At 43.2% G+C, this 288358-nt stretch overlaps 1 protein-coding gene across 3 annotated transcripts; it reads left to right on the top strand.

Annotated features, from left to right (window-relative positions):
- The first annotated feature begins 125203 nt into the window (after positions 1–125203).
- Positions 125204–283049, top strand: SNTB1 (syntrophin beta 1). 3 transcript variants are annotated; one of them, XR_006177031.2, is made up of 7 exons: positions 125204–125962; positions 195807–196023; positions 222780–222987; positions 258973–259112; positions 271597–271793; positions 274872–274937; positions 279948–280085. XR_006177031.2 is itself a non-coding variant. In XM_024108237.3 (7 exons), exons 1-7 carry the CDS (start codon positions 125338–125340, stop codon positions 280038–280040), a joined length of 1671 nt encoding a protein of 556 aa, XP_023964005.1. In that variant the 5' UTR covers positions 125206–125337; the 3' UTR covers positions 280041–283049. The 3 variants fall into 3 exon arrangements, 2 of the variants coding, with proteins under 2 accessions (XP_023964006.1, XP_023964005.1); XM_024108237.3 differs by lacking the exon at positions 274872–274937 and adding an exon at positions 275065–275255 and having other exon boundaries at positions 125206–125962; positions 279948–283049; XM_024108238.3 differs by lacking the exon at positions 274872–274937 and having other exon boundaries at positions 279948–280787.
- Positions 283050–288358: the final 5309 nt, after the last annotated feature.

The following is a 288358-nucleotide window of genomic DNA, read 5'->3' as shown; positions in this document are numbered from 1 at the left end:
AAGCATTATCAAACACCAGGAGGAAGGTCCGGTGGTGAGGACAAAGAAGGTGTTGGGAGGAGGCCCTGGGGAAGTAGTCCAGGGAGTATAGCTGTCGTGCAGCTGTACCAGGAGGCACTCTAGACAGCTGAAGTCCCCAGGGCCCTGGGCTGGAACCTGGAGTAGAGGATGGGCCCAGGTTCCCCTCAAACCTCCCAACCAGACACAGGAGGAATTGACCTGGACTGTGGCTTCTACCAGAGGGGAAGGTTCTCTGGGATGTTACCTGACCCACATGGTGAATCTGTGAGGCGAGCAAATCCGCCAATAAGCGCAGGACCCACCAAGGTCGAGGAGGAACTTTGTCACACTTCCCACAACCACCTCTCTGTATAACTTTTCATGAGTGATGTACCTGAATATTTGGAGGCTAATATCTAAAGCGTATCATTACATTTATTAATCTTATTTGGATTATTGCTGATGTATGTATTTTATATATATTCAGCAATAATCCAAATAAGATTAATAAATGTAATGATACACTTTAGATATTAGCCTCCAAATATCAGCAATAATCCAAATAAGATTAATAAATGTAATGATACGCTTTAGATATTAGCCTCCAAATATTCAGGTGCGTATGTGTGTGTATGTGTATGTATATATATATATATATTACTTTTAAACCAACCTTTGTACTTTGGGATAATTTAAGCACTATGCCCAGATGTACAGACACTCTTTTCTTAACCTACGTATTACATAATTTTAACAGTAGCTTTAATAAAAATTTTAAATTTGAATGCAAGGTTAATGAAATGTTGTTATCCTTATTGTACAAGTAAAGGACAACAGAACTGTGTTTAGCCGGCCTTGATTGATGGGGTCACCCTAAACTGAACCTCACTTGCTAAGCAGGGGGATAGGGATGCCAAAACTCAGTGAAAAGGAGAGTGGGTGGGGACAGGTTTTCCTATCTGGTGGTATGGCCTCTGCCTAAAGAGTCCTAGAGACCATTTGACCTGCCCCTCTACAGCATTTAGTAACAGCTGATTTGACTCATTTGAGAGGCCCTGTTTCTGGTTGATTCCTAGAGCCATCCTCACTGCTGTCTAGGAGCTAAGCCTTAGACCTTGTGCAGGGGACAGTGAAAGACAACACAGAGACTGCACAGAGAAACAGTGGCAGCTGTGAGCTAGTTGCAGAGGCAGCAGCAGAGGCATTGCTTGATGCCCATCTTCCCTAGTGGTGGGAAGTGAACCCCCCCTCCCCGAGAACGCATCTCTGAACTCTGGATCTTTGCTAACCAAGGATCTCCCCAACTATAAGTGGAGTGCAGCAGAAGGAGAGAGAAGTGGTGTGTTAAGGGATATTTGTCAGACTTTCCCAACACAAGGTGGGAAACGGAGGCAAAGGCCACTACCTAACATACTATGGGGGTTTTGCTTATGGTCACTTGCTTTAGAATGTGATTGTGGTGTTTTCCTAAATTAATGTTGGGTTCCCTTTTAATAAAATTTGTATTTTGTTATACACAGACTCAGTGCTTGTGAAAGGGGAAATATTGCCTCTTAGCCCTGGTCTACATGGGGTGGGGGGAGAGGGAGGGAGGAAATCGGTCTAAGTTATGCAACTTAGAATAATGTAGCTGAAGTCTATGTACTTAGATCTACTCACTGTGGTGTCTTCACTGCGGTGAGTCGACTGCGGACGCTCCCCCATCGACTCTGCCTGCGCCTTTCGCCCGGTGGAGTACAGGAGTCGATGGGAGAGCGCTCAGGGGTCGATTTATAGTGTCTAGACTAGATGCGATAAATCGACCCCTGCTGGATCGATTGCTGCCCGCTGATCCAGCGGGTAGTATAGACATACCCTTAGAGGCTCCCAGGGGTGGTGTTTAGCTTTCCCAAGAGTGTCTCAAGCTGGTTCTATTTTCTGGTGTTAAGAGAAACCCCGGCCCATTGAACTCAACCCTTGTTGCTGCCGATTCCACCTGGCAGAAGGGTTACATTTTGGGGGGACTCATCCAGGATCCCTGGGTCAGTACCCCTCACAAGCTCATCTTGAGTAAACCATTCATTTGGGGAAACAATTTCATGAGATTTTTGGGGAAATCACAATGTATCTAATGGCTGTACACATGAGAGGGTTGGTGCAAGGGGATGAATACTGACCGTAAGAACTGCCTGCTAGTAACAGGGACACCTGAGGCATTCGATGAGGGCTCAATTGAATCCACTTTACAAATAGCCACAGAATGGCTGAGCAAGTGCAGAATGCCTGGGTGTATTTTTATGAGGAAGGATGGTACCTTCACAGCACGGTGTGAGCTGCCAGAGGCGGCGACACCCCTCAGTTCCAAGGGAGACAGCAGTGGTGGGCCACATGCGGAAGCTGGTAGGCTCTGGAAGCCAGTCAACTCCACCTGGCAGAAGGGTTACAGGTGTAATTCATTAATCCTTCAAGCTCCTTTGATGGGAGGTGCTACAGGGATATGGTCTAAAGGCCATTATTGTAAGAGGGTTTTTTAGTCTGGACACTGATCTGATTTTGTTGATTGTACACATCATAGTATATGGGTGCCCAGAGATCTGGATGGGAGCATTTTAGATAAACCTAAAGCAATAAGGACCCAATTCTCCTTTAGGTCAGACTAGCTTGTGTAGGGATGAGGAGATGCAGAGTTCCCTATTCATTGTTCTGTACGTAGGGATAGCCAGTGCCCGTGCCTCTGCCCGGCTGCCTGATCCCATTGGCATTGAGGAAAGGCTCAAACTAGCCTTAGTAACATATGTCCATTATGATTAGGGTGACCAGAGGTGCTGTATTTAAGCCCTCCTGCAGGTGTCCTGACTTTTTCCTAGAAACAAGCAAATTATCCCATATTTTCTGTCTCCTCCATATCAGTACTGGTGAGGGGGGGAGCCCAGTGGCTGACAATGGGGGTGGGGGTGCAAGGTTGGTGGCGGGGCAAAAATGCAGTACATGGGGCCGGCCCTTCCTCCTGCTGGTCCGTCAGCGCAGCCCCCCTTGAGTGCCAGCTCTCGGCTAGCAGGGGCCCTGTCCCGTTTCCCTCTGGCACTGGCTGCACACTGCGAGCTATGGTGGCTGGTGAGTGCGGGCAGGTGGCAGCCAGTTACATGTTGCCTCTGCTGCCCACCCATCAGCCCTTACATGCTCCCCCTCTCAGTCCTTTCCCTGCTTTGCACCTTCACCCCACCCCCAGCCCTGCTGTTCCTCCATATATTTCCCCCTGCCCCGGCGGGGCACATCCCACTCCCAGCACTGCGGAGAACCAGCCCCGGTCGGAGTGCTCAGCTCACCAACAGCCTGGCTGGCAGGCTCCTTCCTTCCCCCACTGCCTCTGGCTGGGTCGCTGCTACCAGGAAAGCCCAAGACCCGGGGCGCTGGCCAGGAGGAGCTGAGCCCTGCATGTGACAAAGCCCCGCACAGCGCTGGCATGGGGAAGCCTCTCCGCTCCTCAGCTAAGCTCTGGAGTGATGTGGGGGAAAGTGATTTCCAGCCTGTTCACACCCCAAACCTTCAGGCTCCACAGCAGCCCCTGGGACAGAGGCTTAGCACCCTCTTCACCCATGCCTCCCACCCTGGGTCCTGCTCCATCCCTGAGGCACCCTACTCTGCTGAGCTACCTCTCTGGACTGGTTCGCTGAAGCCCCTGAATCAGGTTCCCTGAGCCCTGGTGCACAATGCATCCTTAGGGATTAACCCCTTCCTGCCCACGCTATAGCCAGTGGACAGGAGGTGGCTGGGTTATGTTGGCAGCCAGCAGCAAACAGGAAGAGTTAGCTGCCTTTTGACACTGTGCGGGCAGGAAGGGACAAGCTGCTTTCAGCCTCACTGGGGAGAGGGGGAAAGAGAAGAGCTCTGCAAAGACACGGGACATGGGCCTTTTCCCCTCCTCCTCCTCCCACCCTGCAGCTGGAAGCAGCTCCTGTCCCTTCCCTCTCATATAGCAGCTGCTGGCCACATTCTGGTGTGAACCCTGGCAGAAATAGGGGGAGAGAGGGCATGTGACCCTGCGTGCCCTCTGCCCATGTGTTGCCTCGGGAAGATGCAGTGCCAGGTACCAGGGAGGTGGGTCCATTCCGGGGGCCCATATCGGGCGGAGAGCACCAGGCAAGGAGGGTTGGGTTGGTCAGTCACCCCTCTGTGTGAGAAAGGTGTATGGGAGTGCGTGTATGTCACTTCTCCTCGTATGTGTGTGTGGGGCGGGTGGGGTGGGGTAGAGCTGTGTGTGTCACCCCTCCCCATGTAAACCCTAAAGCATTGGTCTATATTAATAGCTATGTCAACATAGCTACATCAGTCAGAAGTGCAAAAAATCCACACCCCTGACTGACATAGTTACACCAACCTGCATACATGTAGATGCAGCTATGTCCAGGGAAGAATGCATCAGTCAGTCAATGTAGCTACCATTGTTCTGGGAGGTGGTGGTGCTGCCCCCAACAGAAAAAGCTGGTATAAACTGGGGTTATGCTGGCATAGATATGGCAATGTTGTGTAGACCTACCCTAAAACAGCAGTGTGGTTGGGGTTTTTTTTTTAAAAGAGCAGGAAGCATTACACAAGCCTGGGTTCTTGTGTGTCCACCCGATCCAGATTGCGGGCTCTATACTCAGTCATTTCAGATGAAGCCTTAGAACTCAAAGGCCTGCCTGTTCTGCATGGACATTAAAGGTCTCATGGCCCTTCTTGCAAGCCCAGAAATTAGCCCTGGAGTCCTTGGCTAAAATTTCCCCTCTCTTCCACTATTTTGCAGCATGCTGTGTGTGGCTCCAGAGAAGCTGCTTTCCAGCAGGGCTTGTAAAGCACTTTGGGATCTTTTGAGAAGATACAGCTCACAACACTGCCACTAGGCACAGGCAAAGATGAGCGAAGCGGGTCATATGTTTCACCCACCTCTTTATTCTCAGCCACCTGTTTTCCTCCCTAGTTTCTCCTCCCCCATTCTTGGTGCATCCCTGCAGCAGCTAGGAGCCTTTGGAAACCAAAAGCTTAAAATCTGGGATTTAATGTTCCTAGCCCTGCTTGTTAACGGACAAAAATACATGGTTCTTCAAAAATCTGGCCTCCTTTGTGGTCATGGTTTGTGCTAGCTACTGAGGAGAGGCCGGCACCAGTCACTGCGAAGACCAAGCTTCTCTCAGGTATGTCTACACAGTCGCTGGAAGTGTAATTTCTAGCTCAGGTAGATGTAAATGCAATAGCTTCAATTAAGCTAATGCCATGAAAAAACAGTGTAGCCACAGCAGCCTGGCCTAACTGCCCCAATACTTACCCAAAGTTTCAGGTGGGATTGTACTCAGGACAGCTAGCCCACCCTGCTGCCCAGGCCAGTCTAAATATTTACATTTAAGCTTTTAATAATTACACTTTACACCTGAGGGCAGGAGAGACATTCACTTGAGAGAAAGATTCACAGTATGCCACGGGAAATGGCTTATCCCTAAAATGCCCCTTAAAATAAAGCATTATCCCTTTTTTTCCCCATGTAGTTTTTCCTTATTTCCATCCAACAAAGATGGTCACCCTAATTATGGTGGCACCAGTTATGGTTCCACAGTTAAGGCTGTGTTGAATATTACAGCAACTAGCACTAGGTGATATTGTAATAAAGATAATAAATACTAAATTTGGCACTTAAAGCAGGGAATGTATGAAAAACAAAGTATATCCTCTCCAAACTAACGGATAACTAATGTCGTGCTACATACTATTTCCTGGTTTCCATAGGTAGCCATTATATCATATCTTCCTCAGCATAGCCTGTCCATTACAGCAAGAAAAAAAAATCCTGTTTATCACAATACCTTTACAGTATGCAAGACTAACCACTTTTACACCAGTCAGGTTAAGATCACAAGAAGACACAGTCCAAGAAAACAAATGGAAAGAATTGGGGGTTCAGCTCTTAGAGAGATCCAGTAAAACAAACACCTAAAGCACCATTCCACAAATAGAGAAAAATAACATCTCCAAACCCCATCCCCATCACCCCACAGTACAAACAATTAAATCAACTTTGATTGCTTAAAATAGCTTTAATATAAGTAATCAGCAAAGAACAAGATACAGCATATCTATGACCATTTAAAACACACTGAGCTAGTACAAAGCAGAAAAATAACTAAGAAAAAAATAATAAAAACATCTTACTTTACTCAGTGTTACTTCATAGCAGGTGATTAAAATAGCATCATAACCGCTAACATTTCCACATAGTGTCTTCCTCAGAGCTCACAAACTGTACTGAGGGAATGCACCAGTATCACATCACATTATATAACAATGCTACAACTCATCAGGACAGGCAATTGACCAGCAATGCAGTAATTAGTTACAGCTGATCACAAGAACTAGCCATCATTTTGAAGACAGGATGATTACATACTACTGAAGCAATTGCATCAACAACAAAAAGGGAAATGATATGCACGGGACCCTGGGCCTGACTCTCCATTATCGTATGATGGCTTTATGCCGGTGTAACTCTGTAGATGTCAATGGCATTATACTGACATCAAATCAGAGTAATGGAATGGAGAATGGGGCCTAAAGGAAACACATCAATAAACCACTTTATACAGAAAAAATTATATACATCCTGCAATCAATTAACCTACTGAACACCACCGTATACCTGTTAAGCACTTTAAGGAGCTATCTTTGGCACTGCCTTCACCTTCCGTTGGGTGCATCCATCAGCTAATCCTCAGAGTAGTGCAAAGTCATATTTACTGGAGTCAAGACTAGTTTTGGACACACAGACAGCCACCGTCGGAAGAAATACCTTTTTCCACCTTCACATGCACAGGATCTAACTGATTGCTATATGCGGGATCGGGAAGGAATTTTGCCCAGGTCAAATTGTCAGTGACCTTGTGGGTTTTCCTTCCTCTGCTGTGTGGGGTGCAGGTCACTTGCTAGGATCATCTGGGTATATGCTACTTAATCAGTTCCCTGCCATTTCAGGGGCCTTTGAACTTAGAATCTCCTTTGCGTAGTGGCACACGAGGCAACCGATTTTTGCTACTGCTCTCTGTTCAGAGCAAGATGTTTGACTCCATTACAAGTTGTCTCCATGATGGCAGCACCCTTTTTGATTGTCCTGCCATGGGTCATTCTTTTCTCTCCACGCCTTCTCTTATCTCCAAATGGAGTCTAATCTATGACAAACCTTGTGCTTCTGCCATGGGGTAGCCTCGTGACATGGGCAATACACTGTAGCCTAACCAAACCACTGGGCCTCAGGCATTGGTGCAACTCAATCCCTCCTATTCTCTGCCAGTGGCACACAATAGATTAATCTCCTGAGGGCTGTAATACTTTGGTCTAACTTTGTTTGTTGGGTTTAGATTATGGGTGCTGGGTGGTTGTGTGATTCACCCTTTTTAAATATTTATCTATTTACATTTTCACAGTTGTGGAAAATTATGGTAGGGTTAGACAATGGGGATAGCCAGACCATAATTAGTTAATGAAAATAGAGGTTGAGATTCAAAAAGTTAATGCTTTATAACCATTAAAACACAGATTGTCAACATCACATGTCAAAATATACAAAGCGAGTAGCCTTAAATCAAACTCTAATAAGTTCTCAAGCAGCATTTTTTTCTCTTTGTAATTTACTCTGTACATTTTGATTATGGAATCAATGGAAATATTTTTTCACCGGTTTGTGTGTGTATGTGGAGAAATGGACATTTATCGATATTTCCCGATAAAAATCTACTCCCTCGAAGTCTAACTATATCACACACTCGACTGACTCAGCTTGTTCCTGAATACAATTATAAGTCCTGGTCTTAGTTTCAACTATTGCAAGGCCTCTTGCATATCTGTGCTAAGAAAGTTGGGGAGCACAGAGACTTGCCAATACCTATTTATATGTCCCAATACAACAGTTACAAAGGTCATGTGCTATCTTACTGCATGGATACAATTTGCTATTTTGTCTTTTGCTTTTCAGTCTACTGAAGAGTTGGTGATATCTTCAGTAGAATCAGTGCTGTCAACAGTTATCACAGAGTGGTAGTTAAAAGGCCAGATTTCCCCTATATTTAGAGTAGAGAGCAACTCTCGTTATTGATTAGTCTCTGTTGGCAAATGTTAAGGTTTTAAGGGGACTCACACAATGTAAGAAGTATTGAAAGTTTTCTAATCTTCACAGGTGACGATGGAAGTGAGGATGAAGTACAGACAGCGCTACTGAAGACTGTAAATGGGTGGCTACCTCCTATGCACCCCCTCATGGCCTGGGGTGGCCCTGCAGTTCCCACCTCAGGGCTCTTCAGTAACTCCACCAAGGCTTATCTGTCCAATAACAACATTCCTTCTTGTCTGGGGTTGGGTTCATTGACATAAAATTCAAAACAAACATAAAAGTCTTTCACTCCAGTCTCCAGGTGGGCACAGCCCCTGCTTTCTGAGCTCTGTCTGTCTTCAAATTTCCAAACTTCCCAGCCTCTGCTCAATCTCTCTCCTCATCCTACTCTGGGTTCCTATAGGTCACTTCCAACTCTCTTCTGAATAGCCACTCCCAGACCTTTCTATTTGAAGTCTTTCTCTGCAGAACTCTCAAGCTTTTCTAGCTGGAGTCTTCCACAGGTTCGCACTGTCCAAGTGTCCCTCTGGGCCCTTCCCCTGAACAAAGATCTCCTACAGGAGCTACTGCTCACTACAGACTCTATCACAGCCCCCTCTCCCTGTTTCCTGTTCTCTATTGGCTCTTTATAGACACCAGCTGCCCTCTGTGGGTGAGTCTGCACAGCCAGTGGCAGCCCGCAACAGCGAGTCTCCAAGCCTGTTAAAAGTACCTGTGTAGACAGCTCTTTCAGATTGGAGCTTGGGCAGGAGCTGGGGCTCTGAAACTCACCCTACTCCCTAGGCTTCAGAGCCTAAGCTCCAGCCTGAGCCACTATTTCTACACAGCTGTTTTTAGCATGGTAGCGCAAGACTGAGTCTGTCAACTCAGGCTTGGAGACTTGCTGCTGTGGGCTACATAGACATGCCCTATCAGGCACCATCAAGAAGCTGTCAGTGGGGCACAGGTGGACTGGACCCATTCCCTCTTAAGGGGCCCAGTCCACACCCTGACACAGACACTTGCAAAAATCTACTTATCGGCTGCTCTCTTACCTCTGATTGCTATTCCTTTGTTTCACAGACTTACAGCAGAGACCTTTCAATGGATATACAAGCATGAGATTAGCAATTTGCAAACTTTTCAAGATAGACCATCATACAATCAGCTTTTCAGAAAAAAAATGGTGAGATAACAAGAAGGATGGATGAGACTAAGTGTTATTATATAGTGTAATATGATCTGCATACTTGTAGCTTTGTAGCAGAAATGTTGAGAATCTTTGAAAATACCTGTAGCCAGATGGCGCTTGAGGACATTTAATACACATAAGTTATTCCTTTAAAAGTCAGCCTTAAGTAACCACATATGTCCCAAACTGGGCCTAAGTCTGATTGCAAAAGATAGGAACGAACAGAAAAATGCTACCATTCATGCAGACAGACAGCCTACAGATCTGTAAATATGCACATTTTGGAAGTTGGCAGAATACAAGAAGATCACACTCTCACTCACTTAGCGTCCTACAAAAAGTAGATATGGGCTCAAATCCTGATCCCATTGAAGTCAATGGGAAACTAACTCATTGCCTTCAGTGGCGCCATGATTTGATTGATGGATGGCGTGCAGACCTGATGGCTAAACTAGGCATAAAATCACTCTAATCTTAAAAGATACTGATCATGCCATAAAATGATCTAGCAAGCAGAGCGGCTCCTAAAAATGTAGGTCATGCAGAGATAATGTCCAGCTTTCCTGTACTGGGTACTGCTTCACAATGCGTCTCTGACTGAATGTTAGTCTTCCCTGTTTTTAATCTACCTATCTGTGTCAACATTCATACCACATGCATTACTGTCACATTTGGAAAGAAGGATGGCCCAGTAGTTACAGTGCTAACCCCAGGCCCATAAGAGCTAGATTCAGTTCCCTGCTTTGCCATAGACTTCCTGTGTGACTTTGGGCAAGTGGAATTAGGCACCTAAATACTTCTGAAAACCTGGGCCTTCGTCTCTCTCAGTTCCCCATCCGTAAACTAGGGGCAATAGCACTTCCCTAACTTGCGTGTTGTGAGGATAAGTACATTAAAAGATTGTGTTGTGTTCAGATACTATGGGAATGGGGACATATAAAGTACCTTAGTAGACCATCTCTGTGTAGTGCCATACAAAGATTCACATAAGCAAAGTATAAAGCACCTCATGTGGTCTAGTTCTTTCCCCAGTGTCAGCTAGGATTCTTTTCTCCCTTCCATCTACTTTTCCTTTGTTGTTTATGTTGCTTATTGTGGGAAAACTAAGTTTAAGAAGTGGGTTTTACACATTGCTCTGTGAAATATATGACCATTCTTACCTCCATCTGAAGCAAGTTCCATATTCACAAGACAGCTGCAGAGAAAGCTCTGTGCCTCACTCTCACAAATTTAACTCGCAAGGCTGACAGCTTTATTGCTTCTGTGGGATATAGCTGTTGAGGTGGACCACGGTTCCAGAACAAGAGACATTCTCTAGAATAGGTTGGAAAAACGTCATGGAGGATCTTATAGAAGAGATCTGAGGCTTTGAATATGACCTGATATTGGGTGGGTAGTAATATGCAGAGCAGCAACACGGTGTGCTCTCAATGACTAGTGTTGCTAAGGAGGTGAGATCCTGAATTGTGGATCAACTGAAGTTTTATTAAGGTCAGCATACATATTCCTAAGTAAAGTAAGTCCCAGCACTCAGGCTTGGCACAAAGTACTATGGACAAAATATCATCTATCAACCTATAGGCAATTCTGAATTTATATTCCGCAGGGCTCTAGAAATACATCAACCAGCTGAAAGTATATGCTGGGCGCCACATCCTAGAATCAGGTTTTCTTTGCTTCTTAGTGCTCATCAATTGTTACTGTAAGTGTCTTTACATAACATTTATACTTAGCACTTATTGTATATACTGCATTCACAAACACCAAGCAGTCCTTACAACACCCCTCCAATGCTATCTCCATTTTACCATTTGACATCTTCCTTTGATAGCTCAGCTGGTAGAGTGGTGGACTGTAAACTCAATTTGTATAGCAAGCATTAAATTTTTGTTTTAATTCCTGCTCCGAGGTGACAGATATTAGTCAAGTTATAGAAATAAGGTGTACATTTTTAACAGTTCCAATCAATAGAACAACTTATCAAGGGTTGTGGTGGATTCTCCATCACTGACAATTTTAAAACCAAGATTGGATGTTTTACTAAAAATATGCTCTAGTTCAAACAAGAGTTAATACAGGGACATCCTATGGCCAATGTTATACAGGAGGTCAGGCTAGATGACCACAATGGTCCCTTCTGACTTTATTATTTATGAAATTGCTTAATGCATTATTGGAAGATGCTCTGATACTACAGTGATGAGTGTGGTTTGAATATTTTGTAAAGGGTAAGAAAGCTAAAGTGACTTGTTCAAGACCCCAGAAAGTCATTACAGAAGCTGAGACTAGTTCCTATCTCCCACTGTTTTGAGGCCATTACTTTACCCCACTGACTCCAGTCAGCTATTGCATATATTAACTGTGCACTTTACATTGTTTCTTTTGGAGATATTTTTGCTAGTCTAGGATATAAAGGTACTACTATCTTTTTATCACTTTCTTGGTTTGGGCTTTTTGTTTGTTTGGGTTTCTTTTGTTTGTTTTGTTTTCTCTAGAGCCATTTACAGCTCCATCTGGCTGAACTTTATGCAGAATTTTAAACTGAAGTGTATAAGGCTGGAAATGATTTCCTGACTCTGTAAGCATGAGGTGGCTTGTAGCGGGGCAGTCACCCCACTCCAGCCCTAAAGAGCAGTGGGCACTGTCCGGGGTTCTCTGCTTGGTGTCCCATCCGGTACCCTCGTTTTGAACCTTTGACCTTCACCTCAATCCCTGTTTTTCTCATTTGTTGTCCCCCGTGTTCATTTGGTCCCTGGGTCCAGTAGTCCCTCCCGCTAGGCTGGGGGAGGGGCCTTTAGAAGTGGGCGGGCTTGCGCCTACCCCCCCGGGTTTCCAATAAGACTCCAGCCCTGAAGGGGTTAAAACAGCACTGGGAAAGGGCTGCCTGGGGAGCCAATAGGGAGGCTGATTGGGAAGGCAGCCACAGCTGGGGCCACGCCCCAATCAGGCCACACCTGGCCCTGTTATAAGGGCTCAAGGAGGAGCTGTGTCAATCTCTCTCCAGCCTCGGAGGGAGATGGACCCGGCTGGGAGCTCTGGGTACAGGGAATGGAGCACGGCTGGGGAAAGGCAAGAGGAGCTGGAGAGATCTGGCCTGGCAACTCCCCAGGCTGGGGGCCTGGTTAAAGGCCAAAGCAGGTACTGGGGTTGCAGAGGCTGCAGCGCGGGGTTAGGCAGAGGCAGCTGGTCCGACCCCCTTGCCAATGATGAGTGGCCTTTTACAGACTGCAGTTTGCCCCAGTGAGCAGGGGCTACATGATGACTGGCAGTAGCCACTGAGGCAAGGTGGGTTTAGAGCAGAGGTTCCCAAAGTGGGCGATACTGCCCCCTGGGGGGCGCTGGAACGATCCAGGGGGGCAGTAGTAGCCTCAGGTGCAACTGGGGGGGCGTTGAATAAAAATAAGGGGGCGGTGGAAGCATAAAGAAAGAAGAGAATATAAGAAAATTTTGAAAAACCGTTCGTACATGTTTCAGCTGTTGTGTAACATAGAGTTAAAGTTGTAGTGATTACTTTATTTTCCAAATAAATTCACAAATTATAACCGATCAGGTGTCAAGTCCGCCAACAGCTCTTAACAAGCAAGTGCTGGCAGGCGAGCATGTCACGCATTGTCGGGAAGTCCAGCATGCATCGGCAGGAATATGTGCGTGTAATGACTTGTTTACAATACGATACTATAAATAGGCGACGTATGAAATCTAATTTAGATTGTTTCTGAATTGTGTAAAAAGCAGTTAACAATAGTGCAATAAGTATTTAAAAATTTTTATTCATATTCGATACCTTCGATCTTTACGGATTACGGATCACATACAAAGCAAATTGTATTACTGTTGTTTCAATAAAACAGCAATTTACACGTGAGTATTTTTATACATTTTCTTACATATCTACCGTACGTTTCTGTGTCTCTAGTGCTTACTAATAATAAAATCGTAGCAGGCTTGTGTCGGTACAGTACTATTTGAAGTGTACAGTCAATATATTTGTCATATTTTTTATTACAATATTAACGAAAACAGGGGAATGAAATCGAAAAAAACTGTTAACTATTAACATTTATTCATATCTATTGAATCATCTGTGTTAATTGGTAAATAAGGCGTGTGTTAATAAGGAACAATTATTTAAATAAGGGCAAATGAAATTAAAAGGTGCAACTGGGGGGGCGTTGAATAAAAATAAGGGGGCGGTGATTAACTGTTTTTTTATTAACTGATTTTTAATTGCATATTGATTATTTTTTAAATTAATTATTTCTTGATAAATTTAGTTTGATATTTGACAATTTAATATCAAATACATATATCTAATGTTGAGCAAAGAACAAAACCCAGTTTATTAGTTTCATTAGTATTTTAGTTTGGTTGTCTTTTGCCGTCTTACGCAAAAACCACTGTATACCTGATGTCGTGGGCAATATTCTAATAACACATCTTTCTTTACTATATTGTAGGACGTAGGTAGAAATATAGATACATAAAAGAACGCAAATTTGTCACTGCATCTTTCTGTTTGTTCGCTTAAGGAAGGTAGATTTCTAGGGGGGCTCTGAGTAATTTTTTTTCTGAAAAGGGGGGCGCTGAGTAATTTTTTTTTTCTGAAAAGGTGGCGGTAGGCCAAATAAGTTTGGGAACCTCTGGTTTAGAGGGTTGGGGGGTCACCTGGGAGGGGAGACAGAGTGTGGGGGTACTGCTGGGGTAGAACCCTGAGGAAAATGGCACTTGGGTCTGGGAGGGACACGTCTCGCCTGCCTCAGGCCCCCATCGGCCGGCAGAGAGCGCTCCAAGGCTGGAAAAGAGCTAATTCCCAAGATGACCAGCAGGAGGTGCCGCACCAGTGAGTCTTCGATTTGCTACATGGCTCAAATGCATAAATAGGAAAAAGGTCTAGGACTGAGTCACCAGAGATGTCTGTCTTTGTTCATAGGCAGAATGCAACATGGTCCTTGGCACCGACTTACTACACAATGGACAAATGGATGATAAGTACCCAGAGATTACAGTGACGAGCTCTTCCAAGCTGCTCTTATGCACACTAGAATCTTACCTTTCATTTTTAAGTGCATAAGTAAAGTCGCTAGCTATTCTGGTTGCAAAGACCTTGAAAATGCGACCAAATTGTAACCAGTGCAGTGATGTCTGCCTGAGTTTGCAGAGAGCCTGAAACAATAGCTGAGAGGTATGAGCTAGTGATGATAGTTTGTGTCAGTACTGCTAACTATTACACTGATGGGAGGACCATGGTATGAAGATCTACACAATATACTGTGAGCAGCATCTAATTTTGATATCTCACGAGGGCGGAGTTTATTTTGTAATTGAAACTTTTACTATTATCTTGTCTCTTTACCAGCAAGAGAAAGACATGCTCACTGTTTGAGTGATGGATGAACTGGTTCAGTTCAACCCTCTGATCCCCACTGACTTCTACTCATCCCTACAGTCTTCACTAAAGTGTAAAAAGCCTGGTAACATGGATGAGGTCTCCGCATGCCCCCTACTACCTTCCACTAGCTCTCCTCTCTTACCCCCACTTTTTCTGGGTAACTGGTCTTATATGGCGCAGGGGAAAGAGCATGCCTGGCATCTACCCCTCTTCAACACGGGGGCCACCACTATAGGGATCCTTGTTCTTCTCTCTGACCTCAGTGGCCTCAGAAAACTGGCTTGACAAACCACTCCCACATCTGCATAAATTCAATCTGTGGTGACTCTGTGGCCTGCCCCATCTTTCTGGAGCAGCAGGATTCAGTAAGTAACCGGACCAAGCTGAGAATTCTGCCTTATACAGCTCATAAAGTGCTCCAGAGTTTGCACTCCACAGCCCATTCACCAGACTGGAAAAGTCCCATTCATCATATCCCTGTTTTTACTCCCATGAGAATTGATGATCTGAGAGTAGAGCAAGAGATGTCCTGTCTCCCCAGTTCAGTCATCCAGTCAATCAAACGTATGTACATATCATTTATTTCATGTGTGTTAGCATTAGGGTGAAGCAGATGTCCTGATTTTAAAGGGACAGTCCTGATTTTTGGGTCTTTTTCTTATATAGGCTCCTATTACCCCCACCCCCTGTCCTGACTTTTCACATTTGCTGTCTGGTCACCCTAGTTAGCATTGTGATCTTAAATATTTCAAAATAAATTGTCTCTGTGTATTAACCCTCCTCAGGATTAAAAGAGCAATTTGTATTTAATTGTTGTTCAAGAATTGATACTATTCTGTACGTGTTACCAGACTAATAGCATATATTCAGCTCCCATTGGTTTGCAGATGTCCTTAAGACACTGTGTGGCTTTAGAATGTAACTTTCTGGAGGAGTGGCTGAGTGGTATACTAAATGACAGTGGTAGAAATCGAGCAACTAAACCTACTACACAAGTGTGAAGTACATTAGAAAAAATAAATCTCCAGCACATATGTTTCTTCAGCTCCCATGGTTTTTAAAACATCAACCAGAAATTGAGGCGTTTGCACTGGAATTGGAAGCCAAGCACCACGACACAGTACAGCTTAGAAAGAGGTCAAACGATGTATTAATTTACTGTGAGGTAACAACTGCTGTCTAAGTGAGCCAATGTTTGTAATGCAATACAGTCCCCTTGAAACACAAATGGCCATAGCATTTTTAGGAGGAGAGCGACATCTACAGGACAGACTGTGTTTGAACCTCTCTCTCTTCAAATCACCTACTCGGTTAATAAAAGGTAAGGAAATGCAGTTTTTCAGCTTCTGTTTATTGCTACCCTTGTCCAGAGAAACTTCTGTGTAAAACATTTTCCTAGTAGAAGGGAACCCCCATAACATAATGGAAAATGAATAACACAGGATTATTTAAATTAAATATTTACAAAGGAATCTAAGGAAAATCCACCAAAGAAAAATAAATATGTGCCACTGGACTCCTTGTTAGTCTGTATCCACAAAAACAACATGGCTACCCCCGATACTTAATATAATTCAAGGACTTCTTGTTTTGGAACTCATTTTGATGGTGGTTCATTAATGCCAAGTCTGTTTCTCTTCAGCGCATCATTTTTCCAGATGAACTTTGAAATCTCCTTATACCTCTGAAACTTTCTGAGGTACCAGAAAGACCATCTCCCTGTTCGGTATTCTTACTCTGAGCATCATATTAAAAGCAACACCTCAGCTAAAGTATTTTTCCACATCTTTTTTGATTCCTTGTTTAATTTTATACAGAAAATAATTGGGGAAACTACTGTTATAATTTCCATGGGTTTTAATTACCAAAGATGGTTTCAGCGTATTGACCAAAGTTTAGCCATGATGCCACATGCAGCATTAGGTGTCCTTCGACATATAAATGTAGCTCCTACTGTAAATGTTTCAGGAGAATAATGTAAATAGCATAGTACCTTTTTAAGGGTTTATTTTCATTCTTTTTAGAGAACTCTCTAGATAAATGCTGGGCAGTATAAAATCTGTAGCACAAATGATTAGCTACATACTTAGATCATTAACTGATCCAGTTGTCCGTTTGATATTTTAACTGTTTCTCTTTAATGCTCCTTCTCCTCTGATTTGAAAAGAAAATACAAATCATTCACATTCTGCTGTACCTGTTAATGACTCAGGACAGTTCTTTTAGGTGATTTAAATGCTCATGGAAATGCAACAGATGGAAAACCCATAGAAGCCGTGCTGTCAGGGCTTCTTCCACTACTAGCTGTCCCAAGGCCCCCCATGAAGGAAGAGGCCCCACGGCATGAAAGGAGGCTCCAGAAGAATGAATACAACCTCAAGCTGCATTGCCTTATCAGTATTCCCACTGGGTGCTCAAGGGATAATAATTGGGACCTGGAGACACGGGGGTGGCAAAAGGGAAGCTGCTTACAAGTTCTGTGTAGCATAGGTACCAGAATGTTTCCAAAGCTTTACATTAGTATCCAGAGGAGAATATCCAAAGGCAAAATGTCTTCCAAGGGGTCAATAGTAGGAACACTTTGCTAGTTCCATCTGAAAGTGTCAAGGACTTTGTTGCCACCCTAGGAGACTCTTGCACACAAAATGTAATGCCAGAAACATAGGGTATGTCACACACAACCTGGAGCATGCATCCCAAAGTGGGTAGACTGACACACTAGCTCTGCTAGAGCGAACAGGCTAAAAATAGCAGTATGGCTGTGGCAGCACAGGGAGGAGCAAGGGCAAGCCACCTGCATACAAACCCAGAGGTAAAACCTGGTCTAAGATAATCACACCATTATCCATCCCTGGTATTACAGACCTAAGGGGCAGCTCTCTGCTCATGCAGCACAGAGTGAACTTGAAACAGCCAAAGGAATCTCCCCAGGGGCAGTGATGGTTCTGCTGCCTTCTGCATCTACTGTGCTAGAACCCTCTGCATGGCATAAGGGAAAGCAAAGGCTTCTCAGAGGCAAGGAGGAGACAGAGCATGCGAGGGAAGGGGAGAAGGCCGATCTAGGCTCTGATATACCCAGTTCTCAGCTGCCTTAAGGTCCTTGGGGGATTTTTCCACTTGAGCATAGTGGAGAATTAAGCCCAAATCTCTGAAATAGACCAGAGTAATGGATCACTGAAATAAGCATCTTGGCCTGGTATCCCCATTTAGATAGCTGGTTTTACAGGAAAACCATCGCTTACGTTTTAGCCCATGGCTGGTCTTTTTAAATAAGTAATACAGAAGTAAAGATGATCCGCTGCCCCATTAGTTTGATGGGGATATAGCAGCTCCAGGGCATAAAGTTCTCATTCATTTTAGCAGGGTTCAAAGCCAGCTAGCTAGAAAATCAATGGCACATTTTTGTGAACCATCTTAGCAAGACCTTGCTAATTTGCTTCTAAGTCCCCATTCTATTGTCCAATTTGCACCACTATAACCTTTAAATTGTGCCCCCTTACTATCAGCAGTTACTAGTCGCCTATGGTGGAGGTTGTGAAATCATCCAACAAAACAGTATTTTTTGTTTTTGTTTCTTAACTTTACACCTTCAGACCTGCAATTTTTCTGTTGTTGATCACTTATAACGATCCTTTGAGGATTATGCTGATGGGAGGGATGCGGTTTTTCTAACGGAACAGAAGAATGAAGGAAGTAGCAACGACACATGTGGTTTGCCTTTTTGCATAACCATTTATCTTTTGCACTTTATGACCTTTTTGATTAATGTTTTATTCTTCTTGGCTTAAAAAGAAGCTGAAACAGTTTCCAGATTTTGTGTCTCCAAACACTATTAAATGTCATTTCAGCTTTCCACTTAAGAGTCTGATAATGATGGATTACAGTAGCAGAGGATTAATGGATCAGCTACATTGGCTTAGAATCATTCACAGGCCTGTAAATAACACCATAAGAACAGCCACACTGGATCAGACCAATGGTCCATATAGCCCAGTATCCTGGGCTTCGAATGAACAGAACAGGGACATTTCAAATGATCTAGCCCCTGTCCCAGTCCCAGCTTCCGGCAGTTGGAGGTTTAGGGACACTCAAAACATAAGGTTGCTCCCTTATGATCTTGGCTAATAGCCATTGATGAACCTATCCTCCATGAACATACCTAGTTTTTTTGTTTGTTTGTTTGTTTTAACCCAGTTATACTTTGGGTCTTCACAACATCCACAGGTTGACTGTGTGTTATGTGAAGAAGTACTTCCTTATGTTTGGTTTAAAAATGTAACAGTGTAGGTCAGGGATTGGCAACCTTTGGCACACGGCCCATCAGGGAAATCCACTGGTGGGCTGGGATGGTTTATTTATCTGCAGCATCTGCAGGTTCAGCCAATCGCAGCTCCCACTGGCCATGGTTCGCTGTTCCAGGCCAATGGGGACTGCGGGAAGTGGCTCAGGCTGAGGGATGTGCTGGACGCCACTTCCTGCAGCCCTCATTGGCCTGGAACGGTGAAACGCGGCCAGTGGGAGCTGCAATCGGCCAAACCTGCGGACACTGCAGGTAAACAAACTGTCGTGGCCCACCAGCGGATTTCCCTGATGGGCCATGTGCCAAAGGTTGCCAATCCCTGGTGTAGGTATTTCAAGACTTTGCAAGTACTAGGATATGTTTAAACATTAAGTACTATAAGGACAGACTCATATATGTTCAGTACAGGTAAGTATGCCAGATTGATCTTATCAGAAACCACTAGTTAGACTAGGGTCAAGCCTAGTCAGTCTACTTTACAGGGATACTCCAAGGAAAACTTGGGTTCTGTAGGAAATGGTGTGGGTAACTTGGGACCTGAGCCTGTGAAATCCTGATTGGCTTCAAGTCCCATTGACGTCAGTGGGTGATGAAAGTGTTCACTGCACAGGGTGACCTACAGTAAGGGCTGTCTACACTTCGAGCTGGGGTGTGATTCCTAGCTCGGACACCCACACTAGTTCCAGTCAAGCTAGCACATTAAAAATAGACTGCGCACACCGTGTCATAAGCCGTGGGATTGGCTAGCCTCCCTGAACACATGCTTAGACTCTCAGATGGGCATATACTTGGGGCAGCTATCCCATCCTGCTGCTGATGCTTCTGCAGCTACATTCTAATTTTAGCATTGTCGCTCTCTGAGCACTAGCGCAAGTATGTCTCCTCGAGCTGGAAATCACACCCCCAGCTTGAAGTGTAGCCATACCCTAAGTGGAACTCTACCCTCAAAATCAGTACTCAGCTAGCGCCCTAATCTGATGTTAGAGGGCACTGGAGGTGCTAGCTTGTGAATGAGACGTTAAACCAAAGTCCCATCCCCTTAGAGGCAGTGAAAATACCATGGCACTTTTTGCAAGACTAGATTTGTTAGTCTCAGTAGCATACTGTAGCCAAATTTCACTCTGAATAACTGAAATCTTCCCAACTAAATTCTTCTATTGGTTTCAATTATACATAGTATTGTTATGGCAGAGATCATGAGATGGCATGGTTAAGCATAGTCTTACAAGTTCTTTTACTTCACATGCAAGCAAGTTTAAGTCTTGAAAGAAATGCCACTGATTTTCTGTTGCAGTTTATGTGGGGGAGTTGTAATAAGCAGCAAAGGAGATTGCTCTCTGCCTTAATCATTCTAACAAGTCAATTCTTGGGGCATGTTGTACCCTGGTGTTATGCCAAAAAATGAGTTTTGGGGCACTACAACAGTAACCTGCCTACTGCCCCCTTTTCTGTGCTTCTCGAGGTAAAAGTTCCCAGGGTTGCTAAAGAAACACTACAGGACACAGATATAACCTTCCGATAAAGTAACTGACACGGGCAGTATTCTTTCAAAAAACAAATTATCTTTTTATTAGAATAACTACTAATCCCTAATACAGTGTATTTTAAAAATCCTAAATAAAGCACAAAAATCCCTGAGCACAAATCTGGACAGCCCCCCCCCCACCCTGAGGAACCCGCCCCTTTCCCCCGCTGGAGCCCCCCTCCCTGATGCCGCCACTGCCCCCCCCTCCAGCCTCAGTGCCTCCAACCCCTCCCTCCCCACACAGCGCTGCACCTGATGGCCCCCCAGTGCTGGTAGGCGCTAGCCACCCCAAGCCCCGTCCGCTCTCGCCCCAGCCCCAGCCCACTTACCTGAAGAGGAGCAGCCTGCCTGCCTGGGGTGGGGCCAAGGGGGAAGGGCAAGCAGGAGGGGACTTTGGAGAGGAGTGTGGGCGGGGCCATGCTGGTCTGTCTGGGGAGGCACAGCCTTCCCCAGCCTATGCGACGCGTTGCCCATGCCTCTGCGCTCTGGATCCCCTCAGCAGCCTGCAGCACTGGTTCCTCCCTGGGTCACTTTTATTCTCCTCCTGGGAACTTTCCCTAACTCCTGTCTTCCCCCCTCTTCCCCAGAGGAGTCAGCTAAACGGATTTTCTAAGGATGCAGCTCATCCATTGTCCCAGAAGTTTGCATCTGAATAAGATCATAAAGTCCAAAGCATCTTCTTTTATGCCTAGCTTGACATAAGTAACTCACCTCATTTCTTAGCGGGCAAGCTAGGGAAGGTGAATGCTGGAGCGAAGATGTCTGTGCTACCTAAGATAAGGAGGAACACCCTGATGCTAGGGACAATGGACAAGATAAATCTGGAACAGAAAGATCACGTTCTACATGACCAGCACACGGACAGAGCATGCTGTGCACGGACTGGTTCCTGCAAAGTAACCAAGCCAATCCAGTACAGTAACTCCTCACTTAAAGTCGTCCTGGTTAATGTTGTTTCGTTGTTACGTTGCTGATCAGTTAGGGAACATGCTCGTTTAAAGTTGTGTAATGCTCCCTTCTAATGTCTTTTGGCAGCTGCCTGCTTTGTCTACTGCTTGCAGGAAGAGCAGCCCGTTGCAGCTAGCTGGTGGGGGCTTGGAACCAAGGTGGACTGGCAGCCCCCTATCAGCTCCCCATATCAGCTCCCCGCTCCCCTAAGTTCCCTGTGCAGCAGCTGCCTGCAGTTCAGCTGTGTCCCTCCCCCCACTGCCATGTGCTGCTCCTGCCCTCTGCCTTGGAGCTGTTCCCCGACTCCTACTTGCTGTGCCGGGGGGGGGTTTAGGGAAGGAAGAGGGGGGCTAATGTCAGGGTGTCCCCCTCCCCCCTGCTCCTGCACCCCGCTTACCCCATCTTCCATAGAGCAGGGCTCAGGACAGAGGGAGATTGCAGCAGCTGCGGTCTCAGCAAGCTGATCTAATTAACAAGGCAGTGTACTTAAGGGAAATGCACATATCTCCCTCCATTCCTGCTGCCTTGCAGAGTAAGAGAGTTAACCCTTGAGGGCTCAGCCAATTGCTAGTTCATCATTTTAGCAGTAAGGGAAATATCCCATCCTCTGACTTCTCCAACTCAACCAAGCTTCACAATCATCATCACTGTGTACCAGTATTAAATTGTTTGTTTAAAACTTATATTGTGTGTGTGTGTGTGTGTGTGTGTGTGTGTATATATATATATATATATATATATATATATATATATATATATATATATATATATATATATAATATAGTCTTTTGCCTGGTGAAAAAAATTCCCTGGAACCTAACCCCCTCATTTACATTAATTCTTATGGGGAAATTGGATTCGCTTAACATCGTTTTGCTTAAAGTCGCATTTTTCAGGAACATAACTACAACGTTAAGTGAGGAGTTACTGTATTGCCAACCCCAAACGTTCAAAAATCATGAGTCAGGCTCATGATTGGGCTTTAAAATCATGAGATTATGTAAAAATATTAGATTTGGTGTTCTTTTTATTTGCCTTCTGCTTTTTGAGCCTTTAGGGTGCACTGGGGTCATATTTTGAAGCTTTCTGCACAGCCACAAGGGCTTACTTTTTCTTTAAGAATGAAGGCTGAAATCATCACATATCCATTTGACTCCAGGAGCTGGGACTTTAAGGAAAACAATAATTATCATGAGACTCATGACAAAATCATGAGAGTTGGCAACACTGCCAATCCAAAAAACATGTGATGCAATGTAGTGTGCGAATGTATATAAAGGAAGAGATTTTTTGTGTAACTTGGGATGCATGGTCCACCATAGACCCATTCCTGCTACTTGAGTTTGCTTAACTCAGTGTAGCTTTGCTATATGCCAAATAAAGGAACCTGAGTGATGCAATCTAGACTCCTACTGAGTTTTGGATCCCGGAGAACTGGATGAAGTGTTCTCCCAGAGCTGGACAAGCTGTTCTGGATAAGCCAAGTGGAAAAGATCTCAGAGGAAATCTCAGCACTTCAGTGGTATCTGTCTGGTACATACATGCTACAGAACTTGTCAGCAATGGTGAAACTACATGTATATATAGGCACTCATGTCACTGCAGATTTTCATAATACAACTTCACAATATCAATCAGAATTCATAAGCTGTACACAGATATCCCCAATTCATCACAATATCTCCAAAAGGAGGAACTGTTTTCTTGAAAATATACCTTTTTTGAGGTAGGGAAGATATGAGAGACAACGTAAACTAGGCAGTCCCATGTTTAGGATTATTTTTGGCTAAAATATCCCCCCCCATGAAAAATAATAGGTCACGCATCATACTAACCCAGAATGAACCTTTAAAACTCAACACAAACATTATATCATAAAGAAGTTCCTCTAGCAGGTAGAACAGCTATGGGGAACTGTCTCTCTAGAGAAAACCCCTGCTAATAATTCTGTAAGCTACATGGGAGAGACTTTCATCATTGCAAACAGAGCCCCCGCTGTCAACAGATGAGCCAAGTCTTCCTATTACTTCTCACTGGTTGGGTAACTGGACCCAGCTACTCTAAGTTCTAGGTGGCTACTCTGTCACAATGGAGTCTGTTTCTCAGGCTCTGATGCTATCCTAGTCTACTAAATGGACAATGGAAACCATGAAAAGGATACAGAGTGGTAGCCACGTTAGTCTGTATCAGCAAAATGTACGAAGAGTACTTGTGGCACCTTAGAGACTAACAAATTTATTTGAGCATAAACTTTCGTGGGCTAAAATCCCACTTCATCGGATGCATGCCGTGGAAAATACAGTAGGAAGATATATATACACAGAGGACATGAAAAAATGAGAAACTGCAGAATTGGAATGAATTTGCAAACTTGACACCATTAAATTAGGCTTGAATAAAGACTGGGAGTGGATGGGCCATTACACAAAGTAAAACCTATTTCCCCATGATAATTTTTCCCCTACTGTTACTCACACCTTCTTGTCAACTGTTGGAAATGGGTCATCCTAATTATCACTACAAAAGTTTTTTTTCTCCTGCTGCTAATAGCCCACCTTACCTAATTACTCTCGTTATAGTTGGTATGGCAACACCCATTTTTTCATGTCCTCTGTGTATATATATCTTCCTACTGTATTTTCCACTGCATGCATCCAATGAAGTGGGTTTTAGCTCACAAAAGCTTATGCTCAAATACATTTATTAATCTCTAAGGTACCACAAGTACTCCTCGTTCTTTTTGCATGAAAAGGATAGTGCATTGATTATGTACAGTGTGAGTGTGATGCAGAGATTTGACAAGCATGTTAGCAAATGATGGATATCATCACTGGATGCAAGACAAAGCTATCTTGTAAGACTTGAAGCAATAATCCTCTACTCCCAAGCTGACACAGCCAGCAACTGACATTTAAACAAACAGCGAAAAGCAGTGTAGACTCTGTAGACATATGCCACTTTATGATCCCACACTTGGAAAGCAGCTTATCAATCAGCCAAGATTGTAAAGTTTTGTTACCAATTATTAGTACCTACAACACTGTAGTGTCAATTCCATGACAAGAGCACCACACACATATAATGGCACTGCTATGTGCTCACACTTCTTCAAATATTCTTCAAATGTGCCAGAAGTTTATTGGCACTTGGGGCATATAAGGGATAACACAAAGTGGGTGTTTTATGCAAGAGACCTAATCAGAACTTTTAATTTAACATGACCAAAGACCTCTGGGTGCCTTGACAAAGTATAAACAAAACAATATGATGAAAAATAGAACAATGCGTGAAAATACAAGTACTAAAATGAAGAGTGGAAACACCCATAACAACCCCTAATTCCTTAAACAGAAAAAAACACAAGACAAAGAGTGTGTTGGTGGATAAAGAAATACGACAATATTTTACATGTGATTTAAATGTTTCCAGATGTGACAAATTCAATTTAAGTGAAAAACTAAAGTTCTCATTATTGACCTGAAGGCTACCAAAGACATTGACCTGTGGCCGTTGAGGGGGATTGGGTTCAAAAGGTGCAGGCTTTCAGTGGCAATGGACTTATCACTCACCTTCTCAAGATTGCGCTTAGAAGAGAAGGCAACAGACAGTCTGATTCCTGTAGTCGACTGTATTGAAAGCCCTAAATAAAACCAAAGAACCAAGAGCAAATCTCAAATGTTGTCTATCCTAGAAATTGCCAAAGCCTGGATTACAGTGTCAGTGTCTTGGAGAAACTGTCACAACCTCAGAATATTTCTGAGATGAGCAAAGCTGCTCTCAACTATTGCCAACAAAGCATGAGGTTGCAGGTTCAGTTCACTGCTCAGGCATGACTATCCCATGACTCGGGCATGACGATTACATACTGCTGAGAGTTATGATATTATCAGGTGATCCATCTTAGTCCATCTGATAGGAAATTTTCAAAATTCTTCTTCCTGTTATAGTGGGTTTCTCAACACAAGTGGAAGATTTGAGACTATGCAATAATTCAGTCAAGATCCACAGATAATTTAGCAGGGGCTGAACGTCAGAATATTTTAGCTGTACAAATATCTGGCTTCTCTGTTAATGCCAAGGGTGCCATTTCAGATTTTGGTGGGGGTGGGGGGCTAACCATGATTTTGGAGGCTACTTAGGCACTTTAAAACTCTAGTTTTTGGCAGATATCTTATCAATAGCTGACAGGAGCCCTGTACCTAATTCCTTTATAAAAGAAAGAAAATTGAATATATATTAGACCCACTCAGCTCTAACAACATGTTTTGACATCTTGTGGCAAGTCATTTAAAGGAGACTGGTTAGGTTTAAAATTTTAATGTATTGTCTTACTTTATTACTAACTCTGTGGAGAGAGACACCCAGTCAGGACTCTTGGGTTCTATACCAGCTCTGGGAGGAGAGCAGGGTCTAGCAGGTTACAGCAGTAAGCAGATACATCTGCATTCTATATAAGAACATCAGAATGGCCATACTGGGTAAGACCAATGGTCCATCTAGCCCAGTATCCTGTCTTCCAACAGTGGCCAATGCCAGGTGCTTCCGAGGGAATGAACAGAACAGGCAATCATTGAGTTCCCCTGTTGGCCACTCCCAGCTTCTGGCAAACAGAGGTGACGGACATGCAGAGGCGAGGGACATGGTGTTGGATCCCTGCCTACCCTAGCAAATAGCCATTGCTGGACCTATCCTCCATGAACTTATCTAGTTCTTATTTGAACCCTGTTATAGTTTTGGCCTTCACAACATCCCCTGGCAAAGAGTTCCACATATTGACTGTGAAAAAATACTTTTTTGTTTTGTCTAAATCTGTTGCCTATTAATTTCATTTGGTGACCAAATTTCATTTGGTTCTTGTGTTATGTGAAGGAGTAAATAACATTTCCTTATTCAATTTTTCCACATTATTCATGATTTTATAGACCTTAATCATATCCCCCCTTAGTCATCTTTTTTCCAAGCTGAAAAGTCCCAGTGTTTTTAATCTCTCCTCATACAGAAGGTGTTCTATACCCCTACATTTCTGTTGTCCTTCTCTGTACCTTTTCCAAATCCAATATATCTTTTTTTGAGATGGGATGACCAAATCTGCATGAACTCTTCATGGTGTACCGTGGATTTATATAGAGGCAACATGATATTTTTCTCTTATTATCTAACCAAACCTAATGAATCCCAATATTCTGTAATCTTTTTTAATTACCACTGCACATTGAGTGGATGTTTTCAGAGAACTATCCACAATGACTCCAAGATCTCTTTATTGACGGGTTCAGCTAATTTAGACCCCATCCTTTTGTATGTATAGTTGGGATTATATTTTGCCAAGTGTATTACTTTGCATTTATCAATATTGAATTTCTTCTGCCATTGTGTTGCCCAGTCACCCAGTTTTATGAGATCCCTTTGTAACTCTTTGCAGTCTGCTTTGGACTTAACTATCTTGAGTAAATTTTATGTCATCTGCAAATTTTACCACCTCACTGAGTACCCCTTTTTCCAGATTATTTATGAATATGTTGAATAGGACTGATCCCAGTACAGACCCCTGAGGGACACCACTATTTACCTCCCTCCATTCTCACCTTTTATTCCTACTCTTTGTTTCCTATCTTTTAACTGAAGTGCCTGGCAGTACTTTCAGGATCATCTAAGGATCCTTAATTTACTTTAATGATAGGCCTTTTGTTATCTTAATCACCCTGCCTCCGTTTGTAAACAAACTCCCTGTCACAAAGACTGTGCTGCTCCCAGCTTCCGAACTCATCACATATCACACTCAAGCTGTTGCAGTTAATAGCTCTGTCTGGGGGGGCTAGAGCCCTTCCCTGCCCACCCTAAATGGTGCCCCTGGTTAATGCCTACCCTATGAAAGAACTGCAGCCACTGTACATGCTGGAATGGAAACAAGCCACAGTCCTTCAACATGAGAACCTTAGAGTATCCTTATCTTGACTATGGCCTTTCTATGCTACTTTACAGAGGAGTTGTACTTTACAGAGGAAGGCAACATCAGATCAAGGATAAAAACGTACCTCCTTGATCTCAAGTCCCATCCTCAGACCACTAAATTATGCCTCTCTAGTTTACCAAATCAAAATATTCCTTATTCTCCTCCCTATAGCTCTGCACTACATTCACCCCCTGATGCAACAAAGCTTTCATTATTCTAGACTCCCTCACCACTTGCTCTCCAATCTCTGCCTCTTCTTTTTCATTTCTTGCAATTCAGCCAAATACTAAAGTGAGCTCCAAGACTAGCTTTCAGAGAGGAGTCACTTAGGGTAAAAGTGTTGATGGCTCTGGAGAATCCACCCTGCTATATATCAAAATAGGTCATTCTCTGAATTCAAGATTCAGTTGGCAAATTTGTAGAGATGAGCCTATGATTCTTATAAGGTAGCTCTGGAGGGAACGTGCTTTTTGCAGAGTAACTATTTCCATTGCTCTTCGATCCAGGACTTCACTGAGGCTATAGCTACACTGGCGCTTTACAGCGCTGCAACTTTCTCATTCGGGTGTGAAAAAACACCCCCCTGAGCGCAGCAAGATACAGCTCTGTAAAGTGCCAGTGTAAACAGTGCCCCAGTGCTGGGAGCCATGCTCCCAGAGCTGTAAGCTAATCCCCTCATGGAGGTGGAGTACCTGCAGCGCTGGGAGAGCTCTCTCCCAGCACTGGCGCGCGACCACACTCGCCCTTCAAAGCGCTCCCGCGGCAGCGCTTTGAAGTTTCGAGTGTAGCCACGGCTTGAGTGATTATTTGATTACATTGGTTGTACCTTAGCACATAAGAGGACAGATCACAAGGAGGTTGTCATCATCTGCCTCAGAAAACAAGATGGGAAGACACCTCATCAAGGACCCAATGACTTTTTGCTCCCACAGAAAATATGGCTCACTTTGAACTGTATCTGCACATCACAAAGGAGATGCACCTACCTCCTCCATGAATGGGGATTGAGATGCAATCCAATTTCTGACTGAGGAAATAGTCTTCAAACTATGGAACACCTCATCAACCAACGTCCCAAACAATCATATCCTGGTGGTATTTCTTTCATTCACTCCACATCACCTGAAGTAATCAAATGGATCACCAACCTAGACTTGGCCATCTAACATTGCTATTTGTAAGCCATACAAAAGAAGAAGATTCTGTGAATTTCCTGGAGTTGAACTCAGTCCCTTGAAGATAGATCCAAATATTGGGGGATGCATAGCATGATGTTATCATATTTCCCTGAGCTCAAATTGTACCAAATGACATGGCACATGAATAATTCTAAACACCCTAGAGTCACACACATTTCTGAACTAACAAGTGGCCCCCCCTTATGAATACTCTCAGTAGCTAAGTGGGTCCAAAAAATCTCTGGCAAACAAACTGTTCCTCTTGCACAGCATTTGAATGGGACTCACCCAATCCTCACCTTGTCACATCTTAATGGAATTCCCCACTTACAGTTTCATACTTGAGAATGGCTAGATTGCTGTTCTACCACAACTGCTGCTTATGACATTAATCCTAACCCTCTCACAGTTCCTTACCACTCCTCTGATCTGTGTGTTGTATCTACCTGGTGTCTATCACTGGAAATTTAGTTTGTAAACTCTTTAGTGCAGCGATCATCTTTTCATGGTATGTGTCAGAGTTGGGATGTGGGTGGCCTGGCCTAAGGGTTAGTGTCAGGCACAGGATGAGGATCCAGGGGTCAGGAGCCAATTACAAGGAACCAGGCCAGCTTGGAACACCAGGAGATCGGTCAAGTGACAAACAGGAGGGCCGGAACCAAGAGACAGGTGTCACGAAGGAAGCAGAGTCAGGATGCCAGGCGGTCAGGATCAAGTGACAGTATCTGAGTGCACGAACCAGGAGGCAGTTAACAAGAGTCAGGATGCCAGAAACAAGTAACAGCAGGGAAGCGGTCTGGAGCAGGGTCTAACCCAGTTGTTCAGACAATTTCCTTCTTAGACTCATCTTCTGGCTTACATAGAGGCTGAGGCCTAATCAGGAGCCATGGAGCTCTCCCAGTCAGAGCATAGTGGCAGGGCTTGTGCTCCACTTGGGCTTCTAGGGCCCTGGTCCCAGCTGCTGCCTGCAAGCTGCCAACTGGAGGATTGGAGTGTGATGACCTCACCCCCCCCCAGATGCCCATGGACCCAAGTTCAAAGCCAACAGTGCCTGACATCATCCTCTCCCGAAGGGGTTACCTCTGATCTCAGTAGGTCCAGGCTTCTCCTGGGAGCATGAATGTTTTCCACGGGCTCCTATGTATGCTCCTCGGGGCCATAGCCTTTCCTTTCAATCAGATACAAAAGTTTACCCCACCAGCCTTTAGAATCCAAGATCGCATCCACAACATCATCCTCATGGCCTTGTAAGCACACTTGTGGGAGATGTGACTAGGTGACGGGTTCGATCACAGAGACCCCCTTGGGACTGTCACCTGATGTGCTGACACTATCTCTGAGCCCGTTTTCTCTGCCAGTTTGGGACTCCAGAACCCTGTCTTGTTGAGCCAGACACGTAAGCCTGCTGCAACGCAGACCCAGGGTCTGAACTAAGTCCCCAAAGCTGCAGACTTAACTGAAAACAGCTTAGCAATTATTCCTGTCTCCAGTACCCAGACACCCAGTTCCCAATGGGATCCAAAGCCCAAATAAATCTGTTTTACTCTGTAAAAAGCTTATACAGGGTAAACTCATAAATTGTCCGCCCTCTATAACACCGATAGAGAGATATGCACAGCTGTTTGCTCCCCCAGGTATTAATCTCTTACTCTGGGTTAATTAACAAACAAAAGTAATTTTATTAAGTATAAAAAGTAGGATTTAAGTGGTTCCAAGTAATAACAGACAGAACAAAGTAAGTTACCAAGCAAAATAAAACAAAACACGCAAGTCTAAGCCTAATACATTAAGACACTGATTACAGATGAAATCTCACCCTCAGAGATGTTCCAATAAGCTTCTTTCACAGACTGGACTCCTTCCTAGTCTGGGCCAAATCTTTTCCCCTGGTACAATCCTTGTTAGTTCCAGCTCAGGTGGTAACTAGGGGATTTCTTCATAACTGGCCACCTTTGTTCTGTTCCACCCCCTTTCATAGCTTTGGCACCAGCGAGAATCCTTTGTCTCTCTCTGGGTTCCCACCCCTCCCTCTAAATGGAAAAGCACCAGGTTAAAGATGGATTCCAGTTCAGGTGACATGATCACATGTCCTGTGAGCCCCCCTCCATTCCTCCAGGACTGGCCTGCACATATGCAGTGGAGACTGGCAGGTAAACGGAGCCATCTACAGTCAATTGTTCTAGACAAGAGGAACCATCAAGATTCTAAACCACCATTAATGGCCCACACTTTGCATAATTACAAGGGGACCTCAGAGTTATGCTACATATTCCTAGTTTCAGATACAAGAGTGATACATCCATACAAATAGGATGAACACACTCAGTAGATTATAAGCTTTGTAATGATACCTTACAAGAGACCTTTTGCATAAAGCATATTTCAGTTACATCACATTCACACTTATAAACATATTTTTATAAAGCATTATGGAGTGCAATGTCACAGCCTTGTAAGCACACTTGTGGGCGATGTGACTGGGTCCTGCGTGGAAACAAATTCTTGGTATATGGCTGCAGGAGGGATACTAGGTGAAATACCGAGTGGATTTTCAGAGATCAGGGTAGGTATAGTTCAACAGGGACTGGGATAACTAACTTGATAATAGAGAGTCCTGTGGCACCTTTAAGACTAACAGATGTATTGGAGCATAAGCTTTCGTGGGTGAATGCCCACTTCGTCAGACACATTCACCCACAAAAGCTTATGCTCCAATACATCTGTTAGTCTTAAAGGTGCCACAGGACTCTCTGTTGCTTTTTACAGATCCAGACTAACACGGCTAGCCCTCTGATACTTAACTTGATAATGGATTTGATAAGAGCCAAGGAACTGGAAGTCTAACTTATGCGAGGGTCTGTTCATGTGGAGGTGCTCTGTTGAGAGCCACACTTTTTGTCCCGTTGCATAGGTGGGGCTTGATTGACAACACTGGTCTACATGACTTGAAGTTAGCTTTTGCTTTTTTCAGGTGGCCCCTTACTTCTTCCTGGATTTGATGATTCCTCTGCACCAAGTCTGAGGCAGTTAGGTTAGGAGAGATCATAGGTAGCTGGGGGTGGAATTGGGGATGGTACGCAAAGTTAGCAAAGAAGGGGCTTGTATTTGTGCAGGTATGAATCAAGTTATTGTATGCAAACTCCATGTACAGTAATAGCAAGGACCATCCCCATGCAATGCAGTAAATCGGGAATCAGGAGCAGCAGGTACAAGTGCCGTATGGTTATCTGATTCAGGGCATGGTAATTGACACAGAGTCAGAGACTGCAATCTTTTTTCTTAATGAAGAGAACTGGGGCACCAGCTGGTGATGTTGATTTGCAGATAAACCCTTGAGCCATATTCTCCTGATGGTATTCCCACAATGGAGCCAGTTCAGGTTTGGACATGGCGTACATCTGCCCGAATGGCATTTTTGCCCTCAGCTGTAATTCTATGGGGTAATCGTAGGCCCAATGTGGGGGGAGGCTTTCTGCATTCTTTTTTCCAAAAGCATTGGCATAGTTCTGATATTTCAGGGGAAGCTCCAACAAAGCCTCAGGTGGCCCTATCTGGGCTACCACCCCTGCCTGCACCCCTCCAAGTGCTGGCACAGCCTCTGGCAGCCCCGGACAGTGCTGTCAACAGAATGCAGAAGGGAAACCGATTTACTATTTTCAACCAGTGGATGAAGGGATGATGACAGGTCAACCTGGGAATGCCAAGGGTCAGGGGAAAGTGCAGAGAATAAATTACGCTGAATTATATTGTCTTACAGTCCCCTTGAATGACTGTTTCCAGAGGTACTGTTTCCTCGGTCACTGCACCTGAAGACAGAGGGGACCCATCAATAATCTCCATGAAGTCTGGAGTGACCTTGCATTGAAAAGGGATTTTCAGACCCTGGGCTGTTACAGAATCTATGACGTTGTTGGCAGCTTCCAAATCTGTGAGAGCCCATTGGACCAGAATCCATTGGTCCGTCATGGGAACTTGCAGCTACACAGGTATCTGCAAGTGAGAGACCTCCTGGCAGGGCTCAGGACGTATCCGAGTCAGGACTAAGGTTTGGGAGAACTCCTTTCTTTCAGAGCCTAGGTCCATCCCACTTCGCGGGTATGGGCCGCGTCATTTCCCTTTGGGGCTCACATGGGACAGAAGTAAAGTGGCCCAATTCTACACAGTAGAAGCACAGATGATGTTGATGGTGATGTTTCCACAGGGGGTGAGATGCCAATGGTCCATGTCCACCTTCAATCAGTTCAGCGGGAAGTGTGGGCATCAAGGGAGCACTACATGAGTAGGGAGGCTGCAGGGAGCCACATTTTTCTTCCAGTCTTTCACACAGCCAATTATCTATATGAACAGTGAGATCCACAATAGCATTTAAGCTTGTGGGCGTCTCTACGCAGGTCAGCTCATTTTTTATTTCTTCCCACAGACCCCACCGGAACAGATACAGTTGTGTTGCATCATTCCATTCGGCATCTGCTGTGAGACAGCAAAAGTGTGCTGCGTAGGTAGACACCATATGTACCCTGCCCCTGCCAGAGTCTTCTTAAAGCAGCCTCGGCTGTTCTAGCCCAGTGCAGGTCATCAAATATTACAGAAATGGACTGGCAGAAAGTATTCCAGTTCAACAGTACCGGGCTATCATTCTCCAGAGGGGGGAGGCCGAGTCTAGTGCTTCTCCTGTCAGCAGGCTGACTATCTGGTTCACCTTGGACTAATCAGAGGTGTAGATCTGGGGTGGGGGTGGGGGGGAGGACACACATTAGGAACAGGAGGATATTGGTTCATAAAGCTCCAGAATCGCTGGCGGGATCCATCAAAATGTTCTGGCAGAGGAACCATATGTCCCTGTTCTGGCCGGGGCACAGCAAATCATTCCCAAAATGTGATGTTCTCTATGAACAGCTGGTTCACTTGTTCCTGGAGTAGCTGGTTCTCTGTGGTCAGCTGCACGATCCCATCCTGCAGGGCTCGATTAGCTGCCTGAAGGGAGGTGGCCCATTCAGGTGAGTCCAGTGTTTCCAGAGGCAGCAACTGGCCTGTTTGATCCATTCTTATCACACTGAGCCCACTCCTTGGAGAAGTTGTGGTCTGAACAAGCTGTTAGGACCAGGGCATGGGTAGCCTGGCCTCGGGTTAGCATCAGGTGTGGGCCAAGGATCCAGGGGCCAGGAGCTATTACCAGGCCAGGTAGGAATACCAGGAGATCAGAGTCGAGTGACAAACTGGAGGTCTGGAACCAAGGGACAGGTATCAGGAGATACGTAGAGTCAGGTTACCAAGAAGTGAGGATCAGGCGATAGTACCGGAGGGCAGAAACCAGGAGGCAGTTACTAAGAATCAGGCTGAGTCAGGATACCACGAGGTCAGGATCAGGAAGCAGAAATAGGTAAACACCAGGGAACCAGTCCATAGCAGGGTGGAGACCAGTTATTCATATTGCTTCCTCTTCTGGCTTAAATGGGGACTGCAGCCCAATCAGGAGTCTCTGAGCTCTCCCAATCAAAGCATGGGACAGGGCTTGTGCCCCAGTTGGGATTCATGGACCCCAGTCCCAGCTGTTGTCTGTGAGCTGTGGAGAACTGGAATATGATGGTTTCCAGGACCCCCACAGATAACCCAGGTTTAAGGCCTGTGGGGCCTGTTAGTATGCGTGTACAGTACCTACTACAGCAATTTGCTCTTAATCTGACACTGGAAGCTTTAGGCGTTTTAGCTAAAGAATAATAATAGTAACCAAAAACCATGTCCCAATGTAGACTGATACCTTGCTCCCCGTCCAGATGCCTTTCTTAGCCAAATTAATGTCTTTATTTTGCCAAAACAAGTTACCCTAAATAAATACACACAAAATATTTCAGATCATAACACTGCACAATTATAAAGCTCCACCTGCCAGCCACTTGCATACCCAGCAGAAACTATGGTGCAGGGGGAGTTTCAAAAGCACACTTTCATATAGAACTCCTAAATCCCTGGGGTACTTTTGAAAACTTCCCCCTATAATAAATAATACAACAAACTGACTAATTCACTTCCCACTACCCCTTTTACTCTGCCAAATCCAAGCTGTAAGAGCTGCACCAAGCTCGTATGAAAGACACTTAGTAGTAGACTCATGTGCTACTATGCTGAATTAGAACGAACAGGCACGTGCTTTGCAATACCTACATTTTAACTTTTCAACACACTGTTAACAGAAAGTTTTAAAGTTTTAATTCATTTGACTTAAATCCAGTTCTAAAATTTTTGACAGAAGTGGACAGTGGGTAAAATGCATTGTCTTTTAAATAGGCCTATTTAGACATATGCTTAGGGCAAAAATTTCCTCTCATAGCCACATGGTGAAGCTTGACTCTATTAATTCCGTTCTCCCTCCTGGTGATGTCAATAAGAGTTCCATGCACAGCACAGAGTCAGGTTCCAACCCGTAGCTCTACCCTTTGTGCTTGGACCTATATTTAGAGTGTGCGACTGGCTCTGCCAGATGAAAGGGTTCTCACCCCTGCCCCCTGTAAATTGTGAACATGGTGTGGTAGGTAAGAGGAGATTACTTTTAAAGAACAAGAGTCAGCAGGGGGCTTGTGAAGTTCAGCAACTATATTAATGTAATGAAATTCTATCCTAGAAAAAAAGCTCTGGGAATAACTTTCTTTCCCAGTTCTGCCATTTTGTCTGGTGTTGCCGAATGCAGCAATTTTGCTTTACAAAAAAAGAGAGAGAGAAAGATCTCAACACTTCCCAACTCAGAAAAAGTTTAAGTCAGATCAAAAGATTCTTTTAAATATTTATACCAATCTGAATAAATCCAAGATGCAGCATAAAGAAAAATTAGGACAGAGCACCACAGTAACCCCCATGTTGCTCCCACTAGAGACAAAGAAATGGGGGCTCAGTGGTACCTGATGACAGAACAAGGAGTAATGGTCTCAAGTTGCAGTGGGGGAGGTTTAGGTTGGATATTAGGAAAAACTTTTTCACTAAGAGGGTGGTGATGCACGGGAATGGGTTACCTAGGGAAGTGGTGGAATCTCCTTCCTTAGAGGTTTTTAAGGTCAGGCTTGACAAAGCTCTGGCTGGGATGATTTAGTTGGGAATTGGTCCTGCTTTGAGCAGGGGGTTGGACTAGAGGACCTCCTGAGGTCCCTTCCAACCCTAATATTCTATGATTCTATGATTCTATGAGGGAGGGAATTGCTGGGGTGTGGGCTTGCTGCCCCTACCCTTATTTCTAGATTGTATGGCCTCCAGAAAAAGGGGGGGGGAGGGTTGTGACGTTATTGACAAGAACTGTGACTGTATAGATCATTGTTGCAACCAGGGTCCTAACATTGCACCAGGTCTTGTACAGAGGAAGTCAAGTGGGGTGTCTATGGAAAGGTTATAGTTTGCTGGTTATGATTATGCTGTCTGTATGTGTGTATCGTTTTTGTATTTGAAGTTATGAATATTGGCTATGTACTTGTATCTCAATGTGTTTGATTCTAAGTAGGTTCAGTGAAGCATCTGGTCAGCTTCTTGAGAAAGGACTATTCTCAGTAAGTGCCCAGTCAAGAAACACTTAACGGACAATGGACTTTGGGAGATGCTAATCCACAGCTGAACTTTCCTGGAAACATTCAAAATAACATGTAAACAATGGCATTGGCCTCCCAAAAGCTGAATCATTCATGGACATGTGACTTGCCCAGGTGGCTACAAACTCCATCTTGTTGTTGCGATTTTGCACAGGAGAACAAAGGGGTTTCCACCCACAAGAGAGAGAATATAAAAGGCTCTGGAAACCCCTCCAGTCTTCAGCTGGCTCAAGAGATGACCACTCCACCCCCAAGAGATGCCTGAAAGAAACTGGAACAAAGGACAGTAACTATGGGGGTGTGAGTGATTGCTGGACCCAGACTAGGAAGGAGTCCAGTCTGTGAAAGAAGCTTATTGGGACATCTCTGAGGGTGAGATTTACTTATACTAAGTTTCCTACTGTATTAGGCTTAGACTTGCGTGTTTTGTTTTATTTTGCTCGGTAACTTACTTTGTTCTGTCTGTTATTACTTGGAACCACTTAAATCCTGCTTTTTATACTTAATAAAATCACTTTTGCTTATTAATTGACCCAGAGTAAGCAATTAAAACCTGGGGGAGCAAACAGCTGTGCATCTCTCTCAATCGGTGTTATAGAGGGTGGACAATTTATGAGTTTACCCTGTATAAGCTTTTTACAGAGTAAAACAGATTTATTTGGGTTTGGATCCCATTGGGAACTGGGTATCTGGGTGCTGGAGACAGGAGCACTTCTTAAGCTGTTTTGAGTTAAGTCTGCAGCTTTGGGGCATGTGGTTCAGACCCTGGGTCTGTGTTGGAACAGACTGGCATGTCTGGCTCAACAAGACAGGATTCTGGAGGCCTAAACTGGCAGAGAAAACGGGCTCAGAGGTAGTATCAGTACATCAGGTCCCAAGGGGGCGGGGGTCCCTGTGACCGAACCCATCACGGGGTCTTCTAAGGATCCATGTTAAATTGAAAGTTGTAGGTCCCAGGTGAGCCACAAAGGTCTTTATAGTTTTACAATGTGGATGTGCCGTCAAAGAATTTGAAAAAGCAGAATTGTGTAAGGGTCTGGCCTTTTTTCCGAACCTTTAATAGAAAGATTGGAAAGTTCTCTAGCTTCTGCCTTCATTATTCAGTCTATAGCAGTTGTTCTTAAAGAAATGGCGATGGAGTCCTGGAGGACACCAAAATGCTTCCAGGTGGCCTTCAGAGTGGTTTCTGGCACAGTGATAAAACTGCTGTTACTCTTCCAGCAGTGCTACTTCCTGCTAGCTGATGCCAGTTGAGGACTGTTTTTAGGTTTCAAAAATCCTGCACAGAGTCCTTGTTTGTCAAGTGTTTCCAGGGTATAAATTCCACTGGGCCAAATATCTCCTCATGCATCTACTATTCTGCATAAGTAATGATACTACTACAAAAGTTTTTTTAGTTTAAACTTTTGCAGATTTTGCTTTTCATTTTGTTTATTTGTTTAATCATTTCTCTGAACAAAGAGTAAAAATGAATAAAAATAAGCAAATGCTCACTTTTCTGCGTGCTGAAGCTGAAATTAATGCTCCCTATGATTAATGGTTCCCGGCCGGCTCAATCATTACGTTCAATAGTCTGACGGTGTGACTTGCTATCACTTTTCACTGTATTGGATTCAGATGCACACAAAAACCAATTGCCACATGGAAAAACAACTTGAAAGGAGGAAACTGTGATCATCTCACTGATTTCAAAAAATGCTTTGTAAAAATCATTCAATTTAGTCCTGTATTTTGATTTATTTATTTTTTTGAGTCTTGTTCTAAGTAATGCGCCTTCCTATCCCATTAAAGACTTTTCACTAGATTATCAAAAAGGGGGGGAAAAGCTGGAAGTTTGCAATGTACCCTGCACCTATTGCAGGGAAAACAGGAAATTAAATACGAGACCACAAGATATTTTTCCAAGGTTTATTGATTTAAGAGTATTAACAATGTGTTTAACTGCTCTACATATTCAGCAACTGTTGTTGTGAAGGCTTCTGCTGTTCTGTAGGAGATTTACTGACCCCACTTTTGAAGTTTATGCATTGCAGAGGGGTTTAACAGTTCCTTTTACATTTAAATTATGCTTATTAAAAACTTCAGAATTGCCTTGAGAGTCACTGTGATGAAAACCCATATATATTTTTCCAAAAAGATTTACAACCTGTACTAGACAGCATTCAGCCATAAAATCAAGTGAAATGTGCAGACCCGACAGGCTTCCTGCATGCAAATAAAATTTAAAAATATATACTCCATGAAGATTGTCATAGAAACATGTGGGAAATATTAAAATATGTCAACCTGATGAACAGGCATAATTTATATTTCTCTAAATTCTCACCCCACACATTGCTCATAAATCATTCAGTTTATGTGTGCAGTATAAAGACTTAGAGCTAGATTCACAAAAAAACTTAGGTGTTGCCTGCTTTCTTTAGTCCAATGCTGAAGCTGTTGCACTGTGGATAAATAGTGGAAGAATCAGACTATACAGTAGACAGGGCATTCACCTGAAAAGTTGTAGAGTCCTGTTCAAATCCCTTCTCTTCCTCAGGTGGAGAAAGGGACTTGAACCAGGGATCTCCCACCTTCCAAATGAGTACTCTAACCATTGTGCTAGAAGTTATGAGGGAAGGCCCCCTTCCCAATTCCTCTACATGGATTCAGCTACAGGGCTGCCAGGCGTTTTCGACCTGAACTCCCAGTCAAAAAAGGACCCTGGCAGCTTCAGTCAGCATTGCTGACCAGGCTACTAAAAGTCAGGTCGGCGGCACAGCAGGGCTAAGGCAGGCTCCCTGCCTGCCCTGGCTCCGTGCGGCTCCCGTGCTGGCATGTCCAGTTCCTAGGCGTAGGGGTGGCCACAGGGGCTCTGCACGCTCCCTCTGCTCTGAGCGCCGGCTCTGCAGCTCCCATTGGCCGGGAACCGCAGCCAATGGGAGCTCTGGGAGAGACGTCTGTGAGCACGGGCAGCATGCAGAGCCCCCCCTAGCCACCCCTGCGCCTAGAAGCTGGACATGCCAGCCACTTCCGGTAGCCACCTGAGTAAGTGCCGCCCAGAGCCTGCATCCCAACCCCCTGGCCCAGCCCGGAGTCCCCTCCTGAACCCCAAATTCCTCATCCCCAACCCCACCCCAGAGCCCACACCCCCAGCCGGAGCCCTCACCCCCTCTTGCACCCCAGCTCCCTGCCCCAGGCCAGAGCTCCCTCATTAGGGTTGCCAACTTTCTAGTTGCACAAACCAACACACTCTTGCCCCACCCCTTCCCTAAGGCCACACCCCTGCTCTGCCCCTTCTCCGAGGCCCCATCCCCCGCTCACTCCATCCCCCTCCCTCTATCACTTGCTCTCCCCTACCCTCACTCACTTTCAGCAGACTGGGGTAGGGGACTGGGGCACGGAATGGGGTGAGGACTCCGGCAGGGATAAGGGCTCCAGGGTGGAGCCCAAAATAAGGGGTTACGGCTGTGGGAGGGGGCTCCAGGCTGGGGCAGGGGACTGGAGTGCAGGAGGGGGTGTGGGATCTGGGGTGGGATTGGGGATGAGGGATTTGGGGTGCAGTAGTGGGCTCTGGGCTGAGGCCAAGGGGTTCAGAGTGTGGGAGGGGTTCAGGGCTGGGGGGGTGGAGCCGATGGGTTCCGAGTCCAAGATGGGACTCAGGGATGGGGGAAGGGGTTGGGGTACGGAAGGGGATTTGGGGTGCGGGCTCTGGGAGGGAGTAAATTATTAATGATACAATAGGTAGGTGCCGTATAAAATACATTCTTAACATTCTTTGGGAAAAAACAGATTTGTTTTACTTTAAATAGTTTTAAAGTAAAAATAAGGGTTTCTCCTTTGAGTTCTGCTCCCTCCGTGTATTCCACACGTGGGTATGCATGCCCACCAGGCGCTTTAGACCAGATAATCTTATAAGTAATGTTCATTGGTCTGTGCCTGGATCCTGGCTCTCCTCATGCTCTGCACCGAGGGTGTAAGGCAGGGGTGAGGAACCTTTTTTCTATCGGGGCCGTTGACCCACAGAAAAAATCAGTCGTGGGCCACACATAGCCCAGGCGGGAGGAATGCGGAGACTCGTGGCTTCCCCAAGGTTCCGGAGTAGGGCCAGAAATGATAGGGTCAGGGTGCAGGAGGGGGCTCCAGGCTGGGGCAGGGGGTTGTGGTGTGGGAGGAAGGGAGGGAAGGACGGCTCCAGCTGGGGGTGCGGGCTCTGGGGTGGAGATTCCTGTAAGTCATAATGCATGGGTTTTTCTAAATTTCAGTTAACTGAAATTCTGGGTTAACTGAAGAATGGTTATCTATCTTTGGCCCTGTTGAAGCTAATGAGAATTTTGCCATTGCTTTCAATGGTGCCAGGATTTCACGCATTATGTTTTAACAAGACTTAATAGCCTAGTGAATAGGAGCTCTGTTAAATGAGTTAAGTGGCTGAAAGGCCATTCTATCACATGCTGTAGATATCCTCAACAAAATCAGAGGACTGATCTGGAAAAAATCCTGAACAATGAATTTGAGGCTTTCAAACAGAATTTAGGTTTTTCTAACAAGGCATAAAAAGAAGTTTACCATAAAATTGTTATGCTTCTCAGCAGAGAGAACTGTAATTCTATTCACTGTATTCCTTTGAAGTTAAAATGTAACTGCTTCTTCTGCATCTGAATTTAAAAAAAAAATCTATTTTCAAAGTAACCACAGATATCCCTATGTTTCTCAGTAGGGTCTTTTAATAGAAGAGCATAATTTCACGGCTTGCTTTTTTGTAAAAAATTATTTTTGCTTTGGCAGTGCACTCCTCTGCTGGTTTATTTACTGATTTTTAAATATAGAAATACATTTTAAGAACAGCGTATGTTACAATGTTTAAGATAAGCATGTTTAATAAGGAGATTTTTGTGTGTTTTCTTTCCTACATATGCCAAAGGGACCATCATTTATCAACAAACCATACTGAAAGAAAACGATATGCAATGGATTTAATTATGTTGAAAGCATGTTGACCATGGTACTTTCCTACCCATTGAAAAAAATATATACTAGGATAATATTGTATATCCATGAGCCAAACCACTGACCCATAGTTACTTGTGTTCTAAGCTGCTTTAATGTGTTCAGAATTTGTGTCCATTTTCAACAGACTTAAATTACTGATCTTGCTTCAGAAAACAGCTAAGTACTGAAAAATCAATTTTCCATGTTACAGTGTACATTAAAAGAAAGTAAAAATGTCAGACAGTAAAGCCATCTAATCACTGGGGTCTTGCCCCTTGTTGCAAAGCAGCCATACAGCTTGGAAACTGTCCAGTGCTAGAATTAATGAGTGAGTGTGATCCACAGAGAAAGCACTTTAACCAGAATTTGGCCAGCCCTGAGACTCTGCATTTTTATTGCTTTTGGCATCTTGAAACATATTTCTAATGGATTACCTTCCCTTGAGATAGGCAGTGAAAGATAGGTCCACGGTCTTAAACCTGAATGTTTTTCATGTCTTTTATGAGATTAAAATAGCATTTAATTCTGTTGTAACCAGAAGAGTCAATTGTGTTACAGTTCAACAGCATTCGGTTGTGTTCCCAAGATGTTATTCTTTTTTTGCGCTAAGGGAAAATTACATTCACTGTGGACATATTCCTGCATTGACAATGGTCTCAGAATCATTGTTGCCAGGATTTTGGCTCACATCCCTTGCATACTCTCTCTAAGAACCTGTTGAACACAATGTCCTAAACAGTCACTAAGGGAAATTAAATATAAGTAAAGAAATACGATTGGACTATTACACACTAACCAACAGGAAAATAAATAACAGAACCACAATGTTTCTGCAGAGTTGGGTCAGCCACAATGCATACAAATAACCTTAGATTTGCCCAATCTTCACACTAAACCCAAACCCATGTTTTGGTCTGAAATATTCACAGCTCACATGGGTTTCTCTATGAGGGGGACCAAAGAGGGAAGAACCTCATCATGGAGCAGACCATTGAGCCAGCCCCCCAAAAACATAGATTCTGGGCCAGGGCCATCCACTCTGAGGCCTCAGGTGTCAGTGCCACATCTGTGTTGCCAGCAGCTCCTCCAGTTCCTAGTGCATCTCCACTGTAATCAGGCTCTCTCCAGGTTGTACCTAACTATGGGACCCCTTAAAAGGGAGATCCCCACCATGTTTCTTATGAAAAGTCCTATGAAATGTAATAGAAAATTGTTTCCTTGACATGGAAGGGATTGCCTGCATCACCTTGTGGTGGTAGACCCTCCTGCTGCATGGGTCAATCTCTTGGAACCACAAGGGGAATTTTGGTTGGGTCAGATTACAGTGGAGGTTGAAGCCAGGAGAAGCTCAGCACCTCACAGTCCTTGGCTCTGATTTAGGGAAACTACCCTGTAGTTTGGTTAACCATTCTTTCATGAGACTCACTCAATGGGCCAGATCCTTGGATGCCATAAATTGGAGTAGCTCCATTGGAACTATGCTGATATGCACAAGCTTCCTTTCTAAAATAGTATTTACTGTATTTCTCTGAATAAACTGCTCCTACTGTTGTCATATTTGGGTTTGCTTTGGGTGTTTTACGTGTTTGCTATAAAGGACTCTAATATAATGATCATGAAACTGCATGAGATGGGCATTCATTGATTTAGTGTATATTAATTTGGAAACCACTCTCCGGGATAGAATATAGGGTAGCAAGCCAATATCTATAATCCAGTCTCCGTGAAATAAAACAAACACAATCAGGGTTTAATACTTGGCTCTCTGTTGCGCTGCAGATAAGCAGTTTTATGTGCAGTAGTTCAGTAAATCTCTTTTCTTATCCCATTCTGTAGAGGATTCTATATCCTGTGCTTAAATTGGTGGATATCTGGACTAAACTCCATTCAGAGCCACCAGATTAACATCTTTCAATTTGAACCAATAAAATGTCTTGGGAAATGGCTATAAAACGACATGAGCTTTTGGACTGATTGTCAATGACATCATACCCATGTACATAATGTCCAGCAAATTCTTGCTTCTGTCTATTACTTGAGCTAAGCACATTTTTAAAAATCAATTAGTGAAACCAGTGTTGTAGATTGAAGTACTTCAGTTTCAGTTAGTGAAACTGGCCAGTTCTAAATGTCTGATTTTGTCTGTCTTCCTCCTCCACAAGGAAAATTAAATATTTATTCTATTATTATTATTTTATAGTATCCTAAATGGTTCTAAGCAGCATATAATCACACACACACACACACACACACACACACACACACATTTCCCTCATTGTCTCCCAGGTCTAGTCTCCTCCTCCCAGTCTCTTTGCCCAAGTCCCAAGGCAAAAATCTTAATAATGACCATTAAGATATTTTTCCAAAAAGTATATAAAATAATATAGAATGTTAAAGCAAACTAGAATAATTATTATTTACTATTTGTCTTTTGATAGCACCTAGGAGCCCCATTGGGACCCCATTGTGCTAAGCATTGCGGAAACATAGGGAAAAAAAGACTGTTTTTGCACCAAAGAGTTACAATCTAAGGATAAGACAAGAGACAACAGGGGAGCACAATGAGACCATATTGGTCAGCATGATAGACAATGGTCTCAGCACACCACAGCTGCCTAAGAATTGTCAAAGGTTTTTGAAGACACCATGGAAAAATATATGTTATAAATCTGCATCCCAGACTGTATGCAATCAGGTCTGGAGGGAATAACCATCTTTTCTATTGGGAAAAAAAAAACTTTTGAAGAAAAGTTTCAAACCCGCTCTTAAATACTGCCAGCATCCTTCACTGAATGGCCAGCTTTCAAGTTACAGCCTGGGGAGTTGAATTGCCTGGTACAGCTAGTTCTTGGTCAGGATACTGGGCTAGATGGACCTTTGGTCTGACCCAATATGGCCATTCTTATGTTCTTAGGGGTACGCATACCCCTGGTTGAGAACCACTGCTCTATCATACCACATGTTAACATGAGTTCCTTTAGGACATCCCACCACTTCTTGGGTTGGTCCCGCTGTCTTTTTTCTTCAGTTTTAATCTGTTGGATTTTCTTACTGACATAGTTGTAAGGGCTCCATTTGACAAACCATTTGAGCCTGCGCTCACTCCTTTTTAAATTTATGGGTGTTACTTTGAGCATGTCTCTAACATACCCATTCCTCACATGGGTCTTTCTTGCTTAATCCACTCATCCATCTCAACATTTGCATTTCTGTGGAACAGATCATTTGCTCACATTTCTTCTTTGCTACCCAGCACTCAGCACCATACATTAAAACTGGATAAACCACCATTTTATAGATATTCCCTTTTAATCTTACTATATCATCACATATCATCCCTACACGGTATAGGTTTACACTGTAAACTTTACAGGGTTGGAATACTTTATGCTCCCTAATAATTACATGTGGGGTTCTATCTAAGTAAGCTTTGCCATTTGCGGGAAGCCCTAGCTTTTTCATGATCATCACACAGAACAGCTGGGAAGGTGCATTGTAGCAGACAGCACTAGACTTTGATTCCTTTGGCAATGTTATGTTTGTTTTACACTATCACACTTCAAAGGTAAGTTGCAAAGACTTCCCTCTCTTCAAATAACAAGGAACTTAGATCTTTCCTTAAAGAAGCTGCACTATGTTGCACAAAGGGTCCAGGATTTGTGGGAGAGGGTAATAAAAGTGGTTTACAGCCACCTTTCTTCCTTCCCCACCCAGATACCTGGAGTGCAGCTCCGTCACCCACACCCTGTAAGTCTCAAAATGCATGCTGTGGCACTGCAGTGCCTGACTGTTGGAGTCACCTGACCATTATTGTTTGCTCTGGAGCAGACTCTCGGACTAATAAGCAGCCTGAAGGAAACTTCTTGCAGAATTCTGCTAGTAAACACAACTCAGTCTTGCCTCCAAATTACACTTCATAGAGTGAAAATTTTAAATATTTAAAGAAGTTTTATAAAGAGCAGGATGTCTGGAAAAGCTAGGATTTGTCCCAGAAAGTATATTTTGAAAATCAAAAAGGAATCCTACAAAACATGGACATATAGCTAAGGAGGAATACAAAAGAACAGCACAAGCATGTAGGAAAAAAATCAGAAAGGCTAATGTACAAAATGAGTTACATCTAGCAAAGCACATAAAAGGTAACAAGAAAAAGTTCTTTAAATACACTAAGAGCAAGAGAAAGATGAGGAAAGAATAGGTCTCCTGCGTAATGGGGAAGAGGAGCTAATAACTCTCAATGAGGCTGAGGCATTTCATGCGTACTTTGCTTCAGTCTTCAGTAAAAAGATTAATGGTGACCAGATACTCAGCACAATTAATATTAATACCAAGGGGAAAGGAACACAAGCCAAATAGGGAAAGAACAGATTAAAGAATATTTAGATAAATTAGATGTATCCAAGTCGGAGGTGCCTGATGAAATTCATCCTAGGGTACTTAAGGAACTAGCTGAAACAATCTTGGAACCATTAGCAATTATCTTCGAGAACTCACAGAGGACAGGCGAGGTCCCAGAGGACTGAAGAATGGCAAACAAGAGACCTATCTTTAAAAAGGGGAACAAAGAGGACCCAGGGAATTATAGGGAATTATCTTTCTAGTCTAATTTCAATGTCTGGAAAGATAATGGAACAAATTATTAAAAACAATCAGTTTCTAATTACCTAGAGAAAAATGTCATCACTTGGGCCCTACCAAATTCATGGTCCATTTTGGTCAATTTCACAGTCATAGGATTTTAAAAATCATATATTTAATGATTTCAGCTATTTAAATCTGAAATTTCACAGTGTTGTAATCGTAGGGGCCCTGACCCAAAAAGGAGTTGGGGATGGGGAGGTCGCAAGGCTATTGTAGGGGGTTTGCAGTATTGCTACCCTTATTTCAGCACTGCTGCTGGCGGTGGCGCTGCCTTCAGAGCTGACCAGCTGGAGAGCAGTGGCTGCTGGCCAGAAGCCCAGCGCTGAAGGCAGCGCCACCTCCAGCAGCAGCCCAGAAGTAAGGATGGCATGGTATGGTATTACCACCCTTACTTCTGCACTGCTGCCTGCAGAACTGGGCCCTCAATCAGCAGCCGCCACTGTCTGGCCACCCAGTTCTGAAGGCTGCAGTGCACAAGTAAGGGTGGCATGCTATGGTATTACCACCCTTACTTCTGTGCTGCTGCTTGTGGGGCGTTGCCTTCAGAGCTGGTACCTGACCAACAGCCACTGCTCTCCAGTCACCCAGCTCTGAAGGCAGCACCGAAGTAAGAATAGCAATACCATGACACCCCTAAAATAACCTTGTGACCCCCCTGCAGCTTCCTTTTGGGTCAGAACCCCCAATTTGAAAAACACTGGTCTCCCCCCATGAAGTCTGTATAGTATAGGGTAAAGGCACACAAAAGACCAGATTTCATGGGGGAGAAACCAAATTTTACTGTCTGTGACATGTTTTTCATGGCTGTGAATTTGGTAGGGCCCTAGTTATAAGGAATAGCCAGCATGGATATGTCAAGAAAAAATCATGCCAAACCAACCTAATTTCCTTCCTTGGTGGGTTACTGGCCTAGTGGATGGGAGGAAGCTGTAGATATGATATATCTTGATTTTAGTTTAAGGCTGTTGACACAGTCCCACATGACATTCTCATAAACTAGGGACCTGGTCTAGATAAAATGACTATAAGGTGGTGGCACATCTGGTTGAAAGACTATTCTAAAAGAATAACAAAGAGTCCTGTGGCACCTTATAGACTAACAGATGAATTGGAGCATAAGCTTTCGTGGGTGAATACCCACTTCATCAGACAGATCCAGACTAACATGGCTACCCCTCTGATACTATTCTCAAAGAGTAATTGTCAATGGCTCGCTGTCAAACTCAGAGGGTGTATCTAGCGGGGTCTCACAGGCATCAGTCCTGGGTCCAATACTTTTCAATATTTTCATTAATTATTTGAATAATGGAGTGGAAAGTATGCTTATAAAATTTGTGGGGACACCAAGCTCAGAGGAGTTGCAAGCACTTTGGAGGACCAGATTAGAATTCAAAATGACCTTGACAAAATTGGAGAATTGGTCTGAAATCAACAAAATGAAATTCAATATAGAAAGTGAAAAGTACTTCACTTAAGAAGGAAAAATTAAATGGACAGCTACAAAATGGGGAATAATTGGCTAGGTGGTAGTACTGCTGAAAAGGATGTGAGGGGTATACTGGATCACAAATGGAATATGAGTCAACAATGTGATGCAATTGCATTCTGGAGGTTATAAACAGGAGTGTTGTATGTCAGACCTAGGAGGTAATTGTCCCGCACTACTCACCACTGGTGAGGCCTCAGCTGGAGTACTGTGTCCTATTCTGGGTGCCACACTTAAGGAAAAATGTGGATAAATTGAAGAGAGTCCAGAAGAGAGCAACAACAATGCTAGAAAGATTAGAAACCCTGACCTATAGGCAACTTTTTTTAAAAATGGGCATATTTAGTCTTGAGAAAAGAAGACTGAGTAGGACCTCAGAACAATCTTCAAATATGTTAAAGGTTGTCATTAAGAGGATGGTGATCAATTGGTCTCCAGGTCCACAGAAGGTAGGACAATATGTAATGGGCTTAATCTGCACCAAGGGAGATTTAGATTAGATTTTAGGGAAATATTTCTAACTTTAAGGGTAGTTAAGCACTGGAATAGGCTTCCAAGGGAGCTTGTGGAATCCCCATCACTGGAGGTTTTTAAGAACAGAATGGACAAACACCTGTCAGGGATGTTCTAGGTTTACTTGGTCCTGTCTCAGCACAGGGGCCTGGACTTGATGACATCTCAAGATCCAGTCCAGCGCTACATTTCTTTGAGTCTATAATTTTAAGTAGGAGGTAACTGCAGTACCAGTATAACTTTATGTATATTTTATGTGCCTAATTACTTACACAGCGGTGTGCTTTCCTGTAAATATCAATGTGAATCACGTGTTTTTAACAGCCATTTTTTGGTATCTCATTTACAGATGTTCACTCTGTTTCAGTGTACAGAAGTAGTTTCTTTATTCCCAGTATCTTATTCAAAGGCTGAATGTAAAAAAAATTCAAGTTAAGTTGATATTTTTAGAAATTGCACAAAAATAAATTAAGATTTCATTTTAAAACAATATATATTCATGCTTTTAAGGACGCACTTTCAGAGATCCAAGCAAGCCCCACATCACGTGGTGTAACTGCCTCTTAATCTGAATAAGTAATTGAGATTTAAGGATGTGTAAATGACAAAATACTTAGGGACTGTTGCTGCCTGGCAATAGTCTGGCCTGCGGAAGACCACATTTGGGGACTCAAGTGCAGATGAACACTTAAACAGTCCAAGTCCTACTCAGCTCTGAGAGGTGGGGGAGGGATAGCTCAGTGGTTTGAGTATTGGCTGACTAAACCCAGGGTGGTGAATTCAATCCTTGCATGGGCCACTTAAGGATCTAGGGCACAGTCAGTACTTGGCCCTGCTAGTGACGGCAGGGGGCTGGACTCAATGACCTTTTGAGGTTCCTTCCAGTTCTAGGAGATAGGTATATCTCCATATACTATATTAAGGCTACCAATATTCTTTAAATAACAAAGGGCTTTGAATATAGTTTGGATTTCCCAGACCACACTTGTGCTGGTGATAGAACTTGCTTCCCAAATCTTTGCCACTCTAGTCAGATCACTGGCAAAAATAAGTGCCCCTATGGGGGTTACAGGAACCAACACATGTGCCTGAATAGGCATCTAGCTGAGGCAGTAGGCAGTGAAGATTCACCAGTTAGTGACATTATTAACAGTGTGGACAAAGCATGTCAACCATGCCTCTAACCAGTGAAGAGTTACGGTGAGGATGGGGGACTAAATAGAAATCGCTCTCACAGATTTCTCCTTTGTTTCATTCAATTGCTCACATATATCTTGGAGGTGGGTTCTGCTGTGTTCATAGCTGAACTTTAAAGATGATAAACAGCGTAGCTGTCCAATTTCGTTCTATAGGTACAGAGCCAGCAAGCACTAGCCATATGCTTAACTTTGTGCCACTTGAAGAGTTTCACTGGGAGCAGTGGACTACTCATAGTGCAGAACATCAAACCTGGGAGTAAGTCTTTGCAAGATCAGAGCCTTCATTTGTACAAGAAGGGGTACATGTATGGAGTAATGTGTATCTAGTTTACTGAAAGTTGAGTTCTTCATGAAATCCTAGACATGCGTTAAAATGCCCAAAAGAACAAAGTAGTCATGATATCGTTTAGTTGTCGTGGTAAAATGACAGCATGTATATAATGCAGTCTAACGTTAAGGATCATTTGAATTAAGCTATGAAGCCAAGTAAAGCTAATGCTTGCACTCCCCGGGGCCTCTGCCTGCAAGCTGAGGAGAGTCTCCCCATGTAGAACAGCTCACACAGACCTCTTGCTCTTTGGAGAATCTCCCTGCAGTCAACAGATTCACTGTCACAAACTGCCCTTTAGATCAGCAGATGTAGGTCTGAATCACATGCTCCCGTCATGGAACCCCTGGACTTGTTCCCTTTGCCTAGGGAGGTGGGCTCAGCCTGGCATGGGTGTAGCTGAGCCCCAATCCCTTTAAAGAGCCAGATCACCCTGTGACAGCTTTTTATTGCCATGTAACTATCTCTGAATGACTGTACTGTGCTTATTATGACAGAGAATGTTTCTTCTAACACTAAATCCTCAGTCTTTGATGTGTTAGCTTATGTAAGGGTTTCAAAAGAGCAGCTACATCAATATCGTGCATCTGAGGACTTAGGGCTTGTGGCTGGTCTTATTGAATCAATGGCAAAATTCCTGTTAAATTCAATGGTATCAGATCAGGCCTTTAGCTTGTGCTCTTTTGAATTTACCAAGCAGTGCTGTAACCGTCACATTCTATTTCATTTACAAGCCAATGTTTCCTGCTTCAGCCAATTAGGCTAGTAGACTTTTCTGTGATTATTTTTATTTATGAACAGTGTGGAGTAGAAAACAAATGACTACCACTACATGCAAGAAGTGGGTAAGATAACTTTAAAAAGGAGCCCAATTTTGAAATGAGAACAAACGTGTGTTGTTTAGTTCCAAACTCAGCAGCAGACAACTCTCAGATTATGCCGCTGTCTCACCAATGTCACTATAACAGTTCTACGCAAACCTCCAGCAAGCTTGTCAAAATACTTTCCCAAATACATGAGCATCATCTCAGTCCTGTTCAGGGCGAGTTTTCAGCAGCTGCCTCTCTCTCATCCATACAAACCTGTCACCTACCTGACGTACACAGTCCATAAGGGATTGATTGAAAAGGCAGTGCAGAGTTGGGTATTATCAGCACAACCCATAGCTTCATATATTCTCCCACAGTGCCCTCATTTACATACAGGGGTGAAAGTAAATATAGGGACTTATTGGTACAGGGCTGGGTTGGGGCCGGCTGTGACCCCCGGAAGGGGCAGGGCCTCAGGCGGAATGGGCGGGGATGCGGGGGTCAGAGCCAGCCCCGGTCTGCCCTGTACCGGTAAGTGCCCCCCCCCTCCCCCCCGCCAGGGTAGCAGCGGCAGCCGGGGGCTCCGGCAGCAGTTTAAAGGACCCAGGGCTCGGCTGCTGCTACCTCCCCAGGTCCTTCAAACTGCTGCCGGAGCCCCCGGCTGCCGCTGCTACCCCAGGGCTCTGGCAGCAGGGCTCCAGGGGCTATTTAAAGGGCCCAGGACTCCCCTGCTTCTACTGCCCCAGCACTTTAAATAGCCCCCGGAGCCCTGGGGTAGCGGCGGCGGGGCTCCGGCGGCTATTTAAAGGGCCCAGGGCAGTAGAGGCAGCGGGAGCCCCGGCCCTTTAAATAACCCCTGGAGCCCTGCTGCTGCTACCCCAGGGCTCCAGCAGCAGGGCTCTGGCAGCAATTTAAAGAGCCTGGGGCTCTAGCCACTGCTGGGAGCCCCAAGCCCTTTAAATTTCCGCCTGGGGAAGCCGGACCGTCCCGGTACGGCGCACCGGCTCTTGCTGGTACGCCGTACCGAGGCGTACCGGCTTACTTTCACCTCTGCGTACATATTGAATATTGAGTGTGACAGGAATAAAACCTGTAGTAAAAATAAGCCAGTGCCCATTGCCATTTGGGTCCTTCCACCTGGAAAGAATACAGTCACTTAAGAACCTACCCAGCCATCCTCAGCTAGAACTGCTGCCTCATCACCAACACTTGATAGCTAGAAAGATCCAGTGCAATCTCCACTAGAAAAATCAGAGTTGGGACTCAGCTGCCAGAATATTCAATTTGGTTGACCATCCATCATGAGAAGTGCTGGAGTTTCTGCTATCAGGGTTCAGCCCAGGCACAGTTCCAGCACTGATCTCAGACCTGACCTGCAACATCCAGGCTATACCAGTTCTTGGTCTCATCTGAGAAAAGACCGATAATCACGTTACAATTTGTCATGGTTTTGCATTGTGCACAGATGGGGGATCATTTTAACTTGGGTCCCCAGCAGAAACTGAATCCATTTCTCCAGAGCAAATGGAGTTTTATTGCCCCTCTTTAAATTCTCCCTTTCCCTAATACATTAATTGTTTCCTTCTATTCAAATAGGTCCTGTCTGAACATCTTTTTCTTGGCAGAGTTTCCCCTCAGAAAAGCCTTGGCAGATTCCCAGAAACAGATAGGATTATCTGCATGCATGGCATTGGTTTCCAAGGCTAACTGCCACTGCGAGGTTAAATAATATTTACAGTGAATATCACTGAACAAAGAAGAATTAAGACTCCTAAAATCATGCTCTGTTCTTGGTGGGAAAAGTCAAGATCCAAGTTAATTAAGGCATGATCCAGATGATAATACTTTTAATGTCAGCAGGGTTGCCTCTATGGACAGCCGTGTAAAAGAGGGGGTGGAAATATTTAGAAGAACAAGATCAGAGCTCTCTAGAGCCCTTCAGAATTATAACAGAACAGGTTAATAGTTCTTTCCAGCATCGATATTTGTATACATGGCTGTGTGTGAGAAGTGACTCTGATGCTCTCCCAGCAATTCATCATTCCATCAGGAAAACACAGCTAATCATACTTCTACTTGTAAAGGGCAGTGTGGGAAAGTCCTAGATTGTATCCCATTAAAAATAAAAACAGAACGATAAAGCTGCTTTGACAGACTCCACCCCTGAATCAGGAGAGATGGCAGCCTGGAAACCTCTCCATGATTTGCTGCCTGGCTGTGCAGCTCACCAATCTTTAGGGGTGCTTTCGTCCTTGTCCTCCACGAGGCAGTGCTACACGACTGATGTTCCCTTTGCGTGTGAAGCAAAGTGAATCCCATAGACTGGTGTAGGCAGTATTCTTTTCCAAAATGAAAAGCAAATTTCTTGAGAATCATCCCATCGAGATTTTGCTGCCTGAAGCTACATCCCTCTTCAAAGCTCACTGAAAGAACTAGACAAGGGGTTGAGATCTAAAACTGTAAATATATTTGCACAATTTTCTAAGAACTCCTGATCCTTGCTGTAAATTGTAACAATGGACAGCTTTCACTTTTGAGTCCACACATTTGTAAGCCCTGCTTGAGGGCTGTCTAAAATAGCAGCACTTCATTCTGCACATAGTCTCCATTTTGCTTTTGATGTCTAAAGTAGCAGCATTTCATTCTGCACATTCTCTCCTTTCAGGGTCCCAAGAGCCTCCTTTCTTTCTTCCTTCTACTCCTGCCCAATCTTGGTTTTTTGTTCTGATTGGTAAGATACAGCTACAAATAGGGTGACAAGACAGCAAGTGTGAAAAATCGGGACAGGGGGTGGGAGGTAATAGGAGCCTATATAAGAAAAAGACCCAAAAATCAGGACTGTCCCTATAAAATCGGGACATCTGGTCACCCTAGCTACAAAGAGCAAAACTTGTTCTAGTATAACTTCCTGATTCCCTGTAATGTGACCTTCCTGGTGCGCCTGAAAGCCCCCGTCAGATGATCTGTTTCTGCCCATCTGAAGTCCATACTTGAAAAAACTGGTTTATTTCAGTTTGGCCACAGTCTTCTCTTTGGCATACCCCTTGTATTGCCAGGGCAAAGTCATTCATTGTTAACCACCATTGATTGTGCTGCATTGTTCACCCTCTGCCAACACCTCTTGGAATTGCAGTCCAGGACTGAGACAAAAAGACAACAGGAAAGGCACAGTACGGTCTCACAACCAAAACGGTGCTCACTAAACAAAATGGAATTTGTACTTTGATATAGATACATACAGATGTATTCTAAATTGTCACAGTTTGGTATTGGAAAAGGACAGATCTCCCAACGATAGTGGGGTGGAGAAATAAAGTATGGGAAATCCTTCTAATGGAAAAAATGACAGACAGGCTCAGTAGATTAGGTTACCATTTTGGGGCATTTGAACAAAATAAACACATAAGATAGTGCAAGAGGTTGACCAAACAAAATTGGATCTTTTAAAGAAAACAAGTATAGATTATGAATAAGATCTAATTATAATAATTAATGGTAATATCCCATCTCCTAGAACTGGAAGGGACCTTGAAAGGTCATTGAGTCCAGCCCCCTGCTTTCACTAGCAGGACCAAGTACTTATTTTGCCCCAGATCCCCAAGTGGCCCCCTCAAGGATTGAACTCACAACCCTGGGTTTAGCAGGCCAATGCTCAAACCACTGAGCTATCCCTCCCCCCCTGTTAATATTTGTATGGAAAGCTATTGTAAATAATTTTGAAAAGTTAGTTTCTAACCCTTCTGATGGCAGAGAATAGTTTAAAAACAAAACCCCGGTGTTACCTAAAGGCTCAGAAACCAGAAGACAAATAAAATGTATCCCAAGTGTATGAATTGTTTGTTAAAATCTCACAATTGTTAAGCCACTACTATGATATTTTGAGGTGTGACTCATGATTTCTGGACTCTTGGGATTTGCAATAGTGTAAAGATTTCTAGATTACCAGAATGATAATCACCCTCTGTCCAGATCATATATTATTACACTCAGCAACGTTTGCAGCAATTGTTATAGAATATTGTAGTCTTTTTTTAAATAAAAGGTGGGTGACAGGTTAGGGAGTGGTTCACAATTGCAGGTGGTCATATCCTGCAGGTGTATAGATGGAAATGTCTGAGGGAAATAGCCCTTCACAACACAGGTATTTATGGTAACTAATCAGAGTACCGGGGTTTAAGGATGGAAAACACCCTTAAATATCATAATATAAAGGTGCTTTATCCTAACTTGGACTTCAGAGTTTAATTTATGTCGAATACAGTTAACCAAGGAATGTTACATAGCAAACAGACAAGAAGGGTATCTGGATTTTCTCCATCAAGGAATGGCCGTGGGCTGTAGTCCACGAAAGCTTATGCTCTAATAAATTTGTTAGTCTCTAAGGTGCCACAAGTCCTCCTGTTCTTCTTTTTGCGGATACAGACTAACACGGCTGCTACTCTGAAACCTTCCATTATTCTGAGACTCCTACATCAAGCAATATACTCCTGTGAGTAAGAACTACTCAATTTGCATAAGGACTGCAAAATTGGGCCTTAAGTAAAGTATTAGTAAAGTGCCTATGTCAGTCAATACTTACATTCAAAAGTACTACTCCCAATGAGAGAGGGTTGCATAACTGGGCATTAATCAAAAGAAATGGCTTTAGTGATCCTGGATCAATAAGAGATGGTTAAGGACACAACAGTCCCTTCTCGCATGCCATGTCATGGGCTTTGTGTGGGGAAATACGCAAGGTTTTGGGGGTTGGATTCCACCCCCAGGATACAGCACAGACAGCACCATAGAGACTCTGCATGTGGGGGATTTCCTAGCAACTGAGCCACATATGTGCATGAGTTTGATATTTCCTCCACACATGCATCCACTTCAAGTTACATCTGTAAAACCTCTCGTTTGCATGTAGAAGTTGGATTTGTGCACTGATTGGCTGTACAAATGGATGTCACTACAGATATTGCAGGTGCAAATCTGCAAGCACGTTTTTAGCAACCCATTGTAAAGTTATTCCAAAGTGTGTGTTTATTTCATAATAATTAGGACTTGTATTTTCTGCCCACAAGAGGGCGCTACAACTTCATTCTCAAGAGCAGAGGTTCTTTGATATTTTCTGTTGCATTTGTGAAGAATTGTAATTTCACTTTCCCAGTAACAAACTATGCATATTTTTACATATAGAGCACAGACCGAATCCTGCTTTCCTTATACATGTTTGCGGTTCCATTGACTTGAATGGGAGTATTCTCCTCAGGAAGGAGAGCAGAATTTGGCTCTGACCCAGAAAGAGAAAATAGTAGTCAATAGAACTCTTTTCAGAATGAATGGGTATTGCCATGCAGAGATCTGTACTCTACATTACCAAAGGTAATAAAAGTCCAACTTGGCCTGTTATGTAAAATTGTATATGAAAGTTTGCAAAACTTGGAGACAAAGAGACTGGTGCAAACTGTATTTTTTATGCTAAAAGAACTGCAATAAAGGGTTTTCAAGGCTCCTAGTAAAGTCACTGGTTGGCATGGCAATAAGTGAAAACATTCTAGGAATGGGAGGAAATGTTTATAATTAAACCAACAGAAATGTGTTCTGATGGGGTGATTTTAGTGGGAGGAGGTTGCCACTCATGCTGGGGCATTGTTTATCTGGGGTTGCTAAATGGGAGTAGCAAGACAGGGGGACTGGAAGCAACAAGCTTTTATCTTGATGTCTTCTGCCATCCTCACCATCTCCGTGGACTCCAGGATATAATAGGACACCGTTTTCCTGATCCTGAAAGTCATCCTGATCAGACTGGGACCACGATAGGGAACCAAATGACATCACCAGCTTTGGCTAAATTCTGAACACCTGGCATGTGAACCTTGGATTCCTGCTGTCCAACTTTCCTAATGTGTCATTTTCCTTCCCCACCTTATATTTCCTTTTGCCTATTTCCTTCTTTTTGCCTTCTCTAAAGTCTGGCTTAGCTGGCCAAGACAACGCCACACTCCAGAGCCTGTCGCCAGAAAGGCCAGCTAAAAGTAATGTCTTAAACAGCCTGACGCTGGGACGAGTTTGCCAGCTCAGTGTGATGCATCAGATCAGACCATGCGCTGGGCCTCTGCGACTCCAGCAGCAGTGCTGCAAGTGAAAGACAGCATGAGAGAGAGCAGCTGCATTTTCTCTCCTTGTTATTATTTTCTCTCCCCTTGAGTGTGCTTGTCTTATTTTATCTTAAAGGGAACAGGATTGAACTTCAAAAATAACAGCTCCAGACCATCTAAACTAACTTTTTCTCCTTTTCCAAAGAGGACTGTTAATATTATCTTTAATGCCATCGTAAAGAGTGTTTCAACTGGCGGGGGGAGGGGGAAGTTCCCCTATAAAAGACTCATTACCACTAAAAGGAAATTGTTAAAATGAAAGCCTTATTTACTGCTTTAAGTTTCAAATGCATTCACTGCGTCTTCTTTTTTTGTGTCCTTAATAAAAGATTTAAAAGATTTTTAATAGTGGCTATTACAATTGGAGTCACCAGCAATAACACAAACCTCTGAACCATACTTAACCAATATAGCAGTAAATAAGGGTTTTATTAACAATACATTCCTCCTAGAGCGTGAGACATCCCCCTGCCCTCCATCAACACAATAGCTTTAATTCATGTATAAAAGTGCCATTGTTGTTAATAAGAGTTGTGTGAGAAGTGAGGGGAGAATTGTAACATGCCATTTAAAACTGCTTCCCACAAGTTCAACCCCTCTTTTGTGTGGTGGGATGGTGGAAACGGGGAGAATAAGGGATTACCTTCAAGGGCAAAATATGGTTGGTGAGCTGTTCTCTCCAGCTGCTATGGTAGCAGTGAAGGCTTATAGACATCAATTCCGGAAAATCCTGGCTGATGGGACTCTGTCTGGGCAGACAAGGCTTCTTATCCTGGCAATTGAGCAACTGATCTAACAGCTGGTCACTCCAAATACAAACCTGCAGCCAGCAGGTCCTTCATTTGTCTCAGCTTTATCCTGCCACTGGAAATAGTCTTGCTGGTCAAGAGAGTGTGCAAGTTGTTGCGCAATTGCTTGTCCACTTTAAACGAATTCCCATGCAGGCTTTGACCATCCAATATGTCCCACAGCCATGAGGGATCTGCAAAACTAACAGGCAATGGACGCTGCTAGGAATCATAATCATGAAGCTACACATGGCGGCTGAAGACTTTGGTTGTTCTGCATTGACTTCAGGTGACACAGTAGTTCGGCAGCATCTTGATCAACTCGGCTGCTCTATTCAGGGACAGCACAACCAACTTCAATCTGAGGAGAAGGCTAGAAAAGGTTCCCTAAAAATTGCTCATCCCAAACAGCCCTGACCAGCTTTTCACAGCTGGAGGGTGTCTCATCATGCAGTCAAAACTTAAACAAGCCTCAAAAGATTTCCGTTGGTCTCTGTGTTGTGACATGCAATGTTTGTATGCGCCTAGATTGTCCAAACCAAACTGACCATTCCTGCTAGGCAGACCATTCAGGTTGCTCAGGTGCTTGAAAGACACTGCATCAGCATTGAGGCACCGTGCAAGATGTGATTGGCTGAAGAGGGTCAATTGACAGAGGGGAGTGCTGGATACACTTTCTTCTTAAAATGACCCATTGTCTTCCAGCTCCCTGACAAATGAGCTGGATGCACCCTCATTCATGTCATTGGTATCTGATGGACAATGCGGTGGGCCAACAGCAGGACTTATGAGATGTGTGCATAATCCAGATATTATATGGAGCTGATAGCTGGACTGACCACCACCTTGTTCAATCAAAGCTTTCTCTTTTTATTTGGATAAAAAACAGTTAGTTAAGTGTCTAAATGTTGCCCAGTTGAAAGCTCTGTCAACCACTGAACAATTCTCAATATACAGTGTGATAAACTCAGGATAAACAGCTGCAAGAGGGGGGGGGGGGTAGAAAACAGTTCCAGAGGATTAAAAGGCCCTCCTCCCTATCAACTGAGGAGGGGTAACTACAGGTCAATCAGGTTCAGCTGAGAAGGGGTTACCGGAGACTCAATTAAGATCAGCTGAGAGGGAGTTACCTGAGGTCAATTAGGATCAGCTGATTCCAACTAAGGGCTGCCTGAGACCTTTTTAAACCCTCCCCTGTTGGGAAAAGAGGGGGAGAGAGAGAAGGAGTCATGCTGCCAGTAGGTTAGGAGCAGTGAGCCTCACCAGGAGGGGAGGCTGCATTCCCTTCCATAAGGGAGAAAAACAAGCCCAAAAGACTGGTGGAGAGAAGGAACAGACTTCCCCTCTGCAACCAAGAGGGACTGTTTTACGCAAGCCTAACTCACCAAGGCTAAAAGCAGCGGAGGCTGGTGAGACGGAGAAGGTGCCTTGCCACAACAGCTAACTACCATTTTGGAAACTTCCAACAATCAGTGACAATGTATTTGCCGAATGGGTATTCCTGCATGAATACTGTTGTGGACTTCATTGGATATACGAAACACTGTCATGCAGACTGGTTCAATGATAATGATCCTGAAATATCGAATCTTCTTGATGTCAAGCGCATGAAGTGCTCTTAGCTGACCAGTCTCTCAGTTGAAGGTCAGACACAGAGTAGCTTGCAGCACACTCCAGCATAAACTCCACCAAATGCAACATATGTGCTTTGACCACAGAGTAGATGAATTTGAACTCATGGCTGAAAAATATGACTCCAAAGGCTTCTGTGATGTGGTTAAAGCTGTGTATGACCCTATCCAGTCTGCCTTGAAACTGCTAACAAGTGCAGATAGGGAATTTCTCATCACAAATCGCACTGCCATCCACCAATGGTGGCATGAACACTTTAGTGAATTACTTAATTTTTTATCTAGTGTCTGTGATGAATCACTGGATAATGTCCACAAACTGCCTACATCTAACGCACTTGCCGATCAACCCACACAAGCTGAAGTGTTGAAGTCTGTCCAAGCAATGAAAAATAACAAACCTCCTGGTCCTGATGCATTCCAGATGAAGTTTTCAAACATGGAGAAAATCTTCTAATTGACAAGCTTTTTGAATTCTTCTCACCTCTGGCTTCAAGAACTCATAACTCAGCAACTGAAAGATGCCAACATCATCAGTATCTATAAGTGCAAAGGCTCAAAAAGCGACTGTGGTAACTACTGCAGCATCTCCTGTCTCTCTATGACTTGTAAGATTCTTGCATGGATTCTCTTGAACTGGCTCCTGGCCCAAATTATCAACAAAGTTCTGTCTGAGTCACAGTGTGGCTTTTGTGCTCAGCAAAACATAATTAACACAATTTTCATCATCCAACAATTACAGGAAATATGTTACAAATACTATCAATCTTTGTACATCATTTTTCTCAATCTAACCAGAGCCTTTGAGATGGTCAACCGCACTTCCCTCTGAAAAGGCCAATTCAATCAGGGTGGATGTGGTCCACTCCCAACAATTGATGAGGAGGTGTCAACACCAAGGGCGGGAAAATTGCTTTTGTAGTCAGCCAGCCACTCCCAGTCCCTATTCAAGCCCAAATTAATGGTGTTAAGTTTGCAAGGGCTTGAATAGGGACTGGGAGTGGCTGACTCACTACAAAAGCGATTTTCCCTCCTTTGGTGTTGACACCTCCTCATCAATTGTTGGGAATGGACCACGTCCACCCTGATTGAATTGCCCTTGTCCTCACTGGTTCTCCACTTGTAGGGTAACTCCCTTCTCTTCATGTTCCAGTATATTTATGCTTGTATCTGTAATTTTCACTCCAGGCATCTGAAGAGTGGGGTTTTTACCCACGAAACCTTATGCCCAAATAAATCTGTTAGTCTTTAAGGTGCCACCAGACTCCTCATTGTTTTTGTGGATACAGACTAACATGGCTACCTCTCTGATAGTAGAACTACCTGATTGGCGAAGGCAATCAGATGCCTTGCTCTTAAGCACAGCAGCTGCAGAGGATCAGTGACTGCTCAAGCCACGTGCCAACAGACTCCCTACCTCCTTGTGCTTGCCTCACTCCATGTCCTGCTCCTTCTTGTTCCTGCACTGCTCCAGCCTAGACCCTGCCCTGCACCCAGCCTTGTTCCAGTCCTGTCCCAGCCTTGCTCCTGCTTTAGAACTGTTCCTGCTCCTGCATTCCCTGACTCCAGGTAATCTGGTTCTGAACCTCAGCTCCGATTCCTCGCTCTGACTCAGTCTCAACCCTTGGCTCTAGCATTCAGACACTGACTTCCATTCTGACCTTCAACTTTGATACCTGTCTCTGACTCTGCTTTGACCTTGAGCTCTGGCTTTTGTACTCCAAGAACTAGGCCTGACTGCCTGTGACCTGGTGGCAGATCTCAATCTTTCAGACCCTCTGCTAGTGGTCCTGGGGTCCTACCACATCCTGCCCTAGGAAAGGAGCAGTGAAGGTGGGTCCTGCATACAAAGGCTGTGCAAAATAGCCAATCAGAGCCCAGCAGGCTCAAATAAAAGGAGCTGCAGGGCCTGAGCAGGTCAGTTCCTGACTGAGTCCACAAGAACAAGGAGGGGCGCTTCTTGCTGGTTTCTGTAGCTAGAGGGAGAAACAGTAAAAGGGTTCTGGTGGCACTGGCATTCAGTGAGAAGGAGGAAGAAGATCCAAAAACTTCAGACCTGAGGTAAGGGTGAAAATAAAGGGGCTATGTGGGAAAAGACCCAGGAAATAGCAGGAGCAAATGGGATGCAGGTTCCCTGGGTTGGGACATGGCTTGGGTTCCCCCACAAGCCAGTCCGGGTGTGACCTACGCTGTGAACAGGAGACACAGCTAGTTTAAAAAGCCCAAGAAAAGGGGCTAGATTTAAAGAGCCCTAGGCAGGGCTTAAAACACTGATGAAGACAAGTATCAGGGGGTAGCCGTGTTAGTCTGGATCTACAAAAACAACAAGGAGTCTGGTGGCACCTTAAAGACTAACAGATTTATTTGGGCATAAGCTTTCGTGGGTAAAAACCTCACTTCTTCAGATGCATCTGAAGCTTATGCCCAAATAAATCTGTTAGTGTACTGATGAAGACAGATAGTTTGTTGGACTTTTGCTGCCCCAAAGGGGTTTGTTCATTCACTCTTTCACTGTGTGACTTAGCCATAGGGCTGAGCCACTGAAGACCAACCAAGCAAGGTCAACAACCTATAGGGGGTGCTAGGACTAGGAAAGATTGCAATAGCACACCTAGCCGACAGAAAGCACTCATGAGAGGTGAGTGTCATCCATCACACTCGGCTTCCTGACAGAAAGACAGCAGCACATATAGTTGCCTTTATCACTGAATCTGGAAGCAACATGGAATCCGTCTACAGAAAAAAAATCAAAGTGTATAATGCGACATTGCACTCCCGGTGTGAAACATGGACCTGTTGTCAACAGTACATTCAAAACTTGACAGTTTCCATTTGTGACGCCTATAATGACTGCTAGGCATCAAATGGCAGGAACGGGTCCAGAAATCTTGGCAAAAGCTGGTTTGTTCGGTATCGAGGCTCATTTGATTTGCACCCAACTGAGATGGACTAGTCATATAATTCATAGCTGGAGACTTGTCTATCAAAACAAATTCTATATTCTAAATTAAGCTCCGGCAAGCGTATGTGTGGAGGGCAGATAGAACACTTCCAAGCTTCTCTGAAACAAAATCTGCACAAGATGAGTATTTCTTACTTGATCTTCAAGCAACCGACAACTGACCATGTCACATGGCACCATGCCATAAAGGTGGGTGTCCACGCTATGAGAAGAACCACATTGCTCACTTGAAAGCACAATGCCAGGTACAGAAACTATGGGCAGCTCAATCAACACAATCAGGCAAATGCCTCTGTAGTCAGTGCGGTAAATGTTTTTCTTCACAAATTGATCTATGAAGCCACAGGAAGACCCATTAGTGCAAACTTTGATTGTTGACATCATCCTCAAAATCAGGGTGTGACTAGTACAACTTCAAACCTGCAGATCAGAACAGATTCCTATAGCATATAGAGACCAGAGGAACATGGGAGTATTTAAGAAAAACAATCAACCAGGCAAAACAGATACACTGTATAATTCTGGGGAAAATAAATGTTTATAGAAAATGTCATTCTCACTTCAGTCACCTAGGGAGTCTTTTAAGCACTTGTTTCATATACCAATTAATACCACAGATTTTAAATTTGGGTTTTCTTGTAGTGGCTGATAACAAACCTCTAGTTCGCTCAAAACAATAGGGGGCTCATTTAGGCCTGATTGAAAATGGCTCCTAATTAGCATGTTGTCCCCAGCTTGTAGAAGTGGTGCTGCTCCCAAGCTAACAGCACTGTGCAGCTCACTTGTCGAGCCTTTTCTGCAGTCATGGAAAACAGTTCAAATGTGTGTCCAGTATTCATTTTAATTCTAGAATATGGATTTTTGCTTTAGATACATAATTACAGAATGGCTTTCGGGCCCAATCCTGAGAAAAGTAGGCAACCTACAGCTCTGGTTGACTTGAATAGGAATTTTAACTCTCCATACTCCTCAGGATCAGACTCTTATTTCTGTATAGCTTCTTCATAAATGCTTTATAAAAGACAACAAAAGAAGGAAATATAAAAAGCTGTGATTCCCTAATAAGCACTGTGATCCCAATTCAGGAAAACATGTGCAAAAATCCATCTCTGTTCAGCAAAGCACTTAAGCATAAGTCCCAGTGAAGTCAGAGAGTTTAGCACATGATTAAGGGCTTTGCTTAATAATGCTGCTTTCCTGAACTGGGCCCTGAATACCTATAGCGACTGGTATAGTGGAGTGGATGCTGCTGAACGGCTGGGAATTTATTGCTGTCCTATTAAAAGACTACAAGGTGTGAGGTGACTTCAGTGTGAATTGAGGGTATCCAGCATCTCACAGGATCAGGCCCAATTAGAGGGTATGTGGTCTAATTGCTTAACGAGTGTTATCTGGTGTCTGCATGAGATTGGAGTAAAGTCTAGCTGCTTTGCAAATCCGTGGCAGAAGTGGGAACAGAAGTCAGAGGTCCATTATTTCCAGTCCTAGGTTTACTCCATTAGTGTTGCATACATATGCATAGAACCTTACTCCTGTTAACCACAGAAGTAATACCTCGGGCAACACCAGCTAATGACAGCCATTAGACTGGGAACCGATCCATAACAGCCTAGTACAGACGTCCACTGAACACAGTGGAGCTGTGCTATGTGAAGCTGTAACTAAAGCACAACTCTGCAGAGTCTAGTCACTCTGTAGCCAAGTCTGGTACTTGTGGTTGATCAGATCCTTCTCTGGTGGCTGTAATTTAGCTATGCACCACCTAAGGTATGCCTCAGTCACTATTAGGAAAAATGTACACGATACACTTAACAACAAAAGAGCAGCCATTTTATTGTAAACATCCGAGGGTCTCTGCCCTGCAAGGTATTGACCAGCCTCAGCAGTCAGTGGGGATTCGGGATGTAGATCACCACGTAGGATGCACCTAGCCCCCCTGCCCCTCCCTCACCCACCTCCCACCCCCACGCAAGATTTGGATGTGTCTATATTACAGAATCATAGAACTGGAAGGGACCTCGAGAGGTCATCTAGTCCAGTCCCCCTTTTTCTGTACATTGTTGATTTTAGATGATGAGCTCTTAAGGACAGGGATCTTGTATGTGAATCACGGAGCAACTTGTTGATGCTTAGCATGAAATGTAGCAGGCACCTTGTTGGTGCCATGATTTTTATTTGGATTTATTTATCTAGTATTTTTCTATTGTCTATTTTGCTAACACTTCTTGGAAAGGGACTAGTCTATAAGCCTCCTGGAATAAGTGTATGAAAAGGAAAGACTTGCCTGGGCCATGCTGACTGACTTGGAGGGTTGTTAAATGAAGTTCAATCAATTGGTTTTTAGAATAAATTCACAATTAGGACTCTCCCTCAGCTATCTCTTGCCTGCATTAAGATGCACTGTTACTTATTAAATATTAGGTTTATGTGGTCATCTCATTTGGTGCTTCCTTCATGCAGTTTTTCCTCCTTCTTCATAAGATTTCATTTGATAAAGATTTACAGATCCATCATATGGAAAAAGTATACAATGTAGTTTAAGACTTTCAGTAACAGTTCTGCACCTGTCTCCAAAATAGTACAGCCAGTAGCAGCATTGATAACCAACAGTTTCTGAAGGATTCTCCTAGGTTACCCTAGCATTATCCATTTAATCCCATTTTATCTCCTATCTGGATATTTCCTAGTTGAGATCTTGTACCTAAAGAACTCCACACCAATGGTGGGCAGAGAGAAGCACTGCTGCTTCTTTGTAGGCGGGAAACTCAGATGGGTGGGACTGCTCAATTGACATGTCCAGAACAGCCCACCTCTGAGATGTAAATGGGAGAATAATGAAGACTGACTGATAACGAGGTCAAGAGAAGAACCCTATCCAGAGGGTGAGGGCAAATATGTACTAGAAAAAAAGCCCTCCATCTTTACATCTATTTAAAGGCTTAATTGTTCTCCCAGGCTTTTCCTATGGGGGGTGGGCTGAAATGATTAGAAGGATGAGTCAATGAGAAGTCGTGGCTGGAGTTCTGGTAGGACAGGTGTTTGACATTGTCATTTTATAGGACATCAGTCTGAGTGTTGTGTTTCCGTTGTTGCCCCTCTGTGAGCACTAGCACATGTCTGGGGCCTTGCATGGCAGCTTCCCAGTGGAGGTCAAATTAGTCATGGGGACACTGGGTATATTCTAAGTGTAACTTTTTTTAGTTACATCAGTTCTGGAACAGGGGTGGTCACAACACAGGCAATCCCTTTTTCAGGAATCTCAGCAGAACACTACTGCCTAGATCCCAGAGAGCAACTTCGTCTCAGAATGGACTCCAAACAGGGACCAAAGCAAAGAGTAAACTGTCTTTGTGCTCACACAGCTGCCATTACACAGAACTTTGCATAACTAACAACCACACACAGCATGTCTTTCAAAGACCAAACATTTGCTCGATTGCTAAGAAAAATAACTTGGAAGACTATGTGTTACAGCATTACACTAGCAAAAAAATATAATTCCTGCCTCAACTGTTAGCTGTGGCCATTACTGATTGTTGCCAGAGAGAGAAATTAAACTTGGATTTTGGAGAAGCTGCACCAGAAGCAGACAATGGATTCTCTAGGAGGCACTAGGAGACTACAATCTCCCTCCCCAGATAGTGCCACCAAAGGGCTGGCAAGAGTCATTGCGGGCATGAGGAAAGCCACACTACATGGAAGGTCCCAAGGCTGGATTCTAATGATGTTGAAAATATTTTGCTATATTTCAGTAGTAGTTTTTCTAAAGGATAAAATTTTATATTTTACAGACATTTTTAGGAATATGTTAATTCCCCCTTTCCCAAACAGTAAGAGTCTAAATATTACTGCATACTGCATAAATTATCCTATCTACTGTAATGGCATTATTGGCCAATCAATGCTGGAAAGAAGATGTAAAGAAAGCACTTTTACACCACATTAAAAAAAATCATTGTCCAAAACAACTTCAAGGATATGGTATTATTTATGTATTAGTCCAGAATCAGTTGTAAAAAAACATCATATAGAAAAAGACTTATGATTTATGGCTGAGATGTTGACCTTTCATTAAGACTGTTCTCCTGGAATGAAATGCAGATGGGTTTATTTTTAAACTACAATTATGTATTTCTTTTCTGGAAACCATACTGCCTTCCACTGATTTTCATCAACGCACTTTATAAACAATTAATTAAGCCTTGCAAAATCACTACACACCTTTGAGTGCGGTGTAATGCATTAATCACAGAATCATAGAATCATAGAATATCAGGGTTGGAAGGGATCTCAGGAGGTCATCTAGTCCAACCCCCTGCACAAAGCAGGACCAATCCCCAACTAAATCATCCGAGCCAGGGCTTTGTCAAGCCTGACCTTAAAAACCTGTAAGGAAGGAGATTCCACCACCTCCCTAGGTAATCCATTCCAGTGCATCACTACCCTCCCAGTGAAAAAGTTTTTCCTAATATCCAACCTAAACCTCCCCCACTGCAACTTGAGACCATCGCTCCTTGTTCTGTCATCAGGTACCATTGAGAACAGGCTAGCTCCATCCTCTTTGGAACCCCCTTTCAGGTAGTTGAAAACAGCTATCAATCCCCCCTCATTCTTCTCTTCTGCAGACTAAATAATCCCAGTTCCCTCAGCCTCTCTTCATAAATCATGTGCTCCAGCCCCCTAATCATTTTTGTTGCCCTCCGCTGGACTCTTTCCAATTTTTCCCCATCCTTCTTGTAGTGTGGGGCCCAAAACTGGACACAGTACTCCAGATGAGGCCTCACCAATGCTGAATAGAGGGGAATGATCATGTCCCTCAATCTGCTGGAAATGTTCCTACTTATACAGCCCAAAATGCTGTTAGCCTTCTTGGCAACAAGGGCACACTGTTGACTCATATCCAGCTTCTCATCCACTGTAACCCCTAGGTCCTTTTCTGCAGAACTGCTGGCTAGCCACTTGGTCCCTAGTCTGTACCAGTGCATGGGATTCTTCCATCCTAGGTGCAGGACTCTGCACTTGTCCTTGTTGAATGAACCTCATCAGATTCTTTTGGCCCAAAACTCTAATTTGTCTAGGTCCCTCTGTATCCTATCCCTACCCTCCAGCGTATTTATCACTCCTCTCAGTTTAGTGTCATCTGAAAACTTGCTGAGGGTGCAATCCATGCCATCATCCAGATCATTAATGAAGATATTGAACAAAACCGGCTCCAGGACCAACCCTTGGGGCACTCTGCTTGATACCGGCTGCCAACTAGACATGGAGCCATTGATCACTACCCGTTGAGCCCGACGATCTAGCCAGCTTTCTATCCACCTTATAGTCCATTCATCCAGCCCATACTTCTTTAACTTGCTGGCAAAAATATTGTGGGAGACCATATCAAAAGCTTTTTATCATCATAAAAAGCATAATAAAAAGCATTTTATCATCATAATTTTACATATGGCTAACCTGAAGCACTGATGTCCCCAGGGTAACATGACAAATCAGTGAAAGAGTCTGGAATAGAACCCAAGAGTCTGAACATTCAATGCTATTGCCAAACATTAAACAACAGTCTCTCTCCCAATTCATAGTCTAGCTAGACTGAAGAATATTGGAAAGTCTTTAATTTTGTGACTCCAGTTTGCAAGATATTTTGTCATGAACTTTTCCAGACTTTTTCATGATAACTATGGTAGGCGACGACTGAGTAAAAAAAAAAAATATTTTAATTCCATGGGCATGAAATAGTCTTAATGGAATAAGAAGCCCTCCATCTTGACATCACTTTCTTTTTTAATAACTAATGGGTATTTTAAAATTAAGTTGGCAGTATGTTGTATGAACCAGGCAAGGTACTAACAAGATTCAACAGGACTTTATTTTTACAGTGGAAACCTCTTTACCAAGCTGGAGCTGCACCCTCTGTAACTCTCACTCAGCTTCCTCAACTCCTCCCCCATCCTTCCTGTTTCCTGTCCTTTCAGACTCCCAACAGCCAGTGCTCCCAGTTCTAATAATCACAAGCAGCATCTAAACACCACACAGTATTCACTTGCAGATATATCGTATTATTTTGAATATAGTTAACATTGCCAGCTAAGGTACGTTGAGTCTAAATGAGAGTGTAGATACACATAAGGAAGGTTTTAGACACAAAGGTCCAAACTCATCCATGAGTTAACGCGTATGAATATGGATCAAAGGGTCGGCTTCTGATTGTATTTAAAGTAGTGTAAACCCAGACTAATTTCACTAACTTCAGTGGTATTACTCTAAATTTATACTGGTATAAATGAAACCATAATTTGGTCTTGTAACGTGGAAGGACTAACTCACTACTGTCTTGTAGCCTGTCTAGTCACTTACACCTGCACAACGTGGGTGTAAAGTGCTACTAACAGGAATTCTCCTTTTGCTAACACTAATGGTAGCAGTTTATACTCACTTTGCACAAACATAAATGACTACAAAGGCCACAATGAAATGGAGAATTGGACTCTGAATAGCCTAGATGTGCACTGTCAATCTGATCCCACTCGTGTTAAAGTCTATGGGACACTTCTGAAGTCTTGTTTTGTTTTCTTAATATGTAACCTTAACATGGAATTTCCAGGCTCTCTCATGATTGTGCTAGAAAGCTACAGCAATCTGCTAAGGATTTTTTCCCTCCTAATATAATCAGTGGATTTTTACAACATTAAGCATAGAAATATTTTTGCCTGGGAATAACTGGCTCCAATTAACACCCCCACAAGCTTTCATATGCCATCCATGACTTGAGTATTACTCCTAAATATTTCCTTACTTTTGAGAACATCAGGGAAATCATTGCTGATCTGATCTTTATAACTGAAAGTCTCATTCACCAATATAATGGAGGGGAAGACAGACCAGCCCCAGTAGGGAATTCTTTTTTACATAGCACTGCATGTATATGTGATATTGTACCTTAATCAAGCAGCCAATTCCCTAGCCCTAAAGTGATACAGTCTAAGGGCATGAGGTATATGATGAACAGGACCTATACTTTGACTTTGTCTACACTAGAGAAGCACCTAGCATGCTTGTAACACACACACCCACATTCATGGTTGATGGGTTGTCAACTTTTGTGACGTTATCACAAGTCTCACGATATTCTGTGTTTTCATTAAAGCCCCAGCTTCTAAAACCAAGAGACTGTATGAGAATCTCAGCTTTCATTTTTTTTAAAAGCAAGTTTCTAGCCCTGAGGGTTGTGGAGAAAAGTTTGAAAACATGAAATGGGTAAACCATAGATACTTAGAAACCAGAAAGTAAATTTAAAAAAAAGAGGGGTGGGGGGCGGTAATCTCATTATTTTTAGATCCTTGTGATTGGCAATACATATTGCTACAAGGTGCCCAGGACTTCGTACCACTATTGGGACCACATTTGTTCTGAGCAAGCCTCAGCACTGTGCTGTCAAATGGAAAGTGTGCCTCCAATGTGCATTTCAGTGGTCTCCTTCCTGCACTCTTCACACAATGAGAAGACTGAAAAAAATTCACATTATTTTTTATAATTTACAGGGACAGTATATTGCAACTTATGCTCAGGTTTGAACTGCATTAAATTCCTTTAAACTGGTGGGGAATTGTGACATTCCCCTGGTGTTATCTGGACCGGTGATCTGCTAGGTCACTCCAATCCTCGACTCTGAGAGCCAGCCTTACCCTGCTCTGCTATGAGAACCCCCACTCCTGGGCTATTCACGCACAGCCTCTAGCAGGTAAGCTGCTCCCAGCACATGAGTGAGCACTTTTAGCCAGCCGCTGCTTGGATTGTACAACTGAATGACACTAGCCAATATTTCCGGACCCAGACACAACCCTGGAACCACCGTCTTGCAGTGTCCAGTTATGCCCACTGGAAGCTGCAAACTTATATGAGTTCGTCAATTTAACAAAGAAATTGATATGTACCAGGCTTGTTATCCCAAGGGGAGTCTTTGACACACTTCACACCAAACGCACTGCTTCAGGTAGAATAAACAAACAAATTTATTAACTACAAAAATAAATGTTAAGTGATTATAAGTCAAAGCACAACAAGTCAGATTTGGTCAAATGAAACAAAGCAAAACAAATTCTAAGCTGATCTTAACACTTTCAATGCCCTTACAAACGTAAATGTTTCTTAATACAGGCTGGCTGGTTGCCCTTCAGCCAGGCTCTCCCCTTTGATCAGCACTTCAGTCGCTTGGTGGTGGTGTCTGTAGGTGGAGGTGGAAGAGAGGAGAGAGAGAGCATGGCAAACATCTCTCCTTTTTATTATGTCCCTTCTTCCCTCTTGGCTTTGTCCCTCCCCCCCTTCAGAGTCAGGTGAGCATTACCTCATCATAGTCCCAAACTGACCAAGGGAAAGGGGGTAACTCACTTGAGAATAAAGTGAGGTTTTAACTCACGAAAGCTTATGCCCAAATAAATCTGTTAGTCTTTAAGGTGCCACCAGACTCCTTGTTGTTTTTGTAGATACAGACTAACACGGCTACCCCCTGATACTTAACAGATCCTTTGTTGCTGCCTAGGCCAGTGTCCTTTGTTCCTGTGAGGCTGGGCTGGGTTTGTCCCATACAGGCTCTGATGAGGTGTGAACTGCCCCTCTGCTCCTGGAGAGTTTTTGCCTGGGCTTGTTTTAAGCCAAGAGGACACATTTTCAGCCTCATAACTATATACATGAAATTAAAACCTATAACATTACTATAACAACAATGCTTAGTGCATCATGAGCTTTCCGAAGACACCTGACATAACAAACTTTGCATTGGATACTACAAAATCATATTATAAGGATGAACATGGGGGTGCAGTGTGTTCCCCAGAGGTACAGAGTGTCACAGGAATATCCTCCAGATTCCAAATATCTCTTTCACTCCGCACCGATCTACCACCCTGTCACTGAGAAATTATTATAAAAGCCTCAATGTTTTGTCATTCCACATTCGACCAGTAGAGGCTGCAAAAGTTAGCTACAAAGCTGTACTGAAATCAGCAATATTTCTCTCCCTTCCCCCCTTGACATAATCAGTCACCTGATGACTTTGCAGTTACACTGGCACTTCACTAGCAGCAACTCATCAGAGGATTTTGGCTATGAAACTGGAAGGTGCTGAGTACCTTCCTCCCCAGTGGAGTCAGTGGGGAGTAGTGCATAGACACATACACATCAGAGGTGACAGATCAGGCACCTGGAAGGGAAGCAATGCATACAAATACCCACACACACACTAACCATATACTTCAGGGTTCTAGAGGATCCAGAGTGATTACAGTGCTAGACTACCACAGCCAGGAGTTACAATTACCTAGAAAGAAAACCGTGCAACTTAAAGTCCTCTCCCCTCCATATCTGGGGATATTATTATGGATTATTTAGTATTCCGATCACAGCATGGCCCTCACCTTATCCGCTGCCTTGCAGCACAGTTAGTCATCTCCCCCGGCACAATGAGTGCCAAATGCTACCATTCTGGTCTACCAACATTTTACACCCCACTTTGCATAGGTATAAATGCTGCACAAGGATGCAAGGCAGTGGGAGATCAGGCCCATTATCTCTACCGGCAGCCCAGATTTGCTCCTCTAATGTAGGAATATTTAGCCAAATAATTACAGCACACAGCTGGTATCCACTAATACACTTTAAATGTGATAATCCATCTCAATGTGCAGAACATTTCTAGTCAGTGTGAATCGGAAAGACAAGACCAGATATTTGCGACATGATCTTTTTTCATTACTAGCCAGCAGAATCCCTATTTTATGAACTCACTGGGGATTAAGGAATTTATAAAATGGAAATGTTTATTAACTGGAACATCTCAAAATGACAGTACATCTGGTGCATAATCTGTACTACGATGCACTGCATGGCTCTCTCCTTGTCCTTCAAACCACTGCAAAGTGATTTCCAGTGCACTGAAGGCATCGGCATGTGAAGGGACCAACATCACTTTTGTTATGTGTTTCCCTCTCCCCACCCTCCACAGGAAAAGTGGTTTATATAACTGGTCATTTGTCAGATGAGTGTTCATAAAATGAATTCTACTGTGCTTCAGCTGTATTAACTTTAAGGCCAGATCTACTAACTGGGCAAACTACTACATGGGGAACATCACCTCCACCCCCCAAACGTTATGTAACTTTGCAATACGATAATTCTTCTTCCAATTGTAGAGTTAGCTGTAGTCACTCTTCTCTATCAAAACAGTGTCTGCTCTGAGTGCAGAATCCTCTTAATTGGAACACCGTGCTAGAAGCAGAAATGTGCCTATTAAGTTCTTGTTCTGATTATCAGAAGCCTCACTGGAATACATTATGCTGAGAGAAATTCCCTTTTGAAAACAAGCCTTTATAGAGATCATTTTAAAGCTACATGGAAAGGTGAAATCAACGTATTCAGCAGCGACAATAACAGCAGGGGAGCAGATGATGAATTTTGCTCTTAAATGGGCCCCAATTCTGCAATGAGCTCTGCAGAGGCATACAGTCCTCCAGGCCCAAAAACAGTCCTTCATGCCTACATAGGGGTCTGCCACATGGATTTCATTGCAGGATCAATGCCCTAGGGAGGGTCCTTAAACCACAGATCTCAAAAGTATTTTGCAAACATTTATTCAGGCTCCCACACCACTGTGAACTATAAGTGAATACTATGTGACCCATTTTACAGATGGGCAAGTTGAGGTCCTGGGAAGGTAAGTGACTTGCACAAGGTTACACAACAAATCAGTGGGAAAGACAGGACTACAAAGGCTACAGCAATGAGTGGAGAGTTTATGCTACCAAATCCCAGACTCAGGTCTGAAATTACCATGTATAGTTTTGCAGACCGCAGTAAGTGTGCCATTTAAATGGACTAGATGTGTCCATTGTTTAGTGTCACTGATCTATGCATTACCCTCAATTAGTTCCTTGCCCATTGTCCTGAATAAGCATTCACACTGTTGTCTGGGTGCTGGCTGAGGGAGTTCTGTTGTCCAACTGACAAATTTAAAAAAAGTTTACTAAATGTTAGATATGATGATTGTACCGATAAAATAAACTACAGAGAGGGTCGGTTGCATATATGCAGTACAATCCATATGTTCATTTTAAAGCACTGTCATTCATGTTTGACATTAGCAAGTGTTTTTTTTTTTAAATCCCTGAATGATATTAAGTGAAAGGAAAAAAACAAGAAGATGTAAGAGATAAAATTAGACATGTATATTTGAACAGCATTTCTGGAAGCCAGGCCTCTGTGTTAAGATAAAGTTTTTTTCCTATAACTGCCTTGACAATATTTAAAGTGACTAAGAGTGGTGGGAAATATCAATAAAGTTATTTTATTTCTACACAGGGTTATTAGCTACATTAAGATAATTCATCCTGGAGACGCTAATATGGACTCATGTTGAGTAGCCATGAGTAAACACACACAACAACACATGATTTTTTTCCAAAATGAATATTCATTTACTTTTGATTTCCCAATATTTTAATCTTAACTGTTATTTTTGGGGGGCTAGAGGGAAGGTCCTCTCATGGATTGGTAACTGGTTAAAAGATAGGAAACAAAGGGCAGGAATAAATGGTCAATTTTCAGAATGGAGAGAGGTAAATAGTGGTGTTCTCCAGGGGTCTGTACTGGGATCAGTCCTATTCAACATATTCATAAATGATCTGGAAAAAGGGGTAAATAGTGAGGTGGCAAAATTTGAGGATGATACAAAACTAATCAAAACAGTTAAGTCCTAAGCAGACTGTGAAGAGCTACAAAAGGATCTCTCTAAACTGTGTGACTGACAACAAAATGGCAGATGAAATTCAATGTTGATAAATGCAAAGTCATGCACATTAGAAAACATAATCCCAACTATACATATAAAATGATGGGGTCTAAATTAGCTGTTACCACTCAAGAAAGAGATCTTGGAGTCATTGTGGATAGTTCTCTGAAAACATCCACTCAATGTGCAGTGGGAGTCAGAATGTTGGGAATCATTAAGAAAGGGATAGATAATAAGATAGAAAATAACATATTGCCTCTATATAAATCCATGGTATGCCCACATCTTGAATACTGCATGCAGATGTGGTCGCCCCATCTCAAAAAAAGATATATTGGATTTGGAAAAGGTTCAGAAAATGGCTTCCATAAGAGGAGCAATTAATAAGACTGGGACTTTTCAGCTTGGAAAAGAGATGACAAAGGGGGGATGTAATTGAGGTCTATAAAATCATGACTGATATGGAGAAAGTAAATAAGGAAGTGTTATTTACTCCTTCTCATAACACAAGAACTAGGGGTCACCAAATGAAATTAATAGGCAGCAGGTTTAAAACAAACAAAAGGAAGTATTTTTTCACACAACGCACATTCAATCTGTGGAACTCCTGGCCAGAGGATGTTGTGAAGACCAAGACTATAAGTGGGTTCAAAAAAGAACTAGATAAATTCATGGAGGATAGGTCCATCAATGGCTATTAGCCAAGATGGGCAGGGATGGTGTCCCTAACTTCCATTTTCCAGAAGCTGGGAAATGGTCTACAGGGGATGGATCACTTGATGATTACCTGTTCTGTTCATTCCCTCTGTGGCACCTGGCATTGGCAACTGTCGGAAGACTGGATACTGGTCTAGATGGACCTTTGGTCTGACCCAGTATGGCCTTTCTTATGTTCTTATGTAACACACTTCCTAGAGTCTAAACTTAACTTTAACATTTAGACCCCATCATTTTATATGTATAGTTGGGATTATGTTTTCTAAAACCTCCTCTACTGACACCTCAATCTGGGACAGTTCCTCAGATTTGTTACCTAAAAAGAATGATTCATATTTGGGAATCTCCCTCACATCCTCAGCCATGAAGACCAATACAAAGAATTCATTTAGTTTCTCCGCAATGGCCTTATTGTCCTGGAGTGCTCCTTAGCATCTTGATCGTCCAGTGGTCCCCCTGGTTGTTTAGCAGGCTTCCTGTTTCTGATGTATTTTTTTAAAAAAAATGCTATTACTTTTTGAGTCTTTGATTAGCTGTTCTTCAAATTCTTTTTTGGCCTTCCTAATTATATTTTTACACTTCATTTGCCAGAGTTTATGCTCCTTTCTATTTTCCTCACTAGGATTTAACTTCCACTTTTTAAAGGATGCCTTTTTGCCTCTCACTGCTTCTTTTACTTTGTTGTTTAGCCATGGTGGCACTTATTTGGTTCTCTTCCTACGTTTTTTAATTTGGGGTATACATTTAATTTGAGCCTCTATTATGGTGTCTTTAAAAAGTTTCCATGCAGTTTGCAGCCATTTAACTTTTGGCACTGTACCTTTTAATTTCTGTTTAACTAACTTCCTAATTTTTGTGTAGTCCCCTTTCTGAAATTAAATACTATAGTATTGGGCCATTGTGGTGTTTTCCTCATCACAGGGATGTTAGATTTAATTATATTATGGTCATTATTACCAAGCGATCCAGCTATATTCACCTCTTGGACCTGATCCTGTGCTCCACTTAGGACTAAATCAAGAATTGCCTCTCCTCTTGTGGAGCAGGACTAGCTGCTCCAAGAAGCAGTCATTTAAGATGTCAAGAAACTTTATCTTTGCATCCCATCCTGAGGTGATATGTACCTAGTCAAGATGGGGACAGTTGAAATCCCCATTATTACTGAGTTTTTTATTTTAATAGCCTCTCTAATCTCCCTGAGCATTTCAGAGTCACTATCACCATCCTGATAAGGTGGTCGGTAATATATCCTTACTGCTATATTCTTATTATTATTATAGATAGAGATAATAGATAGAGATTCTATGGTATAGTTTGGTTCATTTAAGATTTTTAAATCATTTGATTCCATGCTTTCTTTCACATATAGTGTCACTCCCCCACGAACGCGACCTGTTCTGTCCTTCCGATATATTTTGTATCTTGATATTACTGTGTCCCATTGATTATCCTCATTCCACCAAGTTTCTGTGATGCCTATTATATCAATATCCTCATTTAATTTGAGGCACTCTAATTCACCCATCTTATTATTTAGACTTCTAGCATTGGTTTATAGGCACTTGAAAAAACTTTTTAACTGTCTCCCATTACATGATATAATTGAATGAGACTTTTTTCATTTGACTGTTTCTCATCAGATTCTACCTGAACTTTATCATCATCCATCCTCTCCTCCTTATTAGGATATAGATAATCTCCATTCATAGATCCTAGGTCTAGACAGTATTTGGTCCTGCCATGCGGGCAGGGGACTGGACTCGATGACCTCTCGAGGTCCCTTCCAGTCCTAGAATCTATGAATCTATGAATCCTCCCCTAAGGGATGTCTCTGTCTGAACCACATGCTCCTCCGCACCTGTTGGCTTTCCCCCCAGCCCTTAGTTTAAAAACTATTCTACGGTCTTTTTAATTTTAAGTGCCAGCAATCTGGTTCCATTTTGGTTTAGGGGGAGCCCATCCTTCCTGTATAGGCTCCCCCTTTCCCAAAAGTTTCCCCAGTTCCTAATAAATCGAACCCCCTCCTCCCTACACCATTGTCTCATCCACGCACTGAGACCCTGCAATTCTGCCTAACTGGCCCTGCATGTGGAACTGGAAGCATTTCAGAGAATGCTACCATAGACAGGGCCGGCTCTAGGTTTTTTGCTGCCCCAAGCCAAAAAAAATTTGGCTGCCCCCCCACCACTGCATCCTCCTGCCGCCCCAGCCCTGGGTCACTGGTAACTTGTTCCCAGGGCGGGTCATTCAGCAGGAATTTTAGATGTGCACAGAACACAGACAGGATTGGTTCCCAAACAGTTACAGAACTGCAGTAAAGTGGAACAATTTTCAGCTTATGTGATTGAAGGCTATCTGGATGCATATTATAAGACTGTCCTACATAAATGAGGAAAAGTTGAGGTGCCTTTATTATTCTTTTGTTCCATTCTTTGTTTCTATGGGGAATTTGCCAATGCAATATCACTGTCTTCCTTTTAAACAAATAAAACTAAAACTTAAAATAAAATAATAATAATAAAAAGCAATGGCTGTTGAAAATAGCAATTCCAGTCCTAATAACCACTGGGAAGCATTTCTTGCTCAATTTATTCTACTTTTTCTACAGCAAGTTACAGTGGATCAATATATTTGATTTGGCAGAAATGAAGTAACAGCTGCCCAAATTGAGCTTGAGCACTCCTGAATTTTGAGGGTGTTCAAATCTGGAAGGCAGGTGCTGGATTCCCTTTCTGAATATTAGCTAAATCTGGAAAAGACAAGTCAATTTCTGCTTCCATGGCTCAGAAGTGTAAATCCTCCTACGTGCCTGGTACTGTATCTAAAACTGCCCAGTCTAGTAGAGCCTCCCCTTCCTTACTTTTCATTTTAAATTCTAGTGGGATCCACGTACCTGCCTTGCTAGGCTTCAGATAGAGAGGTGCAATGTCCATTTAGTCCACCCAATTCTTTCTTTGGGGGAGAGCCCAGGGCTGGGGTGGCAGGAGGTGCAGGTGGGGGCCAGAGCTGGGGCGGCAGGGAGTGTGGGTGCAGGGGGGGGAGAAGAGCCCAGGGCTGGGGCGGCAGGGGATGTGAGTGGGGGGGAGAACCCAGGGCTGGGGCAGCAGGGGGTGCGGGTGGGGGGAGAGCCCAGGGCTGGGGCAGCAGGGGGGTGCAGGTGGGGGCCAGAGATGGGGCAGCAGGGGGTGTGGGCAGGGGAGAGTCCAGGGTTGGGGCAACACAGGGGAGCGGGGGGAGCCCAGGGCTGGGGGGGGCGGCAAAAAACCTAGAGCTGGCTCTGTTCTTACCATTTACAGCAAGCTGTAGCATGAGGTTTCAGTTCCAAACTCCTTCCCCCTCCCTTTCCTGTTAATTGCGGCCAAGGGAATGCTGGGAAATGTAGTTCTTTCCCTGCTCCAGGCTGGCTCTGTAGGCAGGGAGCTAACCAAGGAACTACAGCTCCAAGGGCTCCCTGTTAGTTCTCAGCTCCCATGCTGGATTCTTGCGCCCCTGCAAATTTGCCGCCCCAAGCACCTGCTTGCTTTGCTGGTGCCTAGAGCTGGCCCTGAACATGGAGGTCCTAGATTTCAATCTCTCACCTAGCAGCCTAAATTTGGCATTCTGAACCTCTCTCCTATCCTTCCCTATGCCACTGGTACCTACATGTACCATGACCACGACTCCTCCCCAGCACTACACATAAGTCTATCTAGATGTCTCAAGAGATCCGCAACCTTCGCACCAGGCAAGCAAGTCACCATGCGGTTCTCCCGGTCATCGCAAACCCAGCTATCTATGTTTCTAATGATCAAATCCCACATAACTAATACCTGTCTCTTTCTAATAACTGGAGTTCCCTCTCCCGGAGAGGTATCCTCAGTGCGAGAGGATACCACAACATCATCTAGAGGGTCCCAACTATAGGATTGTTTCCCTCTGCTCCAGTTAGATGCTCTCCTTCACTGAGACTTTCATCCTCCTCAACAGCACAGAGGCTGTCAGACTGGGGGTGGGACGAATCTACTGTGTCTCGGAAAGTCTCATCTGTTCTTCTTTTTCGGATACAGACTAACACGGCTGCTACTCTGAAACCTGTACCTCTCTGTCTCCCTTAGCTCCTATGGCCTGCAAAGCCCATACATGGTCCCTGAGAGCCAGGAGCTCCTTGCACCGAATGCACACATACGCCACCTGCCCATACGACAGGTATTCATACATGCTGCATTAGGTGCAATAAACTGGATAGCCCCCACTCTGTTGTTGGACTTCTGCCTGCATTATCTTTTTACTCCTGAAACTTGTTCCTCTGTTGTTTTGTTTTTATCAAGGGGTATTCGGGGCTTTAAGATTAAAGAATGTTAAACATATCTAGCCCCCCTCACACTCCCTCTCAAAACTCCTCTGTTAGCTGCTCCTTGTCACTTAGGTCATAGCCCCACCCCCTGCTTAAGGGTTGATGGGCTTAGGGATCAAAGCCTCATTGAGATGCTCTCAGCCTTACCTAGCAGGCCACTAGGCTTAGCAAACGGTCCCCCAAACAAACAGACCACGCGGTATATTTCAGTCAAGCAGAAGCACACCGCAAACACAAACACACATTACAGACAACAAACTTACACCAAGGGTCGTGTAATCACTCCTCCTTCACCTGGACAACTCCCTCTCAAAACTCCCCTGTTAGCCGCTCCTGTTCTCTAGTTCCCACTTTTCGTTTTACATGTAATCATTTCTGTTTCCATTATCCTTACTCACTCTCTCTGACACCTTCCTCTTTTATATCAATGTGTGATTGTTTTCACTATAATGTAGCTCAGTGCTATGATGTTATATAGGAATTGATCCTCAGCTGACTCCAACAAGCTCAAATGAGCTCAAAAAGCTCCAAATGAGCTCAAACTAGCTACGAGAATAAAGGGAAACAAGAAGACTTTTTATCAATACATTAGAAGCAAGAGGAAGACCAAAGACAGGGTAGGCCCACTGCTTAGTGAAGAGGGAGAAACAGTAACAGGAAACTTGGAAATGGCAGAGATGCTTAATGACTTCTTTGTTTCGGTCTTCACCGACAAGTCTGAAGGAATGCCTAACATAGTGAATGCTAATGGGAAGGGGGTAGGTTTAGCAGATAAAATAAAAAAAGAACAAGTTAAAAATCACTTAGAAAAGTTAGATGCCTGCAAGTCACCAGGGCCTGATGAAATGCATCCTAGAATACTCAAGGAGCTAATAGAGGAGGTATCTGAGCCTCTAGCTATTATCTTTGGAAAATCATGGGAGACGGGAGAGATTCCAGAAGACTGGAAAAGGGCAAATATAGTGCCCATCTATAAAAAGGGAAATAAAAACAATCCAGGAAACTACAGACCAGTTAGTTTAACTTCTGTGCCAGGGAAGATAATGGAGCAAGTAATTAAGGAAATCATCTGCAAACACTTGGAAGGTGGTAAGGTGATAGGGAACAGCCAGCATGGATTTGTGAAGAACAAATCATGTCAAACCAATCTGATAGCTTTCTTTGATAGGATAACGAGCCTTGTGGATAAGGGTGAAGCTGTGGATGTGGTATACCTAGACTTTAGTAAGGCATTTGATACAGTCTCGCATGACATTCTTATCGATAAACTAGGCAAATACAATTTAGATGGGGCTACTATAAGGTGGGTGCATAACTGGCTGGATAACCGTACTCAGAGAGTTGTTATTAATGGTTCCCAATCCTGCTGGAAAGGCATAACGAGTGGGGTACCGCAGGGGTCTGTTTTGGGACCGGCGCTGTTCAATATCTTCATCAACGACTTAGATATTGGCATAGAAAGTATGCTTATTAAGTTTGCGGATGATACCAAACTGGGAGGGATTGCAACTGCTTTGGAGGACAGGGTCATAATTCAAAATGATCTGGACAAATTGGAGAAATGGGCTGAGGTAAACAGGATGAAGTTTAACAAAGACAAATGCAAAGTGCTCCACCAAGGAAGAAAAAATCAGTTTCACACATACAGAATGGGAAGAGACTGTCTAGGAAGGAGTACGGCAGAAAGGGATCTAGGGGTTATAGTGGACCACAAGCTAAATATGAGTCAACAGTGTGATGCTGTTGCAAAAAAAGCAAACATGATTCTGGGATGTATTAACAGGTGTGTTGTGAGCAAGACACGAGAAGTCATTCTTCCGCTCTACTCTGCTCTGGTTAGGCCTCAGCTGGAGTATTGTGTCCAGTTCTGGGCACCGCATTTTAAAAAAGATGTGGAGAAATTGGAGCGGGTCCAGAGAAGAGCAACAAGAATGATTAAAGGTCTTGAGAACATGACCTATGAAGGAAGGCTGAAAGAATTGGGTTTGTTTAGTTTGGAAAAGAGAAGACTGAGAGGGGACATGATAGCAGTTTTCAGGTATTTAAAAGGGTGTCATAAGGAGGAGGGAGAAAACTTGTTCACCTTAGCCTCTAAGGATAGAACAAGAAGCAATGGGTTTAAACTGCAGCAAGGGAGGTCTAGGTTGGACATTAGGAAAAAGTTCCTGTCAGGGTGGTTAAACACTGGAATAAATTGCCTCGGGAGGTTGTGGAATCTCCATCTCTGAAGATATTTAAGAGTAGGTTAGATAAATATCTATCAGGGATGGTCTAGACAGTATTTGGTCCTGCCATGCGGGCAGGGGACTGGACTCGATGACCTCTCGAGGTCCCTTCCAGTCCTAGAATCTATGAATCTAAGCTGGTTTGTGCCCTATTACTGATAGTTTCTGTAAGCGTCCAGTGGTTAAGGGCCGAATATCAGAGGGGAACACTTCGAGGGGGCTCAGGGAGTGGGATGCACCTATTGTTAACCTGCAAGGCAAAGGAAGGGCTGGCAGAGCCCCGAGGATGTTGTTTCCCTCTTCCTGGAGGCAGGCAGGGTAACAAGGTGACTCTCAATCCTGGGCTCCCCAAGAAAGTGTCATCACCAGCAATCACCAGCATGGAGAAAACAAACTTGTTTCAGATCACTTCCTCCTTCTATTACCTGGCAGGACCCAGGCTCAGGCCCAGTTTCAATGGCTGATGTAACTAACGCCCGAAGCAGGCTTAGGAACACAGCTCTGCTCCTACACTGCCTTAAGTATTAGTGATGGGCCTGACTTAGCTCTTGGCAGGTAATGCGTATTTTGGTTCACCTTGAAAAAGTGTTCAGAAGTACAGTCCAACCCCATTTATCCAGATAAGAGGGAGGCCTGAAAGTCAGCTCTTGTGATAGTTTGTAAACTTCTGAGTCTGATTTATTATGTCTTATTTACATTACAGTAGAGCACAGTGACTTCAGCTGAGACTGAGTTCCCATTGTGCTAGGTGCTATGCAAACCAGGGCCGCCCAGAGGATTCAGGGGGCATGGGGCAAAGCAATTTCGGGGGCCCCATCCATAAAAAAAAGTTGCAATACTATAGAATACTATATGCTCGTGGGGGCCCCTCCGGGGCCGGGGGCCTGGGGCAAATTGCCCCACTTGCCCCCCCAGCCTCCTCTGGGCAGCCCTGATGCAAACACATCATGATAAACAGTTCCTACTTTGAAGAGCTTACAAGCTAAAGAGACAAGACAGAGAGGAAAGAGGGGCAGAGAGAACAGAGATAATTTGCCCAAAGTCAGTGGCAAAGCCTGGAATAGAACCCTAGTCCCTGCATCCCAATCTAATCAGTGACTTGGGATATTCAACTTTATTTAAACTAGCATTTTGGTTCACCGTTAGGCCCAGATTTCCAAAGGGCCATCTCCCTTCTTGTGGGGGCTGTGCACACTTGCCAAAGGTGCAGCCGTATATTTTGCACTTGAAATTAATTGTGGCCAAAAATCATACTAATCCAATGGCTAAATTACTGATTGCATCCATGTACTCTACTTAGCTGCATCGGGGGCTTATTTGAGTAAGTGGTGGCATTTGAACCCAGCAGGAATTCAGATAACAAAAAAAGTGGGAGCAAAGGAGAGTAGTTAGAGGCCCCTTTTAAATGTGGTCCTTAATCTCTCCTTCTCATTAACCCCATTTCCTTCTCCTCTCGGGTGAATCCTGCTCACAGTTTCACTGATGCAATCCCATTGATGTCAATGAGGTTATATGAGTGGAATTAAAAGCAAAATTTGGCTTGCTGTTGAGCCTTCTGATTTGTACGAAGATACTTGACCTGTATTTTGCCTACAAAGCTTGTGTGCACCAGGTCCCCTGTGCATCACTTAAGGCATAAGTGGCGGGTGCTTCTGCCTTTTTTCCCCCAATCAATTTTCTGCAATTTGCCCAGATGCTTCTTGTGCAGTGGATGAGTAGCACACAATCTGCATACAGATGGAGTCAGCTATAGAGAGAAATTCTTGAGGATCACACAGAGTCTTCATTACTTTCTTTCTGCAGTTGTCTCTCTGTGTAAAGCATATGATGTAGGAGGGCAGTCACTAATCCTAGACTGAGCAAATCAGTTTGCCTCTGCATGAAGAACAAAAGGACTTTGTACATGAGAGCCGTGCAGTATGGCAACTGACCGGTCAGCATGACTCATTGCAGACATGAACACAATTACAGCAACAAAAGACAAGTGCAAAATATGAGATTTTTTTGAAGCTGACTTGTTCAAGACAGAGGAATCTCAAGAACAGAGGGACCACACTGCTGTCTTCAGTGTTGTGGAATGCCAGCTGCACTTTCAGCATTTGCAATCGAGCACTCAAGGACACTGCTACACTAGAAAATGTGGTGCCTAAATTCCAACAGTGGTGATGGGAAAACAGTCACTACATTTTGTAATGCAGGATCCAGTAAGCACCCTATCTGCTATGATTCAATTTACTTATGTTCTACAAAGAAACACTGTCTTCAGCAAGCCAAATAAGTTGTTCCCCACCCATTTTCTTGCTGAGGAATAATAAGGCTACAGAACCCAAAAGGATCATAAAGAAGGATAGCTTTACTTATCCAAAACCTGCTCAACTGAGCTTTGGATTTCGTAAAGCCCTAAGTCAAGTCTTGCTCCAGAACTTCGTCCAATTCTACCAGAATTCTCACAGATTTGGGAAAGTGGTTCCAGTTTTGAGCCATCTCTGTAAGGAAGCCAGGAGAAAGTGGCTCAGCTGTGCTAATAAAACTGACCAAGAATAGACAGTAGAGTTCCAGTCTCCCTGGTTTACAGCAGTTTTTTTCCTCTTGCAAGGGCATTGGTGGTTATCTTATCTATGCACACCAGAAAACCACAGAATCCAGGAATAACCCATCACCCAAAAAATAAGCATTTAGTAAGTCTGCATATTGAATGCAGACTCAGGCAGGCAGGCAGAACACTTCAGAAGAATGGTTCCTTCAGACAGCTCCCAAACTTCAGTTAGAAAGTATTGTATATGAGAGAGAGAGACTGCTTCATATGCTATATAGGTCTGCTCCCAATGGGGGGACCTCCACAGGGTTCTTCCCCTGGAGGGGGAGACTTTCCCCCACAACCACCACCACACAAGCAGCAGGGGATTCAGCCCCCCGAAACTAGTAAGTCCCTGAGATCTGTACACATTTTAAGGTATCCAGCAACAGTCCATATGCATGCAAGCCCTGTGCTCTGAACCCCATTAGCTCCCAGCTACTCTAGCTCCCAATCAAAATGGCTGCCAAAGGAATTGTGCTGGAAGGTGCTCTCCCACTGGACCTAAAAAAAAAACCTAAAGGGAAATTCCACTGCAATGAGCGGGAGAGGTGGGTACATTTTTACTGACACATTCCATATTGGGTTGGTGAGGAAGTGATGCTGGCGTGCACCCACTTCCTCATTCCTGATCCCTCCTCAGGTGCTGGTCCATACCTCAGAGAGCACCCACAGATGGGCCTCCACCATGGAGAGGAAAGCAGAGGAATGCTGCCACAGAGCAGGGCAACCCCTAAGCTAGGATGCATTGGACCCTACCCTCCGCTGGCTGAAGCATAGGTACATTCTGGCATTTGGACAGTGCCATGATGGGGGATAGACAGACAGATATATGCCAGAATCAATAGCTTTGAAGCTATCAGATTGAAAACCCGACCTTAGCGGGATTGCCTTTTTGCTCCCTGTTGCTTCTGTGGTGTGACTGGCTGCATATTAGTTAATTAGCTACTGTGAAGAGTAAAAGCTCTAAGGGTCTTAAGTGTTATTATCATATTATTATATTAAAAGGGTTTTCTTTCTGCCCCATTAGTATTAATCTCAGTGGGACATTTTATTATTATAATGAAACATTTATATCGTGGTAGTGCCTAAAGGCTCCACCAGATCAGGGCCCTACTATGTTATGCACTGTACAAATGTATAGTAAAAGACAGTTCCTGCCCCAAGAAGTATATACTCTACGACTCTTGTCTACCTGTACCATTGCACCAGCTCACTAAAGGTGTGATTTGGAATTGGTTTAAGGAAGCCGGTGCTAAAGGCTGTCACCCAACCAGCTGCCTCCCAAGTGCCCCCTTGTGGCAAAAGGTTATTCTGCAGGTGGCTTGCCTCAGCTCCCCTCCCCCCTTAAGGGGCTTCTTAAATAGGCTCTACAAAGGTTTTCATGAGTCCAGTGATAACAGCCCTCCTTAGGGACTGTAGTAACTTAAAGCTCAAAAACTAAACACAAAAGCCTTTGCCCTTAAGCTGGGCCCAGCCCCAAACTCCCCTGGTGTCTCAGGACCTTTCCAGCCTTAGCAGGCTACTCGCAGCCCTCCCTAGCTGGAGCAACTCCCCCCAGGTCGGGGAGAGCCGTGCGGACAGCTGTGGTGAACCAGCACAGAGTCACAGACCCTTCACTTCCACCTGCGCTGGCCCTTGGCCATGTAGAGAGCCCGGGGGGCAGGGACACAAGCTGGGAGCTGCTCTCAGCCCCTCCGCACCACAGGCAGGTGGAGGGTCCACGTGGCTCCCACAACTTCCTGGCCAGGCTCCACACTGGCCTGGGCAGGGGGTGGAGCCTCGGGGAGGTTAGGGGAGAAGAGGAGGGGAAGGGGGCAGGGTTCACTTTCAAAAAGTGGGAGAGTTATGACCCCCCTGGCCTCTCTGGTTCCGGTGCCAGTGCCTGGTAGTGGTCAATGTAGTTTGAGTCAATTTGTTACAGGTTTCAGTGAAACTGAACTAAGCCATTCTTTAACTGAACTAAGGCCTGGTCTACGCTGGGGGGTGGGGATCGATCTAAGTTACGCAGCTTCAGCTACATGAATAACGTAGCTGAAGTCGACGTACTTAGACCTACTCACCGCGGTGTCTTCACTGCGGTGAGTCGACTGCTGCCACTCCCCCGTCGACTCTGCCTGCGCCTCTCACGGAGATGGAGCACAAAAGTCAACGGGAGAGCGGTCGGGGATCGATTTATCACATCTAGACTAGATGCGATAAATCGACCCCCGCTGGATCGATCACTGCCCACCGATCCGGCGGGTAGTGTAGACATACCCTAAGAGTATCTACTTGTTCACCAATTTAAATTGGCTTGAAAACTGATTTAAGCTAAACCAGTGCAATTTCTGTGTGTAGACAAAGCAGCAATCAACAAGCATCTTGGCACAAATGGGAAAGGGGTAACCAAAAGAACAGGGCATGTAATTATCCATTGCTTTGCACCCTTAGTATCTGTTGTCACTGATGCAAAGTGGGCAGGAAATGGCGTCACTCCGTTCTGGTAGTGTTTTACACCCAGTTTTCACAGGGGTAAATGACTACACAAGGTGCAGTGGAAAACTGAGCCTAGGATCCTTTAACCCATACTAGTTGTGTGCACAGGCCTTAGACACCTGTCAACCATTATCAGATGAAAGGTTTCTGTATGCATTACAGCAGATGTATGCTTTAAATCATTCCTGCCCCAGCTCTGTCTTTACCAATGTTGATTTCACTAGGGACCATTGTCACTTGGACATCAGCTGATGTAAGAGCGTACCTTTAAAGAGCACCATGTGAGACTAAAATAATATACTCAGGATTCTTGGAAGAAGGGACCTAATAAAGATCGCCAAAGACAAATGGCAGCTTCCACTACTGAGAGACTGTGTGAGGGCCGAGTTTGCTGAGCACTTTGATATATTCTAGCAGCTGTATGAAATTAAGTCTGGTAAATGAAATCTCTTGCAAGGACAGATGATCTGGATGAAAACTATAGTGCTAGAAGCACTCAACCATTTGAAACTCAGTGATCTCAAACACAAAAAGGCAGCACCGTTCCACAGAAGGTTCAACAAACTAAATTAGATCACAGGTATTTGTTGATGTCAGTAAGGGGTAAAGTTGTGGATGGTATTATACATCAAACCAAAGGAAAGGCAATAGCGTCCAAATTTTGCTCTCATTAACACTGGTGTAAATCCACAGTAACTCCAGCAGTGGATTTACTCCTGATTTACACAGTGTGATCATGAGCAGACACTTCCCCAACATAATCAAAACCCCATAATGTTGGCCTTCCTATGCTGCATTGATGAGGCTCTTAACTATAAATTCAACAAGCCTGACCCTTTGACTGTTCCCATTGACTCAACCAGTTTGATAAATACTGAGGTAAGAGATTCCTATGGTTCACTTTGGCCATAAAAAGCCTAACTCAAAATGTCTGTATTAGTCAACTTCTGGCCTCATCACTGATCTGGCACAGCCAACAATGCCATTTGTTCTCTATGTGCTTCAGGTCCATCCAAAAGAAAATGGCACCGTATATGCAACTTTCACAGTTTAAATGACTAGAGAACAGGAGACAGATAAGCTACACTTGCACTATTCCTTACATGCTGTGAGCATGGATCTCTCAGCAACTCTGTAGCTGGCACCGATTACACCCAGCAGTGATATTTGCGAGCAATATTTCCCTCTAAGAGGAGTAGAAGACTTTTCCCTTAAGCCTATGTGTTTGTGCATGCTGATTAACGAACGTGATTTCCAGGACACCAGAGTGACGAGTCACATTCTCATCAATGCTATCTGTCTTCGCAAAGTTGAAGATATGAAAAGGAAGGATTTGCCAATTAAATTGAGAAAGAATCAGCATTAGCAATTTTTAAAAATCTCATTTAACATAAATCTGAATATTTGTCCTGTAGTTTCAAATATAATAATCTGGTTCTTTCATCAAATGTTTTTTAATGGTCATTTATATTTTATTTCATGCATTGTCATAAATAGAAACCACATTCACACTTCAGTATCAAGAATTTCATTTTTAGAAATAAGGTATCTGATCTAATGGTTCCATTTTTGCCACCAATTTGATTTGTGACCTCTGGTAAGTCAATTAAACGTTCTCTGACTCAGTTTGCCTGTCTGTAAATTGGGTATAACAATTCTATTCCTGACAGGAGTGATATGTGGATTAATTCGTGGTTATAAAGTGCTTTGAGAATCCCAGATGAAAGGTTTTAGAAAGGGCAAAGTATTATTTAGAGTTAAACAATGAATATTACCATTTCCTGTAATCATCCAGGAAAACTGACACCGTAAATACATTTCACAATGATTTCTCCTTATGTTTTATGCTTTATGCAAAAAAGATATTAACTGTTTCCTTCCCATAAGAAACTGAATAAAAAATTGCCAGAGAAATATGAGTGAAATGTCTCTTATGTCCTGCTATTGCTAATCAGATTAATTTGCAGCAAAGGCATTTAACATTGGCTCAGCTTCCATCTGACGAGATAGAATGATGCATATCTCTTTAATACGCAGCCCTTGTCTAAATCTAATCTATGTAAATTTCTAAACCTTGGAGCCTAACATTAACCTACTAAATCCATAATTAGGCACCTAAATATAAACTTTTCTTTAGGTGTCTAAATATGGATGTAGAAGCCTAAGTTTAGACACACAAGTTTCAAAGTTTTGGCCTATTATTATTATTAATAATTTGTAATGTGGTCATGGACCAGGACCCCAATTGTTCTAGGTGCCAGAACAAAAAGACGGTCCCTGCCCCAAACAGTTTACAATCCAAATAAGAACTCACAATTGGCCTACGTTTTAAAGCCGTAGGTGTTCAAGAATCAACAGGCTTCTGGGTTTTATTGTTAGGAAGTTCTTTTCATAGGTGGGTCTGTGTTGAGTCTGTGGTTATGGTCTCCCATGTAATTTATTGATTGCCACATTTGATCCCTGTGAAAACTTGGCAGCTTTGAATCAAAATCATGCAATCAGAATATCTTTCAGATGCTTTTCTTTCATGTGAATTTTGACTGAAATAAAAGCCCTTCAAAAGAGTTCTCGATATTAGGACAAATTCAGATATTTAGTTCTGAAATAAGCTGCAGCGCCAGGGAATTCAGTGGGGTTGGCCATGCTTGCAACTAGAAAGCTGGAGGTGACCCTTTGAATGAAATTTTCACCCCCCTCCAACCTCTTTATGTCAAGTAACAGGGCCCTAAAAGTCCTGATTCTGGCCAAAGGAGAACTGCCCTGCCACAGGAACCAAGGAAGACCTCCATAGGTTGTCCTCCAAGTACCTCCTTGCAAGCCCTGGTGTAACGGCATGGCAGGGCTTGTTGAGGGTGGGGCCAAAGCACCTAGCATTGTGGAGATTCCAGGCAGCCCAACTGCCCTCAGGCAGCCAGGGACAGACTGCTGGTCGCTGAGACAGACCTCCAGTTGTCTAAATTATGGCCAGGTGGCACTCCACAATCAGGAGGGGGCAAATGTATCTTAAAGCCACTTCCTCTGGGCTGCACCTCTGGGACTAGGCACAGCAAACTGTACCACCCTTTGTCTGCAAACCTCATAAGTGCTAATATGAGCCTGAGAGATCTACGGGTACGTGACCCCTTATTTCTGTCAAGTCCTGATTCTGAACTCACTTGGGCCCCGATTCAGCAAAGCTTATCTTTAAGCACCTTCTTAAGTCTCATTGATTCACATGCTGAATAAGGATGGACTTAATCACATGTTTAAACACCTGCGTAAGTGCTTTGCCGACTCAGGCCTCTATGCCTGAGGTAAAATGGGCATAACTTCACTGATGTCACTGGAATGACGCCCGTGTAGAAGAAACACAATAAGAGGAAAATCAGGCACCTGGATTTTGAAGTTGATTGACTCTGTTTTTAAAAGAGCGACCTCTGCGCAGCCTTTCACCTCTGTGGAGTGAAATTTCAGCCTGTCAGCTGGCACTGGTTCCTGTTGCTCAAAAAAAAAAGGAAACTGTAGTCACTGCTGGGTTGTGGCACACTATATGTTGTTTATCTGTTTGGAGGGGAAAGAAGAGGCCGAGGAAGAGCTGCCAATGACATTTACTGGGAGTTTTCCATATATGGTGATCACCATTAAAGAATGGGCATGGAGAGGGTGGGCCAGTGCATGGCCAGGTCCCTCAGCAAGCAGCTGCTAATTACACAACAAATTACCATGTGTTACTTAATGCAGCATTAATTCCGTTCTGCAACTTCTGCTCTCTCCCACCTCCAGCTCTGGAGGGAAAAGTAGCATATAACTGCCAGAGGGGAATGCAAGAAATCCCATGCAAATACCCAAAAGATCTGCAAGGCTGGAGCCAAGAATATCCATGGTTCTGCCCCTTCACCCCATACCCTATCCGAGAACAAACTGCAATGCACTTTCTACACTGCCATCCCTATGCATTTGTTATTTCTCTTTTCCCCTTCCAGGGGTTTTGCCTTGGAAAGGGACAATTTTGCCCTAGGTCAGGGGGCTATTAGAGCTGTGTCACACCATGTTTGGGAGATTTGGGCACACTGGAACATGGACTTAAGAAGCAACTGGGGACTCTTTATTTGGGGCTGTCCTCAGCTTAATCCTGCAAGGTGGTGAGTCCTTCCCAGGATCTCAGAGGGTCAGTTAGCCCTGTGGTGGGTACAACACCACTGCACACTAGGGGGCAAATCCTGCACTGATTTTCCCATGGACTTTCACTGGTTTCAGTGGGATTGTCCAGGGTGTAAATCAAGGCAGGATTTGAACTTAGGAGTTATAGGAATATAGGAACAGCTCTAACAGATCAGACCAGTCCCCCATCTAGTCTAGTATCCTGTCTCCAACTGTGGCTAGTACTGGCTACTTCAGAAGGAGATTTTAAAAAATACACCAAAAACCTGATAATGTAAAGTTTCTTCTTAAACCCAGGCAATTAGAGTTTGGTTTATGTCCTTATGCATGAGAGTTTCTCTCTTTTATACATTTTTGAATCCTCTTATGGTGACCATTCTCACTACCCACACAAGCGTCCAATCTTCTAGTGAATCCTGCCATGCTCTTGGACTCAATGATACCTTGTGGCAGAGAGTGCCACAGCTTAATTATGTTTGTGTGAAGATTTATTTCCTTGTATCACCTTAAAATTCCAATTTCAGAATCTTTCTAACTGTAGTAATAATGTAGCCTTAGGCCTGGGCTACACTAGTGTGGGGGTTCGAACTAAGATACGCAACTTCAGCTACGCTATTCACGTAGCTGAAGTCGAAGTATCTTAGTTCGACTTACCTGGCCGGCCTCATGACGGCGAGTCGACCGCCGCGGCTCCCCCGTCGACTCCGCGTACTCCTCCTGCCGAGGTGGAGTACAGGCGTTAATTCGGGGATCGACTTATCACATCTAGACGAGACAAGATAAATCGATCCCTGATACATCGAAGACTACCCGCCGATCCGGCGGGTAGTATAGACGTACCCTAAGAGAGTGCACTCAGCTTGACTTTCATATCCCAGATGTAGTATTCATTTAGAAAATTATCTTTTGACTTGTAAACAGAGGCTGTGGAGTCACAGAGGGAGCCTAAATATGGGACCCCACAATGTCATTTTTTCAGAACCACTTTTCTGCAAATGGCACTTTACTGGACCAAGTGGTTTCCCTCTTCCCCAAGTGAAAGATGAGTTAATTCCCTGCAGTGTTATCCAATGACCATTTGACTCAATGGAAAAATTCTTGCTGAGGTCCATGGGCATTGGATCAGGCCGTAAGGTCCCAATCCTACAAAGTTCCAACCCCCCTCAATTTCACTTACTTTAAAAGAAGTTGAGAACACTTAAAACAATGCAGGAGGAGTTCATCACCTAGCAGGACTGGGCCCTACATGTCTGGGAATACAAATATACTCCATGAAGTCATAAATGGAAGAATTTTGGTACATGTTCCAATCTGACTTTGTATACAATGCTGGAGTCTTATGCTGTGATATGTTTATTTATATCACAGCAGCACTCAAAATGTGCTAGGTGAAAAGGTACAAGTCCATTAGAAGGCATAGTCCTTGTGCTGAAGAGATTAGTCTATAACTGCAATCAGACAGATGAAAAGCAGAAGAAGGGGTATGATGTACAATGATGTGGTCTGAGTGATTATTGTCACATACCATGATCATGACATTTCTTTTCAAAACATTGTTACATGTGAAAAGCTACACAAACTTTTTAAATAAAAGTGTAATATTCCTCGATTTTTTTTCGTCATAAATGTAAAGCAATTTTAACACACACATGCATAATTAGTTTATGGCATAAATAATTAATAATACTCAATAGATCATGTAGAGCCAAATTCTGAAATCCTTCCTCAAATTGAATAGTACCTTAGGGATTGCCTACATGGGGAAATTGGCCAGCATAGCTATTCTATTCTAAGTATTCTGCTATAGTTTAACAGGAATAATTCCCCAAGGTGGATACTTTATTCCGCACTAAAAAGGAATTTATTCTGGAATAAAATCCCTCTTATTCTGGAATAGAGAGTCCATGTTTGGGATCAGAGTAGCAGCTGTGTTAGTCTGTATCCGCAAAAAGAACAGGAGTACTTGTGGCACCTTAGAGACTAACAAATTTATTTGAACATAAGCTTTCATGGGCTACAGCCCACTTCATCGGATGCATGTTGGGGAGTTATTTCAGAATAGCTTTGCTGGTCAATTTCCTTCATAGAGACAAGGCCCTGCTGGGAGCTGGCCTAGACCAAATGGCGCCCCAGACCAGGAGCTTCTTCAGTGCCACCCCCGCTCCATTTGTTAAACTTTTGTCACTAACAACAAAAACAGCTCCCTGAGCCCAGCACTCCCCAGGCCTGGCACCCCAGGCATTCGCCTGGGTCGCCTGCCCTTACATCCGGCCCTGGCCCTGCTGCTTGAATAAATCCCATTGATTTTAATTGAACTGTTAGTGGAGTAAAGTATTACTCACCATAAGTAAAGGTATCACAGTATAACCTCCCCCCCCCCATGCTGTTATGCTACCTAATAGCCCTGTCACCAACAAAACTCTCCATTTGGCTTGTTTTTCAAATAACACCCACAACACAACAGTCTAACTTTACTTATTTTACTAGTTAAGTGTGATTTTCAAACAAGTTAATCTTGATGGTCCAACCCCAGGCTTAGGGTGATTCCTCCATTGACAAATGTGACTCCTTGTGCCTAATGATCCCAACTAAAGTTGGTTTGTTTTCAAAGGAAGTTGAAATGTTTCATGTAAAAGTTCCACAAGACGGAACAGGAGGAGAGGCACAGGCTCAGCAAGATTAAAATCCTGTTTGCTGCGTTGCATGTCCTGCCTGCTGTTTTTCAGGAAGCATGAGTAGCGTAACAAGGTCTCAACTTGCTGAATAATGTTACGCAAATAACTCTCCCTGGGAGATTTATTTATTTTTTCAAAAATAATCTGCAATTAAAGCAAAGACGTCACACGACAGGTTAGTGAGTTGTTACCTTTGCACATTCCAACATCTAGTGCCCCTAAGCAACATTTGCTCAGTAGCTGGATCTTGGCTGCAAATATCCAACATCATAAGTGCCGACCCTGTGGGTGCTCTGCATCCACCGGCAGCTCCCCACCCCAGCTCGCCTCCACCTCCTCCCCTGAGCACGCCGCATGCCCGCTTTTTCCCCCCTAGCTCCCAGCGCTTGCGCCACGAAACAGCTGTTTCGCGCAGCAAGCGCTGGGAAGGAGGGGGAGGAGGGGGATGCAGCGCGCTTTGGGAAGAGGCGGGGCCGGGGAGCGGATTTGGGGAAGGGATCCAATAGGGGCAGGGAGGGGAGGAGTTGGGGCGGGGACTTTGGGGAAGGGGTTGGAATGGGGGCGGGGAAAGGGTGGAGTCAGGGCAGGGCCAGGGACGGGGCTGCGCCATCACTCACTGGTGCTGCGGAAAGTTGGTGCCTATGTGCAACATCAATTACAGTTACAGACTTCCATAAATCTAGAATAATCTTCTTGGTCTCACTTGTCAGTGTTTTGCCACACGGCGACACCAAATCCCCTAGGGTGGAATACCAAGTAGAATGTGGGAGATGGAAATGGGAAAGGAGTGAAAAAATTGGAAGACTAGTACAGCTCTGATTTTGGTGTCTCTGTCTGAGAACTGGGCAACACAAAACCTAACAAACTAAACATCATTTAACAGAGCCATTTCGATACAAGTGAATCACAAAATGTCAGAGATTTGATAATAGAGCTACATAAGGAAATATTAAATAATATCTAATAACAAATTATGTAGTTACAAAACTAAGAGTGTGGTCTAGGGTTTGGAGTAGGAGACTTGCAGTCAGGACGCCTGGGGTTCTTCTCTTCCTGGCTCTGCACTAACCTTGTGAAAGTCACAAAATGTGACTCATTTCCTAACCAGTAAAATGGTACTTACCTACTCTCAGATTATAATAATGTTTACTTATCACACCTATTATAACTATTCCAGTATTCACTCCAATGAAAAAGACCACCATCACAACAAAAACAATAAGCTTCAACAGGAGTTTTGCCTGAATCATGTCTTTAGGATTTAGCTCAGGGGTAGGCAACCTATGGCACGCATGCCAAAGGCAGCACACAGGCTGATTTTCAGTGGCACTCACACTGCCTGGGTCCTGGCCACAGGTCCAGGGGGCTCTGCATTTTAATTTAATTTTAAATGAAGCTTCTTAAACACTTTTAAAACCTTATTTACTTTACATACAACAATAGTTTAGTTATATATTATAGATATATAGAAAGAGACCTTCTAAAAACGTTAAAATTTATTACTGGCACACGAAACCTTAAATTAGAGTGAATAAATGAAGACTCGGCACACCACTTCTGAAAGGTTGCCGACCCCCTGATTTAGCCCATAGGTTTTTATTAGGTGTTTGGTTGCATGAGCACTGCATAATAATACTGATATAAAGTCTGAAAAAGACTACAGGTAATATCAGGGGAAGGAAAATTAAAAGGGCATAGAAAAATATTCTCTGGACTGTTCTTCAAAATGTGGTATATATAAAACTCTGTTAAAATTGTAGACTGTCACTTAAAATTTCAGGATGTTTTCCTAGTCCTGCTTGCAGGCTAGGGGGCTGCATAGGGAAGCATGGGATCTGAGTCTCACAGCCTAAAGAAAGGTGGGGTGTGTTGAGCATCTCTGTTTTAGGGAGCAGCCTGCTTCATCTCTCTCTGTTTTTGAATTCATCTGTGTTATTGTTCTGAATTTTAAGAAATAAAGTAGTGTTATTTTGCAACCTTACAGCAAGAGTAATTTATGTTTTTATCTAACTTCTCTGTGTGTATGCCATGAAACATAGTACAAAACAGACTGAATGAAGATATAACAGGAGAATAGGATTAAATGTAAAGAACATAACTTTAAATCAGACAGGAAACTTGAAGAAAAGAAATGTAAACAAAATAATCTCAGAAAGAAAAGTTATATGTAAACAACTAGAAAAAAAATAACCTTGGTTTTCCTGTCTCAGAGTTCTTTTGGCCCGATTGTAACTATTGCAAAACCCATGATAACATTTTTTTCACAAGACAGGAGTTACAAAAGATAGGCATGTGTGGAATTCCCCTGCAGTCCCCAGGACTTTAGTTTCCCTGACTCTTTGGGATTTCTTTTTTTCTTGAAGGCAAGTGAGGATTACTAAAGTTGCAAGCCTGAAATTGTGGATTTTAATCCGTATAGCTCTAAACGTATATATATATATTACATACAGAAAAAAATTACTAACCTTTTCCTTCCTCAAATGAAAAAGGTGATGTTTTCATTCCAGAGGATTTACAGTAAATAATTAAAGGGATCATTATGAGAGAAATGTACAGAAATGCCTAAGGTTTCCTGATCAGAATGGTTTCTTAACTTTTTCATCACCAAATATACTATACACTGTTCCAGCCGTATTCATGTAGTGCAATGGCCTTTAAAGTCTATTTATGTATGAAGACTCATACACAGGAAACAACCTGCCAATTTTGTTTGCTAAATCACTGGCGATGCTGCCTTGCCTGTCCCATTGATTAGCCTCCTTTAAAACCCTGTTTTTAAACTTAAAATCTACTGGGGTAAATTCATCCCTGGTGTAACTCCTTTGCAATCTGAAGAGTTGAATTTTCTCCAATACTTCCTCTAACCAGAGAGGAAGGATGGTCTCATGATTAAAGCATTGGACTGGGACTCAGGAAATGTGGGTTTAATTCCCAGCTGTGCCACAGACTTCCTATGTGACCTTGGGCATGTCACTGAATCTCTCGGTGTCTTGATATGGTAAAATAATACTTCCTTTGTCTGTCTTGGCTATGCAGATTGTAAAGTACAGATCCTTAAAGGTATTTCGGCACCTAACTTCTATTGAAACCTATTGGAGTTAGGAGTCCCTGCTCCTCAGCACAGGGACTGTCTCTCACTATGTGTGTGTATTGCATCTAGCAATTGGTTGTCTGATCTTACAGGCACAACTGCACTAAACAACCAAACAAGCTATTGCAGTGATGAGCATGGCAGCTACTGTGTTTGTGTTAAACTAGATAGTTATGTCAAAATCCTGACTCCTAGAACAAGTAACCCCACAATGCTTATCTATTAGTGATGCTATTGAATGTCTTTACATAGGATCTTAATTTTCAGCAGCATTCCCATATTCTGAGGGTCTTAGAAAATAAAAATTATGGGCCTGATCCAAGCTCTATTAGGGCATGGCTACACTTGCAGATGTAGAGCACTTTGAGTTAAACCAGCCTTCGTAGAGCACAGTAGGGAAAGCGCTGTAGTCTGTCCACACTGACAGCTGACAGCGCACGGGCGTGGCCACATTAGCAGCTCTTGCAACAGCCACAGAGAGCAGTGCATTGTGGTAACTATCCCAGCATGCAAGTGGCTGCAACGTGCTTTTCAAATGGGGGTGGGTGGGGTGGAGTGTGACAGGGAGTGTGTTGTGTGTATGTAGGGGGAGAGAGAGTGGGTTTTGGGGGGGCAGAGAGCATGTCAGCATCAGGGCCGGCTCCAGGCACCAGGCACCCAAGCACATGCTTGGGGCGGCACCTGGTAAGGGGCGGCGGGGGGAGCGCGGCACGGCATTCCGCGGGGGAGGGGATGCTCCGGCAGTGCGGCGCTCGGCGGGGGGGCGGCGCTCGGGGCGGGGGGTCCGGCGGCACTCGGCATGGGGGGGCGGGGCGGGCTCTGGCGGCGCAGCGCTCGGCGGGGGGGGCGGCGTGGCGCTCGGCGGGGGGGGGCACTCGGGGGGCGGCGCTTTTTTTTGCTGCTTGGGGCAGCAAAAAAGCTAGAGCCCGCCCTGGTCAGCATGCTGTCTTGTAAGTTCAGACAGCAGCAGACCACCCCCTCAACCCTCCCATGGCCTCTCTCTCTCACACACAGCATTCCACCGTAATGGTTGCTTTGTCTCGGAGCAGATAAGCATGCCGGTGGTCAAACGGAGCTTTCAAAGGGCATATTCTAAACAATGACAAGAGTGGCCACTTGACTTAAGGGGATTATGGGACATTTCTGGAGGCCAATCAGAATGCAGTAATGCAACACCTCCTTCACACAGACGCGGGGTGCTCCAGCGGGGGCTCATCAAATATTATTCTACTCGCCAAGGTGGAGTACCAGGAGCGCTCTAGCCATGGAGTCAGAGCGCTCTACGTGCCTTGCCAGTGTGGACGGGTAGTGAGCTAGTGCGCCTGGGGCTCCTTTAATGCGCTCTAACTTGCAAATGTAGACAAGCCCTTTGAGTCAATGGAAACACTCCCATTAGTTTCAATATCCTGTATCATCTAGCAGTATTTGAACTGGAAGTCTAACGAGAAGTAACAGGCCATGTAGTAAGGTGCAAAGAGCCATAACTCGTTCTGTCCCACAAGATGCTGTGCACTCTAGGCCCAGCCCAGCAAAGCACTTAAACATATGCTTAACCTTAAGGACAGGAGTAGTCCTATTGATTTCAGTGGGATTACTCGGGCGCTTATAGATAAGCACACACTTAATTGTTTTCCTGGATCAGGGCCAGAGCTCTCAGCACCTTGCAGGAGCTTTAAAATTAACTGATTATAAATGCACCATTTTGTTTTTAATTTCAACTCCCTACTTACCTCTTTTCGAGTTTCCTTCATTTCACAATATGAGAGATGAAAAGAAAGGCACCAAACTGTTTCTTGCAAAAGAAGTTTACTCTGCTCTCAGTAAAGAATAAAAACAAAAGCAATGCCAGCAATGAATAAAGCACCAATGCGTAAAGTTAATGAAGCTCTCCAAGCATAAAGGGATTTTTGTAGGTTTATAAATACTGTAGAATATTTTTTTTAATCCTCTAGTTTCATCCCGCTTTCAGATTATATATTCATTTTTCCTTTGATTGCATTAGCCTTTTTACTCCCTGTAAATGTGGATTCAAATATGAGCTTAGGTAACTGGTACCAATGTTTTCAGTTGCGTCAATCCTGTTTTTAGTCATTCTTTGGCCATATCACAAAGATCTCACACAATCTGACAAGGTTAGCAAGACTGCAATAATAGAGATGTCACAGGTCAGGAATTAGATGTACAGCCAGGACTGTGTGGGGAAGCCTGCATGGCACTGGCTTGTACCCTGACTAGCTATATCATAAGCAAATAACTAGTTCTTAACATTCATTTATACTACATTCTCATACATTTAATAACAAAGCAGTGATGCAGCAAATGATTTCATTCAAAAGAACTAGGTGCAGTCAAATATTATGAACATCTTTTTTCGGTATGGTAGGTGACTTCCATAGTTTGTACCGTGGATTTTATTCTGTGAAGGTCAAATTCTCCTCCATAGCTGTGGTGGCTCCAGGCACAGTGGATGCTAAAGGTTCCACTCTGCAAAGGGGGCAAGGTTTATGGAGCATTACAGGAGCTGAGCCCTATGGGGGATCCATATTGGTCCCCACACTATGGAGCATGAGTAGGGGCAGACCAGTGATGGCAGAACTGGTGGATCTGTCCCTCAGCATATCCCCCATCATGGAATGGTGAGGGCTGCTGTAGCCCCAGGCTTTAGTAGTGTCCACAAACTAGGCTCACTGCCACTCTGCAGCCTAAAGGAGTGGGCAGCTCCTTTCCCCATAGCAAACTCTTTGCACCAAGTCTGACTGTTTGGATGCTGTGCAGTGGTTACAGGGGTGGAGGATTTGAGCCAAATCAAACCGTCTTTATTCCTTACTGAGGCAAAAACCCCATTGTCATCAGTCAGAGTTTTGCCCAAATAAAGAAGGCAGGTTTTCACACGATGAATTTTAGTTCCTGAACACTGAAAAATGAATTACAAGCCGTTTTAAATGATTAAACTCTATTGTTGATTGCTGTGCTCAATCCCCATAATTAAGGAGTTCTACGTGGTATGGCTAATCACTGCTTTAGTGTGAGTTTAATTTGCATAGCCTTTCATCAATAGGATCAGTTGAACTATCTAAAACTTGCAGTGGCATGTGCGATATGTGTAGCCACAAGCCACAGTGAAAAGCAGGCTGCGTCCAAACGGCAGGGCGTAGCCGTGTGTGTCACGGAAAGGCTCTGCCAGGGGGAGGCAGCGGGGATAGGCTTGGCAATGGACAGCTGCTGGGGCCTTTCTGTCCTGCCTCCCCCTGCCAGAGCCTTTTCCCGCTGTCGGAGTCTTTCTCTGCAGCAGGGAAAGGCTCCAGCAGCAGGACACTACACAGCTAAAAATAGCAGTGTAGACAGGGGAAGCACTGATTGGGTGAATAGAGTAGGGTATCTACTTGGGTACATACAGGGTTCAGGTGTGTTTTTACCCTACTTACCAAAGCAGTGTCTCACCATCGTCACTGCTATTTACCTCTGTGCTAGGGGCATGTAGTATATGTTGCAGTAAATCCATTTTTCTGTGCTTTGAAAATGAAAACTGTGAAGCATGAAACAATTCAGCAAGTGCATGTCCATTGTCAATATTCCAGCATGTCCCCTGGCCATCATCGCTTTCCGTCCCCCAGTGCCACATTCTTTCCTCCAAGGTGGAACATACTCCCTCAATTAGAATACTTGATTTGGGTGAGACAATGTTCCAGGCAAAGTATGGCCATTATTATTATTTTCAAGTCGCTCCATTTCTACTAATTCATAGCATTTAAGGCCAGAAGGGATCATGAGATCATCTAGTCTGACCTCCTGTATAACACAGGCCATTAAATTCCACCCAGATGACCCCTGTGTTGAGCCCAGTAACTTGCATTTGAGTCCTCAGGAAACAAAACCATTGTATGCCACAGGCAGAAAACAGGAGCGACCAAGGTGCTATCAATTCCCAGAGGCGCTGAAACAACTTGTATAGTAGGGGTGCTGAGAGCCAATGAACCAAACTGTAAACCCTGTATATGATGGAAACCACTTCAAGCCAGGGCAGCACCCCCAGCTCCCCTAGTTCCAGCACCTATGCCAATGCCGAAGGCCTTTGCCAATGGCAGGGAATTGATTACGTGCCCCTTTTCAATCTCTTCCTATCAATCTCAGAAAAATGTTGAGACAAGTCCAAAGCAAAGCTTGGAAAAGTCAGTGTCACCTGGCTATAGGCCTCTTTAAAAAATCATTCGTTTTTTTGTTCATGCTTCACAATAATCTGATCTTTCTTAAAGGCATTATTGTATCTTTATAATGAATGTGATTTTAAAATGCTGATAGCTGGTTACCCTGTGTAGTGTCCACATAGAAGGTGACTTTGGCCAAAGGATACACATAGAGGAGTGGAGCAAGGAGTACATTCCTTACTTTTGGGCGAACAATTTGCTGTGAACAGTTTAATAGGTGAATTTAGTCCTGTTCCCTGTCCACAAAAGTACAGGCGGGAATGGCAGGGAAACAGTCACATGAAAAAGAGTCCCATTCAGTTATACCACATGAAGGCAGACAACTAAAAATTAACAGATTTAGTATACAATCCCCTCACATCCGTTCAGCTCCATTCTGCCTCCTTCAGGAAATTTAGTACCAATACTGGGATTCACGCAGTCCTTCTACTCCACACAGTGGTTGTGGCTGGGTCCCTTTTGGTTCCTCAGAACACACTTTCAAAGGTATTTAAGTGCCTAAAGATGCAGGTGGGTGTTCAGTGGGATTTTCAAAACCACCTAAGCAGGTTAGGTGCCAAACTCCCATTGATTTTAATGGTGCTTAGACACTTTTGTAACTACGTCCCTTAGCACACACAGATCTTTCTGCCCTTATTTGCATTGTGCAACCCATCGATTTCAATGGAGGGAGTTGTGTAATGAAGGCAGAATTTAGCCTTTCATTCTCAGAATGTTTTACAAGCATTAATCTATTAAGGGCCCAACCTTGAGAAAAAAAACTCGTGAGGAAGCCAAGGTGTAGGAACTGCAGCATCAGCCCCTAATCTTCACAGCACCCTTACCACCTAGACCCGATCCTGCTTTCTTTGCAGCAAAGATCCTATTATCTACAGTGAAGTAGGATTCAGTTAGTATTTTCTCATAAGTAACTCATATATCATGAGTTACTGTTGCCATTTAATGAATAACCCAGGTACAACTGCATTCACATCACTTTATATACAGTGACCTACAAATAGTTTCCCTGTTTTATCACATAAAAAAAAGAAACCACACAAAGACTCAACCCTCAGTTCACCCAGAGCTTTTGGTTACCCAGAGGTTAAGTATATCCCTTCTTACCAAGCTTTGACTTCAGTGTCTAACGGCTGGGAACTTGGTCCTACAAGGTGCTGGGTATCCTCTGCTCCCATTGACTTCAGTGCCTATATAAGAATTGTGCCCCAGATGAACTGAAGTCTTTAGGGGCCAAATTAAACATTGGGGGAACAGTTTCCCTGGGGAGAGGGTGGACTCTCCATCACTTGAAGTCTTTCACAAGAGTAGATAGATTTCTGCAAGGCTTTAATACACTTTCTAGGAGAGGTTTTGTGGTCTGCGTGTGCAGAGAATTGGGCTGGATGGTTGTGATGGTCCCACCTGGTCTTGGAGCCTGTGAATCTATGGGTCGCCTTCCTTCCTGGGCCTTGGGAAGAGTGAGATCCCCTGCCATTGGCCTCAACAGGGAACATGGGATTGCCTACATGCCCTCACTTGTAGTTCTGTATTATGATGATTATAGTCTAATCCGATGCTTCAGGGCTTCAGCCAATCACTGCAGTGGTCAGGAAGGAATTTTTTTCTCCCAGTGCATATTTGTAATCTAGGTTTTGTTCTGTTTTTTCACCTGCCTCCTAATTACCAGAGAATAGCCTCAGCTAGAGACAAGATACCATTTGGGGTGGACAGGTGCTCTTAGGTGCTACATACAAATCCTCTGTCTTAGATGTCTGGCTGGTGGGGCTTGCTCAGGGTCTAACTGATCCCCATATTGGGGACCAGGAAAGAATTTTCCACCAGTTCAGACTGGCTGGGGATGTTAGGGACAAGGATGTGGGCAGTCTGGTCTAGTGGCCAGAGCAAGAGTCAGGTCTAGTGGGTAGAGCAAGCATCCAGATCAGGGAACAGAGTTCAAGGTCAGAACCAGTCCTGCTGATCAGGAACAGTCAGCATGGATTCACCAAGGGGAAGTCGTGCCCGACTAACCTAATTGCCTTCTATGATGAGATAACTGGCTCTGTGGATGAGGGGAAAGCAGTGGATGTGTTATTCCTTGACTTTAGCAAAGCTTTTGATACGGTCTCCCACAGTATTCTTGCCGCCAAGTTAAAGAAGAATGGGCTGGATGAATGGACTCTAAGGTGGATAGAAAGCTGGCTAGATCGTCGGGCTCAACGGGTAGTGATCAATGGCTCCATGTCTAGTTGGCAGCCAGTTTCAAGCGGGGTGCCCCAAGGGTCAGTCCTGGGGCCGGTTTTGTTTAATATCTTTATTAATGATCTGGAGGATGGTGTGGACTGCACTCGCAGCAAGTTTGCAGATGACACTAAACTAGGAGGCATGGTAGATACACTAGGGGGTAGGGATCGGATACAGAGGGACCTAGACAAATTAGAGGATTGGGCCAAAAAAAACCTGATGAGGTTCAACAAGGACAAATGCAGAGTCCTGCACTTAGGACGGAAGAATCCCATGCACTGCTACAGACTAGGGACCGAATGGCTAAGTAGCAGTTCTGCAGAAAAGGACCTAGGGGTCACAGTGGACGAGAAGCTGGATATGAGTCAACAGTGTGCTCTTGTTGCCAAGAAGGCTAACGGCATTTTGGGCTGTATAAGTAGGGGCATTGCCAGCAGATTGAGGAACGTGATCGTTCCCCTTTATTCGACATTGGTGAGGCCTCATCTGGAATACTGTGTCCAGTTTTGGGCCCCACACTACAAGAAGGATGTGGAAAAATTGGAAAGAGTCCAGCGGAGGGCAACAAAAATGATTAGGGATCTGGAGCACATGACTTATGAGGAGAGGCTGAGGGAACTGGGATTGTTTAGTCTCCAGAAGAGAAGAATGAGGGGGGATTTGATAGCAGCCTTCAACTACCTGAAGGGGGGTTCCAATGGATGGAGCTCGGCTGTTCTCAGTGGTGGCAGATGACAGAACAAGGAGCAATGGTCTCAAGTTGCAGTGGGTGATGTCCAGGTTGGATATCAGGAAACACTATTTCACTAGGAGGGTGGTGAAGCACTGGAATGCGTTACCTAGGGAAGTGGTGGAGTCTCCTTCCTTGGAGGTTTTTAAGGCCCGGCTTGACAAAGCCCTGGCTGGGATGATTTAGTTGGGAATTGGTCCTGCTTTGAGCAGGGGGTTGGACTAGATGACCTCTTGAGGTCCCTTCCAACCCTGATATTCTATGATTCTATGATTCTATGAACCAGAGTCAACTGCTGATTACCAGAGCCAAGGGTCAAGCCACCATCAGAGCCAGGAATCGAAGCTGGAGGTCAGAGCCAGCGTCAAATACAAAATGCCAGAGCCAAGGGTCAAGTTAGAGTCAGAAGCCAGAGCTGGGGGTCAGAGCCAGGCCTGCTGCCTTTCGAGCGCTGCCACCGGAAGCTTCCTAGAAGTGGCCCTGGACCATGGCCCCACCCATGCTCCGCCCCACTCAGCCTCTTTTCCCAAGGCCCCGCCCCCACTCTGCCTCTTCCCACCACTCACTCTGCTCTACCCTCTCCCCCCATCACTCACCGCTAAGGCAGGAAAAAAGTGGGAGGGCATAGCCCCCACTTTTAAAAGTGATGGGGTCATGGACCCGTCACTTTTTTCCTGCCTTAATGGTGAGCAATGTGGAGGAAGGGGGTTTCGGGGAAGGGGGCAGAGAGGAGCAAGTGGTGGGTGGGAAGGGGCCTTGGGGGAAGAGGTGGTGTGGGGGCGGGGAAGAGGCCAAGCGGGGGTGGGGCCTCAGGGCAGAACAGGGGGTGGGGCCACGTTCTAGGCGATGGTGGCCCCCCGCGTTGCTAGGGAGCTTCTGGCACTTGCGTAAGCCTCCCCAAATGAAAGAGTCATGCACCGCCTATGTTCAGACAACTGCGTATGCCTCCTTCTGGCTTAAATAGCATGACTGGACCAATCGGTAGAGCTGGGTAATCTCTAATCAGGGCTCCCATGGGTGGTGCCTTGGATGGGGCTATCGTTTTGTTAGCTCCTCCTCCCACTAGGTTTCAGTAGACACTGGATGGGGACCAGGATGCAGTGGCTTTCTGGGAACTCACAGGCCTGGGTTTGAGTCCTGGGATATCAGAGGCACTTTAGGAGTTTCTCACCATTCCCTACAGCATGGGGCATGGATCGGCTGCTATGATCATCCCATCATGTTTCCCCATCTCAATTCCCTGCCATCACAGGGGCTTCAGGCATTGGTATCACCTTGGTTTCTCCTGTTATCTGCCTGTGGCACACAACAGTTTTGTCTCCCGAGGGCTAAAATGCTGTAGTTTAACTGAAGTCATTGGACACCGTGTAGGAGTATTTGGGTGAAATGTAATGATATGTAGGAGGTCAGACTAGATGATCTAATAGCCCCTTCTGGCCTTAAACTCTATACGTTTATTAATCTAATTGTGAGTGCATTGAAGTCAAAAGGAGTTTTCCCACTGGCTTCACTGGGACCAGGCTTTGGCCCTGTGACCCCAATCCAGCAAAGTGTTTTAGTCCATCATTAAATTTAAGTGCTTTAGTCTGTCCCTGGTCACCAAAGGACTTCAGCTCGTGTTTAAATCCCACTGTATGGGCATTCAGCAGGTTTAAATTCAATCACGTACTTAAGTGCTTTGCTGAATTGGGGCCTTATTGACTGCAACTTCAAGGCACAGAAATAGCTCCCCTCTCAACCAGACTTCCAATTAAGTCTCCCCAGAGACCTTTGGGTAATCACAAATCTGCCACACTGGATGAATAAACAGCAAAAGGCAAGTACATGGAACACTAGTCTTCATTTGAATTACCTCTTTGAGAACCCCATGAATGCCAGAGAAACAGCAGGAACTGCTGGAAAATGAAAAAAAGGGGCTGTAGCATTTTTTGACATATAGACCCTCGGAGAAGGGAAAAGCAAGTGACTGTCTCAACTGAGACATGCAGCAGTCTAGGCGCCAAGCAACACTCAAAAGGTCAGCCTATGTGATATGCTTTTAATTTCACTGACAGGCATTTCACAAACCGTGGCATTCATTACTGCTGAATGCCACGGTACATCTGGCTGGATATGTTGTACTGCTGGGTAGCATGGAATCTGTATTAGTAACTATGCAGTGGAGATGGGGAACTGTGGCAAATATATTATCTTACATCCTGTTTGTACATAAGTTGGCTATTTAGACCCAACAGCTTCAGCCAGAGATTGTTGATTGTCTATTTATATGGTTGAGAGCTAGAAGCTCTTGAGTTCTGATCTTGTCTTGACTGAGTGCCCAGCCTTTGGCAAGTTACTTAACCTCTCTGTCTAGGGTATGTGTCTTCATCTTTTTATTTTACTGTGCAGTTTTGTAATGCTTCCAGTCTTACAATCTCAAAATACTTCACAACCATTGCCTTACTCGCCCTCCTCACAATGCCCCTGTAAGAAAGCTAAGTATTATCATCCCCGTTTTAAAAAGATGGGGAAACTGAGGCACAGAGCAGTTAAATTACTTGCCCGAGGTCACAAAGGAAGTTTGTGGCAGAGCTGGGAATATAAGTAATATCCTTTGGCTTCTAAACCAGTGCTTTAGACACAAGATCATTTCCCTCTATGCAGCCTAGGGAAAACAATTTTTTCTTACCTAACTCCGAGGGCTGTTGTGAGAATTAATTTTTTAATATGGGCGTGTTCATTGTTTTGAAAGTCTAAAGTGATATACAAGTAAGTTTCATTAATTATTATCAAATATGTTTCCTCATTATTAACAATAATTAACAATCCCCAGGGCAGGTCAAAGAAGAGAATTATTACTCCTTAAGGTTTTCACCCTGGACATCATTTCTATGGCTTCTTGCCATGAGTCCCATCCCCAGATCCTTTCTAGTCTCTTCCCACAACTACCCCCAAGAGCAACAATGACTTTTGACAATTTCTCATATGAATAATCTCATTAACTTCAACGGGATTATTCATGTGCATAAAGTTAAACACGGGCATTAGTGTTTGCAGGAGCAGGACTCTTGTGTGTCTCTTTTTGGGCGGGGAAGGAGGATCTCTTTTGATTGTAAACCTGTTCAGAGCAGGGACTGTGTCTGCCATATGTTGGTCCAGTGCTGAGCACGTGTTGGGTGCTATTATAAATAATGCTGTAGAGCAGTGGTTTTCAATCTGTGGTCTGCGGACCCAGGGCGCCCGCAGATTATGTCTAAGATTTCCAAGCAACACCATTCAAAATTTTTTAGGGGTTCGCAAATGAAAAAAGGTTGAAAACCTGTTGTAGAGGAATGGACTCACTGCTCACATTCCCCCTCATGCAGGGGTGCTGGGACAATTTGTATAGTGGGGGTGCTGAGAGCCATTGAACCAAACTGTAAACCTTGTATATAATGGAATCCACTTCAAGCCAGGGCGTGCAGCAGAACCCCCAGTTCCAGCACCTATGCCCTCATGGCTAGTTTGGTGTAGCAGGCTGTCCCCCTCTAGGGACCCCTGCTGGCAGTCACTCTAGCCCTGCAAGGGGGCGCCTCTTCTCATGAGTCAGCCAGCCAGGTCACATTTAGGCCCACCCCTTTTGGGATAAATAAAGAGTCCAATACTAAACTCAAATAAACATAACTCTTCACCTCTTCCCAGGCTCTGCAGGGTCATCCTCCCACTCTTGTGCAGAGCAACACCTCCCAGGGCTTCCTCCCTGGGGGCCTGGTTCCAGACTCAATAGTCCTTCTCCCCGTTGGGTCAGGGACCAGGGTGTTTCCATACTATCTTTCCTGGTGGTCAGTAGAGGAATCCAGACCCTCTCTCTCTGTTAGGCTTCACTACACAGACCCTGTGGCTGCTCCCTCAGACTCCTCACCACCTTCCTGGACTTCTTCCTACCTTGGCCTTCCTTCAGGCCCTTTCCCACACCCTTTGCTTGGACTTACTGTACATCTCCAAGCTTTCCTCTGCTCTCTAGCAACCAGAGAAGGATTGCAGTGTTCTTCCCCTCTCTCCCTGCAGCCCCCTTTTTATGTGGGCTTTATGCTGACCATCCCACTACCGCCCCCCCCCCCCCCAGCTGGGCTTGATCTTCAGTTGGGCCTGGCCCACCTTCCAGCTGCGACCAAGTGCACTAATGGGTCTCTGGCTCCAGTTAATTTTTTCATTACCTGTGGGGTACATACCCCATCACAGATCTATTAGAATGAACACATAGGCTAGTATATATAGATATGTGACAGAATGGGCTATGTTTGTATCAAATTATTAACTCTATTTTGTATTCTGTGTTGAACATATGTTTAAATTTGCCCCAGGCAAGCCTATAGGTTGCAGTCCAGACAGTGGCCCAGGCCAGAAAAGGTACTTGACACCTCACTGAAGGACTATCACCAAGAAGTCATCCATACAGAAATCTGGAGTCATTGGGTTTGATTGGGGTTTGGCCAACAGTTGAGAGACAATGTTTTTTTCCTACACAGGGGACCATGAGGGAGGGTGGGTGGGAGGCAAGCATGACTAGGGAAGGGAACTGGCATTTTCCAGTGGAGACATGGCAAGCAGGGCCTGCCCTAGACGAAATGGTGCCCCAGGTAAGGAGTGTCTTCAGTGCCACCCCTTTGTTAAACTTTTGAATGCTTTATTTTTATTGCATTTGTAGCCTATTTCATGACTTTGATGCATGATTTGCATGCATGATTTCTCCCTGTCATATAAGATGATAAATTTGCACACAAGGATCTGTAAATCTGTATAGTTTCATGCCATATACAAGCAAATAAAAATTAATTAGTTTCCTCTAGGCTGATAGAAACTTATTAATTTTAAGAATAACTGAAATGTCCTAACATCAAGAAATGGAACTGTGCACCAAGATTGGGTGGACCAGCATTAAATAGTGTTACAGTAGAGACAGCCATGGAATGTTAACCCTCGTCCTTTAGTTCAAAAGGTCGCTTTCCGCACTTTTGCCCTCTCGAACTGAAGCACAGCATAAGAAAAAAGAATGAGGAGTACTTGTGGCACCTTAGAGACAAACAAATTTATTTGGGCATAAAGCTTATACACAAATAAATTTGTTAGTCTCTAAGATGCCACAAGTACTCCTCGTTCTTTTTGCTGATATAGACTAACACGGCTACCACTCTGAAACCTCACAGCATAAGGGAGATCCAAAGAGTAGCCAATGGCATTTTCAAGTGATAAAATAGCATGCAATGTCAGTCTCTTGTTGGCCATCATTGATTGAATACATGTTTTAATGAGCCTGAGCTTCAAAAAACTGCACTCACCACTCGGAACTCTGACCGCCAACTTGAGCAGAATCCTCAACGCTATCCACACATTAGGAAAAGTGTTCTTCAGCTGCAAAATGTGACCGATGTTATCCAATTCAACATAGAGGTCTTTATCATTAACATCCAAACATTCCCCATGTGTCAGCATCCGATGAAGGTCCGTACAATTGTTCAAGAGTGTTTTCCTGTCCGCCAACAGCTTACTAAGATTATACCAAAAAAAACAGGTCTTTTCGTGCTGCTTTATTTGTCCAAACCTTTCTTCGATGGACACTCGAGCAGTGTCAATGAGTGAGCAAAAACACTTCCTCTTGAATTTTTCTTCTGAGCTTCCCAGCACCTCATCTCTGCCGTCGTAACCAAATTCTCTCTTCTTCTGATGAATACAAGTTAAATTTGTTAGTCTCTAAGGTGCCACAAGTACTCCTGTTCTTTTTGCGGATACAGACTAACACAGCTGCTACTCTGAAACTTGAAAACAGGTTCAACTCCTAAGTTTTCCACCATTTCTTTGGCAGCACTGGTGGTATTTTTCAAATCTGTTGTCTCTGTAGGCCACAATTAAATCAAGGCAGCTTCTCATCAAAGTAGTAGCAGTCGCAATGTCCACTGACTGAGTTTGTAATGCCTTGCTTACAACGTTTACTTGGAACAGAATATGGTGCCAAACCACAACTGAGACCAGAAATTTAAAGTCAGTGATCTAGTTTGCCAGGCTTTGTGCCTCGTATCAGGTTCCAGCCTTGGCTTTACTTGACTTCACCAGTTCCATCAGGGTGTCATAAATCTCAGTCACTTGGTATACCTCATTGGTACTTCGCTGTCAAAGCGCCTCTCACAGTGAGTGTTACTTAGCAGCTTCATGATCAGATTTGTAACATTGTCCATCAGGATCTTCCACCTGATATTTGATGCTTTAAACAGGACATATATACTTTATAGTACTCCAAAGAGAGATACTGAATCTAAAGAAGATGCTAATTCCTTAGTAATAGGACTTCCATCATTTACGCTTCGCACCTCAATTTCTTCTGCACTGGGACAATCACTACTGCTAAAGCATGGTGTATGTTGTTCTGTTTCAGATATTTTCCCATCAAATTTGCCCTTTCTGCAAACTAGATTGCAATTGAGCTTTTTGCTTCCTATAGTGAGCTCATGAAGGCTTCTTTGGGGGCATCTTTTATTTTCTACAGGGGAAAACAGACAGTATTAGGGAGAAGAAAAGTCTATGTTGTGCAGTCTTAGAAAGTCATCAAATGTTACATGTGAAGCATGGCAAAAGAAGTAACAGTATTCCTTTTAGATTGTTGCCTAGACAAGGGTTTGATAGATATCTCTGGCGTCTCATTAAATATGTCCTTTATTAGTGCTACTTACACTCTTCAAGTCTTAAAACACAAGGACACTTTCACAATTACACAATAAAACAAGGTTCACAATATTGCAACTGGGCCCTCACTTCACTTCGTACTTATATCTCACTGACTGACTGCGATGCTATGCCCCTCATATACCCGTAATGGCATGGTTGACAACATTCTAGGAGGCTCAAGGAAAATTTAGTTCTCAGAAAGTATTGAAGGTTCCACAAGATTCTACAAAAGTCAACATCGTAACATTGCTGGAGGTTAGTGAAAAATGAATCCACATATGGAAAACCTGAAACATTTTACTTCACACATTCTATTTTCCCTTTTGTCGTTAAGAACAAAAACAGCATCCTGATCCCAGCACCTCCCTCCAAGCTCAGCACCCCAGGCAGTCGTCTGGGTCACCTGCCCCTAACTCCAGCCCTGATAGCAAGGAAGGAGGCAGACTCTATTTAAGAGCTGGATACTGCTCTGAGCAAGGGGTCTAACCATCAGCACATGTAAGGAAGACTTTCTGAAGAGAAGAGGGCAGAAGGAAATCTCCCCAGCCTGAAATGCTGACAAACCTTGGACTCACAGAAGGATCAAGATCAAACATGGGGTGGGTGCATCTCAGGACCTTTGGTTCTTTTCAAAGATCCATAACTCACAAATGCTTTCAAGAGTGAAGTTTCTGTGGGTAAGAAATTCCTTTGCTAAGCCCTGGTTCCTTGCTTTCCTGCCACATTGTCCTTGAAGGGGTTAAATAGAAGCACCCACAATCTCAGCAGAGCTCTGGGGGAACACCTGTAAACAATTGGTGGGCGTGGAAGGTCTTGAAACACTCTTTTGCGAGTATAAGTTGCATCTCCATTAGGAAAGTTTGCCATATAGCTACAGCAGCAAATGCTTTCTAGTGTAGACAAAGCCTCTGTTTATCTTTTTAGGCTGATAAGCACTAACCCATAATAAAATACAAAGGACTCCAGAAGTTAAAAAAATGAAGCTACTGTATTTAGGTTTGGCCTCTAGTTACCTTGCCACTTCTGAGAACAAATTCTTCACAGAGATGCTGACAAAGAAAAAAAAAGAAAGAAAAGACCAGGGCAACAGAATCAGTTATGCTCCAAACTGATTTTCAACACTGTGATGAGATTCCCTTTTTATCATTTTTGGAACATTCCCTTTCCCAATTAGAGAACACAGCTGCTAAGAATAAAGTGATGTCTGTTCGATGAGTAGAAGGCACAATGCAGGCACTCACAGCATCAATAGGGGCCATTGTTGGGAAAATATTGCCACTGAAAAAAATTAAATGCTAATGGGACTAATTTCTTATTGATCTTTCACTGTCACACTCTGTTTATTTTGCTGGGTTGTTTGAATTGAAGTGGAGTGTCTTATGTACTTGTAAACCTAATATGGTCACCTAAGAAATGCAGAATTGTTTCTATAGACCAGTCTCCCCACTCCTCCCCAATAAGGTACTAAAAGTTTTCTGGTTAAATCACATCCCATACTCATATTATAATGTTCTTGGTGTGGATGTGATGGCAAGCACATTTCTTCTTTACTTTATTCTGTGCAGAGTCCTTTTATAGTTCTGCTCAGGGAACAAAAGGAGCTTTCCGTGTTACAGAATCCAGAAAGAGAATCAAAAGAACATAGTATTCCAGGTAATGGCACGTTTCCATTGATCAGCTTTCTACCACAAACATTATGTACTGAAGTTCTTGCTACCAAAAAAGAAATAAGATGTTAGATCCCAGAAGAAGTTAATTACACTTGACTAGCTACCCAGCATCCTGAATTACGAGTATCATGCACGAACATGATTTGCTGTAACCAGAATTCTTTGATCTCTTCATTTCTTTTATGCCCACAACCTGCTCTGCTTTCCCAGGGCATCTTTAAAGGCATAAAGCAGTTTTATTTATAATGAACAGGGTATCACTCTCTTGTTGAGAATAAACATGCGTCACCCTCTTAATTAATTTTAGTGCTGCAGGATTTGTAGGTGATGCCACTGCCTAGGAAACATCATAAAAGGTACAACTTTGTGGTGGTGTTTTTACTCTCTCTATCAGGCTAACATGATTCCCACTTCTAATAAAACAGCATTTATAAATCTTCTGATTTATATGGGACCTGATCCAACTGTTGTTGAAGTGGACAGAAGTCTTACTAGGGCCTTTCAAGGGAATTGGATTAGACCCACCCTGGCCTGTCCACTTTTCACCACAGTGGACCCTGTCCCCTTCTCCTCCTCTTCCCCCTGAGGCCCCACCCCCGGGCCAGGCCAGCAGCCAGTGGAGCCCAGCAGGGGAGCCTGGGCAGTTGTGGGAGCTGCGTGGCCCCTCCGCCTACTCGCAGTGCAGGGGGCCTGAGAACAGCCCCCAGTCTATGTCCCCGCCCCCCGCGCTCCCCACCCGACCAAGAGCAGGTGGAGGGTCCATGCTGGCTCCCCACAACTGCCTGCATAGCTCTTACCATGACCAAGCTGTGGTTCCAAGGCCCCACCCTGTCCCTCGGCCGGAGCCAGGTTAGAGTAAGAGCTGCGCGGGGAGCATGGGTCCCTCCACCTACCTTGGGTGGGGGGCCCAGCGGGTGAGGACACTGGCAGGGGCAGGGGGCTGATTTGCCCCATCTCACACCGGGCGGAGCCTCTGGGGGAAGAGGAGGGGCCTCCGGGGAAGAGGTAGGGAAGGGGCAGGGCCTTGGGGGGAAGAGGAGGGGTGGAGCCTCAGGGGGAGTGGGAACCCCTGACCCCCTCACTTTTGGGAAGGCTCTGCCATCCCTGGAACAGGTTGCCCCCTTGAGCTGCTTGGAGCCCTAAGCAATTGCTTAGTCTGCTTATGCCTAGCACCAGCTCTAGCTACAGCATGTTTGCACGTTAATGCTGACTGTGCCCCATCTCTTTCTGCACTGTGAAACCATCTAGGAAGGATACCAAGGGCAGCAAGTGGTGGCGATTCCCTTGTAGTAGGAATCCTGTAGGCAACACCTGTCCACCATGCAGACTGAGTCATCAGATTGGGTCTCACTCCTCAGTGATGCAGTTTCTGTATCTTGGACCTGTATCAATCCTTCAGTCCTTATGGGGGCAAAACTTGTAGTCGGGTCAATGAAGTCATATTCTGACATCAGCAACATCCTGGCCATTCCATTTGCTTCAACGGGAACCTTGTCTACATCAGAATTGCAGGACCAGGCCTTTCAATTCCGTGATTGGAATGTGTGGGTGTCTGTTGCTCTGCCTCTGTAACATTGAAAGAACGGGGCTGGAACACAGGGAATAAAAAGCAGTTGGGTATCTTTGACACCTAACCAGATGAACCTGTTTCTCTTTGATCTTCTTCTCATTCATATTTGTATTTGTTCAGTAACTGACTGCAGCCTAAATCTTTGATCTAGGCATTTAAAACAACCTGCTTTTTTATGCAACAGATAAAACTGATTCAAGAAACCATAATGTGACAAAATCAGAGCCATTTGGAAAGAAAACATTATGAGGTTTCGTGTCTGGGAAAACTAACTGCACTGAAATAGACCAGCAGAAGTAGTACAGGATGCCAAGACGGGGGGGAAAAAACTCATTATTGTAGTTAAGGATGTGCCAACACTTTAGTTATGAGCCTTTATTTTAAGGGTTTGTTGTTTTTACCTCTACCATAAACTGGCTGAGGCTTAGATTGCAAAGCTATGGGCCTGATCCTGACAAGGCAGCAATGGGAATTTTGTCATTCACTTCAATGGGAACAAGATCCAGCTCATGTTTTTAAATGGATGTGCCCCCCCCCTCTTTGTGCATAAATCATGTGCATGCCCACCTGCCCCCAGCATTGTGCATGCAGAGTAGAAATGCTTTCATATGTGTTGAGGGCTTCTTGGCTCCTAAGTTGCCAGTGGCGGGAGCACTTTCCCAATTTGCACACCCATTTGTGACACACACGAGTGCACGTATGGGAACTTCTTGCACATGCAAGTGGGCGTTGACTTTAAAAAGTTTAGTCCCTAACGTGCTAGCTAATGAGCACATTTTTATTAATTTTTTAATTACAATGATTTATGTGGAAACTTCTGGCCATCTTGAAGCTAGAGAGTAACAAAAATCAGAATGCTCTACTAGTTTTGGAGGCAAATCACAATGCAACCTCAAGTATACAACGGCCTCAAGTGGCATCTGTAGCCTTCAACTAACCAGAAGAGCTAAGGGAGCACTTGCATGGAGACTTCAAAGCTGACTGTCTCCCCCAGTGCTGTAGCACAGTGGGCTGCCAGTGGGAGGGGCAAGAGGAAAATAGTTCTGGTTCCTGACACTGCCCCTAAGCAGGATTCGTTTAAGCTTGGCTCCTGCAGTGTTTGCTAGAACTGCAGGAGTCGGACGCTATTCCTCTCTGTTCTCGAGCTTCCATCTCTAGGCTCTCATCCTACCTGGGTTCCCCCTGTTGAGTTGGTCTGGCTCAGGGTAACAAAGTGGCAACTTTATTATGCGCACTGGATTTTTTCTAACCTCCATTGTCTGAAACATGTTTAAGGATCATAACCCTGTTTCTGATTAAAAATAAGCTTGATGCTACACTGGAAGCCCCCTACCACACTGAATAGGAAATATTCTAATAGCTTTGAGATATCCCATAGATGTTAATAGAAAAGCAAAACCTATAAACAGGACATCATTCACCACTATGTTCTGTGGCTTTTTAGTGCCATTTGTATTTTAGATAGAAAGCTCTTTGAGGCAGGGAGTGTCATTCACTATATTAAGTATCAGAGGGGTAGCCGTGTTAGTCTGGATCTGTAAAAGCAGCAAAGAGTCCTGTGGCACCTTATAGACTAACAGACGTATTGGAACATGAGCTTTCGTGGGTGAATACATGCATCCAACGAAGTGGGTATTCACCCACGAAAGCTCATGCTCCAATACGTCTGTTAGTCTATAAGGTGCCACAGGACTCTTTGCTGCATTCATTATATTATTGCCAATGAGGCTCCAAGGGTTAGACAATATTCGGCCCTTTGTTTCTGTTAGGAGGAGAGATTGACAGTGGACTCAGATATATTCCTTGGTGCAATCCTGTTGATTTACAAATTATGTACAGTAGGTCCTAGTTCCCTGCACATGGTAGGAACAAACAGCAGCTGGAAATTTCCTGGCTCACTATTCCAAGCAGGCCCCCGCAAGTCAGTTCTGCACCCAACAAACTCTCCCTCCTACCTCTCAGGGCCACATTCATGAATGCTGCTCTCCCTCTCTGCTTGCTTTTTCCTGGCTTTCTCCTTCTTGCACACACACATTTTGCCAAATGCTCCCTTAGGCCATGTCTACACTACAAAATTAAGTCAATCTTACTTATGTCAGCATACAGCCGCCACAGTAATTACATCACTTGTGAGTGTCTCCACTTTGCGTCTTGTGTCAGCGATGAGTGTCCTCACCAGGAAGTCTTATATTGATTGTACTGTCAGTGTAGGGCACTGTGGGACGGCTCCTGAAAGCCAGTAACAGTTCACGTAAGCAACGCAGCATCTACACTGACTCTGTGTCAACCTAATTACATCAATCTTGATTCTACACCAGTCGTGGAGGTGGAGTTATTAAGTCAGCATAGCCGGGCAGTTAGATCAGTGGGAGCAAAATTTAAGTGTAGACACTTCTATAGTTAGGTCGACGTACGCTGCTTTGTGTCTACCTCACTCTATAGTGTAGACCAGACCTTAGCCTCAGCCCGCACAGTCAGCTTCTGCTCAGGGTTTGCCATGTGGCCCACTGCCTTGGGCAGTGCCTTTTATAGTTTCCAGCTATCTCACTGCGTAAATGGAATTAGTTGTTCTTTCCACAGAGCCTGAAAGAAGGGTGCTTAGCACACTCATCAGTGTTGACCAGTCTCATGATTATCTCTAGAGCAAAGATCCACTTGATGGCAGTCATTAACCTTTTCCAGTATAATCATATGTTTATACAGTGCCTAGCACAACATGGCCCTGAGCAAGTTGAGGACTTCAGCACTACTACAATAGAAATGTTAAATTACAATAGAACCCTATTGCTTGAATCCCTATTAAATTCTATATAGGGCTTTTCCAAACAGGCCAATCATCTGGTGCAGCTTTTTATGAGCTATGTCTACAGTGGATCCCTTTTTAGTGACCATGGACTTGGCCTTGCACGGTGCTGAGCACTCCGGTGAGGCGCCGAGCACCTTGGACTCCCACTGAAGCCATCAAGGGAGCATTGAACCCTACCAGTATAGTGTGACAATTATATTATTTCACAGAACAGCTTCACTGGAATGAGAGTTTGCACACTGCAATTTTCTGGAAACTGTAGATAAATCTCTGATAATTTTCATATGACTTTACATTGTGCCTCTTCATATAACCTTGTGGTGGGTCTACCCACGTGTGACCTCTGTTTTCATGGAACTTTGTATCAACGCCTCATTTAGAAACTTTGCATTGCCCTTGGTATAATATTATAGCCCCTAAGAATAGAATAAGATAGAAGAAACATTTCTTTTTGCTAGCAGTAGAACAAGAGCTCTTCCCCCCCCCACTCTTAATCAATTGCCCTGTTGAATGAATGAGGTGTGGATGAGCAAGGCATGGAAGGCAGCACCTCCAGACAGCCTCAACTGTTGGAGAGGGGCTGGGAGCCAGACCCAAGGACAATAAAACGTGTCAAGTGGGCTCATTAAAGACAAGCAGACATACCGACGGCCTCGGGGGTTAGAAGCAAGCACCTTCTTTTGGAAACACCCTCTTTGCAGCATTGGGACAACACTCAAAAGAAAGCAGCACAAAGGACCAATGGACACAGACACAAAGTTTAAATCTGGTATAGATTTGCATAAGAGGAAAGCTGCTATAAAAGTGAGGTGTCTTGCAGAGGACCCCGGGTCTCCTCTTGTCAACATGGGAGCATCGATCCGGATCGGCAGAAGCCCGGCTCCACCCCCTCCCCCATCTAACTCACCTGTCCAGTGAAGTTAAGGGGAGCAACTAATTGGTAACAACAAGACGGAGTGTGTTTGTGTGTGTGTGTGTGTGTGAGTGTAAGTGTAATATATTATATGCATATAATACAGTGTTAATGAATACATGTATTGCTAATAAATGTGGCGTTCTGCCTTATTCCCCCTGAAATGATCCTGTGCAGTACTTTAAGTACAACAAAACAACCGAGGGCCTTCATTCTAATGCACAAGAAACAGAGTCCACTATACTGCAACCAGTGTTTATCATTTGCTTTTTATAAAGAAAGGAACTGAGAGCCTGAAGGAGAGAAAGGAAATGGAAAGAAAAATAGCCAGAAAAGCCCCACAATATTGCCTTAAATACCCTTTAATCTATTCTTGTTCCAGTGTACACTCTCACCAGCATTTCAGGGACCATCCTCAAGAGTGTGATTTACTGATTTAAAGACCAGACTGTGTCTGGCTCTGTGGAGCACACAAGGAGGGGAGAGGACACAAGGAACCGTCTGCTCCTGCCCCTTGGCTTGGAGGCCAGATACCATCCCAGCCTTTGTTCTCAGAGAACATGAGGAGAGTTAGAAACTAACTCCAGCTATGATCTCAGCTTCCCAAAATAGAATGAGAGGGCACAAATACAGCAGAACAAGAACACCTCCCTCTCTCCACAGCAGGTACCAGGACTGGCCTCTCACAGGATGGAAGGCATGCTGCACCGTGCCTGCTTCAGGTATGATTCCTTGGGGTGCTTCTGCGGGGGAGATGTGCCTCTGCACTTCCAGCTATTTGCCATTGGACTGGCCCCTAAAGCTCCACTCTAGTCCTTACATCTCCTTCTTTTTACCTTTTTAATGAGAAAAATGTCATCCCTGGTTTCTCCCAACTCTAGGATAAGAGGGGAGTGATGGCTGTCATGAGCCCCTCGCTTAGGACACCAGTACCTGTGATGCTGGCTCTGCACACCCTTATTATTTACCTCTGCTGGAATGGGGAAGGGAAAGGGAGGAGACTTTAAATAAGTTGGGAACAAGGACAAGTCTCAATTACATACAGTGCAATTGCCAATATACTATAGGTATTTCAGTGGGAACCACGCAGGAGTTCTGAAATGGCACACATATGTGCCACGCATATAGTAACCTCAATGTGATGGATTAATTAAATAACATTCATTTTATTTTTTGTAAAATTTAAATCTTGGCTTTTCTATAAAAAGGACAAAAACCATTAAACTATTGGTGGTGGGGTTTTGTTTGTTTGTTTGCTTATAAAGTTTCTGAAGTTTGAAAAATACGTAACATCAAATTTCTGTCCTTTGTTGCTTAAGTTTTTGCAGTAACAGATCCTTAGGTGCCTATAGTTCTGCCTCTGGGCAAGTGCACTGCTGCATCTCTCTAGGTGCCTATCTCCCACCTAAGCCCTGAGCAATTCATGAACCAGGGGAAAGATAGGTATTCAGCTATCTAAGGGTACGTCTTCACTACCCGCCAGATCGGCGGGTAGTAATCGATCTATCGGGGATCGATTTATCGCGTCTCATCTAGACACGATAAATCGATCCCCGAATGCACTCCCCATCAACTCCGGAACTCCACCAGAGTGAGAGGCGGAAGTGGAGTCGATGGAGGAGCTGCGGCCATCGATCCCACGCCGTGAGGACACGAGGTAAGTCGATCTAAGATACATCGACTTCAGCTACGCTATTCTCATAGCTGAAGTTGCGTATCTTAGATCGATCCCCCCTCCCCCCCCCAGTGTAGATCAGCTCTTAGTCACATGCAGGGCCTGATCCAGTTGGTGTGCTCAGAGACTGCCTAACCCCACGCAAAAGAGCTAAGGATGAGGGTGCGGGGGGGGAGGGGCGTAGGGAGAGGAGGAGCAGGAGAACAACCACCACCCTTATAATATTTAGCCCAATGGTTAGGGTACTCCTCTTGAATGTGAGAGACTTCTGGGTCAAGTCCCCCCATTGTCTGAACAGAAGGGTTTTGGATAGGGATCTGCCATCTCTCAGATGAGTGTCCTAACCACTAGGCTATAATGCTTTCTCTGGCCCAGATGTTTAATTACTACTTAAAGTGGAACAACTTCAATAGGAGGGATTGAAGAAGCCCCACATCAGACTATTCTGTAGCCTAATGGCTGGGCCATTCACCTGAGAGGTGGCAGATCCCTGTTCAAAGTCCCCCTCAGAGGCAGAAGGGGAACTTGAACTAGGGCTTCCCCCTTCCTCCCGCCTGGACTGGTACCCTTGCCCAACCACTAGGTTCTATGCCAGCATCCCTATCTGCTGCCCCTCATCCTGGCTGCTTCCTGTGGAGTTAGGGGGCTTCTGATCAGGCCCCACACACACCTTAGGCAGCTAAATGACCATCTTCCCCGCATTTGTGACTCACAAGCAGAAATAGGCGCCTCCCTGAACCCAGATTTTGGCACCGAATTATGAAAGAGGGGAGGGGCTTAGCATACACCCCTCTCCTCAGCATCTCCCGTTGGCTACCCTTGGTGGCTCCCTGACATGCTGGTTTTGTGGATTGCTTTCTCAGGCACGTATCTCTCCTCATTCATTGTATTGGAGCCTAGGCACCTAACTCAGGCTTTGTGCATTGCACTGTTGTTCACCTATAATTTTATAGGCACCTAAAAGTTAGGTGTTGTGACACTCAGCATCACAATACCAGAGTTCTTTTTGTGGATCCAGGGCTTTAGCATTCCATGCTTCTTCCCCATCTATAAAATGGCTATAACCTTACCTCCTTGTGAGGCTTAATTAATTAATGTTTGTACAGCACTTTGAGATCCTTGGAAAGAGGAAACTAGAAAAGAGAAAAGTATTATTCATCTTTCCTAATCATAGAAATTTAGAGTTTCCAAACTCCTTGTTAATGTTAGTCCCTTCCATACAATGCTTGCTCAGTCGTAAGTGAAAGACCCTGAATCACCACATAACTTGAAAGACAAGTAGTAGAAAGGAGTGATGGTTTGTGGGCTTGTTATTAAGACAATGGTCCTTTCTACCTTCTTGAATATAGATTGGGTAATGGCTGTGCAGAGGCCTCTGTGAAATGCCCAAATAGCCTCAGTCCATTGTCAGTGTTGCCAACTCTTGCAATTTTTGATATTTTTCTTAAAGCCCCAGCTCCCACAGTTAGGTGATTGCAGGAGAATTTCAGCTTTCACTAACAAGGTAAGTTTCTAGCTGTCATAGCTGCAAAGAAAGCTTGTAAATGTCACATGAGTGCACCCAAAAGGCTTAAAAGCCACAGGGCAAATAAACGAACACGAAAATGTATTATTTTTGCATGTCATGATTTTTAAGACAGCCTCATGACTTTTGAGCACTGGGTATGGCAAGACTGCCTGTTGTTTAGTCACATGGCATAACTGCCATCAGCTGGCAATCTCAGCAGATATTTCAAAAACAGAATAAGCACAGAGACTACTTTCACGTGGAAGTGTCCCTGTTAACACAGCATTGGGGCATACTGGCAGGGCCCAGAGGAGAAGCTTGCACAGCCTAGGACAGTGGTATTCAACCCAGGGTACTCGTACCCCAAGGGGTACGCAGAGGTCTTCCACGGGGTACATTAACTCATCTAGATATTTGCCTAGTTTTACAACAGGTTATATAAAAAGCATTAGCAAAGTCAGTACAAACTAAAATTTCATACAGTCAATGACTCATGTATACTGCTCTATATTCTATAGACTGAAATGTAAGTACAATATTTATATTCCAATTGATTTATCTTATAATTATATGGTAAAAATGAGAAAGTAAGCAATTTTCCAGTAATAGTGTGTTGTGACACTTTTGTATTTTTATGTCTGATTTAGTAAGCAGGTAGTTTTTAAGTGAGGTGAAACGTGGGGTAGGCAAGACAAATCAGAATCCTAAAAAGAATACAGTAGTCTAGAGAGGCTGAGAGCCACTGATCTAGCAATATTTGAACTGGAAGGCAAACATGAAGTAATAGGCTCATGTAGTCAGAGGCAGAGGCATAACTGATTCTGTCCCACAAGGTGCTGTGCACTCTAGGCCCAGTCCAGTTGAGAGCCACTGGCCTAGGACACGACTGTGCTTAGAGCAAAGATTTCCTAACAGGAATCACTTTCCATGTGCACCTTGGACTGCATGGAAACAGCCTGGAACATTCCTTCTTCTTTGTGATAAGTGAAGTTTCACTGTATTCACTATACATTAATGCTACTGTATTTATTTAAATCCACTCATCCCTTCAAAAGAATCATTTCCATTGTGTTGTTTAATTGTGTCTATACAGCTCAGTCTATGAAAAAATAAGCTTGTATTTCAGCTGTCACCAACATTGCCCAACCTACTTCCCTACCAGTTATTTGTTTCAGCCCCTTTACACCTTGTAAAACTAGACTGAAAGCTCTTTGGGGCAGGGGCTGTCTCACTATGAGTAAGTAACTCTTCTGCCAGGTGGAGCCAGCAGCAACCAGGGCTGGGGTCAATATCTAAGGGTTTCTTTCCATTGATACACCACAGAACCAGCTCGAGCCCCCACCTAGTAACCTGGGAAAATTACACATCACCCCTGGGCATCTCTAGAGGCAATACTTACCCACTCACAAGCACAGAGTCTGAGTATAGAAAAGAAACATTTTAATAAAAGGAGGGAAGTAACTCGGCATTAATTTGAGAAAACAGAGCAAACAGGGTTCATAAACATAAAGCATGAGCAAAAGACCCACCCCCAAGTAAGTTGGGCAGTTCCCTTTCCCCCTCAGGTTCTTAAGTCCAGCAACCCAAAAGTCCCTTTCACATGCCCAACCCTTCTCTGCACCCCACTCACAGTTGCTGTCTTTGGTCAGTGCAGAAACAGAGTTCAGAGGTGCATCTACGTCGTTCACCTCCCACCCTGGATGGAGGAGGTAAAGAGGCTGCTTACTTGCTTGCCCCCCCAGAGCCCGGCTGGTTGCACACTGCGCCTTTACACCTCACCAGCCACTTATCAGTCACCTTCTGCTGCTACCTGCCTCCCTGCTGTGACCTCTGTACATCAGTCTCTTTGTAATTTTCAGCTATTTGCAGGCTAGGCAGTAACACAGCCCCCTCTCAAGTGATTTCAGCTCTCAGTGATTTTTAGCAGGTAGGGCAGAAACATAGTTTCTACCACAAACGGTTTCAGTTCTGATTGAACAATTAAAATAACAAAAACACCTAATAAATCCTATTTAGTGCTATTCTTTGAACAGTAGGGAAGAACCCTTAGTGAGGATTTACTACCTCCTCTCTCCCCACCCATTTTATTCTTATAGGGTGCTGGCATTCAAGCCCCTGGCTTAACAAGGTTCTTTCAACTGAGGGTGACCCCCCTATTTGGGCTAGGTTAAGCACAGTCCTGCTTTCCTGTATTCCTACAATAATTACAACATTGGTAACTGTATTTCACTACCCCTGCATTCAATACTAAGGTGATTTGTAACCTAACACCAGCCAAGTCTGCTGAATATGTAAGCAGAGCAGGAGCAAATTGTATTTACATAAACACACCCAAAGTCTCTCCCCCTCCCAGCTAGCTGTCAGGGAAGCATTCATTCAGACTCTGCTTACAAGTATGTCTACACAGTAAAGGAAAACCTGCGGCTGTCCTGGACCGGCCAACTTGGGCTTGCAGGGATTGGGCTGTGGGGCTGTTTCACTGCTGTGTAGACTTTTGGGCTCAGGCTGCAGCTCCCACTCCAAAGGGTCCTAAAGCCTGGACTTAAATTCAGCTGGAGCTGTCCAGAGTGGAGCTCTGGTAAATACTTTCAAACCTGCAGGGCTGAAGCCCTTAGCCCTGGCACCTCCGGCAGGGCTGAAGCCTTGAGTCCCTGCGCACCCCACAGGGATGAAGCCCCGAACCCTGGTGCACCCTGTGGGGCTAAAGCCCTGAGCTCTGGCATGCCCTGCAGGGAAGAAGCCCTGAGGCCAAACGCCTCCTGCAGGGATGAAGCCCCAAGCCCTAGCGCGTCCCATGGAGCTGAAGCCCTGAGCTCTAGTGCCTCACACGGAGCACGTTTCCAGCTTGCTCAGCCCCTGTCCCTGGCAGCCGGTCCAGGATGGGGAACGGAGGGGGCCAGCTGCCAATCCCTCCCCAGCTGGGCTCTCTCTCAGGCAACTGCCATGCTGCACAGAGGCAGCAACCTGGAGCAGCAATCCTCAGCGGGCATGAGACGTGGCTCCATCCTGCTTCTCGCCCAGGCCCGGTGCCAGAGAGAGGGGCTGAACGTACCGGGACAGGGGTGCAGCAAGAGAAGGACAGAGCCCCCCGCTCCCCGGCAGGTAACTGGTGGGGCAGGGAGAGCGTGGCAGCCCCGGACTGGGTGCAGGGTCGTCACTGGGAACAGGTTCCCTGGCCTCGGCTCAGCCAGATGTAGGGGCATTGCCCATGCCCTGCCTTCCCCTGCTGAGGTGTCCAAGAGCTTTGGGGAGACGCTGGTGCTGTCAGTTTCCCTGAGCCAGGGCTCGCCCCAGCCAGGCCCAAAGGGGTGTGCTCCCGGCTCCTGTGGCCCCAGCCCCCCAGGAGCCGGTGGGGTTGGCTGCCCTGACCCAGGGAGGTGTGGCTGGAAGTTCCTCTCAGAGGCGACATGTGGGGTGGTCACATGTGCCCCCCTTTACATTGTGCCCCCACTTCCCCAGTATCAGGAGGCACGAGTCATCTATGAATGTTACCACTCAAAAAAGAGATGTTGGAGTCGTGGGTAGTTCTCTGAAAACATCTGCTCAATGTGCAGCAGCAGTTAAAAAGAGCAAACAGAATGTTAGGAACCAAGAATGTACATAATGCTGTGTAACAGGGCATCCTTGGTCCTGCTTCTGTCTCAGTCGACAGGCTACTCAGAGACCTTTGTGTGACAGAGTGCTAGGTATGAAAGCCTGAGTCAGCACTCGGTTCACTTGCCACTATATAAATCCAGGGTACGCCCACACCTTGAATACTAAGTGCAGCTCTGGTTGCCCCATTTCAAAAAAGATATATTAGAATTGGAAAACGTACAGAGAAGGGCAACAAAAATGATTAGGGGGATGGAACAGCTTCCATATGACGAGAGATTAAAAAGACTCGGACTGTTCAGTTTATAAAAGAAACAACTAAAGGGAGATATGATAGAGGACTATAAAATCATAAATGGTGTGGAGAAAGTGAATAAGGAAGTGTTATTTACTCCTTCTCATAATACAAGAACTGGGGTCACCCAATGAAATTAATAGGCAACAGGTTTAAAATAGACAAAAGGAAGTATTTCTTCACACAATGCACAGTCAACCTGTGGGACTCGTTGCCAAAAAGGCCAACTCAAAAAAGAATTAGAGAAGTTCATGGAGGATAGGTCCATTGATGGCTATTAGCCAGGATGGTCGGGATCATGGGTGGCAGGTGACCTGCTGGCTCGGGGAGACTACCCCCGCCCCTCCCTCCCACCAATGGGCCTACCCCTCCCATCCCCCTTCTCTCACGGGAGCCCAGAGCCCCGGTCCCCATGGCCGCCAGCCCCTGAGCGCTGGGTGGGCGGGCGACCCTCCATGTGCCAGGTGGGCAGGCGGGCCATAGATCCCCGAGCCTTGGGCATGTGGGCGACCCCCCCAGCCCCCAAGTGTCGAGCGGCACGTGGTTCCCAGCCCCAGCACCCCCAGGCTCCCCCGAGCACAGAGCAAGCAGCCCCAGCGCTGGCAGTCCGCCCTCCGAGCACTGCGTGGTGCAACCCCAGTGCCCGGGGCCCCCCAGCACTGGGCAGCCCCAGTGGCCCCAGCCACCCCAAGTCCCAGCTGCAGGCCAGCCACAGCCCCCTAGCCCTAGCCCCAGTTCCCGCTCCAGCCCCAACCCACTTCCCTGAAGAGGAGCAGCTAGCCTGTCTGGACTGGGGCCAAGAGGGAAAGGAAAGCAGGAGGGGGCCTTTAGGGCAGAGCCACACTTTGCTGTTTGGGGAGGCACAGCCTCCCACAGCCTACGATACGCGCCGCCCATGTCTGGGATGCAACCCCAGGTTCTGGGTGTCCCTAAACCTTTGCTGCTAGAAACTGGGACTGAATAACAGGGGATGGATCACTCAATAATTGCCCTGTTCTGCTAATTTCCTCTGAAGCATCTGGCAGCAGACAGGCTACTGGGCCAGATGGACCATTGGTCTGATCCAGTAGGGACGTTCTTATGTTCATGTTCTGTCCCAAAACCAGAACCACCCTTCTGAGTCTGTACCATTGTCGGGGCATTTGTGGTTAGTGACACTGGCTCAGCTGGAGTGGGAGTCCCTCCTTATCCAGACTATAAAGAGAAAGATAGGCAAAGTGGAGAGATCACGTAGGGGAAGGGAACTAGCCGCTGTCTTCCAAAATCAGGGGAGGAGAGTGGAGAGACTGCTCCCAGGAAGAAATGGGAGGTTAAAAGGCTAGGAGGAATGGGGTTGAGAGCGGATTTGGGTAGATTTCAGCCAGCGCTTGGTCTGGGGAGGGCCCGTCTACCGACGCATCTGTGCTTGCTGCTGGAAGTTGGGGGTGGAGAAGGATTAAGTGGTGCGCGGGGCAGGTGAGCTGCCCTCCAGGTGCCTCCTGCTGTGGACACTCCTGTGGGCTGGAGGTGGCCAGGGAGCCGCAGGAGCTGAGGGGTGCCTGCAGCAGGTGGGCTGCTGCTAGTGCCTTGCCGGGGCGCGCAGCGGGCTGGGAGCGGGACTGCCCTTGCCTCCCCTCCACGTGCCGCCCGCAGCAGGTGAGCGGAGGTGGCGCCTGGGATCAGGTGAGCGGCTGACAGGCTGCCGCCGGCCGGGGCGCTAGGCTAACCGCGGGCTTTGCTCCGCCCCCCGGCGCAGCGGCGGCGCTCGGGGCGCTCCCGGGGCGCAGCCCTGTCCTGTGCGCGGCGAGCGGGCGGGCTGGCTGTCGGTCGGGCTGTGCAATCACATGGTGCGCTAAGAATGCTCCAAAGATGGCGGTAGCGGTAGCGGCAGCGGCGGTCGGAGCCGGCGGCGGCGGCCGGGCGCAGCAGCGGAGCGGCTGGCTGGAAGTCCTGGTGCGGGACCGCTGGCACAAAGTCCTGGCCAACTTGGGCGAGGATGCCCTGGTGCTGAGCTGCGAGGAGCGCGCCGACGGCGCAGCCCACAACGGCGTCGGGGCCAGCGGCAACGGGGCGCCTTGCCGAGGGGCTGCCGCTGGCCGCGGGAGCCAGCCGGGCGCCGCGGGCAACCCCGGTGGGGCGGCTGAGCCCCCGGGCGGCGGCGGCAGCAGCCCCAAGCCGGGGGGTGGCCCCGGGGTGCGCACCGCCTTCACCGAGCTCCCCGAGCAAGTGCCCGACGCCATCTCCAACAAGAAGCGGTGCGTGAAGGTGCAGAAGCAGGAGCTGGGCGGGCTGGGCATCAGCATCAAGGGCGGCAAGGAGAACAAGATGCCCATCCTCATCAGCAAGATCTTCAAGGGGCTGGCGGCCGACCAGACCCAGGCCCTCTACGTGGGCGATGCCATCCTGGCCGTGAACGGGACGGACCTGCGGGACGCCACCCACGACGAGGCGGTGCAGGCGCTCAAGCGGGCGGGCAAGGAGGTGCTGCTGGAAGGTAAGGGGTTAAAATGGGCCCGACGGCTTCCCCCCCCCCCCCCCTTCCCCGTCCGCGCACGGGCAGGCCGGGGTCGCCCAGCGGGGCAGGCGGGGGGTAGGTAGGGGGGAAAGACACCGTGAAGCAGGTATGCCCCAGCCACTTTCCCTGCTCCCGTAAGAGACTCACGGATCAGGGTTTTGCTGGTGCCTATGGGACAGCAGTAGGTAAGGGGTGACAGACACTGCAAAGCTGGGCACTCTTGTTACCTGTTCTCTGGCGCGTTTATGGCGCGGCGGAGGGACATATCCGCAGCGGAGCGCTTAGATCACAAACTCTAGGGCTGTGCTAGTCTGTGTGACTGGAAAGTAAAGAGTTAATTTTTAAAAAAAGCAGCGCTAAGATCCCCAGGCGCACAGCGCAGGACTTTGCAACTCTATAAGGAAAGCAGATCGGATAGTACGTTAGCAGAGAGGTTCCAGCCTATGGCTAGGGAACGTTAGGAGTTAATTTGACTAAAGGAACTCCAGGAACCCCAGCTGCAAAGCTGCCGGCTTTGCAAGTTTCTCTGGGTGTATGTTTAAAAAAAAAAAAAAAAAAAAAGAGGAGGAGGAAAGCCTCGCCAGCCAGATCAGAACACAAACTACAGTACAGTGCAGACCTGAGCAGGGTATAAAGCGACTGCATGTCTCTGGCTACACAGCTGAGGGATTTGAAACTCTCTGTAACTGGGAAGAAAGAAGTGTGACAAAAGTCCATGAGCCACAGAGATCACACACGTTGACGTGGGTTAAGTGAAAATTATCTCCAGGATCCCCAGCCTGCGGCTTTGCAGCCCTTCTTTCTGCAAGGAGAAGTGGTTAGGAAAGCCTTCCTAAACAGCTGAGATAACACATGACAGGGTGAGGGGGGAGAAAAAAAAAAAGCAGACCTCATATCCAGTAGGCAGAGAGTTTGACTACTACTTTTGCTCTGCAAAAGAGGAGAGAAACAAGCTATGCCAACCTGTGTGACTTGAAAAGACTGAAATTTACCCTCCCCTTCCTAGTTCATAGCAAGGGGGAAAGGGATCAAATCTGATCGAAATTGGCAAATATCTCATTGAAACATTTGCAGGGGGGAAAAAACAGACATTGATTCCCAAGCAGCAGTGAGATGATCTTTTAGAAGCCACCTTAAAAACTGAATGCAAAAGAAGCGAGTCTCACTCTAAATGAGTTAGTTTTAGCACAGACTGTATTAAAGACCAAAAAAGAAGGCAAAGTGTTTGGGGAGGAGAGACAAAAACAAGAGAGAGGATAAGTGAAAGACCAGATAAAAAGTTCCATAGATCTCAAGACTTATTGTGAGAGGGGAGTTGAAAGCTATTTTTTTTAAAAAAAAAGCTTTTATAAGTGTCTTTTCCTTGAGGGTTAATTTAGATGCTAGACCTGAGAAAAGGTTCAGCAGAAAGAAACACGCCTAGTGCGTGTTAAAAAGAAAATGCCCTTGGTGTGTGTGTGTGTTTTGATAAAGTGCTTGTTTGTTTGTACATAAGTTCATTTAACCAGCGGTTCTTGACCTTAGAGTCATTAGCATTTGTGGAGTGAGGTGGTGAACCTGCTGCCATTTGCTCAGTCATTTGCAACCTGTCCTCCCTCTGGTTCTACTAAACAACAATACAATTTCTGATGTGTCACTGAAGAACCGTAACACCTCTTGGAATGGGGTGCATTTGAGGATCAGTTGTAAATAGCTGACTATAAGTTTATGGTATGGAAAGGGGATGAGAATCCTTGGTTTAAAACCTTATAGAGTCTGTGGGGTAAAAGACAAGGAAGAAAATTTCAGCTGACTCTGTGGCTGTGAAAGTGAGAAACTGATCAACTTTGCGTTTTATAACAACAGGACCTCAGCACCCAGAAGAAATTGGGTACTTGTTTGTCAGGGTGTTCTTATCTAATTGCCCCCTTTCTTCACCCAGCAGTGAAATAGTTCATGAAGGTCTACTAGGTCAGAGAGCAGAAAGGGAGAGGCTACTGTGGCCAAATTCCATCTTTGGTAAGAGGTTACCGACGTATGGACAGAATTTGACCTTTGGTGTTGTCTAATGATTAACATAGCAAATACTGTATAATTTTCATAACTCTTTTCTGCTATGCATACTACATAAAACTGGACATGCAGAAGCTATGTGACACTTATAATAGAGTCAGTGTTGTTCCCTATAGGAGCAAAGACCAGGCAGTTTGACCAGGGATTCAATCTGCTCCTGTCTATCTCCCTTTTTAAACCCTATTGCAGCTGCTGCCTTCGGCTCGTCCCTCCATTGAAATGAATGCTGATGCCTTATTTCTGCAATAGAGTAGTAGTGCTCATCACTCAATGGTGTGTTTTAATAGTCACCCCAACGGATGACTGATGCTGAAATATTTACATTGGGCCAGGTCCACTGGAGAAGCTGAAATCAGAATCTGCCATAGTGTCTCACAGATCCTGCTATTCAGTTGACAGGGACTCTATGAAGGACAGGCAGCTTAAAACAAGATAGCCAATTTGAGAGCCAGTTTCCCACTTTGCAGATCACTCTTCAGTGATGCCATTTAAAATAGTCCTTTTATGACTAAAGAAAGGAAAATCAAAGGTTCTTTAAACTTTGTTTTTTAAAGAGGCTGACACAGCTGGACTGATTGCCTATTGCAGTTGATGGGGGTTTTGCTGTTGCCTGCAGTGGGGACACGATTATGCCCTATATTATTTACTTGCAGTTCCCTAATACTAGCCTCCTAGAGCAGTGGTCTCCAAACTTTTTTGATCGCGCCCCCATCAGTAAAAATTTTTTGAGCACGCACCCCCTGCTGCACCGAAGCAAAAAAAAAAAAAAGCCACTCAGACTCCCACCTGATGAAGGGCAAAAAAAGCGCTCATCCTGCCGCACATCCCCTGGGGTGCATGCACCCCACTTTGGAGACCACTGTCCTAGAGAGCTCAGTATTAAAAACAGTGTGCTTTGCAGGAAAAAACACACTGGTGTGCAAGAGACAAACCTCCAGGAATTCTGCCCCATTAAAAACAATTGGCAGGGCAGAGGAACATTGCCAGCTGCTGTGCTAACAGATTAGTTCTTGTGTCATGATACGTTATTGTTGGGGAAATAATGGAATTTACTTATGCCTGCTGGGCAACAAAATCTGAAGGGGCGAGTTCAGTGCAATGGAGTTCAAAGGGCCTGATCCTGAAAGATGCTGACTCTTTCTGTTCCCAATTTGAAGTGGGTGAGGCTTGAAGGCTCACAGCAGTGAGGCCCTCATTTTATATGGTGTCCTCTAAGGAAACAGTATGCAAAAATGCTTGACCAGCTAAATGATGTATTTACAAAATGGGAGTCAAATTGTGGTGCATTCCACATGCCAGCACAGAGGATTAAGGTGATGGAAGGCACCCTCTTATCCCGTGCTTGCCACCTGCATTGCGGGTACTAATGTGAGAGAGAGAGAGATGCGTATATGGGGTGCGCTCCTGCTTCCCCTCCTGCATGGCTGGCCGTGGGGAATGGGGGTGCATGCAATAGGAATGAACCTTAGCTGTAACCCCTTCTCCCCAACTGCATCAGCCAACTTATCGGAGCTGGTGCAAGGGCAGCAAAACGATGCGCTGCACCTTGCTCAGGGCTTGTGGCACACCCTCAATCTCTAACCCATCTAACATGAAAGCAAGGCAAGACCAATTTAGAGTGTATGTTTAGAGAAAGATGTTTGTGTAACTTGCTGTCAGCGTGTGCTGTGTCCCCCTCAGTGCCCGATCCCCAGAGGAGGAGTCTGTTACAAAAATTTGAAAATAGAAAGTAATTGAGGCAGAGAGGATGCTGTTTCGGGAGTGTTAGGTGGAAGGTGCTCACACCCAGTGGTTTTAAAGAAGCTTGGAAAAAGGCAGGGGAGCTCTCCCTGACTAGCCAAGGAAGGGGGAGAACTGTAGGAAATGCTGCCAGGGCGAAGAGGGACAGTTCCCCTGTGATCTTCCCTGAGGAAGGGGAGATGTGCTTCCTTCTGAGCCCCCTTACTTTATTCCCTGCTTAGACCTACAACAGGATGTACATGTGATGGGGGAAAGGGGCAGGCTGGTGAGCAGAGGGAGTGGGGATAGCACTGGAGCTGAGGTTGGATTGTCATCCTTAAATTCGTGTTTATGCACTTAGATGCTCTTTAGATGGGAAACTAGAATATCTCTTTATAAAATGTGAACTGTTTACCTATGGGCTTGGAATGCTGCCCAAATTATAGTAATAGCTACTGCTTAAAAAGTGTGTGTGTATAATTTATATTTTCCCTCCAGTTTTGTTAAATTTGGCCCCCTTACAGTAGACACCACAGAAAACCTAGTGATCTCTGAGATTGCGCAATGAGAGGTACTTACATTCAAGTAGATAGATACCTTGTTTTTTGAATCACAAGAGTATTAAAAAGCATCTAAGAATGATCGCTAAATCATGGCACTTTCTGTAAGTACTAACGGGCCAAACAGATTGTATTGTACAGATTTCCTTTCTATGTTCCTACAATAAAGTTAAAAAACAAAACATAATCTGTGCTGGTTTCAGGCAGGATTGCCTCTGCCTGCTAATTCTTTGGACTGGGGTAGAGGAAAATTACCTAACCAATGTATGTGTTTACGTCAGAGGGATTTGGATACACCTCTGAACCATATCACTTTCTAACATGCTAATATGGAGATAGACATGATGGAGGTGGGCAAGCAGCAAAGCATTAAACGCACAATGGATCTTCGCAGGGGTTTTAAATGTTTGTATGTATTTCACTCAGCATTTTTTGTGTTTCTCAATTAGACTAGAATAATAGTCATATAGGAGCAATTTTCTGCTCATTAGAGTGAATGGAAGCATATTGTTGCTCTGTACTATTATATGGTGTAATATTTCCCCAGTGGAATTTATATACAGTATTTCTAGGAGTTGAAAATACTGGCATCATGCACATTTAAAGTGTGAACTAAAGCAACGTGTGAAAAACAACTAGTATAATAAATTTCCCTTTTCTTAATCTTCTCTTGAAAAAGCAAAAGAATTCACCCTTATAAAACAGAAGTCTACTTCACATAAAGCAAAATGGCCAAAGAGTACTTGTTGACTACTGAAAAACTGGTCTCACTTACCTATGTTGTCATGTGTTTCCTACAGCAATGACCTGGCAACAAGTTACTTTTAGGGGATCGCAAAAGACATTACTTGTCAAACAATGCCCATCTCCTGCAAAAATGTGAAAATAGTGAGAGAGAGAGAGCACAAAATATGTCCTTGCTGACCTATATATTACATTATAGCCACTAATGAAATCTATGTATGCTTTGGCCCCGGGAATGTAGAGCTAAAATTGAGATTGCCAGTCACATGTATTGTTCCTCACTTATAAAGTTACTCCTTATACCTACAGCAAATATATAAAATAGTCTAATCACTTCCTTTATGCCAGCAAATATCTAATTGAACAAATGCTCCTGTTATCATCTAGAAGCTGGATCGTGCTTAATGGGTTTCCTAGATATCTTTTAAACACCTTTATTTGAATATCAAATCACAAGGTGAAGAAGAAAGTTACATAATCTTAGTCTCAGTTACACCAGTTCCAAGAACTGTGCAATAATCTGACTCCTGATAATTATGTTTGACTGAAAATTATGGTAAAGGTTTTGAAGCTTAGTTTTGAATTGAGAGGGAACACTTTAATCTAATCAACGGATGATCTATAAAGGCTAATATAGTCTGTAGGCAGTCTGTATTCCCTTGCCAAGATAGGACTCAGTAGCTCTTCCCATTAAATCTGGTGAAAGTTCTCCTTTTCAATTGCTATAAAGAAAACAAGAATACCATGGGCTAAATCTTATAGGTTTACTAGGACCAGCTCATGTAAGTGGAACATGATTTGGCCCAGTAACACACTTTGTCACTTAAACTTCCTGAAATGAATTTAGTCTCGCATTCAAGTTAAAGAATACCTGGAAAGGAAACCACAACTCTTGGCAGTAGTTCCATAATGAAAGACTGAACTGTAAAAATGAATTCTTAGCTACTTTGTTTGGTGTACATTTTAAAAGAAATAGATAATTCCTCTAAGATAAATAATATCAAATTAAAAGGCTAAGGATTTGCTGCCGTTATTGAAATAGAATTGTATCTTAATTTTGCCATTTTTTTTTCAATAACCATTCTAAACATATAGGAAGATGGTTTTAATACTGTTAATTATGTAATAAACTAGCTAATATAGACCACTGCCCTCTTCTGGATTGACTCAGAACTGCTCAGCTGTATGTCATTGGTCCTATAACAGGTAATGGATATTCTCCTTTAGCTCAAATAGGGGACTGAATTTGGAACAAAAGGATCTAAGTTCTGTTGCCATGAAGTTCTCAGTGGCCATGTTTTTCAGCACAGTAATAACAGTGAAGATTCACAAGTAGATTTGCTGTTCATAGCTATTTAAGGCCAGAATGGGCATTATGATCACCTAAGCTGACCTCTTTCATAACACAAGGCATAGATTTTCTCTTTAGCTCAATAGCCTGTGGCTGAACTAGAACATATCTTTTAGGAAGGCATTTAGTCTTGATTTCAAGGCTCCTATGTGCTGGAGAACTCACCACCTCCATCGGTAATCTATTCCAATGATCAGTTAACCTCACTGTGAAAAATTTCCAGTTTGAATTTTTTTCTGATTTCAACTTCTAGCCATTGGATCTTTTTATGTCTTTATCTGTTTGATTATGTAGCCATGGATTTGTTATAAGTATTACAACTATGTCAGTACAAAGGGAAATTGGTTGAAATGGTAAATAAAGAGTCGTAAAATACCGTCATGAACAAAATATGCTAGGGACAAGCCTGCCTGGCTGTTTCAAAGGAAACCTGTGCCTTTCTCATCTGAAAGAATTCTTTGAGCATGTCAGTAAAATAGTAATGTGACACAGAGGCCCCTTGGTGGCTCACAACTCTGTGCAGCAGCTCCTGTCAGGTCTGACAAACTCACTACACCCAACGCATTGCTGTCATAGTATTTATCTATAAAGAATGTTGTGTGAGGTATCAATGAAAGCTGGCGACACAATGGGCATTAGTATTGTGAAATTTATGTATTAACACTATATGAGGCATTATAGATACTAGTATGATGCTTTAAAGTCTGTAACCAAACAAAGGGGAAACTGGGGTTTCTTCCAGACAGGAGGAAAGGTAGTTATCTTCCTGTCTCTATTGTAAATTAAGCATTGTGGAATCAGCAGAAAGGAAGACCTATTTGCATATTGTCAATAGGAAAAACAGGTTGATGGGGGAGATGAGAACTCAGCATGGCGCCAACACACTGGAAAACAAGCAACAGAGGAGAAGAGTCTTATCTGTGGGTGCACTTCGAAAGGTTACATTTCAAAGATTTACAGCACTATAAGAGGGAGGAAAAAGAACACCTTTGTTAATCCATTTTGCTGAGGAACACCCTTGGCAGCGGGGGTTGATTCTGAAGAAATGGGTCCTGGATAGACTAAACACCAGCAAGCAGAAAGATATTGAAGGTGAGAAACTAGGGCTGTAACCTGTTAAGCTTTAGTCTCTGGAAAGCGTGATATACTTTTGGTTTATTTATAACCGTTTCTGTTTCCATTATTCTTACTCAACCCTCACTAGAATCTGTGAATCTTTGCTCTTTGTTAATAGACTTATATTTGTTTTCACCATAGATTACAGTGCTGTGTGACGGGATGAATCACTTGATGATTACCTGTTCTGTTCATTCCCTCTGGGGCACCTGGCACTGGCCGCTATCGGAGGACAGGATGCTGGGCTGGATGGACCTTTGGTCTGGCCCAGTGTGGCCATTCTTACGTTATAAAGGACTTGATCCTGTGGAGTAACCTTCCAGCTGTGTGTACGCTGTCTCTTTGGGGACTGCTTACCTGCTAATTAGTGTGAATGTTGAGTGACGGGCTGGACACTACAGGGAGATGCTTCTGGGGAGTTCGGGGACTGGGGTACACAAAGTATTAACTTGCAAGGCAAAATAAAGGATCTTGAGACGTTTGCTGTAGGGGCAGGGAACTGATACACAGTTTAGCACCAACATGTCTCTCGTGCTGAGCCGGGAGGTAACATGGTGGTCTATGGCTCTGGATGCCCTGAGAAAGTGTCACAAGTAGATAAAGAAGATTTAGTAGATGTAATTTATTTGGACATTTTAAAAAACTTTTCACCAGAGGGTATTAAGAAAACTCTGTAGTCATGGAGGGAGAGAGAAGGTGTTGTCATGGATTGGAAACGGGCTAAAAGAGACACAACAAAGAGTGAGGGATCAATAGTCAGTTCTCAGCAATGCCTCAAAGTACTGTACTGAGTGGGGAAGTGGTCTACAGTTCTGTCCTAGGGCCGGTATCTAATCTATTTACCAGAGAGCAGGAAATGGGATGAACAGTGAGTATGAAAAAATTCCAGAGACACTATTATTCGGGGCTAGAGAGGCTTGCGAGTAACTCAGAAGGAACATGCAGCCAGGTCATGTCAGCTGCAAGAACCTGTTGGCAGGATTAATGGCTGCTTCCCTTTGCATAGCTCCTCCCTGCCCCTCACCCAGCATTTGGGGCTGTGGATCACGCTGTGTGTTGGGTCCTGAGTCATACACCTACTGCTCCCCATCCACTTCACAGTCTTGTGTAGATGCCCTCTGCAGAACACCGTTCGCTGGCAACTCAGAGTGCCTCTGCATGGGTCTTTGTGGCTTGGCCTCCGTGACTAGCAGAAAGGTGATATTTCCCTTGCATTTTGTGCCTTGTGTGCCTGTGAAGAGGGGGAGTTTACTGAAATGAGGGTGTCCAGCATCTTACAGGCTCATGGAGCATAGCAACACAATGTAATAAATTGTGACACAAAGTAACGGATCCAACAGCACCTGCAGGGGGAATTGAAGTAATCAGAATGCAGTTGACCAACTTCAACTCAGTAATTACTCAGGTTTAAATCTGGCCAAAACAGCAGTGTTAGCAAGCTTGCCTACAGGGAGGTATAACTTTTTTCATTTCAACATTAATGCATATCACCTATAATGCAGTGCATCAAATGGAACAACTAAACTACCAGAAATATCGGCATAAAAATACCAAGGATGGCATGAACTCATCAGTCATCTGGGATTGTCTATATGAGTAACTATATGTATTTTATGAGGTGTGTTTTGCTATGGAGTTTTAGCTGTGAAGTCTATTCTCCCTTATCTCATAGAATACAATTAAGCATATACTTTGTGAACAGGTATCTCAGGTTTGCTTTACACACAGAGTTCGGATTGATGTACTGTTTGCTACATTGCTGTATTCTTTTTAATGTTAATGACATCAAAAAGCATAATTTTTGGCTAACTGTCTGGCAAGCTAGATTTATTAGCTGCTGCTGTACATTTTCATTTTGGTCTGTTTAATTATTATGTCTACAATTCCAAGTACTGAAAGGGTTAAGCATTCTCTAAATCTGTACTTAGGGCACTGTAACCGTATGTCATCTGAAGTAATATATCTGTATTGTAGCACTTGAGTAAGATGTAGTTCTTAATTGTAAGGAAATGAGCCAGAACAGTAGACGGGAGAGACTGTCTCTGATTTGAAATGATTAACATACAGTGCACTCCTGATTAAAATGGTATGTAGCCTTTTGCTGAACTACTGGAGGTAACTATATTGGCAGAACTAATAAAGCCAGATCCAAAATAGGGCTTTGAATATATTTTTTATTTCCTCAAGGTTTAGGGACATTTTATGTGTTGTTTTTATTAAAGTTAACCACACTAAATATACTTTCAGCTAAAGTCAGAGCCTACTCCTGGAAACTCTAATACACATGAGTAACTTTTGTTCTTGTTAGTAGGTTTTGTTCACATCAAAGGCCCCATCTAGTGTAAGTAAAGTTGCTTATTGAATAAATATCTGTAAGATTGGGTCCTAGGAGAGCAGTATTTCTTCCCTTCCACCTGCCCCTTGTTGTTTTAATTCTCCATTTTAAAGCATATTCAGTGTTTGAACATCAGAATATAAAACCTTCAGGAAAAAAAGGAAAGTGTCCAAATTTTCTGCTGGTGTAAAAGGGTTCTGTTGACTTCAATGGAGTTTTGATTGTTTACACCAGTAAAAAAATTGACCCTACAGTTTGTGGGTCTTACTCACGACTCATGAGGCGGATATTTCAGTCAGACCTATGTCTCTTTTAAGAGTAATGTGGCCATTTAAATAAGTTTATTGCGCTATCATTGTTAGTGTGTTCAATGGTACAAAAGCAATTTTCACTTTATATCATTAATGAATATTGATCAGTAAGTGAGAGAGATATTTGATGAGGTTTGGTTAATTAAAATAACCAAAATTGTTTTATCTACGAACTGACATTGGGTTTGATTCTGCAAGGTTCTGAAGTTGAGGGGTCAAATTCATTGCTGGTGCAATTGTTTCTTCTTTTCATTGGAGTAACAGTAAAGTGAATTTGGTATTCAAGGTATTCAGGAGGGATTTAGCATAACCCACCCTAACCATGTGGTACTTTGCCTTCCTAGTGGCTAGGCCATATAGAGAAATTTAAGTTTGCTACTGCCTCTCAGTGATTGGTTTTAGCGTGAGTAATAGGGGCTCATGTTTTACATCCAGAGAGAGGTCCCAGGTTTAGTCACTGCAAATAGTCCCCCTCCCCAGCCTGGGTGGTGTCTATCTTCTTCCCCTGGAGTCAATAGCAAAAGTCTCATTGACTTCAGTGGGAGGAAATAAAAAATGTATTCAAAGCCCTATTTTGGATCTGGCTTTATTAGTTCTGCCAATATAGTTACTTCCAGTAGTTCAGCAAGCTGTAAAGAATATAGCTTTACAGAGCAAAAGTCTCATTGACTTCTGTGGGAGCAGGATTGAGGCCTTAAAGGGAATAACAAGTAGGTAATGGAAAATGCTGTTGCAGACTTGATTCCTCATAGTGGGCTACATCCTGTTTGCTTTATTCATGCAAAACTCCCATTGGCTTGAAACTCCGGGGGGCGGGATTTAACAACTGGACTTAATGAATATTTTGCATGAATAAGATGAGCAAGCTTTGTCTTCAACACTGCTGCTGCTTGAGCTAATTGAGTTTTATTCCCTCAGCCCCCCCCCCTAATTTGAGGGAGGTTGTGTATACAAATTTTTAACTTGCTGTATCTTTCCAAAGAACATTTTACCCTCTCTAAATGTCCACTCTCATACCAGCTAATCTGGTATGTGCGACATCTATCCATGATGCATAGTGGTGGTGGTGGTGGGGTCCTCCTGAGAACCAGTAGCAGAAGAACACATTCCTGGAGGATATATATAATAGGCAAAGTAAAGCTTATTTCTGTGGTGAATGTGGTGAACCTTATTTCGGTGTTGTGGGCAGTGCTGGCCCATTTTTCCCTCCCACCCCAGCAGAGTAGTGACTTCTGTGCATTCTGCCACTAGAGGCCTCGTCCAGGGTCTACAGCAGCAGAATTCAGCTGACTTTAACTCTGAAAAGAAACGCGTCTTCCTGAGTAGAATTAGAAAGGGTATAGACTGAAAACCAGAATGAACTGGTTAATTGTATACTCCTCATGAAGCATCCAGATGTGATAACTTTCACAAACTGCAGTAAAGTTCATGTAGCACATTTCCAAACAGTAGAGTCTGGATATTGCCCAAGTAAATGGCCTGACAAAATGTTAACACAACTCCAGTTCTTTAAACAACTGAAGTAGTCTTGAGCATGCCGTCAGGAGAGAGAGCAAAACAAGATAAAGCCTTCTTAAAGCTTTAAGCAAAACTTCTGCTGGTATTGCAGAGGCTGCTGCTAATCCATTGTTTCTGCCATGCAGTCCCTAGCCACTGCAGGGACACTTCCTCATCTTGGCTAGAGAAGAGCCTGCATTGCAAGTCCAGTTTCCTGTGTTAGAAACTGAATGGCAAGAACTGAAGGTCACCAAGAACTTCAGTCTTCTAGCTCTAGAGAGAGGTATACAGTCAAAAAAGCTTTGGAAAAATACAGGATCCTCATTTGGTAAAAATAATTGCTTTCACTAGCATGTTAAAAACTGTTCACAATCCGTTCACAAATAGCTGTTTGGGTAAATAAATTGTGCCCATATGTTTCATGAGAGCAGGCCATAAAGGAAACATATAAGGAACAAATTATTGGTGTTTCCACTTCACATACAATAAAATCAACCTTCAAAGACCCCATTAAGGAAAGGCTATAAATACAGATCCTAAACAGATCATTTACAAAATATTCCTAAAACTCAAAAATGGTCTCAAGCCAGTTACATTTCCCTTTTACCACCTGTTATACTTGTTGTTTAAAAAAGGTGTAGAATGGACTGTCAAAATAGCAGAATTAATCCATAAAGCCTAGATGAAATAAATATGGGGCCTGAACCCATATGGTAATCCTTATCCCAACAAAACATAGCAAACTCCTGCTGAGATTTGCTTGTGTGAGGAACACTGGATCAGGGCCATTGTAGGTTAATTGAAATATCTGGTTTTGCCATTTAAAACCTACAAGATCATATTTTCATGAGAATATAGCTTTACATACTAATAGGACTTGTCAGATACCCCATATTTTTCTAGTAAAGAGGTTTCTGGAAAAAATAAATACTACTTTGCAATTTTTTGACTGGGAAAAATTCCAGGTTTTCCATGGGATTTTTTATTTCATTTTGATTTGAAATGACATTTCTAAAAAAAATTTTTTAAAGTGGATTAGTTTCAAAATGTCAATTCAAAATGAAAAATTTTATTTTGAATTTTCTGATCAGAAAATCAAAACAAATTCTTTATCAACATTTCCACAGGGAAAATGCCAATTAAGTGACATTTTCAAATGGGAAAACTATTTGGCTGGAAAACATTGGACATCTCTACACAGTAGTTCTGAAATATCAAGTATCATAATTCTGTAGTTCATTATATACCCAAGCATCTGTATTTTTATAACTTTCCAACAAAGCTTTTGGACATGTTATCCCTCTTAACTGGTTTCTATTCTGTTCCCTATTACATATACCTTCATGCATTTCATGGTGCTGGGGTGTGGTATTGGGGTTGTATTGCCATGAGCTGAGATGCATTACTAATGAGCAGTGACGCTGTGAGTGACATACTACGAAATGTGAGTTTTCATAAAATCTTTATACTATGCCACAGTGTATCCCTCATGTGTTGCCTGTCTTACAGAAAACTGTTTTACAAAGCTATGATAAAATTTTAATTTTTTTAATTGGTATTTTTCAGATACTCCTACGTGTAAGGTGGTAAGTTTCCTTAGTACCAGGATATTCACAGTAAAGACCTGAAGAAAGAGAGACATTTTAAATAAATTTCTGAAGCCTCTAAAAATTGCCAAGTACCTTTTCTATGCACAACTTTTTAACTACTCCTTGTTACAGCTGGAACTTCAGTTCTGCTGCACCTGGAGTCATAACACCTTTAACGTTTGCTTTATTAAAAACTTACATGTAGAGGTATCTATTCTAGCTAATTAGGGAGAAGGATTCACAAAGTCATAGAAGATGAGCTTCTTGTGGAGGGACTTGAGGTAATAGTACTTCATTTCCCCCCCACTTCCCCTGTTCATCAATGCACAAATTTAGTAGGGTGAAAAACCCTATATGTGTGTGTGTGTGTGTGTGTGTGTGTTAAGTGGAGTTTACAGAGGTGAAGGAAGATTTGATGTGCTTATATCCTGACTGTATTAGTCTATTGTTTATGTGGCCCTGATTCTGTGATTAACTGTATGAGGGTAAACCCCACTCTCTGATGGAGCTTGACTGACTTCCTCAGGGCTCTGTATGAGCACAGGGATCTACTTGCACAAAGCTTATTGCAGGATTGTGTCCTATGGGAGCAAGCTGCCTTCCAGTTTCTGTATCCTCTGGTAGTAAAGCTATTCTGCCTCCTATTGAAGAGAGTTTCTGCTTTACAGAATTTTTTTAAACAAGAAAATAGATAATAGAATAGATATGACACCAGTTCAGCCTCTGAGCTCATTTCTGTGCTGGTCATTGATAGGTCTTTAAACACCAATTATTTTTTTACCTAAAGTTCAGTGTTAACCAAAGAGAGTGAATTATTCAGACCATCAGTTATGGGTTGGATGCTGGATCCGTGACAGGCACCACAGAGTCAGGGCTATGGCCCCAACTTTTGGAACGGTCTCTAAGAGGGACTCCTACAGTGTACTAGACCCTTTAGGGGTTTCACTGTTCCTCCAGGCTCAGCCACACGGCTTCACCGCCTCCTTAGACTGGACTTCTGGGCCTGCAGCGCTGCTGCTGCTTCAAACTGTGAAGCTCCATTCAGCAAGTCCAGCTGAGACAGACCCCTGATGGAGATTTGTATCCTTTTTAGAGATCAATGCACCTCTCCAAGCATTTGCAGTGACACTCACACTGTGTTGTCAAAACAGTAGGGTTTATTAGTCATCTGGAACACAGCAAAAGAAGTCTTTAGGTTAGCATAGAGGAATGAAGCTTAAAGCGTAGTCCACTGTGGTTTGCTCAGAGCCCAGCCAAGCTGCAGTGAACCCCCCTAGTTGAAGCTCCATCTCTCTCCCTCCATCTGACCTTCTTTGTCAGACTCCCAGGTGTGCCTGCCTGCTTCCTGCAGCCCACACTCAACCCCCATCTCTCCAGTTCTTTGCCCCACCCCTCCCGTCTCAGGAACAATCTATGGTCATAGTTTGCTGTGTGTCAATGACCAGGCAGTTGGATCTGTCATTATATTCTCTTGATATGGGACAGGGAGGCGAGGCACCATCCACAACTATCTCTTAGCTTGCCCCAATGGTCCTTTTCCATCCACTTGGTCAGAGGTTCTCAACCTGTTTCTTTCTGAGGCACCCCACAACATGCTATAAAAACTCCAGGGCCCAGCAGGGGAAGGGGTGATGCGGAGCTCTGGGCCGGGGTGTGGGGATTCAGGCATAGGTGTAGTTTGATTTCTGTTGTGGGTGGACGGGCCAGCAGGGCTCAAGCCAGCTCCGCACTGTGGGGTCTGGGGAGGAGGGAGCACCCTCTGACTCACCTCAACAGGCCACCAGCCAGTCTGGGTTGTGGGGGTTGGAGGGAAAGGGCGTCAACCAAATGTTATAACTCAACGTTGCGGGGGCTCAGCTCAAAAAGTTTGAAAACAGCTCAGGGGGCAGGGAGAAGGGTAGGTAAAGGCTGTGTGCTGGCGGGGGGTAGCTCAGTGCAGGGAGGGCGGTAGCTAGGGGCTGTATGCTGGCAGAGGGGTAGCTCAGGGTGCAGAGAGAGGAGTAGCTAGAGGCTGTGTGTGGGCATAGTCATGGCTAGCAGATATTCATGCTCTCTATATAGCAGTAGATACACTCGATACCCATGTGCTCTCCCTGGGATACAATTAGGAAAAATTGTGGACAGTTCTGCAAGAAAAATTCTGGTTTTCCGATCAGCCCAATTGTAGTGTCTTTTGGAGGGTTGTAGTTCAAGATGTAGTTCTGTGATTACTGGCCAGACAGAATACACACCATTCTAGAATAGGGTGACCAGACAGCAAATGTGAAAAATCGGGATGGCGGGGGGGGGGGGGGTAATAGGAGCCTATATAAGACCCAAAAATCGGGACTGTCCCTATAAAATCGGGACATCTAGTCACCCTATTCTAGAAGCCCCTTCACTGTGGAGATTGCATTTGACTCATCTCTGGTTTCCAGTGAACTGCAAACTTGCTGCTACGTGACTGTCACAAACATAAGTCAGTCTGCCTTTCTGTGCATTGATTATAATATTAGGTAATGTTAAAAACAGCCAGATGCTTCTCAGGCTGATTATCAAAATAGTCTTATACAGGAAACTGCATTTACAGCTAAATAAACAATTTGCATGAGTGAAGTGTTAAACTTGATGATTTCCTCTTGTTAAATGCTTTGTACACCTTCCTGGAACTGCACAGACATTCACTGGGGTTGAGTGGTATCCTAAGACAGGAGAGCTCTCATCGGTTGGTGATGTCCTTTTGGCTAAATGCCAGAGTTGACATGCTTCTTCATCTTGTTTCTTTTAGAGTTGCAATGCTGCCACCTACAATTAAAGAGGGATTTAACCATAAAGTAGAGAATCACGATATGTTAAAATGAAACATATATATTATCACTGTTTATCATAAACCCCTGTACTGCTAGTACAGCTGAAGGCTGTTTCTTTGTCTAGGCCCTGGTCTTGTAAAACACTTAGGCTTGGTCTACACTACCCCCCTAATTCGAACTAAGGTACGCAACTTCAGCTACGTGAATAACGTAGCTGAAGTCGAAGTACCTTAGTTCGAACTTACCTTGGTCCACACTGGGCAGGCAGGCTCCCCCGTCGACTCCGTGGTACTCCTCTCGCCGAGCTGGAGTACCGCAGTCGACGGCAAGCACTTCCGGGTTCGACTTATCGCGTCCAGACTAGACGCAATAAGTCGAACCCAGAACTTCGATTTCCAGCCGTCGAACTAGCTGGTAAGTGTAGCCAAGGCCTTACACACTTGAGTAACTTTACACACCCCGAGTAGATTCTCTTATTTCAGTGGAATTTATTAAGTGTGTAGAGTTACTCATATGGGGAAATGTTTGCGGGAGCAGGCCCAGATTTTGTTTTTCCTCTGTGTCCACAAGAGTTCACTCAACTGTCTAAAATGTCTCACTTTTGGAGAAACTGATGGTGAATAATACTCTCACAAGCCGAAGGTGAGAACAAACAGTGTTAAGCGTTTTCATTAACATTCCTGTTCCCTTCTTCCCCTTCCCATCCAAACATACCAAAAACAAACAAGCAAATAAAAGGTAATATGTGCCAGTGGAAAAGTAACATCAGAAAACAAAATGTAGAAACTTAAATATTGTTTCAAAACCAGAGCAGTATGTGCAGAATGTACGAATTTAAACTCAGATCCTACAAACTTATGCATATGAGTTTCCCCACAGTATCCGATTGGATTACTTATGTTTGATGAAGGGAGTTTAATGGTTAAAAATCTCTTACATTGTTTCAGTTATTTAGAAAAATGTGAGATCAACTATATTTTAACTCTGTCAGTATAAAATTTGTGATCCAGAGCTGCCCAGAAGAACAATACCCAGGTCTGAAACAAAATGGCTTTGTTTGTACAGCACACAAACAGCATTATGCTATTGGCCTTCTTTCATGGGAAATGGGAAAAATGGATTCTAAACCAAAGCAGTAACATGTTTGTGGTTTGTCCATCATAAAATGGGATACAAGTGTATTTTTCCTCAGTCAGCTTAAAAATGCTCCTGAGTGAACTATCCCACCAAGTAATTAATCTGAGTAAATGTATATTAGCCAAAGTTTAACGTAAGCCATAAAATACCAGTTGTGTCACAAGACTGTACAGGGCACTTTAATTACTAAGATTTTGTTCTCTGATTAGAGACTCAGAATTGGTTCCCTGAATTTGGTTGCTGTTTTATGGAAGACTGGGTTTATAGAGCAGCACTGTGTTGCCTTGCAAAGCTGCTTTTGAAAAAGCAAAATTAGAAAAGGTTCAGAGAAGGGCAACTAAAATGATTAGGGGGTTGGAACCAGGGCCGGCACCAGTGGAGGAAGCACATACCTGGGGCGGCACATGCTAAGGGGCAGCATTCCGTCCATTCTTGGGGCGGCACAGTCTGAGTTTCTCCTCCCCCCCCCCCCCCGCCCGGTTTTGCTTGGGGTGGCAAAAATGGTAGAGCTGGCCCTGTTTAGAACGGGTCCCATATGAGGAGAGATTAAAGAGGCTAGGACTTTTCAGCTTGAAGAGAGGAGACTAAGGGGGGATATGATAGAGATATATAAAATCATGAGTGGTGTGGAGAAAGTGAATAAGGAAAAGTTATTTACTTGTTCCATAATATAAGAACCAAGGGACCACCAAATGAAATTAATGGGCAGCAGGTTTAAAAATAAAAGGAAGTTCTTCACACAGCGCACAGTCAACCTGTGGAACTCCTTGCCTGAGGAGGTTGAGAAGGCTAGCACTATAACAGGGTTTAAAAGAGAACCTCCATGAATTTATCTAGTTAAGTCCATTAATGGCTATTAGCCAGGATGGGTAAGGAATGGTGTCCCTAGCCTCTGTTTCTCAGAGGCTGGAGATGGATTGCAGGAGAGAGATCATTTGATCAATACCTGTTAGGTTCACTCCCTCTGGGACACCTGGCATTGGTCACTGTCGGTAAACAGGATACTGGGCTGGATGGACCTTTGGTCTGACCTAGTATGGCCATTCTTATGTTCTTATGTTTGTTTGTTCCGGTCTTTTTCCTTGGACAGTTTTGCTCTTTTGCAATGATTTGGTGGAAAGACCTCCTTAATGAATCCCCAGCTATTGGGGAGGGGATGCAGGAAGGTACACACCAGTGCTTCCATATGACAGGCAAAGGGGTAATTCAACCTCCCTCATATACTGAAAGTAAACAAAGAAATCTGAGTTGTTTGGTCCCTGTTTTGCACCTAATTCTGAAAATGAGTAGCTGGACTTTGAACTCCGGCCTGATTCTTGTTCCACACAAGATACTATTGAGTTATGTCAATGTAAGAGAAGAGAATCAGGCAGATTGTGTTAGTTGTTGGATGTTCTGAAAGAGAAATAAATTTAGAAGCAACACAAGAGAAGAATATGGAGCAGAGAACGTAGCTCAGAAGTAGAAAGCCCAGTCATCCTCCCACTGAATTCAATGTCAAATCTGCTATTGATGTCAATAGGAGCAGGATTGGACCTATTTTTTTATAGTGCTTTGAAAATGTAAAGTGCTCAGTATTTTTATTCATATTATTCAGGGGTGCCCAGATTTGGCCCCATTAAGAGCCACATAAACCACTTGTCAGGAACCCAAGAGTGGCACATAATTTGAATAAAATGACACAGATTGCAGCCACTCATATCTTTAATGATAGGGAGTTGAGGCCTTTAATGATAGGGAGTTGCCAGGTTCTCTGGCAACATTTCATCTGTGCATCACACTCTGGCCACCTCTGAATTACAGCATATCTCAGCTGCACTTGGGAGAAGCAGGAGGAAACCGCCTACAACTTGCTGATACTGAGAAACATTCTTCAGTGCCTTTGCATCAGGTGGAATTCCTGGAATCCTCCCCTAGCGCTTTATATCTTTAGGATTTTAGTTGGCATGTAGCAAATTGGGGACAGTAAGCAAGTTTAAGCAGTCTGCAATAAAGTGTGGAATGTTTGCACTGGGGACAATGCTTTTATTGCTCTGTGTACTAAGGGGGTACCACCGTCTGACTAAATGTTTCTTGATTATTCCATGGACCTTCCATCCTAAGAAAACAGCACATGGACGATAGAGTAATCAGAGTTGGTGCACACGTGCACACTTATAGCAGGATCTAGCCTCAAGGGCTTTTTTTTTTTTAATTGCATCAGTTAGATGTGAGGGGAACCTAACAGTTGTTGCCCAGTAAAATAGAGAGCATTATCAAGTGTCTACTGACACTAATTAGAAAGCTAATGCTTAAGAGGCTTTGTGCTAGAGCCAAAGCCCATTATTTTCACTCCCCCCCCCCCCCTCCAATTCAGGGGTTTGTTCCAAAGACTACCTTCTTCCACTGGCCTGTCATTGTAGACTGAGCTAGACTCCAGTAAACCAAGTTAAGTGAAGTTATGTGATTCATAGCCTTTAAATTTTGTTAGCTTTGCAACAAATCTCAATTGTGATATTTTTGATATTCGTGCTTTTGAGGGAGAGGTGGTGGAAGAAAGCACTCAAGATCTTTTGGTATTCAGGGTGTGGATGACATTCCGAGCATTCACAGTGTGGCATGGCTGTGTCCTGTTACTGGGTCTCCAGCATACATCCCATGTGCTGTAAGAATTTTATAGCTGTTTTCATGTATAGCAGCTTATTTGGTTTTCTGATAGTTTGTTCAATGATGGAGTCTTACAAGGAGGAAAAATGGCCAGCAAATAATTTCCCCACGCCAAAGATTGCAGGGAAGCGCCAGGCTTTTTAGCTTGAGGAGTTTCCACTGTTCATAGTTAATCGGTTGAAGTCAATCAATGGGACTCCTCATAGGTCCATGCAAGTGTATCTTGTAGCCGGATTGTCCACTAAAAGAGAGTGTGGTATCATTTCTTAATGATCAAATATTCCATTTTGTCAGAGACACCAAAAATTCAACCAAAGAAAGTATAAAATTTGATCTAATAAGAACAGGCATACAGCTTTTTAACAGAACCATTACTAGGATATCTGCATTTTATTGAAAGAGAGGCTAACTCCCTCCCTTTTGTTTTATACATTTAGGTGTTCATTTCTTTGAAAGTTTCCTCTCACTTTTACAGTATTGCCAACCTCAAATGTTCAAACATCATTAGATTCTCTTCCTCTCCCCCTTCCAACCCAAAGAAAAACCCATGATTTTTTTAAAACAAAAATTGTGAGTTCTTTTTATTGCCTTCTGGTTTTTGAGCCTTGAGGGTTCATGCTTTCAAGCTGTTTTCTGCAACCGCGAGGGCTAGAAACTTTTTTTTAATGAAAACTGAAATTCTCACAAAATCACATGACCTCAGGAGCTGGGGTTTAAAGAAAAACACCAAATATTGTAAGGCTCATGATAAAATTGGGAGAGATGGCAATACTTAGCTTAGCGTAAACGAATATTAAAATAACTATTTATGCTGTGTCACAGGATGCGACTGCCCTGGAGTGCCCCTCTACTGGCTAAGTGTGGCATTCCAGGCACTCTCTGCCTCATTTTCCCCTCTCAGGAACCCAATAACTCCATTTCAGGTCCTCCTGACTCAACAGTATCCTCCTTGGGGCTGGTTTATTATAAAATCTTGTCCAAAATAGTCCATAACAAAAATCTCAGATAAACAAAAGATTCTTCTGGTTTTCTGGGTTTCTCTAAAGGCCTGCCCTCTGGGCCTTGTTTCCAGTGTCCTCTCTGTCACTCTGTCTCTGCTTACAAGAGCCCAAGCCTCCTCCTGGAGCTGGGTAATTCAGGTAATTATTATCCTTCTCTTTAAATCAGCAGGAGCCCCAGCTCTCCTCCGGGAGCAGGGTTGTAATTTAGCTTGCTGTACGGCCTTAGCAAGCTACTACCTCAGTTGGGCCCACTTAATCCTCAGGCTCAGAGGGTTTGGCAACCTGCTTCTGCTCCTGTCTACTCTCCTCTGAGGGAGGAACCAGAATTTATGCTTGTTCCCCTTCTCAGCTCATTCCTGATTGGTTGGGGGAGAGGAGAGCCTGACCCCGCCCCCTCGGCAAGGCAGCGCCTGGGCCTTTAAAGAAGCAGTAACAGAACTTTCTCCCACACACCACTCATTCCTGGGGCCACTTCCTTTCTATCCATATCCCCCTTAGGTCTTTAAGAGTTTGAAAGGTCCGATGTAAAGCCCATGCCATGGTGAGAAGCCTGAATTTCTACTGTGCATTGTCAGCTGTCAGTTAAAGGATGCTCCTCACCTGTAATCTGATTCAGTGCACACGTAACCCAGCTTTCATATAACTGTGTGTTACTGCATAAAACCGTAACATACATTTTTCATACAATTCTTCAGAAAGTGCCCAGCCTGGACTAGGGTGACCAGACAGCAAATGTGAAAAATTGGGATGGGGGTGGGGGGTAATAGGAATCTATATAAGAAAAAGACCCAAAAATCGGGACTGACCCTATCAAGTCGGGACATCTGGTCACCCTAGCCTGGACATAACATAGGTTTATTGTGATAACAGGAAAGATGGGTTTTGTGGTTAACGTGCATGACCGGGGAGTCAGGAAATCCGAGTGTCTATTCCCAACTCGGTTACTACAGACATCCTGCTGTGCCTCAGTTTCCCCATAAGTAAAGTGAGGATACTAGCAACTATCTCTTTGGGGTGTTGAGGCTTGATTTACTAGGGCTGGATTGGCACCTAGCTGTGTGACGTAGGCCCGTATTTGTGCTGCTCCAGGAGCCCAGCAGAGACTGACTTGAGATCTAAGGCTTGTCTACACTTGAAAGTTAATATAGATTAAGATAGGGTGTGAATTTAAAGCACACTAGGTGTTCCAGAATAACCCCATGTATGGACACTCTTTTATTCCGGATTGAGTGTATTCACTTAGGGTGCATCTACACTACAGCAGGGAGTCGATTTAAGATACGCAAATTCAGCTACGTGAATAGCGTAGCTGAATTCGACGTATTGCAGCCGACTTACCCCGTTGTGAGGACGGCGGCAAAATCGACTTCTGCCGCTTTTTGTCGGCGGCGCTTACTACCACCTCCGCTGGTGGAGTTAGAGCGCCGATTCGGGGATCGATTGTCGCGTCCCGACGGGACGGGATAAATCGATCCCCGAGAGGTCGATTTCTACCCGCCGATTCAGGCGGGTAGTATAGACCAGACCTTATGGAGATAATCAGGAATAACTCCATGTATAGACAAGACCTCAATTACAGTTTGGTCCCTGCTCCAAAGCAGGGGAAGTGATCTGAGCCAGTTCTTTTTCTGGCACACCTCACTTCCCCCTCTTCACCTTGGTTTCATGTTGGGGGAGGACAAGGGAGGGTTGTTGTGCCCACCTGCACAAGAGGGTGAGTATGCTTTACACACACACACAATGTCTCTCTCTTGCTCTCTCTCTCTCTCTTAGCCAGTGCAGGGGAACAAGGAGGTGCCTAATACCCCATTACTTTCCTGTGCAAGAATGTTATGTGGCTCATGATTGGGTCCTTAATGTTTGCTAAGCGCTTAGAGATCATCAGAAAGCAGATGCTGTGTAAGCGTAGAATACGTTATCTGACTAACAAGTACTCATCAGAGCTTCTCCCTTCAGTTTGTAAGAGTGTTCTAGTAAGACCACAAACTTGATTTCAATGGGGCAACAGGATGCTGTACTTAGTTTTATTTTATTCCAGCAGTTGATTTTTCCCCCCTCTGTTGCTTTTGCATGCTGTTAAGATATTTGAAGCTTTAAGTCTCAGTCAAGTATAAGCATGATGCCATACCCAGAATCTTGATATCTGGTATTGGCAAATGGCTAGATAATGCATGTTACGACTATACAAACTATTGGAATATAATAAAAAGTAGTCCAAATGCTCCTTTATTTAGTTGTGTTTTATTGCTGTGACATTGTCAGGAAACAGTTGAAGAACCCTTGTGTGTCCTTCCTAGAACTTTCCAGAATGCATCTTGGGCCCCGATCCTACAGAAGACTCGTGGGCATAAGGGTTGTCCTGCATGAGCCCCTTTTCAGTGTTGGGATCTTAGAATGGAATTTGTTTTCTTCACGGTCTTTAGTTAAGACACGTCAGACAAATACAAACAGTCCAATAAGCAGGCGAGTCTACAGAAAGCTACAAATCCATCAGGTCCTGGGCTACAGGCTACCTTCTAAATGTCCCTGAAGAGTGTTAGGCCTAGTGCCAGCTGGAAAGCACATTGTGCTGGCATTCTGAAAACCCTTCAAGAGCATTGGACACAGTGCCAGCATTCATGCACTCTACTTAAGCTTATCTTAACTCTTGTTATAGTCAAATCCCCATATTTTTCCATGGCTTTTGTCTGATGAGGTTACGGAAAGGATGAAGTATCCCCTTTCTAATTAGACTGTTCTGTTGTGGGATGGATGCCACAAAGTCGGGGGGGGGGGGGGGGGGAGGGAAAATGAAGAGAAGTAAATGTAAATGGGAAATTGTACTTGCTGTACCTGGAAGAGTGTGTTTGTTTCTTTTCCTTTCTGATCTAGCCAGCAAATCTCTTTCATGCTTCTATAGCTATTCTTCTTCCTTTTCTGCAGCTCTCTTGTCTGATTCCAGACTCTAGTGCAGGGATAGGCAACTTTTGGCACGCAGCCCGCATGTTTGGCTGATCGTGATTCCCACTGGCCATGGTTTGCCACTCCAGGCCAATGGGGGCTGCGGGAAGCGGCACGGGACGAGGGATGTGCTGACCGCTGCCTCCCGCAGCCCCCATTGGCCTGGAGTGGCGAACTGTGGCAAGTGGGAGCCACCATTGGCTGAACCTGCGGATGCAGCATGTAAACAAACCGGCCTGGCCCGCCAGGGTGTTTACCCTGGTGAACTGTGTGCCAAAGGTTGCTGATCCCTGATCTAGTGCCTCTGGATCTAACAAATATCAATTAAAAAAAAAAAAAAGCTCTTCACATTGGAAGAGCTGTGATAGTTTTGTAACAAAGAAGTCTTGCTGATTCCTTTTGGGTAAGATGTTTTAGGGGGTGGGTGATGAGGGTACCCTGCCTTTTTTCCCTTAAAATTCACTTCAGGATGCTAAATCTCTCTGCTTCTTGCTGAATAAAGAAATAGATTCCTTTATGTTTAACTAAAGGGGAAACTTTGTATCCACCTTAGGATCTGGGAACATTATTTTATTGTCGCCATGTGGAGAATTCTACTTGGTGTTTGAAAGCAGGAGCTGAGGTTTTGCTTCACTCTCCTCCAGATGTACAATTGAGTTCTGTCTCTTGGACTATCCATCAATAGCTGGAAAAGAGAATCTCCCTGAGTTTTATGCTCAAGATACTCAGATGGCAGAGGAGAGCCCGTATTTATGTCAGGAAGGAGTGTTCATTTACCATGGGGAAAGATGGGTAGCAAAAATTTCAGTAGCAAAGCGTTTGTTCCCATTGTTGACCTTTCACCAGAGTTCCTGGGGCAATAATACTGTAATGTTATAAATTTAGACACCTCTTTTGCCAGTTTTTTACCTTCCTTTGATCACCTTACATTTAAAGCACCTGATGTTTGGAGCAAAACACTGGCCCTTATGCTCTTTGAATTCGTATCTTAGGGTATGTCTTCACCATAGAGTTAGCCCTGGTGATCAGTATCTATGTCTGTGCACCCAGGTTAGCCTCGCCCAGGTGTGAACAGCCGCACTGGAATGCCCTCCCCAAGTTACTGTCGCCTGGTCTACAATGCAGAGTTAGGTTGACACAAGGCAGCTTACTTCAACCTAACTCTGTAAGTGTCTGCACTAAAATGAGTAGGGGAAGTGTAAGGAGAGGGGAGGGAAGGGGGGAGAATTTGGCCTGCAGAATCTTAATTGCTTGTGATAATGAAGGTGGTAGTACAGCATGACTTCCAGATTGCAACATTTTTTCACTTGGAGACTGGGCAAACTGGATCTGGAAATCCATTGAGACCTTCCTCTACTAGGTTATTTTGGCAACAAATTTTAGACTGTCTTCAACACCAGTGCTATTCCGCCAATGGTAACAAGGCTAACAAGGCTAAGGCCCTAATATAAATAAGGATTTAAACCCACTAGCACTTTTAACCCCTAGTCATAGACCTGTTGTGATCAAGGTTAGAGGACACAACGTCAGCAGGCTTTGGGAGGAACTATGTTAACACTAGAGCTTCCACAGTTGCTACTGCTGGTAGAGCTGCATTGGTGTTAGCAAACTTTTACCCCAAGCCCTGAGTGTAACCGCAGCCAGAGAGACAATAAACATACCTCTGTTTTACAGAGAAACTTCTCAGAGAATTGCCATTCTATGCATCCGAAGAAGTGGGCTGTAGCCCACGAAAGCTTATGCTCAAATAAATTTGTTAGTCTCTAAGGTGCCACAAGTACGCCTGTTCTTTTTGCGGATACAGACTAACGAGGCTGCTACTCTGAAACTTCTCAGAGAAAGAATTCTTTCAACAAACAATCGTATTTAGAAATGGGGGGAAAAAGCTGTGATCTCATTCTTGCCCTGCCAGGGCAGAATTATCAAAGCACAATGATTAAACTAGTGGCATTTACTTGTTGTAGGATACTGTCCTTAATTTCCATGACAGAAGAACACTGAGTTTCACAAATGTTTCCAATTCGCACATAAAAATAGATGAATGGAAATTGCTACCAACTACTAAAACTTCAAAGGCAGTAGTTGCAGTTAGTTTAATTAGTTTTTACTGTTTAAATATCTGCAACCCATCCTGCATTGGCTTATAGATTTAGTAAAGAATCCATTAAGGATATGAATAGCCTGGGGGAATATATCTGCTCTGTTAACCTTTTGAGCTGATCAGAATTACAAACACGTGAAATGTCACCATTGTTCAAGTGTAAGAATAAACTATACTTTTCAGTGTGTGTTTTGTTAATCTCTAGTAGTTGATCAGAGGTTTGGCTTCACAAGATGAAGCAAGAAGTGAGACTGAACAGGAAACACTGTACAGAAAGACTCAGTAGGGTTGTTCTTTGCAAAATGCATGAGTTTGATGTCTGGAGAATTTGGTAGAAAGGGCCTGCAATCAGAATAATATGTAATTTCATTCATTTGCTCTACCTGGGTCTATCAAATATTCTGGGAAGCGAGGCTTCTTCATATTGTGTCTAACCTTCATCCAAAGGTAGAACGGGTCCATTGATTTCACCCGCCCCCATTCTGTGTTGCTGTTTGATCCCTGTTTTTCTCATGTTCCCTCTTACATGATTGCTCATGTAGTGTCCTTGTGACAACGGTCTGTGCCACTTCGTGAATAGTCAGACGTAGGAATGATTAATGAGTGAGATGAACTTTGACATGTCATTTGCAAGGTGCACAGGAGCTTTGCTTATCAATGGAATGAGATCTCTAGGCTCCCTTGTAAGTAGAACTGCTCAGAACTCATGCAAATATTTTTTCCCCTTAATTTCAGTTTGTCAGAATTCATATCCCTTCCCTTTTGCACACAGTACACACTCAGTTTGTACAGGTAAAAGGACAATGTGCAAGGCAAGGGAAAATCAGGCCCTCTGTTGTGTGATCTAGAACAGGTTAGTTGGAGTATGCCTACACGGCTATTTTTAGTGCAAGCCCTGTGAGCCAACCAGGGGCTGGAGGCTTGCTGCCTGCCATGCATGGGCTGTGCAGATACACCCATAGGGTCAATTCAGTCAGAGCTCTGCCAGCCTAAGTGTGTGTATGGGGGGGGGATGACATGTTTCAGTACCTCAGTTGTTTCATTTATGAAATGGGGATAATGATAATACCTACCTCACAGCAGAACAGTGTGAGGGTGAAATTAGTTGAGGCCCAAAGTCTGTCAACATGTCCATTACATCAATTTTTGGTTGTTCAACATGAGTGAGCACAGGGTTATCAGCAGAACACTTAGGATCTCTCACAATGGGCAACAGAAAATTGAGGCACTCCAAATCGGTGATTCTTTTGAAAATATTCGACTTAATGTTTGTAAAGCACATTGAGATCCTCCAATGGAAAATGCTGTTGAAATGAATAGTAGTATTATGATGATGAAAGGTTTCCATCGTTCTATCTGAGAGTGCTAGTGTCTGATATGTAACCTAACGGGCTTGATTTTTCAGATGTGCCAAGCAGCTGCAGCTCCCAGTAGGTATTGTGTGTTCAGCACTTCTGAAAATCAGGGCCACTTGACTCTAGCCAAGCCATGGATCCATCCATTTAAAAATAGTAATGACAGACCATTTCATTTATAAATATAAAGCTTAATTTTAAGGGAAAGGATAGTTATAATTGAATGCACTTTCCAAACAGCATGTTTATTAAAAGAACTAAAAATACATCATTTGAAGAAAAAGTCTAATTTCTAGAATATCTTTAGTAGCTAATCAAATCAGAAGATTCCTTCTCAATGTAACAAGAAAGTAGTTTAGAAGTTTCAATGACTGATGCAGATCTTAATGATTCTGACATCCAGTACCTGATCCAAAGCCCACAGAAGTCAAAGGGAGTCTTTCTCTTGACTTCAATGATCTTTGGAGCAGGCCCACAGACAGCAAATAGTTGGGCTAAATTCTCAGTTAAATCCATGCAGAATTGTTGAAATTTGCATGCACCCCTCTGAATTTGGCCATCTGTGTTTAAATTGTGCTGAAAGATATCCGCCTCCACTAACCCCCCCGGTAAATAGTTTGGTTAATTGAAGTATACAATGTGTTTAATTCAGTAAATACATTGGGGGGGAGGGATAGCTCAGTGGTTTGAGCATTGGCCTGCTAAACCTAAGGTTGTGAGTTCAATCCTTGAGGGGGCCACTTGGGGATCTGGGGCAAAATCAGTACTTGGTCCTGCTAGTGAAGGCAGGGGGCTGGACTCGATGACCTTTCAAGGTCCCTTCCAGTTCTAGGAGATGGGATATCTTCATTAATTTCAATTTCATTTCAAACAAAAACCAGCTTGAGCTTACTTCAGTCACTGAAGACCTTCAGTGGTGAAGACAATTATGCTGAAACTGGTTTCTTTGAGGGGCTTCCAAAATGCACTCTTAGGTGGAGAAACCAATGAAACAATCTATTGCCTATAAATATTGCACACTTGTAACACAAAATATTAAAGTGTGATATTCTGCATTATCCTTTTACTTTGATTTGTGCAACAGTTAAACTAAAAGCAGATGCATTTTTGAATGGCCCTGTTTTTATAAACTTCCTGTATGTAGCCAGGAAAAGCTCTGTTTGGAATCTAATCCATTTTAATGTAATCAAATGATGGTCATGGTCATCTTCTTTATTACATTTCATAAATACTAATTATATGTAGACTAAGTTATTTTCAGTTGGAAGAGAGTGATCTCACCATGGGCTTAGGAAGTAACAAAAGTTTAGTACGACCACAAATGACCCTACCTATGTTGGGGCCCTAGGCAAAAATGTTTGTTTTGCCTCTGTGAACAGTTTCAGACTTTAAGACACAATTGAGAGATACAGAGCTATTATCTAGACTCACCCTAGCATCCAGACCAGGTGTGTGTCTTGGCTCCATCTCATCATTATAAAAGACTGAGTGTCCCTCTGAGGAAGGGGAGAGCTAGAGGGAGGACTGAAAGTTTGGCCAAGTAAAACCCTGAAACTAGTTATCTGAGGCTAAGGCTTTTAAGTTTGTAAGTGCAGTGCAGCCTTGGGGATTTGTTACTTCCTTTAAAAATAAAGGCAAACCCCAAGAGGGAATATGAGTCTCGACAATATCGTATTGAGTGTGGGAACGGCGTGGGCATTCTGCCTGTTTACAAAAATATGTTTCTCCAAGTCCTCAAAGTGAGTCTATCTCTTTCCAGTCTTCATTTCCTGAGTTGTTCCACTCCCCTATTCCTCTCCCCCTTTAACTCTTTTCTTCCCATCTTCTTCACAACGGTGGAGACTTATGCCAGGTCGTTTTTGTAGTATGATGAGTGGAATTGGAGAAAGGAGGTCAGGTTTCAGGTTTGGTGTGACTCCAAGGGCTCGGAGAACATCAGCTGGCCCCAGAAAACGCAGGTCTCTTGGCATACAACAGTGGTCCATATGCATGCAACTCTGCCTGCTTTTTGCATTGCATCACTTATTGCTCACGAAACGCAGTGGCAGCAATTTGTCTGTAAGCATTTCTGGAAAACGGCAACTAGCAGCGTGAACTGTGGCACCTGGCCTGGTTAATGAAACAGTGATGGGGTCCTGGGCACAGAGTCATTCAGCCTGATGCTGTTTTCTTGCAAGCTCTGCTCTGGGAGTGGGGGGTAAGTAGGCGGTCTTCTGACCAGATAGCCTCTTCCTGCACTTGACTATTCCTCCCAAAGTCATAATGATCCCATGAAATACACTTTTACCTAAAGCTGCCTCTAGGTAGGCTTAGCACCCAAAGGATTGATAACCATACCACTTCCATCAGGTGAGAAATAAACTCAAATACTGGCACATGTATAGCTCTGTGAGCTACTGTGAATCCACACATGGTAATATCACCAGTAATTCTGTATTGGAACATGTTTCTTGCCATCCACATTATAATAAACTGGGTAGACTTTCTGTCCTGCTTGCTCTGCCAGTCATAGACTTGGGAGGCAGATGCTGTCCTTAGGAAGAGCTAAAATGCTAGAGTGGATCAAAAAACAGCTGGGGGGGGAGGGGGGATTAGACAAGACTAGCACCTGAGGGAGCCTAACAATTCTCCAAAGAACCATGGTATCCTATAAGTTATTCACATGGATGGACCCCTACAAAGTAACTCATTTTTTACTTCAAAAGCAGAGTCCACCCACATGAGTAATTTAAGTTGCAGGGAAATGGGGGAGAGAATTTCAGAGTGTGTATTCAAACTGTCTGTACATGGGCACAATCCAAAGACCACTGGAGTCGGATGAAGTTTTTTCCATTAAGTTCAATGGGTTTTGCTTCATGGCCTGTATGATATGTCAGTGGTTTCCAAACTGTGGTGAGTGGTGGTCAGGGGTGGCTCTATGTATTTTGCCGCCCCAAGCACGGCAGTCAGGCAGCCTTTGGCGGCATGCCTGCGGGAGGTCCGCTGGTAACACATGCCCGCCGCCGAATTGCTGATGAAACCCGTGGGACCGGCGGACCTCCCACAGTCATGCCGCCGAAGGCAGCCTGACTGCCGCCCTCATGGTGACCGGCAGGCCACCCCCCGTGGCTTGCCACCCCAGGCACGCGGTTGGTGTGCTGGTGCCTGGAGCTGCCCCTGGTGGTGGTCTGTGGACTGCTGGCTGGTCCCATGCTGCTGTTTCTTGTTTCCAGCTGCTTAATCACATTAGAAAGCAGCTAAAAACACATTAAATATTTTTTGAGTATTACTCTTCCATGCAAGCATTAGCCGTAGTTGCCACAGGAGATAGTGTATGCATGAATAGAGTAGGAGGTGTCTGAAAGACAATTTCTCTATTACGTTGTAGTCCAAACTATGGAAAAAGCTTGGGAACTCCACATTTAGTAAGGTACCTTGATACGATGGTGATAAGCAGGGTGTAAATACCTATTTGGAGAAGATAAACTTGGAATAAAGTTACGGGAGCTACTCTGAATATACACCCCTTGCATCTGAGATGGTAATGTTTGAGACGACATTCCTAATGAGATACTTTGCATCTCTAGGACAGCATGTGTAACTGTATTTAGTAGTAGTAATTGGTGAACCAATTTAAAAGCAGACACAAAGCAAACCTAAAAGGCAACCCAATCCAAAGGTTCAAAACTGCTTTAAAAAAGTGAATTCAGCAGTATTTGAGCCTGAAATACTTGATGTTGCAAGCAGGAGAAGTGAAAGCTTCCTCTGTGCTGCCTCACTAGTACCTCCACTCAAACATATGAAGGGGCCTTCTATAGGAGTGAAAAGATAGCTCACTTTTTGGATGCTGGTCTCCTGTCTCTCATAATGCTGCTAAGAAGGGTGCAAAACTATATGATATGCGTTGGTGTCTTTTGGAAATTGGCACACTTGTCTGTTAAAATCTGGACTTGCAACGCGTTTCATATGCTCTTGTCGTTGCTAATCATATAATGGTGAAGATCGTGGGTCACTACCATTTTGGGATAGATGCAAATGCGGGAAGGGCTCATTATCATTCTTTTGAGCCATCCAGAAGCAGCCACCTTAATAAGTTTTTGAATTATACATTTTTGTAAAGCTCTCAAGGTTTAGCGAAAGCAACAGAGGGTCCTGTGGCACCTTTAAGACTAGCAGAAGTATTGGAGCATAAGCTTTCGTGGGTGAATGCCCACTTCATCAGACGCACCCTTGCATCTGATGAAGTGGGCATTCACCCACGAAAGCTTATGCTCCAATACTTCTGTTAGTCTTAAAGGTGCCACAGGACCCTCTGTTGCTTTTTACAGATTCAGACTAACACGGCTACCCCTCTGAAGGTTTAGAGAGGCCTTAATTTCCCTCTCCTTGATTATCCTGAGTTGCCTTTGTAGTTCAGTAGAGGGTTGAAGGGAGCTCAGGTTGGCTAACGTACGTATCTGTTGCCTAAATTCTGGCACGGTTATGCACAAAGTCGTGTATTATTTTGTGCTATAGTAGCACCGGAGACAAACCAAGAGTGGAGTCCCAATGTACAAACATAGAGGGAGAGGCAGTCCCTGCTGTTAAGGTTTACATTCTAAATCAACAAGACAGATGGGGCAAAAAAGAAATACATCATATGAATAGAGTGAACAATGCGATGCTCTGCAGACATGTTAGTTCTGGGGTTTTTTTTTTTTAAGGTCTTATTTTATGCTCTCTTGCCTATTGCCCCTATTATTGTATTCCCAGTAACAAGACTACAGGAATCCTCATGGCAGCCAGTATTCCAGCTGCAGTTTCTATAGAGGTACGAAGGGCCACAGGTGGTGTGATGCCTGTAAACCAGCAGATAGAATCACTCCCTCTGATCTTCCTCCTGCTTATTTTTTGGCTGATCCATTCAGCACATCTCTGCTTTTAGAGTACCTGGGAGTTTGCCAAAGAAGCAGATGCTGCTGTGGGGGGTTAAATATCTTATTTTTCTGTTCTAGGCACCTGGGTTCATTGGTGATTTTAGTCCGGGGGCAGGGGAGGGGGGGAAGGAGGTAGAATTCTACCTTTGTTTTTCTTTTTTTCTTCCCCCCCGTTTTTAGCACATTTTAAAAATGTTTGAACATCGTACCTGATTAAAAATAGCCTTTTCTTGTGACAATATTAATAGCAACAGTAAATGTAGACATTTACTCCAGCAATTCCTAGGTCCTCCTGGAATTGCGGCAAATTGAGCATATGGGATACACTCTCCAAACCCTAATGGGTGGTATTTGTTCAGAGTAAGGTGAAAACTCCACATTCCACACCTGTGTATCTGGGAGGGAAAGGGGAAATTCCCTGCTGTCTCCACATTTAGCAAACTGTTTAACACTGTGCATGTGAGGAAGACTCGCCACAGTTAAACATCTAATCTCACTTATAATTGTAATTATCCATTTCCCCCCACTTGAATCCCACTAATGTGGCTTCTGCTAGTACATGGAAAATGCTAAATGTCTGTCCTCTGAGAGAAAATATTAAACGTACCGAAAATAAAATTGCAGAGGTTCAGGGGAATGGAGTGGGAAGGGGAGGCGTGCAACAGTGCCTGGAATAATCCTGGAATTCAAAGCCCTCCTTATCCATAGAACAGGTATAGCATGGCCAGTGACAGCACAAGCCTTCGCACGCCCCATTGGTGTGCCTCAACCCTCTCTAATCTGGGACTCCATCCAGTAACAGGAAGCTCAGTTTCCATTCAGTCCTTGGCTAACCAGCAAAGGTACCATTTGTAGCAGTGGTTTGAGTGGGGAATACCCAGCCAAGAGAATTCGGATTCAAATTCAGTCCATGTCAGTAGTGACTGGATGTTACAGTTATCTGGTGGCTATTTAGTAACCTTCAGGAAAGGAAGAGGCTGTTGAAAGGAAGTGCTTCTTCACGCAAGGCAGAGTCAACCTCGTTGCCAGGGCCAAAACTATAACTGGGTTCAAAAAAGAATTAGATAAGTGCATGGTGCATAGGTCCATCAATTGCTATTAGCCAAGATGGGCAGGGATGCAATCCCATGCTCTGGGAGTCCCTAAGCCTCCAACTGCCAGAAGCGGGGACTGGACGATGGGGTGGATCACTCAATGACTGCCTGTTGTGCTCGTCGCCTCTGTCATAACTATAAAGGGAAGGGTGTAACAGCTGTCCTGTGTACAGTACTATAAAATCCCTCCTGGCCAGAGACTCCAAAATCCTTTTCCCTGTAAAGGGTTAAGAAGCTCAGGTAACCTGGCTGGCATCTGACCCAAAGGACCAATAAGGGGACAAGATACTTTCAAATTTTTGGGGGGGGGGGGAAGGCTTTTGTTTGTGCTCTTTGTTTGGGAGTTCGTTCGCTCTTGGGACTGAGAGGGACCAGACATCAATCCAGGTTCTCCCCATCTTTCTAAACAAGTCTCTCATATTTCAAACTTGTAAGTAAAAAGCCAGGCAAGGCGTCTTAGTTTTACTTTGTTTTCTCAACTTGTAAATGTACCTTTTACTAGAGTGTTTATCTCTGTTTGCTGTACTTTGAACCTAAGGCTAGAGGGGGGTCCTCTGAGCTCTTTAAGTTTGATTATCCTGTAAAGTTATTTTCCATACTGATTTTACAGAGATGATTTTTACCTTTTTTCTTTAATTAAAAGCCTTCTTTTTAAGAACCTGATTGATTTTTCCTTGTTTTTAGATCCAAGGGGATTGGATCTGTATTCAACAGGAGTTGGTGAAAGGAAGGAGGGGGGATGATTAATTTCTCCTTGTTTTAAGATCCAAGGGGTTTGGATCTTGATCCACCAGGAGTTGGTGGGAGGAAGAAGGGGGGATGGTTAATTTCTCCTTGTTTTAAGATCCAAGGGGGTTGGATCTGTATTCACCAGGGAATTGGTGAAAGGTTTCTCAAGGCTTCCCAGGGAAGGGAATTAGCTTTTGGGAATGGTGGCAGCAGACCAGATCTAAGCTGGTAGTTAAGCTTAGAAGTTTTCATGCAGGCCCCCACATTTATACCCTAAAGTTCAGAGTGGGGAAGCAGCCTTGACAGCCTCTGAAGCACCTGGCACCAGACACAGTTGGAAGACAAGACACCAGGCTAGATGGACCCTGGGTCTGATCCAGTATGGCCATTGAGTTCAAACTAGTTGCCAGTGGACACATGGCTCCATCCTAGGAGTGGCTGGCTTGCGATATTTTTCTTTTCCTGATTTGTTTCAAGGATTCCCCTCCCCTGTGCCCCGTTGTGCTTACAGAGAGACAAGCATTTGATCTGTGTTCAGGAACAGCATCCTTGTCCACGCTGAGGTAGAGGGAGAGCTTGGCTTGGGTTGTGGTAAATTTGTAGTGAGGAGCAGGTGTTTATTAAAGCTGTGACAGCTTTGGGGGGTGGGGGGGTGGGGGGGGAGGGAGGAACCTCCTGGTGAGCCCTGGAGGGAACAAAACACCAAAAACAAAAGATGTCTGAGCAAGTTCATGAGCATAAGGAGAGTTTAATTAAAGTTACTCAAATATGCCACTCCGGCTTAAAGGCAGCTCAGGAAGATATCTTGAAAAGAGAGCAGTAGGGAAGGGGGAAGGGCATTTTTTAAAGTGACAGGATGAGAAGAAGAGCGTTCTCCTGTTGCCCTTTGCCTCTCCATTTCAGATTCCCAGCCCAGTTCCTAACTTTTATCCCTGATTTTATGAATATGTGTAAACCCAGAACTTTTGACTGTTTGCCCATTGATTTACTAGGTGCATTCTGCTCCCTGTTGTGAGACATACACCCTCTAGCATTTGAAGTCTGCAGTGTGTTTACAAGAAAACCCTATTGTTAGGAATGACTAGCAAATCGAGTGGGTTTACTCTGCAGTGAAATCAGTGGTAACATGACACTCTCATCTTCTGAAAGGCACATGGGCCAAATTCTTCTTTTACTGGTGTAATTGCAGAGGTCAGTGGAGTTACTCTGGATTTACACCAATGTAACTGAGAGCAGTAGCACACTGGGGACTTGGCTATTGATACTATTAGCCAGTCAGACAAAGAGCCGAACTTGGATTGGCAGAATGCAGCCTCTTAGCCTTCCTTCAGTCGAAGAGAGCTCGAAATATGAAAATTAATAAGATATAACTTTTCTTTAGCCCATTAAATTTAGTAGGAGTTATCTGGTGTAAAATATAAAAAGTAGTTTAATTCAGCCTTGCAGCACAACAGCAGCATGTTGTGCTTCCAACTGAGAGACGTAAGTTTAGGAACAGACAGACTACTTCAGTACCCCCCTGCCAAAAATAATAATAAAAAAAAAAAGAAAAACCCTTCAAAACATCTTCAGTCATTTGATTACCTGCTGTGCATTTAATGTTTTATTCATATCTCACGCATGGCTTTCCTTCTTCGAGTAGTAGGGAATTCTGCTCACGCCTTTGCTGCAAATTAAACTGCATTGGATTTTGGGACTTCTGTTGCTGTGGCATATGCACTTCAGATGTTTTTGTATGGGCTAGCAGTAGAACAGCAGGCTGTCTGTCAAAGTGGTCTGAGTACAGCCCTCTGCATTGCAAGCATCAATTTGTCAGCCAGATGAGGCTGGATGGGCCTGATGAACATTGATCAGGAAGTCAAAGAGTCTGTGTTGGCTACAGATTTCTATAATTACAGCTGTGTCATGCAGAATTTTTAGACTCCATTTGATTATAAAATGAAACTCTAATATGATTTAAGGACAAAAGATTCAAGACTCCTGTCTCCTATGGAGGTCAGGTTTCATTTGTGTTAGTCTTGCACATATTGTCATCCAAAATTGTTTGTTAGGATACGTCACAGCCCATTTTCATTAGAAGGAAGGGTTGAATTTTTGTGTTCAGAGTTCTGAATGGAATGGAATGGGAATGGAAACTAGCTAGACCAAGGCAAAAGTATGTCTCTAAACCACAGTGTGTAGTAAATTCCAAAAGCACTGGTTTTTACAACTGCTTGAGCTAAGTAGGAAATAAGAGGAATCAAATGACTGCACGGTATTCTTAAACTCTTATCTAAACAAGCTGTTTTCTTGCTAGGGTGGCTTTACCTAGAAATTGATCTGAATTTGGGGCCAGGTTATTGCCTCTGATTTTAGCTCTAGAGGTGAGAAAGGAAGGGTGGATGACTCTTTCTCATGGCTAAAATTCTGTCTGCAGGTGGGGCATTGTGCCGAAGTAGCATCATTTCCCTCACACCCTCTTTCAATCAGTGGAAGAAATTGTGTGTGAATGTCAGAGGATCAGGGCTCTGCTAGCTTTGGGGTGACTAACTGGGGACATAGCCAAGGGAGAGATGCTTTCCATAGTATGCTGACGTATCTCATTATTACCTATTCTTTCCTATACCATGCTTTCAAATGTCCAGGGATGCAAGAGCCCTGGCGAGAGTTCTGCTGTCAGAAAAAACAAGGACGATCCTGACTAACATGCCACAATATATCCCCACTGATTTCAGGATATCTGTGAGGCTTGGGGACTAAACATCTTCTGTACACATGGAAACTGTTATACAGCAGAAACTCTGTTCTCTAAAGTCTGTGGAGTCTTCTGCTTAATTTTGATCTGCCGATAGTCCTAGGTACTCTATTGATTCCAGCTTATTGGTGGTGAAATCAGTTACCTGATAACCTGAAGGGAGTGTGGATACGGGGTAAAGCTGGGAGTTAGGACACCTGGTAAGGCTCTATCACTGCCCTACCATGTGACACTGGGTGACTCATTTAACCTCTCTGTACCCCCATCTGAATTGAGCAAAGAGTGAGAGTTGATCCATAAACAAAGTTTGATGTCAGGAAGCAAGATCTAAGAGAGTTAGGGAATTAATACACCAGAAATCCATTTTATGGTTCATCCACCCCCCCCCCCCTTTTGCATTATGTTCTGGCAGCATGCCATAGTAATGAAGTGAAGATCTTTCAGGTATTTGGTCTTGGAAGCAAGAGTTTCAAAGAAGATCTTTAAAAGGAGCAAAGTGCCTGTTCGTTACATCATTTCAACCTTTTCATAAACACATTCTTCTTTCTCTCCATCTTAAGTATGACCTCTGTTTGTCACTAATTATACCGTCATCTTGTTTACAAACCTCCCTTCAGCAGGATAAGGAATGTACATTTAGGCAATATTACTTTGGAGGGCCAGACTCAACTTGATAGCTTTTTTAATACTTTGTCAGTATTCTTGGTTCCATGACAAAGTCAATGGCAGGACTTGTGCAAACAAACATGTGACTTTACCTGGGAAAAGAAAACATCCTTATGAAAAAGGATATTGTGGCTGCCAGAGATGATTCAGAAAAAGGGCATCTGATTCAGAAGAAATTAGTGTAGCAAACCTGTTTTTTCCCTTCATGCAAGCTTACTTGTAATTTTCAATTTAGTAAATGGTTTGAGTAACAGAGCTTGTTGATCTCTTTAAGCTAGTTCTTAAAATGACACTGTTGTCTAGCCATAAACTAATAGAGACAACCTTTTGGTTTTTTTTTTTACACTCCATGGCTTGAATGCTATGTGTACAGACTTGCATTAAGCCATCCACTGAGAATGAGGAAGTATCACTCTTATTTTAGAGCTGTCTGGAAGACAATTCCATTTTGTGACAACTTTCAAGGTTTCAAAGTTGTTGGGTTTTTTCTACATTGGAACAAGACCAAAACCTTTCAAACATTTTCACGAAATAGAATTGTCAAAGCAGCTGTTTTCAGATCGAATAGCTCAGGTTTTCAATTTTGCCGCACTCTCATCACAGGTGACGAGAAAGCCCCGGACCCCAAAAACCTTCCCACTGAAAACATCATTGAAACTGATTCAGCTTTGACAAAACAGCCCATTTTGATGAAATTTCATTTAGTTGAAAATGTTCTGATCATTTCTAACATTTTTGCCGCTGCTGTTGGCAGTGCCGGATTAAGATATAAGCTAACTAACCTACAGTTTAGGGCCTCGCAATATGAGGGGCCTCTAATAATAAAAAAAAAAAGAAAACTGACTCCATTTCAAATTTTATCAAAATTGGTTGATAAAGGAGATATGGGAAAAAGAAGATTCTCTCTTAAATATAGACATTTTCATTCACACATGACAAAAATATACACATCTGGCTACACAAATACCCTTATCCTTCACTAATTGTTCATTATTGACAGGCGGGAGGCCAGGGGTGAGGAAAAAAACGATAATTGCACTTGTAAAATTAGTATTTCTATGAGTAAGTGTGCTATCAGTCTCCTAAGGCAGCGTTTTGTTGGCCAGCTGCTACTGGTAAAATTCTGACTGGACCTTCATAACTTATTTAAATAAATCTCACTGTCGTTTAAAAACGGGAAAAATGTGAAGTCGGAGACGGCAGTGTCATGAAGCAATCCTGCCAAACTCATATGTTAGTGTGTTCTTCTTTTGCTCTGTACATACACACAATTGTGTATTTTAATGCACACGTCTCTTTCTGCTTCATGCGCTATCCATGCTTCACGTGATTGGATTTGCAGGTGATCGTCTTATGGACTTTGGTCGAGTGAATCTCGAGGAGGAAAATTTGTGTTGGCTTCCCTCTATCAGTTTCAGGAATCTTCACAGTAAATATCAGAGAGTGCTGATGAAAGGATAAATAGAGGGTTTTGAGAGAAGTTAAGGAAGATATACATATATATCAAAATATTTTGAGTACTTAGTTTGAAATAACTTGTTCACCATGTGCATATATGATTTAAAGCCTATAATATTCATTATATTTGCTTATAGTTTTTCTCACTTTCTCAGTGCCTGTCTAGAGATTACCAGTCTTTTTCTGGTAAATTCTTTTTCTCTTTTGCACATATAGCTTGTTGTCACTGTGTATCTGAGGTGTTTACTTGAGATTAATTAGTGGTCCTGGGGGGGAGACAGAGGATAGAGAAACGAATGCGAAGAGATATCTGCCTAGGAAAAAGACTGGGATTTTCTGCTTGGTGGGTTTGGAGCGCACAAGATAATATTTTATTATAGGTAGTATGCTGTGTAAAAATTCTTATATAGACGTATAGATTATATAAATCACGTCATATGCATAATACATTGTATTTTTATAATATGGCAAAAGAAAAATTGCAACAATTCATTGTTTCATAGCAAAAATTAAATCATAATAAACATTTATAAATATATTTTATATATAGTCTGGATAAACTTTGTATTTCCCTAACAATATTAATCAAAGATTTTTTCATTTATTCATATGAAAAAAAGGATAATTTTCCTTATTCATGGTGTAAAAAAAATTATATATCCTGTTGTTTTCCTGTGGGAACTTAGACAAAATAGCACTAACTTTCACAGAAATATCCTGGTAAAATAACACAGGTTTTTGGCATATATATATTAATAAAAATATTATTATTTGTTGTATAGATATATAAATCTCAATATTTATAATAGAAATAAATTTTTTACTGGTTTCAATAAAAGGTTTCGGCTACTCATTTTAGTACCAATATTGGGTAATTCAGAATAAAAACAAAACAGTTGAATTTATTGGAAAAATACAACCCACATACAATTTTCTGATTGTTTGCTTATTACCTAGGTGTAATTCATATCAATATAACTAATAGTTGAGCTTTAAGCTTGTGGGTTATCTGTATTCTGTCTCCTTTATTGCCTCTTATATCCTCTATTGCCATCTTATATCCTCTGAGCCTCATTGTGTATTCAGACAAGGAATTCCACAATCTAGATGCCCCAACAGAGAAGAAAAATTTCACGAGAACTCTTCTAGTAAATTGTATTATTTACATTATTTTTTTATTATGGATTTTTTATATTGTATTGTTTACTTCTACTTATGCAGTTAGTTCAAAGAATTTGTCATGATGTCATCGTAACAGAGAGGGCTGCTGAAAATGAAGATTACTCGCCTTTGTATATATGCAAATATAAAGCTTTTGTGTTTATATATTCACTGTCCTTTCTGTGAAAATAATAAATTCATTTTTTTATGGTATGGGGCCTCTTACACTTAATGTAGCTTAGGGCAGTGGTGGGCAACCTGCGTCCTGCACCTGGCCCATCAGGGTAATCCGCTGGCAGGCTGCGAGACAGTTTGTTTACATTGACCACCCACAGGCCTGGCTACCTGCAGCTCCCAGTGGCCGCGGTTCACTGTTCCCGGCCAATGGGAGTTGCAGGAAGCTACAGGCTGCAGGGACGTGCTGGCCGCCACTTCCTGCAGCTCCCATTGGCTGGGAATGGCGAGCCGCGGCCACGGAGCTGCGGGCAGCTCTGCTTGTGGATGGTCAATGTAAACAAACTGTCTTGCGGCCCGCCAGCAGATTACCCTGATGGGCTGTGTGCGGGCCACAGGTTGCCCACCACTGGTTTAGGGCCTCAGAATGTCGTAATCTGGCCCTGGCTGTTGGCCAGACGCTTATTAGCTCTGTGTTTTAAATGTGGCATTTCCTTTAATAAAATAATTCCATAAATTAAAAGGGAAACATCAGTGAAAAATGTGTACAGTTGGACAAGTAATGCAAAAAAATAAAAATAAAAACAACAAAGCCAAAAAAAAAAACCAACCACTTTCACAAATATTCATTCACATTTTTAACTTCCATACCCAAGCATGCACATGGGAAATAATCTGGGAACAGAAACAATATTATTTGATTTATCTAACCAATGGCAACTAAATTACACAGTTTGAAGCATTAACATTCATAAGCCATTGAGTGTAAAATTCAAAAAGATTTTTGTTGAAGAAATGCAAATGATGATGAATGCATTTGTGCATCACAATCTTTCACAAACAGAAAAAGAAGCTAAATTCATTAATTAAGTTATTCATTGTGAATTATTCAGACAGCTCTATAATAAAGAGAGTGATATGCTGTTTGAAAATGTTATTTTCAGTTCATTTTTCCTGTTATAATTGGACAACTTTCTTTTTATTCTTGGGTTTGTTTCTGCAAAGCGTTTGGTCAGACATTTTAAACCTGGGTGTCTAAAGTTAGGCTCCTAAATCTGTATTTTTGGTAGGTACCTGGTTTAGGTGCCTAAATATAGATTGAGGAGCTGAACTTTGGGCATGCAGATTTAAAAATGAGGGCTGAAGTTTTCACGAAATAGGTGGTTGAGCTGTCGTGGTTCAGACTTCAAGTGTAGACAAGGAAAGGCATGAGTTGCATTCGTTGAGCTTATCCTGTTTTCAAGTTGGTGTAAGTGCAACCTACTCAAATCACGGTTTTCCTTCTTTGTGCTTGGGATTTGCAACTGTGCAGCTACACTAGTTACTGCCAATTGGTGCTTAAAACCCAAGTGTAGACAAGGCTTAAATTTTTAAACCTGAATACAACTTTTAGAAGGGTGACAAGCAAGATAAATGTAGGTCCTACGGATTCAATTAACACTACTAGCCCTAAAAGCCTGAGCAGGGCATGATATGGCTTACCCTAATAACATGCAGAGAAAATAGCTTGGAAAAAAAGTCTGTGCCTGACAGAGGACCTTTTTTATGGTAACTCATACAGACACAGAATGTTACAGCTGATGAAAACCAGATCAACAAAGGGAAGAGAATAGGACGCACTCTGTTAAACCAACATTAATCAGTCTTCCAAAATGCTTCTGCATAGCATGATTTCTCAATTTCTTCCTCCATAGTGAAAAGGAAGGATGCAATTATGTCCAACTTATTCAGAATTCAGTTATCTGAATAAGACTTTATTCTAATACTTGGGAGTAAACCTGTACCTCACAGAAACCTGTCCAGTTACTGTGCTAATTATAGTCTGTGTCAAGATGATGATTAGACATTAACAATATAAAGAAGCAGTTAATGGGTGTATATGCAAGATTTGCTGGATAGAATGGCAAAAGTTCATCAGGAACTAATCTCTATACAAAAAACAGAGAGAGTACTAGACCCCCATGTTAGGGACGTACATGGATATTAGGTGGTATTCTCTGGGAATAATTATTTCCCCTCAGTTAACAGCATCTCCAAACTTCTTTTCCTAGTGTCTGGCTTGTATGGATTCAGGCTTATTGGACCTCTGCTAATCATGGTGCTAATCAAAATTGCAGCTCACCACACAAAAGGGAATAGCATTTATTTCTTACAAGTTTCATAGTTACCAATACTTTGAGCCAAAATAGCCCTGGCATAAGCAGGTGTGACTCAACTGAAGCAAATGGAGTTGCATCTGTTTGCCCCAGGGCTGAATTTGTGTAATCTTGTCTTGAATCCTTTGGGGGTATATATGTGTATGTCTTTCGGGGGAGCGGGGGGAGGGGAGGGAGAAGGACAGGGGGTGGGTTAACTGAAGAAACTGGAAAATACAGTAAGGGCCAGATTAATCTGTGGTGTAATTACATTGATTAGGGTGGACTATAGCTCAGAAGTCCAATAGCAAACATAGTACTTTAGTATTCCAACACCTAATGCTCCTTGCTAAAATAAACAGCACTGTATGAAAACATCAGAGTTTCAGTGAGGAAGAAAAGTTAACCAAAACAGAAATGATGAAGTAATTTCAGTTCAACCTCAGCAGTCCTACTGTGTCCTCATAACTAACAGTTCATAGGTTCTGCTGTTGTCAGCAGGGCTTTTTGATGCAGAATATTAAGGGGTATACATTTTGTTTAGCCAGGGCACATAGCTCTCTGTTGGAGATTAACTCTGATCTTGTTTCTATTGTAACCAGGAGACCGTCTCAATAGAAAGGCTTTCTGGACACACAGAATGGATTTGCTACATTGCTAGGATAACTTTTGGCCTTTGTATCAATCCCCTGCAGCAACTAAACAAAATGACAAATTCCTGAGAGTTTTAAATTTCAGCTTGACCCTTACTGCTGATACTAGACTATAATTATGGCAGAAATGTCAGGGCCTCCTGTTGTTTTATTACCAGGAAAGTAAAAAAATATATATATGCCTTATGAATTCCTTACTCAAGCTGCAGTATGTTCTTTTATGCTGTGGTCAACCTGGACCAGTGGTTTTCAACCTTTTTTCATTTGCGGACCCAGAAGAAATTTCAAATGGAGGCGCAGACCCCTTTGGAAATCTTAGCCGTAGTCTGTGGACCCCCCCAGGTGTCCGTGGACCACAGGTTGAAAACCACTGAACTAGACTTCCTGGGTCTATGGGTGAATGAGAATGGTCAGGCTCAGCTCTGTGCTCTGGTTGGGTGTTTTAGGTTTGCTTCTCCCTGATTTAAAATAAACCTGCTGTTTACTCTTCCTCAGGCTTCCTTTGTTTCCCCCTTCATTTGCTGTACATTGTAACCATGATTCCCCAAATGATTCCCCTCAAGATACTTTCTAGTAGTTTGCTTGAGGACACTGAGCCAGAGTCTCGTCTCCCGCCCTCCCCAAAAAGGGAAACCTACAGCACATCTCCTAGTCTCTTTATAAAATCTAAAGCCCTAGATTATACAGCTTTCTAAAATGTTATTTAGACAGGAGATTCCACATGTCTGCAGGGAAAAAAGGAAGCTAAAGGGCAAAGAAAAGGACACGTCAATTAATGTCACTTGATTTAGCCACTTGTAGAGCTGCTTAGTGTGGTGGTGGTTTACATGATTTAGTCTGCTGGGGCTAACAGGATTCTCTCTTGCAAACAAACTGTCACATCTCAATGAACTCTTTTTCATCATTTTTTAGAGTGTGATGCGCATCTCTATTCATGCTGTCTCTCGACAAGGTCAGTGTTCTCTGTGAGCATGGATGATTATAGGGGACTTCATGGCTCTTCCTGGTGGTGGGTACACTCTCCAGTCCAAGAAGTGTGTCTCGGTTGTTCCATAGCCTTTCCTCCCAGAATTTTTTCTCAATAACACTTTCACTCTGCGTTGTTCATTTTTCTAATTTTCTCTCAGGACTTTTCAGTATGAAGGCCTAAGCCTAGAATTTTTAAAAAGCAGCCACTGATTTCAAGTGCCTCAAGTTTTGGTTGCATAATTTGTGACACTTTGGGTCTGATTTTCAGAGGTGCTGAGCCCCTAAAACTCAATTTGACTTCAGTGGGAGCTGAGGATGCACCGTACCTCTGAATCCAAGACTGAGTAGACTCAGGTTATGCATGCTGGATGAGTAGCAACGTTTGGAAAAGTATGACTCCAGTTCTTAAATCAGAGTGCTAGTGAAATATAGGACCAAATTCTGCCTTTGGTTATTAAAGTCAATCGGATGGCATGGATGTAGCTGTGAGCAGAATACTTATTTCTTACTACTTCTTTCCAGACTTGACTTAAACATTAGCCTTTGCTCAGTTTTCTGACTTGATTTAACATTTTGTCCCACAACTCCCTTGTTCTCTATGACAAATCAAATTTTGGGTAACCGAAATATTTTATATATAAAACCACAAGCCCAGTAAAATTTTATTTTAATCTCATAACTACTTGTTTTAAACGTAACACAATTTTGCTTTGCCTTCATGTACGTAGGAGAAATGCAAGTGCAATTTAAGAGCAAATCCCGAATGAGTCTTGGGAAATCCAAAGCCCTGTCCACAATATGGCAGAACAATCCACGTTAGCTACATGTGTGTTCCTCAACCAAGTATCCTGAATAAGATAGACATTGCCTTGACCCTAGGGTAGTCATTTACGCCTGTGCAGAGAGAGTGCCCTCTGAATCAGAATTCACTATTTTATTTAACTATGTATTTATTTATTTATTTGGGAAGTATTAACAGGTTTACAAACATCCTTGTAATGATTACTGTTTTGTTCTGATATTTACGTGGTAACAGTGAACATTTGTTTATAGAGCCATTAAATGGGAATATAGTCGTCAGAACTATTTAACAAGGTTCTACCCCATTATAGTGTGAACATCATTATATATGTAACACATGTCATTTCTACTGATTTTATTCAATTGAGTGTAATCTCTGATTATACATATTTAATGGATGAGGCATGTCTATCAAATGGTTATATTAAAATGGATGGAGTGCTGGATTTTTTTTGCCGGTGAATGTATTTTGTCTGAGTAGCGAATAAGAGGTTATTAAATACCTAAGTATCTACTTGCCCTCTGTCTGTTTTGCTGTGTATGTAGTTGGTGGGTTACATTTCCATAACCACAACCTCCCTTATTTTTTGAACTATTCCTCTACAGTTGGATTATTTTTTTTTCAATGATAGGCTATAAATAGCTGATTGGCTACTAGCAGGTGAGAGATTAATTCTTCATTTTCTGTTGTGTGACCATTTCTGCTAGGAAGATCCAGAAAGATTACCAAGAGATCATTTCATAACACATATCCAGAAATTCAAAACTCACACTTGTGAGTTGCTTTTTACATTCACTTTGAATAGATATAAATGACTCTAAGGGTTCAAGGAATCGGAGAACCAGGTCCAGAGTCTGGGTGTAACAAAGTATATAAAACATTGAATTGTATTTGACAAGTGATCTACAACGAGAAATACAGTAAGCATTTCTTAGTCCTGCAAAGACCCTTAACCTTCCAGTGCAATAAAGGGTTATGTATACTAGTATGTGCTTCATTGCTAAGCTTCTAACTGGAAACAAAATCTGAATTTTGTTTCTTAAGATGTAGAGCCAAATTCTGCTCTGTTACACGTGTGCAGCTTTTATTGACTGCAGTGGGAATTGGACTCATGTGACTAAAAGCAGAATTTGGCCTGTAATATATATTACCGGAAGACAGGTAATATATATTACATTTTATAAACTGAATTTTGTAATGTAATTTTGTAACACCAGTTAGTTTGTGGTGTAGACCATTGAATTTTAATATCTTCCTATTCGTGCTGCTACTCTTCACATTATTTTTTACTATTCATGCGATACTGGGTACACATGGAATTACAGTCAAGAAGGGAACTGAAGAAAGCCGGACAGGAATAACAGTGCTGGTCTTAATCTGCCTTGATCTGGAGGCCAAATACTTCCCCATTCTCCAGGGGGATGCCTCGAGGGGCTGACTTTACAGAGGTTTTGTTGAGGAAAAGAGAGGGAGGATTTGAAAATCCTGTGCAGTATCAAGTTCTTCTCTATTGGGGTTCCCTTTGCACCTACATATAAGGGGATTTGAGTTAAGCCAAGATCCACCGGCCATCCTCTCAAATGGAGGAGGAATGTACTGGCCATGGGACTGTGCTACTGTTTGTGAGGCAGGGTCAGTCATTCCCACTGCCTCTCTAACACTCTAAAGAGGTCCCCTGCAGGCAGCCTGACCATTGGGCTTGGTGCTAGTTCCATGATTTGGCCCTCAGTGAACATAATACCAAAATAAGCATCTCATTCTCTAGTCCAGCAAACATCAGGATTAGAGCTCCATTGTACAACACTTAACAGGAGATAGGCCCTTCCCCAAAGAGATTAGGATCTAAAGACACAATGTGTCAAGTGGGAGGGAGGATGAGGGTAATAGTGAAAGGGAAGCGTAGTTACATAGTGCACATAAATTTATTACATGATCTTGACACATTTAAAGTGATTTGTTAATTATAGGAAACAAGTAACCAGACAATAAAACAGATAGTGGTAATCCCTGTTGTCCACCCGCCTAGACATTGTTCATTGGAAACCTCCCACAGGCTTCATGGTAGAAAGTGGACCTTGAGGATGGTCAGAGGAGTAGCTTTATGCATTAATATGGTCAGGGTGTCCTATGCGCAGGGGGCACTTGGGAAGAAGTGCTTGTGGGAGAGGTGGACACATGGTTAATTGAGGTTGGCATCACTGGCGGAGTAGAATCATAGAATATCAGGGTTGGAAGGGACCTCAAGAGGTCATCTAGTCCAATCCCCTGCTCAAAGCAGGACCAATTCCCAACTAAATCATACCAGCCAGGGCTTTGTCAAGCTTGATCTTAAAAACCTCTAAGGAAGAAGATTCCACCACCTCCCTAGGTAACCCATTCTAGTGCTTCACCACCCTCCTAGTGAAAAAGTTTTTCCTAATATCCAACCTAAACCTCCCCCACTGCAACTTGAGACCATTACTCCTTGTTCTGGAAGTTGAAGGTATCAAGGAACAACCCAAATAAGATAGAGGGATAAACAGGGAAGGGTAAAGTTTGAGTATTGTTGAGTTTCTTTCATTATCTGTGATGAGGTTAAATAGCTTCAGTGTACAGTACCTATGACCACATTATTTTTCTGGTGACTGATTTGTTTTTCTAACAATAGAGCAAAGTGGTACATATCAAGAACTGGTTGTACCCATAACGTGGAACCAGTAAAGTGTGCGTGTGTATGTATGCCCACTGTTTCCTTTTCTATAAATGGTAAATATTAAAAGCTTAAAGGAAAACAATGAAGCTCTACATAATCTCTGTCTCTGGAACGTGCTTCTACTCAGACTAAAAATGCACAAGTTTTAACTCAGATAGTTGGGATTACAGCTGAAGTTTATTTTAAAAAGAAAAAAAAACCCACATCCTTTATTTTGTAGAACACAGAAGTCACACTCCCACAGATTGAGCTTTCTACGTGTCTTGCTATAAATGAACTGTAATAGACAAAGTCTGTACAAGATTTGCTTTGCGAGAGAAACAGCAAAATGGATTTTGTCTGTGCTATGCATTTTATTGCTTCCTACAATGGGATATAATCAGTAAAATGATGAATCTGGCCTGGGGGGGAAAGGGGAAGTAGACAGAAAAAAAGGCAGAAAAGTGGTTATTATTTTGACAGTACCTTACATGCGCATGATGTTTTACAGAACAATAAAATATATGGTCCATGCCCTGAAAAACTTATAATGGAAGGACCTGATCCTACAAATATTTACGACGAGATGAACTGTTTGCTACCCTGAGTAGTCCCACTGATATTGGAAATGTAGGCAGGATGGGCCATCAGGTTTGGACATAGATATAGCCAGTGATGATGATGATGATAAACAAAAAAAGGGGTGATGAGGGAAAGTGAAGACGGTTATGTGCACATTTCCTAATCTGGCTTCACTGGCTTCTTGAGAATTCCCCATGTGAAAGGGGCATAGATCCAGCCTGGCAGCTCTATGCAACCCCCGCCTCCTAGCCCCCAACCTTGGAGGTACTTCCAGGCAAAAATGGGTGTGCCCTGGGTATTGCCGTGCCAATGAATTTCTTGCTATTGCAGCAGCCTGCAGCTGCTGAGGTGGTTGTTAGTAATGCTGGGGACTGGACTGTCTCTTAGCCAACCCCAGGATCAGTGGAATGCAAAGCGGGCACCACTGTGCATCCCCTGCCCCTCAGCTGTGCTAGTGTCTCTCGTCCATAGCTGAGACCTTAGCTCCACGTTTCTTTAAATTGACTCAGTTGTGCTTGGGCTCAGTTTAATGGATGGCTGTCAGTCACATCATTATGGTTTGGATTTTTTTTTTAACACGCATTATTATATATGCTTTACAACGAGAGGGGAATAATAGGATCGCCAGTGTTTCTGGGGTGTATGTGAGGAGGCATTTGTAATCCCTTTGGCCAGTCTCTCTGGATGCTGAAACAGTGCTTAGTTATGTGGTTTTTCACTGAAGAACCTCTTGAGCTTTTCATCATTTGAACACAGCGGGATCCTGTAAGATTACTGCAGCCTGATGCAAAAAGAAAAAGGCGGAGGGGAGAAGGGGAGGGAGTGTTGACTGGAGGATTCTGGCAAATGTTATTTAAACTGTAGGACTGCAGCAGATTGACTATCAGACCATTAGTGCTGATAATGCTACTCACAGATCTTGTCAGCGTTCCAGTGTCACGTTTTATAACCATTTAATTACTGCCTGTATTAAATATAGCCAAGATTTACCATTACAAATAACTCTAAGTGTCCTGTAGATGATAACAAAGTAGAGTGTGTTAAGAGTGGACAGTTGGTAATTGCTATGCTCATCCTATTCTATGCCTATATCAATAATAGCCCTAACAGTGGATCTAATTTTCCTGTTATAAAAGATACTCTTTTCCTATATTTACTCTTTTAATTTGATAACATTTTCTTTTCCAGTTCAAGCATTAATCCTTTCCTCAAAGTTTAATTTTACTGTATGTTGTTAAAGGCTTTTGGCTTCCATCTCCTTTATCAGTCCTTATGAATGTTACAGGTTAGATCATCAGCTGGGTTAGGGCAGCTTTGTGCCTACGCATCAGTGTTCTAAAGTCATCTTACCAGGTGCCAGAAGGATCTCTCCTACGTAAGGGGATCTTTGAGTGGTACAGATCTCCTCTAGTGACTTCGTGCTGCTGTGGCAGATGTAGAGCTGCTATGTAATAATCTAAGAACGCCAACATGGTATGCAATGGGATGAATATTATATGTGACCTGGTCAGTGAGGTAAAGTTACTGAAGAAAGCTGGGGGTTATTTCCTGTATATGAGTGTATCGATCTAACGTAATTAGAGGGCTGTTGGAAATACAAGCAGGGAGCTAACACAATGGCAGACAACTGAAAGACAATGGAGAAAGCTGTTATATTGTGTCTGCAGAGAAGTGCCAAGTCTTGTTTTGCCAGTGCTGGGAGCCTAGCTATCAAGAGTACACTAAGTGGTTAAAAAACGCTCTCAAGGGAGGCTGTCACAGAGGAAGGCTTGGTGGAGGGAGTCTGAAGAAGCTTGGCTTTCCCCAGTTCCGGGGAATGGTAAGCTTTTAGAGAGAGGCAGGCACCGATGCAGACTGCTCATTTGTTTTAAGATCTGTTTTGTCTTAAGTGCTTTGGCTCTCAGTGGTTCTCAGACTGTGGGTCGGGACCCCAAAGTGGGTTGTGACCCCATTTTAAAGGGTCTCCATGGCTGGTGTTAGACTTGCTGGGGTCTGGGGCTGAAGCAGAAGCCTGAGCCCCACCATCCAGGGCCGAAGCCCTTGGTCCTTGGTTTTGGCCACCCTGCACGAGGTGGCGGGGCTTCGGCTTTGGCCCCCCTGTCCCGGCGGTGGGACTCAGGCAGGCTCAGGTTTTGGTCCCTTCTCCAGGGGTCATGTAATAATTTTTGTTGTCAGAAGGGGGTCGCAGTGCAATGAAGTTTGAGAACCCCAGTTAAAATAAATACATTGCTTTAAGAAGGTTGTTTGGTCACTGGTTACCAATGTCATTGCTCCTGGAGGGAAGAGAACTGCAGGTACTGAACATAAGCCAGGCCTGCTGAGGTAATTACTGTTAGCCCTGGGGTCTGCAGCCCGGGGCCTGGTCTGAGAATGGGAGAATGATGTGATTTCCCTTCCCGCCTCCCCCAAGAGTCTCTTTCCTTCCTCACTCCTCCCCCAAGAGTGATGAGGGCCCAAGGCCTGAAACCTGAGTGATGTGAACTTGAAGAGACTAGGGGTCAGAGATGCAGTTAGCCTGGTAACTGTGATAGCCAAGCTCTCTCCCTGTGGCTGGCACAGGGATCATGAATAGGAAAAAGGAGGTATATCCAGGTAAGATGCTTGAATGGCCCTTTGGGGCTCTATGCAGCAGTACAGCTTAGTACAAGCCACAGTAAATTGTACAAAGGAATTAGTCTGGTGAAAATCAAAAGTAGTTTTAGGTCACCTTTGCGCTGACCAAGTCCCACAGAGTTGCACTGTGTGGTCTGCACTCCTTCCAGTTATATGAGCTGTGAAAAGTGTTTTGTGCTCTCCCTGACCTGCGTTGGTGTAATCTAGCCCTTAGTGTAACAGAGAGCATATACAACTGTTCAGTCCTCTCACTACCTAATTTTAAGTAACTGGATGCTCTCTTGTGGCCTCTGACCATTCATATAAGCAGAGTGAAAATAACTCTTTAAAAAAAAAAAAAGCATACAAACAACCAAACCTGACCCTCCTCCCCCAACTTTGTCTTGTTGACTGAGCAAATCAGAATCCTACCTCGGTAATTTAGCAACTCGGTAATCCCCTAACAGCATTGATACTGATAGATTAATACAGAAGGTGCAGTATATGGGGTCTGTACAGAGTACAGCGAAGATAATAGATTGGTTAGGCTCTGATTTTGTTCCCATTGAAGTCAATAGAGGTTTTGACTTTGATCTCTAAGGCAGCAGGATTGGACACTTGAATTCTGTGGGGTTACACCAGAGATTATTTTAGCTCTTTGACTATAAACTCCTCAGGACAGAGGCCTGTCTTTTTGTTTTTGTTTTTGTCGGTGATGCACTAATTTACCTGTGATACTATATCAGTCATAAATAGGAATAAGATAGCTGAGATCATTGTTTAGCTTAGCTCATGACATTTTCTTTTTAAATGTGAGAACAAACCAAGCAGACTGGTGTTACAGAATAACATTTCTGAAGAATGCAAGCCCATCTGTTTGCCACTAGTTCTCTGTTGCAGCCTTTTGTTGCCTCTGGGAGAGGGAGGAACTAGGGAGGTGGGTTTTGAAAAGTCGGCAATGAGGGCATCCAGAGCATATTATAAATGTTAAATTGTTTATTGGTTTGTGACATTTGCTGAAATCTAGGGTTTCAAAGTTGTCCTTTAAAAATTGGAGCTCACACTTGCTTTGGCAAGGAGCCCAAAGGTCAACTTGTTTCATGTGACTGATCTCTTCGAAGCAGTGTTTACTTCACTCTGATGGCCTTTCTGGTGTGGGGAGTAGAGAGGAAAGTCATAGGAACAACATCCTGAGCTTGTGGACCTCGGCAAACATTTAACTAACATTATTGCTCTTGATGTTCTCCACAGGGGCCTGACTGCACCATGCAAGTCAATGGGAGCTCTGCCATTGGCTTCAAAGCCATAGTATGTGCATAGATTGTAAGCCCCTGGGTGCAGGCACTGTGTTTGCACAGCATCAAGCATCATGGGCTCCTGGTTTTTGATTAGCGCCCTCCCCAGTGCTATGGTAACACAAATAATAATAGTCATTTGAGCTGGGGTTCATCAGCTAATCACCCAAGTGATTGCTTGACCTTAATATTTTTTCCCAATTCCATCCCAGTGCTCCAGGTTATTGTCTCCTGTTATTCTTATCTAAATATTGGAGCTGAGCCAACTCCTGCTGAAGTTAAATCTTTCAACTGACTTTATTAGGAATTGGAGCTGGTCTTTAAGATTTTGGGCAGAAATCCTGCTTTGATTTACTTAGCGTGCCATGCAGCTATAAATAATAGTACTAAAACCCTGTGACCCAAGGAGATCTTGATGCCAACTGGCAGAGGGCACAGGGGTACACAGGGGTTACAGAGATCCCCTGCTCAGGGGGCTGGAACAGGGCGGGAATAGCCCCATCGCTTTTAAAAGTGGGAGGACTATGCCCTCTACTTTTTACCAGCCATAAGGGCGAGCGATGGGGGGAGGGGGATGGAAAGGCGCGAGTGGGGGCAGGGCCTTGTGGGAAGGGATGGTGTAAGGGTGGGGATTTGGGGAGAAGGGGGGGCGATTCCTCAGGGAAGGGGTGACGTGGGGTGATGAGGCTACAGTTTGGGTGCCCATGGGCCCCCCACTTTTAGGGAGCTTCCACTGCTCCTGCCCCTGCGTCTGGCATCTATCTACTAGTCCTTCAAAAATGTCATGTAAGGTCTCTAATAAAAGCCTGTGTCACGCTTGTCATCATAATCATTGAGATGTATATATGGAAAATATGTGAAGAGCTCTGTGTATATATACTACAGAAAGCCTGCCTTAGCACCCCTGCTGCACCACTGATTGGGAGCCACCCGAGGTAAGCCCAGGCCCCAATCCTCTGTCCCAGCCCTGAGCCCCCCCCCCCCCCAAACCCAGAGCCCCTTCTTGCACCCCAAACCCCTCATTCCCAGGTCCGTTGCGTCGTGGGCATCAACAATTTTCTTCAACTGGGTCGCCAGAAAAAAAGTTTGAAAACCACTGCACTAAGTCAGTGGGAGAGAGCTTAATAACTCCACCTCAGCAAGAGGCGGTAGCTATGTCCCATCACCGATATAGTGCAGTTTTCATGGGGGGGTTAAGGTCGGCATAACTATGTCGCTCAGGGGTGTTCCTTCAGTCTGTGAGGACAATGTGCCAGCGGGCTTGATCTTGTGAGAAGAGATCTTGGCCAAACTGATTGAAAATGCTGGGGAAAGGATTTGGGGGAAGCTATCTTGTAGGAGATAGGGGAATGCCTTTTTAGTTAAGTTTAGGCTCTAGAAAGCATGTTATGATTTTGTTATATATGTAACCATTTGTTTCCAATATTTTCACTGTCTGTCGCTTGAATCTATGTTCTTAGATGATAAACTTGTTTTTGTTTGTTCTCTCTCACATGCTGTTTGGTAAGTAAAGTGGTGGTCCTAAGAATCTCTCAAGTTGGTGTCTACTCTTCCTCTGGGAATAGCAAATCAGAGAGTTCTTTGAGTGTTTATTGGTACAGGGACTGAGCACTCCAGAGAGACACTCGGGGGGGATGGTGTGTGCGTATTACTCTCTGTGCATGGTAGCAAGGCCTGGAAGGCTGTGCTTGTGTTGCCAGAGGCTGGTGGTTTCAGGGAGCTGATTCACAGCAAACACAGAAAAGATTTCTTCATGCTAAGGGCAGGTGGTGGTGACGTGCCTCGCAACTCTGGGTTCCCTTGGGAAGTGTCACAACCCTGTATGTAACAAATGGAAGTAAGGGGAAGTTGATGGTTATGACTATAAATTAAAAGCTAGGAATTGTAGAAAATTGATAAGGAAAGTGAAAGGATACAAGATCAAATGTGTCCAGCAGAGTTAAGGACAATAAGAAGTTTTTAAAAAATATATCAGGAACAAAAAGCATCCTAGCAATGGTATTGTTCCATTACCAGATGGAAATGGTAGAATTATTAATAATGATGCAAAAAAGGCAGAAGTGTTCAATAAATGTTCTTTATTTAGGGAAAAAGTGGATAATGACATATCATATGATGATGAAATACTTTCCATTCGAACACTAACTCAGGCGTTTTTAAATCAGCAGGTCTGGATTTCTTACATTCAAGAGTTTTAAAAGAGTTGACTGAGAAGCTCTGGACCATTAATCTTGATTTTCAATAAGTCTTGGAACACTGGGGAAGTTCCGTGAAATGGAAGAAAGCTAATGATGTGCCAATATTTTAAAAGAGTTAATGGGATGACCTAGGTAATTATAGTCCTGTCAGCCTGACATTGATCCCAGGCAAAATAGTGTGATGGCTGATATGGGATTTGATCCGTAAAGAATTAATGCCAAGCACATGGGTTTATGGATAACAGATTTTGTCAAACTAACTTTATATATAATTAATATGATACAATATAATTAATGTGTGTGGGTGTATGTGTAAACAAGATTACAAGCTTGGTTGATAAGGTAATACTGTTGATGTAATATATTTAGACTTCTGTAAGGCATTTGACTTGGTACATCTTGATTAATAAATTAGAATTAGACGATACCATGAGGGTAATTAACCACTGGAACAACTTACCAAGGGTTGCAGTAGATTCTTCATTGCTGAAATTTTTAAATCAATTTTTTGTATTATTTTCTCTGGAGTCTGGACCTTGACTACACCTTGTCTAAGAAATTTGGACCTTGACAAAAAATAATTAGATTAGATGATCACAGTGGTCCCCTTTGGCTTTGTAATTTATGAATCTATTGTCTTCTTTAAGAAATTAACAACAAGTGATATCACCTGATTGCGCTCTGTGCAATGTGGCAACAGATTTGCTCTTGAACTAAATAAAGCAGATAAGCCCCAAGCACATAGCTGTCACTGTTTTCTGTCACAAAGTCTGTATGTGGCTAGTAAAGATGTGCTTTCAGCCCCCTCTGTAAAAGCCCCCTCCTGCACTGGAGCATAGAGAATCTCTATTAGTATAACAACAAACAAGCACAAATAGGGTATTTTTTTCACTCTTCTTTTGTGTTACAAGTTTTTCTTTCTTTCTTTCAAGACTTGTGAGACACAAATATATGCAGGCCTTTCTTTGAAGCTCTTTTCCTTTTTTGTTAGAGCTATTTATACCGAAGAAGGTTGGGATACATGAAGATTAATAAACTGAAAAACAAAGCTTGGGACAAGCAGGCTTAAATAGTATTGATACAGGGTCCCCAGTGCTAAAATCTCCCAACCCTGTAGTGGCACCGAAATGCTTTAGAACTTGATTGGTCCCTGAATAGAGTGTGAAAGTGCAAACAGTAAAAATCGCTCATACAAGTTACATATAAATGCATCCTAGCAACTGCATAACTCTTCTCTGATTTCCTTTACTTCCTTATGTTTTCACAAAAGCCACCTACTACATCTGTCTTTGTTACAAGGAAATACATTGCAACTGCAACAATTCTCCACATGGGTGGTCAATAGGGTTTTGAACCTAAGACCTTTAGCGCTGCAGCATAGACCTCAATCACTTGAGCTAAAGAGTACCTCCATTAGATGCTGACATAGCAGGCTTTTATCCCCTCTGTGGACCAATCATTTGAGGGGGATGCAACCAGGGCCGGCTCTAGCGTTTTTGCCGCCCCAAGCGCGCACACACAAAAAGCCGTGATCGCGATCGGCAGCAGGTCCTTCGCTCCCAGAGGGAGTGACGACCCCGCCGCCGGACGTGCCACCCTCCTCTTCATTGGCTGCCCCAGGCACATGCTTGCTATGCTGGTGTCTGGAGCCGGCCCTGGATGCAACACACATTTTGCCATTGTATTATCCAACCGTGCTTTTTTTTTTTGTTTTCACCAGCAGCCACTATTTCCCATACCCAGGGCTGCCGAGAGCGGGTTCGGGCCCAGGTGAAAAAAATTTTTCGGGCCCCCCAGCAAGGGCGGACTGGCTAAACAGGGCCGACAAGAGGGGGGAGGAAGCCGGGCCCCGGGCCCCCTTCCAGACCACCGGGCCCCGGACCGGCTAAACAGGGTCAACGAGAGGTGGGGGGAAGCCGGGCCCCGGGCCCCCTTCCGGACCGCCGGGCCCCAGTAATTTGTACTGGCTTCCACCCCCCCTCCCCACCCCCGTCGGCCCTGCCCATAGCAGTTAGTTATTGTTTGCAGTCGAGGTTGGGTTTATGTCTGGGTTCCATCCAGAATACAGAGGTCTAGTAGAGTATCATGGTTCAGGGTAATCCTTGTACTATTTCCATGTGTTCTGAACTGGATCATTCTCCTTTTCTTTAGGTTTACAGGTAAGTAATACAGTGCCCCGTTACAACCTTGGCTTCATAGTTGTTAAAATTTCAGGAGGTTAGTAAAGATAATGCAACTGGACACAGAACTGTAAAGGAAACTTATCTGGAGGATGCTCTGCAGCTATACACTCAATAAAGGAATTTTGTGATGGCCGTGAATAGTTTTAGACTCGTGCAGGCTGTTAATCTTGATCAGCCAGTAAACATATGATTTTCCGAGCAGTGCTGCTCTTGGAGGGGGTTGCTTTGGCCAGTGTTTGTGCAATACTTGAGCATGACGTTCACTTTTTTCCTTAAAGAACGAAAGGGGTTAAGTTCTACAAAGAGGCGCTTATATTGTCCTTTAGATGTCTATGGTCAGACTGTGGCTAGCCCTGTGCAGATAAACAACAGGGAGATGCCATGAGCTTCTTTCTCCCACCCCCTTTCACTCCTGCAGGATCCAGCTATAAAATGGGTATAGAGTGCAAGCACTACATGCTGCATCCCCTACTAGCATAGGGCTGCATCTTTAAAGTCAGAGTCTAGCCCCTAACATGCATCCAAACAATATCACTACCACGAATTCAACAAACTGAGTTTGATTCTTGTTATGGAGCTTGGGAAATGGTTTGCTTTAAAGATGAAAGAAGATTCACTTAAGGAGATATTTATTTTGGTCCATTAGACTGTGTTAAGTACCATGAATGCTTCTCCAGGTCTGTAATGCCACATCTCCAATATAGCGTACATTACAATTACTAAGTCAAAAAGTAAACAGACATACAAATGAGTTTAATATCCTTCTACTGTGAAGCTGCTTCTGGTTAAAAATATTCAGCTTTTTTCTCTGCTGTACGCTGGTGAGGTGTTGAAATAGATAAGGGTGCTTTTCCTTACAACACTCAGGATATGTCTGCACTACAACAGCACAGCTGCAACCCTGGAGCTCTACTGTAGAGGAAGATGCTCTCTCCATTGATGGGAGGGGTTTTTCTGTTGATGTAGTTAATCCACCTCTCCAAGAGGTGTAGCTAAATGGATGGAAGAATTCCATTCCAAAATGTTTGCAGGATTAGGTTGACCTAACTACATTGCACAGGGCTATGAAAAATTATGCACCCTGAGTGATGTAACTAGAATGATCTAATTTTTAGGCGTAGACCAGGCCTTAGTGATTCAGCCAAGAAAATGTGGTCTGTTTTCTTGGATAACTTGCAGCCTCTAACTCAGTGGTTCTCAAACTTTTGTATTGGTGACCCCTTTCACACAGTAAGCTTCTCAGTGCGATCCCCCTAATAAGTTAAATTTTTTTTTTTATATTTTACACTATTATAAATATTGGAGGCAAAGTGGGGGTTTAGGGGTGGAGTCTGAGAGCTCACAGCCCCCCCGTAATAACCTTGCGACCCCCTGAGAGATCACGAACCCCAGTTTGAGAATCCCTGCCTATTATCAACCTCTGTTCTCTCCTCGGTGTCCCCGTCTGGTTCACTTCATTTGACCCTTTGACCGCACTCCTGTCCCTGTTCTTTTATTAGTTGTCCCCTGTAATTTTTTGGTCTCCAGGTCCTGTGGACCCCCCCCTTAGGCTGGGGGGGATCCTTTAGCAGTGGGCGGGCTTCGCCCACACACTTCCTGGATCCCAATAGGATCAACCTCCTGTGCTGAAGTTGACCAAAAACATGTTTGACAAGCATTTAGCTGCCTGTGAAAAACTATACGTTTTACTGTTTTAACCTGATTCTGACCTGACCTGGGCACTCTGAATTGGCATTTGTGGTCAGTGGAAAAAATCTGTCTTGATATGCCAAGTCAACTGCACTCACTGCTCAGCAGCTGCTATGGGCAACCTATATCTGCCTTGTCCTATGGAGAAGCTGGGTGAACATGCTGGCATTAACAACTGAACAGTGCCAGACAATTCTGAGTAAAAGCCTGGGTGGATGGAAGAATTTTCTTGTCAGTAAATTGAGGATTAATGAGATTGTGTAAGGACAGGAAACCATTGTCCATTTTCTGGGAGGATTAAGTGTCCACTGAAACGCGATTATATTTACAGGATAAGTGCAGGGCCATCTGTGAAATAAGTGTTGTCTACTAGTTATCTTTAAAGCTACATGTTAAACCCAAAAGGGTAGATTTGCCTTCTTCCTGAATAGGATTTAAGGCCAGATCCCATTGACTAAAGGGCTTAGTCCATTGTAGGAAATATTCAGTATCTAACAGGATCAGGCCTATTGTAGCATCCCATACCTAAGAAACTTCCCAATACTATTTAAAAGTGATAAACCTGCTATAACAATAGTTCCTTTTCCCCCTCAGCTGTGATGTTTATTCCTTAAAGTTATGGTGCCTGGTATACCAGGAGGGCAATCTTCAGTCCTGGATCAGTGACATGTTTAAGGTCCTATAGCTTGTGACTCATCAGGGATATGGATGGGAAAGTTATATTGCTGTTAAAAAGAGATTTTTTAGCTGCTTGGTGTGGTTTGCAGTGACTAGCGGGCGATGTCATGGTTCTGTGAATGCAGAGTTGGGTTTCAGTAGCAGTTTGTTCAGCCGTTGCGTTTCTGAGAAATTCCCCTGTTCAAAAAAGTCCTGTGCTTATTGTGACTCTCTGGTCGATGTTTTAAGTTAATTCTTCTAGTTTGTTATTGGAGCTTTGCTGTTTGTGTCTATTGGAAACAGTAATCCCAGGGAGGGAGGAAAGTGATTAAAATAGAATCCCAGCCTTAAACACAAAAGCCATTTTTTGTTCTGTTTCTTTCCTCTCTCCTTTTTTTCCAGTCCTGGGGTTGTCTTGGGGTCTCCATCTCTTCCTTGTGTTGTCGCTTCTTCTCTTCCTCTCTCCACTTTGTGGGTCTGTGATTCCTTCTTGCCATTGAGTGATGATGTGGAATAAGGCCCATCCCTCCTTCCAGAGGCTCAGCAACTGGCCTCATTGACAGAAGTGCTAGGGGAGGAAACTGAATTGAGGTCTGTTTTCAGGAGCTGTCTCCTTCTCCCAGGCTTTGTTGTAGGTCTCCCCACGCCAAGCCTTGAGCTTCAGTGGTCGAGCTAAGCAAGGTTAGAACTGGGTTCAGCTCCTCCCTTCCCAGTCTTCCTGGCATGTAACCACTTTGAGCAGGATCTTTAATATCAAGCAGAGGGTTCTTAATCTGCACATAGATTTGTCCTCTTCCACCGCACAGCAAAGGACTGCATGCCCATTCATCCCAAGCCAAGATAAGTCAAATTGTGGGTGCCATGCTATCCCATAATTACACAATGAATGTAGCCCCAGGACGATGGGCCTAGATATCAGGTGTAGTTCCTCACAGTTTTTGGTATTTCCTATTCTAAGATCTGCATCAAAAATCCCAACATTTCTGTGCAAATTTCCCCATACTTCCAGTTGAATAAGCCATTATGCTCTTCCTGCCCTAACCATTATCCTGTTGTTGTGGGTGCTCTGTTAAACAGCTGCAGCATAATAACTCTGAGATGGTTACAACTCACTGATGGGAGAAGTGATTCCTGTGTGTTGTTACTAGCGAGTAGTATGGAGTGTCCTTAAAATACATCTGGATCTTTTTAGATAAACGTCAATATATATTATGGGTCCAGTTCTCATTTCCCTGTGGTCCCTTGATGCTGTTCTGGCAGCAAAAATCTATAAAGGGGCAAGAAACTGTCTCCTGAGAATAACTCCTGCATACGGCCTTCCCAGGCAGCACGGCTGCTACTCTGAGAGCTGATATAGGAGCTTTTTGAAGCCCTTTTGCCAACCATATGGAATGTATGATGATAGGAGGGGAAGGCGAGGGAAGGGAGGAGGTGAGTTGAGAGGACATAATGCTACTTGTATTCTCTACTTCCCAGGGTCCATTGGAGGAGGGGGAGCCTTTAGAGGCAGAGCATAAGTTGGAGCAGCCGTGCGACTGCTCTAACTCACACCAAGGGCTGGGCAAGCCCCAGTTGCCCCAGACTATAGGGAGCAGAGGGACAGACTGACTGAAAATGGAATCATGGGTGGAGCAGGGGACTGAGAGTTGGCACTGATATGTGTTTTGTTCCAAACTTGGCCATTGACTTACTGTGTGACTTTGAGGAAGTCATTTAATTTGTCTGTGTCAGTTTAGCCAGCTGTAAAACAGGTATAATCATACCCAGTGTAATAACTTCCCTTGATGTGTACCAATTCCGGTCATGCATTATTTCATGATTTGTGTGACTGCTGAAATAATAGCATGTTCCAAAAACATAATGTCCTTATGTATCTTGTTCTGACACTTGAGCTTAGTCAGGTAAATAGAAAAATTATAGTGTACAGGCAACACCAGACACCTTGAATTTCATCTGAGAGTATGAATGATTAGAGAGGGAGCTTTGCAAACTAACAGAAGAAAAATCAACACACTTGTAAGGCACATAAGAAGCTTTGACTTCATTTCTGAAGTTTAGAGAAACTATTTTAAATACCAACCTTACTTTTAAGAGTATTGGTGAACAATACTTGGCATTGTGAAGAGGAGAAAGCCCAGGCAAATGTACGTTCTGTAGTAGGCTACTGAAGAAAATTTGTAGTTTTGTTTCATGTGCCATGATAGTGTCTCATGTCATATTGTTTGTGGATTTGAAAGCGTTTGGCATAGATGGCTTACCAGGTGACCATGAAAATCCACCTTAAAAAAAATTTAGGCCTCTTTGGAGAAAATCAAAGTGCAGCCATGTACTATCGATGATAACAATCTTTCAGTATGAAAGATTCACACAGTTCCAGTTACAAAGCTTACACTGTCATATACACCTATAGTAAGAGATGTGCACTGTGTATGCAAACATTGTTTTTCTTAGGGTGCATCTTCACTACCCGCTGGATTGGCGGGTAGTAATCGATCCCCGAACGTGCTCCCTGTCGACTCTGGAACTCCAACAGAGCGAGAGGCGGTAGCGGAGTCGACGGGGGAGCTGCGGCCGTCGATCCCACGCTGTGAGGACCCGAGGTAAATTGATCTAAGATGCTTCGACTTCAGCTACGCTATTCACATAGCTGAAGTTGCGTATCTTAGATCGATTTCTCCCCTCCTCCCCCCAGTGTAGACCAGCCCTTAGAATGGACACTTAACAGAAATTAACTGGGTGATTCATGACAAGGCTCTGCAATACTTTGGCTATAGTCAATATATCTTTATTTTTAAATGTTCAAGATGTGGCCAATGACCACCTGTTTACTTAGCTTGTATGTTGTACCTTTCCATTGCTCACTGTTGATTTGCTGTGTATTAGACTGTAAGCTCTTCAGGGCAGAGCCCATGTTGTCTTTTATATCAGGCTCTATGCGACAATGAGTGTTCACTTTTTAAACTTAACATTATACTTTTAGGTTTTGTGGGATATTTACCAAAAACACTTACATTTTTTAATGAAAAATATATGGAGATGTATTGTTTTGTTACTTTATTTAGGGAAAGCACAACCCTACTAAAAAAGAGATACGAATCAACTACATATGGAAACTTGAAACTAGAATTCACAGCTCATGATAGAATGTAAAACTGACTGGGCAGCAATGATTGTTTGAAGAAGAAACTTTGAGGGTGAAAATAAATACAGTAAATTGAAGGATCAGGAGGGAAAGTCCCTTTGGATGTGTTAACGTTTTTAATAGGTAGGTAGCTATCTGTAAGAAGATATGAAATTTGCAAGGAGGTTCTATGAGCCATTGAAAAATCATTGATTGCATCCAGGATGTGAATAGACCAGTGTTCAGTTCTGGGTGTGACTATGTTATGAAGCATCACAGCCGGCTGCCACCACCAGAGTTTGTTATAAAGGTTTATTTAAAAGAATACAGTCAAAAGAGGATATGATGCCACCATGATCTCCCAATCGCCACATGCCGTGCTTCTAGGAACGTCTGTGTCCATGTCCTCATTAGTATAGTAATTGCACTGTCGTCGCTTCCTCACCTGGTTTTGCAGGTACTGCACATACTGCTGGATAATGCCTGAGGTATTTACAATGGTAAAAACTGCAGTGGAGATCTGAGTGGGCTGCATGCTTGCGGCGCTATGGCACCTGCATGGGTAATCCTGGAAAAAGGGCATGAAACGTAGGAGAGTTGTTCGGTTGAAGATGGCCGATAAAAGGCAGGAAATGGTTGTCTTCTGTAGCTTTCATGGAGGCGGGAAGCTCGCTAGTGCTGCAAGAGCAGGAGAGCAGAGTTTGCGGCGGAAGCTGAGCGGCTCAGTTCACGGTGACCGAAAAACGGCGGGAAATGGTTGCCTTCTGTAGCTTCCATGGGAGCCCAGGACCAACAACATGGAGAAATATTCTAGCGCTGCAAGAGCGGGAGAGCAGAGTTTGTGATGGAAGGTGTGCTGCTCAGTTCACGGTGGCCGAAAAAAGGCAGGAAATGGTTAGATAAAAGAGTAGATAGAAAGACGAGAGGACATGCGAGGTGGATTTATAGTACCAGGAGACAGGCAGTATACTGTACTGCACCGTCTGCTGGCAGTATGGTGTCTGCCGTAGCGTTCATGGAGGCAGGAGCGAGTGACGACACACACCCAGAAACAGCCGCGAGAATGTTTTGCCCCATCATGCACTGGGAGCTTAACCCAGAATTCCAATGGGCGGCGGGGACGGCGGGGACTGCGGGATAGCTACCCACAGTGCACCACTCCGACATTCGATGCTAGCCTCGGTACTGTGGACACATTCCACAGAATTCATGCGCTTTAATGGGAACATACAACACCAAATGTATAAAATCACTTCCGAAAATTCGAATAGAATAATTTTGTACTGTAGACGTACCCTTTTATTTTAAAAAATTGTTCACTCTCCCCATTTATAATAAAACATTGGAAGTTTGAAGCTGAAATCTGGTTCCTTACCAAGAAGTTTCTAGCCTCAGTTTCCTCCCCCACCCCATGTAAATAAAATTATATCTAGCTGTCTGTTTCCAGAATCTATCTGAACTTTTTGCCCCATCACCTATATATCATAGCTCAGGTGTACTGTATGGTTGTTCATGAGTGCTTAGTTGAAGACACTGATGATTTTTTCCTTAAAGAGCACTGACTCTTCTGTTTCAAATAAAATAGAATACAAGCATACATAGAAGGAATTACACAGATTTTAAAAAAATGGTTAGTCACAATTTGGGCCTACAAACCTTGTCTCTTTAAGAGCTAAAGCAGGGCATGCAGAGTTCAGCTGAATTCATTTAAGAAAGACAGAAAACATTAAACGGAACCCTTTGCTCAGTTCTAACTTTTTTGTGTGCAAGAGAGTGTAGAGGGCATTTGTATTCTCTCAAGATGTTAAACTTTTCTAATTTATAAAATGTCTGTTAACAGAGACCTAAGGCTGTTGACAGATCAAGAGGTTTAGTATATTTCAGAACCTTTTGGCATTCAGCAACCATAATAAATACTTGAGGTGGCTTTCTTTGATCATGAGAACAGGTGTTGTGTCTGTAGGAAAGTGGATGGAAACTTAACACCCACAAATGTACAGTAATACTTGCTCTGATTTCTCCATTTCAGTATAGAAGTGATTAAAACTATTTCCTGTGGCCCTATCATAGAAACCATAAGTTTACTTTTTTTCCTAGAATAAATGATGAGCATGCATTTTCCTCACTATTAGTTTTGATAACAGCACCTATAGCTGTTTAGGACCAGATTCTCTCCTCATTTTACATCTGTGCAGTGGCATGGATTTAACTGAGAGTTTGACCTTTGGTCTGAGCTTTGAAATCCGAGACAAACTATGCTGTTCTGATGTAAAATGAGAGCAGAAATTGACTCTGTGGTCCTGATCCTTCTCACAGTTACACCAGTGTCATTCCAAAGTAACTCCATTGACTACAACCTAAGCTAATGCTGGAGTTACGCTGGGGTAGCTATGAACTGAATTTGGTCCTGTGTGTGTTACAGGGAAAAGTGTCACCGAAAATAACTTAAGATATTTAATTCTGAATTGCTCTGAAACTGTCTTGGTAACATACTGAACCTGCTGCATTTGAAATCTTAGTATATGACATTTCTGTAAAGCAAAGGCCACGTCCCTGTTGAATAATCAAATTGCTCAGCTGCTTCTTCCCAAGTGTTTCTACAGCGTCTCTTTGCCAACGTTTGTGTCACTGTGGATGGTTAGCACTGCCTGTAGTAGCATTAGATTAGATGGCCGTTGTCTCTTCTCCATTCTGCTACTTCGGTGGTGTGAGTTTGCATTCGCCTCTCTCCTTTCCTACTGACAGGCGCTATGAAGATTGTTCATATGGTTCTCATGTACTAGGTCTTTTCCATGGTTATCAGGAGCATCCAGCATAGCTACTTCATCAGGATTGTGTGATAATATCTCCCCCCGTCCTGTACCCCCTTCTTTGTGTGCTATATCGCCTGTGGTCAGATCTGTGTCAGAAAGGGAGAAAGTCATTCCAGTGCAGAGAGTCCAAATAATGCCCTTCACACCACTTAACCTCAGAAGGCCAAAGACTGGTCTCATTGGATTCAGCCGTCAAGGGCTTCCATTGTATCAAGGTTTGGCCCCAAATGCAAGGCTGACATGGGTCTTAATTGGTATGAGGGGCTTGCATAGGTCTTCTGCACAGGGCTAACTTTCATCCTGAGAGAGGATAAAATAAGAAAAAAGTTTCCATCTGGAAACAGGGTGTAGGGGAATTTGAATGACTGTTTTCAATGAAGTTTCTTGTCTGGATGAATTTTTCCATTAGCATTTGCACAACTTTGGAAATAGTCTTTTAAGTTTTATTTTTATTTTACCAAGAAGCCAATGCAGTAGGCAATCAACAAACACTTCTTTAAGAGAATGCACACAGATTGCATGCCCTCTGTCTTTCTCTGCAAGGTAAAAGTCTTGATCCTCTGTCTTTGAGCTGATAAGGGCACGCTGTTGCTTTCAGTTTCATATTGTCAACCTCCACTTCCTGACCATGCCTCTGTAGTAACGAAGGAGATTTACTGAAGGCTTTTCTTTTGGTTTTTAAGCAAAACAATCTGAATGTATCCAGATTCTTCAGTATCGTGTCTGGTAGAAGACTTGACAAGATTTGCCTGTAGTATTTCTCTCATAAGATATAAGAGGCATGCTTTCTTTTGTCATCTGTGGAAAGCTACAAAGACTTAATTGTGGCGACCTTGGACTTGGCAGAATTGTGCATTAATGAAGTGCTTTTTTTGGAAGCTTCATTGCCTGCCTTCCAAATTAAAAAAAAAAAAAGTTTTTGAACATATGTCAGTGGATTAATTCATTTGACTGCTATTTCTACCTTTCTTTTTTTGGAGGGGTGGGGGGGAAATGCACGGAAGGAGAGGGGAGGTGTTGGTTCTGCAGATTGGAATTTTAATTGCTTGACCACAATTATTAATTTGCAGTGCAGCAAAAGGGCATGATTATTAATTAGTACAGGCTAAAAGGCTCTCTGGAGCTGGGTTGTAGCATCAAGTGGATGAGTTTAGACAGTTTTAGACTGAAATTATTGTCTACCAATACACCAAGCTACAATTATGTAATCACTAGATTGTTCAGTCCCTGCAGATTAAACCTTGTATTATGAATACACTGGTGTTTTAAAGAAAAAAATATAAAATGAATGAGATTTTAATACTTCAGGATAACAGCAGATCTTGTGTACCATTCAATGGTTTTTCCTATTCCTTTTTATCACGTGCTTAAAAGAAAAACAACCAAAACTTAGTGCTTTCTGGAGCTGCTTCTCTTTCAACTAGGGTTGCCAGGCGTCTGTTTTTTTACCGGAACTCCTGGTCAAAAAGGGACCCTGGCGGCTCTGGTCAGCACTGCTAATCGGGCTGTTAAAAGTCCAGTTAGCAGCGTAGGCAGGCTCCCTCTCCGGCTCCGCATGGCTCTCGAGAAGCTGCCTTCATCTCCCTCTGGTTCCTAGGTGGAGGGACAGCCACTGGGGCTCTGCGTGCTGCCCCTGCCCTCAGCGCCAGCTCAGCAGCTCTTATTGGCCAGGACCTGTGGCCAATGGGAGCTGAGGGGGCAGTGCCTGCAGGCGCAGGCAGTGCGAAGAGCCATGTGGTCACGTCTCCGCCTAGGAGCCGCAGGGAGATGTCGCTGCTTCCTGGGAGCCTGCACCCCAACCATCTCCCGTGCCCTAACCCCCTGTCCCAGCCCTGAGCCCCCTCCTGCACTCTGAACTCCTTGGCCCAAGCCTGGAGCCCCCTCCTGCACCCCAAACCCCTGGACCCACCTCATAGCCTGCACCCCCAGCCAGAATCCTCACCCTCCAACCCTGTGCCCCAGCCCGGATCCCCCTCCCGCACCCCCTCATTTCTGGCCCCTCCCTGGAAACTGCACCCCTAGCCCAGAGCCCTCACCCCCTCCCGCACCCCAACCCTCTACCCCAGCCCGGTGAAAATGAGCGAGGTTGGAGGAGAGTGAGGAGGGATGGAGTGACGGGGGCAGGGCCTCGGAGAAGGGGTGGGGCTGGGGGCAGGGTAAGGGTGTTTGATTTTCTGCAAGTAGAAAGTTGGCAACCTTACTTTCAATCACTGTTAGGACTTGTGTGTCACTGTATCTGAGAGGGAACACCAGCTCTGGAATTTCTGATCCTAACATAAAACTCATTACCTTCTCTTTTCCCATTAATATTCTGTATTTTGATGCTGTATTGCAGTTTTTCAGTGCCTAACCTGTTGAAGTGAATGGTAAAACTCCCATTGAAGTCAGTGGGTGTAAGGCCCTTTTGATACCAGAGTATGGAATAGAAATGGTTGGGCCTATAATGTCTATTACCATAATCCTGCTCTTAGTTTTGCCCATGTAACCCCATTGACTCAGTGATGGCATATGAATTGGAAATATACATAATACAAAAATATTAATGTAGTATACATAGGGTCAAATTCTGCCACCCATGAACCCTGCTATGTTTATATGTCATCATTGTTAGAGAGAGATAGGGTGCATGAGGTAATATCTTTTATTGGACCAACTTCTGATAGTAAGAGAGCCAAGCTTTTGAGCTACACAGAGCTCTTCTTCAGGTTTCTGAAGCTTGAAAGCTTGTTTCACCAACAGAAGTCCAATAAATTGTCTCACCCCCATTGTCTTTCTAACATCCTGGGACCAACATGGCTACAACAAGACGTCATTTTTATAGGCTCGCTCTCTATATATTTCTTTTTAAAAAATATTTGAACACACAAGCACATTAAAGCCCTTCTGGAAAAACTCTGTTGAACTGAATAGGTACAAAACCAAGAGAGTTCTGTAGAAATAGGGTTTAGTAGAAATTACTCTAAAAATCAGTAAACTTTAGTTTCTCACTGTTACTTGTACAGTTTTTTTTTTCTTTCTTACTTTTAAACCATCCTATAGAATTCTATAGCAGGGAAGTAATTCTCCATCAAATTCTATAAGTGGATTTTTTTTTTTTGTATTAAAGTCTGAGATTTTCAAAACTTCCTGTGGAAGTTAGATATCATTCTCCCTTAAAAATTCAAGGGAGCTGAGTGTCTAAGGGAGTTTGACATTCCCAGCCAGATTCTACAGGATTTTTCCCTCCTGGGAATTTTCTTAGACTGCACTGCATTTGGTTCTCGAATCCCTGGAAAGCATGTTGTTTTTCTACCCCCTTCTCCTGGTAATATATTTCCCCTCAGTCTTTTCACAGAGGCTTCTGAAATAGTGCAGCAGCTTGTCATGATGTCACCATTACATTGCATGGAAACTCACTTGGCACTGGGAAGGGAACAGTCTTTGCTTCAGTTCCCAGTATCTTGGGAATGAAATTCACATTTCAATGTTTCTGCTTAATGTTTAGATTTCGCTCCAAAGGTTTGACTCCAACTTCAGTTTTTTCCCCTCTCTTCTTTTCTTAATTTTAGAGGGCCCAGTCCTTTTGCTTCTCTATGCACATAGCTCCCGATGAAGAGCGTGGGAATTGCATGCATGCAGTAGCTACAGTATTGGGCCCAAAGTTTCTTTTGGCTGCCAAGTGCTGGTACATCACCAGCACACAGTTTAGTAACCTATTGGAACTTATTTTCAATAAGTAGTTTGAAAAACTCTAGTTTGAAAATAATCCATTAAAAAAAAAATTTAGGCCACGTCTACAGTTGAAAAATTGTTTTTTTCACACCCTTGAACGACTGAAGTTATACTGACAAAAGTGGCAGTATAGACATACCTTATGTTTACGCTACAGTGACTCAGCTGCACCAATGCAGCTGCGCTGCTGGAGCGCTTCTGGTGAAGACGCTCAAAGCCGATGAGAGAGAGTTCTTCTGTCGGCTTAATAACTCCTGCCTCCGTGAGAGGCAGTAACTGTGTCAGCAGGAGACATAGTGCTATTCACACCGGTGCTTAGGTCGGTATAACTTACGTCGTTCCGGGGTGTGGATTATTCACAAAATAATTTGTAGTGTAAACTATGGCTACGGCTACACTAGAGAGCTTACAGTGGCGCAGCTGCATCGTTCTCCTGCCGAGGTAGCGCTGTCCACACCGGTGCTTAGGTCAGGATAACTTATGTCGCTCAGGGAGGTGGCTTATTCGCACCCCTGAACAACCTAAGTTATATTGACATAAGTGATAGTATAGACATAGCCATAGGTCTGATTTTCCTAGGCTCGAGCTCACCCATTGTTCCAAGGTGTTTGCAACTGAATAGGATCATTGAGTTCTGAGTGCCACCCATTGTATCTGTTCTAGGAGGATGTGCTACAGCCCATGCCAACCAGGGTGGAATTTCACATTCAAAAAGACAGGAATTTCATGATGCTACTTCATAGTATCACCCAGAATTCATAGGTTATACGGACATATCTCCAAATCATCACAAAGGTGAAAAGGTGACTTGATCGTGGTCTACAAGTACCTACACTGGGAAGAGAGGGCTGATAGGCAGCTCTTTTATCTAGTGTGAAAAAGGTGTGATGAGATCTAGTGGTTGGAAACTGAAACTAGACAAATTCAGATTAGGTGGGCGAGGTAGTGTCTTTTATTGAACCAACTGCTGTTGGTGAGAGAGACAAGCTTTCGAGCTTACATAGAGCTCCTCTTCAGGTCTACTTCACCCATCTTGTCTCTTTAATATCCTGGGACTGACATGGCTATAACCACACTGCACATTCAAACCAGAAATAAGGTGCAAATTTTCAATAGTGAGGGTAGTTAACCATTGCAACAATTTACCTAGGGGTGTGGGGGGTTGAAGTCGTTAAGTCAAGACAGACTGGATGCCTTTAAATCAAGGCCAGATTATATTTTTAAAAGATATGCTATAGTGCAAAAAGAAGTTATGGGCTTGATATGGAAATTATGGGGTGAGCTTCTATGACTGGTGTTATGCAGATCTGACTATATGATCATAATGGTCCCTTCTGTGAATCTATCTAGTCTTCTTGCAGTTACCTCTGTTCTCCTTCTGTCAGTCCCTCTTTTGTTTGTTACACCAACTTATTGTGTCATTTTGAAGAAGACTGTAAATTCTTCAGGGTGGGGTCCGTATCTTCCTATGGGGTTGTACAGCATCTAGCATAATGATGCTAGCCCAATAGAAACAATAAATAGTAATAATTGTTAGAATTCACATTGGATCTAAGCATCTATTGAGTGTTTGTTTATTTGCTTTTTTTTTTTTATAGTGAAGTACATGCGAGAAGCAACCCCGTATGTGAAGAAAGGTTCTCCAGTTTCAGAAATTGGGTGGGAAACGCCTCCACCTGAATCACCACGGTTGGGAGGTGTATCCTCTGACCCTCTGTCACAGCTTTCTCTCGTCATCCACAGAGACAAAAAAACAATTCCACTCAAAATGTGCTACGTGACGCGCAACATGACTGTGTCGGATCCTGAAAACAGGTAAGCTATGGCTTTGTCTTGGCCTAATTTTTTGCCTTAGAACATGCTATTCTATTATTCATCTTAGAGCTGTTAACTATAAAGCTTGAATACTGTGAACGATAACACCGAGGATCAGATTCTTTGTTACGTCTAACTCCATTGAACTGAGATAATAATCTGGCCCTTGGCTTTTACAAAGCTCCTTCCAGGTGAGGATCTCAAAGTGTTTTTGCAAACACTTCACAACAAAGCATTTCATAACACCGATGAGATTGCTGTGGTAAAAACACATTCATCAGCTTTGGGGTATGTACTGGAAAAAAGCTCTGGTGGCACAATCCAAATATTTTTCATAAGAAATACACAAATTAACACTTTGCTGTTAGCACAGTTGTATGATTTTCTTCAAGAAGAAGAATCCCCACTCACTAATAGCAGCATCAGATAAATAAGATCAGCCAAGAAGGAAAAAAGTTGCCCTTCTTTTTTTTTTTTTTTTAAGGGTGGCCTAATTGTCTTGTCAGTTAAATGCAACTCTGACTATTGAAGGGGAGAATGAGGGAGAGAGGTTACATTTGAGAAAATAAATGGGGATTTTCTGTGGCTTTTTTAATTTTTTTCATGATGCTAAAAATAAAATAAGCTTACTGGCCTTTATTTATAACATGTGTGGAACAGCTGCATCACACCAGCATGCTCAAGGATCATCTATTTTAACAGCTGCTAACAAAGAGAACCAATAGAGTCAGTGAGGGGGTGGAAATAGAGACCAATTCTTCCATCCAAACAATGGGCTTTTTGTTCTTCTCTAGCACACACATTTTTAAAGAAGCTGCTTGGAACTCTTTTGATTCTCAGCACTTACATATCGGAGGGACTGAAAATTACATTTTCAGAGTTAGCATTTCATGTGGAATGAGGAGGTGGTGTTTGTGTAAAGCAGTGATTCCCCATGCTTTTGGCTTTTGCTGGAGACACTCCCATCCCTCATGATGGTTTGAAGGATGCATGCTTCCGGCTCCCTTGTATTGCATCTTGGAAGGGCTCCTATATTTTGGCTGTTTTCTTTTAATTTTCTCTACCTCTCCTGTCCACTTCCAGCTCTGTTGTTCTTTTAGGGTTTTTTTCTTTCACTTTTTTCTTCCTTTTTTTGTACATATTGCTCTTCTGGTTCACTTATGGGGGGAGGGAAAGCTCAGTGGTTTGAGCATTGGCCTGCTAAACTCAGGGTTGTTAGTTCAATCCTTGAGGGGGCCATTTAGGGATCGGGGGCAAAAATGTGTCTGGGGATTGGTCCTGCTTTGAGAAGCGGGTAGGACTCGATGACCTCCCTGAGGTCCTTTTCAACCCTGATATTCTATTTTCATTTTTCCTTTCCTGGTCCCCAACTCATCAAAGGGCTGTTGGCAAGGTTAGTGGTAGTCAACCCTTATAAAAGAGTAGTCCAGTTTTCTGCAGTAACAACCAAAGCACTATTGCAAGCTGTCATTGCTACAGTGGGCAGTGGTTTGGACCCATCACTCTAGAATGCTGGGTTTTTGTTTTTGTTTTTAAATGGAGATTGGCAGTTGCATCACTAGCCTTCCAGCCTGCAGTTCTCCCAATCACAGGCTGCCTGATAAGGTGGGGAAAAAACCCTCTCCATTCCCATTGTATGGACCACTATGAGAATAACAATATTTTCCGCATGTTAGTTTTAGATTCTTTGAGTTTTCTCCTCCTTAGAATCATAGGACTGGAAGGGACCTCGAGGTCTAGTCCAGTCCCCTGCACTCATGGCAGGACTAAGTATTATCTAGATCATTCCTGACAGGTGTTTGTCTAATCTGCTCTTAAAAATCTCCAATGATGGAGATTCCCCAGCCTCCCTAGGCAATTTATTCCAGTGCATAACCATCCTGACAGTTAGGAAGTTTTTCCTACTATCCAACCTAAATCTTCCTTGTTGCAATTTAAGCCCATTGTTTCTTGTCCAATCCTCAGAGGTTAAGAGGAGGAATTTTTCTCCCTCCTCCTTGTAACAACCTTTTATGTACTTGAAAACTGTTATCATATCCCCTCTCAGTCTTCTCTTTTCCAAACTAAACAAACCCAGATTTTTCAGTCTTCCCTGTATTCTAGACTTTTATCCATTTTTTGTTGCTCTTCTCTGGACTTTTTCCCAATTTGTCTACATCTTTCCTGAAATGTCACCCAGAACTGGACACAATACTCCAGTTGAGGCCTAATCTTCTTTTGCTATGTTGTAATTCTGGGCCTCTACCACAACCCTGACCCTAAAATTTGCTTAAAAACCACTTTGCGGAACCAACATCACATTGTACACAATACTTGGTAAATAGTATACAAGTTTTATCCATGACAAAATATGGTAGTAACGTGCAGTTTTTGGTGTTACTAAGAAATAATGCGTGGGAGAGCCATGTCACTCATTAGCATGGTTTTCTGTTCCGGTTGCTTTTGTTTCCTGTGGAAAGAGTGACTTCTGATTTTTACTGTAGGCCAGCATACAAAATTTCACACTACCCTATGCTGGATTTTTCCAAACAAGCAAACGGTCTTTCTGCCACTTGACAAGAGCAGTGAAATCGCAGAATATTGTGGGTCACATGAGCATAATTTCTTTTTTTTAGATATCTGAATATCAGAACTGAATTTTCCGTAGTGGAATGACATCATAATGCAAGTTAGAAGATGTACCCTTTGTAACTTAGACCAGGACAGCAGCTGGATTCCAAAACATTCTTAAAGCACAGGCAAGACCACACTATGTTACAGCATGTTCAGTGCACTACTGTTTTATAACACAGTTCCCTAACACACATGGATCCTATAACTGATGATGTAACTTTACTGTAGTGTTTATAATAGCAGAATCAGCTGGCTGCCAAAGCCTGCACTAAGGCCCTCTCCATACTAGGACTTGAAACTGTATTTGAAATCACTTTCATATGTGGCTAAGCCCAAACATGGTTGTGAAGAGGTCTGCATACAACATGGTCACAGCTGTGCAGTAGAACTATTTTGTAGATCAGCTAGAGGGGCTAGATTATAGAATGATTTCTGCTGAACTGGTTTTACTTAGCACAGTTGTTCCCCTGTGTTGAAAGAGACTGAGAAGGAAATACCTCTTTTTTTAAAAAAAATTTGAAGTTTGATTTTTAGAACCAGATTTACCCAGACACGGAGGAGATACGAGGTCTGGTTTTCCAGTTTGGGCCTGTATAGGGTCTTTCTTTCCTTCTAGAGACTGGACCACGTAAAGAGGTTCATGAGTCTGTGACTGCCTTTAAACAGTCTAATGTACCTGTTCCTATTAGCTCAGCAGTAAAGCTGCATGCGTTTAGATCCACAGGTCTTGGGTTCAGCCCCTGCAAAAAAACAGACCCAGAGCATTGTTACAGGCCCATCCCTCTCTCTTTCTCTCTCTCTCTGTCTCTCTCCTAACGTTTCTGTGCATTAGTTTAGTGTTAGCATGATGGTTTATGATTTTCTTTGCTACTTGAAAGACATCAGCACAAGGAAAAATATGTCCTATACAATACAAATCAATCCAAAGCCTGAGGGAGTAGGACAGTATTTTTAATAAACACAAACATGGTGAAAGGAGGAAACGTAAAGAGCATTTTAGCACTATTTATCTAACTCATGCTGGTCCAGACACAGGAGCCTGTGTTATATTTTAGGGTGGAAGAAGCTAGGTTGAGGTAATTACCACTGCAGTCTGTTTGCCTTCATTTTTATTGACAAGTGTCATATACAATAGCAGTACTAGAGATTGTCAGGCTTCAAAGGGAAAAGTTCCCCCTCCCACCCCAGTAACTCAAGACTGGGAAAAGTTATTAATATCGCTAAGCAGTAAATGTTTCCGCAGCACAATAAACCTCGTCAATTTCTGATGCGTTCCCTTAGGTGAGATTTGTTTTCTTCTGCTTTTAAAGCCTCTTTTGCGCCTGATGCAAAAACACTTATGGGCTCAGTATGCAAAAGACGTGACACATGCTGGATAAAATGACTGATGAGGCAAGCTGAATCAATTCAGGTTTCTGCTGTTTTGCATTGACTCAAACCCCCGCTTGCCATTTATCCAACTAAACAAAATGTGTTCAACCTAATCCTTCAAACACTGGTGCACATGAGTAACTTTACCCATTGGCAGCAGTTCAGCTGGACTAAGCAGTGTGATCCTAAAGAGTAAATTCAGTGGGTTGGCTCTCAAGGATAAAGTTACTTATGAGCATAGTATTTGTAACACTGGGCCCTTTGGGAAAGGGGAGTTAAGGACAATTTCAGAGTGACAGAGAGTCATAGAGTTGAAGCCTAGATGGGCTACCAGAGCATCTCCTTTATATCACAGGCCACTGTCATCTTCCAGGACACGCCCCCACCCCCCAACAACCAAAATTAGACCACAGTATTACTATTATGTCACATGGTAGAGAATAGCAGGGACTGAGGAGCGCCAATGCTGGGGCCCCTGCAATGGCAGGGAATTAAGTGAGATATATCCAGGTGATCCTGACAAGTGACCCATGCCACATGCTGCAGAGGAAGGTGGAAAACCCCCATGGTCACTGTCAATCTGATCCTGGGGAAAAGTTTTTCCCAACCCCACATATGGCAATCAGTTAGACCCTGCGCATGTGAGTAAAACTATCCAGCCAAGCAGCTGAATGACACATAGCTAGCCAGGCAACCTGCACAGAGTGATAGTATTTAGGCAGATAATAGTAAAGCCAGTTGGGTCCTACAGAAATTACTGAAAATACTCATTGAATAGAATATAGAATAACATTTTTGTTATAGAATTTTTAAACCATCTTAGTGATTGAATAGAGAATTAGAACCCTAATGTAGAATTCCATCGGTAAGTTTAAAAATTGCTTTAGAAAGTTTATTCTCTGGTAAATTCCATAGGACATTTCTATAAAAGGAAATATACAGTCATGCTACTGCTATTAATTATTTTTAGACGTGTCAGCCAGGTTGAGTCCCAGTTGTGCTAGAAACTGTACAGACGTATAGTGAAGACATATGACACAGACAACTGTGCAGACAAATAGCAAGGGATGTGAAGGGTAACAAGAAGGGTTTCTACAAATATGTTAGCAACAAGAAGGTGGTCAGGGAAAGTGTGGGACGCTTACTGAACGGGGGAGGCAACCTAGTGACAGAGGATGTGGCTGGATATGAGTCAACAGTGTGCCCTTGTTGCCAAGAAGGCTAAAGGTATATTGGGCTGCATTAGTAGGAGTGTTGCCAGCAAATCAAGGGAAGTGATTATTCCCCTCTATTCGGCACTGGTGAAACCACATCTGCAGTATTGTGTCCAGTTTTGGGCCCCCCATTACAGAAAGGACATGGACAAATTGGAGAGAGTCCAGTGGAGGGCAATGAAAATGATTAGGGGGCTGGGGCACATGACTTACTAGGAGAGGCTGAGGGAACTGGGCTTATTTAGTCTGCAGAAGAGAAGAGTGAGGGGAGATTTGATAGCAGCCTTCAACTACCTGAAGGGGGGTTCCAAAGGGGATGGAGCTCGGCTGTTGTCAGTGGTGGCAGATGACAGAACAAGAAGCAATGGTCTCAAGTTGCAGTGGGGGAGTTCTAGGTTGGATATTAGGAAAAACTATTTCACTAGGAGGGTGGTAAAGCACTGGAATGGGTTACCTAGGGAGGTGGTGGAATCTCTATCCTTAGAAGTTTTTTAAAGCCTGGCTTGGTAAAGCCCTGGCTGAGATGGTTTAGTTGGGGTTTGTCCTGCTTTGAGCAGGGGGTTGGACTAGATGACCTCCTGAGGTCTCTTCCAACCCTAATATTCTATGATTCTATGATAGTAAAATACAGCCCATGCCCCAGAGAGTTCACAGTCTTAATGACAAGGCAGAATGGGTAAGTGAAATAAACAAGCAGTGAAGGGAGGAGGACAGAATAAAAATATGCTCATGTTTTAGCAGAGGGCAGGGCACAGTAACATGATATTGAATAAAGCTCTTTTAGAAAACAATGAACTGTTTTATTAGGTCAGCTTTCATTGTAAGTGTTGTCTAGTCATTTTATAAATATGTGTTTTCACAGTGGGAGTGCTGTACTTTTAATAAAACCCACAAGAGAGGAGACCATGTAGCTTGGCACCTAAACATCGGTCCTGGATTCTCAGTTTCACTAGTTGCACTAGCTCATGAGAATTTAATACTTTTGGTGGGGGGATTCAAACGTGGCTTTCTTGATCCCTGAAGCTTTGCAGGTCCATATCCATGCAGCTGATCATTAGAACAGGGGAAAGGCTGGTTCATGTTTCATTCCTGCTTCTTGTGTTGGTGTGAAGGTGGGTGCATGTCTTGTTCTTTCAAATTTGGGGGGTAGGGGTGACCTAGGTGAGTGTCCCATCCTCCCTGCTTTGGTGGGGAGGTGGAATGTGTCTGTCTCTGTAACTTTGAGGTTTAGGGCAGATTTAAGAAGCCAAATCACACAGATGTAATTACCTGAATGGGAAGCTGGCCAGGACACTCACCAAGATTTGAAAACCTTACTATTATGAAACATGCTCACAGCCCTATTTTCCATGTATCCAAAAAATGCATAGTCGGTGTTACAAAATAGGAGCTGGATTCTCCTCGTACTCCTGATTTATATCCGTGTAACTCCATTACAGCCAGTGGATTTGTTTTAGTGTAAGTGGGAAGGGAATCCGGCCCTCTGTGGCAGTGTATTCTGCATACAGTGCAAGTTAAGAATGACCAAGTTGCAGCAAGTGAGTAATGGCTTTTATCGTGAAGAAGCACTTTAATCAGTCTTACTTTGCTTTGTCTCTCTGTGGATCATCATTTAATTGAGAGAGAAACAATTTTACTTTGCGTGGGTGTAATCTCCACAACAGCCAGTGGCACGCAGTTTGCTGGTTACTAACAGAATTTCTAACAAAATCAATACAAGTTTGGTGAGATACAGCATATACCAATCTCTGAGCGTGAAAAGAAGAGATGATCTAGCCCTAAATCATTTCAGTTGGGCACAATTACAGCTTGCCTAGAACTCCTACAATCTTGTTTGGGTATCAGGTGTACTGCCATGCTTTCTAAGAGTGCTTGTTTTTTTCTTATTAATAGATAGCATCAATTTAAAATGTTCAGAACCAGTACTCCATCCTCATCCTCCTTGACCTGTCACCTGCCTTTGAAGCTGTCGACCATGCTTTGCTTGTTGAAATCTTGTCATTTCTCCCTTTGCTTCTGTAACCCTATCCTCACCTCGTTCTCCTGCTACCTCTCTAATTGCTCCATCAGCATGTCCTTTGGAGAATCCTCCTCACCCTTTCTGTGGGGGTTCCATAGTGCTCTGATCTGAGGCCCTTTCTTTTCTCCCTCTAAACCATATCTCTGAGTAATCTCATCTGCAACCACAGTTCTATATGCTGATGACTCACAGATCAACCTCTCTACTCCAGACTACTCCTGTCCAACTTAAAATAGCCCCTCTCTCTGACACAACTCGTAGATGTCTAGCCATCAGCGCAACATGACTAAAACAGAGCTCTTAAGCTTCTTCCTACCCACCAAATCCTTCCCCAGCTGCTTACTTTCTCAGTCACTGTGGACAGCACCACCTTTCTGCCTTTCATTCAGGCCCATAATCTGGGCATTATCTTCAATTTGGGCCTCTCAAGTCCTGACATAGAATCATAAAAATGTAGGGCTGGAAGGAACCTCAAGAAGTCATCAAATCCAGCCCCCTTTGCTGAGCAGGGCCAAGTAAACCTCCCAGATCATCTCTGACAGATGTTTGTCTAACCTGTTTTTTAAAACTTCCAATGACAGGGATTCCACAATCTCCCTTGGAAATCTATTCCAGATCTTAACTCCCTTATAGTTAGAAATTTTTTTCCTAATAGCCAACTTAAATCTCTCTTGCTGCAGATGAAGCCCATTACTTCTTGTCCTACCTTCAGTGGACATGGAGAACAATTAGTCACCATCCTCTTTATATATTTATAAATATATAATGTAACATCCCTTACCGTAGTTGAAGGCTGTTATCAGGTCTCCAGTCACACTTCTTTTCTCAAGACTAAACACGCCCAGTTTTTTTAACCTTTCCTCATAGGTCAAGTTTTCTAAACCTTTTATCATTTTTGTTGCTCTCCTCTGGACTCTTTCCAGTTTGCCCACATCTTTTTTAAAGTGTGGCACTCAGAATTGGATGCAGTACCCCAGCTGAGGTCTCACCACTGCCAAGTAGAGTAGGACAGTTACCTCCCATGTCTTACATGTGACACTCCTGTTAATAAACCCCAGAATGATATTAGCCTTTTTGAAACTGCATCACATTGTTGACTCATACTCAAATTGTGATTCACTATAACCCCACATCCTTTTCAGCAGTACTACCACCTAGCTAGTTACTCCCCATATTGTAGTTGTGCATTTGATTTTTACTTGCTAAGATTAGTACTTTGCACTCATGTTTATTGAATTTCATCTTGTTGAATGAAGACCAATTCTTCAATTTGTCAAGGTTGTTTTGAATTCTAATCCTCTCCTTCAAAGTGCTTACAACCCCTCCCAGATTACTGTCATCTGCAGATTTTATAAGCATACTCTCCACTGTGTTATCAAAGTCATTAATGAAAATATTGAATAGTTTCAGACCCAGAACTGACCCCATGGGACCCCACTAGATGTGTCCTCCCAGTGTGACAGTGAACCATTGATAACTACTCTTTGAGTATGGTCTTTCATCCAGGTGTGCACCCACCTTTATAGTAATTTACTTTAGACCACATTTCCCCAGTTTGCTTATCAGACTGTCATGTAGGACTGTGTCAAAAGCTTTACTAAAATCAAGATATATCTCGTCTTCTGCTTCCCCTCCCTCCCCCGTCCATTAGGACAATAACCTTGTCAAAGAAGGAAATTCGGTTGGGTTGGCATGATTTGTTCTTGACAAATTCATGGTGGCTATCGCTTATAACCCTGTCATCCTTCAGGTGCTTACAAATTGATTGTTTAATCATTTGTTCCAGAATCTTTCCAGGTATCGAAGTTAGGCTCACTGCTCTATAATTCCCTGGGTCCTCTTTGTTCCCCTTTTTAAAGATAGGTACTGTGTTTGCCCTTCTTCAATTTTCTGGGACCTCACCCATCCTCCAGGACAGTGGTTTTCAAACTGCAGGTCACGACCTGGTACTGGGTCGCAGAATGTAAGGCACTGGGTCATGGCGGCTCTGGTCAGCACCGCCGACTGGGGCATTAGAAGTCCCATCGGCGGTGCTGCCTGGCTCTGGCAGGCTAGTCCCTACCTGTTCTGACACCGCACTGTGCCCCAGAAGTGGCCAGCAGCAAGTCCATCTTCTAGATGGGGGGGCCACGGGGCTCCAGGAGCTGTCCCCACCCCGAGCACCGGCTCCACACTCCCATTGGCTGGGAACTGACCAGTGGGAGCTGGGGAGGGGTGGTGCCTGTGGGCGAGAGCTGCGCGGAGCTGCTTATGCGCCTCCGCATAGGAGCCGGCCCTGCTGCTGGCTGCTTCTGTGGTGTCAGGTCAGGCAGGAAGCCTGCCTTAGCACCCCTGCTGCGCTGCTGACCAGGAGCTGCCCGAGGTAACCCTGCGCCCCAATCTCCTGCCCCAGCCCTGAGCCTCCCCCAACCTGGAGCTCCTTCCTACACCCCAAACCCCTCATCCCCAGGTCTGTTGAGTCATGAGCATCAACAATTTTCTTCAATTGGGTCGCCAGAAAAAAAGTTTGAAAACCACTGTTTCAGGAGTTGTCAAAGATAATTGCTAACTGTTCCAAGATTGCTCCATGTCGTTCCTTAAGTACCATAAAATAAATTTCATCTGGCTCTGCTGACTTAAATATGTCTAAATTATCTAAATATTCTTTAACCGGTTATTTCCCTATTTTGGCTTGTGTTCCTTCCCCCTTGTTGTTAATATTAATTGTGTATCTGATCACCATTAACCTTTTTAGCAAAGATTGAAGCAAAATAGGCATTAAACACCACAGCTTTCTTGATATCATCAGCTATTAGCTCTTCTTTCCCTCTAAATAGAGGCCTTACACTTTCCTTCATCTTTCTCTTGCTTGTAAGTAAAGAACCTTTTCTTAAAGCCTTTTGTGTCTCTTGTTAGGTGTAACTTATTTTGTGCCTTGCTTTTTCTGATTTTGTTCCTATATGTTTGTGCTAGTCTTTTGTACTCTGTCTCAGCAATTTGTCCATGTGTGATGGGGAGTACAAACTCCACACTGGTGAGAAAAGGGTTGAGGAGCAACTCTGAGCCCAGAAAACCCCATTCAACCGCCCCTGCTCGGCATGCTCACAGTGAAGGCTGAGCACAGAAGGGAATAGCTTAGCTCAGTCAGGGTGGTCGGAGCGGTTGTGTGTTGCAGGCTCCTGCTGAAAAGCCACTGAAGCCCCATGTGGCAGGGACCAGGCCTCGCTGCCAACCAGCCCCAGGCCTTTAAGTCATTGAGGTTGATGACGTCGAGATACGACTGCAAGGGACTGAAAAGCGAACCAGAAACTCTAACAAAGGAAGAGAAGCCAGGGTAGGAAGTGGCTCGGGCATAGGGGAACCCATCCCTTAGGCTGAACATTTCAAATAATTGTTTCATTGGGCCCTGGGCTGGAAACTGATGGAGCCCCAGGCCCGGGTTCCCTTACCCCCCAGGTGATGTGGCTGTGGACTCCCACTGCAGAGCGACGTAGCTGTGGACTCCAGCTGCCGGGTGACACAGCCCAGAGTACCATCACTAGGCAGTACTGCTGGGGGCAGATAACAATCCCCAATCACTCCCAACACCATGTTTTCACTTTTTGTAGGATTCCTTTTTCATTTTCAGCTCATTAAACAGCTCCCTATGGAGCCATATTGGCCTCTTACTGTTCTTACTGTTTGCATCAGGATAGTTTGCTGTTGTGCTGTTAATATTGTTGTCTTGAGAAACTGCCAGCTCCTTGAGAAACATCCAAGTTATGTCTAAATCTTGCCAATTCTTTCTGGATAATATCTCTGAGATCTGGCCTTCCCTGTCCATCCACATAGCTAAAACTTTTATCTAGGCTCTCATCATCTCATATATTGATTATAGCAACATCTCTTTTTTGCCTGTCACAAATGCAGTCTTGCCCTGATCATGTGTGTTCAGAATGCTGCTGCAGATATTATTTTCCTAGCCCATCACTTTGAATATGTCACGTTTCTCACTGCACCTCTCCAGTCCTCCCCCTTCTCTATCACATCAAACATAAGCTAGTTGTTTTCTCTCTCAAGGTTCTTCATAGCCTATCCCCACGCTACCTATCAACTGTCAGTTGCTATCAAGCTGTTGACTCCCACCTCCAATGCTGGCTTCCATTGTCCACTTGTTAAATGTTCTAACAGGCAGCTTCTTGCTTACTCCCATCACGCTTACAAGGAGTTTCCCATGAATATCTGCAAAGCTACTTCATTATCCTCTTTCAAACCCCTCCCTAAATATCTCCTTTGTCATGATGCACACAAACAACTTGAGACCGCTGCCTAACATGCAAACTAATATTGTCTTAGGGCAGGTCAATGTTACAGCCACTACAGCTATGGCACTACAGTGTAGAAGGATTTTTTCCAGCTATGTTGTCAATCCATCTCTCTAAGGGGCGGTAGGTAGGACAAATTCTTTTTGAAGTATTCTTCCATAGACCTAGCCTCATCTACATCGGGGGGCGGTTGATCAACTTAATTACAGAGCTCAGGGCACAAAACTTTTCACAGCCCTGAACAACGTAGCTAGGTTGATCTAATTATTAAGAGTAGACCAGGCCTCATTGCTTCCTTGTACTCCCCTATCTGTGGTTTCTTGTCTTATACTTGTAATCTCTTTAGGGCAGGGACCGTCTTTTTTTTCTGTTTGTACAACACCTAGCACAAAGGTGTCCTGGTCCATTCCCAGGGCTCCTTGGTGCTGTGGTAATACAAATCATAAATATTAACAGTCTGCTTTATTCACCTTCTCTTCATACTCCTGTTGCTGTTAGCTTGTGACTTGTGTGTGTGAGATAGTGTTTTTATGTTATGAGTATGATCTAAGAATGAATGTAGAAGCCTGGAAATTAGGAGACCTGGGTCTTGTTCCTGGTTCAGTCACAAAGCTGCTATCTGACCTTGGCCAAGTCGTCTCTGAAATGGGGAGCCTTAACTAATGGTTGTTAAACACTTGGATATCCCGGAATGAAAGGCCTCAAGAACTTAATTATAATATAAGTAAGATTAATGGCACAGACATGTTTTGCTATTTTATTAAGAAGTCCTTTGAAGAAGCTACTGAACGTACTAGAGTCAAACTCCTGATTTACATTTGGAATCTTGGTTACTGTTTTTCTGGTGGATTGTGTTTTATATTAATCTAACCAGATAACAAACTCGGGGGGGACATACCCAACCCGCCCTACATTAAAATAAAACAACTTAAAAGGATCTAATTTAAATCTATAAAAGGGTGAAATTGACAGCATTACAGTTGAAACTCCAGTCTGCCATCCCATCATCCTTAAATCACCCAGTTGTGCTAGGCTAACATGTGTTATGTAAGATGACCTACTATTAGGAGGCTTTATGGTACCTGCACACAAATGAAGGTAAGTTAAGAACAAGGTCAGGCTGCAGTTCTAGCCTTAATTCTGAATTGTCTTGCTGTATTAAACTCACCATATTAGGCCTGTTCAACCTGTGCTTTGAGAAACAATTCTCTGAGCGTTTGGAGACCACCAAGCACAATGGAAAGGCATAATCTGTCTGTGATGGGGCTTAACCCCACTAGCTGCGAGGCAAGGGGATGAACTCCAATTATATCTGCTCTACACCTGAGGGATAATTAATTTGTTGCCTTCTAGCCAGAGGAGATAAACCTTGTAAGTAGATTGAGAAGCTCAGTTGGGGAGAGACAATGGAGGAGACAGGTCTCTCTGGTAGAGAGAACCCTTGGGATAGGATTTAATAGACAGGAGACAATAGAGAGAGAACTCTACAGAAGTGGACCAGGCTTCTGCAGGGGAAGCCCTGAGGTAGAGCCGACAAGGAAACTACAGTGAAGCCGAAGAGGGACAGGAAGGCTGTTAGTTTGAAGATTTGTTTGGACTTTTATTTGGACTACTACAGAAGGGGTTTATGCTTTTATGTGGCTTGGCTGGAGGACCAAGCCCCAGAACACTTTGAGGGGGAGTTAGGAGAAGACGTAGGGTGAGAGAGGCCATTGCAGATCCAAGGGAGAGCCCAGCTGTGAAGTGAGGACACTCTTCGTAAGCTATCAAACACAGCAAGTGACACACGCCTCTCTGTAAGGGAAGGAAGTTTCCAAAACCTGCAGTGTTGGGTCCTGAATAAAAGTGACACAAGGTTATATTAAAATAATGGCTCCAGCTTGCTCGCAGCTCTAACCTTCAGTATTATTTAATCATCAGACTTTAATGCAGTTATTTATTATCCACAGTATTTTCTTTTTAATGGTTTAACATTGTGTGCGAAGTAGGACCTTGAGAAAGAGAAATGATTCTGACTGAGGAATACAGCTCATACCAACTGCCAAAGGGTGCTGTGCTGGTTGTACATTTAATGAAATCTAACATGTCTTGAGGCAAATTAGGATTATTATAAACCCGGGCACATCCCCTTACTCCTTCCTCATCTTAAAGGGAAAGAGAGCCATCTTCTCCCATACTTCCCTCTCCTTATTGAGAGGGAGAAGAGAAGAAAACTGCGAGTGTGTGTGTGTGTGAGAGAGAGAGAGAGAGAGAGAGAGAGGCAGGTGGAATAAATTGTGCTTTTGAGTGTGAGCAGGGCTGAATGTCTGTGGCGGTGGGCTGTGATGGTGAGACAGCAGACTCTAGGATTTGTTGAAAATTTTCTGCCAAAATTGTTTTGCAGTTTATATTGGACTTTTGATTAATGGAAACCTTTTTGTGAAAAGCGTTTGGTCTCCATGGAAAATTTTGATATTTTGTCCAACCCCCCCCCAAAAAACAGAAAAACCACCCTCAAAAGGTTTTGGCTTCTGGCCCAAAACATTAAGATATGGGCTTTTTGATGAAAAGTCCATTTTCTATTGGGGAAGGGCTCCCATTTTTCAACCATCTCTAGGGGTAAGACTAGTGCTAGAGGCACTGGGTAGAGGAGTGAGTCAGGGAATGAGAAGAGAGAAATTGGTTGGGGAGATGGGGAAAGGGAACAAAAATGTAGGAAGAAGACATGGAGAGAACATAGTGGAAGGAGAGAGAGAGGTTAAGAACAGGAAACGAGGAGAACAACCAAAATATAAGGAGGAAGGGTGACAATCCAAGCCAGGGAGAGGGGGATGGAAAGTGTGAAAGGAAGTTAGGGGATCTGATCTGTAGTAATACAACTCTAAAAGATGGTCTAAAGAGAAAACGCGAAAAAGGAAGGAAAGATACAGCCAAGAGGAAGAGTGGAGTGAAGGAAAAGAAAAATACAGATGAATGAGACAGAGTAAGTGGATGGTATTTTTAGTGTGTGTCTGTATATAGGAAGTCTGATGCCAAGCTACACATAAACTATGTTTATGTTCTTCACACACACAATGCTGCCAAATGGAAGGATGATCAATTACACTAGCTGCTCCAAACTCACTAGAGTCCCTCTGTGTTGCCTCTCCAGCGTCAACCTTTGCTGTTTCTGATTTCCAGCCCCTCACTGCTCCCCCTCCCACTCTGCAGCCCAGTTAACCTGAGCACTCTGCTTCCATCAGTTCATTTACCCACTGGACCCCTAATCCTTAAATCCAGTTCTGTAACTAACATCTAGCCCGATCCACTGCTCACTGAAGACAATGGGAGCCTTTCTGTACTGTGAAGTGTAAGATCTTCAGGACGCAGAGCCTGCTGTGGGCCTGGTTTGCCATTACCCTGCCAATTGTGTAGTCATTTACACCAGGGGTTCTCAACCTTTTTCTTTCTGAGCCCCCTCTTCCCCCCAACACGCTAGAAAAACTCCCCAGCCCACCTGTGACACAACAACTGTTTTTCTGCATATCCAGTAGATTAAAAACCAGGGCCAGTGTTAGGGGGTAGCAAGCAGGGCAATTGCCCTCAGCCCCACACAGGAGGGGGCCCTATAAAGTTAAGTTGCTGAGGCTTTGGCTTGAACCCCAGGAGGCAGGCTCGGGCTTCAGCTTTCTGCCCTGGGTCCCAGAGAGTCTAACACTGGCCCTGTTCTCTGGTTTATTTTGGCAGACCCCCTGAAACCTGCTCGTGGGCCCCCCAGAGGGCCCCGGACCCCTGCTTGAGAACTGCTGATTCGCACCAATGTTCTGATTTTGTTGCATTTTTGCATCCACTTTACACTCATTTTGTACTAGTGTAAATAACTACAGGTGCAGGGCAATGAACTGGCCCTCCGAGTCTCTGTAAAGCATTGCGCTTTTCTATGGCACTAGATAAACGTTATATCAGAATAAATGACCCGCCGTGTCCATAAAAAGAAAGCGTGTGTGAACTACAGACTTGGTTACAGCTAATGGGGGGGGGGGGGGGGGGCTCGTATTGCTGGAATTGTTTTACTGGAATCTACACATACAACCCCAGCTATTCTTAACGCCTTATGGCCACTTAACTGCACTCATGTTTTCACACACACACAGTTTTCATACTAAGTCCCTTTTTCTTTGATTGCGATCACAGTATGAGGGAGTTAGACTGACATTGTTATATCTGCTCACACGAGGATAGGAATACTTAGCACTTACCTAGGGGTTTTTTTGTCGTGTATTTACAAAGGAGGATAAGTATCTGTGATGGGTTGGACCCCCCTTTTGGGGTGCCACCAGATGTGTTGCACTTATACTGATGCTGCTGTGAAAGGCTCTTAAGCCCTTTTCCAGCATACACGCAGGTAGGGACACACCCAGTTGTAGAATCACACAGAGTCTGTGATCAGCTCTCTGTGGGAGGACTCAGCTAGGGGATTTACCCAGCACTCACGTGCATACCTCCTTTGGGGTATAAAGCCCAAAACAATATTGTCTTGCGCTGTATAGAGAGATCTGTACAACGCAAGCTCATAAAAATCGCCCCCTCCCTCAATGTGGAGGGAGATATGCACAGCTTTTTGCCCCTCCTCACCCCCAATATGAATTGCACAAGCTGGGTTTTGGAATAAAGAAGAAATAAGTTTAACTACAAAAGGTAAATTTTAAGTGATTATAAGTGATAGCAAACAGAATAAAGCAGATTACTGAGAAAATAAAACAAAACACCCAACCCTAGCTTGATGCACTAAAGAAACAGGTTACAAATAATAATTTCTCACCCTAAACGTTGTTTTAGGTGGGTTACAGAGTTTCCGCAGTTTAGAGTTCCAGTTATTTCTCTTCACAGGCTAGACCCCTGCCTCGGCCTGGACTAAGCCCTTGCCTTTCCCCAGCTTAGTTCCTTTGTCTCTTCGGGTGCTTTCAGCAGTCTTCCTTCTTGGGCGGGGAAGCAATGGAGAAGAGCTTTGATTGACTCCCTTCCCAGCCTTAAATAAGATTTACATGAGATGGGATTGCTTTGTTTCCAGTGGAAAAATACCAGCAGTGTCCAAGGTGGTACTCTGTACCAGGTGACATCAACATATGACCTTGCAGTGTCAAAGCAGCATCCCAGGAAACTGCTCAGGAAGGTGGGAGATTAGTATCTTCAAGGTTTTATTGTCCTCCTTAAATAGCCCATTGAGGCTGATTGCCTGCTGTTTGGCTGGCGTTCCCCCAAGTACACACACAGTTGTAATTGTTACATAGTCAATATTTCTAACTTCAGGTACAGAAATGATATATGCGTACAAATAGGATAATCATATTCAGTAAATCATAACCTTTTCAATGGTACTTTACATGACCATCTTGCATAAAACATATCTTAGTTATGCTATATTCATATCATAAGCATATTTCTATGAAGAATGTGGGTGTGATGTGACAGTATCATTAGCCCCATTTTATAGAGGTTGGAACTGAGGCACAGAAAAGTGAAATTACTTGTCCCAAGTCACAGCATGTCAGTGGCAGAGCTGACTCCCAGGCTACTGCTCTTTCTACTGAACCGTGCTGCGAGGAATTGAACCCTAGGGAATTTTGTGATTTTTTTTTTTTCCCTTTCAGATGTTCCTTTCTTCTTCTTGCTTCTTTTATTTAACCTTTCTGCACAACTCATTAGTGATCTCTTTGTGGAGGCACTTGTCCTTTTATCTTAAAAGAGTGTAAAATTAAAAGAATTGGAGTGTGCTCTTCTAGTAATCTCTTTATGGCAGGCAGTCGACTAATAAGACAGTCTTCTTGGAGACTATCCTCATTCTTCTGCTTTCCTCAGCTGTTTTATGGATGCTTCTGGAGTCCCGCTCTTCACCCCAGTGTCTTGTGACTTTGCTGCCTGATTTATCTTAATTGAGGCCCTATTTTCCCACCACAGAATCATCTAACTCCCACCAAAGCCAGTGGAAGTTATATGCTTGCTTTGGCATGAGATTCTGTCCCATATTCTCTAAGATTTTCCTTGAATAAAGTGATCGTACTATGTACTGTACCGTAGTATAGTCACACTTCACTTAGTGGAGATTCACCACAAACTGCACACACTATATTCTGTGAACTTGGCAATGGTTTTAGGATAGCTGTAACTTCTGTGAAAGATTTTTAAAGTATTGTTTTTATCAAAACACATATATTTTCCCCCTCCATTGACAGCTAGTTGCTTCAAGGAGCTATGCTCTAGGTTCTCACCCCAAACACACATGGAAGGCAACGTGAACTGGCTTTGTATATCAGGAAGCTTTAAAGGTGCTTCAGTCCAGAGTACAGGCAAGATCCTTCAGTGTCTCTGATTTTGTTCTGTGATGTGACACTAAACTCACTGTGACAAATTCACTCCACTGTTCCTTGGTTTTTCAAATAACTGACCTCACCAATACCTGAAACAGTTCGGTTCATTGGTTCTGTACTTAAACCAGTTACCCATAGTAATGAGGGTTGGACTGGATATCACTCTCAGCATTCAGCACTACTACGACTAGAGCATGAGAAGGGAAGAAGATAAGAGTTTTGTGCAAAGGGGGAAAAAATTGCTTAATGTCTGTAGATATTTTTTTTTTAAATTGATGTCTTTCATTACCCGCTCTAGATAAAGTAAATGCTTAGTTTGGATTTGTAGATCAGTCGGTGTCAGTACACGTTTTTATTGCAGGGCAAAATTCTACCGTAGCTGGGCATCTCAGTCCAGTCCAGTTCCCAATTAACAGGTATCTTACATCATACAAATCCTCAACTTAACTGGCATTAGTTGCAAGTCAGCAAGAAACTGTTAAATACTGAGCACAGTTGGCATTCTTGTGACAATCATGGAACCACAGAATGTTCAGATGGAAAAGGCCTAGATTATCTCACCCTATAACATTGTTCTGGTCCACAGTTAATTATGTCAGGTAATGAGGCTTCCATGACCTTCCCTAGGAAATTATTCCACTGTCTAATAGGTTGGACTTTTGGGACTTTTTCCTTGAAATGAAACCTAAATTTTCCATTTCTTAATTTCAACAACTTATTCCTAGTTAAGTCCCCTGATATCAGAGCTGGAATTGAACTGGCACAACCCTAACAGCACTTGTTGCCATTGGAGCCACCTGGGAAGTCAGAGGGAAACATTATATGTTGGAGTGGGATGGGGACTGAGATCTTGGGACACAATGGCCTTCTTTACATTGGAGAAATGCACCAAAATATTCCCACTGATCCAAGCAGGCTGCACAAGGGTAACTGAGAAAAGAAATGGGCCCTAATGATCAAATGCTGTGCTGACTGTATACCCCACGGAAATCTGGAATTAGTGGGAGTAATTTGGTTCTCAGTTGCAGTGGTGTAAATCCAGAGTAGTTCTGCTGATTTCAGGAACTCTGATTCCACTCATGGTTAATTGCAATGACGTTATCATTCCCTTTAATTTGAGTAACGGACTCCTGAATGTGATCCATGAGTGTGTGTACAGGATGTAAATCTGTGCAAAATTTGGCCCTAAGATGATGTAGGAGGGGAAAATCCTCAAGTGATTTGACAAAAGGTGGTTCTTAGAAAACAAACACTCTTTTCCAGTGAGATCTTATCAGATACGTGATTAATATAGTATACTGGGTGTTTGTCTTAGATATCTGCCCCTCTATAAAATAAAAGCTCTGGAATTCAGGTGGGAGTGAATTTTCTTTTTATTGCAAGGTTGCAGCGTTCAGAGGTTTCGGGTTTTATGTCGAACCCATGTTTTGTAAGTAGGAAAAGGCACGCTGGGAGATATTCCTTGGCTCACTGGAACTCTGCAAGAGAGAGAAAATTACTCTTTTATTATAAGGTTTGCCAAATGATCTCTGAGAAAATGTGATATCATTCATATGCATTGCCAATCTGGAGAGAGACCGCACATCTTGGCAGCCATCTAGAGCTAACATATAATTCCTTTGGGTTGGTATGGGCTTTATCAGAAATAGTTCCATATGCAGTATTTACATAACTGTGGTGGAGTGTGAGAGTAAACACAGCTGTGGCATTGCCCTAAATATTTCTATTCAATGGGGAATTAAAAGAGAACTTTATCACCAAACTGCAGATAAACATAATTCAGCAGGAGTTGGTCAGTTCAGCCAGGGAGCCAATTAAAGCTACAAAGACTGGATTGCTGGAAACATTTAAGCACTTTAGAGTTTGTTTACACTAAGGTCATCAATATTTCTTTTCAGAAAATATGGAAATACCATGAGTCAGCAAATAGCTGCTAACACAGACCATTTCCCAGTAGGATTTTTGAATGTATCGAGTACACACTGTAAGAGACAAGGAGGGATAGGCAGTGAAGTTATAATGCCTTTGACCTCTGAGCGCAGGAGAAATGACTTGGTAACGCTCTATGAGGGAAACTTGCATAATGACTAGTCTGAAAATTCCACCCAGCTCAACATTTTTTTCACTGAAAAAAGCACATCTGAGTTGACTGAAACATCTTGCAACTTCATGTCTGTTTTGGCTCCTTGTTTTTGGTCAAAATGAAAAAATGACTTCAGAAATATCGAGATGAATTGTTTTGATTTTTCAGGCTAGGTTCACAAGGGGATTTAGGCACCGTTCAGAAAAGAGGAGGAGGCGGTCGGGTGGGGGGGGTGACCTTATAAAATCTAGCCCAGTGATTAAAGCACTCACCTGGGATGTGGGAGATCCAGGCTTGAATTCTGATTCTGGAACAAGGACTTGAACCCAGGTGAGTGCCCTAACCTCACTGCTCTTGGCTGCTCTGGGATGGGTCTCCGTGTCTCCTGCTGAAGTGGTTCCATTTTGCATAATCATAGAATCAAAAGATTGGAAGGGACCTTGAGAGGTTGTCCAGTCCCCTGCACTCATGGCAGGACTAAGTATTATCTAGACCATTCCTGAGAGGTGTTCGTCTAACCTGCTCTTAAAAATCTCCAATGATGGAGATTCCACAACCTCCCTAGGTAGTTTATTCCAGTGCTTAACCACCCTGACAGGGAGTTTTTCCTAATGTTCAAACCTAAACCTCCCTTGCTGCAATTTAAGCCCATTGCATCTTGTCCAATCCTCAGAGGTTAAGAAGAGGAATTTTTCTCCTTTCTCCTTGTAACAACCTTTCATGTACTTGAAAACTGTTATCATGTCCCCTCTGTCTTGTCTTTTCCAGACTAAACAAACCCAATATTTTTCAATCTTCCCTCAGAGGTCATATTTTCTAGACCTTTAATCATTTTTGTTGCTCTTCTCTGGACTTTCTCCAATTTGTCCATATCTTCCCTGAAATGTGTCACTCAGAACTGGACACAGTACTCCAGTTGAGGCCTAATCAGCTCAGAGTAGAGCGGAAGAATAACTTCTTGTGTCTTGCTTACAACACTCCTGCTAATACATCCCAGAATGATGTTTGCTTTTTTTTGCAATAGTGTTACACTGTTGACTCATATATTTAGCTGTGATCCACTATGACCCCCAGATCCTTTTCTGCAGTACTCCTTCCTAGGCAGTCATTTCCCATTTTGTATGTGTGCAACTGATTGTTCCTTCCTAAGTGGAGTACTTTGCATTTGTCCTTATTGAATTTCATCCTATTTACTTCAGACCATTTCTCTAGTTTGTCCAGATCATTTTGAATTTTAATCCTATCCTCCAAAGCACTTGCAACCCCTCCCAGCTTGGTATCGTCTGCAAACTTTATAAGTGTCCTCTCTATCATTGATGAAGATATTGCACAAAACCGTATCCAGAACTGATCTCTGCGGGACCCCACAGAGGTTGCTTATCACCTTATTATCTTCTAAATGTTTGCAAATTGATTTGTTAATTATTTACTCCATTATCTTTCTGAGTACAGAAGTTAAGCTGACTGGTCGGTAATTCCCCAGGTTGTCCTTATTTCCCTTTTTATGTATTGGATAATACTTGAACAGATGGGGTCAGAGTGAGAACGACACTAGTCACTTTCCAGGGGAGTGCCCTAACCACTGGGCTAAAAGTTATTGGGGGAGAGGGGCACCTCCTTCTTGGTGGTGTTTTTTGTGAGAAAGGGCTTAGGTGCCTAGTGGCAGGAGAGGGTATAGGGTTGTAAACCTCCCCCTCCTCTATGAATGTAACCCCTCATTTTCTTTGCTTTAAAAAAAAAAAAAAAAAGTTAAAAATGCACAAAAACTAAATGAAATTTTTCTGACTTGCTTAAAATTCAGAAAAAATATCAGTTTTGGTTCAGCCCAACCAGTTTATTTTATTTTATTTTTTTGGAACTGCCAGCAAACCAAAAAAATCAGTTATTTACACAGCTCCTATAATGACCCTCATTCAGGCTAGCTGCAAGAGTTGATCTCTGGACTTTCAGCAGAAAATCATGAGTCCCTGAGCAAAAGGAGTAAATAGTTGGTAGCTATAGTAGACTCTCATCTTCTTATGTGGACTGGCCACAAGGGGGAGGGGACGGGCGCTACACTTGCATTGTTACTTCCCATGCTGAATGTATTCCGTGGATAGAAGGGCTCAGTTGTCATTACTGTCAACACATCATCTTTCCTCAGTTCTAAAATCACTTTAAAAATACAGTATATATTGTTCCATCTTCCTGTCATGTGGTGAACAGTAATGTAGCCATTTGCAGTTGTTAGTACATCACTATCAAGCTTTGGTGTCTGACAGGCAATTTACAAGAAACCGGGTGTAATCACCTTTCCTAAAAATAACCCCTATCAAAAAATCATATACAAATGATACTTTGCAAATTTTTCTATTAAATGTATTGCATGATTCCAAATTGTAACAGCATTTGATTATTTTGATTCAATTAAAGGAATTTATTGGGGATAAACCCTCTAAATGCTCATGATGGTTAGGATAAGAAGAACTAAATTGATGTCTTTTGCCAAGAAACTGAAGGACTCGATTTATATATTGTTGTATTTGCATCTTGACACAGCTGATGTGAGGGAAAAGGAATATAGCTATTTTAGACATACACTTTAAATAGATGCAGCCAAGGAAAATACACTCTGGGGGGCAAATGTAGCAAGTTATATGTTTGTGTGTTTAAAATATCTATTCATTAAAGTGACACACATCATTCAGGCTGCTAAGTCAAAATGGCAAGGATTCATGTTGTCATTTGGAAGTTATTTAGCCATGGAGAATTTATTTTTAAACCAAACATTGCTGCAAATTAACTTAAAAAGAACCAAACACCAAACTTGCCGTAAATTTCATTGTAACTGAAAACAGTCTCTCATTACAGTGCTTGTACAATGTTTTGTTTATAACACAGTACATTTGGGGGTTCTTTTAAAGATATTGTCATATAACACTTTTGCAAAGAGATTGTTTCACAAGATCAAGCTGAACATTAACTTTTGTTATAAGTAGCGCAATACAAGTCTTTTCCCCACATAATACTTCTCCTTAGAAGAATTATTAAAACGGAGGGCAGTGTGGCCTCGTGGCGAGAGCACTGGATTCTGTTCCCAGCTCTGTCAGTGGCCTGATGGGTGATGTTGGTCAAATCACATCAGCTTTCTGTGCCTCAGTTCCTTTGCCTATCTGTGAAATGGGGATAATAATACTTTGTAAAGTGCTTTGAAATCTACTGATGAAAAACACTATACAAGAGCTAGATATTATTATTTAAAATCTAAGTCTCAATAGAGCCAGATTTTACTCCGATTGACCTCAGTGGGATATAGCATATCGATATCAGGAAATTTGGATTAAAAGAAGAAAACAGTTTACAATAATTATAACCCCACCAGGCGTGAATGGATGAAGTGATAACCAAAGTCTCTGTCTGTCTGTCTTTCTCATGATCAGATAAGTGAATTTGTAAAAGTGTCATTTTTCTTAACAGATCTGCACACGTTGGCCAAGATTATTAAAATAGGAACCTAATGTTAGGGTCTGAAATTATATATATATATATATAATTTAAAATTCCTAATTATATAAGTGGCTTGATTTTTTTCAAAAGTGCTGAGCACCCAACAGCTCTTGTTGAGAAAAGTAGGCGCAACTGTGTGCTCAGCCCTGTTGAAAAGAAAAGTATTTAGGTACCTAAAATACTGATTTGGGAACCCAACTTTAGTCTCCAGTTTTTGAAAATCTTGGCATTTAGAATGGGATCTGCTGACTTTAGTGACATCCTGTGACACTCTGCTCAGGCCACCCAGAACTGTAAGCCATTGTGTTTCATTCTTGCTGAGGCAGAGGGGGGTGTGCTTTGCTGGAGATTAGATTCTCACTCCCTCCCCACCCCTCCGCCACATGGGTCTGTTTTCCTCACCAGCAAACTCCTCGAGACTCTTCCAGTTTAAACTTTGCCTTGCAGGTAAGAATCGGTGAACCTGAGTTCCCCAGAGATGTCTCTCTGCAGTGTCCATTCCTTCTCACTGTGACACTCACAGAAATTAAGTTCATTGCCTCCAAAGATAGTGTACGCTCCAGTTGATTAGGTTAGCTGAAGTCTCACACTTACTTCAGTATAAAACAGCACTGAGATGGTTTATAGTAAAACTAAGAATAAGTTTATTAAATAAAGAACAGAGATTTAAGTGATACCAAGGAAGAGAAAAAGAGACCGGTATGGTTACAAACAAAACATGGTTTCTAGTGACTAAATCTTAATTTTAGCAAGTTACAATCTTTGCCTAAGTAGTTTTCATTCTTATATCAAGTTACCGTCTCTAGCTCTCCACGCTAGGGGATCCAACTTTCAGAAGTTTTTGCTCCCCTTATGTTTCCCAAAGTCCACTGTCTATGCCTCAAGAGCCAGGAAGGATTCCTGGGGTGCCGATTCTGTCCCCTGGCATGATCACTAAGCTATCTTCTCCATTGCTTGTTAGCTTGATGGCTTTGTTTACCTTATATGTAAATGTATTTTCATTGTCCTTTGCATGTGACCAAGCCAGTCAAGCAGGTACAACAATATTCCTTTGTCTAGGGCAGGCTGGGTTTATGCACTGCCTCCCAAACATATTTTAAGAACATATTTCCAGCACTCTTTATACACAACTCACACATACATCATGCAATGATTTTTTCAAGACCAGCATGTCATCAATTTACATATACCTTACATGACACCTTTTAGATACATTTTATGACCATGTGTTGGAGGTAATGAGTGTGTCAGGCCTGACATGAGTTACAGTATGGTGGGCTCTCTGCCAGTTGGCATTGAGGGGCTTTTAGGGTCACCCCCCCATGTAGAGTGCTAGGGTTGACAGCAATGGGAGAGTAAGTTGGATTCTGCTCTGACTTGTATATCAGCAGAATTGTTAACTAAGCTCCAAATTTCAGGATCTTGATAATGATGTATATATGAGTATTGCAGTATTGCCTGGCAGCCCCAAACAAGGAGCGGGGCTGCACTGTACTAGGCACTGTACACACAGAAATGGAAATAGACTGGCCTTTCATGAAAGAGCTTACAGCTATGAGGTTCAAACTAGGAAGTATACAGCTTGACTCTCTGATCTCAGGTCATGCATTTACAAAGATGGAATTTAGGTGAGGAAGTCTTATTATTTGTATTATAAACAGCAAATGCAATATGGAGTCACAGAGGCAATAAATATGGATGCCCACAGTGCTGTTTTCACACTCTCTTTTCATAGCTGGGCCACGCTTTAACTTATTCGGGCTCTGATGGGAGGCATTAAAAGTGGCCCATAAAGTTAACTGAAAAAAGCATGTGCATGCACACAGTACCCCACCAATCCGTATCTAAGGCCCTGTCCACCCTGGGAGCAGAGCTGTATGCAGGGCCGGCTCTAGGAGTTTTGCCGCCCAAAGCAAAAACAATTTTGGCTGCCCTCTCCCCCCCTGGTTCTTTAATTACCCCACCCCCAGCCCCGCCTCAACTCCGCCTCTTCCCCAAATCCCCAGCCCTGCCTCCTCCCCCCAGGTTCTCAAGCCTAGGAGGGAGGGAGGGGGAGAAGCGGCGCCCAGGCTCTCAAGTCTGGGAGGGAGGGGGGAGCAGCGGCGCATGAAACAGCTGTTTTGCGCGCCTTGGCCGCTCGGGATCTCCCCCTCCCTCCCAGGTTTGAGAGCCTGGGAGGGAGGGCGAGTAGCGGCGCGCGAATCAGCTGTTTCGCGCGCCATGGCAGCAGAGGTGAGCTAGGGCGGCCGGGGCACATTTTTAGGGGCGGCATGGCCCGCGCCAGAATGCCGCCCCTAAAAATATGCCGCCCCAAGCACCAGCTTGTTTTGCTGGTGCCTAGAGCTGGCCCTGGCTGTATGAGAGACAGCCCACATTAAAAGCAGTTGTTGCTAGTAAAGTTTTTGGCACAGTTCCCATGACCAGCGTGGAGAGGAAATGTCTCTTTTGACAGAAAACTGTCTTAAACTGTACTTTGAAACTACAGGTGGCAACCCACATTATGGTTTGTGGGGCATGGTTCTCAGGAAAAAGTACCCATCTCCATGCTAGTCAGGGAAACCATAACAGGACACTGCTAGCGAGAAACATTGTTTGATATGGTTATAGCTAACACATTCCCATTCTGTGTGAACAGGATCTAAAGGGAGCATTCAGAACATTTGTTACTTTACTTCCCATGAAATCTGAATCAGTGTGGGCTGCTGGCTCCTGCTTGATGGTGACATCAAGCTCACAATGGAACGCCGTTTAAGTCCCCTTATATAGGATCAGGTAGTGGGTTTTTTATTTCTTTGTTGCACTCTTCTGTAGGGTTTATAACAGGTGTATTGATCATTGCAGGAAAATCTGTAATACTGGAAAAAGAAGAGAGTTGCCTAACCCTTATTGATACACTCTAGTCTCCATCAGGGTTTCATGGAGGGTATCATGTCACCAGCATAATGCTTGCTGGGGCATCGCATCAGGCAGGAGGTGATGATCCACAGCAGGCTGGAAATTCATGGGACCTGAAAAACAACAACATATGTTTTAAGTAACAAATGAATGCCCCTTCTAACCTAGCCACTCTGCGCTTGGAACTCCCACTGAAGTTCCAAGTATGAGGCAGGGTCTAGCCCTGCAAGTCACCTTTAAGGATCAGTATTTCAAAGGAGCAACAACTACTAATCTCACCAGAGCTGAAAGCCTTAAGGCTGAATACTATTAAATTCAACAACGGTCAAGGTAAGTTTAGTTTAAGACCTTGCTCATGTTCTGTTAACTCAATGGCTTTATTGTAAAACAGCTTAGTATATTTAGTCAATTAATTACCCCAAGTTTTTGGGAGCGAAAGTAATATTTTCCCTCCTGTTTTTCTAGGCTTCTTGAAATCCATTCACCTGATGCCAAGCACACTGTGGTTCTAAGGAGTAAGGATTCAGCCACAGCCCAGGCCTGGTTCAATGCTATCCACTCCAGTGTGAGTGACCTTATTCCCAGGGTGATTTCAGAGGTGAAAGACCAGCTGGGTAAAACCGGGATCGCTGGAAGTCGAGAGATTAGGCATCTAGGCTGGCTTGCAGAAAAGGTAATGGACATATTTTCTTTTTCATTTCTAAGCTCTCTGTGTGTCTGGAAGTAGAGGCTGAATCAGATATTTGTTTTTATTTCGCTTTTACGAAGGCTTCTGATTGTGCCTGCTGTGATCTGTTGTATCTTATCTAACTCAGTGGTTCCCAGACTCTCTGCTTCTGTAGACCATTTAGTAACCAGATCCTCTGAGGGGCCTGCCTCTCATCCCTACCCTTCTGTCTCCCACTGCTTGGCTCTCAAATGTTAAAATCTGCATACACTAGGAAGACCTTTGGTGGTCCATGGGCCGCAGTTTGAGAACCATTGATGTAGTGAGAAAAAAATCCAGGCATGCACAGGAACAGGTCCAACATTATTTCAGTGCCAGAGCTCCAGAAATCTACTTTACGCTCTAACAGTTTGTGTGCTCTGATGGTTCCACTAGCAGTGCTGGGCTATAGATTTACAGTGTCCTTAAAAGGACACCTGATTTCCTCAGCAGCACATGTGGTGTATTAGTGCTTCATAAGGAGGCAAAGGAGGCAAACATTTTCAGATACCTTTCCCAGCTCCATCCAAGCTTAGAAAAGCCAGTAAAAGTCCATGATCGTTAACCCTGCTGTTTATTTTAAGGTGAAGCTCACCCTGTAGAGAGCCAGCCTGAGGCCTATATACCACATAAAATTCTGGGTTGAATTGCACCATAATAGAATAGGGCTCTTTGTTAGAACTGCTGAACCTCATTAATGAATTTTAACTTTGAAATTTGCAGTTGGCAGCTTTGGGCTCATCAGGGCAGCCGCCCTTTTCTCCACTCATTTTTATAAGCTCTTTGAACACAGAATATGTTTGGCTACTTATTGTTTCCAAATCATCTCCCAGAAGAAGAGGCAAAACACCAATAGTTATTGTGCATGAAAAGTTTTATTATTATCTGTGAGTCTGTAACCCCATTTTGAAGGCATACACCTCTATATGCCAGGCCTGTATTCTTCAGAACAGGAGATTGTCTCCCAATTCTAGGTGAATGTAGCTGTTCTGCATTAGAACATTTACACACCTTGCAATGGTATATCGATATGCTTAAAGTAAACATCCATGTTAAAGATGAGCAGGTTAAAAGGTCACTTTAAAGCATCATATTTTGCATGTTCTCAGAATACATTGCAGAGTGCCTTTCCCTATTCAAGCATTTGTGATCAACATCACCACATAGTAGGATTAGAATAAAGGAGAGTTGTGAAATTGCAGACAGTTCCTTAGCAGCACAGCAGGTATGCAGTACAGCACGCTGTGGACGTGCTAGCATTTAAATAAAGAAGAGATGAGCATCCATTCTGAAAATACACTGACATTTTATGCAGTGATACTGGCACAAAATAGCTTCCATATGCCACCCTAAAGTGGGGGCTGCATTTGACTGGTGGGCAATTGATTTCTCTTCTACCCTCTCATTTCTTTCTTTAATCAATCAGACCCATGGGATTAGCAAGCACAGTGGTCAGGAGCGTACGGTGATGTCCCTCTCCCTTACAGTCCCTCTCCTTTTTCATGCCCCTTTTTGAGAGCTTTTTAGTGGCAGAATAATACATAAAAGAAATTCCTACCTGGTGGGGAAGGGGAAGGGACCTTTACACACATACTAAATGTGCTCATGCCAGCCAGGTCTGCTTAGGGTAGTGGCCTTTGCATACAGCCAATAGTTGCAGCTTTTGGAAGGCCTCTTGGTTCAGCCCTGGTGGAACTAGTTGCAATAATCCAGTCTTGCATGTGTCCCTGTTGCTAGGTTTGCACAGTAATATCTTAAAAAAAAATCACACCTCTAATTGACATAGCTATGCTGGCAAAACTTATAAATGCAGACCTAGAAAATGCATTTCTGTAGCCTGGGGGCATCGAACTTCAAAAGCTTCTTGCAAACTATAGAAGTGTTTAATGCTTCTCAAAGAAGAGGTCTGAAGAATCCTTTATCATAGCATGTATTAGGCAACTTAAATGTAAGAGTTGCTGTAAGGTCCACGATAATACTAATAATGTTTGAAACTAAAAAAAGGAGATGATTCTTCTTTTGGGTTTGCCCACTGGATCTTAACTCCAGTATTTGGCACATGTTAACAGAAGGCAGGCAGATTATTGTTGTCAAAATCCAGTAGTTGAATGTGAGAGGAGAACATACCCAAATGAGGAAAAGGAGAAGAAATCACCTAACTGGCAAAGTAAATTGGAATTATTTTTCAGTGTATGATATCTCTAAAATGAAAAGTGTGCTAATATATTCTAGAATGTTCAGACTCCTCTGCAGTCAGATAACCATATCATTGTACTGGAATTAAGATATGTGAGATATCCTTTATCACAGCTGTCTCCTTCAGTATTGGACTGGATATCGCTGTGTTATCTGTTTTCCTGTTTTCTCTTATCCTTTGGAATGGAGCATAACACTCCGGTTGTGAAACGTGCAAGCTGTCCAAACAAGATTTAGTCAAATGGCACAAAAGTTCCCTTGAGCCCATTTTTGGACTTCAAATGAAAACATGTCCATGTTCCCATTTGCTTTGCATTCATTTACACTCTGGTTAGTGAAACAAGCAGGCAGCAGCAGAGTCGTATTGCTACTCTACTCCTGGATTGCGGTCATGGATTTTCAGTACTGACTTGGTACATTTTAAAGAACTAAAGGGGAGCTTCAGTGAAAATGTGATACCATTATGGGGATCTTAGAATAACCATGATAATAAAATGTGTTTGGAAAAAAAAAACCTTTAATGTAGTTAAAACGTTTTTATCTAACCTAAAATAATCTATTTAGGTACTTTGGTTTAACCACCTTCATGTATTCAGTCTTTTAATGCCAGAGGGTATAAGCTAACGCTACCATTAGAATAGAAAGTTAAAATATGGTATTGCGGTTGTACCCCCACAAATTTTGACTAATCAGTTCTTTAAGCAGCCCCATTTTATAGAAGGTACATGGAGGTGAAGGGACTTAAGCAAAGTCACACTAGGAACCAGTGGTACATTCAGGAATAAAATCCAGGCTCCTGATTCCCAACTCATTGCTAGAAAGTCATGAGAGAGCACTGTGGTGTTTTTCATTTAAGCCAAAATGACCTTTGACTTCTAATATGCCATAATTCCTCTAACCAATCAACATGCTTTCTGCCTGGATGAACGAAATGCTGACCATTTTAGGGTTTTCTATAGATCCCATCACTATAACATCTAAGTTTTCATTCAAGGGAGCTTGAATGAAAGGTTATCGAGTCCAGCCCCCTGCCTTCACTAGCAGGACCAGGACTGATTTTGCCCCAGATCCCTAAGTGGCCCCCTCAAGGATTGACCTCAAAACCCTGGGTTGAGCAGGCAAATGCTCAAACCACTGAGCTATCCCTCCCCCTTATGCTAGCCTTACCATGCTTGTGCCTATCATTTATTTAGCTAAATGATGATAAAAGCTAAACCAAATAGTGAAGTGATGAGTGGCAGGATGTGAATAGAAGGATAATGGGGGAAGATGGATATGAATGGTATGATTAATATTTTTAAAAAATGGACAGGGAGGTGAGTGATCAGAAGAGATGAGGGGGGAAAAAAAGGAATAGAAATTCATAGGCCTGATTTTTAAAGTTGGCCTCCATTTTTGCAAGTAGAGTTTTGTTCTCACAGCTAATTGCACCAACAGATTTGTTCCTGCAGTTAATTCTGGGCACATCTAGGCTTACAACAGTTTTTTTGGGCACAGTTGAGTAGTTAAATGCTAGTTTTTGTGCCTACAGTGCCTTGCAAGTGCAAAACTGCAGTCTGAGTTTAAAAATCAGACCCTACGTATCACCCACAGCACTTTTCACAAGGGTTGCATAATTAGCCCCAATGCCCTAGCGAAATTCCAGTAGAGGTAATTACATTATGTATGCTCTGAGTTCTCCCTATGGCTTAATTTACAGCAATAGTCTTCATTCCTGTCCTAAAATATTGCATATTGGGTCTGTAGCTACTGTTGCTTCAGACCCAGAAGAAGTTGCATTTCATTGGTGGGCAAAATTATTCCGGGGTTATGTTGTTTGTGATATTTTGCTTACTTTTACAATTTCCGGACCAGGAGAATATCTGTCTTGTATGAATTCCCGTGGGTGCCCACAGAATTTGCAGGGACATGTAGTAAAAATTAGAAGCCAGTCTGGCCTGCTGAAGATATACTTAAAGTTGTGAACAAACCAAGTATTTATTTTGAAAGAGGAAATTGTGACCCATTGCTTGGAGAGAGCACCGCAGTGGAAACGGGTGCAGAGAACTGCAGAAGGAAACTGGGTATCTATCTGCCTCTGCAGAGATCTTAGGAGAAGTGTTCCTTCTAATTCCACCTTCAGTCTCATCCTCTGGAGCTGTAGCATATAGCTCCCTTTATTAAACTACTGCTAACAGCTTCTGTGCATATCACAGTGCCTAGTGCAGGGGTTCTCACAACAATTCTTTTGGTGGCCTCACAGTGCGGCCACCAACTCTTGCTGGTGGCCTCTCTGACAATTTTTCCTAAAATACTTCATTAACTTTTGGAAAAACAAATAAATATGCACATGTACCTCTCCAAATCATTGTAATTTATTTATGTAAGGGTTTGGGATTTTTTTGAAAACTCAATAATACAAACAATGTACAGTTGTCTTTATTCTCTACTGAACCTAAACAGAATAGAAACCAAAGTAGGGTGCTTTGCATATTCTTGGCTTTTGTTGTCGTTGTTTCTTTTGCTTTTTTGCTTGCTTTTTTAAAGACTTGCTAGCTAGTAAGTCTGCTGCTATGAAAAGTGAGATTTGTATGTTTGTTAATAGCATTTTTCACAGCAGCAGACTTGCCAGCTAGCTGAGAGATATTAACAAAACATATAAATATCACTTTTCACAGCAAACTTACCAAACCCTGGCAAGCTGGGGGACAAATTAAGCCCTGGATGGGGAGGTGGGTAGTGAGACAGCGGGAGCCAGGGCAATGGCTGGGGGGGCTGGAGGAAGCAGTGCGGCCAGGGGCAATGGGCTAGGGGAGGCAGTGGGGGCCAGCGGGTCCGGGCCGAAGTCCTGTGGCCAGGGACCAGATCCCGCCGCCCCATGGGAGCCTGCCACCCCAGGGTTGAAGCCAGAAGCCTGAACTCCACTGGTCCCAGGAAGGTGGGAAACTCACACCAGCTGCCTGCTCCTCCAGTGTTTCTGGCTGCAGAGGGGGGCATGGCCCAACCCCTGATGGTGGCTTTGGGGGAAGGGCCGCTGCTTCCCTCCCTTCCCCACCTCTCTTCCCCAATCACCGCCAAGGAGCCCGTGGCCGCAAGCAAAGTCCCTGGTGGCCGCATGTGGCCAGGGTGGACGGATTTGAGAAACGCCGGCCTAGTGCAATCTGACTGATGCTTCTAGGCATTACTGAAATATAAATGTTCAATAATATCACTTGGCTGAAGCAAGGTCTGTGCTTCATCCCACAGATAGCTCTGTGGTGCCCAGTCTCGTGTACCCCACCCACATGAAGCACAGATCAGAATAGTTTTCACAAATGGCTTAAGCCCTGTCCTCGCTAAAAGAGAGCCACTTTAACTAAGTTGTTTTCAGCAGAGCCATCCCTTTGCTGAGTTCCTATCAATGTGTTACCAAATGTACAGTCACTAATTCATCACATAATGCAGACTCATGTTTTAAAAGTGTGATGTAAACTGTTAACCACACTGCCTGTGTTGCTTCCCTAAAACATTTTAAAGTGTGTTAGAGATGGGGCACGCTTGTTGACTGACGAACACGCGTCTAGATCAAAGCATGGCTCTCCCAGTTTGCTGCCTTATATAGCTTACTTAACTCTCCTGCCTTATGTAGCAAAGACCCTCAACTGCTGCTTGGCTGAGCTATTTTTGCCTGAGTGTACTTGCTTATGCTATTCTTGGTCCCCTCCGTGTCAAACAGTCTTCCAGTGGCAGCGAGGGGCAGAGCAGATCTTTACTCTGAGCCCGGGTTTAGGACCACCTCACAGGAGAACTCTCCATAATTCTCCGCCTCCAGATGGCGCACACGATGGCTCCCTTTGGAGCAGAGTTTTCACTGGGTTGTAGAGACATTTTTAGCTAAACGTCTCTCCGTTTCTTGATTTGAGGGAGAAAAGTCTTAAAGCCAAACTGCTAAACTTAAAAAAATCCCTTTGGCTTTCTGAGGAGAAGCATCCCCGTCCCAATCCCCCAACTTTGGAAATATTGGACAGAGAGTAGTCCCCTCCCCCCCCCCACCACACACACACAGTCACCAGGGCAAATCTTGCACCAAAGGCAAAGCTCCCAACTGGTGTCTGGGTGAAGTACATGCCAAGACAGAGAAACCAGGCACCCAGCTTGCATGCGAACAGTGTCCATGCTGAGATAACTGAGCAGGCTGCCAGCTTGTGTGTCAGTGAGGGCCATGCCAAGATGGTTAAGAAGGCTGCATGGAAGCTCCCTTCACTGAGACCAGGACAGAATCAGTGGCATAGAGCCAGTGGTAAGTTCTTCAAAGCCTCCCCCAGGCATGGAACCCCTATTGCAACCACTTGCAGAGCAAGCAGCAAAGTTTCACTGTAATCTTGGGGGAAGGCAAGTTCCCTCCATACCACAGTTCTGATCCTGTTTGGCAATTATATTTCTATAGGCACCTAAAAATTGATGCAATATTAGAGGTTGCTTTTAAAAACGATGTCCTTAACACCAGAAGCGTGCGCCTGGGCCTGTTGGGGGTATAGGCCTAATCCAGCTTCTATTGATGTAAATGGGACTCTGACCATACAACTTCAGTGGGCATTGGATTAGGGCCCTGGCCATCCCTGCCAGTGCACACACCAGTTATATTGCTCAGATGCCGTCTCTGGCTGACAGCACCTGTCACGTAGGTGTAAACAGGTGGGTGTGCCAAGCATGGTCCCAGAAGCACTATGCATGCTTTGTCCTTCACATGCATAGTGCTTCCCTCCACCTCTGCTTGGGTCGGGGGCTACAGTTGCTAGAGCCCATCTCCTAGCACTGCATTGGCTCTCGGAGAGACCGTTGAGTCCAAAGGGTCTGTTTTGCCAAACGAGTTGACATGGAAAATAACAATTTTTTCTGAAAATACCCTGAAAAGAAACTAAATTCTGACTCAAAGTTTGCTTGCTGGAATGATTGGATTGACCTTTAGGAAAATATGAGAGTAAAAAATATAATGGTGAGGGAAAAGTTACATGCACTATAATTTACAACATGGCAAGACATTAATTCAATGCAGACTACAAAATCAGTCTAATTTTAGCCATCAACCTCTGCTTATATAATATTCCCCTAAAGCTATTAACTCCAGGCTTTTACCCTGTTATTGCATCCTATAAAAAGAAAATACCCTAATACCATGACAGCCCTAACAAAAATGTGCCATTAGACAATTATACTGCAAGAAAACTTCGGAGACAGTGTGACAGTATTTCTTTCTTAACCTAATTGTTCCACTGCCAGCATTTTCAATGCTCCCGGTCACAATGGAAGGTGAGAACATGGCAGTGCCATATGCAAAATAGTATATTGTGGGATACTGGTCACAGGGACCTTCTGCAGCAAGAACAGTTTAGTTCTGTGTGAAATTCTCATAAAGGACTGCAGTTGAAAGGAATCCATTAGTTGAAAAAAGAACAGGGCTGCTACTCTGAAACCTGTCATTAGTTGAAAAGTTCACTTATATCCTCCACTCCCCACAGCCAATACTAGTGTGTGCTTATTTTAGTTATTTGTTTTATGATAGGAAAGATGGACAGAAGTGCTTTAACCCAATTTCCCTTTCTCCCCCCAAATTCTTCAACCCTATAGGCTGATTTCTTGCTGCAAAGTTATCCTGTCTGCTCATTTGGAACGGTAATGAGTTATATTAATTCCCCTGAAGTGTTATTTTTTTTCTCCCCTCCTGCTTAAGCACTCCACTGTCTTTACTGTAACATAAATAAAAGCTTTAGCGAAAGACTGAAAAACAAATTGATAGTGATGGAGCCTCCTTGTCTTCTCCAAGGGGTTTCCTCTTCTCAGTTTTTAATGAGGCCCATATTAGTTGTCATTCTTACCTTCCCTAATGAATAGTTTGAAAGAAAAGCTTTTAATATGTGCAGCATAATTTGTGCCAAGCTGCTGACCTTTGCTTTTGATAAGACCTCATTTGAGGCTCAGTCCCAAGACCAAACATATTGTTGGATCAATCATGTTGATTTTTGGCTCTGATAGTTACATGCAGCTAATGAGTTGTATGGTGTACACATTAACCTCAGACCTGACTGTGCGGATGCCAAGCACGTAGCAAAATCACACCGGGGCTTCAAAGAGACGCACTGTGCTGGCATCTTAATAGAAGCGTGCAATTAAAAACAGTAGTACATGTCACTGGTTCACTGCTTGTGGGAGTAGAATGTAATCAAGGGAGTAGAATGTAAACAAGCCATCTTCTGTCTGTTTAAAAAAAATCTCTGCATCATAAAGGTGCTTTATGAACTGTAAAATAGAGATTAAAGCCTGAACGTTTAAACAGTAAGGTAATGATTTTACTACCAAAGGGGAAGCTGCTTTGGGAAACAGCCATTGAATAATACATTTAAAGGCTGTCCGATTACCACACAATGATTCTCCTTGGATTTGAAGGCATTTTAGAGCAGGGCTATGATTTCCATTTGACAAACGTGATCACATATGTATCAATATATTACCAAGGAGGGGCCTTCCATCTTCATAGGAAAAAGCCACTTTGATCAGTGGTTGAGGTACTAGAACATTATCAGCTAGTTTATATGCAAGTGCTTTTGCTCAATTGTGAGAAATGGTGCTGGATTGAACAGGCCAGATCTCAGTTTACACTAGTGTAAATCCAAAGTACTTCCATTGAAGTCAATAGAGTTACCTCATATCTGACCCATTGCATTCAAACTGTTAGCAACTAATTCTGAAGACACTAGTTCACTGAGAAACACAGGGCCGAATCCTGCACTCCATATTCAGTCTCCGAGTCCACAGGAATTTCACTTGGGTAAGGGCGCTAGGATTTGGCCCCAAGTTAGTAACAGATTGTTACCCACATGGCTTTGTTATCAGGCAGCTGGTTAACCATCCACATAGAGCCATGGGCAAAAATCCCAACATGCACAATCTGTTACTCCCGGCCATTTACCCCAGTTTAAGGATTAGGAAAGAAAACAAACATTGCATGTTAACCACGTGAATACGAAGCAAAGAATGCTGGGATGAGTATAAGCCTTAAACATCCAGCTGCAGGAGTACATTAGACATGCAAAGGTGGAATAAATACGACCACAGATTCCCAGACAGTTCCAAGCCATCACTTTAATACAACAAAAACTTATCAATAAGGCTGAAAGAATGTTAGTGCTTGAAATAGGAAGTCAGATAGACAATCATGAAGCATTGAACAACAAACAGCTCTCTAGTAGGGCTCCTGAAACGATTTTGAGAGCAGTTTTTACCCACGTCTTACTAAAGAGAATGTCTTGTGGGCTCTCTCCCTCCCTTCCGTGATCAGATAGCATCCCTGTGTGTAGCCTGTAGAGGTGATGCTTGCTTATGTTAAGTAGAAGTGTGTTGCAATGTAAGTAGCGAGTAGGCTTTGGGGCCCAAATTTGGGTTTGATAACAAGACCTAGTAAAACATGAGTGAAGTGAAATGAGACAATTCAGAAGCAAGTGAGAGAAAAGTTAGGACATAATCCCAGGTCATGTTATAAATGTGTTTTGGTTTTAATGAGTGTTTTAGACAAAATGTGAATATTTTAGAAGAATGGGATCTGTATCGATAGTTATTAGAATGATATTTATGCAGATGTTAATTAAGACGTTTAATGTGAAATAGCCAATGAGAAAGTAGAAAATATTTAATTGTGGTAGTGAAAATACAGATATGGTAAACGGTAGGCTTAATGCTAATTAACTAAGGGGTATTATGATTATACCAAGGGCAGTATGCTAATTTTAGCATGCTCATCCACCACCAAGGTACCATTAGAGAAAGTTATATACTCATTCTACTCATCCGGGGACTAATCACCCCAACATACACCATTTCATCCTAGAATGTGAGTATCAATGCAAAAAGCAACAAAGAGTCCTGTGGCACCTTATAGACGAACAGACGTATTGGAGCATAAGCTTTCATGGGTGAATACCCACTTTGTCAGACGCATGCAGTATATGGTTATATTGGAAAGCCTGTTTGCTTTAACTAATTTTCTTTAATAAAGTCTTAATTCTATCACTCATTATGTCACTCACAGTCCTCCACTAAGTTAAATTAAAGGAGAATTAGTATTAGTGACATCTTTGATGAGCAGATTACCAATTGGGAACGAGGAGGAGCCAGCATCCTATGACCTGTCTGCTGTTTGTGGACCCTGGACCACAGTTTGGGAATTGCTGCTCTCCAGCATTTCTCTTCCTAACCAGATATAGCAAAGTACCTTACAAAGTCACAAGCTATCATACAGTCCTGCCCAGAGGGAATGTGGGGAAAATAGCATAGTTATCAATGCTGCACAGCATAAAACCATAAAATGGGCAAGTTTTAGATTATATTACTTAAATCTTAGATTAAATCTTAGATTCCAACGATAAGACTCGGGGCAAATAGCCTTACTGGATCACAATTTCTTCTTGCCCTTGACATACAGCTCTCCCTCTCCCAGGAGCCCCAGCTGCTGTTCCCCCTGGCTGAGCCAGGTTTTTGCATAGAATCTCCTTACAGTTTCCTGTCTAGTTTTCTAAACATACAGCATAGGAATGCTTTCTTGTTGAGGTCACCATGGCTTCATCTCCATTGAAAATAATGGGAGATGGCTTCCCATCTTTATTAGGGGAAACCTCACTTTCACATACCAAGCCTTTAGTAAAATTGTGGCCATTCTCCCTGAGGGCATCTTCTGGCTTCAGTGTCATTGGAAACCATAGGGGATGTTGGCCATCCTTGTTAGGGGCAGCCTTGATTTTTATGAAATGACAGACATTTTGTGCAAAGGCAAATTGTGAATATAACTGTAAAGATTCACTACATTAATTAATAACTTTGCTTAATCACAACATAATTTCTCCAAAAACTAAGTACTCAGCTTATCCAAGATAAGATTCAAAGGTGACTTGATTACAGCCTGTGAGCACCTTCATGGAGAGAAGATTTCTGATAGAATAGAGGCCTTTTTAATCTGATAAAGGCATAATGAGATCCAGTGTCAGACGAGGTAGAAGGTTTAAATTGTTAACAGTGAGGGTAATTAAATATTAGAACAACTTATACCAAATAGCTCAAATGACAGCTCAAAACAGATGAGGATGGAATATGCTCCTAACCCTCAGCCCTACTCAACATTTGCATTGGAAAAAGATGATCAACTTACCAAGATGGACAGTGGATTCTCAGCCACTTGAAGTCTTTACATCAAGATTGGATATTTTCCTGAAATATTTGCCGGAGCCCAGCCAGAAGTTAGGGTTTGATGCAGGAATTACTGGGTAAAATTCTATGCCTTGTGTTATTTGTGAGGTCAGACTAGATGATCATAATGGTCCCTTGTAGTTTTAAAAATCTATGAATTGGTTAGTGAAAAGAGTCCAAAAACAGATGAGACATGGCAGGAAGTTTTTTCATAAAGGCTCCATTTTAAATTCGTTCTAACTCAAACCAAATACATGTAGTTAAAAATCCTGTAAATTTTTACTCTACTTTACTTTAAATCTACTCACAGATCATGTGCATAAATTTGGGGAAGCTATATGGTATTATTCATGCAAAACAGAGGCTGAATACCTGATTTAAGTGAAAAACTGAATCCAACCTTAATTATAGAAGATCTACTTGGTCTCTGTAATAATGCGTACACTGGATAGTGCCAAAAAGAAGAGTATGAGCATTGTTGTTGAATATCGCATCCCTGAACTGCTTATTGAGTGTTTTTTGGCAATGCATTATATAGGAAACCATTTATGCTAATGTATGGTCCCACTACCACAGAAAAGGATCAGCCCAAAAAGCAATCAGCCTTTATATTCTATAATGTTCACAGAACGTGAATGGTTTGGTCACTGCTAGGGTTAGTAGTTTTCTGTGGCTTGCTGCATGTGAACTCGAGATAAAGCTGCTCAGATGGAACAAATAATTAAACAATTAATTTGCAGACACCTAAAAGATAATAAAGTAAGTAATAGTCAGCATGGATTTGTCAAACCAATCTGATAGCTTGATAGGGTAACAAGCCTTGTGGATAGTGGGGAAGTGGTAGATGTGGTATATCTGTACTTTAGTAAGGCTTTTGACAATGTCTCGCATGACCGTCCCATAAACAAACTAGGGGACTACAACTTATATTGTGCTACTATAAGGTGGGTGCATAACTAGTTGGAAAACCATTCCCAGGGAGTAGTTATCAGTGCTTCATAGTCTGGAAAGGCATATCGAGTGGGGTCCCGCAGGGATCAGTTCTGGGTCCGGTTCTGTTCAATATCTTCATCAGTGATTTAGATAATGGCATAGAGAGTATACTTATAAAGTTTGCGGATGATACCAAGCTGGGAGGGATTGCAAGTGCTTTGAAGGAAAGAATTAAAATTCAAAATGATCTGGACAAACTGGAGAAATGGTCTGAAGTAAATAGGATGAAATTCAATAAGGACAAATGCACAGGAAGGAACAATCAGTTGCACACATACAAAATGGGAAATGACTGCCTAGGAAGGAGTACTGCGGAAAGGGATCTGGGGGTCATAGTGGATCACAAGCTAAATATGAGTCAACAGTGTAACACTATTGCAAAAAAAGCAAACATCATTCTTGGATGTATTAGCAGGAGTGTTGTAAGCAAGACACAAGAAGTAATTCTTCTGCTCTACTCAGTGCTGATTAGGCCTCAATTGGAGTATTGTGTCCAATTCTGAGCACCACATTTCGGGAAAGATGTGGACAAACTGGGAAAAAGTCCAGAGAAGAACAACAAAAATGATTAAAGGTCTAGAAAACATGACCTCTGAGGGAAAATTGAAAAAATTGAGTTCGCATGCAACACAAATTTACATTTTGCTTTTGAGAATTTGGTCAGGAAAGCATTGTATATTCTTTGACCTCACAATTAAGTATGTACAGCCAGAGAACAAGAAGTTTTTAATAGGAGGATGAATAAATATTCATATGTGTGCATACACTTTTTTAAAACGTTCCTTCCATTAGGTGCTGGGGCCTGCTGCTCCCAGTGTCTATGGCATTACCTCTGAAAGCAAATAGACATTTCCAAATCTTTTCTCAGATGCTATTTAGATGACTGTATATCTTGGGTTCTCATATGGTAACCTAGGCTACTGGCAGGAAACACCTGTTTTTTTTAATCACCAGGCTCCAACAGCTATGCACTTTGGCCACACTTAAACATTCCTGAAGCTGTGTGAACATATTGCGTATTGTGGGTTTTTTCCCTTATTTATAGGTTCCTGCTGAACAAGTTGTACCATGCAAGTGTCTGTTTACTGATCTCTTACTAAAAATAATTGTACATTTTAGAATGCTGATGTACATTTTTGATGTACCTTCTTGTTTGGTTTATATTAGTAACATCAATGACATTTGTGTGTGGGGGGGAATCTAATTAAAAAAAAGAAATGTTGAGAAGAAAGCTTATGGAAGGAAAAGCTTGTGCACTTATTTATGTAAATAAATATATATCCTGTGATCTCACTTCACTTCACCCACCCTTTGTGCTTCTTTCCCCCACCACATGTAAAAGGCATTTTGGACTGCTTTCAGTAAGGGAAGCATTTTTAGAACATAAGAATGGCCACACTGGGTCAGACCAAACGTCCATTGAGTCCAGTATCCTGTCTTCCAACAGTGGCCAATGCCAGGTGCTTCAGAGGGAATGAACAGAACAGGCAATCATCAAATGATCCATCCTCTACGTGTGGGTGTAGGGCAGGAGCTCAAGGCACAGGCAACAGGAGAAGACTGGAGCAGTTAGTACCTGGGCGGCAGAAATGTCACAAAGGAAGATCAGCTTTGAGAGGGACGGGACATATGCAGCTGGATGGATGAAGTGGGAAATCTTCTCAGAGGACTGCTTCTCTTGAGATAGTCGGCCTTTCTGGTTAGATGGGGTGGGGGCAAGAGAAGCTGCCTGAGTAGCTGAGTAAGAGTTTGTTTTCTTCTGTGGTGTTTTACTATTTGGAGTATAAAAATCCAACTAAACCATGATTATTTAATAATCATGCTTATTATGGCAGTGCCTAGGAACCAACCGAGAACAGGGCCCCATCGTGCTAGGTGCTGTATAAATACAGAGTAGTTGACAATGTTTGCTCCAAAGAGCTTACAATCTACATAGATAAAAGGAAGGGGAAAGGAGTATAACACAAAAGCAGGGAGATTAATGTGATGGTGGCAAATGTCATGTTAGTTCTATGGGGAATTTTTGGAGGGGCGAGGTTTAGGTGGGACTCAGGAGGAGATAAGCTAAATGGAATGAAAAGGGAAAGAAGAGGGAGCATCGAAGAGAGGAGGGTGGAGGAGAGGGCAGTGGAGGAAGGAGCTTATGATGGTCATGTGTGAAGTGAAGCTGAGGTGAAGAGGCTGTTTGCTCCAACCTGGTTCCTCAATCAGCACAGAGATGAGAATGTTGAGTCAAAACAGGTGCATGGATAGTTCTTATAAAGTCCCTCGTTTGAAAGACCCAAACCAGCCCCGACTGAACCTTCTATAACTTTGAGGTTAATTTTTCGCTTTTACAAGGAGATCTCCAAGAAAGGAGTCTTAGTTTTTCTGCATTTTTTTTTTATTTAGGATAGGAAACAAGGGCTGTTTGCACTCTCAGAGGTCATGTACATCTCTTTCCATTAGTCAAGAAAAGCATTGAATAAAAATTATTCCTTACTCTGTTCAAATGGCTTTTGACAGCTGCCTGAACATGTACCAGAATAGGCAGCAGAAATAGGATGTGGCTTTAGGATAATATCCAAAAGAATGAACAATTCTGAAAAATATTCGCAAGGAACCAAGCACTATCTGATAATTGTTATGCACCTGTAAACCTGAATAACTTGGACACGCAAGGTGGATCTGAAAAGTGGGCTGATGGATTGATTTTAGCCCTGGTTACTGTACAGACAGTTACAAAAAAGAAAAGGCAAGAAAGTGCCTACCTGTCTCAGAGGTGACAGTCAGGCTGCTGTTCTATCCTAAACTGGTGTAGCAGATAACTAGGGATGTCTGGCTTGATTTTAACTTCAATCAGGAGTAACTCCTCTGAGGTCAGTGGAATTAAGCCAGTGTAAAACGCTATACACTTTGATTCTTTCCCTCACTCCCATTTCTGACTCCCCTTGGTACAGACCTTTGAGTTAGGGTTAAATCCACTTTCATCCAAGTTCAATCAAAGATCAATTGATAAGGTCTGCTTGTGAGATGAGAGGGTGAGGCCCCTCTGGTCCTATGGACCATCCATCTTTCCATTGGCTGCTACTACAGTAGAACCTCAGAGTTACGAACACCAGAGTTACGAACTGATCAGTCAACCACACTCCTCATTTGGAACCATTTGAAAGAGTAACTACAACATTTTGTTCAGAGTTATAAACAACCTCCATTTCTGAGGTGTTCATAACTCTGAGGTTGTACTGTACTTAGTCTCTACACAGCTGTTCTCTTTTCCTTGGTCACTTGTCTCAGGCAACTTATCTGTAGTTATGTTTAGTTTTGAATACAGGTATGCCAGACTGGGAACCTGATTTTCAGCTCATTCACACAATTAGTAATAGAATTGTGTTAATTAATTGCAAAAAGAACACCGATAGCTTCTTTTTTTTGTCAAATACTTAATACTTTCCACATGGTTAGGAAAACTAAAAGCCAATAGGAGAAATCACATTTAAAAAACTGCTTTGTGACTACGCTGGGAATGTGGCATGCAGTCGGTTTAAAGTTTAAAAAGGACTATATAAAAAAACTGGAGACTACACAGAGGACAACAAATTAACACATAATTGGAGAACAAGATATATGAGGAAGTGGTACGTGTAGTTTCTGATTCTCTTTTCACATAGTTTTACAATGGTGTAATTCAGTGGAGTTATTCTTGATTTACAGCATTTTATGTGAGAAGAGACTCAGTCCCATCAAGTCTATAAAAGAGGGAACTCCTATTTACCTTCATAGTAAGAGTATAATCGGATGAAAGGAATAATTCTTAGTCTCGGAAGATAGGAGGATATAGAGCAATGGTTCTGTGTGAAGGAAAGAAAGTTTGTTATGTATTGGGAGAAAGATCTGAGGCCTTGGCTACACTTACCGGCAAGTTCGACGGCTGGAAATCGAACTTCTGGGTTCGACTTATCGCGTCTAGTCTGGACGCGATAAGTCGAACCCGGAAGTGCTCGCCGTCGACTGCGGTACTCCAGCTCGCCGAGAGGAGTACCGCGGAGTCGACGGGGGAGCCTGCCTGCCGAGTGTGGACCAAGGTAAGTTTCAACTAATTCGAAATAAGGTACTTCGAACTTCAGCTACGTTATTCACGTAGCTGAAGTTGCGTACCTTAGTTCGAATTAGGGGGGGTAGTGTAGACCAAGCCTTAGCAATTGAAAACAGTGACCCAAACTAATCAAGAGAGGTAGTTGTGGTACCAACACAACGAACAGCCAAGAACAGGCTAAATAAGACATCATTGGAACTACATTTTCCAAGACCATGCACTGTATTCAATGGGGATGATCACACTGGATAGCACAAATGGCCTTTTATGGTTTTATTATCTCCAGACCAAATCCTGCAGTCTTTACTCAGAGTTTCCTTTTACTTCAATAGGAGCTTTATTTGAATAAAGAATTCAGAATTTATGATGATTCTCTACACATAGCTCTACGTTGTCTTTCACTTTTATGTGGCTTGAATGGTGACCTTTGATCTATGTTTGTTTTAACTGTTAGGGAATCCTGTGAATACTGAAGCTGATTCTTTCTGAATGTACCTGGCATTTGCTATGTACTATGATTTATTAACTCACAATAGGAAAGTTTCCTCTATTGATGAAACCAACTTGATTAAAAGATATGTATCTCACACATTTTTGTTTAGAGATGTGGTGAATTTGCAAAGAGAAACAGAAGAGATGATATCATTACCAGGAAACTGTTAAGATTACTAAATTATATACATCAGTGGTGACTCTTAAAAATATGTGTGAAACCTTAGCTCCATGTCATCTGCTTAGAAAAGTTCTTTATTTTATTCCTCTAAAACATTTCTTCCAGAGAGATGATCGGTGCTCAGTAGGAATGTCCTTTCTGGAAATTAAATGCTATGGTCACATAGTGAAAGTGTTAAAAATATAGCTTAAAAGCATCAACTTTCAAAATTGCATTGCTCTTACTATGTAATTTGTTGATATTCATAGAACTTAAGTCTGAAGATTGACAGCCCTAATGGTCTATAGTTTAATAATCTTTATGAAATAACATAGCATTGCACTAAATCCATTAGTACCATGTGTGGCTAATTTAAAACTCAGCATAGATAACTACCAAGTAGAAGATTCGTTATAATCATACTGCTAATTCACCTATGTTGAATATTCATAGTTCCTGTTAAATGTAGCAAGCTCTTGAGGTGGGATGTTTTATCACAGATAATTGATTAGTTAAAAGATTGGTGCCATAGCCCTTTGGGCTGTGAACTTGTCATATCTTATAAGCTAAGCAGCATCAGGCCTGGTCAGTGATGCCCCACAAAGAGCCAAGGTTCTCCAGAAAGGAGCAATGTTAATTCAGTAGATGGTATACTTCTAACTGAATGCATACTCAACAGGTGCCCAACAATGATGTTAGATATATTATCTCATTTGAATGAGGTGTAAAAATGGAGACCCTAATTTATAGTCCAGTTTTGCCAACTCTGGTGAGTTTATCACAAGTCTCATGATTTTTGGTGTACTTCTAATTGCCACTGTTCTGGAAATCAAGAGTGCGTAAAAATCTCTGCTTGCATTTAAAAAAAAAAAAAGTAAAAGGGAAAAATAAGGTAAAATTCTTGCTTTTGTGGTTGCAGAAAAAAGGTTGAAAATGTAAAGCAAATGCAGCCTAAAGGCTCAGAAGACTAACAAAAAAGAACCCTAATATTATTGGGATGTTTTTTTCAGAAAAATCATACATTCATAGCCAGTCTCATGGGTTTCTGGAACTGGCTTGTGATTTTTGACTGCTTAAGGTTGGCAGTACTGATTAGTCATTAAAGATCCCGTAGCATTTTTTACAAGAGGATGGTTGTGTGTGGATATACCATATGTATGGTGATGATATCCACATCATAAATTATAGAACTCGGTGATAAGAGGCATTTATCATGCACCTTCTGCACTCTAGCCCCTAACCCATTTCCCTGTGGGACATAATTCTTCTAACATTCCAAACCTCTGAGCTGCTTATAACAGCTGCATCTTTTAAAAAAAAAATCTTGCTACAAGGATGTTTCCTTCTTTCTCATCAAATGTGGAATCCTCACCCTCGTAGCTCCCCAAAATTACAGTGGCCCCAGGCCCAGCATCGGCAGTACTCAGTTCTGAACAACTGACAGGTTTAAGATCTGATATTGTATGACCCTGCATGCCTAGAAATGGGAATTTTATACCACAGGAAAGAGGAGATTGCCAGCTTTCCAGTAAGACAGACACACTTATTTCTAGCCCCAAAAGGCTGTCCTCACCCTCCAGGAAAAAAGAAATCAAAATAAAACCTATCCCAACAAGAGCTCCTGTCACCGGGGAAGGAAAAGACACAGGAGTCTCTATGAAGTCCTCTAGGGACTTAGCTTTGCCAGTTTAATTATGTGGAGAAGAGCTCATTAACTGCAACCAGGTAACCAAGGACTCTATACACATAGCAATGATGTGAGACTAGGAGACTAAATTCAGGTTTCAGAGTAACAGCCGTGTTAGTCTGTATCCGCAAAAAGAAGAACAGGAGTACTTGTGGCACCTTGGAGACTAACAAATTTATTAGAGCATAAGCTTTCGTGGACTACAGCCCACTTCTTCGGATGCATCCGAAGAAGTGGGCTGTAATCCACGAAAGCTTATGCTCTAATAAATTTGTTAGTCTCTAAAGTGCCACAAGTACTCCTGTTCTTCTTTTTTTAGGAGACTAAAGTTAAGCTTCTAAATCCTAAATTCTAGATGTGGCCATCAAAATAAATGGTTTTAGTTTCCAATGTGCTGGGCACCTAACAGCTTTCACTGAAGTTGATGGGAATCATTGGGTGCTCAGGATTTTTCAGAATTAGGCCACTTATTTAGGAGTATAACTTTAAACTCCGATTTTAAAAAAAATCTTAGCTCTAGAATGTTTCTATGTTTCTGTAAAGTGTGTGTCCTACTCAAAAGACCTGTTGGTGTAGTATGGTATTGTGAGGGGGACTCACCTCTTGAGTGCTTCCAAACAGCTGTGTGTGGTATCACAGTCCTTTTCTCACCCCTGGTGCCCTCTGCGGGCTAATGATTGACCTGGGTAGATCTTAAATGGTTTGGGCATCCAGCCAAGTCACAAAGGCCAAATGAACCCCTTCCGGGGTTTTAAAGAGTCCAATAACTAAACCGTCTATTTGCCCTTGCCTACGGTCTTTGGCTCCAGCTCTGGCTCCTTTAAATTCAGCCCTTTCTTGGGCTCCCAAATAAGGTATATCCCCTTTTGTGGTTTATGCTACTTTACCTGTCGCTGGTAGGGACCCCAAGGCCATCTACTACTCGGGGTTCCAACCTATGGACTCTTTAAATGGCAGCCCCGTACTGCTCAATGCAATATGTTGCTGTTTCTTCCCTGCGCCTATTCCTACCTGTCCCCTTTAGTTTCACCCTTATCTCAGGGTTACAGTTCTTAGGTCCTCTCCCTCAGTGCAAACCCAGCTTAGCAAAATACAGCCAGAAAATAAACTCTGATTCTCCCTCAAGTTCCTTTGGCCAGAGAGGCAAACCCTTCCTAGCCCCTCTGGTCCCAGCCAGAAACTGAACTCTATGGTCCTGCAGCTCCTTTCCATCTGAGCCTGCTGGGCTCTATTGGCTGTGACAAGCCCCTCTAACCCATGCCAATGGGTCTCTTGAGCTTCCAAGGTGGCTGCTTTAGTGAGGCCTCTCTATGCTGGACTGGAGGACCTACCTTTGCTGCTCTTGTTCTCCCATCTTGCTGCTTCCTGGAGTGGAGCGTAGCAGAGCAGTGGGGCCTCTAGCAGTGGCCACAAAGCCCTGATATGTCCCATCACAGGTGCAAAGATTTTATTAGCACTCTGCCAGTAATTAATTTGTGTACACCAGAATTATCGTGAATTCACTGTGGGTTGTTTGGTGTTTTTAATTGGATTACTGTTCATTGGATGCTAAGCTGAAATTACTCAAATCAGTGTGTTCCAGACTGCAGTCCTTGAGACATTGTAATAACAATGGCAAAGAAACAACCCGTTCCTACTGTGTTTCTTCCAGCGGTTGTGATTTGTAATGTAATGATTTCTAATTCTGTTCCCATTTCAGTCACTGGGAATTTTAATATTGAGTTTAATGAGACAGAGCCCTCCCTCCATCCCTACCCTTTGTACTCCCTACATAAAAGCCACAAATGATTGCAATCCCTGCTCATTCCATGTGTCCCCAAAGGCTATGACCCCACCACCCATCCCACTACACCATGCTCCAGAAAAGAGTGTGCACAGGGAGAGGAAGCAACCAGTTTCTGCAGCCCCCTTAGGCACTGGAGAGTTTGAAGCACAATCCCTTCTTCAGCTCCCCTTAGGGTTACTGTGGCTCCACTCTGCCTCTTACTTATATCAGCAATGGCCTTATCTCTGACATGCAACACACACTTACCTAATAACATATATCTCATTCTCCGCTGAACCAACCACCATCACTACTAAAACACCAGAATGCCTATAGGCTATTAGCTCCTGGGTGAAGAGCAGCTGGCCTACAGAGAACTGTGGCAAGACTGACATGATGCTGGTTGGAAAGGGAGAACTACCTGTAGATGTCAGGAAAGGGATGTTTCTCCTCAACATATTCTTTTTTGTCTCCTTCCTCTGAAGTATCAGAGAGGGCCATAACTGGAAATGGGACACAGGACAGGAGGGGATGGAGCTCTGAGGTGGTATTAAGAATTCTTTTTCTCAGGTGCATGGCTGGTGGGTCTTACTTTCATACTTAGTGTCCAACTGATTGCCATATGCGGGGTCGAGAAGGAATTTTTCTTCAGGTCATATTGGCAGTGACCTTTGGTTTTGTCTTCCTCTGTAGCATGGGGTTGAAAACCAACGGCTGGCTAGAAAACATGATGCCTTTCTCTCAAATTAGGACCTGCCCACAGTGATCCATACGCTGGTCACCTCCAGGCTGGATTATTGTAACTCACTGTATCTGAAGCTGGATGTGAGGATGATGCTCAGGCTCCAGTTTGTACAGACTGTGGCTGCCTTACCTATTCCATGGCTTAGACCTCCTGTCACCAGCTCCCAGCCAACTTCCAGTGCCAGTTTAAGGCTTCGATCATAATGTTTGAACAATTAAAGGATTAAGCCCCAGCTACATTAAAGATCAAAATTCAATCTACTGCAACGGAGTGGACAATGCAGATCACAGAGCCCAAGAGGAGGCACTTGAGAGTTGGGGACAAAGCATTTGTGGTCGAGGGGATCAGGCTACGGAATGAACTTCCGGAAGACAAATCCAGAGTCTGTCCATCTTTGGGAAATGCTGCAAAATCTTCCTCTTCTAAAAGACCTTTCTACCATAGGAATAATACTCACAACATGCACACCTCTTTCTACCCCAAATCCTCAACCTACCTTAAGAAAAATAAATTACCATCAAACAAATCAACCTAAACAAACAAACAAAAAATCATAAACAAAAACCCTACCCCAAGAAGAATATTTACTTCAAAAAGGCAGAAGTGGCAGACTACATAAAGTCCACTAGGGACTTCACAATTGATATTAATTGTACATGGAAGGTGCTCAGATACTGCAGTGATAGGTGGCAATAAAATCCCCTAAAAGAGATAAATTAATGAAATGTATGAACTCTAGGGGTAAAGCAGTGTTTACATAAAGTATCTTAACTGTTGTTTCTGTATTTTTTACTATTTAAGGCTTTTAATTGGAATTTGCTTTTGTGTAGTTGTATAAGAGTTTTATTAATCACTAGAGAAACCTTAGCTATAAGTTAACAAAGGTGTTGTTTTTTTGTAGAAAAAGCTTCAGTTTCTAGGGCTGTCACCCCAGCACCTTTCACAACATGTACTCATGCAAAATAACAAAACAATATATTTTTAAAAAAGTAGTGCATGTTCTTTTTGCAGTGCTTAATTACACAAAGATGAGGGTTCTTGCTTCTTGTGGTGTGAAACCATTGATGTATGCCTTGCAAAATCATCATCTATTCCATAGGCATATGTATTTGTGTCATATGCTTTGTTCTTCAATCATTTTTTACAGTAAAGACTTCAGTGTGCTATTTATACAGATGACCTTTGGCAAGCTCTCATGAAAAGTATGTGTGTCAAAACGATTGTGTCCGTTTGCCCAAATATGGCTTTTCTTTTACGCAAAGAAATTGCTCTTAAAAAAAAAAAAGTATCAATGATGGCTTTGTGAAAAATGTCATTCTTGGAATGAAACTTTCACTTATTACTGGAGACAGTTTTGCCCTTCTCACTGTAAAGTAAAGCAGTTTTTCCTGAGGGATATTTGGCTCTTCACTTTTACGCTATAAAGGTATGTCACAGCACCATACTAATTCTAGGTAAAAAAAAAAAAAAAAAGTTTAACTGGGTCAATTTGTAAGTGCTTCAAGAGAAGCACTTTGCCTTCCTGTAAATATGCCTAGTATCTAGCAGATTTTGAGCGCTCCTGTGGCAATGTGGTGCAAGTAATAAGGCACCGGACTGGAAGTCAGGAAATTTGAGTTCTCTTGCTCACTTGTCACTGACTTGCTATGTGAACTTCTATATGCCTTGGTATCCCTATCTGCAAAATGGGGCTAATGATACTTGCCTTTCTTTCAAAGGCACTTTGAGATCTCTGGATAAAAAGCACAGCATGAGCTCTATCAGTTGCTGTAATTCTGCAGATTTAGGAAACAACTCCTTAGGTCAAAGTTGCATTGAGATTTGCAGTTAAAGCAGATCTCAAATCCCCTTGTTTCACATTTTGTGATTGCATTTAGTCTCCAAATTTGGCACAATAAAACTTCAGAGGATAGTGTTTAGTATGCTGGAGCGCATCCCTGGATTTATGAGCTGTACTCTGCGCATACACCTGGTGATCCCAGGAGATAGGCTAGATAGTGCAGGGTTTGGTGGTGGGATTGGGGGAGAGAGATGGAGCCGAAATGGATCTAGCTTTCTGCTGAGTAACCAACATTCAGCCTTACATTTGCCCTAAAAGAAGTATACCATTGCAGATTTTAATTCTCTAATAGCGACATAAAAATGAATAGCAAATTTACAACAATTCCTAACAATATGTCACCTATTCACATGAGTTTTCCTAAACATTGTAGAAAACCGTATCTTGCAGGCATCATGTGCAATCTGATACCATAACTTGTTCACTTACACAGATAAAACGTCCATACAGAACTCTATACGACGTCATTTACAAAACCCATCCCAACCCTGTAGTAAGCCATGAACATGCAATGGATAAACATGGTCATGGGTCAAGGGCCCCGATGTGCAAGATGAGAGTGGAGATGCCCCAGATCTGTGTGTGTGTGTGTTAGAATTTTTGGGAAGAGGTAGTTGAGGAGGGGAGCTGACAGAGTGGAATGTGGGAGCTGACAGAGTGGAATGTAGATGATGATGGACTATGCAGCTAAGCAGCTCTGAGGGTAGGTCTACATCACAGTCGGAGATGTGATCGCAGCTTGGATAGGCACACTTAACGCTAGCTTTAATCTAGCTAGTCTGGTTAAAAATAGCAGTGAAGATGCAGCAGCATCTGTGAGCTGCAATTACAGCTTCAGCTGCAGTGTAGACATACTATAAGGCCCTGTTTATACTGGGATTCTTTTTCATCGATGTAGCTACACTGGTGATGTATTGCTCTACTGTGAGAAAGGGCTTCCACTGGTGTGATATACCCTGGTCTGAATATGCCTTAAAAGGTTGCGCCAGTGTAACAGATTGAGTGCAAATTTTGCTAGCCTAAGCAAGCCCGATGTTAATGAATAAATATATTATATTAGAAATGTAAACACTACTGTAGTTTGTGCCCTCTGCCAGCACAGAATTGTTTACAGACACACTGGCCTTGAAGGTCAGAATTGAAACGCAACTGGCCTTTTCACTGTCCCTTCTGTTTCCAGGGTTGGCTGGTCGTCTTCTGGCCTTTGTGAGTGAGCCCCTTTCTCACCCTTTGTCTCTTCTTTTGTACTTTAATAGGCCACTCCTCTCTGCCACTGCTGTTGATGCTTGGGGTTTTCTTCCCCCCACCCCCCCAATTTCTAAGGAAGAGAGAAAATGAAAAGCAGAAGCACTACAGCATGCCCTGCAGAAGATATCCAGCACTGCAGGGCATTTGCTTGAGGTTGGACGATAGCTACTTACAGCACCTTGTAATCTTACCACTTTTAAACTTCAGACATTAGTCTTGTGGTTTGGAAAAGCTGCATTAAAGAAAGAGATCTTGTTAGCCAGAAAGCATCAGAGACTTCCTTATTTTTTTAAAGCACAGTAGATGTCCTTTTAATTGCTCTAATATGAAGAAACAATTGCTATCAGGAACAAATCGTACATTAACGAGCCTCAGCCCAACTACAGCCTCTTTATGCTGCTCTGGCAGGCACAAAGGGACTATAAAGCCAGCTTATTGGTGCTCCTGATGATTTCCTTAGCATAGGAGGAATCCCTGAGTTGCTTAGGGCCAGCCACATAGCAGCTCTGCACTACCCCTTTCCTGGCTACTGGGATAAGGGTTGTGGCTGGAACACATCTCCAGCTGCTGGAATGGTCCCCTGAGGTGGCATGGGTAGCCAGGGGCAATTTAGAGCAGTGGTGTGCAAACTCGGGGGGTGCACTCCCCCGGTGGGGCAGGGAGGAGGTTTCAAGAGGTTCAAGAAACTTCAGTCTTTCACCCGTTTTAAAAACAAACATACAAATAAAAGCCCAGCCTACCTTATTTTCAACAATTTAGTAAGTTTCATAACCATAGTACACCTACTATCCCTTTAACATTAATTTTGATTCTCATTAAATGAGTTTTAAAATTCATGATTCATAATTTATATTAAAAGACATAAACCGGCAATACATATAATACTAGTTGAGAGCTCAGGACCTTTTGAGTGAGTCAGACGCACTAACACTAAACCGAATGAACAGTCTCATCTTTGTGTTTCCCCTCCACCTTCCGGCATAAAAAACAGTTTCAGATTACAAGTAATGCCAAAAAAAACCCCAGTTTCAAATTACAAGTAATGGCGGGGAGGGGGGCGACAAATCCTGTGAATGGTAAGGGGGGGCATGTCTGGAAAAGTTTGCACACCACTGATTTAAGCATCCTTGAGGCTGCTGAAAATTGAACTGGGAGTTTGAACTAATCCACAGCCAGTCCCAGGTTTGAGGAACAGCGGCAGTAGAGGTAATAGCTCTTGTGGATGGCAGATGTCCTGCCCCCGCTCCGCCTCTTCCCACCCATGCTCCGCCCCATCCTCGTCCCCATACCACCCCTTCCCCCAAGACCCCTCCCCGCCTCTTTCTGGTTTCCGCCCCCTCCCCCGAGTGACGCCGGGAGCCTGCCAGGCAGAACGGGGCGGGCTGTGGCTGGGTCTGGGTCGCTCGCTGCTGCTGCTGGCACCAGGCCCCCCGCTAGCCTCCCAGGCTGCCCTGGACCCCGTGTCCTCCTAAGTCCAAACATTGGTGGAGCCAGGCCCATGTTCCTAAATACTGGTGGAGCACGGGCACCATGGGCCCATATAACTCGCCGCCTATGATACCCGTCCCATCTATAGTCACCTGTGGCAATGACAGTTGCCTCGTACCACTTTTCCTGTGCTCCAGTCCTGCATGTACTCCATGCCCGCTTATAAGGAACCAAATCTGAGGTATCTGCCTGGATGCAAACACTGCTGATATTTGTGACACTTGGAACATTTGCATAGGCTCCCATCCCTGCTGTCTTCATCTCACAGTTCACACTCTCAGAACCACAGCTGAGCATATGTAATCACCTTTTCTTTGCATCACTTTTTGACAATAAAATCCAGAGTGCAATATTTATTGCGTGACTCACTGGAACAGAGGAAAGATTGTTTAAAGAGAGGGAGGGCATATGTGTGATAATCCATCATCAGTTCCTGTTTTGTGTTAAATTCTTAGAGCTGTTCAAATATTAGAATTTCTGCCCCATGGAAAATCACAATACACCAAAATTTGTTAATGTCAATATTTTTTGAGAGATGGAAAGTTCAAAAAATTATGATTCAGAAAGGTCAAAACATTTCATTTCAACATATTTGATCTAGGGCTGTCAATCGGTTAAAAAAATTAATCGTGATTAATAGTGCGATTAATTGCACTATTAAACAATAATAGAATACCATTTATTTTTAAAAAATTGATCTATTCTTGGACATTGTAAATAAGAAGCGGGCAGCATTATCTCCTGTAAATGTAAACAAACTTGTTTGTCTTAGCAATTGGCTGAATGAGAAGTAAGACTGAGTGGATTTGTAGGTCTGAAGTTTTACATTGTTTTGTTTTTGAGTGCAGATATGTAACAAAAAAAATCCACATTTGTAAATTGCACTTTCATGACAAAGAGATTGCACTTCAGTACTTGTATGAGGTGAATTGAAAAATACTCTTTTGTTTATCATTTTTACAGTGCAAATATTTGTAATAAAAATAATATATATATTTTATTTCAATTACAACACAGAATACAATATACACCTCTATCTCAATATAACGCGAATTTGGATATAACGCGGTAAAGCAGTGCTCTGGGGGGGCAGGGCTGTGCACTCCGGTGGATCGAAGCAAGTTCCATATAACGCAGTTTCACCTATAATACGGTAAGATTTTTTGGCGCCTGAGGACAGCGTTATATCAAGGTAGAGGTGTATATGAAAAGGTAGAAAAACATCCAAAATATTTAATAAATTTCAATTGCTATTCTATTGTTTAACAGTGCGATTAATCGTGATTAATTTTTTGAGTTAATCGCGTGAGTTAACTGCGATTAATTGACAGTCCTACTTGTTATTGTTAGATAGTCGCAGGATGAAATATTATGTCCTTTGGGGAATTTTGTATACATTGACTAAAATCCAAATCTGATAAAGGTGCAAGCCTTTATTATGTTGTTCATTGGGATCAGAGAGAGAGGAATGAAAACAGACACGTTTTCTCTTTAAACAATCTTCATATTATTTCCTGTTTAAAACTACAAAGTTCAGAAGTAAAACACATTGCATCTTCATATTGCGTGGGAGGTGTTGACATCCCTTGCCTGTGGCTGTCTGTTCCATCCACCCTTGCACTGAAAATTATCTTGAATCAAATGAGCTCCTATGAATATGAACATCACTTGGCATCATAAACCTTGCTTGATATATTTCTGTGTTGAGACTGTTTTGCTTCGGCCAGTGAAATACTGTTCAGTCAGTCATTGTTTTCAGAAATTAACAAGCAGCTTTCTGTAAATGAATCAAATTTATTATGAATGTGGACATAACCAATTCATCAAAGACAAAGAAAAGGGGGAAAAATACACAGGCAAATGTACCCCAGCGTGTGTCAAAGCTATTTATTTTTTCTTTAACACATAAGAGCATTTGGGAGGGGGAGGGGCAAACATAGTAAGGATCTAGTTTTCAAAAGTTCTTTTGTTGTTGTTGTACTTTGGGTTCCTGATAATGCAACATCACAGTATCTGAGGTTTTTAACCACTTTTTGCGAAGCATAAACCACCATAACAGAACAGTTCTCTTAAAGGCCATATTTGGATGCTTCCTGAAATGAAGTCTGCTAGATAATTTGTTTACTAAACAGGGAATGTAATTGAAATGGCTCTTTTGAGTTAATGAAAATATAAACTAGCTCTCCAAAATAGACCCAGGACTCTAATTTAATTATCTGTGGGACTCACAAATTGAAAGTACTCTTTCCTCCATTCCTGAAAGTCTGAAATGGACAAATACCTGAAGTTTACAATAAAAACTTATAAAAAAGAAACCTAAGGCAGATGAAAGAATCAGGGGCCAGATCCTCAGCTGGAATAAATGGGTCTGTTGAACTCAGTGGAGCTACGTCCATTTATAGCAGCTGACTCTATGGCTCAAAGGATATAAGTAAAAATATACAAGCTGTCATAAAACTAGGATGTCTTTCAAGGGAGATATTTTTTTCCCCCAAGAAGGGGGAAAAAAGACCCGGCTTTCCTTTGAAATATAAATTGGTTTATGTTTGTCGTGTATCAGAGGGATTGCACTTTTAGGCCCTGATCTTGCAAAGAATGGTGCCTATGCATGTGAGTAGCCTTTGGGAAGACTGGATTAATTGGATTATTAAGGTCAATAAAATTGCACATGTGCTTAAGTGTTTGCAGGGCAAGGTCCGTAGGGCTAAGTCATGGCATTAAACCACAGCCCTCAAAAAGGGGAGGGATGGTGTGGAGGCATCACCACAGCAGGCACTTGCTCTTCTTGCTGCATGGAGCCAATTCTGCTAGATGTTGAGAGTTGGTAGTGGGTGGCCCATGCCTCTGCACCTCTCTGAGGAGACTAGCACTGGCAATGGTGCTGGCCAGGCAATGTCCTGATGTTCAAGGTGGTAGAAGAACTGACATTGTGGCCAGCCATTGCAAATGCATCCAAGGGTAGGGAAGGCTTAAACTTGTTCTGCTGTATCCTAAATCTGTTTTATTTTCATGTGCTATTCTCAATGATAAATTAATAGGATGCTCTCTAAGTTTAAACAAGGTTTTTCTCCCATGTTCACCTCACATTTCCTCTCCAAGTGCCTGCCCTGGTGAAGTCAGAATGCTAACTCTATGACACTGTAATCATGGATTGGCTGTAGATTGTTGACGATGCACAGTGGTCACCCATACAAGTATTTCAGCTGCCATCACTAAATGCAGCATTATTTGTAAAACAGCACAGCAGCACCTAGGGGCCCCAAGTGAGATCAGGGAGACATTGTACTAGGCATTATACACACACAGAGTAAGTGACAGCCCCTGCCCCAAAGAATTTACAGTCTAAATTGACAGGCCAAAGAAAAGGTGGGGGGGGGAGGGGAAGAAATCTTGTTATCCCTATTTTACGGATAGAGAAATGAGGCACAAAGAGATTACGTGAGTTTACCCAGGAAGTTTGTGGCAGAGTGAGACTTGAACACCGATTTCCTGTGTTCCAGTCCTGGGCCGAGGAATTCCCTGTACTAGACACAGGAAAATTAGAAAGTGCTCCACGTACCACGGAATTGTTACCTAGTTTTGTAAAGACAAAACTGAAAAGTGTTTACAGGCAGTCTCTGTAAAACCAGGATTTTAACTGCACTGCTGGATGAGGTAGGTCAATAAGCTGGGTTGCTAACAGCACAAAGAATACTTGTTCTGGGCATTTCTTCTTGTTAGAGTATTCTCTTCTTTTTCAAGTTTGCTTGTACATTAAACCTAGAAATAGTGCAGATTGTCTAGAGTGGTCAAAGACCCTTTACTTGGTAGACCACATCATTGTCTTTCTAATTTCAGGGGCCATATTTACTACAGGTACAAACAGGTACAACTCCATTGACTTCAATGGAATTATAGCTGCTTATGCAAGTGGTGAATTTAGGTAGGAGGCATTAAAGACAGCATTAAAGACACTTCCAAGTATAGATTTCAATATTATTTTAGATATGTAAAGTGATGTTTTGTGATAATATTTTGGGTGCTGGTTCTTAGTGGCCTTTTAAAAATTCAGGCACTCAGTGAAGGTAATCCCTTCACTCCCAATACTATTAACAGGCATCATATTCAGGAGGCTGAGCAACTAGGTACTAATTTACTTTGGGGGCTACTTTAATAGCCACGTGCAGAAGGCAACCATGTTAACTGGTTTGGAAGAACTGCACTCCATATTATTGACATGGGATGAAGATTTTTGAACCCAAATGTAATTTGAAAAGTATTTATATAGCTCTTATCTAGAAACATTCATCTTTAATCTAATACAATGTTTTGGCTTTGAAGAAGGTCTCCGGCTTAAATGCTTGATCGGATGGTGGGTTTACGTGTCTGAAAAATAAAGGCACTTTGGATTATATGTGAATATGACGCCTGTTAATAGTAATGGGAGAGAAGGGATTACACTGTGAGTGCCTGAATTTTTAAAAGGCCACTGACTAAGAACCAGCACCCAAAATATTATCACAAAACATCACTTTACATATCTAAAATAATACTGAAATTTATACTTGGAAGTGTCTTTAATGCTATCTTTAAGACTTGTCAGATATTTACAGTAATTTTGAAGTTGATCAGATCTTTTACTAAGCTAACAGACAACACCGGACTAAAGGGCAAATTTTGAGCAATTGGATATGGGAAATTAACCTGGACCAAGCAGGGCCGAGTCCTATCAACATGTTCTGCTTTTGGAGGTCGCTCCCCCAGGAAAACTCCACAGCCTGTTCTCTGTTTACAGGCAGAATCATTATTATATCCTGTAGTTTAGGGGAGGCTGGACTGTACAAAGTACAATACCTAACAATAGTAATAACAAAAACACGCATCAGTTTATGCACATATAATTGTCATAATATTGTTTGCAGTGTTGTTGCAGCCGTGGTCCCAGCTGGTCCCAGCATATTAGAAAGACAAGGTGGGTGAAGTAATATCTTTTATTGGAACAACTTTGAGTTAACCTTTTTCAATTGTAAGTAATTTGAATAGTATAGGAACGTATCAGCAAACATGCCAGCATTCTGTACCAATGAAACAATAGAGCTGGTTGAAATTTTCAAAGGTTTGATTTTTTTTTCAATTAAATAATTTGTCAGTGTTTTGATGGAGGGAAAGAAAATTGCAAAAATGGACAACATTTGTACAGATTTTTCTTTTTTTCTCTCTTTTCCCATTTTTTGACCAGCAGGTTCAATGGGGACCGAGAGTCAGGAGACATTGGTGCTGTTCCTGCCTCTGTCATTGGCTTCCTATGTAACCATGGGCAAGTTGCATAACCTTTCCGCGACTCTATTTCATCATCTGTAAAATGGAGATAGTACACTACAACTCACTATATTGCTGCCTGTTATTTTGCCAACTCAAGAAGTCAATTTCTTTTTTTAGATTTAATTGTTCTTTGGTGTTTACATATTAATATCCAACAAATAATAATTGTAGATGGAGTTGGTAGCAAAGCCTGCATTTAAAGTTGTGTAACACTTCCATTATAAACCCCAACTTTGCCAAACTTTAACCATTTGAGCTGAAATTTTCCATGCTTGTCCTGGTTTTTTTTTTGTGTTTTTAAATTGCAGCAAAAACAACTCAGTCACTTCCAGGAGCAAGGCTAGGGGAGAATAGGTGACTTTGTCAATATTAAAAATGTTTCCCAACCTTCTTTTGTTTTTTAGGAGTTCTAGCACGTCCGTGATTGGGAGCAGGAATTTGATGTTTGGCAAGGTGGGGGGGGGGAGGGGAGTCACTTTGGAATTGGAGAGCATCTTTTGCTAACCCCATAAAAATCCATCCAAATTTTGGCTAAAAGTTGCCATTTGCAAATACTGATCGCTTTTTAGAGACTTGCTGCTAAAAGCTCTGAAGATTCCATCTTCACTTAACATGCTTCCTGGCCCCACAGAACTTGAGCTCCAGGAAGAGAAAAGCATCAGAAGCCACCACTTCGGTGTATGGAAAGAAGTGCTGAGCTGGGAGCCAGGAAGAGACTACGAGTTCTAGACTCAGGTCTTAAATACTTACGTGCACTTCACAACCCTTATTAATGATCAAAGCCTCAACTCAGAGGCCTGGCAAGTATAATCCCCCATTTTACTGATTGGGTAAGTGAGAGATTGCACAGATTCACTTCAGGCAGAGCTGGGGGAATACAACCCTTTCTCCATTGTGGTTGAGCCACAAATCCTCCATAGCCAATTTGCCTGTTAGAATGAATGAGCCAAATCTGTGTGTGGCTGTCTCTCTAACAACAAGACCCATTCCCAGCCAGGAATGCTTACTCCCAACATTGCATTGCTGTCAAGTGTATCATGTCCTGCTCTAGTGTCTGGTCCATACAGAAAATAACAGACTATTACTGCTCTTACGTCTTAACTCAAGTAGTAGCAATCTGTGCTATGGATCTGAAGGACCTACCTTCAAACTGCTGATGACCACATGATGGAATTTATATTTTCTAGTTTTCCTTTTTTAAACCTAGAAAATATAAATCCAAAAAACAACATTTAAAGAACACTCCCATGGTAAGTCCAGCACTCAAAAGTTAGGAAATGACAGGATTAAGGTCCCCCTTAATTTTTTCTTGATAACTGTGGTATCTGTGTTATTAGTTGCTTGATATCTTTTTGGTGACTGGCATATTTGTGATTAGCACTTGTCTATTAATACTTTGGGTTTTGTGTTCTTGCTTGACTGTTTGATGGATTAATTGTGTGCTGCTCTCCCCCGGGAACCACATGAAAATGAGATGTTGCCGCAAGAAAAATTGTAAATAAATATATGGATGCTTATCAAAACAAATTGATGAACCTTTAATCGGTTTAGGCTGATTTTTTTTCCTTGTAATTAAAATAAAGGCATTAATAACTATGGAGAAACCAGCTACCTACTTACAAAGGAGTGTGATTATTGAAAGACTTAATTCACATGGGAAATACCTCTGGTATTTTAGAGTGGGACTAAGCCACACTTGAGTTGGAGATGCAAACTTATGCAGAGTTCAAGAGATTTGGGGCCTGGTGTTCTGGTTGGGAACCAACTTAGAAGTAGACCTGAACTTCCCTAAAGCTTGAGGATGTTTAATTGGGTCCTGTTTAGTCTATAAGAATACCCAGGTTTAAACTTGGCTCTGAATCTGATTCCCCTTCCCATGCTGTCAAATGTCAGTGAGGGCACAAACATGGCTCCACCATCCCTATCCTGGGCTGGTCTTTGCATGTCCTCTCCATTATTACAGCCCATGTGTTTGTACAGTGCCTGGCACCGTGGGGTCCTGGTCCATGACTACAAGTCCTACGCACTAAGGTAATACAAATAATAAAGAATAATAGTGGAAATGAGACTCACCCCCATATTGTAACGCTAGTAGATTTAATTATGTAACCTAGTACAATAAAACATGGTTCTTTAATCGGGCTATAGAGATGTTCCCAAGTTCCAAAATTTGGTTTCAGCTCTGGACTTTTCTACCATTCGAGTGGTTTGGTTTCAGATGTTTCAATTCATATCCATCATATACAAACTGTAGAACCACATCTGAATTTCCTCTCATTTTGAGGTGTTTCGGATCAATGTTCTGGTTCAAGCCCATACCTGGTTCTGATTCTGTTAGTTTAAACTGATGCTTGTGAAAATGTTTTGAAGCCAGGACTGCACAAATAGAGAGAGAACAGTCATCAGGGGACACAGAACTCATTGGCTGCTGAAGTAAAACTCAAAACCTTCTCCAAAATCACAGATCACTACCACTTGGGCTAAAGGAGAATTTCCATTAGCAATAGTAATATTGGTTCTTTTTAGTGGCGCTTTGTGGGAGTGGGAGCCACAAGGGACAACAATTAGTAACACCAGATCAGACACCATCAAGGAGAAGTACACATACATGACCCTACATTACAAGCTGTGAATTTCAGGGGGAGATCTTTTAAGACATGTAGCTGTGTTTTGAAGAGAATTGGCAACAGGTAGCTACGCCATAATTGTCCTTGCTGTTGGCAGCAGAAAAGAGGGAAAATATTAAGTGGAAAGTTGGAGCATGACATCTTTTTAGGAAGGAAGGAGATGGATTTAGTGCCATTTTTGGGTGGGTAATAGTTGAGGCTACATTTTAGTTACAGGTATTTTTAGTAAAAGTTATGGACAGGTCACAGGCACTAAACAAAATTTCATGGCCCGTGACCTGTCTAGGACTTCTACTATATACCCCTGACTAAATCTTGGGGGGAGGGGCAGCCCGGGGGCACCGCAGGTGCTCAGGTGGGAGCACCGCAGGTGCTGCAGGAGGGTAGAGGGGGCCTGGGGCGTACAGCCCAGGACCCTCCCTGGTGCTGGGAGAGTGGGGGAGCATGCAGCAGCGTGCAGCCCAGGACCCCCCATGGTGCTGGCGGGGGGAGGGGAGGAGTTGGCACACCCGGCAGGCTCCCTGCCTGGCGCCACGTCTCCCTGGGAGTGACAACATCCCCCTCGCTCAGCTCCTAGGCAGAGGCATGGCTAGGCAGCTCTGCACGCTGCCTTCATTGAGTGAGGGGGATGTTGCTGCTTCCGGGGAGCCCCTGAGGTAAGAGCCACCCAGAGCCCGCCTCACCCTATCCCGTAACCCAACCCCCTCCCACCCCCAAACTCCTGCTGCAGCGGGGGGCACGGTGGCTGGTGCAACTCGTGCAGGGGCTGCCTGAGCTGCCCCCAGGCCAGGCGCACCGGCTGCCTGCTGCAGAGGTGACAAACTTGCAGCCTTAGTAATAGTCACTCTTTTTGTCCAGTTTGAACATAACATGAAATCAAATTCACTGTTTGTGAGAGATCTTTTTCTCAATGTAAAACCAAAACATGTTTTTGTTCATGTTGCTTCAGGGAGAATGATAGATATGTAGGGCTAGAAGGGACTTTTAAGAGGTCATCTAGTCCTGACCCCTGCACTGAGGCAGGATGAAGTAAACCTAGACCAGGGGTAGGCAACCTATGGCACACGTGCCAAAGGCGGCACGCGAGCTGATTTTCAGTGGCACTCATGCTGCCCGGGTCCTGGCCACTGGTCTGGGGGGCTCTGCATTTTAATTTAATTTTAAATGAAGCTTCTTAAACATTTTAAAAACCTAATTTACTTTACATACAACAATAGTTTAGTTATATATTATAGACTTATAGAAAGAGACCTTCTAAAAATGTTAGAAGGCGAAACCTGGCACGCGAATTAAATCAGAGTGAATAAATGAAGACTCGGCACACCACTTCTGAAAGGTTGCCGACCCCTGACCCAGACCATCCATGACAGGTGTTTGTCTAACCTGTTCTTAAAAACCTCCAATGACGCTGATTCTGCAGCCTCCTTAGGTAACCCATTCCAGTGGCGCAGAATTCTCCCAGGAGTATAATCTGAGAAGTAACATACTAGTACAATGAGTGCATGGCAGTAAGTAAAACACCAGAGGTGAAATTCTAGCTCCATTGAAGTCAATGGATTTTTTGCCATTGATTTCAACAGAGCCATGATTTCTGCCCAGTGATAAGTTGAGTGCAGGATCATGCCAACAATCATTAATCATAGAAATTAGAAAGAGATCATCAGGTTTTCCCTCTCCCCCACCACCCCATGTCACTATTTTAGAGTTGTTTCTCACAGGATACTTTGTATTCATTCTAGTTGCCTATTCAAGGACAACAGACCTCCTGGATTCTTAAAGATCAAATATAAATAACAGAGCCAGCTCTGTCTACGTTTTCCTCTGCTTATTTCACATATGTAACAGCCCATAGTGAGCAAAGGATACAGCAGGTTTGGAAGTTTTAGTACTAATGACAATGACAGATGTTCATCGATCTCCTTATGCTTTAATCCATTTTTGCTGCTTCTAGTCATAAATTTAGGATATTATTCAGGAGGCAGAATCGTTCCAGAGACCTGTAGTAGTAAAACTTGTTTCTTCATTAATCTTTTCAGCCCGAATCCTACTTGCTCACATTGGCAGGCTCTGTAGTTGCAGGCTGCTAGCCTGTCCCTCTTCTTTTCCTCACTCATTGTTTCATTGAAACTGTGTTCTGTTCCAGGTGCCAGGAGAGAATGAGAAGCACTGGAAGCCAGCACTGGTTGTACTGACCGAGAAAGACCTTTTAATATATGACAGCATGCCACGAATGAAAGAAGCTTGGTTCAGCCCTCTCCATACTTACCCTCTGCTAGCCACCAGGTAGCTTTATATTTTATTGCAGGCACTCTAGTAGTTATTAGGAGTGGATGAACCTGGTAAGAAAAGAGATTGTCACATACATCACGCTTGAAATGTCAGGTTTTTAGAACCAAACTTTTTGTTGAGGTCTTGAAATACTCAGTTTATGTGTCCTCCTCTGCCCCACTTCCAAATTCTGTCCAAGACTGGAATTTCCAAAATATCACAAGAAAGATTATTCCCACAATACTGTGGGCCAAGATTTGAAACAGAAATTCTGGAAATCTCATGACAGAGCCTGTTCCCATGAGATTTCCAATCAAATTTGCAGACCCAAGGGCTTGAAATAAGCATCTGCACTTCTGAATGCTTATCCATGCTAAACCTACCAGGAAGTCAATGTAGTCCATTACTACTCAGGGTTGGAACTATGACACCCAGTAATGTTTCCACAGCTGAGCTTTTTGGAAGCTCACCTATCACCAGGAGTCATGCACATTTTTGGAATGTTTTACTTCCAGCATTGTTTGCGTTCCTGTTCTAAGTGGCTTATTTACAGCTTTTCCTAATTCAGCGAACTCTTTGTTCTCATTATCTAATCTATCTTTCTATCTAAGGTATGTCTAGGGTTCCCATCACCATAGTATTTCAACACCAGATACCATACCGGTCCATCTCTAGTAATGCCCAAGCTCTATCCAAAAGAGATGGATAGATACTGAAATTCTTTAACTGGTGTAGTGTGTTGAAGTGCCAAAATGCTCCCCATAGCTACTAAAGTCAAACAAATGAATAAAACTGATTGGATGACATGCTTAAATATTGATTTAACAAAATGCTTGTATATGGCCATTACTGAGAAAGACATACTGGGCAAGACTTTTCTATGGTGACTAGTGATTTTGGGTGCACAATGTGAGGCAGTTTAACAGGACCTGATTTTCTGAAACTGCTGAGCATCCGTCCTCTGAAAATCAAGCCCCTTTGATATGTGTCAAGTTGAGTCACCCAAAATCACTAATTTTTTGTCCCATGAATATGTACATCAAGATAATCCATTGGAATGTATTGAAATGTTTCCAGACTCACCTGTTCGAGTGAAAATGCTTTGCAAATAATGCTGTAGTACCATTTTCCATTCTTTTTTAATAATGAATCAAGGAACTCACCTGACCGATCAAAAATAATGTGAGTCAGATGTGTTTTGCCCAGAGAAACTGACGCTTAGACCCAGAGAGGCGTGTGGTCTCCTCACCATCCTCTGTGTGTCTGTGTCCATAACATGGAGAAAGAAAGCCAATGGAAAAACAAAGACACTTTCACCTCTGGCTGTAAAGGCGGCATGGGCTGGTATGGCGTCCCGGTAAAAAGTAGCTGCCAGTACCGGCCTGTACCGCTGATTTTAAAGTGCTGCTGCGGCAGCGTTTTAACGTCAGGCAGTGGGGGGCGCAAAAGGGGCAGTGATGACCTGGCAGGGTCACAGTTGGGGGGCGCAAAAGGGGCAGCGACGTTAAAGCGCAGCCGTGGCAGCGTCGGCGGCTGGGCGGGGGGTGGGGGGACCGCAAAAGAAGTAGCTGCCCCGGGGCCACGATTTAAAAGGGCCCGGGGCTCCAGCCGCCACTGCTGCTACCGCAATGCAGGCCAGGCAGTGCAGATGGGTTGACTGGGGGGATGCTGATCATAGCCCCGCCCCTTCCCCCTGAGGCCCCGCCCCTTCCGGGGGTAGGGGGTGGGGGGAGAGCTAGCCCTGTACCGATAAGAGCTCAATTTTACTTTCACCCCTGACTACAGCATATTTCTTAACCAAACTAGTGTCCTTCAAGTGATCTACAGTATATTTACTTTAGACAAAACTAAAGTGCAGTGCCACCCCAAAAATATTTTCACTCATGGGCATCATATGAGAAATCATTGCCACGCAAGCGGGTAGAGCACAGGAAGTGCACACATCATACCATCATGTTTTTCCTATAGAGTCCAGTTAAAGTATTTTCCAATTGTGTGATGGACAACTTCTTCTCTCATGGATCTGACTCCCAATAGACCCCAGAGAGAAATACCGGCTAGGGTTAGTATAGTGCAGTTAAATCCTGAGCTGACACCGTCAGACATACAGCTGTCAGACACATTGACTTCATTTTTATTTACCAGCATGTGTGCAGGATCCTGCACTATGGAGAGATCTGCCCACATTTGTTCCTTCCACTGAGAGTCATCTATGGCTTTTGACACTAATTCTAATCATATTTGTCTGCTAGAACAGTCTCGGGGCTTGAGAAGGAGTTGCTGCTCTCATTTCCCTGGTCTGACTCCGAGTCAGATGATTTCTCAGTGCCATTTCATTCAGTGGGACTGGTGCCAAGTAGCCACAAGTGGTATCACTCGCGGCAAGCTCACTAGTTCCTTTTACCTCTCACTCGTTTGGTTTACTCAACTGAGTTTTGTTGCCTAATGATCTAAGATTTTGTTGTTGAATAATTCAATGAAAAATAAATCAAAAGTTTATCAAAAGGCCAAGGATACTAGGAGTTATTTCACCCCAAAGTATCTAGACTCTTGGGAATTTTCAAACATAATCAAAGAGAAGTAACTTATTCATTCCTGTTCACACAGTGTTGGTATAAAGTAAGGTGATCACACTGTGCTTTACAACACGCTGACAAGCTTACAGTGTGCCTCTAGCAAACCCAATAAGAGGACAACGGCTCACATTCAAGAATCCCTATTTAAACCTAGGTAGGATGTTGCAGCAGAAGGGTGTGTCAGAACTGCAGGACTTGCTGACATTCTGTCACCAGGCTCTGATACCGTGTATACTCCGCGACATTGCAGCAGCAGGTGGTAGTGCATCCCAAGGCTGTAACATTGTATCAGGGTAGCTGGGCCAATGCCAGGATGATTTATCATCTCGTCCCATTGCAATATCCTTCTGTGCTGAGGAAGTAGCAGAATGTTGTGATCCGGTGGGGGCTGAGTCCTGGAAGGGGCAAATGCTAACCCGAGGAAGCTTTAAATGGGGGCGGGAGAGGAAATTAATCTGTGCCCATGTTCCTTGATAGAACTTTCGGAAAACATAAACAATGGGGGATAAAGGCGCTTGCATTAAGTGAAATAACACTAATAATGACTTGTGCCCCAGATGGGTTTTAAAAAACTGAAGCAATACAAGACACGTACTGGATAGAGAGTCTCTCTCTCTCTCTCTCCTTTGTCTGGGGGATACATATTGTACCAGCATGTAGGTATTACTGTAGCACGTTGTGCAGGATAAACAGAATGAGAAATCCTTGTCCCGGGATCAGAGACTGGAGACACGGTTGTATAAGTATTGCTGCTTTGCGACGTTATGTGCTGTGAGTTGTTACACAGACCACATTGTTCAGCTAAATCAAGAGAGGCAGCCAGAGCAGTCCCCCTAGCTAGGGAGTAAGATTAACCACAGGCGTGTGGAGGCATGTTGGCAGGACAGCGAAGGGACACATTCGCTGCTGCTGCCCATGCCATGCCTGCTCAGGGAATAAAAGGAGCATGTTAGTCTCCTGGACCCTCAAATCAGTACCTCACACACAACACTGATTTCACCCCTAAAGACAGATTAAATGCCAAGATGGTATTTGCCATATTTCTTTAGTACTTCCCCACCCATCTCTTATTTTTCTTCTAACCTTCAGGCTTTTGAGGGAGAAGTTGGCCTTTTTTGCACCCTCTTTGGCCCCAAAACAAACAAACTAAAGCTCTTCAGTGGCCACATCCATCCCCTAGTGAAGTCGACGGGAATCTTTCCACTGATTTAAGTGGGGAGTTGGATTGGACCCTAAACCAGTGGTTCTTAAAGTTTTGTACTGGTGACCCCTTTCACATAGCAAGCCTCTGAGTGCGACCCTCCTTATAAATTAAAAAACACTTTTTTATATATTTAACACCATTATAAATGCTGAAGGCAAAGCGGGACTTGGGGTGGAAGCTGACAGCTCGAGACCCCCCATGTAATAACCTCGTGACCCTCTGAGGGGGTCCCGACCCCCAGTTTGAGAACCCATGCCCTAAATGCTTGAACAGTAAGTGCACTTGGAATAATGTTTTAAGCCTTTTTTAAACAACTTGGACTGGGTAAAATTTTCAAATGAACCGAAGTCCCATTTTCAGTATTGACTTAGGCCCATAGGAGCTTTGGTTCCAAACACTTTCACTGAGACTTAGGGCTTGTCAGCGTGAACTATTAGACTGCAGCAAGTTGAGGTGTGAATCTACCCTGCCCTAGTCTGCTGTGGTTAACTGTTTATGTGCACTCTACTGACACATGTTAACAGTTCATTAACACACTTTGAGCTAGTGCCACTTCAAAGAGGACTAGATACGGCTACTGTAAGGAGCCAAGGGGTCACTAGTACAAAAGTTTGAGAGCCACTGCATTAAGGAATGTTAGCAGGATGCATGCAGACCACAGAGGGCTAGTGTGGGGTAGATTCCCACCCCACCTTGCTGTGGTCAAAGTAGACAAACCATTAGGCTCCAAGGGCCCAGATCTTCAAAGGTATTTAGGCATCTACATCCCGCTTATATTAATGGGAGAGGTAGCCTGCATGCCTCTTGCTACGTCTACACTATGGCCTATGTCGGTATAACTTATGTCACTCAAGGGTGTGGATAAACCACTCCCCTGAGCGACATCAGTTACACCAACGTAAGTGCTGGTGTGTACAGCTTCTCCGGCCTACATAGCTACCACTGCTCGCAGGGGTGGTTTTATTATGCTGATGGAAGAGCTCTGTCCTGTCGACACAGAGCGTCTTCACCAGATGCACTGCAGCTGCACCGCTGTATGTGTAAACATGCACTAAGTCTCTATTGAAAATGGGATTTAGGGCCCTAAGTCACATGGGCACTTTGGAAAACATTAGCTCAGGTCTTTTAAAGAGTGTGTGTATGTGTTGTAATTCTATCCCTCTCCCCGTTTACATTGGATACAATATTGCCTGTCTGCCAGTGACAAATGAAAGTGACTCCTGACTGTGCTGGGACATAGGCTATGTCCACATTTACCGTGGGATCCACGCTGCTGCGATCGATGCACCAGGGTCAAATTAGTGGGTCTAATGAAGATCTGCTAAATCGATGGCAGAGTGCTCTTCGGTCGACTCTGGTACTCCCCCAGGAATGAGAGGAGTAAGTAAGTTGACGGGAGAGCATTTCCTGTCGACCTAGTCTGGTGTAGACACCACAGTAAATTAATCTAAGCTACGTCGACTCCAGCTACGTTATTCATGTAGCTGGAGTAGCGTAACTTAGGTCGACTTAACGTGGTGGTGTTGACACAGGGATAGTGGGGAATTCTCAGTACAGAAGCAGCAGCTTCTAGGCCAGTGGTCCCCAACTTTTTCCGTGGGGCAGGCACCAGACGACTACCTGCCGAGGACAGTGGCTGCCGGACAAGCAGCCGCCAAAATGCCGCCGTGAAGTGGCAATGTCAAGAGGCATCGCTGCCGAAATGCCGCCGAAATTCGTGAAGCAGCAACGTCAAGAGGCGTCGCCACCTAAATGCCGCCAAGAAGTAGCATCATCAAAATTCAGTGGCATTTCAGCGGTAGCGCTTCTTGATGTTGCCGCTTCTCTGTGGCATTTCGGTGGCTGCTTTTCCGGTGGCCAGTAGGTGGGCGCACGTGCATGCCCCGGTGGGCGCCATGGCACCTGTGGGCACTGCGTTGGGGACCCCTGTTTTAGGCTTATGAGAAACGTTTAGTACATAAACTCTATGTAAGCTGGTAGTAAGGAGGTGCAAATGGGTATTTAAAGAGGAATACCGGGACTGACATTCCTGATGAGACCATTGTAGTCCATCTTCAATATCCTGCCTACAGTAGTGTCCTATTTCTGATGTTTAAGAAAATGAACACTGGGAAAATCAATGATACAATGCACCTAGACACTTGTGCAATGACACATAATGAAACTGGGCAAAAAAATCCTTCAGAGCCCATGCGATTTCACTTTCTGAAGCCCGGAATGTGAGCCGATTATGCCTGGAAGCACACATTTTGCTGATCTGTTTGTGGGTAGGTGGGTTCTCACTGTTTGGACTTTCCTATGTCTTTTTGAACCAATTAATCCTGTCTACTACTAGCTGTGGTGTCTTTTTTTAAACATCCTGTTATTTTTGTATTTTGTTCAAAGCCCAGTGGGGCTCCTAATTTTTTGTTGTTGTTTTTTTTAAAGCCTGCAGTTTACTATTGATGTTGACTGCTACTTTCAGACATTTGTTAGTGATTAATTTGCCCACTGGCACATTCTCTAATACCCTTCTGTGCACTGACTGGTGCAATTTATAACTTTTCACCTGGAAAGTTTGCAGACAGCATGTTGTAATCTTGGCTGTTCCCATCTTTCAGCTTTTTTATGAGTCCTTGGGAAAACATTTTTGCTAAGCTAAAGCATATTTGAAATGTTGCTGAACACTGAAAAAGTTCAGTAACAGATACTATTATTGTACAGAGTCCTGGTCAATCTACCTTAGGCAATGAGCAGAGGAAGTTGGAGGTAGGATAAGGGGTACAGTATTTCTACTGCACTGTAGTAGCAGAATTTCAACCTGTCCTTGTTTGCTTGTCAGTTGGCCATCAGTAGGTTTACATGGATCTGTCTTTTTTTAATGTTTGATTTCCTCCCCCCACCCCCAATATTTCAACATATAAATGTTAGGCATCCATATAAGACCTAAAGATCAGTCTGTACTTCCAGCTTTGTGTGGAATATGGTTCATATATAATAGAGATAAGTTTAAATGATACACTGGGAGGCGCTGTACTCTAGGACTACAAGAGGCAATTGGGAGTTAAGGCTCCTGCATTTTGGTGCTGAGTCTGAGACATTTTTGCCATAATATGTGTCTTTCAGTGTGCTCTCATTTGTCCAACAAGGATAACAATACTTACCCACATCACAGGAGTGTGTGCAGCTTAAAAAATTCAATGTTAAATGTGTGTAAAGTGCTGTAGAAGTTAAAAAAACAACAACCAGCCTACAGTAAAACTGCATCATATATCATAGTAGACATGAAAAAAATGCTAAGTCCCGAATTCTGATGTAATGTTGAACATCTACACAGTATGATGCCAAAAAGCTAATGCAAAGCTACATCCTGTGGCCGAAATAGTGTTAACTCGGTTAATAGTTAATGCCTTTGTCTGGAAACATTCTTGATGCTTCAGAACACAAATCAACAAATAGCTTCTGTTGTTAATTAATGTCAAAGCAAAGCTTAGATATTTGATAATCACAATTACTGTGTCAAGTATCAGAGGCGTAGCCAGGTTAGTCCGGATCTGTAAAAAGCGACAGAGAGTCCTGTGGCACCTTATAGACTAACAGATTATTGGAGCATAAGCTTTCGTGGGTGAATACCCACTTCATCAGACACATGCAAAAAGCTTATGCTCCAATACTTCTGTTAGTCTATAAGGTGCCACAGGACTCTTTGTCACAATTACTATGTGTTATGTTTAATTTATCTAGGTATTTCTAACATTCCCCTCGCTATTATCTGAGCAGCAAGCTGTTGTGAGTACTCCCCAGGTCCACAAACACTATTTCTGCAACATGACTAGAAAAACATTCAACCAACCCCAAAGGTGGAGGACACTTTCAAACTTGTATTGCTTTCTCCCTTTAGGAGGGTCTGAAAGTTTAGTACGGTCTTATCTTGAGTCTTCCAGTGAGGTTACATTAGGGACAAAGCTAGGATGAGTAACTGAGCCGGGAGGGACAGATTTCCAAAGGGCATAGCTGTTCAAGAGCAGGTCTCATGGGGGAAGTCAGACTGGGGAGTATCCTGTGTAGAAAAGGAGTAATGTTTTCAAAGCTTTCTGCTCCACTGAGCTGCTTGATGACTGCACTTGATGAAGAACTTACATCGATGCCTACTGACATAAATCTAAGCTGAGCCGTTGAATACCTGCTTTGAAAATTCTCCCCAGGGTGTCAATGAGAATTTCACTGTCATTTGTGAAGATTTTTCTGTGCTGCAACACATGCCTGGGATTCTTTTCATATCATTAAAGTAAAATGCAGACCACAGAGTCCCACCCAGCACCAACACCTTGGTTTGTACTCCTCATCTCATGATACTGTGCATACGTAAAGCATTGAAAAATGGAGAAGGTAGACAGACTAAAAATAGAAGAGGGAGCAATCAGATAAACTGAAAAACTAATCTGTGTTTACAGCTCTCTACGGAATGTAAAGAGGGGCATTTTACAGTAATTATCTATTCCTAATACACCCCATATCAACTTAATCCTGAGCAGACTGGTTTACAGTTACCAACATTCGTATGCCCTCTGGTGGCTGCTCTGAGTTGTGGTGAAAAAGCTCTAGAAGCTCTCAGGTTTCAGAAAGAAGAACAGGAGTACTTGTGGCACCTTAGAGACTAATTAGAGATTCAGGTTTCAGAGTGGTAGCTGTGTTAGTCTGTATCAGCAAAAATAAGGAAGAGTCCTTGTGGCACCTTAGAGACTAACAAATTTATTTGGGCATAAGCTTTCGTGGGCTAAAATTCACTTCAACTGATGCATGTTATTTTTGCTAGAAGCTCTCAGTGCTTCTTAGACATATACTGTATCTCAGGGGTTCTCAACCTTATTTTTTCTGAGACCCCCCAACATGCTATAAAAACTCCCTGGCCCACCTGAGCCACAGTAACTGTTTTTCTGCATATTAAAGCCAAGGCCAGCATTAAGGGGTAGCAAGCAGGGCAGTTGCCCAGGCCCCACGCCACAGGACCCCCCCTCAAAGCTACATTGCTTAGGCTTTGACTCCCATGCAGCGGGGCTTTGGCTTTCTGCCCTGGGCCCCAGCGAGTCTAATGCTGCCCTGCTTGGCAGACCCCCTGAAACCTGCTTGTGGCTCCCCAGGGGGGCCTTGGACCCTTGGTTGAGAACCACTGTGTGGATCTCATACCTTGGAAAGTCTGTCCTTCTGCTGATTGCATTGGCTGAAAGTTGAAAGTTATACTAATGACCAGCTTCCAGTCTATCTCTGGAGTTCTTTGTACAGTGTCCACCATTGAATAACCTTCAGGTGACCTCTTTTTAATATGAATAGCGAAAGATGCATGCTAGTAAATATTCTGAGGTTCTGTAATGTTATTAGGACTGTTGGCAAGCTCTCAAAGTGGTTTTGGATATCTCCTCAAACCAAAAACTTATTTTTGTGTCAATCAGCCAATTTGAGCAGCTAAACATGCTCTTTGGTTTAGCAAAAAGAACTGGTTTAGCTTGCTTTCTTCAATGGCTGTCGGGTTTTTCAGTAGCCTGATGTTTCCAATATTTCATATAAACAGCAATAGTATTGGCCAAAAGGAGACTAGGGAGTCCTTTGTCTCAGACTTAAAGACCCAAGTAATGATATCCCATAATATTAACTCCCTGCTCAATACCTGTCTAGTTCATGTCTCACTGCAGGACTTTGCAAAGCCTGATCTCTAACTGGATGTACAATTGATGCCATGATGAGTAGAATTTTAAATAATGTACCTGAAATTCTAGTATTCAGAGTAAGTCAGAAGATAGTGGTGTGGATGAGAAAGCAGGGAATAAATACAGTTAATACTGGATGTGACGTTATGGTACTATGTAGGTCCAACACGCTGCTCGTGTCGTCAATATACTGTAGAACCAGTAATGTTAGTCCTGCTGTATTATTGATGTTATCAATAACATATGATGCCATTTTCCTGTAGAAGTGAACTAGTTTTAGGCACTTACTATCTCGGAGTATGTGGTTTCCAAATTGAATGGCACAGTGTGTGACAAGTGCTGGGAAGTACTTATTAGAGCAGTTAATGAACTCTGTCCACAGCAGAAAGGATGTGACAGAGAACTTCGAAATAGTTTCCTAGTGTTCAGTTTCTCATGGGAAATAATGTTAAGTCTGTACTCTGTGACTTACTGTTTTATAATAACAGTTTGATATTGTAAAACACCCTCTATCTATGACTCTCAAACCCCCTTACTAAAAATGGCTTGTCATTGGGGCAGTGTGAAAGTGATTATTATACCCATTGTGCGGATTGGGGAACTGAGGCCCAGGCATGCTGTATCCAGTGTTGTTGTGAAGAGCTCTGTGTAAGCTTGTCTCTCTCACCAACAGAAGTTGGTCCCACTAAAGATATTACCTCACCCATGTTGTCACCCAGGCATGCTGTCATTTGCCCAAGGAAGTTAGAAGCAGAGCCAGGAATATACCCAGGAGTACTGACTCCCAGTCCTCCGCGCTGATAGTCAAGGGCCAGATGGCCCTTGCAGAGTTTTCACCATATTGTCCCACTGGGCGTGGGGAAGAGAGCCCCGCAGAACAAACAGGGGACTCAGGAGGCCTCCACTCAAGCTCTGATTCTGCCTCTTCCTCCATCGAGTCGCATGGCTGCAAGGGAGGTGTGCTAGCAGCTGTCCTCAGGATCCCCCGCAAAAGATGGGAGGGTGCCAAAGCTGGAAGGGGGCTGTGGAAGTTAATGTCTCAAGCCAGGCCTACCTTGCAGGATGAAAGTGGGGTACTGTGATGACATACAGCTCTGTGGAAGAGGCACATTTCCCCAGCCACATGGTCAGAGGCAGATCTGCACACAGTAACCTGGCCCTGCTTTAATTTCTCATGGTTTGTCTTGTTTTGTCTTTTTTTTTAAATCAAGGAAATTGATCAGAAGCTACGAATGTGTGGAAAGTTTCCATCAAGTCAAAGATGGACAAACCTAGAAAACTTTATATCCCAGCAGCAAAGAAATCGCACTTAGGGAGGAGTGGGCCAGATCTTCAGCTAGTATAAATTGGCCTACCTCCATTATTTATACCAACTGAGGATTCGGCCCATTATGTCTTTCAAAAATCTCCCTGCTCTAGGCATAATGTCTTTGCCTTTGTGATTTTATCTATTCAGATGAGCTTTTGTGTACAGTACTCTCCAAGGTACAGTGTTTCAGAATGGAGGCATCTGATTCTCAAATGCCAAACTCCTGTTGCTTTACTTCCTTTTTATTTTATAATACACTTTCTTCATTAAACAGTACCGTTCTGTGATGTCAGGCACAAGGAAACTTTCTTTAAGGTGTGCAAAAGAAATTGTTAGTTAGGAATTAATAGTTAAATTTAGGGATTATCTTACATTGCAAATATTGGAGCAGTGGCCTTTTGTTATATATTGTCTCTGTGTACAACATTGATCGTTTACATATGGTGAGATTAAAAAAAAAGACACATTTATAGTCCTGTTTTCTTGTGGTTTCACTTTCTCAGTCTCTCCAAGATTTAGTGTTTAACCTTTAAATGGTGAAATGTTTCTCTGCATTCATCATTACAATTGAATTGTTGCAATGTCCTTGAATTACTTCTCTAACTTCCTGCAGGCCCCTTAAAATATGGATCATTTCAAGGATAAAAGAGATATTTGGATGTACATTTTATCTTAAAATGACTTTTTCTAAAATGTAGCTTCTGGGCTAGGTGAACAAACCTTTCTTTGCCACTCAGCTGGTCATACTGGAGTCAAAGTAGTTTCAATTTTTCTTTATGTTCCACAAAATATAAGAGAAAAGTTCAAGGTTACAGTTAGCTGGTGCATTTGAAATTATCTGTGCTTTAGTTGTTTAAGGAAAAATATATACAAAATGGTACTTGGTGTCTGCCCTTAGATATTTTATAGGAGCCTATTACCTTGTTAGCTAACATCATTTATTGTGAAGGTAGGCTGCAGATTTGTAGGTTTTATCAGAAATACATTTTGCCACTGGAAAGAAGAGGTTTCTCTCTATATAATGTTATCTGAATTAGCACTCATATCTCTGAAGCAAAGCATACAGTTTAGGGCTTAAGGCCAGAGTCAGGTGCATAATTGTGTAGCTAATTTTTACGCACAATTGCCACAATCCCTGATGCAAATTGAATGTTTTGTACACCCAGATGAATATTTAGACACCTTGTCATCCGTTTAGACATCCTGTTGCTCCTTTGTATGTGCAGTTGCTTTAATTGTGAGGCAGATTTGGTGCTCGGTGCCCTGTGCTTCCAATGTTTTGAAAATCAGGCTCAGCAAGTATCATTCCTAGCCCAAATGAGAGAGAACTAGGATCATATATAACCCCAGTCCCAAGATTTTGGGGCTGCTTGGTTGTGTTGTGTCCAGTTCCTGGAAGATGTGTCCACATCACAAAAGCCACCCCCACTAGCACTATTTGCCACTCTTGTTGGCAGCTTCAACGGGGACGTCAAGCTCTGAGTGGGCTTGGAAACTGAGTCACACTCTCTCCCATATGCAGGTCAGTGTTAAGGCCTCTTGCCCTGCTTCTGCCCATTCTGTACCTGTTGTGTGGCTAAACAGAAGCCTTCAGTCTGCAAGGCTGTTACTCTCGAACCTTTCACCAGCACTAAATTCACTCCATTGCGTAGAGCGGTGCAACGTGAAAGTCTGAGCAGCGCCAAGCAATGCAAACATTTTATTTTGTTTTTAAATCCAATTTCAGGTTGGTCCATTCAGGTCCAGGTAAAGGATCCCCACAATCTGGGGTGGATTTATCTTTTGCAACACGCACTGGTACAAGGCAAGGGATTGAAACCCATCTCTTCAGGACAGAGACTAGCCGAGACCTCTCACTGTGGACAAGGAACATAGTGCAGGGCTGCCACAATTCAGCTGAGCTCATCACGGAAATCACAACCTGTGAGTAACACTTGGAAGTTCTTCTTTATGTTGAGTCACTTTGGCATTTGTCCTTAGGCTGTTTCTCAGTGCGAGAATCAAAATGCTGGATCTGTGATCATTAGTCCGGGATCAATGCTTGGAGAAGTTTATTGGTCTCTCCAAGTTATTTCCACTGAAGCTGATTGAAACTTCAGAATGTAGACAAAATGTTTCTATGAAAAGTTCATTGCTGCTTTTGCAGCCAGCTCTTAACTTCTATAGTAACTGTGGCAAATTGTGTGTTTTCAGGCCCCTTGTCGTGTCATTCTGACTTCCATTTTGCTCTTTTCTTCCTCATTCTGATACGAGTCTAGCAGCCAATAATGCATGAAGTGCTAGAGTCAGAGATGGGGACCTCAAACCTTTGGGAAGTGATTGTCATGATGAGAAAGGAGGGGCTCCTGCTATGCTTGTATTTCAAAGGCCTCAGCTCTGTGACCCCTGGAAAGAACATCCTCCTGGAGTAAGAGGAGACATCGGGGGGAGGGAGTAAAGGTTACTGGTGATCTGGTTGGGGGACCTGTCTGCAAAGAAGAGTAGGTAAGGTCAGAGCCATACAGGTCCAAAATTCACAAATAGATATAGGCCATTTACCCACCTTGACCTGCGTTTTTTTTAAATAAAAAATGGGGGCCAGTCTAATAACAATGGGTGCAAACCACCTCCCCCTTTCAGACAATCTACCTTCCTTCTAAGATGCAGTCAAGATTGAGTGACTGAGCACGGCAGTCTCTCTTCTTAGGGCTTGTCTACATGGGGAAAATGGCATAGCTATTCTGGATTATCTCCCTGTCTGGATGCTCTCATTCTGGAATAAGTGTGTCCACAAGTGGAGTTATTCCAGAATAGCAATAGGGCTTCAAATTCACACTGCACCTTATTTCAGATTAACTTCCCCATGTGGACAAGCCCATATTTTGGCCTACTGATCTCGAATGCCTGGCTGAGCCCCCTTCACCCTGCCGCTCCTATTTGTTGGTTTGCCTTCTTACTTGTTCAAAGGGGTGCAGTTCTTGCTGTTCAAGACCCATCCCCAAAACCTGTAAAATCCTTGTTTTGTGAGCTCTTTGCCACCCATTCTTTTCTTTCATCAATGCTGTTAAAATTGGGTGCTCCATCAATTCTACCTGAAGGTCTAAGTCTCATCTGGCACTCAGTCCCCGAGCTAACGTAAAGGTTAAGTCAGCCATGCTGCAGAATTCCTGCCGCAATAGATGCTGGTTACAATTATCAGGGGCTTTTTTCAATTACCAGGAAACTAATTAGTACTCAAAAGAGTCTTCATCTTTGTTGAAATTCTTCAGTGATTCCCTTTGCAGCTTTTAACTTTTGATGCTCATTTTGTGCTTGAAAAGCGAGGCTGGCTCTTTGAATGTCTGTTTTGGAAGCAGGGGTGCTACCTGAATCTTAAGGTTAATGAGATTTTCTTTTGTACCTTGGCATTCAGAGATGCACACAAACATGAAGGGTGAGACAAATTAGGTCCAGGGGAATTACTTTTTTTTATTTACTCCCTATAACACCCAACAAATTAATTTAACTCTATATATTTGAATCCTGTTTGGGTGTTGTAAGGCAGAAAGAATTTCAGTAGTCTTTCACAGGCTGGAGGTGCAGAACAGGGAGTTGATTAATTTACTGATGGTCTATATCAAATGTGAAGTTTCTCCAGGTATCAGTCGGTTCTCAGAGTGCTGCTTTTCATAGTCCTTCTCCACAGCTCTTCAGGCCAGCCTTTAAAAATAACCCTTTTTAATGCTAAGTGGTGTAAACAACTGTTCTAATTTTAGGGCATGTCCGCACAGCTCTGATTTTGTGGCCAATGACAGGCAGTTATCTTAACTGCTTACAAGTAACACCGCTCAGTTTACATCATCCACTCAGCTGGCTTTCTTCCATCCACACCCAACGCTTATCTGCCTAGCTCCGTCCTGACAAGGACATTCATGTCAGTTGATCCACTGTGCCTCTGTAAGGAATAGTGTCCTGAGGAGGTGCCCATGAAGCCAGATCAGCTGCTCAGGGAGCAATGCATTTGGAAGTGTCCTAGTGCAGAGAGGGAGCCTCCTGGGAGAAAGGAGGATGAACCAAATTAGTTACTCAGACCAGGAGTAGCAAAAGCTTCCTAAAAGTGAGGGGACCGTCAGCGCCCAAACCAGACACAATTGGGGGTTCTGTCTGCACTGCATAAAACAAACATTTGAAACACTTATGGAGAGGATTGAAGAGAGAGCTTCAAATTAGAACATGTAGATATCTTTGAATAGTTAGGGACAAAGTATGGAGCAACTGATCTCATATTGGAGGTCAGGGGAAGGCATAGTATCCTTCAGGTCCATGAGGGGCTTATTTCCAGGTAGAACTTCAGGCAGATGAAGGTACAGACTGCACTATGCAGATGTCCACTCCTCTTGAGCAAGGAATCAATCATTCAGGTAAGTATATCTGTAAGCAGTCAATGAGTTGCATTGTGGAGGTAACTTGCCCTGCTGAGCACAGGAACAGCAGTAAACAGCACAGAAGGAACAACTGATTTCACCTGCTCTCTATCCCTGAGCAAGAGCAAAGGATGAGGAAGGGCTTTACATATGCCTAATGGAAATTCTGTTTGCCAACTGGAACCAGTTAACTTTCAATCAAAATTTGGAACAGAGCAAGGGCAACTCACCCTCTTGTAGAAATCACAGACCAGCAGAAACCAAGAGAATCCTGTGAAAGGACTCTAGTGAAACCTACTAGAATTTCCATGGGAGTTGGTACAGAATATGTGTGTATGTGTGTCTATTATGCATAACACACACACCACTATATATGTTCAAGGAAACTCAGTGAAAGCCAATGAAGATGGCTAAGGAATAGTGACTCTGAAATACAGAATAAAGCCACATAAAGTACTCTTTTCTCACCCTGACATTCAAATCCACACCGTCTAGTTCTTTAGCTACTCATCTCCAATCACCAATCTCATACCCACACTACTTTAACTCTATTTGTTTCAGAAAAGTGGCTTGAGTTTCTGTCTATAAAAGAATGTTGGTTTCTTTTTATTTTAAATAGAATTTGGAAGAGGTTTAAAGCAGGTCAAAATGTGGAAGTAGACAGAGTGACAGTTTCCTTTAAAAGGTATTTTCCTTGTTAATGTTGTAAGTAGAGTGGATAATAAGTCGCCATAGACGTGAATGGTATTTTACAAATACAAGCTTCTTAAGGGCAGAGGTCTCATAATCTAAATTTTGTTTTTCGTGTTCAGCTTGCACCTACAAAAACCAGGAGTGCCGTTTGACCATCCATTATGAACATGGATTCTCTCTCACAGTTGAACCACAAGATGGTGCCTTGTCCAAAACAATTGCACAGTGTCCCTATGAAAAACTAAAAATGTCTTCAGATGATGGCATTAGGATGCTTTATTTAGACTTCGGAGGCAAAGATGGAGAATTTGTAAGTACTGCATTTAGCTGTGGGAATGCAGGTTACCATTTGTGCATGCAACTATTTCAAGCAATTATTCTTTGCATGATTAGCATGACAGTGTGCTCAATGGAGCTGACTGTCCTTGAGTTCATGGTTTGGGGCAGGCACTTACAAACCTAGCTAACATAGATTAAATATACACGTAGAAACAATTCTTGGGTGCCATGATTTCTGGTAATCAAAACGTAAATTGTTCCATGCACTGTTGAACTCCTAAAATAACAATGACTGATATCTATTAAAATTTATAAGGAAATTTGCAAGGCCTTTTATCAAGATTACATGGGTATGATCGGTCCTTAGAAAGAGTCAATAAAATAAAAATGGGGTAGGGATAAAATGGTAAAACCATGCAAGGAAGGAAGAATGATTTCCTGTATTTAGGGACAAATTGAGTTCCATGGTGGTCAGACACTCCAGAGTTTTTGCATTTGTATGCATCAATCTGTAAACACTTATGAAAAATGCAAATACTTGTTAACCAAAGGACTGATTTTCAAACATGCTCGCACCCACAGTGACACTTAGGGCCAGATTTTCAAAAGAACTCAGCCACCAATCTGTTGTGCACTTTTGAAAACCTGGCCACTTCTTTTGGTGCACAAATGGGCTTTAAGCACTTCTGAAGATCTGCCACAATTGCGGGTGCTAAGATCTTTTGAAAATTCTGTCCTATGTGTCCAGTCCTGCAAAATGCTAAGTGCTTGCTACTCCCAGTTAAGTTACTGTACGTTGAAGGTACTCAGCACGTAATAGGATCAGGCCATAATGTTGCACTTTAATGCCATTGACCTGCAACAGTGGGAGAGAATGGCTTAGAAAGTCATTTTCTGTGGAACACACTGTTCCCATTATTTTAATGTAGAACAAAGAGTGGAAATAAATGGCCATTTAAAATATAGTACCACTATTCCTGGCTTTATGAAATCCTAACATCAGAAGCAAAGAACCATATCAGCATCAAGTGCAGAACAAAACATAGACTCGTTTCAAGGGTAGAGGCTGGGGGCTAGATCCACAAAAAGGACTTCGTCTCAGCACTGTAGCACCTAACCCTTAGCTACCCTTCTGCCTATGGAATCCACAACCCTGAGTTAGGTACCCAGGCTCTGTATGTAAGGCATGTGGAGAGTTAGGTGCCTAGGAATGGGATTCACAAAAGCCAGCAGGCTGAGCAGGGAGTCACCTCAGCAAGCCACCAGGAAATACTGGAGAGGGGTGGGACCTAAGCCTAAACCCCACCCCTTAAAAGGACTTAGGCAGGGTTCATGAACTCTCTTCTGACATTGGGAACCTAAGCCAGGTGAGCTCTTTCTCACAAAAAAACCCCAAGAGAACCCCCCCTGTATCCCCACCCCTGCCAGGAGCCCAGTTGTTAGAACAATCCCCAGGATGTGGAAGACCCAAGTTCCAATCCCTGTTCCATATACAAATTGGGACAGTTTCAACAGGAGAGACTGAGACAATCCTACCTCAAATATCCCATAGCCCAGTGGTTAGGGCACTCTGCTGAGAGCTGGGCAATCCAAGTTCATATTCTTTCTCCAAATCAGATAGAGGGAACAAATGATCCCAGGACTCCTGGGGGAGCAGCCTAACCACTGGGCTAAAGGTTTCATATAGCCAGCAGTATCCCCACCACCATTGCTTTGTATGGGGCTGATCAGTTAGTTAGCCTCTGAGCCTGCCTACTGGAGCACATCCCACAGTGAGTTAGTTGGGGGAAGACCTCATTTGAAGATCCTGAGGGGTCGTAGGCATGATCTAGGTGCCTGGGCATCAGGACTGAGGTGATTGTGTACGTGCCCAACGGCAAATATTTAAGGGCTTAGGAGATTTTATTGGTGGAAATGTAGGTGCCTAGAGAGTTTAGGCACCTACAGCATTAGGGAACAGCTAAGTGAGGGGTTTGAGGATCTAAATTTTGGACTTCAGCACCTAGAGTGGCAGTTAGGTGCCTAAATCCTTGTGTGGAGCTAGGCCGGTATTAATGGCAGGATTCTATAATGGACGAATTGACTGTCCTGCTATTGCCTACTACATAGTGATGACACCTTTCACTGTACTGTTCATGAGTTTCCATGTTTATTCTATGTAGAATGAGGTCTAACGTCGAAAACAGAACAGCAATAGTTGCTATAGTGCGATCAATGGGATACAAAACATTCCATCTGCTGTTGCAGGAAGTGAAGTGAAGAATCTATTTTCCTTCTGGAAACTGGCTTGACTAGCAGTTGTTGAGGCACTGGCCCTCCAGAACAGCCAGTTGCCATCTTTATTTACCCCGTTGGCTAGTTAAAAGATGGTGCATCCTGACTGGTCCATCTATAGCTGCTAGGATAACAATGACAACATGTACCGTGAACAAGTATTTCAGAGACCCAGCCTACTCATATTGAAGTTGAGAGTTCTCCTATTAGCATCAAAAAGAGTAAGAACAGACCCTTAATGGAAAGTGACATAGATCCATGTGACATTTAGAAATTATATTTTATATACACCTCTACCCCAATATAACGTGACCCGATATAACACAAATTTGGATATAACGTGGTAAAGCAGTGCTGGGGGGGGGGGGGAGGGGGAGGCAGCTGCACACTCCGGTGGATCAAAGGAAGTTCGATATAACGCGGAAAGATTTTTTGGCTCCTGAGAACAGTGTTATATCGGGGTAGAGGTATATAGTGAAATCCATTGTAGCCACCTACTTTTGGACCTGAAAAGGCAGCTGCCTAGAGCATGTTGGTGTTAGTATAAAACTGAAGTCAAATTGTACACTAAATATTTGGAAATTGTTCTTAAGACAGCTTGTCTACGACAGGCAGCTTCTTGTTTAATTTTCACTGAGATGCTGATACATCCTAATCTCTGAGCTAAATTATTCACTCGATCCCACCATTCTTATGGTTTCTAAACTCAGTTCAGAATTTTGTATTGCTCTATCGCTCAGAATAGGTTTTGTGTGCCCGCCTACATCAGGAAGTTCAGACAGAGGCATGGGGGAGACAGTTGAAATGTTCTGCAAATGTAGTCAGGTACTTCACTCAGAAAAGCCTGTAAACACCTTGCACCGTTTCTGCTGTTGCTCTGCTGTCAGGCTCAGACGCATACAGATTTTATTTTTTGCACTTGCAAAGCAGAACACATTAAACAAAAGAAAGTAGAATTAAGGCAATTATTCAAAAATAATTTCAGGCTATGTCGTCTTCTTAATGTTGAAAGGCGTTTTTGGATGGGCCGTGGGGAGTCAATTTTACTCAGTTCGCTAAAGTTATGCAAAAGTATGCCCTTTCCAACTGCTACCTCAAACAGAGTCTGGGAGGCCATGGGTCAGTGCATTAACCAATCTCAGACGGTGTTCTGATGAAGTGGGTTCTAGCCCACGAAAGCTTATGCCCAAATAAACTGGTTAGTCTCTAAGGTGCCACAATGACTCCTCATTGTTCTCTGAACACAGACTGACTGCTTGAATTGTTACAGCCTGCAAACCTCAGGCACTCAGCCTCTCTTTCACAATCCAAACTGTGCCCCCTAATCTTCACTTCTCCTGGGTGAGGCTCCCTTTAACAGCTGGAACTTGAACCTGTTGGAAAACTTCAGGGGTTAAACTACTTCCATCCTTTGAACAGAACTATTGGGATTCCCTGTGAGAGCTTTCTACTCGGCTTATCCAGAACTCCATATCCAGTTCTGGGAGGACACTTCATCCAGTTCCCTGGGATCCAAAAAACTCAGTTGGACTCCAGCATGTCACTCAGATTATTGTGTTAGATATGTAACAGCTCTTTGACTGTGCTGGCCTGGCCCAACAACTGGTGGCAACCACAATTCCAATTCATGTCACACACCACAAACCACGTCACACATCTTTCCTAACCCCTAACATCTATACTTCTTGCATGTAAAGACGAATTGCTTTGCAGATTGTGTAAGGCAAGCTTGTATGCAGTGTTGGGCCCAGGATATTAGAGAGAGAAGGTGGGTGAGGTAATACCTTTTATTGGACCAACTTCTGTTGGTGAGAGAGAGAGAAGATTTCAAACTTACAGACCTCTTCTTCAGGTGATTCCCAGAACCTGAAGAAGAACTCTGTGTAAGCTGGAAAACTTGTCTCTCTCTCTCTCCCCAACAGGAATTGGTCCAGTAAAAGATATTATCTCACCCATCTAGTCTCTCTAAAGCAAGCTTATCAGGTCAGGGTTTTTCTGTATACCTTATTTATTCTAAACATATCCACAATAGTTATTGTTTCCCTTATTTACTATAAATGTATTCACAATAGTTAGTAGTTTCAGCAACTACTTGTTCAGGCATGTCTTATCTTAAGTTGGGCCTGCTCGCATCAGCTAAGCCAGCCCTACAGGAACCTATAATGTTCAGTTTCTAGACCCATCAGAAAGCAAACTCTGCAGCTGTAGGATTTTTTGCACAGTGCCAGGGTCATTGATTACTCTTAATGACCCAAGTATTTGCAACAAGACAAGCTGTAGAAAAATAAGATGCAGCGTAATGGATATGATAAGTGCTGTTTCTTTTATCCGATTGCTTTAAAAATATTAGCAGGTAATAAATCAAGTAAATAATCTGCAAATGACTGCTAGTTTTATCAGTGCTTTGTGACCTGAACAACCACTAACTCCATCTCTTTTCTAATTTCAGCAACTGGACCTTCATTCTTGTCCAAAGCCAATTGTGTTCATCATTCATTCATTCCTTTCAGCTAAGATTACAAGACTTGGTTTGGTGGCGTAAGTTACATCTGTTTCCTAAAAGAAAAATGAAGCTGCCATGGTAATCTGAAGTACAATCAATAGAAGACACCTGTAGCTGCTAGCAATCTACAAAAGATTGGAGTTCAATGCAGGGACTTCAGCTCTGGTGATTCTCCAAGGCCCAGCCTTCATTTTGATCAGCTACAAAGGAGGCACACACAGAAAAAGACCAACAGATTTCAGACTCAGAATAGTCCTTTAAATCACTGTCAGTTGCAGGAGACAATAACATAACTCATTGTAAATAATGGCAAAAATGGAATTTTACAATGTTAATTTAAAGCCACATACTGTGCAGTGGAAATGAGTATTGTACTGTAGGTGTAGACATTTCGAAATCATAAATCGTGCCTATTTCAAAGTATTTGTTTATATAGAGTAAGTAAGGGCTAAGCGGATGCAAGACTGGGCACTTATCAGTTGTGATTCAGAATAAGGCTTGATTTTTTTCTCTTTTTTAATACTATATGAAGTGGCGGCTTTACGAAGATTTTTAAAAAAAATCAGTAAAATATGACTTTCATCCCAATTTATGTGCTATTTAAATGACTTGCTGTTCCATAAGGAGCCATGAGAGGCACCCGCTTTAATACCCCAGCGGGTAAGTTGTGTGTATGTGCATGTACTCTGGTGGGGTGCTCTAAAGCAGGGGTTCTCAACCTTTTTCTGTCTGACACCGTCCCCCCAACATGCTATAACAACTCCCCAGCCCACCTGTGCCCCCCAAACTGTTTTTCTCATATCCAGTAGATTAAAAGCCCGGGCCGGCATTAGGGCGTAGCAAACAGGTCAATTGCCTGGCGCCCCACGCCACAAGGGGTCCCATGAAGCGAAGTTGCTGGGGCTTCAGCTTTCTGCCCTGGGCTCCAATGAGTCTGATGCCAGCCCTGCTCTCTGGTTCATTTTGGCGTACCCCCACTTGAGAACCTCTGCTCTAAAGCAGCGAAGAGGTCCTTAGTGAACAGCCCAGCACCCAAATCAGAGCATTGAGGGGCATTTTCAAATGGTCCATATGTAATGAGCATATGTGCACATTCCTGTAGGGGGCACCAAAATAATTATAGGACTTTTGTGGTTAACAGGCTATTCAACAAGAGAGCACAAAGGGGCCTCTTCAAGTGTCCTTAACTTATGAGCACACAGGGTAAACTTTTTAAAAGAACTAACCTAACTTTAAGAGCCTAAGTCCCACTGAAGGTCAGGGGCACCTAGTTGCTTTTGAAAATTTTACCCGCAAGACAAGTTACAGTGCCTCACTTAAACATTGTGACCTAGTAGTATGTCCTGCTGCTAAATCAGTTAAATTGAAATAGATTTCATTAAGAAACATGTGTGGCTCTGAGTATCAGAGGGGTAGCCGTGTTAGTCTGAATCTGTAAAAAGCAACAGAGGGTCCTGTGGCACCTTTGAGACTAACAGAAGTACTGGGAGCATAAGCTTTCGTGGGTCAGAACCTCACTTCTTCAGATGCAAGAAGTGCATCTGAAGAAGTGAGGTTCTGACCCACGAAAGCTTATGCTCCCAGTACTTCTGTTAGTCTCAAAGGTGCCACAGGACCCTCTGTTGCTTTTTATGTGTGGCTCTGTAATAATTCATTTAAAAATGTATTTGAGATTCAAAAAGTGGCCTGAGAATTTAGTAGGAGTGGAATGATAAACTGGTGATCAAGTTGAATTTATATCACTCTTAAGCTGCAAACAGAACTAACTCTTTGAAATAGATATTCATAATATGTTGACACTAAAGCCACATTTTGAACGCCAGGCTCTTAGAAAGAAGCAGAAGTTCAGCTGTAGCATTACAACGATTTGTATTTCTTTTTAAACTTTACAAGTAAAGTAAGTTTTAATTTAAATGTCACTCAACTGGCAAAGAAAACAAATCACACATACTAAATAATAAAACAGTGATTCCATTGTAATTGTTTTTCAGTTGAGGTCTTGAGCACAGTAAATAAGTCAAATCTGTTTCCACATACATAAAGCTTTAATTTATGGTGGTTTTCATACATATGTTAATTAGTAATAGAAAAATACTCATTTTAAAGAGATGCTGGGCTGAATTCACAAACACTGTATTGTACTTGCAAAACGTTATATCCAAGAGGGTAATTTTTGAACAATACACAAATATAGTTATCTTCACAAAAATCCTGAAAGTGATTTGCCTATCTAGTAACTTTCATTTCTACCTTAATGGCACTTACAATAAGGAATTAAAACTTATTTTATACCTCCCCCCCAAAAATAAATGTTAAATAATTTGCCAGTATTTTCCATTCATGCAGTTATCTGTGGCAGATCTTTGATCTCTTCTGGTTTAGGTATGCATGATTTTAGGGTTACCTCTTTCAGGGAGGCTAGTATAGGGTTGGGCCTTTGATCATAGAATCTATTTCAGTAAAAGCCTATGCAAAATGTATCAAAAAGTAAATGCCAAGGTTTGTGAATTTAACAGAGGCGGCATCGCCCCTGAAACCTTCTAGATCACACAATGCAAAGTGTTTTTTCTTCAAGTACTAAATGTTTATGCATTTGGACCCCTGTTCCTATAGAAATTTCAGAGATTCAAGCTGCAGCTTGTGTACTGTGGATAAGAGTCAATACATATGTAACTTATACTGCACTATGTCCTTATTCCTTTAACACTTAGTCACTGGAATGTTATATAAACATGTATGTTCAATGTAAATAATCAGAATTCATATTAGTATCAATAATTAAATTACACAGTATGTAATCTAAGGTGCTCAGTTCTATATGAAGTATAAGTGAATAACTAAATAGTTTGCAAAGAAAGTTCATATTATATATTTATAGACAAATTAAAAATTATGGTAATTACAAATGTTATATCTTCATCATTTACAGATTTTGGAGTGATTCATATTTGGATGGGATTGACAAAATATGGGCCTACTCCACATTTATAAGAGTATAGTTTATATTTTAGAGGAAAAGAATATATTTAATAAAAGTCATTTATTCGATTTTTGTGAGGTGAGCTTAATTTGTACAATAGGCTATTGAGAATTCTGTATTTACACCATTTCTGGTCTCAGGGAACATTACACTTAATTCATAAATAATTACTAAAACAAATATATGGAAAAACACATCTTCAGCTGGTTTAAAAGTGCATTATATTTATAGTGAGGCCAATGTTCTTTAGGAATGATTTTTAAATGGGAAAGAAAATGCACCATTATTAATAGTGTCAGCAGTGTGTTTGGTGGCCTGTGAAGTGTCTCAGTCCAGTTCCTAGTGGACAAATAACCACATCCTAATATGCACCTCTGTTGGCAGTCTCTCTCATCACCAAGGACAAAAAGGAAAAGGCAACTCTACTAGCTGGGGGTCATGAAGGCAGGTATGCAACTGTGAGGGGAAACCTACTGTGTCTGAGATATCTTTCCAGCACATTTCACAAGCACTAAATTCATTTAGTTTTCCCCAACACAGTTTCCGAAGTGTGTGTCTGTCTGGTGGTAGCAGTAGTGTAGTGAGAGTGGACAAATCACTGCATTTGAACACTTCATCAAAACAAGTAGCTGGGGAAAGAGGATTTGGTTTCCTCTCACCATTCAAATGTGTAAATAATGCCTTAAATAGAAAAACAATGTATCTTGTCTCTATACCCTGGTCATTTAACTAACTATATTGCAGTTTCAGAGAGAAAGTGTTCAGTCTAGTTTAGAACAGGCTGCCCAGGCAGACACGTATGAAGAAGGAGGGGACTGTTATTAAAGTTCATTATTCACAAATAATATTTTAACTCTAAATAGAACATTCTTGTAATTGTAAAACCTGTATAGAAATATCACTAATATTAGCAAGAATAGAGCATCTATACAGAAGAGATCAGAAAAGTACTACCATCTATATTGTATATCACTGTGATCGGTGTCGGTCCACCTACCCGCTAGGGGGCGGTGGGGAGCTATGACGTCACTGGCTGGCCTGGGTCACGCCTCGGCCACTGGGGAATTAGCGGCAGGAAGGACGCCAGCCACTGTCTGTAGCACGCCCCTCAGGCAGGGGAGCACTGGCAAAGGTCCCGGCGTGGGTCGGCCAGGTAGGGGAACGCAGGCCCACCCTACACCACGGCGTTCCAGGCCAGGGCCCTGACAGTGGCAGAACGAGGGTCCTGCCACTGGGTCAGCGGGGTCGTCTCGCTACATAGACTCACCACTGTGCAGCTCTGTCCCTGGGCTACTTCCTACCCGATTGCTTGTCCTCTGGTCCCGCCAGTGCGTCGGGGTAGTCCGCTGTTGGCAGCTCCAGCTCCCCCTGGTCCTCGGCTGCTGGCAGCTCCGGCTCCTCCAGTCCCTCTGGGTACTTGGCAGCGGGCAGTCCTGGCAGCCTGAGTCCTTCCTCCAGGTGAGGTTCCCACTGGTCCAGGGCCTCCCCTGGCATGGCAGCAGGGTCTGAAGGGAGCAGCCCGCGGTCTGCGTCTGCCTCCCTCCCTGGTGCTGCCCTGACTGAGCTAAAGGCCCCGCCCTTTATACTTCCTGTTCCACCCCTCCCCTTCCGGGGGGTGGAGCGAGCTTGGCCTAGCCCCGCCCACTCAGGCTGAGAGAGCGGCCCTTTACCCTCAGGTTTGGAGGGCAGCCACCCTGGCTCCCTACAATCACAGAAAATAAAACTGATCTGATCTGTTAAGGAAACATCTCATTCTTTTATGAGACCTTCTGATCCTTGGAAAATACAGTATGTATATAAAGGAAGAATGTCAAGATCATGCCAATATCTAATAGTTCCCTCCCTGCAATCCCACAGAAAGAAATGAAAGTCAATTTCACTGTAACAGGATGAATCAGCAGCAGCTACTCACTTCAAAAGGCCTTTTGAACGTAGATGGATTCTTTGTACTTAAAAGTAACTAGTATTTTTCTTAAGTGTCCACTGTAAAATAATGAAAAGCCTTTTTATGCATTGCCAGGTAAATCACTACCACACAACATTAGTTAAAATCTTTGCTAAATAATGAAACTACTGCTCGGCCTCTCCATATGAAAGCAAGTATTCCTATTTCTTGGAGGACATGGAGTTGTCATTTTTCTGGGCCCAGTTGGCTTTAAATAAAGTTTTGCCTGATTCGGACTACAGGATCAGACCCCTTGTACTGTATTTTAAAATGATATCCATTCTGATGGCATTTCAATGGCTCAATCTTGCTACCTTTAAAGAAAAAAAAAATCAATTGAAACTTTGCCATTGACTTCACTGAAAGAAGAATCAGCCTCTAAAGATGTACATGCCCCACAATATTACCATCTTTTTGCTTACAAGTCAGAAAAATAATGAACAGATAAGCTGTGCTTTCATATAAATGGCAGAGTGATGAAATAGCCATGAGGCAGTATTTTGCCAGGAGGGGGAAAAAATAGTCACATAAAAAGTAACTGGAAAATTGTATTCAATATGGAAGTTCTTGAATTCAGAGGGAAATTTATGGTCAACAGCATTATCCATGATAATGTCTAAGTTAACTGCTAAAAAATATCAGCAAGACTGACTTTTTATAGTGCACCAAGTGATTACCCAGTGCAAAATCTTAAGATAACAAAATTGAACCGTGTGGCATGATAGAGACTTATAAAATAACAAGGATTAAACCATTTCCTCAAAATGGAGCCGTTTTTCCACATCAAAAACTGAAAAGCCAGAACTGGTTTAGTACAGTTACAAATCCTGTGTTTAGGTACAATAAATATAATTAAGGAAACTGAAAAATGACTGCCAGGTCAGAACTGAATACTTCCTGCCTCTGTGGCAATTTTTGCATGGGGTTAAATCATATTTAAGTGGGAAAACTGTGTTCCAGGTACTCAAGCACTGTAGAAAGTAAACTCTTCACTCTGTGCAGTCACACTCACACCATTGTTCCCCCCTCATAGCCGTGCAGCATGAAGAGATAGGATGGGGAGTAACTGCACATTGGTAGAATAAGAGGTGTACCACATCCTGACTTACACAAATAGGGAAGCAAGCAACGAAAGTTATAAACACACTGCTCCAAGGTAGGCATAAGACCTCTAGTTAAATATGAACCACTCCTCCCATTGGCTTAAATGGGACAGGATCAGGTTTGTTTAGAAAAAGGATGATCTAGCGGTCTTAGCTTCCAAAGTCAAAAACTGGGGATATCCTAATTTGTTGCACAGATGCATTTTGAGGCCATATGCATGTGAGTTTTTAAAGTATGGAAGGCACTACTGTATATAAATGCGTAATGTTATTACAGCCGGAGTAATAGTTTAACGGTGCGGCTAAATGGGACGAGTATACTCTCTGGCACACCACCCCTTCATTTCAGACTGCTTGGATACCATGGTGATTGTTAGCACAGTGTGTCTCTAACCAATGAGTTTCACTTGCTGAGAGTTATAAATGAGTAGCCAGTTCCAGTACTGTACTGACTACGGACACACCACATGCAGAGCGAAGAGTGACTATTTCACCTAATTTATACAAGCCCTCCTGTAGCCAAGTACTGCATTTGTTTCATTCAGAATAAGGTTAGGAATCAGTTTCATGAAAAAGGTTTTGCTTGCTCATGTTAGCAAGCCTCAGCCATTTTACAAAGTGTAGAAATTTGGCCCCACTACCTGCAGGTTACCTTCTGCATCATTAATCCAATTTTCTAATTTACTGTGTACAAAATGGGTTTACATTTTCATCTATAAACAACATAGGCAAGAAAACTACCAGTATTAAGTAGGAAATGCAGCTTCCAAAAGCTACATTATAAAATTAAGGTTTGTTCAAGAGTAAGTGCAGTGTTAAGTTTTCAAATTCAGGTTACGAATTTAAATTTAACATAATGAAACTTCCAGATGCAAAATCTTTATACATTCATCAAACATTAAAAAACATGCATCTCTGCATGCAAGGGTTCTTTAACATATAAAGAAATAACTAGCTTGATAGATCACAGTTGCACAAAGTACTTATACTCTTAAAATTGGACTATTAATTTAAGCAAGTCTCATTAAATTATATATAGAAACTTAATTTCTGTCTTATAGTTGACATCATAACAGAGTAAAAACAGAAAAATAACAAATGTGAATAGGGTAGTAGAATAAATAAGCCATATGGTAACATATATAACTGAGCAGTTTCATACCTGCATTTTTTAATTTAAATGAACAGACACATTGATAAATTTTAAGACTTTAGCATTCCCAGTTCAGACTAAGAATCACTAAAACCTTTCAGGCCACTAACCCAAATGTTATTTTTATAGTTTTATTTCATTACAACACTACAAGTATAAGTTAGGGCCTACCTTTGTATGGTAGGTTAACATCCTGTTTCCACCAAAATCTTTGCTAAAAAACTAATGGGTATATGAAGAGAGAATGTCAGGTTAAATTTGGCCTACGATTTCGTTTCAGCTAACAATAGAAATTTTATAAAAGTTGGAAATAGTAGAAATATTTCCATGTAATGTTTAAAAAAAAAAAAAAAACTAATGAAATTTTTTAAAACAGTGTTTGAAACTCAACATTGTAGCATTGTGCTAACATCAGACAGTGAAATTAACTGAAGATGTAACAAAGGTGAAATTGACTAGTTTATTTCTGTTGTCTACACTGAAAAGTAGAATTACCATTATTATTACTGTGTACATCATGGTAGCACCTAAAGACCCATTGTAGCAGGCACCCCCCCTCCCCCAGCTCAGAGTTTGCCATCTACTTTAAATGATTTAGGCCTGGGTTTTCAAAAAGGAGCCTATGGGAATTAAACACCTAAATGCCAGTTGGATACCAACTCCTTAGAGCTTGTCTACACAGAGAAATTGTGCTGCTTTTATACCAATATAGTTAAGGCAGTACCAACACCCTACTGTGGGTATACTATACGGTTTGGACGTGCCTATACCAGTATAGCTTTTTGCCGGAAAGCCTGCTCTACAGGTTTTGTACCAATACAACTATTTCCATTAGGGGAGTGTTTTTAATTCCTAAATAGTTCAAAGTGACACACCCCCTACTGTGGATGCAGTTATATCAGTGTAAAGATACCTAGGACTGGTATCACTGATTCCCCTTCCCTACAGGAATAACTATACTGGTATAAGACACTTTTAATTTAAAGGTGTTTGTAACATAGGTAAAGATTTTCTTTTCTTTTACATTATTTGTAAATCTGACAGTGCCCCTTTAAAGCAGCACTGGTCAGTCTCCTTCATTTTCAGATCAAATGGTTCTTGTTCTGTTTAGGAAGCCACTGCTCTCAATTTCACAGCTCTCTTTAGATCAATGGTACTGTAGGATTCGTTTTTTCA

The sequence above is a fragment of the Chrysemys picta genome, chromosome 2 (assembly GCF_011386835.1).
Source record: "Chrysemys picta bellii isolate R12L10 chromosome 2, ASM1138683v2, whole genome shotgun sequence".
Classification (NCBI taxonomy): Eukaryota; Metazoa; Chordata; order Testudines; family Emydidae; genus Chrysemys; species Chrysemys picta.
This window is presented reverse-complemented; position numbering and strand designations above follow the sequence as displayed.

What these genes read in the sequence shown, in the direction of transcription:
- SNTB1 (XM_024108237.3), top strand. Translation starts at nt 125,338, where the DNA reads ATGGCGGTAGCGGTAGCGGCAGCGGCGGTCGGAGCCGGCGGCGGCGGC. An exon ending in CAAGGAGGTGCTGCTGGAAG is followed by an intron (nt 125,963 to 195,806) that starts GTAAGGGGTTAA and finishes TTTTTTTTATAG; the next exon opens with TGAAGTACATGCGAGAAGCA. An exon ending in CATCACGGAAATCACAACCT is followed by an intron (nt 271,794 to 275,064) that starts GTGAGTAACACT and finishes TTTCGTGTTCAG; the next exon opens with CTTGCACCTACAAAAACCAG.